The sequence below is a fragment of the Anastrepha ludens genome, chromosome 4, assembly GCF_028408465.1.
Source record: "Anastrepha ludens isolate Willacy chromosome 4, idAnaLude1.1, whole genome shotgun sequence".
Lineage (NCBI taxonomy): Eukaryota > Metazoa > Arthropoda > Insecta > Diptera > Tephritidae > Anastrepha > Anastrepha ludens.
The window spans coordinates 57,050,714-57,339,071 of record NC_071500.1 but is presented as its reverse complement, the minus strand read 5'-3'; the positions used below and the strand labels follow the sequence as shown (position 1 = coordinate 57,339,071).

Sequence of the window (288,358 nt, the reverse complement as noted above, 5' to 3'; positions counted from 1 at the left end):
AACTTTCAATAAAATAATATTTGATCTTTGTGAACTCTTAATAATGTTGACTTTTTTTTGTTGCAGTAAGTTGGATTTTTCCATGGATACACTACTTAAATAGAAGGTAAGTTATGGTATTTTATTGTATTCGATGTTTATCTTGTGAAGCTCATGATGTTCCATTTTTATTTGCTACTCTTGAAAAGATTTGATGACAATACTTTCTGATTTGGTTTCACAAGAAATTGTTTTTTGCAGTCTAAAGATTTATTTTTCTAACTGATTTTTTTTATTGTTTCAGATTATATTAACGCTCAATATTATGAAGAGTAGAGGGCACAAAAGATTCTAAGAGCAAAGCCGACAATGATGGGCATTATGTATATAATTTAAGCAAATGGATGTTTCTGTCTTATCAAGGTTTGTATTAATACATTTTTTATATAAATCCTTGTCTCGAATTTTTTCATGATGTAATCGAATTATTTGCTACTCTTGAAAATGGTTTTGATGTGAACTTTTATCTGATTAAATTTGCTAAATTGTATATGATTTAACTAAATGCTGAAATATAAATTTAGTATCTTTCTTTTTTGCAGAGAAAATTCTACCTGCTAAATACTTTGAAGTGGATAATGCCATTTGGTAAGTAAGAGTGACGAACTCCAAAAAATTCTTAAGATTAATTTGATGATAACTTTTATTGTAACTTGAATCTTGATGTAAGTTTTACAAAATAGATAGTAGAACTGATTTTTTTTTAATATATTATAGTTTTTTATATTTTTTGTTGTTTTTTTATCTTAATAAAATATTTTGTTTATTTTGTTGCAGTTCCTTAATATTGAATGGCGAAAGTGCGTTGTCTTTATGTTTCTATGCATTTATAAGGTAAGTTAAATTTTTTTTAGGAGAGACCCTTGTGACCTTGTTCACATTGCTTAACTCAAATGATGATAACTTACCCAGCTCGCTTTGAAAATACATTGAAGATAACTGTTCCTTAACCAACGCAAAATTAGATCACTGATTGGATTTTTGAATAAACTTGTTTATATTTTCTTAATATAATTAAACTTAATTTTTGATTTTTTACCTTTCAGTACCATATACCCGCTATTTCTTAAGACGGAGAACGTGAGAGAGGTGGACTCCCAAAATATAAATCAGGTATGTTAATATTTTTCATGTATTCTTGTGAATTCAACTTGGATGATGATATATTTTCGGATTCCCCATCATTTGACTGTTAAATGACACTAAATCCTATCTGATTACTTTTCCTTATTTTTTAATGCTGAATTTTTACCTAGCGAAGAAATTAAAATTATTATTTTTCTCTTACAGATAGAGAGATGCCAATTTGACCGAATGATGTGGTATAAATCAGGTAAATATATTTTTCGTAGAAAACCAATGTATAAATATACAAAATTATCTGATGAAACTTTGACCCAGCTCGCTTCGATTTACTATGAAGAGAACTGTCCCATTATCCAACGCAAAATAAAATTGCTGACGAACTAATTTGCATTATAATATCATAAATTGTAAATATGAATTTTCAAATATGTTTTTCTTTTGTTCTAGATGTGCACACCAATGATTTATGCCTGTTTTTAATGGGATCTTAAGGAAATTAAGGTAAATATAAATCGAGTTTATAAAAGCTTACGTTATGCTTTTGTTAATATACATAATTCAATGATGAAACTTTGACCCAGCTCGCTTCGATTTACCATGAAGAGAACTGTCCCATTATCCAACGCAAAATAAAATTGCTGATGAATTAACTAAATACTGCATTTATGCAAAATATATTTTAAAAATATTTTTTTTAATACAATACATCTCTTTTTTTTTCTAGATCGACACAAATTACTTCTGATGAATTTTCCTTGATGTAAGTAAAATTAATTTAAAAAATTTATATTGTAATTCTTAATGATGAGATATTTTCGGATTCCCCATCATTTGACTGTTAAATGACACTAAATCCAAACTGATGTTGAAAATAATAATTTGCAATTGCATTGTTTTCCTTAAATTAACCATGTATTTATGTTATCTTTTGCAGAGTGGTTTGCTAATTGTTAGCATCGATTAAACGACAGTTGGGTATGTCACCCTCACCCCTTGGATTATGGAAAAAGTTTTATGTTGTGACAGTAAAATTGAGGTAATATATAAATACTTGTATATATGTTATTAGCATAACATAAGTCACCATATACAGTAGGGAGCAAAAGTGTTTCCATAGTTGACATTCTCAACTTTGTGGGCCAATAAAATGCAAACGAATGAAGCAAATCAAAAAAACCTTTTGTTCTAATAATATGTCTTTAATTCTTAACAAATTGCCGTATATGATAAAAACAAAACAGAATTAGCAAAATATTCAAACAAAAAAAAACCAAAACAACTCGCATGTGTACAATTTTGCACCTTTAGTGAACAAAATGAAATATGATATGAAATTAATATTTTGTCCACAGACCCTTATTAGCTATTACACCTTTTATTCGGTTTGGCATACTCTCGGCCAACTTCTCTATGGTTTCTTTTGGAATTCGGTTCCGTTCCAGTTCTACACGCTTCCAAAGATCGTCTAGGTTGGATGGCGCTGATTGATATTGCCCGAGCCGTCGCTTCACGATTGACCACAGGTTCTCAATCGGATTGAGGTCGGGACTTTGAGCTGCCCACTCCATCAACTTAAAATTTTGGCTTTTTAACCATTCGCGGACAATTTTGGCAGTGTGCTTCGGGTCCCCATCTTGTTGAAAAGTAATTTCCTCTTCGGGATATGCACACTTGTCCAGAAAATTTGATAGTTGGGTTTGCAAAATATTGAGGTAGTCTTCTTTTAACATTATACCATCAATTTGCTGTAATGGTCCAATGTGCCACCAAGTGAAGCATCCCCAAACTTTGACATTGCCTCCTCCATGCTTGACGGTTTGCTTCTCATGGTGTTTTTGAAGCTTGTCGCCGGGCCTATGCCAATAGTATTGCTTGCCATCCGACTCAAAACGGTTGAACTTGGATTCATCTGACCAGATAACACGTTTCCAGTCATCTAGAGTCCAGTTTCTGTGTTCCCGGGCGAATTTCAATCGAGCCTTGACATTCTCGGATAGAGCTGGTTTATTTTTTTTCACACTTGCCACATATCCAATCTTAGCCAGTGCTCTTCTAGCTGTCCACCGACTCACGTCTTTTCCTATGTCCATAGATGCCTTCTTTGGTGTTAGGAACTTATCAGATCTCATTTTTGACATCATTAGTCTGGCGTCAGAGTCTTTTAAGAGGCGTTTACGGCCTTTAATAATGTTTTTGGGTTTTTGGACCTTGGACACCACTGAATGGGAAATCTTAAGCTGATCTGCAATAGCACGAGTCGAACAGCCACTTTCAGTTAGGCTAATAATACTATTTTCGACATCAGACGAAAGCTTCTTCATTTTTTCACGGTACTTTATAGACTAATTGCTAAAATCAACAAATATGCTTCGAATAATAAGAAACACGTGATTTTCTGGATCATATAAGTGAAGAATGAACAAACAAAACATATAACGGTAAAACTGCATGTCAATTTCTGAAAAGAGAATTAAGAAATCAAACAAAAGTAAGAATAACGGAAAGTGCAAAATTGTACACATGGGAGTTGTTTTGATTTTTTTTGTTTGAATATTTTACTGATTCTGTTTTGTTTTTATCATATACGGCAATTTGTTGAGGTTTAAAGACATATTCTTAGAACAAAAAGCTTTTTAGATTTGCTTCATTCGTTTGCATTTTATTGGCCCACAAAGTTGATAATGTTAACTATAGAAACACTTTTGTTCCCTACTGTATGTAACATGCAAAAATTTTAAGCGTGATGTTATTGGCTCGAATGGCTTGATTTTTCAAATTGTCTCAATTAGATGTTAAATTGAAATTTTAAAAAATTTGGAATCGGACTTCTTTGTTTTGAAACTAGAAAGTTAATTAAATTAAATGAAAATTAATCTACAAAATTACCAGAATGAAATGCTTAATATGTATTCATCGAGCAAAATCAAAGATGTACATACATATATATATCAGATTAATAACCGATATACCGCCTCGGATTTTTATATTGATTTCTTTTGGGATATGTATGTTACATTTTTTTCTCAACATTCTAAAAATATTTAATACAATAATGAGAGGCCCACAAACTGTTGCAAGTGAGAAAAAATAATGGTAATATAGTTTTGTGTTCTTTATTCTACTTTGATTATATTATGAACAATCCATTAATACTTGTTGAACAAACATGCTTTTTTCGCCTGTAAATGGCGAATTCAAAATAGTATAACTTTTTTTATATTAATCGCAAAAATATTTTTAAAAATGGATTTTAAAGCTGAAGAGTAGTACTTTGCGATGCCGTTGTGGAAAATTGAAAAAAAAACTTTACCTTGCTCAAAAAAAAAATGTAAAAAATGGCCAAAATCTGCATTTTTTGACTATTTAACCTCAAATTGCCAAAAATCCTGACGTGCTGGAGCATTTTCAAGGTCATATTCGTTTTCAGCATAAAAGAACCTTCAGGAAACACCCATAGCGGTTTTAGAAACTATAAAAAGCGAGATTTCGCAGGCCTGTGTAATTTATGTTTTTTCTTAAAATTTAATGGATTCAACATATGCATTTAAAACATAGACCTAATGTATTAATTCTATTTTCAGGTATGTAAATTTCGGGTCAAAGGTGGCCGCCTAACTCGCATCGGGATAATACTTTGGAGTTCCGTTAGATGAATACTTTTAATTATAACTACTAAATAAACCCACTTTATTGTAACATAAAACTTCAAATAAAATATAGGTATAAATAAAATAACTTCGATCAGTTTTAGTAGTGAAAATTAAGAGGGTAGGGCATTGTATGGCAAAAATACAAGATTGTGAAGAAGAAGAGTATGTTTGTTTTGAATTGCGAAGGAAGCTGACGCCAGACTTGTCAAAATCGTGAAAAATATGGTAACCGTTTTTTAATGGCGCCACCTTAGATACTCAATTCGTCTTGATTATATGGGTTTAACAAAGATATTTAAAGGAACGCATTTAAGTATCGCTCAATTTCTTCTTTATTAATTGCTTCCTTTTCGTGTTACATTGTTTGACAATGCACTGATTCTTTTTTGACGATTTGATTCCATCTGCTTAGCCCGCTCCCATGCATCTTTATCTAGCACGTTTTTGCCTTGCGCAACAGCCAGTAAGCGAGCTAATACTAGTAAATGATGCAGCTCTTCCGCATCACGAATACTTTTGTTTTTACGCATTTCTACAAAGTCGTTTTGAATCATTTCACTTTCAGCTTCTTTAACACTGAATTCGGCAAGTTTGGCTGTTGTTAAGAAACATCTAAATTGGTGTAGACGTGTTGGATTTAAATAATGCCGTGCAGCCTTTAACGATTCTTCTATAACATCAAGGGATTGCTCATCATACTCGATTGGGACATAAGCATCGAACTGTGAAATACATATTAAAAATAAATATAATAGTTTAACTGACATCGTTTCAACAACGTGTACTTACCGGGAGAATACTTTTCTTTTCACTGAAACACAATACCGGTATGTCCACTTCATATTCAATTTCATAGTACTGGAAATTGCATTTTAGCTGCTGATGCTTCATTACATGCCCAAGAATTTGCATAGACAATACACCATTGCTGTTTAAAGTATCTGATTTGGTAAACGTTTCGTCTATAATTAGGTGGGTTTGCGGCGCAAGCTGAAGCATGCCCGAGACTAATTTGTTGGTTTCATAATCTTTCCTACAATAGAAACGAAAATTATTACTGTTCACCGAAACGTCTTTCCTTTGTGTCTTACTTTGGCCCAAAAGTTGAATCGTTCAATGTATCCGCGGTCATTGCGATGTAATGACTGGCTGGTATTAACAATCCTAACAGTTTGTAAACTTGTTTTGTGTATTCTGGAATTCGACTCTGCGGTATATTGAAAATGTTTAGAAGAAATCTTCCAAGGCATCGACATTCGGCTCGACAATAACTATAAATATCAAAAACCAAAATTGTATATTTTGATTGATTTTAGCGACTAAAGGCCATATTTAATATGCAGTGCAAAAAATCGTGGCTACATTACTGAAATGATCCGGAATTACAACTATGCAGAGAAACCCCAAAGGGTTTCCAAATCTACTTACACTGACGATATAAGATGTGATAAAAAATAATCAGCTGCCAAATCATCATTGAATAAACATAGTTTTAAGAAAACTCGGAATTCATTAAGCACACATAACATATTGAAGGTATTAGTTAAATTTTGACTGCAGCCTTCTTGCGAAGGTGATAGAAGTCTTTCATCCAGCAATGGGTTGGGATGTGGCAAGCAGTGAACGGCTATTGCATGAAGGCGCGGTATAAGGGATGGCGGAGGATTTTGTGCTTGGATTTCATTAACGTTATCAAAGGCATCAACATCCATCGTTGATGCGTCTAATGCGGGATTTACCGATAGGAAACCGACCACATCAAGAATAGTATTCAATTTATATTTTTCAAAGTCGTAATAAATTTTAATCATACAAGCTTTGCTAGGACGATCAGGTATGGGCGAATTTAGATGGTACTCCATGCCAATGACTGAATTTGAAGTGCGACCTACTCCATTGTTTTCAGAAGCATCATTTGGATACACCTCTGCACGTTTGCGCTTATTGGCGACATAATGAGAATTATTTCCGGCTGCCGCTTCTATTTCAATATCCATGCTTTCATATCCGGTGGAAGCTCCACGTTTTTTACCTCCTTCTGATGCCATTTGCGTTATCATAGGTTTAGGCAAAGTGTTACGACTGCACTCAGATTCATAATCTTGGCACCAATCGTTTAGACCAGGGATAGATATTACGAAAAAAGTTCGGCGTTCGCCATGCACATTCGCCTTTGTTTCGTAGTTTACACGCTCACCATCATTTAACAATAGACAGTCACGATATTTCCCTTCTTGAATTCTAGAAGTGTTATCTTCTTTTGTTACTTCATAACGTTCCAAATACATTTCAGGATCATGCATGTCTTGAATCATGCCTCGAAACCTCACAATGCTCATATCCTTCAACTCATGCAGCGGAGTGTAGTTCAGAAGGGGAATTGCTTTCCATCGCTTCGGATCCTCCAGCGACGCAATAAAAGCAATACCATCCTCACTTGTTAGCTCCTCCGGCAATATATTTGCACTGAAATCAGGCATTTTCTATATTTTATTCTACAGAACAGTGTATTAACACAATGATATGTTTCGGTCTAATTCGCAAACAACTTATGTTACTTTTTTAACTTGCATGGAAATGGCGGGATGAAAACAATCTATAACATAGTTCGCAAATATCTTACTTGTGGTCATGGTGAATTCATTATTAATTCGCCTTGCTGTGGTGTAGTAAATTGGCGCCCACCATTGTTACCAAGGTACATTTATTAAATATCAAGGCGAGTTGAGTGTAATTCCTTGTGTCTGGTTGTTTCCATTACTTTCGCCTACTCTTCTTCTTCCCTTTGCTTGTTTATTCTTGGACTCTTACGACACGGCGAATAGGAAAGGTGCAATCTGTTACTCTATCATTCTTGTCCTTGGCTAGCACTTGAGTTATTGGCGTTGCGTCAAAGCGAAGCGAATGCCAACTCGACACGAAAGATACATGTGCCTTTATTTTAAGAAGGTGTAAATAAAAGAATTAACCCTTTGTGGTGATTGTACTATTTCTGTTACATATCAGTACTTAAGCATAAAATTATACAAAAATATCAAATGGCGAAAGAACTGAAAATATCTGACCATAGCAACTCAAAGTCCAGCCTTACAAGATTCAATAGATATAAGTTAGACTTGAGAGAGCGTAAAAGTTGCTTCGTTTGGCTGTGGTCAATTCCGGAATATTGTGTTTTCTGACGAGAAAATTTTTCAAATTGAACAATTCGTAAACTCCCACAACGATAGGGTTAATTTGACCAACCGTTCATACGAAAATTTGAGTCATCGATTCGCCACCAGGAGGCAGCACCCGCCACAGATAATTGTTTGTTTGTTTGTTGACAGTAATAGTAGCCCCGCCAGTGTCGGGCATATCACCGGTTGTCTTCATCTAGCTCATCTAGAGTTGTTGTTGTTGTTGTTGTAGTAGTATCTTCGCCCTGTCAGTGTAGTGTAATCACCGGTCGTCTTCATCTAGCTCATCTAGAGGTAGGCCCAGGAAACATGCTGTTTCGACGCGATGGGTCCAGAGGGAGAGGGGTGTTAGATGAGTCGGTTTTAGGGGGCATGTGAAAAGGTGGTTAGTCTCGTGCGGGGACTGTTTGGTATGTCGGGGTCGATTCTGGATAAGTAGGAGTTTAACCTGCTACAATATCCAGAACGTAACTTTGCCAGCGCCACAGGTAATGGCGTGGGCTGCTGTAAACGCAGATGGGCGCTCTCCAAGCGTTAACGTATTCTGGAGGTTGCTTTGAAGCTGTGGGCAGACAAACATTTCGGTGGTAAACCATGGCCGTTTCATTAGGACTCGACACCATCTCACAAAGCTCGAGTGAATGACTAAAAAACAATGTTCCGATTCATAAGTATACACAATGGCTCAAATTCACCAGATGCGAATCCGATGGATTATTCTCTTTGGGCCATTTGGAGAGCAAAGGCCGAACTTAAAGATTCACCAGTCTCCAGACGTTGAAAAAAGCCATTGTCCGCGTGTGCACCAAAACACATTCAAGTCACATTCGGTCAGCTTTCGATTCGTTTCTGGACCGTGCCAAAGGTGGTGATATCGAACAAAAGTAAATTGATTATTAATTTTGTATTATTTTCACATATTTTTCAGTTTGAATTGAATAAAAGTAATTTTCTAAACTAAAGTTGTGGCATTTTTAATTGGTTGCACTTCGAGTGCCGGATTCTATTTAATATATAAATGGCACCCAATTTATAAAAGTATTAAATAGTACCAAAGCCCCCACAAAATGATTCATTATATGTATATATATTTGATAAAAGCAAACAAATTGAAATTTCAAAACTAGCAATTTGCGTTGTCAAAGGCACTGTCACAGTTTAGCTGCAATTTTTCTAAATTGAAATTGCTGGAAATCTCCAGAGGTATATTAGTTAAGGTACTAAAATTTGGACAAACAGAACATAATATGTTTTATAACAGCATATTTTATCGGAGGCAGGATCCGTTTGAAAAATGGATGAATCGAAGGGAGAGGGACCATGTTCCTTTTTCTGGCGACTCGAGAACATCTCAGCAGTTATGCTATAGTTACGAAACCTTACATTAACCAGTTTCAGACTGCTTTAAAATTTTAGTATATTTTTAAGATACAGAGAAATGGCGAGTCGGTGCCATTTTATTTATACATACTGCCTAAGGCAATTTCTTTAAAGGCGGTGGCACTAGACCAACAACAACGTTTCGTACATTATAATGTCACAGCAAAAGAAAAATGAAAGAGTGAACTAAGTTAAATAGCCGACATGCAGTTGGAACCAGAAGGATACGACGATAGTGCGAACGGAACGACTTTTCGTCATTGTCTTGTCCTGACATCCTAATATGCTAATGTAATTCCGTTCGAGTTCGGAAATCCCAAATTCTAATGAAACACCGTATCTATTTGTCCAACGTTTTCTTTTGACTTGGGAGGCACTTGTAAATTGACGAATGTACCTTGGATAATTTTTTATAAATGAAAATTTCATGAGTGCTAAATGACTATATCTAAAATATATCGATAATCTCTAAAAACAATTCTCAAATATCGACGCGGAAGAAAGATTTCTGTAATGCCGGTTTATCGATATAATATCAACAATCCTAGAATCCAATTTGTGAATGCGTCCTACGAATACAGAAATATAGAAAATTTTGTTTTAAATTGTTATTTGATTTTGTACATTGTTATATCTTTAGCAATTATAGAATACTAAGTCGGTGCGAACTCACGCTGTGATGATGGCGAGGCGGGGTGGAAAGCGAATTCGGATGAATGACCCACCTCCGGAATATGAAGAACATGGGTAAGTAAATTTGCATTGCACAATTGTACATGTGTACAAACTAGAGCCCTGTATAATGGTGGAATCACAAAGGTGGAGTAATAAGAGTAGTGCAAGAGATTTGAAACTGCACGTTCGCCCGACAGCTCCACGCAATCGGGAACAACCCTGATTTGTAACCGGCCAAGTACAGCCACTCTTTACACTCTATGCTACTACAATAACAGCATTTGGCACTGCCTTATTGGAAGCTTGTGTTTCTTGGGTTATGTAAAAGTGGTAATGAGCAGGAATATACAAAGTTTTATCTACTCTAGGGACTGGTACTTGACTTTGTGGAAGAATAACAAGACGAACACCACAAATAGGAGGAGGAGCTCGGCCAAACACACCAAAAAAAAGGGTGCAATCGCCAATTATATATATATATCGTCCCCTTAGTATTAAAATAGCCTATACATTTTTTGATGTTTTGAGAAAATGAATTTCAAACTTTTTGTCGAAAGTAGCTCTCACTCAAATCTCGTCATGTCTGTAAGTATTTTTTATTTTTTGACTGACGTTTTGACCCACTTTGTGGAACTAGAATTTGACCAAATTTTGACCACATATAAAATCGACGATGGAGAATTCAAAAATTCAATAAAAAAATAATAGCCTATGAGCACATAGGCTATTGTTATACTAAGGGGACGATATATACTTGACTTTCTTTTTTTAATCCTTATACTCCTGTGCATAGTACACAAATGTTATAAAATATAATTTGTAGACATTGTAGAGTTGTACACTATTAAAAATAAATCCATGGAATAATTATGTCAACATGAAAAATTTAATTAACATAGATAAACAATTCCAATAAAGAATTGGAAGCGTCCTCCCTTGCCTTCTCTATAGTATATCCATATATACTTCGGGTATTGTGATATAGGTAATCCCTTTTCTGCTATTACTCCATAATTTCAAACTTTTATTAACTTATTATTGCTTAATATAGTGTATTGTGTGGCTAATTTTGAATTTGTAGTATTCTATTTGCAGCCAATCGGCAGATTTTTCACTGAAATCAAAAAAGTCGAAAAGGGAGGTTTGTAAAATTTGGCGGATAATGTGATATGTCTATTCGGGTAAAGTGATATATAGTCACTATAGTCAAATTAAATTTGTTTTTAAAAATTCCACTTCAGTTTTATTGAAAACTTACCTGATCTATAGCTAAATAGACTCGCGTTAATGGAAAAGTAAATATTCTTTTAAAAAAATTTGTGTTAAATTCTAAGCAATTGGTTTGCAAAGTATGCATTTAAGTTATTACGATCGCACCACTCAATGAAATTTTTCTCATTGGGAGCAAAAGAAACATTCGACAGCATGTATAATTTTGCTGCAGCGGCTTTTTCCCGCTATGCATATTTTCAACAAAAAGTTCTTGTTGAAACATGTATAGTTCAGAAAATAAGCGGGTATATCACATTACCCTCCCATATCACAATACCTGAAGTTACTCTATCCATAACATATTTCACCTTTAAACACTTAAAATATCCCTACCAATAAATACATGCTTGTGGGAACCTCATGGGAAGGCACATCAATCAAGTACCAGCAAGGGGGTGTAATTTTGATTTTTTCTATTTATTTGTTCTCCAAATTGTCAAGTTTTGTTTATTTATTTTATTTATTTATTATTTTATTTTTTATTAAAGTCAAAACATACAACCATAGGTTATTTTTACAATGATTCACCTTAAGGGGGGAAGCTGGTCTAGAATTTTGAAAAAATCGAAAATTTTTTTTTTTGTCTTACAAGGTGCTTTAGGGTCTTAGAAATAATATACCAAATGAGGGATGCCAGCAAAAATGTCTAGATGCCCAAATTTTTCATTCGACGGCAGTGCCTCGCAGGTATGCCCCGAACGCTACTTACAACTTTAAACGCGTTTTTCTCGAAATCACTTTTTTTAAACTGGCCGAAGACATAACTCGAACAAATCTTTACCGATTCTTACGAAATTTTGACAATACATTCGAAATACCTTTCTCCGGAGACGTACGTAGGATTTTTTATTTATATTACATAGTTTTTTTTTTAATCAACAATTTTATGTCGTTCTTTATAGTGAAAATTGTAACTTTTTGTTCAAACGTGCACCATTTCGCGAAAAAACAAAATATCGAAAAAATTCTACGTACGTCTCTTTCTGTTGTTATATAGAAACTAAAAAAATTTTATTTTTTGATCCAGGACAAAAATTAAGGAGTTTACGTCTTCGGCAATGGACCCACTAGCAAAAAAGGCGCCTTAGGAGAACTGCTGGACAGCGGCCATTTTGAAATTAATTCAGACGAAAAATTTTGTATTTGTACCATGAAAGCTATATTATTAAACCTATTTCACAGATTTTCGATTGATTCCTTTGTTGAGTCAAAATAAATTCATAAAATATGCCCATTTGTTGCGCTCTAGGCCAGCTTCCCCCCTTAAGAATAGTTTACATAAAAGGATTAACAGTAAAATCAAAATTAAAATTAAAATTACAGATAGTAGTAAAGAAGTATAAGTTGGAGAAAGTATTAAAAGGAAAGTAAGGTAAACAGGTAGTAGTAGTAGGAGTAGGGATTAATAAGAATAGATTTAAATAATGTGGATCCATTTGACTACATTCAGCAATTTTCGGCAAGATAGCGAAGCAATTTAGTTTTGAAACACGAGCTTTCTTTTATACGTTTAATTTTGTAAGGTAAGGTATTCCAAAGACGGACAGAGAACACAAAGTATTGACGTTCAGTCACCAAACAACTGTATTTCATCGGGACTAAGTTTAACGAACGGCAGGACTTTGAAGGCATAAGTCGATCTTTGAGGTATCTGGGTTTCTGAGTGTTTATGATCTTGTGGAGTAAAACTAAACATTTAAACCTAAGCAAGTCGTAAAAGGATACGGAAGCGATTTTTTTCGCAAACACAGAAATATGGTAATAACGTTTTTTAAAGTACACGTATCTTGCAATGTTGTTATACAAAACATTAAGCTTACTACGACACACACTATCACAAGGAGTATATAACTCACAACCATACAGTAACGTTGGTAACAAATACGTTTTAGCTAGTAGCAAAACTGTCAATATTTGTTTATATTGACATTGTAGGCACCAAAAGCAAAAACAAAATAATCTTGTTGCTGTCGTAGTTGGAGAAGCATAAATATCCTCCATACATATACGGGGAATGCTGCTGAAATGCCAGTCCTTCGCCGGATATAAATCCGGGTCGTTCCGGTTACGTAGAACCGACTGTCGTGGGAATGTGGTACAGGCAGCAGTTTAATGTGCCTTGGTTAGTAATCAAATGATGCCTGGATGCTACTTTGCATCGTGGTAATTATATATAAAAACAAAATAATTTGTCAGGTGTTTGGCCTAGCTCCTTTTCCTATTTGAGGCGTGCGTCTTGATGTTGTTCCACAAAATGGCGAGGTACCGCCGTATTTTTCTGAAGAGCTTTTTCATAGCAGAAATTCTTTCGGAGTCACGTGCACATACGTCTCTATACATATTTTATTTTACTCTACTTTGAATATCTTTGCGCTCTTGTGCAATTCACAGGGAAGCGTTAAATGAAAGTACATCGGATGGCGATAGCCCTATGAAACGAATGACCCGACTCCGTGCTCGGGGAGGAGTGCGTGACAAACCGCCAATTATCGATGACGATGAAGACGATTTTTTTGCACCTGTGGTGCGCAAACGAAAACAGCCAGGGCAGCGGAAACCGCAAGGGGAACGTCGTGAGCGCGTGGAAAGACCACGAAAGGAGCACATTGAAAAGGAACAGGAGAGGGTTGATATGGAGAGAGATGTAACTACGGATGAGAACAGTTTGTACTATATTGTACGGCATTCCAAGTCAGCAATAGCGGTAAGTAAACATTATAGGGAACAGGAAATTTTTATAACTTCTGGTATCACGCAAATTTTCTTACAGAGTATTGTTGATGATTGGATTGAAAAATACAAACAAAATCGTGATTCTGCCCTAATTGCCCTAATGCAATTTTTCATAAATGCAAGTGGTTGCAAGGGTAAAATATCTGAAGATATGCCACATCCAATGGAACACACCGCTGTTATTCGCAAAATGACTGAAGAATTTGATGAGGTCACTAACATATTAACCTGATTTAAATTGGATATATTTTTGATTTTCAATTTTTCTTTTTGTGTCACACAGGAGAGCGGTGAATATCCATTAATAATGCCTGGCCAACAATGGAAAAAATTCAAAATGAATTTTTGCGATTTTGTCCAAACTCTGGTGAAGCAGTGCCAATATTCTATCATATATGATCAGTTCCTTATGGACAATGTAATATCACTTTTAACGGGTCTTTCTGATTCACAAGTGCGTGCTTTCCGTCATACCGCAACTTTGGCAGCTATGAAATTGATGACAGCTTTGGTGGATGTAGCTTTGCTAGTCTCAAATAATTTTGAAAATGCTGCAAAACAATACGAAGCTGAACGAGTTAAGGTTTGTTCAACATCCTAAATTTAAACTTCAATACATTATTGACTTAATTGTACTTAGTCACGAGACCGCCGTGCATCGGACCGCCTCGAGTCTTTGATGACAAAGCGTGCTGAGCTTGAGGAGAACATGGACGAAATTAAGAATATGTTAACTTACATGTTTAAATCCGTTTTCGTACATCGATACAGGTTCTATAACAATTTTGAATTAGAGAGAAAAAATAGTATAATTTCTTTCTTTTAGGGATACATTGCCGGATATACGTGCAATTTGTATGGCTGAAATCGGTGTCTGGATGGAAAACTATCCTCAAAATTTCCTCGACGACTCATACCTAAAGTACATTGGCTGGACATTACATGACAAAGTCGGCGAGGTTCGGCTTCGTTGCCTACAGGCGCTTCTGCCATTGTACGATAAAGAAGAACTAAAAGGGAAATTGGAGCTTTTTACATCGAAATTCAAAGATCGTATTGTTGCTATGACTTTAGATAAAGAGTTTGAGGTTGCGGTACACGCTGTTAAATTGGTCATCAGTATCCTAAAGTAAATAACATTTAAATGATCTTAGAGTTCAAAAATTTAAACTTTATAAATTTTTTATGAATAAGGATACACCCTGACATATTGGCTGATAAAGATTGTGAAATAGTGTATGAGCTGGTATACTCATCGCATCGCGGCGTCGCGCAAGCTGCGGCTGAGTTTTTAAATGTACGGCTCTTTCATTTAACTGCGGATATGGAAGAGACTAAAACGAGACGCGGTAAAATACGCCTCCCAAATACACCTCTAATACGGGACTTAGTGCAGTTCTTTATTGAATCAGAACTGCATGAACATGGTGCCTACCTGGTAGACTCTTTCATTGACAATAATGCCATGGTCAAAGACTGGGAATGCATGACTGATCTACTTATCGAGGAGCCGGGCCTCAACGAAGAGGTTCTTGATAATAAACAGGAGTCAACTCTTATCGAAATAATGGTCAGCAGCGTAAAGCAGTCAGCGACAGGTGAGGCGCCCGTTGGGCGTGCGAGTAATCGTAAAATAACATTAAGTTCAAAAGAGCTGAAAGCAATACAGGATGAAAAAGTTAGATTGACCGAACATTTCATTATAACACTTCCTCCTTTACTGGAGAAATATCAAGCGGATAGTGAGAAGTTAGCTAACTTATTGGCGGTGCCGCAGTATTTTGAACTAGATATATATACTACAAATCGGCAGGAATCGAACTTGCAGGCTTTGTTAGATAAAATGAGTTACATAATGTCTGTACATACGGATCGAGAAGTACTTGAGACCTGCGCTAAAACACTTGAGTACTTATGCAGTGAAGGAAGCGCCACTTATACCCGCTGTGATGTAGCACGGTCGAATATTATCGACACTGCGGTTAATAAATATAAGGATGCCATTGATGACTGGCGGAACTTGATTGCCGGTAAGTTAATGAACAACATATTTAGAGAGAAAAAATAATAAAGTTGCATTAATTTCAGGTGAAGAACTGCCCAATGAAGATGAAATCTACAATGTAACAATATCGCTCAAAGTGATATCTATTCTCTACGCTTCTCATAATCTTAATCCGTGGAATTTATTCGAATCAGTCTTCCAAGATGTGGAAGAGTGTCAGTCAAGAGAGAACTCTGAACGTACTTTACCCAACGAAGCTTTGATCTATTGTATTGAAGCGTGCTACTTTTCGATAAGTTGGGGATTGTACTTTGTTGAAAATCAATGCGAAAGTAGTAACATTGCTATGGTATGCACAGAATTGCGTGATAACTTCATCAAATATATGTCTGCTTGCCTTGAACTAACACGTGACGGGCCAACGGAACAAATTCAAGAGTCGGTTAGTGGGTGACTTTCATGCTGCATATATTTTTTGAACATATTGTATTTGTTACTCTTTTACCAGGCTTATCAGTCGATATGTGATCTTCTGATTGTCTTTTCGGATAAACTTTCGAAAAGTGACAATGAATATATACGCGCTTTGGAGTATAAGTCAACGCTGGACGAACAATTGATTCTAAATAACTTCGTACAGCATTATGTTTTTACAATCAAACAAGAAGGTATCTAAAAACTTTTAATTATTTTAAAGTTAAAGTGCGTATATTTCATTGCAGTTGTTCAAGACGAGACACGAATTGAGGAATTGCACAAAAAACGTAACTTCTTGGCTTCATTTTGCAAACTTATCGTTTACAATATTATACCCACAAAAAGTGCAGCCGGCATGTTTAAACATTACGTTAAGGTGAATAAATATAGTGAGCTGAAATTGAAATGATTCGCATTAACATTAAAATCATTTATGCTTTTAGTGTTATAATGAGTATGGCGACATAATTAAAGCCACACTAGGAAAGGCGCGGGAAATAAATAAAATTAATTTCGCCTTGACCTTGCTCCTCAGTTTGATTGCAGTTTTCAAAGAATTACAGCAACAGTCTGAGAATGGCTTAATTTCCAAAAACTCCCATGATTTCTCTGATCTAAAGGAATTGGCTAAACGATTTGCGCTGACTTTTGGTTTTGATGCCATTAAAAATCGTGAACCGGTCATTGCCCTACATCGAGCTGGCATACTCTTTGCTGTCGGCGATATACCCGAAGACCCAGTAGCGGCACCAACACGTATTTTATTCCTTGAAGTTTTAAATGAATTCAACAACAAATTATTAAAGCAAGATAAAAAGGTGATATTGAGCTTCCTTGATCGACGGATATCGCCGGGTATGCCATCGAGCAGAGCAGAAGAGTGGCAACCCCTTGTTCTCTATCGAAATTCGCTACTACATGGCGAAACCGATCAAGCGCCATTAGCGAAGCGGGCTTACACGCGGAAACGAAGGGAACATGGTAAAAAAACCAATGTTTTTATATTAGACGTAATATATATAAGAATTATGTTTTTATTGCCTAGACAAAATACTAAATTTAACAAATACTAATTATATTTGCATTTGACCTTAACGTGAATTTAATGTGAGCCAATCATTGCCATAAACTTCAACACAATACAAAAACAAGTTTGGAATTTACTTTCACTTGGATGATTGGTTTGCTCACATAGAATTCATGATAAGGCCGATTATCTTCAATTTGACTAAAAATTAGTAAACTTTTAGATAAATATATTTTCATGACCCCCTTAAGGTTGTTTATTCGCTATGGACTTTTGACCCAGCAATAGAATTCGACTTGGCACTTTCTTGGACTTCGACTTGGAACCATAAAAATGTTGCATTTTAATAATATTTTAACTGCTATCATTCACCAATGAAGATCAGAATCAGTTTTATTGAAATATGAACGAAAACCGCTAAGGTCAAGGGTTCATATGTAGATATGTGTATATAGGTATATTTTATGCCAAGAACTACAACTTTCAAACATTTAAAATTTGTAAACAAATATTTATATATCGCTTTTCGACTCCGGTTGTTCTTTCAGATGACGAGGACGATGAAGATGAATATGAAGAAGACCACAATGATGCCTAAGCCTAAGTTGAAAGTACTAGTATAAAAAAAAAAAAATATCACATGCCTTGACGTCATTGAACATTTTAGGTTCAAGGCATAGAATTTGATTTATTCCCTTATTTTATTTATTCCCTTATCCCCTCATTTATTAGTTAGTAAACAATAAGCTTTAAGACTATTTGATAAAAATAAGATAACCAAATAACAAAGTGAACTAAATATACATTATAACAAGTGTCTAACAAGAAGATTCTTAAGAGCTGGCTTGGTAGAACAGAATCATAATTCATAGCGCCCGCTTTAAAGGGGTATTCATGCTATACATTTTTTTCGTAACTTCTAAGAAAAAATGTGGAACATTAAAACGAAGAAGGTTCGAAGAAGGTAAGGACTATTCGCCGTACCCGATATATAAAAGAGTTCACCTAGCGTTTAGGGGGAAAATATTCATTAATAAACAACGAGAATGGTGAGACGTGATGAGTCTGTTAATTTTACGAGATTTGTATTTTATAACGAAAATGGGTTCATTGTTTCTTAAAATATCCTTTTTGAAAGTCAACAGATTTCTTCATTTGCTTGAACTCACTTTTGTCACTCGGAAGGGGATACCTCCAAAACGAGCTGTTTAAAATCTTCAACAGCTTCTTCAGGCGTTGAAACACGTTGACCTCGCGTTTTATTTTTGATGTTCGTGAACAAAAGTAAATCGTTAGGTGACATTCCCTGATTTATGTAAGGCGGATGACCCATTAATTCGATGTTTTGAGTGGTCAAAAACTGCCTTGTGTGAGCCGTTATGTGAGAGCATTCTCATGGCGGGATACGGTACACTAGACGGGGCTAGTTTACTGGGGCGGCAGCCCTTGGTCGGAAAAAATCCGAGTCATTCCGGTAACGTAGAACCGGCCGCCATGGGAACGACATTCATCGAGAGACCCTTACCACCTTCTTAAGCTCCCGACCCCCGAATGCCGTTATCGAAGTCCAACCACCACCTATTGCAGACGAAGAGCTCCACCTTCCCCGAGAGTCCCGCGTAACCTTGGCACAATTACGTTTTGGATACAGGCCAACTAGCCTTGTCTAGTGTACCGTACCCCACCCCCAATCTATCGTCACAGGAGCAATCCAACGCATCATATTTTCTCCAAATACTTCTGTTGTTGTTGTTGTAACAGTAAGTTTGCCCTGTCAGTGAAGTGTAATCACCGGTCGTCTTCGTCTAGCTCATCTAACGGTAGGCCCAGGAAACTCGCTGTTTCGACAAGTTGGGCCCAGAGGGAGAGAGGTGTTAGATGAGTGGGTTTGACGGGGCATATGAAAAGGTGGTTAGTGTCGTGCGGGGTGCCTTCACATGCCGGACATATGTTTAGTTGGTCTGGGTCGATTCTGGATAGGTAGACCTTGCTACAGTATTCAGAACGTAATTATGCTAAGGTTACGCGGCACTCCCGGGGAAGTTTGAGCTCTTCGTCTGCAATAGGTGGTGGTTGGACTCCGATTACGGCATTGGTGGGTCGGGAGCTTAAGAAGGTGAATGTCGTTAATTGTCTGTCCGTACACTGTCCGATCCAGTAATTGTCGGTTTGTTTTGTCCTGGAGCTCGTCCGCGTACTTGAGGACGTGCCGCCTGACATGCTTGGGAGGCGGCTCAGGCTCAAGCCGGTGTATGCATGGGTGGGATCTGCGGTAACACCTTAACTAGGAACTAGTTGCTTAGCAGTATATTATGCTCTTTTACAGGGTGCATATGGGTCTCGTCATGTAGACGTTGATGTGGGGACATCAGAAAACATCCTGTCGCAGTCCTAATGGCAGTGTTTTGACAAGTCTATAGCTTCGCCCACTGCGAGTCACTGGTTCCAGGCGACCAGATAGGCGCAGCATAGTTTAAAACCGGGCGGCCTTAAATGTCGATAGCATCATTTCTTTGTCTTTGCTCCAAGTAAATGCTGCCGGCAAGTGATTTGAGGACCATGTTACGATTTTGGACTTAAGTGGCAATAACTCCCAAAATTTTAGGGTTGTTAACAGTCGGAATTGGTGTGCCATCGATTTATGCCTTAAGTTGCAGTTTCACCTCCTTTGTCCAGGTGGTGAAGAGGGTGACGTAGACTTTGTGGGGGAAAGTTGTAGGTTCTTGTAGTGAAGAAGTGAGAAAGGCAGGCGAGGTAGTCGTTTACCTTGGCGCACAGGACATCAATGTAATTGTCCGATACCATTATCGTGCGGTCGTCGGCGTAGGAGACCAGGGGGACTCCCTCTGGTGACTGAGGGGTTTAGTCGGCCGCGTATTGCAGTCTATCGGCTAATCCAACGATCAGATTTAAGTAGAGTGCAGTGTGCCAAACCATTTAATTTTGCGAACCGTGATACTTCGTTTTCATTAGTTAGTTTAGTTTAAATGCCACACATCAAAATGTTACGAAGTCATTCAGTGAATTTTTACAAACATGCAATTTCTCTTCCTTTTGTTTGTTTTGCACTATTATGGTCTCGTTAAGTCTTGGTATTCAGTTTGCGTTGCTAAAACGAAAACATCAACCAGCTTGGACGCCAAATGACAACACAGAATAAAGCGAGACAAAAGTTGCCAGAAGATACCAGTTGCCACATCTATAAATTACGATAGTTGATAAGCACATGTAAATAAGCAAAGGCGTATGCGCACAAAGTAATCAGACTTAAGCTAAGCGTGTGAACGTAAAGTTAAGTAATTTAATAAAGCAATGAAGATGTGGTGCCATTAGCTTGTGACTTTTATTTAGCAATCCAGTGATCAAACTCAGAGGAATTATTGTGAGAAATTTTATTTGGAGAAAACGTACTGTGTTCCTCACAAGTTAACATGTAATACATCGCTCCTGTGTATCAAAACAGCCCTTAACTAATTTTTGTTGATTGATTTGGGTTGCTTTTATTAGAAATTGGAATATAGCATGACCTTAACACCTCAAAAGTGGTTGGCATAACCGCTTTGTGCTTTCGTCGTCGGTTTCAGAAACTTTTTTTGTAAAAGTCGCTCATCCAGTCTAACTTGCTTCGGTGGTACATGAAACAAACCCACGTCTTCATCTGCCCACGTTTTTCTGTAAATTTCACAACTTGACTTAGGCACTTTAATTTTTTTATTCAAATGAAAATTTTATGAAAATAAATAATTGATAATAAATTGAAGAAAATAGCAAAAATTGCTCTGCCTCCATAGAAGCAACACATGAAACGTACAATGGATATGGGCAACATTGTAAAATATAATGCAGTTGAATGTCGTTATTCCGCCATGATTCAGTCTCTATTCGAAACATACCGACATTTTATTTGTATTTGTTCCACACCTTCCAATTATTCTTTTGCAAATGCATACACCTGGTATGTACATATATATGTATAATTACATATAATTGACGCGTGCATACTTACTGGGTGCTTGGCCGAGCTATGATGTGCGCCTTGATGTTATTCACACAAATACAGTGGCTCACAGCTTATTTCGTGTGGCTGTATGTTAAACTAAAGAATTGTAAAATTATTTTTATTTGATTTATTTTAAAAAAAATTTAAATGCACAATCAAAGATAAATTATTTCTAATTACAAACATGTATAAATGCATTCAAATTTTTTCTGCTATAGTAGAATATTTACAACAAAAACAGAATACTAGGTAAATTTACGTCACAGCTTATTTCGTGTGTTCACTTTTACCGTTATCGGCGCCTGTAAACCGGTTAGCAATTATAAGAAATTTGTTTTGCATAGTATATTAGATTATATCCTTATTTAGTTTACACATTGAAAGTAGTCGGTTGTCCAGCTTAATTTAAAAATACCCTTATGGGTCGTCGTACGTCGATTGAAAGGCCCGAAATAGTGATTACGCATTACAAAAATGGAAAGTCGAAGATAAAAATTGCTCAAATTGTAAATTTAAGTACTTCCACAGTACAGTACATTATTCAACGCTTTTCTCGTGAAAAAAGAGTGGTTGACAAAGGCCGCCAAGCTCCAAACTAAATTTTTACAGAAGCTGATGAAAGGTGGATATTAAGAAAAATTAAAAAAGACCCACGAATTAGTGCGCCAGCTTTGACAAAAGAGGTTGAAAAAGTACTTGGTAAGTCATGTAATCCTGAAACAATAAGAAGAATTCTGCGCAAAGCTGATTTCCATGGTCGTACAGCTCGAAACAAACCGTTTGTTAATGAGCGTGACAGAAGATTAAGGGTGGAGTTTGCCAAAAACCATGTTAATAAAGACCAAACATTTTGGAATAACGTTATTTTCGCCGACGAAAGCAAATTCAACCTCGTTGGTTCCGATGGAAAGGCTTTCGTTTGGCGTAAGCCCAACGCGGAGCTGGACCCGAAGAATCTGCGTGGTACAGTAAAACACGGTGGGGGCCATGTAATGGTTTGGGGCTGCATGTCAACAACTGGTGTCGGAAACTTGGTTTTTATCGACGAAATTATGGATGAAACAGTTTATTTGAATTTATTAAAAAATAATTTACTATGAAGTGCTGAAAAATTAGGCATTCGGGACAGGTTCAGGTTCTATCAGGGCAATGATCCGAAGCATAAGTCGGAATTAGTGCAACGGTGGCTTATATGGAATTACCCTCATGTGGTAAAAACGCCAACACAATCATCTGTTCTCATTGTAATTGAGAATTTATGGAATATTCTGGATCAAAAAATTAGAAAACATAACATAAGCAACAGACAAGATCTAAAAACAGCATTGCAAGTGGAGTGGGAGAAAATATCTCCTGAATACACTGGAAAACTTGTTAGCTCCATGCAATCCCGGTTAAAAGCTGTATTAAAACAAAAAGGCTACCTCTACAAAATATTAGATTAGTAAAAACTTAATAAATTTATGGATTTACTTATAATTTTGATTTTGCTGTAAATATATTACTTAAGAAGAAATAATTTAAATTTATTTATGTATGTTTGTAACAAGAAATAATTTATCTTTGAATGTACGTTTAAGTTTTTTTTCTAAATAAAGTTTATACAAAAATATTAAACTTTTTTATTTTGATAAACGGGCACACGAAATAAGCTGTGAGCCACTGTAGATCTACAGTATCAGCTGATAGCCTCTGATATTGGCGCTGCATGTTTATTACATTGTATAAGTTTATATAAATAAATAAAAAAAAAAAATCTACAGTTTAAGCTGCCTCTGAACGGAAGATGATTTTTTATGAGGACATTTTTTCATGGCAACTTGGAGGTTTGCCATTGCCTCCCTCCGGGCTGTCACTTTTGGAAATAAGAGTTTTTATCAATTGGAGTTTTATACCCGCAGTGAACTTCGAACCCGGGCCTTATCGAATGATAGTCACGCACAAACCATTAGCCTACGGTGGCCGAATGTGCCTACAAATTGTATATCACAACTCAAACATGTGTGGATATAATTTTTTAATAACCTTTTTTATTATTTCAAAACTCAAAACATCAATTTTATTAGCTTTGAGAAAAGTTCAAAAATCGGTCTTCTGTAAAAACTTAAGGTATGAATACACATATTGTGTGATAGTTTACAAATATTTGTTAATATGCTAGTTTTAAATTATTACATATATACTTCAATAGAAAATTCTACGCATTAAAACTAATTGTTGCCTACAATAATTAGCCCTATTAAAATCACAGTTGCAGAATAGGAATTGCTAAATCATGGCGCTGAACAGCAAATTCAAAGATTCAGCTAGGACCTAATACTATTAAAAATTACTATTCTTGCGTTCACTTATGTATGTATGTATGAATACTATTTATGCTATGTATGAGGAAGCATGTGCCACTATTTTCTCTGCACCAACTCATATTCGTACTACAAGAAATCTGACTGTCATACATTTCTATCATCGGTGACTGGCAGTGCTGATGCATTCATTTGTCTCTCGCTTCTTTTCTTCCATCAGCATTTTACGTTAATACACAAAATCTGATGTGCCCTGTTGTGTAAATATGGGATTGCATATTTTTCTAACATGCGAATCTTCTTTCTATACTAGTCTACTTAAGTCTGATCAATAAAATGGAATTTTTATAAATTTATTTTAATAATATGTATGTATGTATGCTGTTTTTTCAGTGAATGCTTTAGAGGTTCGGTCAGTCGAAGAAAGTATTTTTCTTGCAGGTTATGAAAATCTCATCACAGTAGTCCCATCTGCTTTATATTCTGATGTAGAATCATCTGGTGTACATCATTGAAGACCTTCCGCACACAGCTTGTATCAGTGGCAACGGTAAAATGATAGTAGCATTCTCGCCTCGAATAGTCAATATTATTTCGAGAATTGCGCTTAAATGTTTCGTGCGTGATATCGATGAGTTTCTGCTGAATGAAACGTTTCGTCCAATCAGATTCATCGAAATAATTACCCTCTTGCGGTGAATTGCAAAAATCCTCAAAATCAGGAAAATAATCAACAATATGCTTTCCAGCGCGTATCTTACGCTCCATCACATCTCGCTTATTCAAGAAGACAATGAAGCCGGCAGAGGCGAGAAAACGATTTTGCCAAACACTGCGGAACAAATTGAGCGCCTCTTGCAGCCGATTTTGTCGTGAATCTTCACGCAGACTCTGATCAAAATCACCGCAGGAGATGAGAAAGAGTACCGCTTGTATACCCTCGAAGACCTGTATCCATTTGTTACGCTGATCACGCTGGCCACCAACATCATACATTCGAAACTCTTGCACTCCACCACCCATAGCGCGAGGCACTTTCACCTTGAAAGTAATCTGGTGTATGCCAGTGGTGATCTTACGACTATGTAGTATGTCCTCGGTGGACGGAATGTAGTCGGGATCGGAGATGCGTTCGAAATTGTCGAGGAAACTAAAATAAAATGAAAGAGAAATTAAAAAACCATAATAAAAAATTGGTTATTTTGTGTTTTTTCGGCGAAGTTGAAATACTTACTATTTCGTACTGTCCAGTAATGGAAATTCGTTGGAACGTTCGAAACAGGAGCGAATGCCAACATCATTCCACAAAGTGAGGATGTGATCGCAATAATCCTGTAACGACGAGAGATAAAAGTAATATTTTTATAAAATATGTTTGTGCGTACATTTTTAGTGATGTTATAAGTATAAGTAAAGCGAGCGGCGTATCGTATATTTAAATACAAGTAACAAGTATTAGAATATAAACGTAAAATCAATGTTGCATGACATCGCCAAACGCAAAACACAAAAAAGGCAGTACCAAACAGATGGGAAGATACGTAAAGAAAATGTGCGCTTCTTATCTTTGCTTGCCTACTTATTCCCGTTGAACGTAACTCGGCACATTTGGCACATAGTTGTTGTTTAAAAAAAATTTGATTATAATAGAAAATAATTAACTAAACATCTCAATGTAACTAACAAAGAAGAAATATTTGAATCGATTGATTCGTTTTTTGGTGTAACAGTACAATTTATAATTTTTTACCACATTTTTTCATATAGCCACACCCCTCGGCAGGAAATGGCAAACCTCCGAGTGTATTTGTGCCATGAAAAAGCTCCTCATAAAAAACCTATTGCCATTCGCAGGCGACATAAAACTGTAGGTTCCTTCATTTGTGGAAAGGAATCAAAACGCACACCCCACAAATAGGTGGCGGAGATCGATCAGGCACACAGCAAAGGATGTAAGCTCCAATTTTTATTATTAAATTATTATTATTATTATTATTACAGGTAGATGAACAGAAAAAAGGCATTTAGAAATAGCGCCCGGTTAGTGTTTTACCAACCCTGTGCTTGGTTGAACAATGGATTAATTTGATTAAATAGTAAAAACAACTTCTTACCTCACCAACCCAGTCACTTGGAAAATCACATTACATGCGCATGGGCCATGATAAGCTTATCTATCAGCATGCCGATAAGTGTGGGTACTATGGAGACGGTGTGAGTCATTACTCTGTTTAGTTAGAGAGAACATTTGGAATTTGTTGGATAAATACCTGGAAATAATTGCTATTGTTTAACTTTTTAACGGTAAGGCGAACTTTTACTCAAAATGATCAATAATACTCCGTTACGCAGATGAGTTTAGCCTGGCTATCCTTGATTTAAAGTGCAAATAAAATTTTATATATTTCTAATTGAGCTGCTTTCTTGAAATTTCAAATGTATTTCTAAAATTTAATTAGCTGCACATTTGTGAGCGATGGAAAACAAAATATTACATTTAAATCTAAAAATATGCGAGTCTGGTAAGGTTCATTAGGTGTGAATATGACTATGGAGAAATCTTTCAAATGGAAGGTGCAAGCTATAAATGAATGAATTTCACTGCTGCATCAAAAGCTTGATTTTATAGGTTGTGTATTACAGAGTTCCAAAATTGAGGAAATTCTTTTTTCTCCGGGCAAGACGATGTGTCTGAGCAGGCGGCCAAGCAAATTTAAGTTTTTTGTAAGCCCAATACTGTTTTGAATGGAACCAGAAGGCTTTGCTGTTTGTTTCGTGTGATTGGAAGGCAGCATCCCCTATGAGCTATTTTTTCGGACAAAACTCTTAATTCAATCCTCTGCTGTTAGAAGATCGAAGTGGATGGATTTGGTGAATGGGAAGGGGTTTGGGTTCCATCAGGACAACGCCAGGCCTCACACTTATTTCACGACGGATCAGAAGCTTGGTGAGCTTGAGTGGGAGATTATTTTGCTTTCACCGTTTATTCAGACCTGGCACCAAGGGATTATCGCGTCGGCAAACATTTGCAAAATTTTCTTGATGTTTAAGAGAGGCATGTGAAAATGACTTGAACAAAATTTTTGCCTTTAGGGACGAGGACTTCTTTAATATTGGAATTATGAAAATATCTTAAAAATTAACAAAATCCATCGCAAAAAGCGACGCATAATTGATCTACATCATATAATCGTTACTGTGTTTTTGCCATTATCGGAATAAAGCGCATTAATGCTCCGAATTTTTACTTAACTTAATATACACATATTAACTACAACTAATCATACTAAATCGTGCTTCATTTCAAAAATGCCTAAAATATCAAAAGATGCAGCACAAATTTATTTCCCTTGGTGATAATGCACCATCCCACTGAGAAAAGTGTGTCAAGGAATTGGTAAAGGTGGCTAACTAGCAAGCGCTACATTGTCTGGCATATTAAGTAAACTTAGAGCAACTTTTCGTTTCATTGGAAATTAAAAAAAAACACTTTTTTGTTGGCAATGCGGAAGAATGACAAAATTATAGCAGAAGCCAGAGCCATTGCATTGAAGTAAATACATTCTCCTATTTTCGAACACATAGTAAAAGTATTTTTTATCTCCAAAATCGAAAATTTCACCACGCAAAAAACTAATTGTTTCATAATTAAATCATATTAATTTATGGAAATAAATTTCAATATTTTCATTTATAAGCAAAACATATATTGTTCTACTTTGAACATAATTTTGCTGGGTGGAAATTTATTTATGTGATATACTGTTTGCATTTGTGTACGACCATACGTTTTTCCAATAAGTTAATAGTTGCAAGCGCATCCCAAAAGGTGACAGATGGTTTTCCATTATAACGTCCAATTAATTTAATTCAATTTTCCAACTAACTAAAGAACCCATTATATTGCACTGTGTGTATATTTATACTAACATATGTATGTATGTGTATATGTGCTTGTCCATACTTCAAAATCAATGAAATGTAAAAGTCGAAGTATCCACTTACGATTACAGTTGACGTAAATATTAAATATTTGTATACTCGTATGCATACATACGTATACATAAATGATTTCTTTGGAAAAACACAATGCAAATATTAAGTACAGTGAACCAAAAAAAAAATCGGGACACTTGTTTGCTCTGACTTCAATCCTCTATAACGTGAGAACAGTTCAATCAATTTTCAAAAGGCAAAAGCCAATATAAAGTATTTAATTCAGTATTTTATTATAAAAAACGAAAATAAAAAAATTTTCTTACTATTACGACGTTTTCCAGTAAACAAAACAATATCGTAATTTTACAACTCAAACATAAAGTCGGACAGTAATGGAAATATGGAGAAAAAGGAAAATTGATGAACTAATATTTTGTGCAGTATTCCTTTCCATGGAGTCCACTAGGGTTCTCTTGGAACATTTTCCCATATCTCTTCATGGGTGATTTTAATTAATTTTTACTACTAATCTGCCACGGCTGTCGGTTCCGAACGAGTTGGTGCGTAATTAGAACGTACGTTCGAATCTCGGTGAAGTACCAAAATGAAGAAAAAAGGTTGTTTCTAATAGCGGTTCCCTCCTCGGCGGGCAATGACAAACCTCCGAGTGTATTTCTGCCATGAAAAAGCTTCTCATAAAAAACATCTGCTGTTCGGAGTCGGCTTGAAACTGTAGGTTCTTCCATTTGTGGAACAACATCAAGACACGCTCCACAAATAGGAGAACGAGCTCGGCCAAACACCCAAAAAGGGTGTACGCGATATTTAGATATAATCTGCCGCTTACGCAATTTTCTTTTAATGTGAGGCCACAAGTGCTCAATATGATAGATATCTGGGCTCTGAGAAGGAGGGGCAATACTTTTTTAACATTGTAAAGGAAACATTCCCTTACAATCAGCGCAGTATGCTTTTGGTCGTTGTCGTGCTTGAAGGAGAACGTTACTGGTAACTGTAATTTTTCGACAGTTTTGGGAATAGGCTCCTTCAATATTTCTAAATAATTTACTTTAGTCATAGTTTCTTCAATAAAACACAAGGAACCCACTCAATTTGCCGTCATTGCTCCCCAAATCATAACATGCCCGGCTCCATGCGTCACAGTACCAACCATATTAGACGGATTGAGCGCTGTGCCTTCCTTTCTCCACACAAAACGGCTGCCATTTAACCCAAATAAATGCATAATCCTTCTGTAGGTCACATTTGAGTTAATTGTGGATACTTTTCCAGTACCACTTTTTCTAAGAAAAGAATTATATTTTTTCAATATATTAAATGCTGTCGACTTGGCTTTTTCAAAATTCCCGCGATTTTACGCAACGCTTCCAAATTGTGGAAATTAACTTGGAAAAAAAAAAAATCTGTTCGGGATCAATTTTTCTTCCAAATACTAATCAGTTAAGCGTCAACGACTTTTGGTTCCAATAAGATGGCATAACTTGCTGTACAGAGCGCTTAGAAATCGATTTACTGCAATTTTCCATCCACCCTTGACGCCATACGCCCAATTTTATTAGAAAAATGTGTCAAAAAATATCCCACGGCGGATATATGGCGGGTATAAAAAAAAAAATACCATGAAATTATCTACAAGGTTATAAGAAAAAAAAAAATCATTCCAATAATATTTCTGTCTTGTATTATTGTATAATTTAAAGTATTTAAACTCTTAAGTAAAATAAAATGTAATATAAAAAATAAAATAAAATAATAAGTTAAGTTTAAAAGGGAGTGAAATTAGTTCGATGCAATCGATTGGTTTTCCTTTCCAGCCTTGCCGTAACTTTGGTACTAGCAAATTTATTTTTGTGAGGCAGTTCAGAAGAAATACCTAAAGCGCACTTTAGGGCTAGGAATAGTTTATCGGACCGGTTAGTAAAGTTTATTTCACTGGTTAGATGAGAAAACGACCCTAATTAGTATTAACTATTGTTCCCTTATACTTGAGTACCAAAACTAATTTATAGATTTGAAAACATAGGTACATACCTCATTTATATATTCCGGCGCCTGATCTCCCAATGAGAGTATATATTCCGCACACTTCCGACTTGCTATACTTTGATACTGTAGACCAAGAATAGCCATGTGTTGCACCAACTGATACATTGATTCGTGAATATTTTGATAGATTTCAGGGATTTTATCACAACGTTCTCTGCAAATAAAATAAAAAAATACATTAATATATACCAAGTATAAACACATGCATACATATATACATATATATATACATATATATATACATATATATATATATATGGATGTAGAAGCTTAAGTATAATTTTTTTTCAAATATAGGGAAGGCGTAGGAAAAAATATGGCTAAACATGCTTCATATTCACTCAATACCCCACGAAATCTGGATCTGTATCCACCGTGGGAAGCAATTCGTAACCTATAAATGTATGTACATATGTCTATTATAAATATTCTGTTTGGATAAGCCGTAAACTTCTTACTTCATATTTCCTGCTACTTAATTTATGCTCTCTGCTGTCTTTTATTCTCATTACAATTGTTTCTTAATTTGTGTCGTTTGCGTTTCTTTGTTTCATTCATCATCATTTACGTAAACTTAATTGTTTTAAATTAATATTGGGTCAAGTCTATCGGGGCAAAAGTTTTGAGTATTTGAGGGTCCCTTGCTCCAGACCGGGATTCATGTTTAGAAGCGTCTTTCTGAAATTTGTTATTTTTGGAGTGAGTGTACGCCATAACTCAAAAGCTACTGTACCAATCGTGAAATGTTGCACAGTACTGTATACCTAGAAGATTAGTTTTACAATAATAAATTTGCCAATTTTTTTAGCGAAAATCGGTTTCTTGGTTTTCAAGTACAACGAAAATCCAATCAAAATTGTCATCTCAGCTATCAGGCGTTAACTATAACCGGGTTAAGTACTACTTTATATTCGCGCAGGTTCTCTAATTCACTTCGATTGAATTTCATTGAAATTTCCTGGCATTTACATTGAAGTTAATTGGGAAATGAATTGTAGAACCTGCCCGATTAATCATAAAAGTATTGGGAAATAACTCTTGTTCTTCATTATAAATCCAACTTACTCATCTGTGTATCCATTTATATGCAATATACGCATTTGTTTGATAATAGTTGTCTTGCCAGATTCTGCTGTACCCAACAACAAAATTTTCACGGCTTCACGAAACGATTTACGTACTTCGGTAAATTGTTGCTCCACATCCTGTGGCGTTGTATGAAATTCGTCGGGACCTTGAGGCTTCGTGTGACGTAAACAACGTAAAAGTCTAAAAATAATAAGGAAAAATTAATATAGGAAGCAAAAAATAGGCGCATGCATGCATATGTACATATGTATGTATATCAATATATGCCAAAAAATTTAAATAAATATGTACACACAATTTTTTCTACTAATTTAGTAAAAAAACAAATAGTGGATCGCGTCACAGCTCTATTGGCAACGAAATCTCTAATTTCAAGCATAGATATATATGAAGGTGTATAATAATTCTTTGACAAAAGTAATTTTGTGTATTTTGCTCAGGTAGAAGTTCATATGTAGGAGTACATAGATGCATACATAGATATGGGATGAATGTGATTCTGCGTTGGTGTTAGAATTGTTTTATATCAATTTGCAGACGAAAGATTATATTACCAATATAGCTGGTACTAATGTGTGGTTCCCGAACGCTTGAACAAATCGGAATTTTTCCATTTCGGCAATTGAAATTGACTGCCAAAACATGATGAATGATACACCTAATGCTATGTTTCCACAGCATGTAATTGGCTCTCTAAGCAAATTGCGAGTTACTCTGTTTCCACAGCGCATCCGTAATTCACTTTGGTAGCTCTTTTAATTGTTCTTGATCTTTAAAAGAAAGCTTCCAGTGCGCTGGCAGTCCGTCTTGCAGAAGGATTGGGTTATAAAATAAAAATATTCACAAGTTCATATAAACTTTTCAAAGGACTTGCTTTCTTTCATGTTAAACTTTCAGAGGTTAATGATAACTTCAGAGTTCTTAGAAGATGCAGTTGCTGGACATCTCCACTCCTCCTCGATATAATTGTTATTTTTTTAACAAAGTCTGTTTTTGCTTACAGTGTTGTAAAATAACTTTTACTAGTTATTATTTAAGGTTGGTTCAAATAATTTCGATAAATTTGACAGTTAACTTTTCACAATTAATTTCAATAAATTTCCGATAAAAATTAGAAAAGACAATTTGTTCGTAATTCGAAAGGTAATTGGGATTGAATTACTTACAAATAAGGTAATTCGCTCTCAAAATTTTGTATAGCAAATTACGAGAGTGCGAATTACGAATCAGAAAGCGAAGTACGTGCCGTGGAAACAGTGCAATTATGCCGAAAAGTTGGAATTAAACGGAAAGATTTAACATTTTTTGATGGGTATGAAAATTTTGAAATTGATCGCAAAAAATTATTTATGCATTACATTTTTCTTGCGTGATATATTTTCTTTGCATATTGAGAGTTACATATTGAAAGCGTATAAGTTTACATTAACAGTAGGTCGCGAGCGTAATAGTTTCAAAAAAATTATATTGAGAATCTTGTGTAACAATCACATATGATTTCAATCTGTTATTCTTGCATTCGATTATGGTACTACCACATTTGGAGGAGACCATTGGCATCCCCCACATTCTCTAAAATTCTGTTATTTTCCCATTTATATTAATAATATCATTAAATCGATTTCGATATACGTTATTGAGTTCTTTGACAATTGAAATGATTTCCATTAGTACTCGTATAATCGAAAAGTGATATAATGCCCGATTGGGTGGATTCAAGTGAAAGAGATATACCTACATAACTTTGCCGTGACGTAAATGCAATAAGCGGCACGAGAGAATTTAGATGAGAGTGCCAAAATAGCCAGCGATAGCAAACAAACGGGAAAATTTAGGTTAGGTTAAAGTAAACAAGGTAGATAATAGAAATAAGAGGCGAAAGAAAAAAGTTGTTTGTAAATATAAATATGTAAACAAACATCAACAATTACGTAAGAAAGCGAGAAGCGGTGCCGCATCATGCACAACCTTCGGTATTACTATATTTCAACCGCGAATCCAACCCATTAAATTTAATCATATGTTATTTAGATAGTGAAAGCTCTTTTCCGCTGGAAATCTTGACAAAAAGTCAGGATCATATCCCCGTGTCGTTATATTTTAACGACTTTGGGAAATATTTCAAACTTAATTGAGTAGCCCAAACAGTGCGTTTATCGACAATAAGTCAAGTTAACGGACCCAATAACGATATAGATAAAAAATTAATTTTTGTTATTTTACTGAACTTTTTAAAAAAAAATCACTATTGCGATTCACTTTATCTTTTGCAAAAAGGCATGGCTGACGAAATGTCAAAGTAAGTAAATTAGATGGTAGACAATTCGAATGAATCAAAATTTAATTACTTTCAGTGTAGCGATAAGCAGTATTAGGCAACAGTTAGTACTCGTAGTAGGTAAGGTTTTAGAGCACTATTTTATGTAGGGGTGTGAAAATGCCTCTTTATCATAAAAATTTACTACCACCATTGCTGCAGAAATAAAAAAGTTGAATAGCTTTTCGAAAAAATTATCTAAGAGTTTTTATAGCACCTTATGATGTTTTTTTTCAAAACAACAAGCCTTCGTACATACATACATATGCCAAATGGTTGCAAGTAATAAAGTTCTTAAAGTTTACGTCTAAATCTTTTGAAGAGTGGCAAGGAGACGTTTCAAAGAATAAGCCTTAATTTTGTTATTGTTTCGTAAGGTGTGCTACTTCATCCTAAGAAAAGGTGAATTTTGACATATTCAGAAAAAATTAGGTGAAAACTTGAAAAACGTCTACAAGAACAGTAATAGTCATTTGACCGATCATATGATGGTCACTGTTGGTGGAAATATTTGGTAATGCTCAGAGTAAATTTTGAACACACACTTAATGTGAGAAAGTTGACAGATAAGTGAGAATAAGTGTGATTTGGCGAGTTTTTTTAACGTATGGTTTGCATTACTGCTCACTCAAATGCATTTTTGTAGTTAACGATGAGGTAAGTATTCATCAGATGTGTCAAATCACAATTGATATAATTTTTAGGTACAGTTGACTAATCAAACTTGAATATCCCACAAATAAATGAGAATCGAAAAGTTATATTTTTTCGCTTTAATTTCTTAAACTTCAAAAATAATTATCACATATTTTTACTTTTATTCGAACTCTTGCAGCGCGGCCTAGGACTGTTATCCGAGAAACCGAGTGCTCCACTTTTCGCAATCATGCATTATTTTGTTCTGGTTCGTTTTTTTCCGAATTATCAGTTATCTGGAAAATTTATTTTTCAATAGTTTGTCTGGAAAATTAAAAAAAAATACAGGGGTCTCAAATACTACACCAATTTTTAATGCGTGTGCTTTTACGCTGCACAAAACAATCACCTATTTAGAATTCTCACATTATTTGTTTCACTCACACTTGTATATGAAACATTTTTTGAACTAAAATCAAAGAGCCTTATGCTTTCTTTTATATTAGTGTATATTCAATGCAAAAATATTGAAAGTATTTGCTATAGTAAAAAAATTGTGCATACATCAGTTTCCATCCAGCTAGAACCTTGTTATTTTTTTGTGGTATCATAGAGTGTAATCAATCAATAAATATCTCTTTCCAACTAAAAGCCATTTACAAATATAGAAAACCTACTCATCAGACTGCTGTAATAAACATTGTGTAGGCGGCTGAGTCCTTATCTATATAAGCATGCATGCACACATTCATATATGTTCTATATATATATATATGTGTAGATATATGCCCTAAAAAGAATTTCATTTTGTCAAAAATAATAATAACAAACAAAATTTGACCAGTAGAATCTGCATTAAAAATCGCTTGCTTCAAATCTAAATGAGTTTGCCATAATTCTAATAACAAAAATTAAGCAGCACGTTTACATATATCATATCTTTACAGTTTAGCTGTAAATCAGTCATCCATTTGTATGGTCCACATATGTATGGGCCAGATATTTTCAGGTATTGACGCCCCCATATCCATGAACGAATGAACGAATAAACGAATGCACGAACTACCGTTACTGCGCAGCAATTTATGATACCTCAATTAGACAATTAGCACTAACGATTAGGTAGATATAAGTTATGTATGAACGTGTGGGAATACACCTAAAACAATTTAGCGATTTTCCTTTCGACTCCTACACGTTTTGATATATCGAACAAATGTGTAATTAAAATCATTTTGTTTGAAGCAAAATATTTATTTATGTAGATCGATTACATTTCACGACTTGTGCAGGTGATCCAATTGGGAAAATGCGTCGACAGCAATTTCACTTCAGTCTGTTAAAGTCGATTTTTATGTTTTCGAATAAAACAATAATCGTGCAGATAACAGTTTTAATCTGGTTTTAATCTTAAGTATTTGATTTTCTTAATACCTGGTGAATGAAAGTTGTAAATATAATATAACTAGCAACCCGCCCAGCTTCGCACGGGTATAAAATATATACCATATGTCACTCACTGAAAAAATGATTAAAATCGATCCAGTAGTTTTGGCTTATTCATTATTGCCCGTGGCCCGCACGCGTTAAATTTGGAGTAAAACAATTCCCCTTTCTTTATAGCATGAAGATTTCCTGCTATCTTTGGGATATCTAAATTCATACCCTACATTTTTGCATATTAACTTTTTGCATTTTTACATATGTATTTATTTTATTTTTACAACAATTACTATATTACAGAATGTCTTTATATACAACGTTCATAGCCTTCTTGTCATTAGACAATACAAACATGTTTTCTCTAGAGGTTACTCTTGAAAGAGCGACATACAGTTGGCCATGTGAAAAACAGTCAACACTCAAATCTAAGCCTGCAACGTTGAAGGTTTGACCCTGAGATTTATTAATGGTCATTGCAAAAGATGTCTTTACCGGAAATTGTAAGCGTTTAAATTGGAATGGTAGATCCGATGGTATCAGAGGGATTCGGGGAATTAATACATCTTCTCCGGTACCACATCCTGTGAGTAATGTGCACTCTATTATGAAAGTTTTCAGTGATTTTACCAGCAAACGCGTGCCATTGCAAAGTTTAGGTGGACTTAGGTTTCTTAATAAAATAACAGGACAACCTATTTTCAGCTCCATTTTGTGAGGAGGGAGTCCAGACGGTTTCAAAGAATTTAGAAATTCTGTAGGAAATTGAACAGCTTCTTCCAAATCGAGAACAGTATCGACCGAGTAGTATATTTTCGTCGGCGCATCAATCTTTGAAATAATCAAGTTATTTACTTTATCTACTTGTTCGTTAGTTGGTGACAGAATAGCTCTTTCTTTAAACCAAGATATTGTCTTATAACTTATGTTATCAATGTCTGGATAGACATTGTTGACTAACTCTTGGATGTTGTCTATCAAAACTCAAAGGTTTTCTAGGTTAATCCTTCCCTCACTTTGTGTTAATTCTCCATTGCCAACTTTTAGCAACATCTCTGGAAATAGCCTGTTCTCACGTGAAGATGACGAAATCCTCATATTAGTTTTAAGCTCTAATTTATTGACATACGACTAAAGGTGGGATCTTTTTAGCGAAGCATTTATTTCGTCAGCACGTGTTCCTCGAGTCACAACTGGTAGGATTTGACGGAAATCTCCTGAGAACAGAATTGTACATCCACCCATAGGTGCATTTTTGTTGCGCAAATCGCGCATTGTCCTATCCAGTGCTTCCACAGACGTCTTGTTTGACATGGTAGCTTCGTCCCAGACTATTAATGAGCAGTCACGCATCAATTTTCCTGTATTGCTCTGTCTAGAAACACTACAGACGCTGTTATCATCATCGGTGGCGATTTTCAGCGGGTGCTTCATTGTAGAATGTGTGGTTCGGCCTCTTTCCAAAAGAGTAGCGGCAATGCCGGATGACGCAACAGCTAACGCAATTTTTCCGGTAGATCTCAATTACTAATTACTGTTGTAATATCTTGAAAAATATTGTTTTTAATTATATGCTGTAAAGAGCCATATACATAGATCTATATGAAAACAACTATGTATTTAAGGTATTTAATTGGATAAGGATTAATGTTGTACCCATTTGTTGAAATCGCTTCGAAAATAAGCTATTAGTTGTCGTAAAAAGTAAATGACAAAAAATGTTATTGTATGGAATTGATAGCAAACTAAACGCGCTCCGAATCAATAAAAACTATTCAAAAACTGTATTTTAATTATGTGCGATTTACTAATATAGAACCTGAAAATAGCGTTTTATTTCGCTGTAAAATTGTATGTACATATAATTACATGGAATTCAGTACATACATAGATACATATGTACATATGTCCGAAATGAAATAATGCGAGCGATTCGTAAATACATACATACATACGTCACCATACGATGTAATTCAAAATTAATGAGGTGTGGTGAGATTATCGCTTAACGCCTATTGCTTCATTCGGTTGACAGCGAACACACACACAAACAGCTTTTTTTGGAAAAAGAGCTGCTTTTGTTTAAACAATTTTGGTTAAATAACAAATAAATCAATTTTTTTTTTGATGCAGAACGAAAGTAAATATTTCAAAGTTAAACTTCAAGAAAGTTTCATTTTAATTGGTTGATTCGTTTATGATTTATGGCCGTGAAAAGAAAAAAATTATGTTTTTTTGCCACATTTTGACCGATTGCCACGCCCCCTTTATATATTTCTTTACATTATATAGATATAAACCTTCCTCTTCAATCAATCTATCTTTAAAAAAAAACCGCATCAAAATCCGTTGCGTAGTTTTAAAGATTTAAGCGTATAAGGGGACATAGGGACAGAAAAAGCGACTTTGTTTTATAATATGTAGTGATACACACATATATCTACTTATATACCCCATATGCGGAACGCAGCTATTGTGTTGGAAGTTCGTTTTCCACATAGACAACAAACAATTACATTGAAAAACATGTTTTTAATAAAATCTCTAGCCTATTGAAAAACTTCTGAAATAGCATTAACAACTGACAGAATAGCCTACAATTACAGATAGGTAATTAAATGTACAAATGTAATACAGCAAAGCCATACAAACAAATGTAAATGTGTATCTTCGTAGTGGAGAGTAAATCATCTTGAAAGTTTTGCGAATTGTACCAATGCTTTTCAACTTATCACACAATTTAGCTTTTGTTTTTTATTAGCACATACTTAAAAAAATCAGAAATGATTGAGTGAAAGGAATATTTTTCGTGTTTGTTCTGCCATGACTGGCAGCTTCGTTGATAGTGTTAAAAAACGCGGGATTTTATCTTTGTGTGTATAGTGTCCCTAGATCACGGCTGTCATGCAGAAAGTCAAGGAGCATGGGGAAACAAATTGTTGGACTCTTTCACGTAAGTAGATAACTTATAATGGGTTTCATAAGAGCGCATGCTAATTTTTTATAGCACCTTTTGAAAAGGCAGCTAAGAGTGGTTCTCAAAATTTCTTGTCACTTTTAAGACCAAAAGATACACATAAAAAGTGTATTTCAAGTTAAAATCTCGTTTTAGCTGCTGCTATTGTATATATTTTTGTTTTGATAGCTGTTACAGTTCGATGTCATCTTTTTTGACAGTTGCAAAGTAAAGCATTTTCAATTTGCTAAAATATAGTTGATTTCGTTCAAGAACGGTTTAAAATTGAAAAAAATTTTGCCTTTTCACATTTTTCAACTTCTAAGATTATTCATTGCTAATTTTCTTTATAAGCAACTGTGAAGGAGGGGGTTTCTTGATTGAAACTCGAAGAAACCTAAAGGAAAACGTAGATATACCTATGTACACATTGGATTCGAAAGCTTGAACCTTCTTCTTTATTCGGTCGAAAGCAAGCGAAGTTTCTACTTTTTTAATGTAGCAAGTAACGGAAGACGGGGTTTTTAGCAATAAATAAAGAATCTATAGATATATACATACATGTAAATGATTCAAAAGCTTTAGACTTCCACTTCATAAAATCGTCTCAAATCGGAGCGAAATTATCAATCTTTCTACGCAGCAAGTAAGAAGCTTTAAAAATATATGTACATATGCATACACATTTCGGTGATATATGGAAAATTTGGAACTTGGTTTTGTATTGAACTCGACCAGATCTACAATGTCTACTATACCATCTTAAAAGTAATTACATAACCTCTTTTTTATATCAGAAGTTATGAGTTATTCAAAACTATCGGCATAAACCACGGTTCAATTTGTATCTTCCCTAAAACACAGTGGAAATAGCAGTCGGCCTTTAAATCATCTCACTTAGACCATTGCCGTTCCATTGTGATACCACAGTAGCAGTTTACCTGCTACTCCTTGTGAAACCATTTCTTTTAGGTACAAACCCATTGATCTGCCTGACACCTATACCTCTAAATTATCAGTTTCTTTGAAAAACGACGAGCCAAATTATGCAAAACCAATGGCATGCCATGCAGGACAGTGGCAGAGAAGATGTATGATAGACTCTTCTTTCTCTTCATTCCTGCAGCTTCTGCATTAGTCAAATTGAGATACGTTCAAATGAAATACGACAGTGACTTGTGATCAAAGCACCTAACATAGAGACGTTTTTCCTTGACCGACTAAGTAGCATCTTTGAGCGTCTGACGTCACCTTTTGGCCGAATACTTTTTGTAACGTTACATATCTACCCATCCTGTGTTGACTGAAGTGACAATGTTACTTGTAGGTTGAGAGAAGTTTTCTTACAATCTCTATACGAAGAGGGAGGCGGGAGGTAGTGCCATAGCTCGCTAATTTGTTTGCCGTACAATTTCCTGGTATGCCATTATACTCTGGTACCCATATCAAATGGATGCGGAAATATTCCGCCATATCGTTAAGAGATGCACGGTATTTGCGGGGAATGATGGAATTATAGTAGTGACAACCCCACCAGGAGATTTAATCGCCGCTTGGCTAAAGGTAGTCAAATTTTTGCCTAATCAGACAGCCACCTCGATAATGGCTAGAATTTCAGCCTGAAATACGCACAGCTATCACAATTTGCTTAAGTTTTTCGATGTTGCCAGGCACTTTTTGAACAGAAGATGCATATATGTATAGTAAGGGCGCCCACTAATATCTTTAGGACATCGTTAACAGTTTGTAAAGGCGCATCAACTCCTGGTTGCTCATGTATTTCCCGGCTTTCATACGTGGCTTTAAAGACTGCGTATACATACACATGTATGCACACATGTATGAGCATACGTAATCGTCTCGGATGACCGAGGCATACCCACAGGAGAATAGCAAATCATATTATAATAAGTTTTTCATCTTACTGTTTTGCACTAAACATACATATGTATGTGGATATTACAATTCAATGGTAGTAAAAATTATTGTTTCAGTATGTTGCCCTTCAGCGTTTACAAATAAGCTTGTGTAAAGTTCAGCAAATTTCAGCCTTCTAAATTTTAATTGCTGATAACATTTGTAATCCAAAACGTTAATTTCCTCTAATAAAATAAACGCAAAATATTCAAATAATCACAATGACCGCCCTCACACAATAATGAGCAATCCAATCCGATCACATGCCATGCCCATAAAATGAATCTTACTTTTTTAATTTAAAATTTGAGTAATTTATGACTTGGTATGTACGATTTTATATGCGTTAGTACGGTAAGAAATGTCCGATAAACGGTATACATTTTGTATTTGTTTTTGTACTTGTTTGTAAGCGCATGCATTTTGTACCCACCTTAATTTCATTTTAGCCAACGTTGTTGTACTTTAAAATTTTGTGGAATTCAAAAAGAAATACACAAACACGCGACACTTGCTCGTTTTTGATTTTTCTAAGCAGTCTTTTTTTTATTCTTTGCGCAACGCTTTGACTTGAGTTTTTCGCATTTGTTTTGAATCGTTCTTGCTTCACTTTATTTTTAATGAGTTATTGTCTCTGGTTTTGTGTTTGTTTTTATTTACTTTTTACTAAACGTTTGCTTATTCATAGACATAATATTGCATGTAACTAATATTATATTATGTTCACTTAAAAGTCTTTGTCTATGATTTACTAGCGAAACTCACTTCCGAAACCTTTAAGTGCTAACGTTATGAAATCACTCGCTCAACTGTTGGCAAATTTCCGCTGCAATAGTCTTTTAAGCGAACTCGAATATCAAAGCTCACCATCGCATTGTTATTGGTGGCAATATATTTGTACAAAATTGCTTTCGTCCTATCGATATCGCACAAATTGCTTGTACTCCCGTCTAATTTATGATACAAACAAGATAAGATTACCATTCGCGCCTGGTTGTTCGATCGTTTGTGAGGCTGAAGTGCGTTGAGTGTATTCAATGCACTCGGTCTTCATCGGTCGCCTGTCCTAAAGCCGTTAACTGTTGTGTTAATCAGTTAGTAACCGCCGCCCCAACAAGGTTCCAAACGACAGCAAGCCGTACACATTAATTGCTACCTATTCGTTAAGTGGTGGCACGATCATTTTCGCTTCGTGTTTTAGAGTTGCCACGATTATGTGTGTGTATGCGTGCATACGAGTTGTCTACCCGCAAATTGCTGCAATGCGATTGAATGGAATATTGCGCGCAGCCTTTAGGGAGAGTCTTGTTAGAATGCTTATCGCTGTGTTGCTTTGTACCTACCCCACTCAAATAGATACCCTTACTCAAGCGGTTAACTGACTTTGCATATTTTGCTGGGCACTTGAAGTGTTTTTCAATTGCTACTACAACCATAGTAGACTATCAACATTTTTCATATATTGTACGTTATAACAACAACTATTAGTAATAATAATTTGTAATCAGACACATTGTATGCAAACATTGGCATATACCCGGCAATTTCATCCACCTACCTAGGCAGATAAGCGCTCAAACTAAATTTAATAATTTTCGCAAAACAAAATTACAACATTTAACTATTCGTACAACAGGATCAACTGATTCAGTTATACCACGCGTTGCTAACACTTAACTTTCCTGCGATATACACAAATGTATGAAAAATCAGTTACAACGCAAATCTGTTTAATCATCGAACGGCCAATAGGAAAATTAAGTGAATGATTTAATGTGTTGCGGCAAAAGTTTATCCGCACTATCACTCGAGAAGCAACAGGGGGCGGAAATTATTCGGCCAGTTGTTGACACTTAGCTTTCCTCTGATATCACTCACAACCCCCAACGGCCAACAGTTTAAATATTGTATTTCGGAGCGTCGTAGTCGAGTGAATTTGTGGGCGGCTTCCATTCGATTTGACCACTGGCGCAATTAAGCATGGCATAAGCAGTTTTTTCCTTCTCTAATAGGGAAATACCAAATTCAATTATCGCTGCATGTGTTCACTTGCTTTTCGTGCTCTCGCAACCGGCTTTAAACTCGGCAAAGAATTGGTGTTTTTCTATTCTTCTTTCACGGATATTATCCAAAACTTGACGCATTATCCATATCTGGCGGCTGAAGATACACTGATAAGATCCAATCCGTAAATCGCACCATCTTGTTCATCTTTGAATGACATGAGTCACCTATTGGACTGAGGATAAAGAATGATAATAATTGCAGTTCACACCATCAAAGGAATTAATTGCTTTCCTTTAGTTGTCTAGTCTTACTATCACTTGCGGTCTTAGTCTGAGAGGAGTTTCTATATCCAACTTTTCATTAAGCACCACGGATTTTTAATAGCCTCTATTTATCCAACGAGACTTGTGTATTTTGTTCAAAAGATCTTTGATGCACTTGGTATACCATGCACGTGGGAACCGGTACATACTTTTTTCTTATGTTCGTAGGACTGTAAGACACACATCTTACACTTTTTAGCGCCATTAGATCGTTTGAGAGATGCTGTATGTCACAAACGGCCGGAAAAGTAGACAAACAATTCTTGGATTTTGCATGATGATAACGCGTCATCGCACCGAGCCCAAATTGTACTGGATTATTTGACCAAATACAAAACACCAAGTAAATACCATCGTGCAAGCACCGTATTCACCTGATATGACCCCGAGCGACTTCTTTTTGTTTCCCAAGTTGAAGTTACCACTTCGTGGAAGGAGATTTCAGTCGATAGAAGAGATCAAAGAGAATGCGACGAAGGAGCTAAAGGCCATCCCTTCGTCGGCCTACCAGGGGTCATGGAGGACTGGGTTAAACGTTGGCACATGTGTGTTGCTTCAGACGGATCATATTTTGAAGGAGATAAAATAAATTTGCCTGATATTTAACTCTGTTTTGTTTTATTCAAACATTCCCGGTAATTTCAGATCATAGGGTATTGTATATTCCTATGGCACCGTTAAAGAGTAAAGGGCCGTAACAAGATTTTCCAAGCTTTTCTATAGTTCACAAATGTTCTTTTTTTCCAAACATAGCTGGATAAACTCGAGCTCGTTTTTCAGCCGAATTCTCCAGCTATGTACTGGCTGCCCTCAACGTTTGCTGCCTTGTGGGTTCCATGTAATATCCCGTCTGGAAATTTCATTGGGTGGTTTGCGTGATGTGCGGCATGTTGTTCTGCTAAGCACCACAATTTATCGTTTATTATAACAGTGTTAGGGCAGCAGATTCTGAGGATTTGTTTAGGTTATGTAAGACGATTAGTGACATTTGCGGACGAGCCGCCACAATTTTCAATGATGCAGACTAGATAACTAGGGCATGCACCTGGAATGTCCGGGCCCTTAATGGGGAAGGTGCCTCTGCCCGGCTGGTTGATGCCCTCGTGAGAGTAAAGGCTGACATCAATGCCATCCAAGAGATGCGATGGACGGGGCAAGGCAAGAAAACCATAGGACCTTGTGACGTCTACTGCAGCTGTCATGTAAAGGAGCGCAAATTCGGTGACGGATTTGTTGTGGGAGAGAGACTTCGCCGCCAAGTACTGTCGTTCACTCCGTGGACGAGCGTCTCGCTACAATCCGCATCAAAGCCCGTTTTTTTAACATCTCGCTAATTTGCGTCCACGCCCCGACGGAAGAGAAGGACGATGCGACCAAAGGTCCTTTCTATGAATTGTGAATCTGTGAATTGTGAATTTTCCTAAATTAAATTCAAATTGTTAATATAGTAATACTATTAAGATAAACATCCATCACGTCATACTCCCGAAAACATTACAGTGGATATGTATTGTTTTTTGAACGGAGCAGGCAAGAAAGTACCATCAAAAAGTCATGAACGTGTCACCGATAGAAAAAATCTCTAATATTATTTTTATTCGTTTGCGATTTTGCTTCTCGAAAAAGTCAATTTGTAAAATAAATGTATATGATATATGTATGCACTTATATATAATATAACAAAACGCTGCTCTTGAACTATTTCGATTCGCGTATTTCATGGATTAAGGGAGACTAATGATTTGGGAGCCGCCGAATTGGTGCGTGACTACCATTCGGAATTCGGAGAGAACGCAGGTTCGAATCTTCGTGAAAATGAAGAAAAGATTTTCTCTAATAGCGGTCGCCCTCTCCGAGTGTATTTCTGCCATGAAAAAGCTACTCATAAAAAATCATTTTCCGTTCGCAGTCGGATTAAAACTGTGGAATTTAAATTTGTGAAACAACATCAAGACGCTCACTACAAATCGGAGGAGGAGCTCGGCCAAACACCCAAAAAGCGTGTGAGTGCCAATTATATACATATATATCGCTCATTTGCTGCAACGTCGTCATAACTCAAAAATTGTGATTTTACAGGAGACGCATTTTTCAGTTTTTAAATTGTTTTGTATATATTAAAATTGTATATGAAAAGAAGATTGTGGTCAAATTTGCTGAAATAGCATCTGGTTAAGACGTATATGTTAATTAAGGGTTGAAATGTATAATGGACTTTTTTCTGTAGCTTCAAAAGTACTCCGAGCTTTTCTTATGACGTTGTTGCTGCAAAAATAGGTTTTATGGTCTGACATAATTAAAATTGTGACGTTACTGCAAATAACAAAAAGTTTTAAAGCTGAAAACCTATTGCAAATTCTGACTTGTGCCTGTATTATATTTGCACCTTACTAAACATTATAGGAGAAAAAATATGGATATTAAATAAAATTTATTGCATTCATTGCATATTTTATTGTAACATAAAAATTAACATATTACTTCAGGTACAAAAATTAAGAAACATAAATTCACGTAAAAAATAATATTCATTTTAAATAAAAAAATGAATTGAATAAGGATTACAATTGCTCGTAAAAAGGTCTATAATACTTAGGAATGTGATTTTTCTGTATCAATTCTAGCAGATCTTTTTTTTGCGGTCCACTATCTGAGGTTTTGTATAAAATGCTCTTATGCCATTATTATTTTCCCTTTTCTTTCTCGTAGCACCTTCGCGCACATAACGATATTTAGACTGAATGAGCTCCATACTATTCTGAATAAATAGTCGCTGTTTTTCGAACATAGCCAAATCCCAGTATGATCTAAAAATTCCCATCCGTTCCTCTTCTGTAAATTTTTCAAAACATTTTCGCTTACACTTCTCTGTACATGGAGGTTCAATTTTTCTCTCTTTTCGAACTTTTTGACACGTAGACCTCATTTTGTATTCTTTTCTACTATTTCTCAACTTTTTGTTTTCATTTCTTACCCCTTTTCCTCTCATTTCGTTTACGCTTTACATTTTTTTTTAGTGGACTCGTTAAAATCATCGGATTTCGACACCGGTTGTGTTAGCCTCAGAACTGTCTGATGTTGAATTTAGTTCGCAGTGACTGTTACTCTTACTGACAATATAGGGTGGAATGTATGTGGTATCACGTACGGAATCGTCATCATCCTCAGAAAATGAGCTCAAGCTAAATGAGTCTCATTTCATTTCAACAAAATTCACTGTTGATGTACTTTTTATCTGGCATTTTTTACCCTTTCCATCTTGTTTTTTTAAAGCCATTCCCACCATTTTGGCGGATCGAGAATTAGTTTCCATTATTTTTTGACTGAAAATGACAACAATACTGACATAAATGGAAATGATTCATAGCAAATAATTTATACTTAAAAAATATTTAGTGCAAGAATGTCATAACAGTGAATAGTTCTTTAATACACTATTACTTCACTAATACGTCTTATTTGTAATAGTGTTTCAAGACAAAATAGTACTGAAATAAAAATTATTATTTTCTGCAAAAACGTCATAACACTCAAAATCACTACTGGAATTCACTCAAATTTTTACATGCACAACGTCATATCTTAAAATAATGCAATATACACGATAGAGAAAGAGATATAAAAGTCAACTTACCTTTTACTAATATTGTCGCAAAACGAAATATGACACTTTTCTAGAGAACTTCACGATGTTAACCACACAAAAGCCGACGCACAACTGAGATAATACGTTGTTGCAAATACGACGCAATAGGATATGTAATTAGAGCGAAAGGCATCTATCGCGATGCTGCGTGAAATGTTAAAACTTCGGATATAACACTTTGTCAGTTGATCAAACATATTATTGCCGATATATTAGTGATGTTAACTAAAATTTTGCGATTTTTGAGTTATGACGACGTTGCAGCAAATGAGCGATATATATATATAATATATAATGATTTAGTATGCCATCTGTCGTCAGATAACACCATATCTCAATTGCTAATGTTTACATTTTTTTGAAAAGTAAATTTGGGCAATTAATAAAATAATAATAAAGGCGAAAGACGATTTCTCATTTGACTATTATAAATAAGATTTATTTTTCTGTTCACAAAGTTGTTTAACATTTTTTAAACTACTCTCAGGCCCTTTGCTTTTAATTACAGACGTGCCTTTTCACTTCTATATCGAATCCGCTACTCGAATGTTTTCATTTATAAACCTGTACGCATACAATAAATACACGAAAACGGTACTACCCAATAGAACTAGAAATAATCGTTTAAATTATTCGGGGGTATTCCTTATGTACACATAAGCATGCTATTTTGCATACCGGCTTTTTAAATTGCTTATCCTAAGAGGACGAGTAATGGAGAACTCCCTTTCGCCTCCCAAACGAACAATTTAATGAGTTGTTATTAATTATTTCACATTTTTCCCAGCCGAGCTGTGGGCAAGTTTTGCAGAATTTTCCCTTAAATCCGAATTAGTTTTGATGTAGTTTTTGTTAAAAATTTTAACTTTCTTCCTAAGCAAGCAATGAGGGAGTTTTGGAGAATCATCCTCCAACACTCCAACAAGGAGTGGAAAAGTACTTCTTGAATTCATAAAAATATCATCAATAAGATTCTTCCTTACTCAGGGAAATGCTCAAAAATGTGTACATATTTACGTTTTTGTATGAATATTTTACATATGCCCGCTAGAGTAACCCTCTATTGAACATTATTTTTCCGCTGTGACGTTTATAATTTTTATTGATTTCACTTCCACTTTGATGATTACAGCCGTTGGAATTTCAATAATTTCAAACAAACACTTCAGACTCATTGGAACAAAAATTTCCCTAACTTGTTTATGTTTCCGACTACTCTAGGTTTCACATTGATATGTTGACCAATTCTTAGCGAGCGACTCGAAAAGTTTTCTCACCCTCAACCACCAAATAAATATTTAGTATCAAACTGTAAACAAAATAACAACCTGTTGCTCTCCGTGTTGTAAACACCACTTAGCTACTCCACATCTGACACTCGCCGCTCTACGCATTTCAAGGCGCACTTCACACCCTTCATGGCATACTTATACATATGTATGTACATATGTACATACAGTGGTCCCACAATTTGCTCGTACACTCACAATTTTCAAATAAATACAGCTGCAACTTAGCATGATTTACACCAAACAAAAAAAAGAATAAAAAAATGTTTATAAAGTTGTAAAAAGTAACAAATTTATTCAACATTTCAGAAACAAAATTTTTAAAGTAATTTTTTTAATTACAAAAACTAAGGAAAAAAATAGGGCACAATTTTAAACAACAATATTATTCGTACATAAGTAAATAAAGAAAATTTGAAAACAAATATCTAAAAAATACTTTACTTGTACCTTCTAAAGGTCGACGCATACTTTTTGCCAATACTTAGGGTTCATTAGCGGATATTTGTTACCACTCATCACTTAGAGCTGTGTTTAATGATGCCATTGATACTACTTTATGCTTTCTGATTCTCATTTCTAATAGCTACCAGATAACCCCAATCTGGTTCAGATCTGGAGACTGAGGTGGAATTTTAAGTCGCTTATAGTGGTAAATGGTAAGGCATCGTCAATGAAAACCATATTCCCAATTCCAGATGCACCCATACACCCATAAACCGTTCCTCACATTTCCTCTCCCATGTTTAACGGCAAAAGTAAGATTCCTTTCATCCAGCTCTTTATTAATTTTTTCCCAAACTTTTGAAAGGCTGCCTGAAACATTAAATTTCGACTCATCACTGTAGATGATATTTCCCAAAAATAATCTGACTCTCTAACATATACATATAAATAGTTTTTGCCGAATTTCGATATCTTTTTTTTTTGTTGGTATCACAAATGTGGGGTTTGCGATATGTCACTCTGCATTATGCGTACAGATAAGAACTGTTAGCTATTGATTTGATGCTACTATGTTGCGCTTCTCTCGCGGGTTAATAGTTTTGGGCTTTCGGCTTGATGGTGATTAATGTCAATTGACCAGTATTTGTATAGTTTGGCACTTTCCTATTGTTTTGATGATATGATGACTAGAAAATGTGCGAAGAGGCATGTTGAGGCATTTTGCTACACCTCTCTGTTTTCCTTCAGTGTGAAGCGAAATAACGGAGATTTTATTTTGTGTATTTTTGCAATATAACATTTTTACAATAAGCCAAAAGAACATTTTGCGTAAAGCTGCATTTTTATATGCTAGGCAAAGTGTACGAAGAAGTTGTGTGACCACTGTATGCGTGTATGTAAAACGCTCCCTTAGATTTTTAATTTTTCTGTCACTAAGGATCCGAGTGCACTGGGTCAGACAGCACATCTGTGTTAAGCACATGTAAATGCTCTAATTGGCAGGTGATAAATTATTATAAGGCACGATATATGAAAAAATTATATGATCACATCCATATGTACGCATAGGTAAATATAATTTAGTTTACATGTAAGCAGGTTGATATATTACTTAATAATAGTGGATAATTATTGTGATCTGTCTGTTAGTTGCTAACTATAAAAGTAAAGCAAGTAGATTGAGCTAAAAATAATAACAAACAGATAATATTATTAGATAATATTATATTTATGGAAAATTTACTCATATTATTTATGTATACGCTTTACATCGCTTTCATCCATATGGTTCTTAATGGGTTGGTGTCGAAATTCTGTATGTACAAAATTCTAAAAACAAAATTCTGCTTTTTAAAATTCTGCTTTTTTAAAATTCTGCTTTTTTAAAATTCTGCTTTCTAAAATTCTGCTTTCAAAATTCTGTATTACAAAATTCTGTATAAAAATATAATGTTAACAATGTTAAAGAGGTAATGTAATTATTTAATTTATTATTATTATTATTTTTTATTATTATTCGAGATATTAAATAAAAAATAATAATAATAATTATTCCTTCAGTTTCGATAGAATCCACAGTATTTTTGCGTAGAACTTCTTTTCGCGTGGGCAGCCTTCGGCCGCGCTTCAAAAAAATAACCCTCATCAGTCCGTCTCCGGCTACGCGATCCACCGTATTTTTGCGTAGAACTTTTTTTCGCGTGGGCGGCCTTCGGCCGCGCTTCAAAAAAATAACCCTCATCAGTCCAACTCCGGCTACGCAATCCACAGCATTTTTGCGTAGAACTCCTTTCCGTGTTAAAACCATTGAGACCTTCCAGCCTTATTTTTTATTCAATATCTCGAAAACTAAGTGAGATATCAAAAAATTCTACTCTTTCATTTCGTTTTCTTTTGTCGAGTTCTATAAGAATCCGCCATAAGATTGCGGCGCCACGGAAACAGCAGAATCCCCTCGTACATATGTACATACCTACATTAATTATAGTTGATAACAGTTATATATACATCGGTATGTACATATGTTTGCAATCAAATGTTACCTGGAGATGAGAACTTTGACTGTCTTCTTGTACGACGAAAATCACAAAACTTGAATAAAGCAGAATTTTTCGCATTAAACATGCAGAGTTTTGGAAAAGCAGAATTTTAGAAAGCAGAATTTTAAAAAGGAGAATTTTAAAAAAGCAGAATTTTAAAAAGCAGATTTTTTTTGCAATTTACAGAATTTTGTCACCCAGAATTTTGTAATACAGAATAATGACACGCTCCCGTTCTTAATATCTGGGGATTTTCACTGAATTGAATTGGCATGCAGTTTTAACACTTGCACCAGCTGATGTCTTCCATTAACCCTAGAATCATAACAATTTATGTAACATATGGGTTGAAAAGTCCCGGTCCTAACTCATAGCTGGCACTAGTTTTATTTCATTCACAAATGTTCCAGTTAGTATATATATATATATAATTGGCGCGCACAGCCTTTGCGTCTTGATGTTGTTTCACAATTGGAGGGATCTACAGTTTCAGGCCGACTCCGAACGGCAGATATTTTTTATGAGAAGCTTTTTCATGGCAGAAATATACTCGGAGGTTTGCCATTACTTGCCGAGGGGCGACCGCTATTAGAAAAAACTTTTTCTTCATTTTGGTGTTTCACAGAGATTCGAACCTACGTTCTCTCTGAACTCCGAATGGTAGTCACGCAACAACATATTCGGGTACGGCGGCCGCCATGTTCCATAATTCTACAAATTTATGATCAGATATTTGAAACGGTACTTTTATTTTATATCGCTTCCTATTGCTCTTCTGACCCTTTCCCTAGGAATAAAAGCACTGATGATTGAGTAAATGAAAATTGGGGTATGTAGGTACTTTTCGGTAGCGCTTAGGGTCGTCGCAAACGCTTCGTTGCTGATACTATAATAGGCAACAACGCAGAATCCGAAAGTTTTAGAGGATTGCTGTGATCTCTCAAACTTTAGGATAAAACGCAAGGGTGAAATAACAGAGCTACTCTTAATTTTTATTACTATTTTATCTAGAGAATGAAACAAAAATAAAGAAATGCACAAATTAAATGTATTCTTGACTATTCCAAATCCACAATTTATAAGGAAACAAGATCAGCTGACTCGAATATTGGTTTTGCTCAAGATAAAATCGAATTCCGATGGAATTTTGTGACAACAAGGAAAGAAAATTTGTGACATCATTCCGATATTCCGTGTCAGATTTTGCGACATTCCTCAATATTTCCGTTCCCTATTAAATTCGTCTGTTTTGCGTTCCTAGAGGCCATCCAAAAGGCTTGTATCTATATACATCCTGGAGGACATTGCGGTCAATGACCTGAAACACTCTTTCGAAAAGCTTTTAGATCGAAAGAAAAACAATATATCGAGGCCAGAGGGGACTATTTTGAATAAATAAAGATATCCGAACAAAGCTCCTGCCGTTTCTATTTTAGCTCAGTCTTGTTTTATTTTGGACTTCACCTTGTACAAGTACATATGCATTTGTGATACGTTTTTTAATATGAACATTTCCGCCGTATTAAAAGATTTTTTTCATGATTGCAAGTTATGAATAACTAACACATTAGCAACGCTTTGAATTTAACAACTTCAAAAACACGTAAAAGCTCGTATTTGTTTGTAGTTGTTTTGTAAACAGACATACATTAATTCATATTTACAACCAAATGTTGGTTGCTTATCACAATTTCATATTAATATTTGATTTACGTTTTTACCGATTGATCATTAACAACAACTAGTAGTACCAATTCACGCATGTAAACAATGCTTACACATGCCTATAGTAGGGAAAGAAGACAAATCAAAAGGCCAAAGGGGCTGTTGATAGCAATTAAACGAAGCATTATTGAAATATTTGTCTTATCTTTATAAGTATATTAAAAAGTTGACTTTACCTGAATGAATTCCTCATAGAAACATGATACTTCGCTTTGTTTTTGCTTAAGTATACTGGTAATGTTTTTTCGCTTTCATCAACGAGTGCATTAACTGCAATGTCAACACTCACTCTTTGCACAATTCCTATGGGGAAAAGGTAAACTAGTCGAACGATTCTAGCACGTAAGCTAAATTAAGCTTTTTTGATGAATGAATTATTGCCTGGTCTGTTGTATAATATGTGGTGTTGTCTAGTCGAGCACTAGCTAGTTCTGAACTAGTCGAAAAGACACCAAAGTAAGTTTTCCCTGAAATAATATGAAAAAACAATAATTTTTTCACAGTCACACATTTAATTGATGTGATTCAATATACACACACAGACATTTTCTATTTAGGTTACACGTACATATTATATGTACATTTCATCATGTGCTACCGACATGCAGAAAAACATTCGAAGTGTAGCGAATTATGCGGTAAGCAGCAACAAAAAATAAGCTAGTCGAATTGATATAAGTAGTTTGACTTAACGGGCTTGAGCGCTAACCGCATTGGTTAATAGTGTTGCAAACTAAAACAAGGAAGAAGGCTAAATCCGGGCCGAACTTGATACTCGTATATCTGCCCACATTTAAGTTAAATTTAAGTTGGGCTGGCTGTTAATTTTTCGATTCAAACAAACTCATAGACTTTGGGAAATATAGTTTGTAACCTCAGAGGGACGGATGTTAATTCATTCTTAACAGAAAAAAGGGGCGTGGTTTTTATACGATATCAACCTAAATGAGGTGGGGAGCAATATGTGTTTAGTTATCGCGATACAAGAAAAATGGACGTGGCACCGTCTATTTTCCAAACTTTTTCTTACATCATAATTTTTTTTGTGGTCTATCACTTTTACTTTTAATTTGAGTAGTTTGGCTTCATTGTTTCTTCGTTAAAAATTACCATTATATGGGAGGTGGAAGTAGTTGTCGGCTGATTTCGTCAAACTAACTTGGACAAAGAATATTTATGTGTACCAAGTTTAATTAAAATATATTAATTTCTGCTCGAGTTATCGCTCGCACGGAGGAACGGATAGGCATGGATAAAGCGACTCATTCCACCATTCTGAGCGTTTTGTATACATATATTAAAGTGGCGCAAAAGTAATCAACCAATATTGTTTTTGAATAACTTTTTTACTAAATACACATAAATGATTTCGAGTGATGGAAGTCTTTATTTTGACCTTTAGCTGTCTAGTTCACAAGTGTCAAATATGATTGACGTATGATTCAATTTACAAAAATTATAAGTTTTCCATAGGGTGATTAATTTTACGCCACTTATACCTATTCATATCTACCTCGATTCCTTTATGCTGCTGCGTATAATCGTTATGTGAATAAAAGTGCATACCACTCTGCATAAGTGCGCTCGGATACTCGTACACGAATAAAAACGGAAAAAAAAATTAAATTTCACAAGTTTGAATTTTGAAAAACGAAATTTGACAAGTAAAACTGAAATTGAAGGTTAAACTATAACCGTGAAGAAATAAGTAAATAATAGTCGAATTATGAAGGAACAAGGAATGTATTCTTCACCAAGAGAACGCTTCAGTTTATTGCGCCGGACTATTGGAATCGGTATTGAAAAGAACAAACACAAAAAAAAAAAACCAGTCAAGCACTGTGTCGCCAACATAATAATTCGAAGATGCTTCTATTGGAGTGGAGTAGACCTATTCACCTCATAACCTATAAAATTGACAAATATATTTGCAAGGACATATTTCAAGAAGTGATGCCATGATTTGCAGAGGAGAGTATGACACTTCGGTGGATTTTTATGCAAGACAAAAAAACGCTCCTAAATGTTAGTACGTGAATGGTTCTACAAAATAATGTGAAATTTATGGGATGGCCAAGCCAGTGACCCGACCTAAGCCTCATTGAAAACCTTTGGGGAGATTTAAAGAAGCGAATTGGTAAGACGACATTCAAAAATAAGAAGGATTTATGACAAACAATCAAAGAGCTGTGGTATTCTACTCCCACAGAAACCTGCGTAAGATTATACATTTTATGTAAAACCGAATGCAAAACGTCATTGATAATCATGGTGGACGCTGTGGTTATTGATTGAGTTTCGATAATTTAAACAGCATTTTTAATAAAATCATTAAGTACCTTCCTATTTCGTACCTATTGTAATGACCACATGTGTATGTATGTAAGTCTAGAATGTCACCAGTTCAAAAATCGTGGAGATTAAATAAAAGCAAGTAAAGTAAGATAGCGCAGTGACAGCACCTTCGAATGTCAAAGTATAGCTGTCCGGTCAGGAGATGACAAGCTTGAAATTTAACTTTGTTTCCGCGAATCACCGCTCATACATTAACTTCAATAAAGCTAATTGGGCCGTGGAATTCACTGAGGACGCCTTCGCCGCTCTTTCATCGCCAATAATGTGCGTATAGGCGAAGGCGTATTCCGCAAGGTGCACACAGCTGCTGCGGCTCGCTTCATTCCAGCTGGAAGTATCTGGGACTTACGTCCTAATTTCGCAGCCGAATATTTTAGCAAACGAGTGTGACCACCTACGCCAGGTAGATCGCGATGAACCTCGCATAAGGGATCTCAATTCGCAGATTCGGCAACTGGTCATCCAACAGAAGCGGAGCACCTGGGTTGAGCACCTGAAAACCTGCAACTTCACCAATGGTATGAGCAAGCTCTGGTCCACGATAACGTCCCTGTCAAACCCGACGAAGTATAACGATATCACCGGTGGTTATCACCTTCAACGGTTTCACTTTATCGGACCCGACTTTAGTACCACCACATCACTCACCGTCATAAACACTCAGATTAACCGCGGTCTCAAACAAAACCGCCCCTGCGAGAGAACAGTCCCAGTAGCATTGGACTTGAAGAAGGCTTTCGATATTGTCAGCCATTTGCGCTGTGCCTGTTTGGTCACCTGAAACTAGTGACACGCAGTGGATAAAGCTCCAGACTTGCCAAAACACTGCAATTTGGACTCCTGATGCCCCCTCTTCAACACCTTCACAACGAGACACAGATGCTACCTGTAATGGAGCAAAAAAAAAACTGCTCAGCAAACAGTTTCTGCTTGGATGCCACCGCAGGCTTGACCCATGTAGACATCTGTTTTAGCCAGAGGGACCTCTCAGGCACGTCAGGACAGAACGTACAGACAACTACTGGAGTAGGCAGTGTTTAGACACACAATAAACGAAATTTATCGGGGGACCATTACCATCTTCTTAAGCCCCTGACCACCGAATGTCGTAATCGTGAGACCCGCGTAACCTTGACACAATTACGTTCTGAATATTTTAGCTGGTTAAACTCCTACTTAAAGTTTTCATGAATAGTTTTTGAAATTTGTTAATTTTTTGTGAATTTCGAACAAAGTATGCAGTTTGATTTAGCAGGTTTTGATAATGAACTACAATACAATTATATGAAAATTGAAAAATATTATGAATATTTTTATAATGCAGTGTCTGAATTATGTAAGTACAAGTGTATATGTCAAACATATTTTTCTCATTCGAATTTCTAACATCATTGCCCAGATATCAAAAATCTCGTGACTTCGTTATCTTATTTGCTACACTTTGATATTTAACAATATTTAAAATAAATAAACACCAACACAAACATTTCTTAACAGCCCCCCCATCCAAGTCATTACCTTCAATTCAAGTGCACCTTTCCATTTTAGACATGATAAATTAGTAGTGTTTTTTTATAACAATTTACAAAAATTTGAAGCTTTTCTGAAAGTCCGATAAGATATTCTGTGCGACTAATTAAGAGAGAGAGAGAGAGAGAGAGAGAGAGTGAGAAGTAAACAAGACGAGTACTCTGAGTAGAATACATAGTTTCAGCCTAAACGACATTTTTTCTTTAAAGTTCATTTGAAAAAAAATTATTGTACCACGAAATAGTAGCAGATGATCTTTTTAAAACCAGTATTCACATACATCATCATCAGTTGCCAAAGCCGAATGGATGGTGCGTACTACCATTCGAATCTGCGTGCATGAAACACCAAAATGAAAAAGTTTTTGTAATAGCAATGGTAAGCCGAATGTATTTCTGCCATGAAAAAGTTTCTCATAAAAAATATCTGCCGCTCGGAGTCGGCTTAAAGCTGTAGGCCCCTCCATTTGTGGAGCAATATCAAGCCGCACGCCACAAAAACGATTTGATGCAGGAATATCTGAACATAGTTGTTGCTGAGTTGGTGAGTCTTCTTGAGACGGAGCTCGCTCTATTCACGAAGAAATATAAAATGCAGCATCTTCGTTCGCATTTCTTTCCTACGCCTGCTATATCAAAAATCTGATGATCTTCATTATCAGCATAAAACGGATAACACAACCGCAAATTAGTCACCGTTCGTAATCCACAAATACTCAAATCCTCCTCCTTCACCCCACCCTCCCCTCTCTCTCCTTTCGTCATATCGGTTTCCTTCAGGATAAACTAGAATTCTTCGCCGAAGTGGGCCCACTTTCTGGGCAACCATTATAACCTGGGCAACCATAGGACCTCAAAAGTAAAGTATATGAAACAAGCCCAGTGACCATCTCAGTATTAAAAAAAAGCACTGTTCGCGAGGTTTAATGGCATCCCGATATAAATTCTCTAGCGATACGGAGTCCAACGTAATGGCCAGAAAGAGAAAATAATTTAATATAGTATAAATAATAAAAATAAAATCCGCACTTGCCTTCTTTGTAATAGTTATTGAAATAAATTTTTATCATAGTAATTCTTCTTTTATTTATCTTTTAAATCATAATTCCATATATATATATATATATATATATAGATATATATGGTGCTTTATCATTATTATTATTTATAATTATTACCCTTTATTGGGTGTTTGGACGAGCTCCTCCTCCTATTATTGTTGTGTGTTGAGATGGTTTTCCACAAATGGAGAGCCCTACTGTTTTAGGACGTATCGTTTTTGATAAAGAGTTTTTTCATGTCAAAAATACACTCGGAGCTTCGGGATTGTCTGCCGAAATTTAAACTTTTACAGTTGGCTAACGAAGTTCTGTTACCCTCCAGGAGCTGAGTCGAAAGAGAAGTATTTTTAACCAGACTAATATCTTTTGCTCCTGCTGCAGGGACGATGAGGTAGTGGAGATTGTTTAGCGTTATATCTGCCGGTGCCACGGTTTTTTGAATACTTATATTAGTAGTGCAGAGTTTAACTTTACGCGAAGAAAATGTAAGATCGAGGTAAACCTCTTTGAAATGGTACCTCAATGGGATAATCGGCCAGAGTGTTTCTCTATGTATGCCGTGAGAGCTGCAGTTGCCACAACTTTATGCGTAAATAGATGGAAAAACCTGAAACCTTAACAGGCAAATCAGTGTTAACTCGAAAATATTCAGAATTAAGTGGTTTTTAACCGTTATACAGTAACTATAATTGTTTGTATGTGCATATGTCAATATTTTTTTGCTTGCGAAATTATTTGCTGTATACATTCCTAATCATTATCGTAATCATCGAGGAAACTTTGACGTAGTTCAGAATGTGCAGTGATCAATTACATTTGATATGAAGTACTACGACCATTTGTGATGAATTCAGTTAAATACCCGTACGTAAGTGATAGCTATCACTATTCATCAGCATGCGAAATTTTAACCAAAAATATAGGAAGTTATTCTTTGCTTGCAAAAACACAAATTTTTTATATTTTTTTTAATGCCTTAGGCAAGTGTTCAAGCCTTTTCAATTACGACGTGATTGCTTAAAGTGTTTCGTAATCTGACGCAAACACATTTTTTATGATTATTATTTTTGTTTTAATCGAAATTCCATAACAGTTAATTTTTCAATTACTAATAAATTTCATTTAACTCTCGCACTTTGAGTATTTCGTTACTAAACTGAATGAAAAATTTTCTTTCGTGACTCCATTCACTCACTTTAGGGCACTCACTCAGTTAAACTAAGTTGATCTGCTCCATTTTGCCGGCTTAATCTCAGTTTAAAAAATCTTCACGGCTAAACTAGCATTGAACTAGCGTTGCATATATCTTTGAATTGTTCAGTTAACCCGAACAGTGCGAGTACGCGCATGTTCATACTTATAAGCTTACACTGTAGAATCCGACCGATTAATCGGTATCGGTCAAAGCAAACGGCATCGACATGGGGCGTTTTTTGGATGTTTCTTTGTAATTTTTCGCTCAATTTTCTTAAAATATCTCACCTTTTTGGATACCTAAAAAGTCGTACTAGTCTTTAAAATAACACAGGCCAACAACCAAAAAACTTTTTCGATAATTTTAACTAAGGTTTTAAGGTTTTTTTATGCTGAAAACGAATATGACCTTGAAAATGCTCCAGCACGTCAGGATTTTTGGCAAAATAGTATAACTTTTTTTATACTAATCGTAAAAATATTTAAAAAAATGGATTTTAAAGCTGAAGTCTAGTACTTTGCGATGCCGTTGTGGAAAATTAAAAAAAAACTTTACCTTGCCCAAAAAAAAAAAATAAAAAATGGCCAAAATCTGCATTTTTTGACTTTTTAACCTAAAATTGCCAAAAATCCTGACGTGCTGGAGCATTTTCAAGGTCATATTCGTTCTCAGCATAAAAAAACTTTTAAGAAACACCCATAGCCATTTTAAAAGCTGTAAAAAAGCGAGATTTTGTTGGCCTGTGTAATTTGCAGAATAGTCTCCATAGAAAACTTGTTTAATGATGTGAAGTAGGAAAAAGCGCTTTGCCACTGCTGAAGTGATATGGTTATCGTGGAAATTATAATTCTTTTCTTGGTTTTTGCTTAATAATAGCAAAATATGTATGGTATGATATAACTTTATTATTATCAAAATGAGTGTAAAAAAAATTATTTTTAGCGAAGAGGCGCATTTTTGTATAAACAATGTATCTATAGCCGTAAATGGCGGACCTCATCTCATACTCTTTTCTTTTCTCGAAAAAATGTTCCTTCATTATATGCCCACATTACGAAAACATTGTCATACGCCCTGTGAAAATGTTGTGTATGTCACATGAAAATAAAACAAGAAAAATTCGTCACTGTATATTAATATAATAAAATATATAATTATTGTAATATATATGTTTTGTGTATTGAATATAACGAGTATAACGAAGTAAAACGATTTCCATTAAACTTTTTCTAACAATTTTTTGAGCTAACTCAAGCTAAATTTGTTAAACATATCCCAAGTGACGTGACAGTCAAAGTTCCCTTCAACATTTTGTTTTTCCTTATAGCTATCAAGCAAACCTTGAAATCTATCATCTTTGGAGTATCCGGTAACGTGCTAGCCAAAGTTCCTCGCTCAATTTCGTTTTTCACCATGGTTGAAGACGAAATCTGGTAATCTATCATCCTCTCTCTCAAAGCAGTCGACAACCTCTATGGTATATTCCAAATATAACAATGAGCACTGTGACATCGGGGCTTATTGTAAAGCTAATGCACTAGCGAGACTTGGCATCAAACTTGCAAACGCACCCATACAAAAATAATAATATATATCCTTACAGATATACAAACTACAATACATATTTTTGAGAAATTTGTGAGCCTACCTTCAAAATCGCCCGGTAATTGTGGTCGTTTTAAGTATAAGTTAACACCGGCTACGTGTTCATCCACGAAAGCTTGCAAATTCCAGAGGAAGCTAACACTTGTTTTTCCAACTAAATTTAAAGTGATAGAAACCGCACCTGTTTTTGTGTTGCATCAACAAAAAGCGCAGCCGTCCAAATATTCCTTTCTCATAGGAGATGCTGAACATAAGTCTGCTGCGCAATATTGAATTGCAACAAACACCTGCTGCAGAAGCGGAGGCGTTGGCTGCAGCAATGATAACAGCGTAGCGACGACGGAAGATAGGGTAGCAGTAAGCTAGAGCTAAAATTAAAAAGAATATTGTTTCGTTGATTTGGTTAGCTGATTTATTGAATTTGTTTTTAAGATCACTTCTCGGCAGACTGGCAACTTGTAACATCATAACTCGGCAACTCCTAGGAGGAATAAATTATGAAACTGTATAAAAAGTGTTTCATTTAAGTAACTTCGGTAAACTTATACCGAGTTAAGTAGACATCAAAAGCTGCTAAGGTTGTTACCTGAAATAAGTGAGCATTTGTTATCCAAAGGACATCTTATGAACTTTTTGCACTTGCGTAGATTAGGCGATTCTTTTCCACCAAACCGTGGCACAACCCCAATTTGGAACTCAGATTTCGAACGGGCAATATCTGCCAATGTCAAAATTGAAAAAAGCTTTTATTTAAATCACCTTGTATATATTTAAATATTTCAGGTGCATATTTTCAGACAGGTACACACCCACTAATGTCTCTATAAGTACGCTTTTATATTTAACGCAAACAAATACATTTTGAATTGAATCAGAAAAATTTGACGATTTCACTTGTTATGGATAATAAAAACTTTATGGTGGTAAGAAGTTGTTCATGGAGATATAACAACCCACTAACTCACACTTCCTTATCATAAGAGAATTCACATATTTGTACATGAATACGCGTAAATACTTATATACGAAGTGCACACCAATATACAAAGTATGATTTTCGAGTAATTAGTAAATGATAAAATCAAATTATTATTATAGGGCGTTAACCCAATTTCAACAAAAGGTAAATATTGATTTCAGTTGCTAGGTATAAAGCTAAGACGAAATATTCCTGAATATGGTACTTTAGCGAAAGGTTTGATTGCGGAGTAACAGGTTCGTAATAACTTTTCAGTTTTGGCCGAGTCCAAGAAAAGTTCCCATTTATTTTCTATAATTATGATAAGCTAATTATATTATATATTATTTTCAAAACTTCTAATCTTCCTATTTAGTCCAAGGGTACCATGTTGAAGATTATCTCCGCAGGAACATACATATGTATATTACATCCAACACTGAACCAGTTTGCGATGCTCTCGTAAGAAGTGAACGGCTTTTCAATAAGGGCTGACTGCATTGATAGAAACAGATGGTAATCCGAAGGTGCAATGTCTAGAGAATACGGCGGGTGGAGATTTCCCAATTCAGCCCCTCTAAACATTTCTGGACCGATTTAATAACGTGCGACCTGGCGTTGCCATGCAGCAAAATCAGTATGTCATGTCTACCGTCCCATTCCGGTCGTTTTTCTTTTAGAGCTCGATTCAAACGCATTAGCTGCAGTTGGTAACGATTGCCAGTGATGGTTTCAGATGGTTTAAGAAGTTCATAATAGATTACACCCTTCTGATCCCACCAGATGCACAACATAATCTTTGAAGCATGAATATTTTTTTTCGCTGTCGATGGACCTCGTTCACCTGGCAATAATTGTTGTCGAATTTTTTCGGTGCCTTTTCGCGATCTTTATCACTCACGTCGAAATTGCCACTTTGAAAGCGTCAAGGTAATAATGAAGCATGACTTTCCGCAAATGCTGTTTTCTCGGGACGAACGTAGACATTTTTGACGTCAGATAAAAAGATCTTTACGCTTGAAACGAATGTCAACTACTGCGATACCTCTGCGAGACCTCACATATACATCTTTAAATCACCAGTATATTACTAGAGCGAACACAAAAATAGTATCAGCAGCGAGCGCGGAAACTTATTCCCATACCCAATAGCTTTTTTCTTTCAAAAGTGTCGAAAACTCAAGAAAACCCGAATAGGTGGAACAAAATGTACTATGTGCTACAGTACAATGACAAAAATACGCAGCTCCTAGGTTGAAATGCATCAATGTAAAATGCAAACAGACTAATAGGTTTTGTTTATTTTGGCGAGGATAAAATCAATCTACTCGTAATAAGAACGAAAGCCTTCTACACAACAGAATGGGTCTAAGCGACTTAGTCTTACAAGCTCTACATTTACATACGACAACACACATTCGGAATTCAGACAGTTATAGAGGATATTGAGGTATCAAGTTGCAGACATCTTTGCCAGAAAATCGGTTTTCACATCTGCTTTTCTTCGAAAAGCCATACCATACACGCTAGATACACATGCTCTGTTATAAGTCTCTGTGGATTAATGGAGCACTTTTTCACTTATAAAGAATATGAGAAGAATAATAGAAAGTCACAAAATATTATAAATGATTGAGAGTTTATTACTGGTTCAAGACTTACCTATAATGTCTCGGAGAGTACCTGGATAAATGTGTCTTCTGAACATAATCCTTTATAACTAAAATATGAAATTTTACAATAAAATAAATTGGATGAGTCTTTATTTGGGACTCTTCGAATTTTAACAACCTCGCCACTATAGACTCTTTTAACCTCTAAAATTAAAGAGACCTTCGCCCTATATACCAAGAACAAACTGTCGTGGGTCTGACTCTTAAGTAAGGATAGATTTCTGGTCTGAATAGGCAATTTAACGTATGGCGCAGAAGGCTGGACGATGACAACATCCGATGAGGCGTCAGTTGGAGTTTTTGAGAGAAAGATTTTGCGGAAGATTTTTGGACCATTGCACGTTGGTCACGGCGAGTATTGTAGGCGATGGAACAATGAGCCGTATGAGCTTTATGACGACATAGACATAGCGCAACGAATAAAGTTCCAGCGGATATGTTGGCTTGATCATGTCATTCGAATGGAAACAAACGCTCCGTCTCTAAAAGTATTTTATGCGGTACCAGCTGATAGTAGCAGAGGAAGAGGTAATCATCCTATAGGTTGGAAAGATTAGATGGAGAAGGACTTGGCTTCACTTGGGGCTTCCAACTGGCGTCGGTTATCACGAGAAAGAAACGACTGGCGCTTTGTTAAACTCGGCCAAAATCGGGTAAGCGGTTATCGCACCAATCAAGAAGAAGAAAATCTCTTGAAAGTATTATTTATTTATGAGACCTCCCTCAGGTGTTGATGCTTATTTAAATCATTTATCGATCCATACGCGTTAGTGAAGTCAGATATCGCAGTAGTTAGATAGATAATCTGCTTAAGCTTAAATTGCTCCCGTCTTAAGAATACATAATCGATACGGTATGATATGCTCATGACAACAGAAATATGCGACGGATTTCTGCATTCGAAATACAGCGCTCAGGAGAAATAGATAAGGGATTGTCCTGTCATCGCTTGCCCACGGTTTGTTGAATTCCGCCAAAAGTGGCCATATTAAATATGCAATTTATTCTGCTTAAATTAAATGACGTTTTGATTAAAAAGGTTTTGATTCAAATTTGTTAATTTTTTATAAATTTTTGAAACTTTGAAGAAAATTTCGCTTATAGAGACCTCAGTGTCCATATTGACTAGAACGACCAAAATTAAAAATACCTGTAGTGCGATTCACTAACTCTTATCGATTCGACAATTGTTTGTTTTGTCGACAGTATATGTCGATTGCACCGTCGATTGTGCTATTCACCAACTTATGTTAACTAACACTGAACAGCTGTTTTCTTCTATTTATTCAAACTGATAGAGAGTGGCATCTTTGTCAAATTAAATGTCAAAATGAGCGACTAACACAAAGAAAAAGAACAAAGAAACATACTAGCCAAGCTGTTAGATTCAATTTTAAGTGTTTTTTACCAATTATATTTGCTTAAGTAAGTACAATAAAATAACTGTTTATTTGAAGTTATTGTTTTATTAATACTTTTTGTATATTGCTTTAGGATGACATCGACAACAGCTGAAAATATTCCACCAGAGGAGGTAAATTGCATAAAGTGTATGTTTTAAAGTGTAACTTACTGGTGTGTAAATTGTTAGGTGATCCAAATGGGTATCGAAGTGAAAGTTGAAAGCGAGATTTCGGAAGCCCCGTCGCCTATACGGACGCCACTTGCAGAAAAATTCACGCTGAGGTCAGGTAATTCGCACATCTCAGACAGGAGAACACCACGGGCGAGCTTGAAAAGAAAGCGCATGGAAGAAGACGGTGATGCTCGGAAGAAATTTTTGGAAATAGCAGAAAAACAGGCAGATGCACTAAAGGTAATTTCTTTTGAACTTTATGTAAAATAATTTTATTATATTTGTCCATTGGTGATTGTTTTTTAATAGATGCTAGCCCAATCGAGTGTAGAAACCGTAGAAGTCGCGAAACAACAAGCAGATGCTTTAAAGGTAATTTATTTTCAACACATAAAAGTGGCATTTTATTAACTGTTCTTGTTATTTTTTAATAGATCTTAGCCGAAAGCAGCTCTGCAAGTGCCCAGGCGAATAAAATGATGGCGGAGGCAATAGCCGTATTGGGGAATGGTTTAAGCGCTACCGCGGAAACATTCAACAATCTAACGCCAATCATAAGCCAAATAATCAAAGGACATACTCGCACTTTTTAAATAAGTTTTTGATCATAAAATTTCACAGTTCTGATTAAAATTACTAATTCTTCTTTATCGTTTGATTTAACAACACCAAAATTATTGTCGTTTAGATTGCTATAATCGACATCGTAACCAATCAGCTGATTTTGTCTTGTCGATTTTCGTAATCAAATGGGTTACTGAATAGCAAAATCGTAAAAATTGTGGTTAAGGAAAGATAACAAAGCGAATATCGATAAAATGTGTTAGTGAATCGCACCACTGATCAACGACTTTCTTCGCTCTTATCGTTAGTCTCTGTTCACAGCTCTGCTCCGACATACCACATGTACAAGACACACATTTACTGTTACCCAGATACTCTGCTATTATCGCTATTCCAACATAAACGCACCCTAAAGAAAGAGCAATTCGTCTTAAAACAACCATAAAATAGTTGAACTGCATCGCAATAAAGCAATTTAGAATATTTTTACAAATAACCAATTCTCTGAATTTGAGGGTTGTGCGTCTACTACAAAAAAAAACAAAAAAATGGAATGTGCAAATCGAAAAAGTATTGCATTTACCCTACAGAAAATCCAACTGGCTCAGAACTAGCGCAAAGATAGACCTTTTAACGATGGTACCAGCTGTTTTGGCTCAATAACCAAGCAATGCTTTCAACTACCCGTTTTTACAACGATGTTATTGACCGCGGCAATTGGCACTCAGTACATTAGTAGTTTTTAACAATTTTTTTCCTGCTGGTAATTGAAGACGTTCTTCACGCTTCTTTTGCTAATGAAAACCATCAAAGAGGTATTCGGTGCCAGATCAACAACAAACAATTAAATAAATAAATAAATAATTGGCGAGTACACTGGTGTTAGGTGTTTCGCTGAGCTCCTCTTCCAATTTGTGGCGTGCGTCTTGATGGTTTTCCACAAATGGAGGGACCTACAGTTTTAAACCGACTCCGAACGGCAAATGGTTTTTTATGAGAAGCTTTTCCATGGTAGAAACACTCTCGCAGATTTGCCATTGTCTTCCGAGGGGTGACTACTATTAGAAAAAACCTTTTATTATTATTTGATGTTCTTGCACGGAGATTCGATCCCACGCACTCCCGGTAGTCACACACCAATTCATTTGGCTACGGCGGCCGCTCAACAATATATTAAGTATTTAGCATACCGACGACATATATTGCTGTCGAATAGAATGTGCGATCTAAAGATGATGACTCAGTCAATGCCAACAATTGCAAACAATGAGAATTACAAAAGCTAAAGTGCCGTTCGACAATCTTGCATCGCTTTGGCAAAATAATAACATAACTACGAATACGAAACTGCGAATTTTCAAGACATGCGTCAAGTCCGTCCTGCTATACGGCCGTAGAACGTGGAAGGTCCCTGCAATGATCACAAGGCGTCTCCAAACGTTCATTAAACGCTGCTTGCGCCGCATAATGCGTTCTTTTTAGCCTCGAACTATATCTAACATCGAATTACCTTAGAAGGCTAATGAAGTTGATGTGGCGACTGAAATTCGCAGAAAGGAATGACAATGGATCGGCTACTACGCTGCGATGACGAACACGAAATATAGGTAGATCACGAACAACCTAGCGTGTTTGAACGGAGGCTGAAATGAGGTCCTTAATAAGGTTTGGAATCAGATTCCACAAGACCCTGTTCGATGGCGAAGAGGAGTTGCCGACTGCAAAAATTTTCTGTTTATGGGAGATGTCCGTTTAGAGAGAGAGAGTACACGGTATATATATTATTTTTCAACGGTTCGACCTTCGGTTGTGTTGAAATAGCTCTATCCCTTATATAGTCACTCACGCAGATACGATTTTTTTCTATTGAATTTTGTGCAATGAAATGAGTGGACACTTTTTTGTATTTTATGTTGAGAATGAAACAAAGCAAAATACAAAAGATGTCTGCATATATGAAATATAGAACACCTTACAAAGAAATCGTATCTATATCAAATAAGTGTGAGTGACCGTAGTTTTAAGATAGTTCGAAAATGAGTACTTTTAACCTAGTCGTAAAAAAAACAACAACAAAAAAATAAATAAATAAAAAAAAATAAAAATCTATTATATTTATAACGTCCATAGTTATAAAACTAGTACAAATGTCGGTTTTATTCAAAAGCACAATTTATCTTTTCAAAATATATTGTATTTTCTTAATATTTCTTTTTAAATTAAATAATTATGTATATATCGAGTGTTTTTAAGAGCTTAAATACTTTAAATGATAATACAAAGGGGAAATATTATTGAAATGATTTTTTTTTATTATAATCTGGTAGATAATTTCATGGTATTGATATCCGGAATATGTCCGCCGTGGCTCGAGTTACATGGTCCATTCGATCAGTATATTTTTGACTACTTTTTCCAATAAATTTGGGCGTATGGCGTCAAAGGTGCATAGAATATTGCAATGCATCGATTTTTAAGCGCGCTGTACAGCAAGTTGTGCCATCTTATTGGAACCAAAAGTCGTCGATGTTTAGCTGATTACTTTTTGCAAGCAAAAACTCAGTCAGAATGACTCAATAGCGCTCACCAATCACCATAACGGCAGTTGCTTCCTCATTTTGAAAGACGACGCCGCCAATGCTCTATACCCTTTTTTTTCAAAGTAAATTTCCACAATTTAGAAGCGTTGTTCTGGCGTTAAACGATTCTTGATGACTTGCCAAACCTCACTGAACAGGAATGCCTACGCAGTCCGTCATGCGCTACCCTACCCAAGCCGGTTCTGATTAAGGAGATTCGTTAATCGTTAATAATTCGTCGCTACAAGTTTGCATGATAGTAAATATACGAAAAATTGCTGTTATTAGTCACCTAAAGGCTACAACCCATTATTAGAACATCAAGAGCTACAGCCCCAAAGTGGTGGTATGGTGTGCATTGTCAAGCAGTGGAATAATTGGACCACATTGTTTTTGATTTCTGAAAGTCGTCGGGAGCAAGCAATTTCTGTGGACGGTGTCTCTTATCGGCGCATGCTGAACGATTATTTTCCGCTAATAATGAGAGAACATCCTTCCATCTGGACGCACTCATGGTTTTCGCAAGTTGGCGCCACGCCCCACACTATGGCGGTACGCCGTGATTTCTTTCCTGACAAACTGATAAGCCGTTTCGGAGGCATATCCTGGCCTCCCAGGTCGCCCGATCTTCCCTCTATGGACTTTTATTGTGAGGGTACCTCAAAAGTAAAGCGTATGAAACAAACCTAGCGGCCATCTCAGCACCAAAGGAAAATATGGTTCGCAAGGTTAATGGTGACACAACATCACTTCTCCAGCGAGTGGCAGGTACGGAGGCCAGCCATGAGTGTATCCAACGGCCAACATTTAGAGGCAATAATTTATTGATATAAATTTGTATCATCAGTAATGTTCATTTTTTGATTTAGCTGAGGAGGCCAGCCATGAGTATACTCTAATTCTGCCACCGAACACCCTATACTTTTGTAAATAGTTAATAGTATATTACATACGCATACACATACAATTGCTGATCTTAATTGGTAGCAGAAGAGGTTAGTTCCAAAATGGAAAAAAAATCTTATGGAAAACGGAGCATTCTGTGCTTGTGTTGGCATATGCCAACATATCACTGGACTCTACGTATATATAGTGCAGATGTATAAGTATATAGAGATGTACATACATGTACACATATCACATATCCATATGTAGTATATGAGCACTGAGTGCAGTTGCGAACGTGAGTTCATTTTGCCGAAACTGATAATGTGATTTTCGCAGCACTCGCAAATATTGATAACAACACTTAATAGCTCCTTTGATTGAAACAAGCCGACATAAATATAGTGCTTGTTAAGTTTTTGTCAAAAAACGAAACGCCAAAAAACACACACACATATATGTATATATGTATAAGTAATATTGCACGTTTTTTATCGAATGATAGAAAAATTAGTCGGAGTGTAATTGGCAAAATGTAATCAAAAATTGCTTCCCCCAAGTAATGGAAATCATCTTATGCCCTATTCATTTAGACTATTGCCATCAAAATATTGACTGAAATGTGCCAGGATTACACTCAGAAAATTTGAAATACATTTATTTTCCTCAAAAGTGATACTATCGCCTTCAAAGTGCCTTCATTATCCCAGCGTTAGATTCAGCTCTCGAAACATTTCTGGAACTTTATTTTCGGTATAGCCATCAGAGCCGTCTTTGATTTTTCCATTACTTCCTTTCGGACTTTAAAACGCGTTCCTTGTAGAGATTTTTCGACTCGAGAAAACAGAAAAAATCGCAGGGAACCTTATCAGGTGAATGCAATGGCTGTTGGACAGTATTCGCTTCGTTCTTGGTCAAAAATTCGGATAATGATGGCACTGTGCAATGGTGCGTTGCCATGGTGAAAAATCCACAAGTTATTTTCCTACAAATCTTTTTTGTTTTTGGCGAATTGCTTTACGTAAACGTTTCATAGTGTCTTATTAACTTTCTAGCCTCCTGGAAAAATTCGTGGTGCACAATCCTGTTCTAACCCATAAAAACTGTGAGCAACGCTTTCTGTTTTGACTGAAAACGACGTGGGTTTTTTGGTCTTGGTTCATTCGGAGCTCTCCACTCATTCGTCTGATGTCTGGATTGCGTGTCGTACTCATAAACCGTCGTGCCCACGTCTGGTCTCCAGTAATTATGCGTTTGATGAATGTTGGGTCGGATGGAACAGTGGAAATCATTTCATTGGCGAATTCAGACCCTTTGGCAGCAACCCAAATCATTTACTACAAAATCCAAAATCCTGAACGGATCCATAAACAATATTCAAGCCATCTGCCAACTCTTCGATGATTTATTTGTGGTTATTGATCAACTATCCTTTCATTTTATTGATGCTTTCATCAGTTTTCGATGTCGACGGCCTGCTACTACGTTCGTCATCCTCGATGGACTCACGATCCCTTTTGAAGCGTTCATGGTACTCGTAAACGGCTGTTTTCTTTAGAGTATAATTACCGAAACTGTTTATCAACATTTCTAATGTTTTCGCACCATTGAATTCATTTTTAACGCAAAATTTAATACAAACTCGAAGTTGCAAATTTAAATCCATTTCTGAAACTGTAAAAAATCAAAAGCACGTGCAGAGGTAGATTTACTCAAGATGGTGTAACTTTTACAAATGTCAAGTAATGGCAATTTTGGTAGGGATGTTAATCACAGATGTAGAACCTAATAAAAAAACTGGACTCAAATCAGTACACTTAGAGCGTCACTTGTTGTGCAAGGTGGTATGTGTAAGTACATTCCTATACAAAGCCACAACTATTACGGAACACTGTCAAAATCTTTGTAGTCCTTTCGTGAGCTACAGGTTATTTTCGCATACTACTTACTCGTACATACACTTGTACATATTTGAACAAACCCAAGAGGGATGGAATACATGCTATGTAGTTACGCAGATTGAAGTGGATTTTTGAGAGTTGTTTTGCCGTAGAGTAATTTTGGATGAGCTATGAGAAGGAACTGAGAAAAAATGATCAAAATAGCCAATTTTAGTGAACGAAAATTAAACTTAATTCACGTTAGGCAGAATGTGGAGAAAAGTGTTGTTTGTAAAAGAAAAATTTAATAAATCTCCGGAATAGCGTCATCCCAACAACTGATCATACCTATATGTACATATGTAAATTGTGCAAAGTTCCAAGAAGCGGTACCGCGATATACACGAATGCAATATTTACATTAAAGCAATTTACATTTAAGTGCAGATAGCCTGGCATGGTGGCATTGGTAAATAATGATGACAAATACACACAAACATACATATATACTATACGTTTCGTTGTTGTGTTACCATGGTAATTTGCGAATACCACTATGTTGGGCTATTTGCAGTTAATTGTGGACTTTTCTATTGTTGTTTGAAGATAAAACCGTAAAATCAACAAGTGAGGAATGCTAAATTCGGTTCGGACCGAACTTTAAATACTCGCCCACATTTTAGTAAAATTTCATTTGAGTTTGCTGTTAGTTTTTAGCGCCAAATTAACTCGTAGACAATTAGAGGTAACATCCGAGGTAAGGACGGAAATTCCATCTTAACAAATAAAAAGGTTTTTAGCCGAGGTTTTTATCCGATCTCAATAATAATTACATATGTTGGATCTAAATGAGGTGGGGTGCAATACGTGGGCGAAATTTCTTAAGCCAGTATCTGATACACACATTTAGCCAGAAATGTGTATAGTAAACTTTTACTTGCGGTATTTATTTTTACCAATTCAAACGCCCCATTTTGAGCCTTTTCGTACATGTTTAGCCAGGTTTAGATCAGGTTACGCACAAAAATGCTTCAAGCTTCGAATTAAAAAAAAAATAATACATGCACCTCCAACAATTTTTAGATATCCTCGAGAGTGTTTTTTTGCGGTTTTCCAATTTTTTTCGAACCCCAATTCGGCCTATTATATACGTTATTTCTTATTTGCCCATAGAATTCGGTCAGAGGCTTTAGTGACTTTCGTTTTTTATGGATATCTTGAGGTAACTCTTACAAATTAGAATAAGAATCATTCACCCTTTAGGCTTCAAGCAACGGCGCCAATCCAATTTTCACTACATTTTCGTAAGTTTCGGCTCTTATATCATCAACCATAATCCTAATTTCACAAAAATAGTGCAATATAGACAAATCGCAACTTATAAGAAACCAATTTAACATTTTCAAATTTTGTTAAAAAGTAAATTCCTATTATAAACTAAATTTCCGATAAACCACGGATGTTATTTTAACTTTTAAAGTCATTAAAATTATTAGTTCAAACTACTCTATATATCCGGAACTGCGTAGGTTCGAATCTCCGTGCAGGAAACACTAAAATGATAGAAAAAGTTTCTTCTAATAGCGGTCGCCCCTCGGCAGGTAATGGCAAACCTCCAAGTGTATTTCTGCCATGAAAAAGCTCCTCATAAAAATATCTCACGTTAGGAGTCCGCTTAAAACTGTAGGTTCTTCCATTTGTGGAACAACATCGCAAATAGGAGGAGGAGCTCGGCCAAACACCCAAAACGGGTATAAGCGCCAATTATATATATGAATATATACTTATATATGTGGGCAATGTACTTAAACCTTGTAAAGAATGTTGATAAAACTGTTTGCGTATATAATACAGGGTACGGTAATCGAAGTGCAACCAAATAAAAAGGCCATAAATTTAGTTTAGAAAAATGTTTTTATTCAATTCAAAATAAAAAATGTGTGAAAATAATACAAAATTAAGAATCAATTTGCTTTTGTTCGATATGACCACCTTTTGCCTTGAATATGGCCTTGAGACGGTCCAGAAGCGAATTGCAAGCTGCTCGAATATGGCTTGCAAGTGTTTTGGCCCACTCGCGGACAATGGCTTTTTTCAGTGTCTGAATCTTTTAGTTCGGACCTTGCTCTCCAAAATGGCCCAAAGAGAATAAACCATTGCAAATCCTTCGCTCTCTCTCTCTTTCAAGTCTGACTTCTTGCTGCTTTGGTTTGAGAGTATACGCCTGTTGGATCTTGCAAGGGGATTTCACTCAAGTCGCTTCTTCACTTTTTGAACCATTTCACGTGACGTTGCAGTCCTTTGATGACCATCTCCATGACGTTTCGCGATGGTACCAGTATAATTGTAACAAGTAATGGTGCGATAAACAAAAACTTTATTTACTTTAAGGTGCTCGAGCTCACGAACAATCGTTGGTTGTGATTTTGAAACCCATTACTGATTTTCTTTTTTCGCATTTACTCTCGGCAAAATGCTTCTTCGCGTTTGTAAACAATGCTCTGGACTTTCATTTAGCCAACTAACGGTCTAACTAATAGATGCATGGGCATCAGTTGCGTGAGCGGTCTGAAATTGGTTACACTTCGAGTGCCGGCCCTTGTACATACTCGTACATGCAATTTTAACTCTTCCTGCTCAATTATTATATATTTATCGATGCTTGCGATTAGAATAATCTCTACGTGCCAGAAAGCGCCACTTGCGACTTGTATACCTACCTAGGCATCAGTTCAAAGACTGTGGAGGGATAAGCATGAGAGGGAGGCAATGATGGATGGCGAAGATTTTTGTTCGGAATTTGTTATCACTATAAAATTACAATTCTTAATATACCTTTTTTTAACTTTTTTATATATAAATTTATATTTTTGTGATATTTAAACTCTGTGAAAACTTCAAACGAATTATCCAATGTGAAAGATATGAATTATTATCGATTGTTGAAAAATAAATTCTCACCCCATAAGAATACATTTTTAGGAACTGAAACTAGACAAAATTTTAATGTTGTATTGATAGCTATTATATATATATAAATAAATGTAAAGTAGTGGATCTCCTCTACTTTTCTTATATATAATAATAATAATAATAATATATATATATATATATATATTTATAAAGACCGTGTACATCAAAACACTCTGCGTTTAATCCCAAAACTTTATATATTCAACAATATTATACTGAACAGTGACATAAAAAAGGCGATCAAAAGGAACACAGAACTAAGGCGACCTTCCACTATATGCAAAGTCATAAAATACGCTGGAAAAATTGATCCTTTTCTTAAGCCAACGTTATGTGTTGCTCCACAATTTCCACCCTGGAAGCTTCCAGAAAACACCTTTATCGCAAACCTTCTTGATCATGCCAAATGCAATACCTCTTCCCTGATATACAGAAAGCTTTTTTACGAAATACATAGTGAGTGGAGCACTAATGGCTGGAGCTTTGTATTCACAGACGGATCCAAAGACAACCTGAACACCTCTTTTGCGGTGGTAAATGAACAAGGAGTACTCATTAAAAAAGGTCTACTTTTCCCGCATTGCTCCATCTTTACCGCAGAAGCTCTGGCGATTACCTTTGCAGTCGACTACGTTTCCAAAGCTAAAGGCAAATACATAATCTGTTCGGACAGTAAGTCTTCCTTTCTTGCTCTTAACAACACTGCATACAATGAACCCTGGTGGAATTGGTGGTAACACCTTCGCTGACAAAACAGCCAAGGAAGCTAGCACCTCACCAAGTATTTTTCACAACACTTACTTTAAAGCGGATATTAAACACAGAATCAATGCATTTATTAAAGAATTCACACACAACGATTGGTGCAAATATCAGCACGCCTACAAGCGCATAAATCCCGAACGAAATAGGCCAGATATCCCATCGAATTGCTCCTCTCAGCAGCTAAAAATTTTCACAAGATGCCGTCTAAGTCATACTAAAATTAGCCACGAACACCTCCTAACTGGTAAAGCAGCCCCCGGGTGTAGTATATGCAACTGCCCACTGTCTATAAATCACATTTTAGATCATTGCCCTAAGTTTTCCAATAGTAGGAAAAACATATTTAAAAACCAATCCCCTTCCGTCGCATTAAGAAAATACTCACCCGATAATGTTAAAGATATTTGTATAATACAATTAATGTTCCCTAATCTAAAGTTGTTATACTCAGTAATGTTAAGATATATTAGATAAACATCAGGCCGATAGTCTTAGTAGTTAGTGCCTCTTTTTGTAATATAGTTATTTATAATTATATTTCATTATTAATAAATAAATAAATAAATAAAGGCCAAGCTCCGCCACCTATTTATGGCGTGCATTTTGATGGTGTCTTACAAATGGAAGGACCGACCTACAGCCGACTCCGACCGGCAGATATTTTTTATGAAGAGCTTTTTCGAGGCATAAATACACATACAAACCTCCGACCATTGCCTGCCGAGGGGCGACCGCTATTAGAAAACACTTTTTCTTCATTTTGGTGTTTCACCGAGAAACGAACGAACTTACTCCGTACCATACCCGCGATAGCAACTTACATATGTAGTTGTTGTTGTTGTTGGCAATCTAATCACAAAATTACCTTATCAGTTGTACATTTGGCTACTGCTTTAAATCAAAAAAAATTTTTTTGAATACTATTGGATTTAATTTATAACAGTAATCCGTCTCAAAAATGCTTCAGTTTAATTACAACAATTAAGTGCTAAATTCCGGTCCGGGCCGAACTTTTTATACCCGCGCACATTATAATATAGTAAAATTTTATTTGGGCGCGGGTATAGTAAATATAGGGAAAATGCTTTAATTTCTTGTTGTCTATGAGTTTATTTGATTTCAATAATTAATAGCCAGTTCACACGCTTTGCCAAAATTTTCGGCAATTAAATAAAATTTGGTGCCGTTTGAACCTAGTCATGTGAGAATTCTGCGTAATTATTGACCGACCTTGTAAATTTTCAATAGAAACTTACCTTTAAACTCCTACCTAATCAGACTCGATCTCAACATATTCAACACATGTCCGGCATGTTAAGGTACCACGCATTACACTATCCATTCATTCTCATGCTCTTGAAGCCCACTTATTCAACAACCCTCTCCCTTTGGACCCCACGTTGAAACAGCATTTTTCCTGGACCTACCGTTAGATGAGATTGACGATGACGACCGATAACTACACCGTACCGGTAGTAATTGATAAACTACTACTACAACAACAAGAACAACGAAAATTATATCTTAAGTTATAAAAAGTGGGCGGGGATTTTATCAGACCTCAATAATAATTATGTAAGATCTAAATTATATTAGTTGGGGAGCAACACTTGTACCAAGATTGGTCAAGTTTTTTACGCAATTACCCAATGAAGTGCGCCCGTAGTTGTGTCATAAATTGTTGCAGCTCTACACCGTGAGCCGTGCAATGCATGGTAATTAAGAACTGCTCATTTATAACAAAGGCTAAACTAAACTCGTAAAAATGTTTCATAAAAGTTGTTAATTTTTTTATTGTTTTATTATTGTTTAGGGTGATTTAGAGATTTTTATTCCTGGTCTCTGCGGCGTAATAATTTGTATTGCCAATAAATTATGGTTTGCAAAATCCGTTCCATGTGACCAGCTTTGCTGGTAGTGGGACGTTGTTGGTTAAAATTTGACTGTATACTTCCCAGTCTTGCTAACTACAACTACTTTACTCTAACAACAGTGAAAATTGTAATGGTTTCATAAAACGTCTAGTGTTAAAACATAAAAGTCAATTATTAAGTAATATCTATAACTTGAAAGCCACTATTTATACACTAGATATAAAGTAGTCCATTTCGGCCGCCGTAGCCGAATGGGTTGGTGCGTGACTACCCTTCGAGAATGCGTAGGTTCGGATCTCCGGGTATGAAACACTAAAATGAAAAAGTGGTTTCTAATAAGGCAGTGGCAAACCTCCGAGTGTATTTCTGCTCTGAAAAAGCTCCTCATAAAAAACCATTGCCGTTCGGAGTCGGCTTAAAACTGTAAGTCTCTCTATTTATGGAACAACGTCAAGATGAACACCACAAATAGGAGGAGGAGTGTGAAGTGTATGCGCCAATTATAAGCTTCAAGCTTCAGGATGGTTGCCTTGGAAATACCTAATTTGACAAGAATCGTAAAGAGGAACGAATGGGAAGATGTCGCGGTTCTTAATTCAAGAGTCTCTTTTACCAATGACTACTCTAAACAACAAAGTAGGTAATGGCATTCACTTAATTGATCTCACACTAAGTCCAAACAGATGTTTCAAACCGAATTGGCAGCAATAACAGAAAAAACTTTTTGGCTCATATTGACTATCGCTACTACGTAATCTATAACCAACTTCTTTTGGTCCAATTAAATTAAATATAAATTGAGCGAGTAAATATAATTTGTTTTAAAAAAATTTAGTTAATTCTTCGCCTTGGAATTCCAGCTTGGACTTAAAGTTAAAAGCAAATGGGGAGAAAGTACTACTTGTATAGCCGGCAAACTTTTACGATAATAACTACTACCCAACGACAATGGGGTAATATGCTACCACAACGATCAGGTTTTATTTCAGGCTGAGGACTGTTACTCTAGTAGCAACTGCTAAAAGTTTATACCGAGTGACTTATGAATTCTATTACCTTTGCTCTGCCGGATAATAAGCTGATCTTGCAATATATGTACAGCAAAACAAAATATTTAGCAGAATTTTTCCATTGAGGGATTTTGTTTTGGAGAGTTTTGCATATACGATGATATTCAGATGATTGTCATGAGTAGTTAGACATCTTCGTAACTCTAATGAATTGCATGCGAGGAAAGTGCTTCCACAATTTGTACAGTATTTATATGTTGGCATATTTTGCTATATATTATTTGTATATGGTAGTAAATTATATTATAATAACAATAAAAATCGAATGTATTCCGCTTTTAGAAAAGTTGTGTATAGTTTAAAAAACTTGTTTTTTCTTTGTGTCTCCTCTGCGCATTCAGATTTATCTACATATTGTTCACTTAAGTATGGACCACTTGAACTGTTCGCGCGCAGACTGTAGCACCTGCAAATGTAAGAGATTCTTGTAGATAATAATTAAAAAAGGGTTACAAATGACTTATCAAACTTATGGAAAAACTTAGTTGTGTACTTGTGTGTTACATAAATAAAATATAAATTTTTTCGACTTTTTCGTATTTATTTTATATTGGTATAATATAACAATATTAAGAAGGATATAAAAACACTTCTAAATTGCAATAAAATGTTTCCGCTTTAGCAGCTTTTTTGTGTAGATTTTGTAAAGAAAAATGGTAAAAATAGTAAATAAATTAATTTTAAAATACAGTAATACATATATGTATTATTGGAAAGTAATCTTCAAGCGACGTTATGAATAAAATTCCATTTATGCGTAAAAAATTATTTTGTACAAAAATAAATAAATCAAGTAGGTATGTATATACGACCAAGCATTATTCGAAGAAAATATAAACGAGTTTGTCACGTTCTGCGTTCTGCAATTTTTTATTCTCAAACTTTATCTTAGCTATCTAATGGGTTACACAATTGAAGTACATGCGTAACATGCTTTTATACGTTATATAAACTTTACAACTTTATGCAAATAGCTATGTTTTATCACTTTGAACCTTTTTTTACTTTACTAAGGCTTTTTCTACTTGGGCGCTTGGCATTCTTACACAGGCACTTCTTACGTCTGCAAGCAATTACTGTATTGTATTCATAATTTTTATTGCTATAAATAATTTCGCAAATCAAAAAAAGTATAAACGAATTTATGAGATTATTTTTAAACTAAATTTACCAAAAATAATCAAATGTGTAGGAAGTTAAAATAAGTATATGTAAAAGATAATCGAGCGTATTGTTTAATAACAACGATGCACCAATACGATAATTGCGACGGACTACCAAAATAGTCCATTGATTTTATTAGTTACCTGCGCGACGGTCTGCTCGGCAATGGGAATGTCTTCGTTGCGCAAATCAACACGTTTTACCACTGAGGCTGGATCGGCATCTAGTATAACTCTGCGAGCATAAAAAACATATTTATAATAACAACAAATTGCTATAACTTAATTAATTAACTATTAGAAAGGGTTTCGCACTTCTGCCACATACCCGCCATCACAGATCTCATCGAAAGCCAGCATAATAATTTCCAAATTATCCAAAACTAAACGCTTTTCTACATTCTTCTTCAATATCAAACTTATCGTGTCATACAGGCAGTTCAACACCGACAACAGTATCAATTCATTCTCGTAGGCGCTGCCCATCACATAGAAAAACAGATCGACATTACTCTTGTAGACGCAAGTAAGGCCATCCAACATAATAATCTCTGTATTGGAGCGATGTGTTTTACTGAATAAATTCTTTTCAAAAGCCTTTTGCTCCTTCACTGTGGGCAACACATTCTTGTCATAGTACTTAGCCAATATACGGTTGCCATCATTGTCCATGATGCACATGCCTTTGATGATGTTCAATGTGGGCTCCTAGCAATGGAGTAGGTTTATTAAACATTTTCACATATAATTTATTTATTTTTTATAGTAATTTACCATCATAAATCCATCCATTTTCGGTTGATTATTTTCTGTTGACCGTCTGATATTTGACAGTTTATATTACACGTCAACCGCTTATAGGGTTGCAAGGTAATGAAAAGGAGAGGAAAATGTATTACATGCATTAGACCAAATTTTATTAATTGTGCATCATTGTATAGATACTGTATATTTACTAAAAGTAATAAATAAAAAACTTCCGAAAGAAAGGTAAACTTGCCTGCAAAAGGATGAAATTATTTGGTTATAGTATTACCTGGTAATACAGGAATTTAGTGTGTACGAAAAAGTCTCCAAAGACATTATTCACAGCGCCATCTATTGCTAATATATTAGAGCAGAGCTTAATTTAAAATTACCATCATTCACAATTGACTCACAACTCATAACTGAGGAAACTACATCCATTTTAAATTACAGGGAAGTTAATTGTGAATTAACGAGAACGTTTGAGTTTAATAATTTCCGGCTTTCGTTGCTGTTGTATGCACATAACTACTATATATACGAATACAACTCTTAGCAGAGAACGTTCATTAATACATTGAATTAACGGTCTCTTCGTTGCGTTTAGATATTTATTGACAGTACGTTTGTCTATCCGTAATTAGGGGTTCTCTTTCTTAAAAGTTATCTGATAATGATTTTATTTCCATTTCCAGGACTAAGGCTTTATCGAAATCGTGGTTTTATATCCAATTGCAAAGTGGAAGAAAACTATTAGGCTTTCTTGTACATGGCGTTATTGCACATCACCGATTTAGACGTTCTGTTGTAAAGTCATTAGAGCATTAAATCTATTTAAGTTGTTTGAAGCAATCTGAAGCCGATGTAGAAAAATTATTTACATATGAAATTGCAAAACTGAGGGAAATGATTCTGATGTGAAAGTCCTGGGACGGATATAAATTCGGATAATTCAAAAATGTAGACCAGACTCTCTTGGGAAAGTAAATACGTTGATTATACAAGGTTTGCTAAATACTTACCGCCAACGCTGACATTCCAGCTTATCTAACAGTGAATAAAGCATTCACAATATAGCCTGACAGACATTTGGAATTTTTGATTAAGACAATTTTTTTTTCCTCGCAGCCACTTATGTATGCGTCTATATTTCATAATAAAATAACATAATATATTTGCATAAATAGTTATATAATTTTATACTAAATGGATATTATACAGAAGGTGGATCAGGCTACAGTCACTGAGACACCAAAGGCTAAGCGCCGCAGCAAAGAAAAATTGGCGAAAATCATTGAAGATATTGGCACAAGTAAGGATGATCTAGCTAGGGATGGGAGAGCTAAAAAAGCCCCTAAAGTTCCGCTGAAACAAAAATTGATTGAGGTTTCCGAAGAGAACCAAAATTTGAGCAATTCCATTACTGCGAAAAATGCAGAAATCTCCGATTTAAAACGTTCAATACAGTGTCTAAATGAAGTGCTAAACTCAGTGCCCATTGACGAGTTGCGTTGCAATTCGTCTATAGCAAGCTCCAAGTTATTGGAGTTAAGTAAAAAGAATCGCGTACTTCGTGCTGAGCTGGAAACTACTAAAAATCAAGTTAGCAAAAAAGATGTGCAAATTAAAAAATTGGAACGCGAACTAAAGCATGCTGAAGATAGGCTGCACAATGGAGTTGCCGAAACTCACAAGGTTTGACGTTTTCGAAATTTCCAGAGGTATGTAGTGATAAGTTCCTTTTGTTGTTTTTTTCATTCCCCAGGACCCATCAGATGAGCTGCGCGCCAAATTAAGTACTGTACAGCAGAAATTATTTGAAACGCGAAATAAAAATACCGAATTACAAAATCAGCTCAAGCTTGCACAAAAATGTCTGCAACAGGAAATCGGTGAGCATTTTAATTTGACTACACTGAACTCACAGGCACAGAACTTCAACTGGCGTGGCCGCGCACAACAAATCTTGCATCTACAGCAGAAAGTTCATGAATTAAAAGAGCGCCTGGACATGGTAGATAGGCATACCATTGATGGTCGACCCATTGCCTTTGGCAATGATGGCACAATCACAAAGAGTTCTGGTGATCGTTCGCTAAGCCATGAGGAAGCCAGGGAGACACTGAATGCGAGTACCACCTCTTTTGATCGCTACAACACAGTCGTACGAAAAACTGAAATATTGCATCGAGCTAAAGTTGAAGGTCTCGAAAAAGAAATTGCCACACTCAAAGCACAACTGGAAGAGCAACGTGGTAAAGTCTTGGCGCTGAAGGTGCGTAACAAAACACTCAACGAAGATGTGCTGAGGTTTAAGATCAAGGCGAATACGCTGGAGGTACAAACAGATTACAATGGCTTGAATTTAACGAATATGAATGAAAAGATGAATGTGCAACGTTACCAGTACGAAAATCGTTTGGAAGAGATGACACGGCAATTAAACGATTTGAAGCGAATACATAAGGAGGGAGAGTTTCGAGAGGAGGAAATTCGCTTGAAGCTGGAAAATATGGAAAACTTAATACAAAACAAAGATACACATATTGATGAGTTGAATCAGAACATAGCGCATTTGGAAACTGATCTGAAAGCTTTAGCAGGCGATTTTCTTTTTTCATGTCGTGAGCTGCGCAAGGTGGGATAGCGAAAAAAAAACTCATTATGTAGATTCATTTATAGAATTAAAGTTGTTATAATCTGCTTAATATTTCAGGAAGAATTCATCACTATACTCGATTCATTGGAAGCTGAAAAAAATGAACTACTGAAACATAATAAAATACTAGTTATGCGTAGTGAACAGGATCGTGTCAAGAACGAAGCGCTTCATGATCAGGTGGCCAAACAGAAAGTGCGAATTTCACGTTTGGAATCGCGTATCCGGGAGCTTGAGAAGGAAACCGAAATACATTCAGAGCGCAAGAAACGCACGCAACGCATTGCCGACTATGTGAACAGTATGAGCTCAGTATCGTCGATAGGCACCTTCGTTTTTGAGAATACTTCGCTGAGTAACTTATCGAATACGGAGGGCGACGATATGACACCAGCACAAATTTACCAAATGAGACATGAGTAAGAAATCAAACGACAAAATAATAGAGCTTTAAATAAACATAGCTGTTTCTCAACCATTAGACTCGAATATGCCAAGGAGAAGCTAACATACTTAACTGAGAAAGTGATGCATTTGCAGGAAGAAAAAGAAAATGATGCACGCGCTTTTGCGGATATAATAAGCAGTTCCAAAAGTGTTGTGTTGGAGACAATATTGGGCAATCGGAGTAATGCTACGTTGTCAGTGCAGATCAATACTGAGGGATCGGGACGGGCTTAGCGAGCATTCATAAACTTGAAATATGAAATTTTTGTTTGGTGTTAGCATTCAAAAATATTCGGAATTGATGATATATGGGCGTGAATATATGTATGAGAGTCTTAAGATGAATAGCTTTTCTTAAATATGTAGTGCCGATATTGTCGTTTAAAATTTTGATTACAAGCATACAAAATTTATGTTGAATTGAAATCAGTTTCCTAACTAATATAAACAGTTTACCAGGTAAATTTCTTTGTTATAATGCGAGAGAAAATCTGTTTTATTTTGTCAGAAAAAAATAATGTTTTGGAATGCGTTAAAATAACCACTTACTGAGTCGTACATTCAGCAACCGCAAGGTAACAACATTTCTGTACTAAATATGAGGGTAGTTGGAGATGACACTACTGGCGCATCGAGGTTAGCTACTAGTATCTCTTGAAAGAACATATAACAAGTTTCAGCCAGATCGGTCTGTTTCTTTGTGTTGGACATTCGTTTGAATCGAGAAAGTCGAGGGATTTTTCTTTTTCATCAATACAACCTGTTCACACCTCAACAGTTGTGGTTGCAATATTAATGGGGAATAGGGTTCCAACTCGTTTCACATCGCTTCCATTCCCAAGAATTAGTTCTGTTGGATTCCTCTTCCCGTCAAATGGCTGGCGGGAAAAGATTTTATTCAAACAAGGAGGTGATTGCAGAAACGAATGGCTATTTTTGAGATTTGGACAAATATTATTATTCGGAAGGCTTCAACAAACTAGAACAGCGTTGGAGGAAGTGTATAAGCCAAATAGGAAACTATGTCAGAAAATAAAAAAAGGTTCTCCCCGAAACAAATTAAGATTCATTATTTTTCGCACGGCCTTTGCAAACGACCCTCGTACATATAAAGGGTTTCCAATAACAGGTGTTATCTATCGCTATCGAGAGATGATTAACGCCGGATTTATGGCCGGAATTGGATGTTATTGATCTGGACAACGTTTATTTTCAACAAGGCGGCGCTACGTACGACACAAGAAACGAAACCACTGATCTTTTACGGGAAAAGTTTCCGGACCGTGTTATCTCTCGAAGAGGTGATCACAATTGGCTACCGAGATCTTGTGATTTAACACCTTGTGACTTTTTTCATTGGGGCCACGTGAAAGAGAAGGTCTACGCCAACAGCCCAGGGTTGATTCAAGATCTCAAAGATGGAACTCGTGAGGCTATCGAGGACATAGGGCAGCCACTTTGCAATTCGGTTTTGGAAAATTTCATCCTGTAAGCGTGGTCGTGGAGGTCATTTGCCTGATGTTATTTTCCACTATTAACGGCACACCTTCCTCTTTATAATGAAATAAATATCCGATCATTTATATTAAAAAATAGCATTTTTCTTTGAATATCAAAATAACACCTTTTTTTGGAAAACCCTTCACAGTGATATTCATGGAAACAAATATGCTGTACATCATTTTCGGGGATATATGTATGTACTTAGCCATGCCATACGTTCTGTTAGAAGTTAAGTTCTTTATACGTAGACACAAAAGTCAAAAGACACTAAAAGTTCGTCCCAAATTGGGGGACACCAGAATTCGTTTTAGAGGTATGGTTCCTTCGGCAAAGTTTCTTATTTTGATCCCTAGAATACGATTTTCACAGAGCAATGAGCGATTTTTAAATCGACCCGTCCTAATGTGTATTGTATTTTTTTAATTTGTTTGTTTATAATTTTTTGTTTTATGAAAAGTTTTCTTGTGTTAAATAAAGCCTTAGTTTTTATAACATTCAACGTACATATTTATTTTCTTTACTGCGCACTCCAATACCTCTTGTCCTCAGCGACGCTCGCTAGTCGAGCGGCTCCGTCCCCAAAGGGTTAAACCTCCTTCTAAGCTTTCATGTAAGTCGTTTATGTAAAGAGCAAATAGTATGGCGACAATAAGCATCCTTGTTTGACGCTTGAGTTTGTTTTGAATGTAACTGAAATCTCTTGAGCCATTCCATGCAACTGCCTTTGTATCGCTGTATATATTCTCTATGAACTTCTTTAGTTTCGTTGCAAGACCAATATGGTGCAGTTTATATATCAAGGCGTTTCTTGATACTCTATCAAACGCCGCTTTAAAGTTGACAAAATGCGCGTAAACTTTCTTCTTTTCCTTGAATTTTAAATGGACAATAGCAGCTAAATTGAATATATTGTCGACTGTGGACTTATTCTGTCTGAAGCCTGCTTGATACACCATTAAAATACTGTTCCTTTCAGTTCAAGAGGTTATTCTTTCGTTAATTATGCGCATCATAACTTTAGCAATGCAGTTCATAAATGAAATTCCTCTGTAGTTTCCTACTAGGGCAGGATCCTTTTTTTTGAATATGGGAAAAACTACGCTGGTTTTAAAAGCCTCGTCTACTTTACATTTTTCGTAAAGATTTGTGTAAGCACTTGTTATAGCCATAATGAAGGTATCGGGGGCATTTTTTAAGGAATTTTACCTCTTAAGGAATTCTGTCAGTCCCTGGAGCTTTGTTTAATTTAACTTTGTTTAGCACAGATCTTACTTCGTCTGGTGGAAAAACTGCCGCAAGCAGATCATCAGCGTGGAAGTTGTGTGCATAAAAATTTCCTTGCCATTAGCAGTGGGACTCAGATTTTCAATATAAGCGTTAAATTCATGCGTTGATATGGTGGGACTTATTTCCAAAGCTTCACCCTTTATCTTCTTAAGGGGGGAAGCTGGTCTAGAATTTTGAAAAAATCGAAAAAATTTTTTTTGTCTTAAAAGGTGCTTTAGGGTCTTAGAAATAATATACCAAATGAGGGATGCCAGCAAAAATGTCTAAATGCCCAAATTTTTCATTCGACGGCAGTGCCTCGCAGGTATGCCCCGAACGCTACTTACAACTTTAAACGCGTTTTTCTCGAAATCACTTTTTTTAAACTGGCCGAAGACATAACTCGAACAAATCTTTACCGATTCTTACGAAATTTTGACAATACATTCGAAATACCTTTCTCCGGAGACGTACGTAGGATTTTTTATTTATATTACATAGTTTTTTTTTTAATCAACAATTTTATGTCGTTCTTTATAGTGAAAATTGTAACTTTTTGTTCAAACGTGCACCATTTCGCGAAAAAACAAAATATCGAAAAAATTCTACGTACGTCTCTTTCTGTTGTTATATAGAAACTAAAAAAATTTTATTTTTTGATCCAGGACAAAAATTAAGGAGTTTACGTCTTCGGCAATGGACCCACTAGCAAAATAGGCGCCTTAGGAGAACTGCTGGACAGCGGCCATTTTGAAATTAATTCAGACGAAAAATTTTGTATTTGTACCATGAAAGCTATATTATTAAACCTATTTCACAGATTTTCGATTGATTCCTTTGTTGAGTCAAAATAAATTCATAAAATATGCCCATTTTTTGCGCTCTAGACCAGCTTCCCCCCTTAACGAATTTCTACCAGCTAGCGCTATCTTTAATGTTGTTGATATTTTCTATAAGCCTGTCATACCATTCTTCTCTATTCCTTTTACATACTTCTTTAAAATATTTATTTGCTTTTAAGTGCAACAATTTATTTGTTTCATTATATCTTTCTCGAATGACACTTAAGCTTTGAAATGACGAGATTCTTGCTTCTTCACATTCTTTGTTAAACCACTCATTCTTGGCTAACCTTTTTGATTTCTTTTGGCTCCTTATCTACGACGGTTCTATTGCTTCTTGAAGATCTTGAATATTAACTTCTTTTACTCTACTTATAATTCCTAATTCATATTTAAGTTTCTTTGATACTACTCCTTTTTTTGGATATTCCAATTCAACTTATGGCCAAAGTTACATTTAGACATTTTGCTGGCTCTTCCACCCAACTTCAATTCAATTGGAAAATGGTCCGATCAACTTCTAAAGTTGATTTTAAAGTTCAAAATTAAGCGTTGTAACACATCTTTGTTGACTATGCAGCAATCTATCTATTGTCGATTCTCCCACTCGACAGAAGGAAAGTGAAGTTTTCTTCGAGATCCCCTTTTGTTCTACCATTTAAAACAATTAATCCGAAATCATTACAAAAATCAAGCAAAATCTTACCTCTACCATTCTCTACCATTCTCTATCTTATCCTTTGAATTTCTTATTTCGAACCACTATCGCTATCTGATAATAGTTTGCACCGTTTGCGGAGTGGTTCCAAATCACTTTCATCATCAGAGAAGACTGTCTCTGCAATAGATATTTGCAGTAAATGTCTTATTAATGCCCCCCAATTCTGAACCAGCCTTTGAGTTTCCTTTGAGCCACAGATGAGTTTCTAATTTACTGTAAAGTTGAAGACCTTCTCGAATTAATTTTGCAGTGAGGAGGATTTGTTTTTCTTCCTCATCATTATCACCCTCTAGATCTACGATGACATCTAAAGTTAGATTAATAATATCATTGTGACTGAAGACATCATCCACAAGCAATTCATCTATATCATCATCTATACCATCTCCACCAATTTCATGTGTCGATGTTTGATTTGTTTTATTACTTATATTCAATGGATCAAATGGTGTGAGCTTTGAGCGTTTCACTGCCTATACGCGGGCTTACTAAACAAGCCTATATGTATGTGTGTCCAAGAAATTTTTGGATGAAATACAAATCGCACAACTACAAAATCCCATTAAAATAATCCGCATAAAAAGAGACCTTACCGGATATTGATTCCGAATGTGAGGAAACAAATAAAAGATCCACTGCAAGTTTTATTGAACTTTGTTGTATTTATAAAATGATTTACTGAATAACATATATTATTTATTTTTTAATTGTTTTACATTTATTTAATGTAATTTGCTCATTCATTACACTCAATATTTCCTATATCAAGCACATGCTTTAAAATATTTTATGTAGATGCCTCCAATTGCACTCTAATATCTAATTTTCTGCGATTTTATATGTTGTCAGAGATTATACATATATATTGTTGAACGATTTTTTTTTACGTGAACTTATATGCCATTCATGGTATCGTTTCAAAAAGCGTTAAGTTTCAAGATTGTATTGCTGTAATATTATATATGGATATAGTTGACCTTTCATGATATTACTTAGTAAAGTATATTTTTTCTAGTACATACCCATGCATGTGTGACTTGTAGTGGAGTGCGAATAGAATGATTTTCAGTGTGATTTGTTTTACTTCTGAGAGAAATAAGAAAATGTATCTAGAATCTAGTATCTATTAATTGAAAAAATACTGCTTAGGATTCTACAAGGCGCGTTCCCAAGCGAACGGGACGATTTAAAAATAAGTATTTCTAGTGGGACTTTCAATTATGTTGCAATACATTTTTTCATTTGTACGAATAGTAGCGAATTTTCAGCGGCCGAAGTCGCAGTATGTTTGTGTATCGAACAAGCAGTTAATATTAATTTGTTGATATGAGCATCTAAAAAAAAGGGGGAAAGGAAAAAAGTATCAGAGCAAGAGATAGGAAAGAATAGAGACAGAGACAGAGATAGAGGTAGTTAGTCTTGTTAGAATTCTCAAGATTCTTTGGTAAATCTGTAAATATCCTCCAGTTTTAGAGAACGAATATTACTCATTCTTAGGCAGGACACTCATGGAGAAAGTGCTCAGTACTCTCCGCCTCCTCCAAGCAAGACAGGCACACTGGGTCCTCAATGATTCCAATGGTGGTCATATGCTGACCCCACGGGTTGTGTCCTGTAATAATACCGACCATCAACCGAACATCTTTCCTTCCAAGTTTTAGTAGAAAGTTTGACAGTTTTTTGTTCGGACTTGTCACAAAACACTTTGCAGTTCTGCAGCGTTCTAGACCGAACCATCGCTCTTTATGTAAATTACATACATAATCGCTGAACCAATTCATGATTCTTGCGGAACTGATTCCGATTATTGGCTCTGGCCCTTGTGGGACTATCGATTAGTGTGGGCCTTGTTTTGCCACACGAAATCACAAAAATTGACTGCTTTAACTGTCATCGGCCTCAATTGTGACGATTTTTTTAATAGCATTTTAATTGCCAACTTTTTCGTCACAATTTAGATTTCCAAATAAAACGAAAGCATTTTAGTTGACTGTTGTATACGAATATAGACGTCCTTAAAAACCGACTTATGCTATTCAAAACACTTCTGATCAGATATTCTTCAAGACACGTACTATATATTTCATAATTTTTGGCGTCAAGGAATCCTCCAACTTTGATCCTGAAGGTTATCGGAAGGGGACTATTTTAATGAGCTTTTTGTTGTCCCTCTCTCCCTTTAGAAAGTTTTGTTAATTGTAGAACACACCTTGAAATCGGGGTAGCAACTAAAAAGCGTAAATTACTCAAAAAAGTATAAATAATTATAAAGTTATAGTGAAATAAATATATATATCAAATTTAAAAGATAATAAATGATAACATAAAATAAAAATAAATGAAGTTAGAAATGTATAAACATAACTTCTACTTTAGATAATTTTATTATGGAATGGAAGTTTCAGAATATGCCATACTTTTCCTTATTTAATTTATTTTCAGTATATGAGCGGTTTAGTTTTGCTTTATTTCTGGTTGAGGCTATATATAGGGCCCGCCATCTAACGTTACGGATTTGAACTAGGTATTATTTGAAGAATGGTAACACTTAGCTGTCATCTGATTTGACAGAAAATTAGTTTTATTCTTCCGCTGAACGAAAATGGTTGTGTATACGCTCAAAGAACGCTGGGAAATATTGCGACATTACTTCGAAAATCATGGTAATGTTGCAGAATGTGTACGAAAATTACGTACGGCAATGGGAAGAAGAAAAGCACCGAATGAAGCGTATGTGCGTTACTTTGCGAAAAAAGTAAGAGAAACTGGGTTACTTATTGACAAACCAACGCGTGACCGACCAAAAACCGTGCGTACACCCGAAAATATTGCTGTTGTGGCCGAGAGTGTTCGTGAATCACCAGGAACATCAGATCACCGTCGTTCTCAACAATACAATCAAAAATGTGTTGAAAAATTGGGCCGATCGTATGGGATGGTGCATGGCTAGCCGAGGCAGCCATATTAATGAAGTTGTGTTCCATAATTAACCGGAAGGATTGTACTTCAAAATAAAAAAAACAGTTTGGAAAAATATTCAGTAGTTTCTTTTTTACAGCATTTTTAATTCCGTAAAGTTATATGGCGGACCCTGTACTATACAAGACCGTTCGTTTCATGCGCATACTGTTCTCAATAATTTAAAATTCTAAACAATATAAAAATAGGTGGCGAACTTATTCAAAAATAGTTTAGGATTAAAATTTTCTTAAAATCCCATAGTTTGTTGATACCATTATTGCGATATTTACGCATTAATCCTTACAATGTAATAATAATCTCTGTGATACCTCCATATCAGTTGAAATTTTTTCTTGCATGACCGACATAAGTCAACAAAAATTAAAAATATTACTGACTTGAATTTAATCAAAAAGGGCTTCAAAGTTCTCAATTTACTATGCCTCCATAGTAAGAGTAAATACACATTTTCACCTAATGTGATACTGAATTTTGAACGCATCATATTTTCAAATAACAAAGCTCGTGACCATTTCTGAATACTTATGCAGAGTTTTTGGTGACGTTTCGGCAAATGAGCGTTATGAACATCGTTATATTGTATTTTGACTTTTTAAATAATTAACTACATAAAAATTGTACATTATGTCAAAAAAGTACCGGGAATTGTTCAATAACACGCAAAATAATTGCTTAATTCGATGAATACGGAGATTGTTCGATGATATTTGTCGAATTTTTGGTAAAAAACTCTTCACAATATGAGCCTTGTGAGACGGTGCGTTATAATGGTGCAAGATCTATGAGTTTTCTTTCCACAAATTGAGCCGTCCCCTACGCACATTCCCTCTCAAACGTCGCATAACTTCAAATAATGTAAAAGAAAGGACCATTTTCGATGTGATTAATGGTATCATCGATCACCCGGATATGTTGTAATGTTTCGCAAAGAAGTCTTTCCAATTTTTATCCTTTCTAAATTTCATTTCTATTACAAAAATAAAGTAAAAAAAAAAAAAAACAACAAAATTCAAATACATACATAAATTAATGGAATAATCGGAAAATCATTTCAAATTATAAAAAAATTTAATTATATTATATAATATAATATAATATACTAAAGCACACAATTTGAAAAATGACAAATTCACACAAATGAGCCTCTGAGGCTCATATATAAGAAAAAGTAAATATATTGATGAAATGGTATTTTTATAACTCAAATCTTTATTTCATGAAAAAAAAAACATAAATTGAAAAATTTGTATTCATTACATATTTAATTCATTTATTGTGTTCGCAATTTTGGCAAATTTTGGTTGTTTGAGAATGCTCATTACAGACGTTTTTGTTACAAATTTTACAACATTGCTTTTGCATTCTTGCTTTTTTTGAAGGGCAAATATAGCAACGTTTTCTTTTATTATTGTTGTCATTGCTACTTACAGGCAATACATCGTTGCGAATTTGCAAAATATCTGAAATTGCGCTTTGTGTCTCCATTCTCATGTGTGGTTTTTTCTGCCTTTTCAATATCATAGGTTCCACTAACTGCTCACAAAGTTCTCTGAGAAAAAGGTGTCGACGGTTAGACTTTCCGCTGTTCCATAAAGAATTTTGTTTTGTCCATATAATGTATGCTGCAATTCCTGCTGCATCCAACATATTCATAAAAAATGCAAGAGGCCAACGGTTCGTTTTGCGTTTTGTCATGTATTCATGTACAAGTTGGTCGAATGTATCAACACCACCCTTGGATTCATTATAAAACATATTTATTTCTGAAATATTTTTTTCACTGTTTTTCAAAATATTGCATGTGTGATGCATTGTTGACAAAAAAATAACTGCCTTGCCGACTTTTGGAACATGTGAAGCAATAGTTATATTTTTCTGAAAGCCAAATATTGTAGATGAAACTGCTCTTTTTCTGTTGGGCAAAAATTCAGGCGGGATGCAAGCCTTATTTTTTTCAAAGTTCCAACGATAGTGAGTCCTTTACCAAGAAGGTTTTCTGCTAATTCTTTACTTGTGAAATAGTTATCCATTGTTATATTTCGGTTTGTCCCGTAATAGGGTTCACAAAGTCGTTCAACGACATTTTTAGCAAGGCCAACACTTCTCGTATTTCCTTCTTTTCCTGTATAAGGAATTCCTCGAAGAGGATATGCGTTTTTGCTGTCACACAGCCACCAAATTTTTATGCCGTATTTGTCAGGCTTAGAAGGAAGATACTGAATAAAGCAACAGCGGCTTCGACATGGCATGAGTTGTTCATCGACAACTAAATATTCACTTGGCATATAATATTTACCTAAATTGTGATTAATCATATCCCAAATATTTCGAATAGGGGCCAACTTATCCCCTAGTCGTCGTGAGGATCTGGTCAATTTGTCATCGAAACGTATAAAACGCAATAATTCCTCAAATCTGCGACTTGACATACTTGCTTTGAAAATTGTTATTCCATAAAGCCGATCCCAAAATAAACGGTAATTTTGATTGTTTGATTTCATATGTCCTGCTGTCATAAGAAGTCCGAAGAAAGATAATAACTCATCATTGTCTAGTGCTTTCCATTTTATCGACTGATTAGCATATACCCTTTCCGCTTCTTGATTAGTGTATTGGATTATTTGTGCACAAACTTCATTGGAAATGAACAGTCTGAAGCAATCAAGTATATTTTCCAAAGTTTTCCCTGGAGGCAATAAAACCTTATCAACTTTGCCTTTTATTTTGTTGGAAGATCGAATTTTCGAGGTTGGTGGGGGACTTTTCGACCATATAGTTCCATCTTTTCCTTTGTAAATTGCCATATTTTCTGTTGCGTCCTCAATATTTTCAGCGCCATCGTCTGAAAACTCATCTTCAATTTCCGAAGCAGAAAAAACATATTCTGATTCCGAATCAGAAGAAAAATCAGGAAGAACGAACTCTTCTTCTTCTTCAACAGAGTTTTCTAAAGCCTGTGCAATTTGTGTATCACTAAGTTTAGTTTTCGCCATTTTCTATAAAAAAATATGTTTTTTTGAATTATTTTCGATATGAGAATCTCGGAATTATGAATTTTGTACTTACCAAGATAATCCAAACGAAATGACGAACGTTGTACCACTCAGCAATTATTGAAAATAAATACAAAAATTTTCGAACGTACATAAACAATGTCTATACAATGATCAATATTCCGTTAGAGATTATCAAAACAGACGGTAGTTATATCAACCGTTATGAATTTTTTTTTTATATTATTACACAAGTTACTGACACAATCAACGTATTCTTTTTTATTCGAACCAAATTTGCATTGACATACATTTTTGCAATTGAAATAGCATAACAATAACCCAAAAATATGAAGGAGCTCATTAGGCACATATGTGTAAATGTGTAACATTTATATTAAAAATTTTTTTTGAGATTAAATATATTTATATTTTGAAAACTAATAACACTAAATTAATTAAGGAACTTATATTGAAGAATACCAAAAAGATGAAAGACTTTTTTTTTAAAGCCATGAAGAAACTGCAGTCATGATATAGATTTGAGCCTCAGAGGCTCACTTGTGTGCTTTAGGGTTAAGCAACCACTTTCCATTTCATTTTTTTTCCTTGTTCAAGCCTCTAGGGAGCATAGGGCCTCGACAAGACTCAGTCTTGCGTTGGTTTCGTTAATCTGTTCTGATTAGCCTGCCGCTACCAGTCCTAAGTAGTGGGAATGCCCGCCTGTCGTTGCTTAGGAACAACTCCTTCTTACTGCTTGGAGCGCCATCTGTGTCTCATATTTTTCAGGCAGAAGGATCGCACAGATGGTTGAGGACTCCGCTAAATGCTTGTTTAGCAGCCACTACACAACACAAATAACGCGTAGACTATTGAGCGGGAGTAAAGATGGGAAGGATAAGTTTTTGGGATTGAGGAATGGAATTGGAGGAATGTGTTTTTTTAGTAAGTAGGTAAATTTGGAATAGTGCGAGGACCGTGCCTTACGTGGAATTCGAACCCACAACCTCTGGGATGGCAGGCTAGTGCACTTACGCTGGACTACCGCGACCGACTTTTCATTTCATAGCCATATATAAAATTCGTATAATTTTTATTGCAGGGTCCTAACTGAAACTTTGAGGCCTATGACTTTGATTTAAATACCATTGAGTAATAGTATCGTACACATATCGAACTACCGTTGAACGGAGTTACATAAAAAATAAATAAAACATTTTATTATTCATTACACTGATTTTGGCAACATTTTAGTACTCATTTCGTTTTAAATCTTAATATCTATTGCGTTTTTACTAAAAAAGAAGACATTTTTACTATCTAGTTTCTCAAAAGCTTGCGATTTGCTCACTAAATTTGTATTTTTCGCATAGTTTAATATACATGTGTATGTATGTAGTTAAGCATATTAGGTTGATGCAAATAAGAGGCACTTTAGGGCATACAATTTATAATATTTAATAATATTTTTTCCAACTACAATCTTTATAAGAATTAGTCCTAACTAGAGCAAGAAAAATTGGATCAAAATTAATAAATGCTTCTTAAGCTATCAAAAATTTTCCGTGCAAGCGGGATCTATTAGTTTTCCTAAACATTAACTATTTTTATTTATCACAAAAAAAAAATTCAAATACTCAGTCCAATATGATTCACTTTAGAGGCTTCACTTGATAATTGGATATTTTAATTCGATAAACGTTATTGTTGATAAAAAACCCTTCAGTTGTAATTCATTTAAGATTACGTGTCATACATTTTGATACATATTGAATTTCCGTTGACTTATAAAATACATTTATTTATTATTATTTAGGTGTAGATATAGTCTATACTAAGTATTTGAGTATCAAGTCAATATTGCAAATTGCTAAAAAATCGATCGAATCTCTTTAATCTAAATGCTTTTACCTGTTTATTAGATAAATTCTTATATGTTTTAACAATATGTATGTAGTTTATAACAAAACACAATTACTTACATATACATATATCAATGTTTTATGATTTTTTGTTTTTTTTTGTAAATTATATTACCGAACTCCATATTATAATAATAATACCTCAGTTATTACTAATGTATTACGACAATTTGTCTTTGCATTATTGTAGTTACATTAGTTATAAGACAATTAATAAGCCATATTCAGGTAACCTGAAACGTCGAATCTAATTTTTCAAGTCCGAAATTATAATAAATTAAAGAAACAAAATATCGATGTAGGCCAAATTTGGTTCCGACAAGATATATTGCGTGATTCTGTTATTTCCTAAAGCATTGCAAGCTAAATATTTATTTCCGCCTAAAAGAGTTCCTCGTCAGTCCGCAATGATGTCGGGTGTGCTCGAACGTCAATGCTTGCGGCAGTGATACTTTCTGAGTTAACTTTACGCTCGAGGCATTGCACATTACTAGCAGAACAAATGCAATAAAAAAAAAGAGGTTGTCTGTAAAGTCGGTTTACTGACGATAGTTTAACGTGACAACGTCATAAGAAAATACTGATGCAATGGTTGCAATTTTCAAAACAAAATTTTAATTTTATTTGTTTAAAAAATTACGAAACATTTATCAAATTCATGAAAGATATGTTCAATTTCGATTGTGCATCAGACGTCAACAACACTAAGAGGAAACATCATCGATTTGCCTTTTTCAAGACACATTACACTCGAAACACCCTCTTTCATTTCCTACTTTTGCTATCATCGTCCTATTCTCAACAGAGAAATGGTTCATTACCATGCACACAGGAAGAAGGCAAATGCAAATACAAATATGTGAATTTATATACATATGCGTATATACATACATATATATGGTCACTCAAGTAGGAGAGAGCCAGATATCGAACGTTGCCGAAAGCGGGGCTAAATCGAATTATAAGACGTTATCACATCAAAAAATTCATTGCGCAATGAATGAGATAGGAGGCCAACAGGAGACAAAGTTTATGATTAATGCTATTTTAATCTTCAATATTGATTTACTGTTGTTGGTCAGTTTCCGATTGGACTTTAAAAATTAGTTTGATTCGAAAAAAAGTATTGAACAAAATAAAAATTGATGCATCAGATCTGACAACCGAAGACAATTCTTAAACATGGTCCCAGCTTATTTCTCATCAGTTATTAAAAAACCCTACAAAGGAAAAGGAAGAGGCATTCGACCTTACACTCAAGAATCGATACACAATTTCTGTACTACTTTCTAACTAAATATTTCAAATGCATTTATATTTCTACAACATTACAGCAGCTAGTTGAGTCGGCAAGAGAGTATTAATCAAGTAGCAAGGTTGCAATATTTATTGCGGTAATTATTGAGTGACCAAACTGCGGAAGATTTCAATCCTTGAAGAGATCATCTTGAAACGAAACTCTAATAAAATTGAATAAAATGCTGAAATAAGAAAATGTTGACGTTTTCATTCGAATGCAACATGAATGCATATATTACTATTTCTTTACATCCCTAATTTTCCGTTAATTGTTGAACGAACCACACGAATTCGATAGTAGCGGCAATTGATACAAGAAAATTTCATTGCAATGGAATTTCTTTTTTTTGAATTTCATCCCTTAGGATCATTTTTAGAAATAGAGGGAAGTTAAGGAAAATATTACCCAATCTAAATCATTCGATAATCAATTCCCTATATATACGACTTTAAACTCGAATACGTTTGAAAAATGGTAGTAATATAATATTATTGAAAAATTAAGTTGACAAAATTTTTAGTGTGGGTTGATAAAAAACGTGATATTGAATGCTGTGATCGAAAGGGAATTGTGTATTTATAGAGCTATTATCACCTGGCCAAGGGATAAATTCTCATGTTTACTGCCAACAACTGATTACATTGAAGCGTGTAAAATTTATTCAAGGGCGGTAGAAAAAATAAGAATATATTGATAACTATTAAAGCGAGAAAAAAATCATAGTCCTAAAAATGTTTTCCTTTTAATCATGACGACGAAAGAAAGTAGTATTCTTTATATACAAGTTGGCGCAAAATTAATTTAATTTTTTTTTAAAGAAATAAACTTTTTTACTAAATAAAAAAATGATTTTGAGTGATTGAAATCTTTATTTTGACCTTTACGTGCTCCATTGTTTGCCTGTTTGAATACTGCAGCTGTCTAGTTCGCAAGTGTCAAATATGATTGACGTATGACCCCATTTACAAAAGTTATGAATCTTGCGGTAGGGTGACTAATTTTGCGCCGCCTTGTTTATGTGATCTGCATAGGAACGCAGAACTTTTTTTGATTTATCGATTCTTGCAAAAATGTTCAAATCGTCTCGTAATTGTTTATAAAAAAAAATTATGTAAAATATCGAACAAATTCGAAGTATTTTTACCTAGAATATAACTGTGAGTACACAACCTATTATGGTTCTGAATCATGAACCATGCATAGCTCAAATAAGCTGTAAGTTATCGTTATTTATTTTCACAATTTCCCGGATGTAGGAGTTTTTTATATTGATGGCGCATGTCAATTATCCTATTGTGAAACCGAGAGCATTCTTGCCATATAATGAATCGTAAATGTATGTAATGAATTTAAATCCCAGAATTGATATTCAAAATAATTTACGCAAAATAGGCGGGTGGTGGAAATACTATCCACACTTTTCTGGGAATCTGTTTAGTTCTATGACAAACTCAAATCTGAGACGGTATGGTAACTGACATTGGCCCAACGAACTAAGAACTAAAATATCTGATTTTTAAGATGTTAACATATGTACGTATATAAATAGTACTTTCAATGTAAATTAAGAGTTCCTCCTAACAGTTGTTTGCTTGCAGAGCAGAGCTGGTGGTGCTGGTGTGGAGATATTAAAAAAGTATATATAAAAAAGATTCAGAATATGTATAAAATATTATTCATAAAAGTATTATATATTAGTTATGTGAAAATAAATCATTTTACGAAAAATTTGTACACTAAATGAGGTCGAGATATTAAGAAATATTTCGTCGAAACAAACTCAACACAAGAGTTTTATATATTTTTTAACATAAGGGTTGTACTTAACAGCATAAAGGGATCGAGATAGATATAGATACCCATATATGTACATATGTATACATACATATTTCAAATGTTCAGAATGATAGGAGTTGATTTAGTCACGTCTGTCCGTGTGTACGATAACTCAAGCAAAAATGTATATGTTCAATGAAACCCGGTACACATAGTGCTCCTTGTCCAAGTTAAGCTGGTATTGAAAATGTGTGAACTGAGTCAATAACCACGACCACCTCTCATATAACGTTAATTTCCAAACAAGGAAACATCGTGAAAAAAATTAGACGCAAGTAAGATTTTGAAAAAACGGGGGATTCCATACCCCTATTTGGATAAACCCATAACGAATTAATAAAACTCGCCAGAAATTCATACATCTCATTAGCTCTATTGAAAATTTACAAATTCGGTCAAAAATCACGTCCAGCTCCCGCATAATAGTAATTTTTAAACAAGTAAAAATTTGAAATTTAAATGTAATTTGGATTGGCTTATAATTTTCGGAATCAAACAAACTCATAGACAACGATATGTGAAAACATTTTTCCTAATATTTACCCGAGTCTAATAATGTTTTACTAAAACACGAACCGCATCTGACACTTCTTGCTACTTGCCAAATTTCATGTTCCTTCGGCATTTACAGCAATTTCATTCTCAAAAAGTGACAGAACCTTAGTATCCGTCGAAGTGCGAACCTCCAATAAATCTGAATCTAGTACCATAAAGCCAAGGTCCGAAAACGATCGCGAAGAAACACCATAAACTGTCACAGTCTCACTAGTCTCGCAAAATTAGATTTATTGGATGGAGTACTACACCGCCAGCCGATACAGGTTTTTTAATTAAGTCATTTGTTATTAATCGGAATGTTGACTCTTTCTAAATATTAAAACAAAAATAATAATAATAATTGAAATATAAAATATTACTGCATTTTTAAATAGGAACTAGTTGGTGGCCCGTAGCCGAATGGGTTGGTGCATGACTACCATTCGGAATTCAGAGGGCACGTAGGTTCGAATCTCGACGAAAGATCAAAGAAGAAATTGTTTTTTCTAATAGTGGTCGCTCCTCGGCAGGCAATGGTAAAAAGCTCCGCATAAAAATTATTTTGCCGTTCGGAGTCGGCTTGAAACTGTAGGTCCCTCCACTTTGTGGAACAACCCAAGACGAACGCCACAAATAGGAAGAGGAGCTCGGCCAAACACCCAAATAGGGTGTACGCGCCATATATATAGTTGGTGGCCCTCCATTTAATAAAGGGTGGTCAGATTGGAGGTACTTTTTCCAATAGGTACATTTTCCAGCGGCTCATATTTCTTTAAAGTCGAGGCTGGTGCCAATGTAACAGTGAATGGCGAATGCTCTCCGCCATGATAAAAGAATTTCTGATGCCGGAAATGGAAGCCCGTGATCTCCACATGGTGTGTCCAAGTGACGCCGGTTAGTACGAGGAAGAAACGACTTGCGCGCTTTGTTAAACTCGGGCAAAATCGCGTAAACGGTTATCGCGCCAATTAAGAAGGAGAAGATCATCAAAATATTATATTTGGTTCCAACGAGACGGCGCTGTATGGCAAAGGTCGTGCAACAATGGATTTACCGTGTCGTCGTTTCGGTGAGCAATTTATCTCTCGTCTCGGACCTGTGGACTGGCCACCAAGATCGTGCGATATCAGACCTTTGGACTTTGCTTTGTGGATAGCCAATATTACTAAAGTTATTGACGAGATACCGGCCGAAGTCCTCCAGCGAGTCATTCAAAATTGATGTTTACGTATGGCCGAATTACGGCGGCTAACATTTGAAAGGGATTTTCTTTAAAAAATAAATGCCATGAAGGGTTTGGATGTGTTCGTAAATGCAACATGACGCGCAAACTACAATTGCATAACAAACAGAACGTTCAGAAATGCCAATATGGCAGCACTGCAATAATCAAGCGTTCAAAAAGACAACAACTCTATCAGTTGTCACTCATAATTTCTATCAAAAAATTGTTTACTGCATTTAACTACGATGTCTGATGAAAAGTAAGTGCAAAACTGTTTTATTTTAATTTGTGTATTGAAATTTAATTAAATTATGTTAATAATAATTGTATAAATTATTATTTTTAAATTTGTAGTGAAAATCTCAGTAATGCGGAGACACAGTTTGCGATCATAATAACTAATCGCATCTACACTTGGGGTAGGTATGTTAAAATGCGTTCCATCTAAACATCCTATAACAAAAGGAAAGGGACTTTCTCTGCTATTTTCAAAATTTGTCATGACCTCTTGCTGACGGTCAACAGACGGCCATTCTATTTCGCTTTTAAGATTACAAATGGCTTGGATTGTTTTGTTAAATACACGGTGTGATGTTCCTTTTGCAATGTTGAAGCGATTCGAAAGCTGTCGGAACGTCACCCTGCATAGCTATTGCATAGCTTCCATAATGTCATGTACAGCCAGTTCTCTAACGAATGACCATCACGGCCAAGCCTTGCAGTTACCCAGTGTGGAGTCAAAGCCTTTTCCAAAGCCTAATTAAAGTGAAACTATAAATTATTAATTTTCATAAAACTTATAAAACCTTACTTTAAAAGTGGGCCAATTCATTCGGAAATGGGAATAGAAAATGTCCTCGGGAAACGACTTTATTGTTTTAATAAACGATTTGTTTTTAGGTATTTTTCTTTTTAAAGACAAACATTTGTACCTAAACATTTTTCTCTTTGACTTCAATAGCCTTCTTTTTCTTAAATTTAAAGAAAATTTATCTTTTCTTTGCTCACAAATTTCGTCTAGTGTTAGATTCAGTACAATTTCCATTTTAGTATTATACGCGTTCAAAAATGCAAACAAACGTATTTGCAAATTGTCAAAAATTGTATAAGAAGTATCAAATGTCTAACTTGCAGTGTTGCCACTGATGCTTATGCTGCAAGTCATGTCACATTTACGAACACAGCCTTTTACACCAAAATAATAAAGATTGCTCCATCAATCTGAATTTTCGTCGTTTTAATTCAATTTAAAATCCGCTGCCCCAAAATTGATCACCCTTTACAAACACATTCTGCTTAAAGAGTGGAAATAACAAAAAATAATTTTTTGCGAATGAACGCAATAATGTAAGTTCTTGAAAAATAAAGTGGAAAAGCTAACTGATCTTTTTTTATTTGCTGTGATTTTTATTCCCATCCTTTCAAATTCTACAATCAATGCATCGAGTGCGAGTGATGATTTAAGTATTCGGTTTTATGGTTTTTTTATTGAAAGATCTTTTTTTTGAATTTCTTTACTAGTTAATTTGAATTACATTGTATGCCAGTATTTATTGTATTTCGTTTGTATACGTACTATATACATTTTTTATAATGTATTGTATATTTATAATATATGTAAACGTATATATCTAAGTTGTGATATAACCAACATTATCATTTGCAAATTCTATTCAATTCAAATTAGTTGTATTCATAATTGTTTGTTTAATATAAATGTTTGGGTTTAGTTTTTGCTTCAACAACAACAATAATTGCATGTTGACTCTTTATTATTTACGCTACTTTCTTTTTATTTTATTCGTCTGCTTTAACTCCCTTTTTGGGAGCATTTATTTATTGCCGAATGCATCCTAGGGATAATCACACCACACCTTCACTATTAGAAAGGGGGACAATCCAACCCTATTGCAATAAGTGAAATTCGCTTAGCACAGATATAAGCAAAAAATAATCAAAAGACATGATTAAAATAATAATAAAAATCAGTTTCGACTTGTGGCTGTTTGCTCGGCTTTTGGTTAGTGGATTTTGTGTCCCTAGTGGCGTGTGGTTCATGGTAATGATTATGATGATGATTATGGTGGTGAGGATTGTGGCTGTGATAGCTATCCTCAGCGAAATTCGTCGCGTGATCATTCTCATAATCATTATTGATATCAGCTATAAATATGTTAATGAAGAATATTAATACGACTATCAAATAAAGGATACAAATTAGTATTACAACAAATTGGTGATGACAACAACAATAATATAACATTCCCTATTATATAACAGCTTGCTCCACATAGTTGGCAGGCAGCATACCGGTCTTGCCGGTGCGTTCGACGCGCCCGGTCATCCAGCCGGAATCGGCAGATTCTACTTCAAAGATAACATCACCTTCCCGGAAGCTTACTTCATCGGTATCTTGGGCTTCATAATCATACAAAGCCCGATAGACACGCTGTGAAAGAGGGTTAAAGAGAGAAAAAATATTAATTTATTATTAACATAATTATGTAATTTATAATTATTTGTATGTAATTGAACTCAAAACGAATATTAAATTCGTGGTTAAGGTGAGGAAAAGGTGAGCAGTCTCTATACTCGTATATGTACATACGGTATGTGTGTACATAACCAGTGGTTATAAAAACTCGAAGATTTAAAAAATTGGTACTTTACTGCTAAAATTAGACTTTCACATTTTCTAACTAAAACTTAATATAAGTACTAATGGGAATATTTAGAAAGAAATATAAAATTGTTTTCTATTTGTGGACGTAACGAATAGTTTCTCACAACTACGTGGGCAAATTCTATCAGCATATTTCCTCACCTAGAAACGGGAGTAAGGCGTTTAATAAGAATTAAGAAAAGTATTTCGTTCCGCATTCCACATTTAAATCAACGTCTCCTTCGCAAGCATTTTAGGATAAAAAATTGAGATGCATTTTATTCCCAATTATTTTGACGATTTTTTATTTACAATGTAAATTGCCCTTAAATAGCTAGACTGCTTGTGTAAAAAAAATTGGGTGTAACAGGAAATAAAATGGCTCAACTATCCAAAATGTAATTTGTATCTTTCTAATATACCGCTAACACTAGCTACTAAGATACCTCCCCGTCTGCCCAAAGAGATACTAAAGGGTTTTCCAATAAGAGGTGTTATTTTGATATTCAAAGAATGGTTTCGTTGCTTGTGTGGCACTTAGCGCCGTCTTGTTGAAAATAAACGTTGTTCAGATCAATACCATACAATTCCGGCCATAAAAAATCGTTAATTATCTCTCGATAGCTCAATCCATGCACCGTAACTGTTGCTTCAGCTTCATTTTCGAAAAAGTAAGGTCCAATGACTCCGCCGGACCATAAACCGCACCAAACAGTCACACGTTGAGGATAGAGAGGCTTTCAACAATATGTAACTCTTGGATTTTCTGAGCTTCAGATCCGACAATTTTGCTTGTTGACGAAGTCACCGAGGTGGAAATGTGCCTCATCACTCAAGATGATTTTTCGATGGAATTCCGGATCATTTTCATGCATTTCAACGACCCAATCAGCAAAGACACGACGTTGTTGATGATCGGCCGGCTTGAGTTCTTGTGTTAGCTGGACTTTATAAGCCTTCCGGCCCAAATCTTTATACAAAATACGGTGTAATGACGTTTGGGGAATGCCTAATTTCAAAGAACGACGAGGAATGGACAAACCTGGGTTTTCTTCAACACTTTCGGCTACAACAGCAATATTTTCGGCTGTTGTTGAGCGACGTGCACAGGTTTTATTCTTCACATTACTAAGTTTCAAAATTTCTGTATTGCGGTAGGAGCTTCACGATGACCCAAAAATGTTCGAGTTTTACGAACCGTCTCTGCCAAATTATCACCATATATCAAAAAATGACAGCTTCAAAAGTGACATCTACCGAAATAGCGGGCTATTCAAAATAACATCTGTTATTAGAAAACTCTTTAAAATGCACTGTTAGACAATACGAGAGTTGCCTTTATATTTTACGCCTTTGCAACTCTGCATGTAATGAGCTGTAATTAGACATTTTTATCGAAAAATTGGTATTTTTCAGCAAAAACTCATCTCGCCCAAAAGACGAAATTAACTTGTGAAAATTTTCGTGCGAATATTTATTACGATTTTCGACGTGAAGACTATCAAGACAGGAGTACTTTGGCCAACTTATTTGGACTTTTGACCTTGAAGCAACACTCTTAGCTACTGTGAAACCTTTGTACAATGAGTTTCAACGTGGGCGTCCATTCCTACATGAATTTCGTGAACGTCGTCCAAAAACGGTAATGTTCGTCACTTGATAACGCAAGATCAGCATGTGACATATCGCGAGATAAAATCATCCTTAGTCATTCGTGAAACCATTCAATATTGCATGAACATTTGGACGCCAAGAAGATTTGTTCTCGTTGGATACAGTACATTTTGCCAATTGCCTAAAAAAGGAATCATGTCGATTGGTCTAAACAAATTTTGAAGAAATTCAACCACGGTGGTTCAAAGAACGTCTATGACATCGCAGCAGCAGGTGATGAATTTTGGATCTATGCATACGCGCTGGAAGCAAAACAGCAATCAAAGAGTGTTCCAAAAAGAGCTAAATCCAAAAAAAAGTGTTTTTGCTGAAGAATCACTTCCTTAGCAAAAAGTCGCCTGTATTTCGAAAAATTTGGTTATATCGCAACTATACGACTAGAAATCTTAAACCAGTCAATTCTGAGTGGTGCACAACTATTTGTTTGCCAGGAATTTTCGGATAATTAAGGAAAACCAACCGCTGAAGAAGAACCATCCTTCATCCAGACAATGCGAGCTTTCATGTATCGGTTCACACAAGAAAGTTTTTGAGCGCTCAAAGGATCGAATTAATGGGTCGGTCATCCGGCTTACAGCCTCGTTTGGGACCTAATGATTTATTTTTGTTCCCAAATATCAACAATTAAATGCAAGTTCAACACCTGAAGGACCTTTTGAAGCCTTTAAACAGCTTGTTTCGGAAGTATCCACTAAAGAGTGGCAAAATTGGTTCTAGCGGATACAGAGGTGTATTGACTTACAAAGAGAATACTTTGAAAAATAATAAAGCCATTTACATTATTATTTGACTATGTTTTTATTAACATAATAACAATAATAACGTTAACGTGCGTGACTACCATTCGGAGTTCAGAGAGAACGTTGGTTCGAATCTCGGGGAAACACCAAAATGAAGAAAAAGTTTTTTTTCGAGTGTATTTCGGCCGACTTAGAGCTGTAGGTCTCTCCATTTGTGGAACAACATCAAGACGCACGCCACAAATAGGAGGAGGAGCTCGGCCAAATACCTAGAAAGGGTGTACTCGCCAATTATATATGTACATATATATTTAAATAAATTGTTATTATCACGACGCCGTAGCCAAATGGATTGGTGCGTGACTGCCATTCGGAAGTGCATGGGATCGAAACCCCGGACATGAAACATTAAATGATAGGAAATGTCGTTTGTAATAGCGGTCACCCCTCGGCAGGTAGTGGCAAACCACCGAGTGTATTTCTGCCATGAAAAAGCTCCTCAAAGAAAACCATCTCCTGTTCGAAGGCTGTGATTAATTGAATATTGCTAAATTAACTCTGGTTGGTAAGGGGGCGTCCATAAATTACGTGAGATGTTTAAGGGGGGGAGGGGGTCGAGTCAAATCTCATTTAATCTTACGTTGGAGAGAGGGGGGGTCTCGGCAAATATCACGCAATTTTTTTTCTGATTGAAACAAAAAAATTGTACATGCTTAAGATTTAATCTCAAGCGTAATCGTAGTATGGTTAAGATCATTCACTAATTCGTTCGAAAGAAAATAATTTCATTCATACTTCGACGTTATACATTACTACTGTCAAACCACCATATTTGTTATATACCAAATAGCTCAATTTAATCTGAATTTGCGGTACAGTGTAGCCCGTCGGTTGTTTTCGCGCAACTATGAGCCGAACGCCCTATCACTCAGGTTGACGTTTGACAATTCCGGACTTTAAAGAACATGACGGAAAATCATTTGCTCCATTTCTAATACGCGTACCGATTCAACCGCTGAATGCCTTCATCAGCACGCCTATTGATCTCTATTGCCCAAGTATACGTGATGATTTAGAGAAAATATGCTACAGTACATGCGGTATTTACTTCGCATCTATCACAAGAGCTGCAGAGCACAGGCGAGCAGCTCACATTGCACCAGCTAAGCAATGTTCCGCAAAGTACGACCCTCACGGATTGTCATAAGACGAGCTAATGAGTTATCGTGCGCAAGCGTCAACGGCTTAGAGTGGCTAGATTAGAACGAAGTTGAAGGAGCACATGTTTTTACTGAAAATCATATGGACATGTTGGTCCCAATAGTCTCTCTTTAAACCGCGCATGATTCTCCATGGACTGAATTAGAGTAGATATTCTTTTTTTAATCGCAGTAGTTACGATTTAAGTCTTCTATTGTTAAATTTTTATTACACTTATAACTCTCAGCAATATTGATTACTAGTCTTAACTAGTCGTAAATAAAAGCACGAAGCAAATTTTTTTTCTTTTTACAATAACAATCCAACGCGTTTACATAAGAAACCCACATTTTGAAAAATCTCACGTGAGATTGGGAGATGGGGAGGGGGTTGAATAAAATCTCACGACATCTCACCAGGGGGGGAGGGAGGGTCAGAAAATTGAAAAAAACACCTCACGTAATTTATGGACGCCCCCTAACTTATGTATTTTTAAAGCATCCTAGTAAATACTTCCGCAACCTATATTTGAAAGGCATCGATTAGTCAATATTCAAGCTTCTCACTGAGGTTTTCCGTTCGTTTACTATTTCGAATATTTTTCTCTTTGAGCGAGATCAGATGGCAATTCGCCAGAGTTTCGGCGTTGGATAATATTTTCTGGAAAACTAGCCTCATATGTCTATTAACTTACCAGACTTGGTTTCGATTGTTGTTGCATTATTTGCTGATAATACTGCTGCTGCTGCTGTTGTTGTTGTTGTTGATGCTGATGCTGTTGCTGCTGTTGCTGCTGATGAAGCGCATGCTGTTGTTGCTGCTGATGCAATAGCTGTTGTTGCTGCTGGTGTTGTGATTGTTGTTGTTGCAATTGGTGATGCGATGCTGATTCGCCAGCCAAGGAGCTATAAATGCCATTAGCAGGATCGATATCGGCTATCGAACCGATACGCTTAGGATATGCGTTGCTCACTGAATGGTGAATAGAGCGAGAGAGAGAGAGAGCGAGAGAGAGAGATTTAATGAAATATTATACACAATAAAATGGAATGTATGCGTTTTGGAAGCGGCATCGTAAAAAACATACAAGATACGAAGCTTGGCAACATACGGGACGCATCTTTTATGAAACGATGTGCATAAGGTGGACAAATACACAAAATGTTGTTTGAGACTCAATATACAATTACAATATACAATAACCGTTATTATTTACAATTAATTAAAGAGACTTCATATCCTCATTTTTACAAGCACTTCACTGGCTTATAGCTAACGCTAGCACTACACTCACCCGAGCCGCGACTGTCAGAGCTATAAATGAGCGTTGTACTGGGCCGACCGGTGTTGGGCATGGGACGTGGTCCATCGGTTAACGGATCATAGTCGGCGATCTTGCCAATGCTGTTCATCGCCCCAGCTGTCGAGCTGCCATTATTTACTAGGCCACCACTGCCGCCACCGACGCCCGTGTGACTGTGACTGTGATTGCTGCCAACGGCAGTGCCGGTACTAATAGCACCGTTGCTATTGGGATGCGGCAGATTGTTTGTTGCACCGCCCAGCGATGTGTTCGACGAAAAGTGACTGTTATAGTTGTTGCTGGCGTAGAGTTGTTGTGTAGTTTGTGGCACGACACTAGTAAGACCAGTCACACTACCTCCTCCATTGTTGGCATTAGCAGCACTCACAGTGTTGCTGTTGCTGTGATATGAGGCGGTCTTTTGCGGCTGCTGTTGGTAAGTCAAGTTGTTATTGTTGCTGTTGTTGACGGCAGCGGCAGCGGCGCGTGTATAATTGTCGTATTGATCATAGGTGACAGCATTCGTGATCGTCCCGCTACCATAACCGCCACCACCGCCGCTGCCGCCGGAGCTGGTTACATTCTCATTAAGGTGAGTTGTTTGCGCGCCGCCACCGGTTGAATGCTGAGAATTTTGCAAAATTGCCGAACGCAACTGATTGTAGGTGTTTGACGGCGGCTGATGTTGCGGGGATGGATGGTTTGTGGCCGCTGTTGGATACAAATGTGATGTTTGTTTAATTGGTTGTTGCTGTTGTAGCATTTGTTGTTGTTGTTGGTGGTGTTGGTGATGGTGTTGATGTTGCTGTTGCAACAATTGCTGCTGTTGCTGGTGATATTGTTGGCGCAATGCCTGTGGCTGCTGATAATGTTGATATTGTTCATGTTGTTGGTGTTGTAATTGTTGTTGTTGTTGTGGATGGTGTTGATAGTGTTGTTGTGCTGATTGCTGTTGTGCTTGATAATGCTGGTGATGTGCGTGTTGTTGTTGTTGTTGTTGCGGTGGTGGCTGAAATTGTGGCTGGTGTGTCTGCTGCCTGTGATTGTGACTTTGTTGTGTGTGTTGTTGTGGCATCTGTTGGCTATTGTAAATGTGTGTATTGCTGGCGTTAGCTGCCTGATTGCTGGATATTATTGCCGCTGTATTGTGTTGCTGGTGCTGTATTGGTGGCGGCGGTAGTGTTGCGGCGGCTGCTACAGCTGTGGCTGTTGGTGGTGTGGGAGCATATTGTGAGAACTGTTCGGCAGCCAATGTCTCAGAGAAATACTCCGTTTCCTCTGAATTTTATTTAAGCGAATTTTCATGCATTTTTTCATGAATTTTCAAATTGTTTTTTATTCGATTTTTTTTTTTATTTAATTTAATTTAATTTCCGATTTTGTATTTTGCAATTAGTATGATGAAGGTGCACGTGTGTGAGTGGTTGGTGTGTGTATATGTGCCAACAATAAAAGGTTAACAATTGTAGCGAGCAGTGATGATTATACATATATTGTGTGTGTTCCCAATGGTCATTTGTCATATGTCAGTTGACATATTGAGTTTTTTGTATTTTTGTTTTGTTTTTCGTTTTAGCGTTGATATGTTGTGTTTTGTTGTTGGTTGAAATCGAGAATGAAAACGTAAACGGACAACACATGCACGATGTCACGGAAAATAAAATGAAATAAAAAATGCAAACAATAGTAAACAAGTGCTATATAATTGTACCAATCGTTCTAGATATATATATACATTATGTACATATGTGAGCAAACTGAGATATTTTGAATAGTATAATAGTTATGATACGTTTTTACATATAGTAAAATAAGGATGTACATACATTCGGAGACATTTATTACATCCCACCCCGATTTTTCCAATGCATCTTAAATTTTCCAGACATTAGATTACAAATGGTGGTTATTGGTTTTCTATAACTATTTGAAAGCTGCTTTGCATATTTCTACTATCAAATTTAAGCTGCAAGTACATGAAATAAAGTCATCTCTCACAATATACAACAATATGTATGTGTGTATTTCCAGAGGCCAAAACCAACGGAAAGGAGAGAATGGAACTATCAACGATCTAGTGGAGTTTTTCAGTCTGCTAACAAATGTAGTATAGTGAAGGCACACATACATATGCATTAATGGGCACAACCCAAGAGGTAGGTTTTCCTTCACTTTCACGGAATTAATTAATTCTGCGAGAAATGGCATACGGATGGTAAAGTTTTTTGTACATATATAGAGGTAAACTTCAGCACTCTATGGTCTGTTTTCTATTTCGCTTCGAGATATGTTTAGTTGGTACACTTATCTCAGCTTAAGCGCCAACTTGAGTAAAGTGGAACATAAATATAGTATGCTCTTTTCGAGAACATATACCACCTTGATCTAAAAGTTCCCGGAACAATCGCCAGGTGACACTCTAAGTAAACTGATTTAAGTTCTGTTTTTTTGTTAGGTTGCCACATCTGTGATTAACACTCCTAGCCCTACCATTCCAAAATTTTATCACCATTGCTTGACATTTACGCCGTCTTGAGTAAATCTACATCTGCAAGTGTTTTCGTTTTTTTTAGTTTTAAAAATTGCTTTGAATTTGCTACGATTATTAAATTTTGCGTTAAAAAGGGATTCAAAATTGCGAAATAGTTATAAATGTTGGGAAGCTGTTTCTGTAATGATATTCTAAAGAAAACAACCGTTTACGAGTGACATGAGTGCTCCAGAAGAGATCAAGAGTCCATCGAGGATGAAGATCATCAACCACGACAGCCGGTTCCACGTTACCGAAACGAACCAGATTTATATCCGGCCAAGGACTATCACTCCAGCAGCATTCACCGTATGTAAGTATGGGAAATGATTATGCTGCTACAACAACAACAACATCCTCAACCTGCGTAGTGGCAGGTCGTCGATATTGAAAACTGTTGAACACATCAATAAAATGAACGAAAAGTTGATCAATGAACGCAGATTAGACATTGGAAAGCTGGTAGAGGACTTGAACATTTCTTATTTCTTATTCTATGTTGCTCCAAAGTTGGTTCGAAAGGACTTGAATTTTATGCGAAAAAGGGACTGCTCCGATCGCGCCAAAGACATGACACGCACTCGAGACATCAGGCGAAAGAGTGGAGAGTTCCGAATTCCATCTTTGAGATCCCTGGGTCTGGGCTATTAGCGTAGACCTTTTCTTTCACGTGGCCCCAAAAAAAAAAGTCACAAGGTGTTAAATCGTGAGACCTCGGTGGCCAATTGTGATCACCTCTTCGAGAGATAACACGATCCGGAAACTTTTCCCGTGAAAAATCAATGGTTTCGTTGTTTGTGTGGCATGTAGCGCCGTCTTGTTTAAAATAAACGTTGTCTAGATCAATACCATCCAATTCAAGCCATAAAAAATTGTTAATCATCTCTCGATAGCGCAATCCATTTACGTGTAACACCTGTTATTGGAAAACCCTTTATAACGTTTTCACTTACGAGCCATATTTGTTTTTTATTCAATGAGTTGAAAAAATCATCGAATTAACTCGTAAACATTTTCATGCGATAATTTATTCCGATTACACTTAGCTACTGTGAAACGCTGGTACAACGAGCTCCAACGTGGCCGTCGACCCTTGCAGGATGAATTTCGGAAGGCCGTCCAAAAACGGCTGCTGTGCCAGAAACAATCGATGTCAATTGATAACGACACAATCATCAAGTGACATATCGCGAGATAGAGACATTATTGTTATTAATGGAACCATACATTCAATATTGTATGCACATTTGGTCGTCAAGAAGATTTATTCTCTTTGGATACAATTGTCTAAAAACAGAATCGTGTCGATTGGAGAAAAGAAATGTTGAAAAAGTGTAGCCGCAATGGTTCAAAGCACGTCTATGACATCGCAACAGGTGCCGAATTTTTGATCTATGCATATGCGCTGGAAACAAAACAGCAATCAAGAGTAGGTATGAGTGTTCCAAAACGAGCTAAATCCAAAAAAAAGTTTTTTTGCTAAAGAATCACTTCCTTAGCATATACTATACGACTAGAGGAACTTAAAACAGTCAATTCTAAGTGGTACACAACTTTTTGCTTGCCAGGAATTTTTGGAGAATTAAGGAAAATCAACCGCTAAAGCCGAACCATCCTTGATCAAGACAATGCGAGCTTTCATAAAACGGTTCGCACAAGAAAGTTTTTGAGCGCTCAAAAGATCAATTTAATGGGTCGGTCATCCGGCTTACAGCCTCGTTTGGGAACTAATGATTTATTTTTGTTACCAAACATCAAAAATTAGTGGTTTGGAAGTATCCACGAATCTTGGATCTATGCATATGAGCTGGAAACAAAATTGCTTGCTTCAAAGACTATGGCTTCAAGAGTCGCATGTTTTTTCGGAAAATCTGGTCATGTCGCACCTATACCACTAGAGGAACTTAAAGCAGTCAATTCTGAGTGATACTCAACCATTTTTTGCCAGATGTTTTCGGAGAAATAAGGAAAACTCATTAACCAACCGCCTTCACTAGGGCCATGCGAACTCTCACCTATCGTCTCGCACAAGAGAGTTTTCGAGCGCTCAAAAAATCGAATTAATGAGTCATCCGCCTTACAGCCCTAATTGGGCATCTAATGATTTCTTTTTGTTCCCGGACATCAAAAATGAAATGCCTGGTGAATTTTTCTTAACGTGGGAAGAGTGCTTCAAAATTGGGTCAAGAGAATGCAGAAGTGTATTGACTTCCATTTTCATTATTATTTTACTGTGTTTTCATTATTAAGGCCAAAATATAAAAGGCAACTCTCGTATAGGATATATATTTAATTCGTCCGCATGCATTGAAATTGAAAAATAGTTAAATTTTAAAATAACAAAAAACAATAATTAGAAAAAAAAAATTAAAATATCTCTTGTTTGCAGTTAATCTCTATTTTTCAGTACTAATTTATATTTCTATGTAAAGCAGGGAGCTTTTGGTACCGCAGGTACAAAAGAAACACAAATAAGCAAAGTGTTTGATTTTATTTTGACAAATAAGAGTACGTTAAATACTTATTCGACTTTGGTATAATAGGGTATTTAGCAACTCACAAGATTACTGAACAACCAGAAAATATATTAAGCTATTGTTCCAAAAAGGTGAAAGAGTAAATGTGTATTAATTTCACTTGTAAATATCCAAATTCTATGTCAAAATAAAGCTAGAGCTAGCTCATAAGAAAATTCCATTAACCGAAAAAAAAAATTAAATACTACCATTAAAAAAACAACGTATCAATTATAGAATAATAATTAATTGGTAGTGATTTTATATACCTAGCCTGCTACTTTAGGTAATTTAGCCCAACATCTTTAAGCGCTCTTGCGTTTGAAACATTCATAAATACATTCTGTCAAAAAAATATTGGGAATCGTTCATTTCAAAAGCGCGCTTTACACATATGCCTATCTTTTTTTTTTTTTTGGAATATTGGTACCACTGCCCTCTATAGTGTCGCAGAGTTTGATGGTGATCTGTCAATTAGCTTGTTTTTGGCATTTAATTATATCAGTCAACCGCAGGTGTACTCTTCGATTTTCACTATGGATAAAAATATCGAATAAAGAATTTGTCTTTAATTTTCTGTTTTGGGATTTCGTGTGCCGAATCGTTGAAAATGTTGCAGAAAGTCTATAGCAATAAATAATACTACAGGTCTAAGAATGGTGTAAGGCTTTTGCAGAGGACCGAGAAATCGTGGAAGGTTTACCCCGATCTGGTCGCCCATCAACATCTTCAACGGACGAAAACGTCGACAAAGTCAAGGAAATGGTGCTGGAAAACTATCATTTAAGTTTGGGGGAGGTAGCTCGTGGCCTTAGCGTGGAAGAAGTAGACTGAAAACATGCTTGAGCAAGTGAATTCGGACCAAACGTTTATCTTGCGCATCACAGCAGGTGATGAGACGTGGGTATATAATATGAGTTTAACATGCAAACCAAACTAGTCAACAGCCGACTGAATGGTGCTATCCACATGAGCCGAAACCCAGAAAACCACGTCAAAGTCGGTCAAAAGTGAAAGTTATGCTACTCGTTATCTTTGATTATCATGGTGTTGTGCACTCGAAATTCATTCCAAATGGTTCTACGGTAAATAAAGAATATTATTTGGAAGTTATGCGACATTTGAGAGAGAATGTGAGTAGGAAAACGGCTCAATTTGTGGAAAGAAAACTCATGGGTCTTGCACCATGATAACGCACCCTCTCACAAGACTCATATTGTGAAAACTTGTTTGACCAAAAACTCGACAAATATCATCGAACTATCACCGTATTCACCGGATTTAGCCCTCTGTGACATTTTCCTTTTCCCATAACTTGCCACTCCGCGGACGCCGCTTTAAGTCGATGAGGCAATTACGGAAAATTCGCTAAAGGATCTGAAGAAGATCTCTTCAAACGCCTTTAAAAGCTACTTTGATGACTGGACTAATCGTTGGCATATGCGAATTGTTTCAAGTTGAGCTTATTTTGAAAGCGAAGAAATAAATGTTGATGATTAAACAATTATTTTGCGTTTTATTTAACAATTACCGGTACTTTTTTGACAGAATGTATATGCATTAAGTTGCTTCACTCTCTACAAAAAAAAATCTGCCCTGCCATCGGAATTATAAAAGGTCAAATGCAACAAATAAATATATTAAAATATTAAATTTTGCGTGAGCTGGATCGATTTGAAAGTATTCCGAAAAGTCGAGCTTTTTATGACTAAAATTAGTTTTTAAAAATATTTGTTTTCCAAAAATTCACTTTAGTTTATAGAAGAGTTTAGGATTGAAAGGTGTGCATAAAAACACTTAAAAATTATATCAATAGAATAATAAGATTTTTCGTGCTATTTGGAGGATTATTTCCATAAAAAAATTATGAATTTTGCGATATGTTGTTTTTAAAGATCCACCATTTTTATAATAAGTTTCAATAATTGTAATACGTTGTTGTTCCATCATGTAAAATTGTACATCTGTCTACTTCACAAATGTCAAAGATGACATAAAAAATATACTGTCCATGAATTATTCACTATCGACATCTAGGCTTCACTTCTGAAAGACCCTTTATTTTGCAATCTCTTGCCAAATTAACCCATCAATGCCCATATGATTTTCGTAAATATCAGTACATCTCCGTTCCGTTCATTCTGTTAATAATTTTTTGTTTTACATTTTCATGCAGACTTACCAAACTTAAACACTTCTATTCTCTGAGGTGATTTTTTGAACAACATAATTATTTTTAAAAACTTTTTTATAAGAAACTCGATTCTTGGAGGTACAGTTGAATCTCTCAAAACGCAACTAATAAAACTCGGCTTGTTAGAGATAATGCATTAATACTCTAAGGAAGCAATTTTTGGTTGTGCTTTCCGAGCGGTAAATATGTATGTAGCAAAGCATTTGAACGAACTTCTTTGTCACTAACTGCCCTAGCAGCCTCACTAGCTACTTCAAATAAATGAATATGTAATTTGTATAAATTTTATTATAAACGAACAATAAACTAACTTTTTCATCCAGGAAAAATTTCATACACACATATATAAAGGGTTTCCCAATAAAGTGCTTCACGATGACCCAAAAAATTTTCGAGTTTTACGAACCGTCTCTGCCAAATTTTCACCATTTTTATACAGGTGGTGAATTTTAATAATTTCAATGAGTTGTTTAAGGGCGCATGGTTCCATTTTTATTAATGGCGTAGTTTCTACTTTTCAAATATCAAAAAAATTACAGCTTCAAAAGTGAAATCTGCCGAAATAGCGGGATATTCAAAATAACATCTGTTATTGAAAAGCCCTTTATTTTCTATATCATGTTTTCATTTTCTTATAAATCACTTTTTTTTACAGTTTTATAGATCATTAACTTTTGGTATAATAGCGTCCAGGTTTAAATTGGTTAAAAAAGCACGTTGATTTTTCGCAATTCTTTATACTGACGGTATTGGGTATTGGAGTAGGCGTTAAGGAGAAAATGCACAAAACCGCGGCAAAAAAATCTCAAAAACCAGTGCGATTTTTGATCATTTTGAAACTTGCACTTTATTATCTCAAAATTTAATTCTGAGTAAAAAGTTTGAAATGTTGATGAGATTTGCCGAATTCTTAAAAATTTTCTACAAAGTTCGACACTTTACTTTATGTGGTTTTTATTGTAGTATGAACTATGGTTTTGTAAAAAATAATTTTAAATATAAAATAAATTAATTAATAATGAAAACACTCAATATGTGGTATACACTTTCGTTTGATGTTCACTGTTCATACCTTTAACGTATATTTTTTTTAAATAATTTATTTCAGGGATATTTAAGGAAACAATTTTTAAATGACATTATTGTATGTATTATATTTGTCCTGACGAAAAGTAAATACATTTTTTGAACAACTGTAAATATTCTCTTTCCTTTGATATCCATATTATTATCCCTTTGCACTCGAGGTGGTTTTCGTGCGTACTAACCAGTAACTCGAAGCGTTTCATAGCGCTTTTGGGGAATCTCTTACCTCTAACTTAAAATGCGTACAAACATAAACATAACACATAAAACTGTTATATTTTAATATTTAACATCTGCACGAACATTAGTCTGATATTTGATGTAAAAACTGCCGAGATGCATGCCCATCGAATTTCCGCACCAAACAAAATGGTAAACGAGAGTCACCTCTCGCGTTGCGGCATTAAATCATGTGGTGAGCGAGACTTACCTCTCGAGTACAAAGGGTTAATAGCATGAAGTGAATATAAGAATTTCAAACCATTTTTTAAAATTTAGCCCTTTGAAATTATAAAGTTCTCTAAAGCATTAAACTGAAGAGAAAATAAAATTCTGAGTATGCAGCATTACTACATAAAATCTATTGTTTCACGTAAATATGAAATTTTTCTTGGGTAACTTTTATTGTCGTACGGTGTTGTCAATAAAATCTGAGTAAATAATTGACTTTTTTAATCTGTCCAATAAATGGAACTTTTCGCTATTTGGGAGACTCTAGCTCAGGTAAATCTTAATATTATTCCAAAATATTTTAAAGGAAATTTTAAAATATAATACAATAAATTTTATAATTCCCATGGAAAACAGCAATTTTTTTTTGCGAGTATTCGTAATTTATATATGAATGCATGGATGAAATGCATGAAAGCAACTAGGAAGTGGATTTCAGTAGTTTTTTTATGTAACTTTTCAGGAATAATTTAGTAAATGAATGCAAGTAGCACAAATGATAAAAAACGAGCCGAAAGCCGGGAACAGACTATTCTTAGTTCTAAATAAATATGAAATGTATTTACATACATATGTGTGCATGAATGTATACATAATTAATACACACCTCGCACATCGGCAATTTCGGCAGCTTCACGTTGCTTTTCCATAGCTGCCTTTTTCTCCAAATCACCATGATAAGCAATATTCGAAATGATTTTTGTATTCTGCTTGATTCGCAATGTTTCGGGATCGTCGGCGACCTGTTATTAAAAATATATATTTAGCTATATGTATGTACGCACATATCGCTCATTTGCTGCAAGCGTCATAATAAAAAAAAAATGTTTAAATAAGTATGCAGAAATTACCATAAGCTCATTATCATAGATTAACAGCATCTCATTAGATGAAAATGTGTTTTTCCTTTTACTTAAGTGGGCATAGTAAATTGAAATTTTGAGTTATGACGTTCTTCTAGCAAACGAGCGATGATATTTATAAGTAACAAGCAAGAAATTGTACACAAGTATTAATAAAATAGGCGAAATTATATTTCTGATGAAATTAAGTATTTATAAATAAATATATTTAAGTTAAAAAAATTGCAATTTTAAGTTTAAAAATAATTTATGTTAAAGAATGGATTTGTCAGGTAGCCTAATGAAATTTCAGACCAGGCCGTTTTAATGATTCGAATTAAAGTACGACCATCTTCTCTCATAAAAATTATTGTCTCTAATCAAGTGAACTGGACTGTTTGTAGTAGAGGTAAACACTATCAATTGTTTACCCGATCAAGCAATCACCTAGCCATTATTAGCTAATATTCTACTAACCTGTGTAAATTTGCCCTTAGATTTCTCGAAGTCTTCGTGATATTTCACATTCGATTGAATTTTTGTATTCTCAGCTATTCGCTTCAGTTCGGGTGTGTCCGCTATGACTGTGGCTTTGGCCTTTGGAATGTGTCTGCAATGAATAAAATTGCAAAATTAAATGCTGCAATTATGCGAGTATCTTACAGAATATACATGTAAATAATTTTATAAATATATGTACATATGATGAGTTTGACCAAAGCGATGTAAATATTTCAACAATTCTGCGCATAATGCTGATATCAGCTTTGGAAACAGGAAGAGCTGCAATGCAAACTTTAATAAAAATAGGACAGTCCGAAATTCTTGAACTACTCTTCCACAAAACCAGCAATGATTAACGGAATCTATTTCCTCATAGTCATCATATCAAACTTTGTTTAGATTAGAAATGTAATTTGATGATTTTGCTCCAACAACCATTTCCAGAAACTTGAGAGTACCAGAATTTTATTCTCCAAGAAAATCAGTTTCTCCATGTACAATAAAACCCACCACAGCCTATAGACATTGATGCAAGGATGATAGATTATCCGCTATGGTGAAAAATAAAATTGTGAAAGTAATTCCGACTGCCATCCCGTTCAATCAGTCGTTCAATGAGGCAACAGGCATGATTGTTAAGAGAATGATAGAAACGAGATTGCGCCCATCAGAGAGTGTATGATGTCTCATTGGTGTAGTTGCATGAGAGAGATTTGAAAATACGAAGAAGAGTGCAAGAAGAAGAAATTACACAAATAACACCCGAATAAATTGCACCCAATGACTCTATCAAATTCGTTGAGAGCAAAGTACCGGTACCACGATCGGTTTATTTTTGGGATTTTTTTTTGTGCTGACAATATTGGTTGTTTTTTCCATATAAAAAATGTCGATCATGCGTTAAATGAAGAAAATGCACAAAACCCTTGAAAAGTGTAAAAATGCAAGACTATTGCTCATCACTGTATATATTGATTTTGTTTTCCTGTACTCGTATACATACGAGTAAATGCATACATACTTATAAATGTGTGCATAAGCAATTGAGCCGAACAATTAAAATTTAGTGATTATCTTATCTGGCGATAGTGGCGAAAAAAAACAACAATTTAATTAATAAAATTTATAAATAAATACATACACACACGTCATCATAAGCCAACATAACATAGCTATAAACTAACCAGTAATCACCAGAGCAACTGCATTCACACATTAACTCACCTCAATCAATACAACTTACTCGTATTTCATAGTCAATTGAAAAATGTAAAAAGCGCAAACGCATATAAAGCGATCATTTTACGATAAACGCGAAATGAGCGTCATATGAAGTGTTACAAAATTCCCAACTGCATAATCGTATGGGCGAGCCAGCCATCATTGCATGTGGTGTCAGTGATGTCGTCGTTGCCTCCAGTTGCAACAAGCTGCCGCCAATTATTACTAATATTTAATTGCTCACATGTTGGAAAATATTTTTATTGTTTTCGTTTTTTTTCCCTTGTTTCACTCATAAACCAATAGATAAGACCACACATTGGCAGCAGTTGTGTAACGCCATTGGATTGCAATTGCTATCGCGAGGCAAAAAAAAAAATCGTGTTATTGAAAGAAGTTGATTTACGATCGATAAGCAGAATTTTTTCCAATTACTTCGTACTTTTAGGTGTTTTAGGAAATACCCACCGTTTAAAGTTGTCCACCCAATTTGTTAGCCCTTTTCGGAGTGTTTGATTTTTATTTACTTATAGGTAGTTGACACTAGCTAGAAAAAGTATTCGTTCAATTTTTCTTCTACACATTCACAATGTTTACAATCCGATTATTTTTTATAAAACATGATCTTGCTATAAAAACTAACTGTTAAACATTGTTCAAAATTCACAAAAATTCAACGAATTCCAAAAAATTGTCATCAGCACTTCCATCTTTTTTAATAGGGACTAATAAAATGCAAGCTTTGCAGTCGCTCAAAAATCGCATTCATTTTTGACAAATTTTCTTTACATACGAAGTTGAGAGTTTTCTTCCATATGAAGCATATATTCGGAAGTCTTTTATTACATATGCATATGAGTCTATGTATTACATAGGCATAGGTACAAGATTTCCGTTTTGAGCTCAAGAGAAAGTGTAATAAATTTCTTATAGGGGCGTTTAAAATCAGGATTACTAGGGGTATTGCTAAAAAACCAAATTCCAATTTGAGCTCACAATATATGGAATCCAGTCTATGTGAGTGTAGCAGCACATATCATACAATATATCGGACTTGGGGTGCGACCTACTGAACTGCGCGAAATCTTATAACCTATAAAAAATCTTATTATATACTAAAAATTAAATGTATTATCCATTGGAGCTCTCGATTTTGTTCGCACATTTTCGGAACAATCAGTGTGTGTTCGAATATATAAAATAAATGTTTAGTAGAGTTACTCGCACTGCTCGGTACCGGCTATTTATAAAGAACCTATGAAATTTACGTATGATTGATGGAATTTTGTATTTTTTCCCCTTAAATTTGTGGTGCGTGCCTTGCGAAGAGACCTTCAAATATTGCCATTGGCCATTTGGCAAAAACTGGGGACTAAGCCATAAGTCGTGCTGGGGATGTATAACGTATTGATGCCTGGTTTGGTGGGAAGCTCTTCGGAAGGGCTTTAATAACACTAGACTGGGGAGGGTGCAAAGGACTGCATACATTGGCATTACCGGAGCATGTAAAACTTGCCCCAGTGCTGCCCTGTATGTCCTTTTGCACTTTCTTCCCATCGACTTTTTCGTCATTTCCATCGCAGCTCAAAGTGCAATCTGGTTAAAGGAGATTGGCATGTGTAGGCAACCCCTCAAGGGACATGGTAGCATTTTCAGGCAGTTAACACCGTATTTCTCCGAACTTCGAACAGGTCTCTATCGGCAAACTAGAGTAAACTAGACCCTCAAGTGCTACGGCAATCTTTCCAAACAGGCAAGATTGGATAGAGTGGGAAATCTGCGCCGAAGCTTACACCTTTGCCTTCACTGACGGCTTCAAGATGAAATCGGGAGTCGGAGCGGGGGTTTTCTCTAAATCAGCCAATTTATCTATCTCCTTTAAACTGCCGAATACTGCTAGTGTTTTTCAAACACAAATCTTTGCGATCCTGCAGATCATAGAGGGAAATTAAACTGCTGATGAGCTTGCCAGGAAGGGGGCTGAATTGGCTCAGGGCCCTCGTACCCGGTCATCGGCATCCCCCTGACAGTTGTTAAAGGGGAACTGCACAAATTATTTTTCAGGAAAGCGCAGAAAAGATGGAGCTCCATTTCTTCATGTGCTATTTCGAAAACCCTTTGACCCCAGTACAATATACGGAGGACTCAGAAAGTTTTGCCGAATACACGCCATTCAATTTCCAAACTCATAGCTGTGTTTACCGGTCACTGGACGATCGGCACACACGCGGAAAAGCTGGATTTACCATTTAACCCCCATTGCAGAAGCTGTGGGGTCCTTTCAGAGAATAAGACTGTTGAGCAGTTTCTTTGTAAATGTTTGGGGTTGGCAGCTAGACGATTAAAGTCACTAGGTGATTCTTTCTTCGACAACCTGGGGCAGTGCGCCAACCTAAATCCCATCAATCTTCTCCATTACATCAACAGCTCTGGTTGGCTGTACATATATTCCTGTTGGAGGTCTCATAATGGTATCAAAACGGCGCTTTAGTGCTGCTTGGGAAGTGCCAGTGTGGTACTTCAGCCATTTCATCTACCTACCTACTTAATTTTCATGCCACCAGGGTGGTCTTACGTCTCAAACAACAGTACATACTGTCTTATTACTAGAAATGGAAAGAAGAATGAAGAAGGCACTGGCAAACGGCAGCTCATGCTGAAATGACACTGTCATTTGTTTTGAAAACAAATTATAGTTTTATTGAGAAATCGTTTAATTGTGCTTTTGGATAACCACACTCAAGAAATTTGTGTCGCCATAACATTGCCACATCACATATGTATGTATCTTTTATGCTCATTGCACTTGCGGCTTGCCTTCTTCAAAAGCAATTAAAGGAAAATCGATATGTTGTCTAGTAGAGCGCTTATAAATGTGAATAATATGTTTATGTGCGTGTATGTTTGCAGAGTCGCAAAGTGCATTGTTCGCGGCTTTTGTCTGTGGCGCTGCGTATTATCCTTTGGTCCTTCTTCTTCTGCCGTGACCAGCAAAACACTTCAAAATGCTCCGAACGGCAAGTTCAATGAACCATATAAAGCAAAAGCACAGATAATAAGAGAGAAAAAAGTCGAAACACATTATTGCAAGAAATGTCAGCGTTTCATTTTAAAATGAGGTGAGGATACTTCAAAAGGGGGTTAAATTAGTAATAGAAAGCACATAATTTTTTAAATAAAAACGATTAAAGTATATCTATGGGCTGCCTTCAACAAGTAAATGTGGAAAATATGAGTACTTTAGACGTGACTTGGTCATACTCGTATGCGCCTAACACCCAGCACAACACAGTGGAGCCAACCAACGGCCATACACTTATAATGATGCCTGAACGTATGTAGTAATATGTACGCTGGTTGGTGAGTAGCAAATCGGTGACAACAAAAGCCAAAACATGCCAACATATGTATGTGTGAAGTAAGCAAAATACAGACCACATGCTACATACTCGTACATACCTCGCGGTACTCAACACAATCGTGCATAATAGATACCAACAACAAGCAAGTAAAATCTGGTGCTTTGGCGCAGTGGTACAAGGCCGTTTGATGACCAAAAGCTAAAGCTACACACACACACATACACACATTTATATACGTATGTGAACAACGCTGATTATATAAACAAAAATCAACAATAACAAGCACCATCGTTGCTGGTAACTTTTGAACTCGAGCTGGGTGGCAAGCATATGAAAGCCGTTAAACACAACAATGGTGACAGCAGCGAAGCAATGTGAGAACCAGTTGATGCAAAAACATAAAAGCAAAAAGCAAAGCAGTGATCTAATGTGCCAATGTGTCAACAATTTACCATGCGCCAGTTTTTACCCACAAATTACATACGCTGCTACTTAGCCCCTACTTCCCTCAGATCCCTGCCCGCCCTAAGCGGCTTGACCCGCCTCCTAATGAATACTTTTTTTATGAGGCGTTGTCGTTCGCCATAAATACGCGCAGCTGTTGCCACAGGTCAATGTATTGTTGATATTTTTAGTGGCAGCAATAACGCAATAACAACAATGTATACCAATGGACACCAATACATGCCGATGCAATAGCGAGCGTAATGAGAACAGTAGTAACGCAAGCTTTTTTATTCCTTTTGTTGCTAATGCTCCTGTTTCCCGCCCATTCGCTTCTACTCAACGCTATTCCCGTAGATATGATATTGTGATAATAAGTAGATTAAAAAATGGCAGGCAAACAGCGCCAAATAGAAGAAAAAACCCCTTCGTTACATGAGTTTTAAAGCGGATTTCTGAAATTACCAATTGCCATAAAATTCAATAATTCGAAATATTCGTTATTAATTAAATGGATATGCTAGGCTTTGAATTGCCTAATTGGCCTTTTTTCAGCGCCTCAAGACTAGTGTATCTTACTCTCCAAAATAGCCTAAAGAGAATAATGCATCGGATGATGAATTTGAGAGCCATTAACGGCTCCACAAACTTACAAAAAACCAAACCATTCTCAAATATTTATTATATCAGCCATTTTGGGTTTATTAATTTTCATATAGGATCCGTCACATTGAGTTTTTTAATTTTGAGCACATATTCGCACAAAAGTTTCAAAAAGAATATCTGCCGTTCGGAGTCGGCTTAAAACTGCAAGTCCCCCCATTTGGGGAACAGCATCAAGAGAAAGGGGACGCATATATATGTAATTAATATAATAGAGTATGTGTGGGAAAAATTCTGCCGCCGGTAAACCCAAATTTTAAAATGACTCACTAGAGGAGGACTTCGGTCGGTATCTCGTGAATAACTTTAGTAATGTTGGCTTTCAATGCCTCTACCGCAGTTGGTTTTTCCACAAAGACTTTACATACCCCCAAATAAAAGTCCAAAGGTGAGATATCACACGATCTTTGTGGCCAATCTACTGGTCCGAGACGAGAGAAAAATTGCTCACCGAAACGACGACGCACTAAATCTATTGTTTCACGACCTGTATGACAAGTAGCGCCGCCCAGTTGGAATCAAATGTTGTGGAGGTCACGAGCTTTAAGTTTCGGCATCAAAAAGTCTTTTATGCACTGTTACATTGGCGCCAGCCTCGTCTTTGAAGAAACATGGACCGATTTCTCCAGTTTCCAGCCCATAGACCGCACCAAACGGTTGTTTTCAATGGATATAATGGCTTCGGGTTGCTTTTCAACACAAATACGACAATTTGGTTATTGACGTATCCATCGATCGTAGCGTCGATTTTCGTACGATTTGTGAACGTTGTGGAGGCGTAAGTCTTTCCAACATAACATGTCAATGAATACTCAAAAAAGTAGGTATTTAGTTTGACAGTAGTCACACGTGATCTGTAAAAAACCCCTATTGGAAAAAGTACCTCAAATCTGATCACCCTTTATTTAAGAGATCCAATGCCTTTTTCACCAGGATACACAGGACAGGACTTTTTTAAAAGGCCCAGTATTTGTACATATTTTTTGCTGAGTATAAAAATTCTTTCACATTTAGGTTTTCTATATGTATTTTGCAGTAGGCGCCTTCCTCGACATTGAGGGGGCTTTTAACAACGTCCTTCCGGAGGCAATTACCAGGTCTCTAGGTAAACTAGGGGTCGAAACCGACCTTATAAGACTTAACCACAAAATGCTTAGCGACAGAACTGTCACGGCAGAGTGGGGCGGTATCTCCATCCACCGGCAGGTGAGTAGAGGCACTCCGCAAGGTGGGGTTCTCTCACCATTCCTCTGGGTTGTTGTTCTAAATGATCTGTTGGAGGAGCTGGTGAAGGGAGGCTGCAGCCTATCTTGTTATATGGAGTCATAGTCTGGTGGAACTCACTAGAGAAGACGACATTGGTGAAGAAGCTGGAAAGAGTTCAGAGGTCGGCACTCATTGGAATCAGTGGGGCGCTTCGAACGACTCCTACTCTGGCGCTCAACGCAATGTTAAATGTGGTACCCGTAGATATCGCAGGCAGAACTGCCGCTACACGTACCGCAATCGGACTGAGGGGCTGGAGCTATAAGCTCAATCTCCCTTATGGGCACTCAAGCATCCTTAGAAACTTTGAGTTCATCCCTCTGTCAACAGACCAGTGTATACCCTCATTTAGTCCAACCGGAACATTCACCACTCACATCCCGTCAAGGGAAGAGTGGACGGGGGGCTACACTTGGGGGCAGGGCCTGGTGAACTTGTTCACGGATGGATCGAAGTTGGAAGGAAAGGTTGGCGGAGGAGTCTTTTGCGAAGGGCTCCCCGTCAGACTAAAATTCAGGTTACCGGACCACTGCAGTGTGTTCCAGGCAGAGGTAGCCGCAATCAAGGAGGCAGCTGATTGGCTGCTCAAATGTGTACTAACAGTCAAGAAGGTAAATATTTACTCCGATAGCCAAGCGGCAATAAGGGCCCTCGGGTCTATGACGGTGCATTCGGAATTGGTCAAGGAATGCTTGACCTCACTTTCGACTGCGTCCGAATTCTTTGACATCAGCCTCATCTGGGTTCCCGGTCACAGCGACATTGCGGGAAACTGTGAGGCGGGTGAGCTGGCTAGACAAGGGACATGTGAGGTGATTTCCCCGCGGAGGGAGAAAATTGGAATCCCCCTGACTACCTGCGGTCTGCTCCTGGAAAGATGGGCATCGCGCAAACTCAGCGAGCGCTGGGAAAATGCACAAACGTGCAAAGTCGCGAAATCCTTCTGGCCACGTGTGGACCGAAGGCGCTCGGGTGAGCTTCTGAGGCTGACAAAATATCAGCTCTCCAATCTAGTGGGTTCTCTCACAGGACACAATGCGCGAGGAATGCATGCTGTGAGAATTGGAATCATCTCGAGTCCTTTCTGTGCTGGATGTATGGAGGATGAGGTGGAATCATCTCAGCACCTTCTCCTTAGCTGCCCTGCCCTGGCGGGGCTAAGATTCAGGCATCTTGGCTCTTACTTCTTTGCCACGCCTGCTGAGATAGCTGGCGCTGACATTAAAAATCTGATGAGTTTCATCAGCAGCATTAAGCGGTTGACGCAAACATAGTCATCGTTCATAATCCGCACGCTCCTAACCTTCCTATCACCACCTCTCCCCGCCCTCTCCCTGCACCTCATCGGTCCTTCCCCTCTCCTCACTTCCTTGACAATGGTATCACAAAGGACGAATCTCTCTTCGTCCAAGTGTGCCCACTCCCTGGGCAACCATACTAACCTAACCTAGGTTTTCTATAAACTGCGGAATATATGCCCTCAAGGAAACAGAGGAAAAAACATTTAGAGGCTCCATATTCAAGGTTTGCGATGAAGAGAGAGTCACTGTATACTGTAATCATATTGATAAAAATATGAGTACAATAAGAGGAAAATTTAGAAAACTATGGTTAACTTATCTTTTTTAAAAAATCTTAGTTAGTTATTTTTTAGCATGAAAATTACATTTTTAATTAATCAATATGCACTTCAAACCACTTCGCTACATACGTGCAACCTTTCTAACCGTTACTGTGAAATATTTTTGAAGTAAATATTTTTATTGCCATTTACTCGTATAAATGCTTGCAAGTGGTATGATGGTCGTTAAACTGACCACCAGTATGATTGGACCGCCAGAATGAGCACGCTATAGCAGTTTATAATCAATTGGCACTGCTACTACTCTCCATTTTCTTGGGCATGATACAAGCAGACTGACTAAACGGAAATCAGCGTCACAAAGTGCACTCAGCGCAAAAGTTTTCCACATTTGCTAGTTTTATGTATTTACATCCATGATCGCATGTATGTGTGTATGTGAGGGTACTTATTTTCGGTGTAATTGGCGGTTTATTTTTCAATGCGCATTTCATCTACAATATCTGATAGCACAATATATTTATTCTTGTGCACTCTAAATATGGCAGTGATGAATGACAGACACTCCTTATACATATGCACAAATGTAGGTAGCGCTGTAAAATTTGAACTCGATGCCGGGTTTGGCGTCATAAGTCGGGCCACAAGCAAAGTCGGCCGCTCACAAGGTGAGCCATAATATTATATTTGTAGGTATGTACCAGTACTATGTGTTCACATATATTATGTTGTGTGCTACAACAAAGTAGGCTGAGCAATTTTTTATGTTTGGCGCAGTCAATACGAATTTGTTGCACAAATAAATGCCAACATAAAAAAGTAGAACAATTTAGGTAATTGAAAATTCTTCTTTTTTCTATTTTTGTTTACTCAACTGAACCATTTAAGTTTTTTTTTTCAAACGGTAGCTCATGTGTGTCATTGAGAGATGAGATCACTTCCAATGTGGGGAAAAAATCTGACAAAAAGCAATGAAAGTAAAAGCGTTACCGATACCAATAGGTATGAGCTAAGTTAATGCATTCGTGAATACAGGCGTGTGAAAAAGTTTAAGATCACCTCGTGGAGAATTTTTTATGTTGCTACAACCATCACTAGAGTTGAGGTGGAACATCTTAATTTTAATAAATAAAAACTTGCACTTTATTATATTTCAGTTTCTTTTTAATTAATGTATTTAGTTACATTGGCTTACAAAATGTGATTTTTTTTTGTGGACTGATTCCGACAATCAGATTAATGGTTTTCTTCTTTTATATTTCGAGATATTTGCATTTTACGCATCACGCCCGTTATGCCTCAACAATAGATAGACGTTTTTTATAAAATATAGTTCATTTGAGAATCACTTGAGAATTAGTCCATAAAAAATTCGAATTTCGGAATCAGCGTGCAGTTCTACATCATATCCGGTGCGCGCGGTGCGCATTCTTGGTACAATCCTGTTATTGGCAATACAGCTCTACGATAACAGAATTAGTAATATATTTTTCCATTTGTAGTGCGTGAAACTTTAAGCATTAGTAACTTGACAAATGTCAAATTCCCGTAGGGCAAATTAGCGTTGGTCTATGCCACAATTCAAATTATTTTTTAAAAAAGCCAAATAGGAGGAAAATTAACAGAAATGGGCAAGTTCTATTGTTGTAGTAGTGCTAACTGTTTCATTTCTAACATGATACTGCATAAACAACATATTGCAGAAGGAAATATCGCGAAAAGGCTGTGGATAACTAAGACTTGTGTATAACGGGCCATAAGAAAGTACGACAAAACGGGATCCGTACGAGTACATCAAAAAGGCCTATCACCAAAAAGTACAGAACAGGATAAGCACCTGAATTTTCGTAATATGAAAGTTCTAATTGATGAATAAAAAAGAAGGACCCAATGGACCCCAACCTCAATGGCGAGAAATTTATTTAATTATTATTATTCAGCAAAAGGGATGCATTAAAAAAAAATTAATCAATACATGGTCTTAAATAAATACTGAAGTTTTTAAGTATACATCTTTTCCTAAATTCAATCAACTATGAATAAATAATACTTTCGTGACTTAGAAATGGCAAAAATCGCCAATTCATTGAGGTTTAAACTTTACGAAGGTTATATGAACCACCGAGGACTTACACTTTTTTGCAATACTGTACAGACAATTTTTACATTTTTGGGATGCTGATATCATAATATGTGTATTTGGATACATTTCAAATTTTTTAGTTGGTTGCATTTGCAACCTAGCTGGCTGCATATTTGGTTGCATTGTCGTTTTTGTTGTCAGTTACTTTCAATTTTTTTTTACTACCCAAGAGTAAACATATGACAAGCATTTCGTCTTTTTTCTAATCCACATTTGGGTTAATGTTCATGTTATTTGTTATAAAAGTGAGGTGAAAATAAATATTTATGTAGGTGACTGAGTTTCTCGAATAGTTGTGCATTAACGATATTCGCATTGCTATTTTTCCTTAACCACAATTTTGACGATTCGGTAACCCATTTCATAACGAAAATCGATAAGACAAAATCAGCTGATTGGTTGACATGTCGGTTATCGCAAAGTAAACGACAACAATTTTGTTGTGAATAAATTAAACGAGAAAAGAAGTATTAGTAGTTCAAATTAAAATTTTGAAATTACATTAATAAAAACATTAAAAAAACGCCAAAATGCCCTTTGAGTATTTGGCTTATAACTTATCGCATGGAGAGGAGGTAGTGAACCCTCAAACGGTGGATCAATGTTTGCTCCGGGATGTGAGTAACATTTGCATTAGCCTGCAGGGAAGCTCCGAAAACTACTCCGGTTAACTTAGGACCTAATTTCTTCCGACTTAACTGAGGACCTAATTTCTCAGCTTGACAGTCAACTTAGAGGTTCCAGAATAACAGCGATTTCGACTGAAAAACAGGTAAATCTTATACCTTCTAGTTTATTCAATTCTAAATACTGCTTTTATGTTACTAGATTCTAGCTGCCTAGCCATTTTGTTATCAATGACCCATGAGCAATGGGAAATATCGTACAGTCGTCCATTAACCGTAGTGGAGCGGCAAGCTGCAAACAAAATTTTAAATGAGTTGCTCGACTGTGGCGCGGCTTCTTTGAGGAGCTGTCAATGTCGTCCTAAAGCAACATTCAAAAAGTATTAACAAGTAGATTACAATGATATAGATTTTTTTGAGGCGTTTGATAAGTTAACACTCACGAAATTTTGCTTTAAAAATTAAAAAAACATTGGTTTTCATTCGGTTTTCCTAAATTTATTTAAATTATAGCATATCTTTTATGTAAAGCCTTCTTCGTCGAAATTGAAAATTTCAGTTGTACTACTTTCGTTGCTAGATGCATTTTTCAGCAGATTTGCACTCAGAGGTTTATCAAAAACGTGTTTTCTAAGAGGTGAGCTTTGACCTCAACCCACAGAATGGTAGTCAAGCACGCAAACTCACTCGATGCTTGCTTCGGTAAAAAATTAATTACATTTCTAATCGAATGAAATCAGAGCGAAAATAATAAAAAATAATAATTTCGAGAAAAGCGTACGACGGGTGCCTTTTATATTACGGGATTTGGCAACCCTGGTGTTGCAATCTGGCAACTGACAGCTGTATCGAAAAGTTTGACATTTTTTGGCTTTTACGTACTCAGAACGTTTTGAAATACCAGCGCTATTTGTGTTGTTTATAGTAACTTAAAAGATTCATCTCGGTCCAAAAATGGAACTAAATCGTGAACATTTTCGTGCGATTATTTTTTACAACTTTCGACGTGGATTAACTCAGCAACATTGCATGGATGAACTTAATTCATTTTTTGGCGATGAAGCTCCATCAAGGACCAGTGTTTATCGATGGTATGGTGAATTCAATCGTGGTCGTAGTTCACTCCATGACGAATTTCGTGAAGGTCGTCCAAAATCAGTTGTTGTTCCGAAAACCAATGATGATGTGCGCGAACTGATATTGCAAGATCGTCATGTGACCTATCGTGAGATTGAGACAATCTTAGGCATTAGTGGGACCAGCATACATTCAATATTGCATAAACATTTCACTGTCAAAAAAATTTGTTCGCGTTCGATCCCACACAATTTGTCAATCTCTTTTCGCGTTTGAAGGCAACTAAGGCGTCAACTTAAAACACTTTAAATTTTGAAAAAATAAAAATTGTTTTGCGTGATTTTGCAATCCGTATATACTGCACATCATATATACATATTTTGTTGCAATTATGCTGATTGCATTTCGAATCTTAGCATTCACATTTTTAATTTGAACAAACTTTCTCTGAAATTCCTAAAGTTGTCCCGCGATTACAACCGGTTAAAAAATTTAACGACCTTTATAGTTCATTGCACCAGTTAAGAGTTTAAATGCTTTTAATTTGTTGCAGTTACCAACAATTAAAATATCACCGACAGGCATATTGGGTCAACATAGAGTATAGAGGGGAGAACACATAGAATAGCATTGAATAGGACAACAACGAGCTGGATGAATACATCTATCCCACAATTGGAAAGGAAACATACTTCAATAAAAATAAAAGCGAGCAAAAAAAGAAAAATACTTTCAACTCGAAATCATTGAGACCAACGATATGGCCGTAGTTACAGATAGAAACGAATATATTGCAAGCCAATATAATAAAGAAAAGCCAGTAACAATTGCTTAGTTTAGTCTTCCTTTGCAAAAGCGACCATTGTTGTAGTTGCTCTCGATATTATAAAGTATGAATCGCAGAAAGGAAAAGTGGGCTGCTTGAAAAAAGGAGTAAAAGTATACGGAAGAAAATAGCAATAAAATATCACAAAACCACCAACAAACAGAACAACACAACTAACATAACATAAAATACTCTAAAATTAAAAGATGCAATGAATGCTCGAAAAGAGGGACATTTCTAAATTATTTTCCTCAACGTTTTTATTTGTATCTAATAGTAGTGAACAGACTATACAAACTTAGTATGTGAGCGAATGTGCAAATATATGATGTATCGCTTCAAAATCTCTATTTAGAGTATCGGTATTGTAATCGCAAGGAGGCAAGTTGCCAAATAACAAATGAATGACAGTAGTTTCTTGTTGTCCGACTGCCGGAAGCGACTCTCACAGTTTAAAAAAAAACCTATCATCTTCCATCCGAAGCATTTGATTACATTTGACTTGTATAAGAAGCCTCTAGAAAGCCATTTGACGTTGTTGTATGTTGTAGTTGAAAGGAGCAACATTCGGGTTTAGCATACGAAAATTGTGAATATTGAAAAAATCAAATGCTGTCGTACCATTTCGTAAAAAAAAAGACAGATAAAAAGTGCAAAAATCAAATTCGAATGAATATGGTTGAAGGAGTTGAAGCAAAAAAAAGCAAAGATAACTATATAACTGCAGCGTTGAAGTGACAGCACTTGGTGCGCTGACAGTCATGCGAAAATCGTTAAGAACGAATAGAATGTTGATGATCATTTGATGATGATGTGGATGTGGATGTTGATGATGATGTGGATGTGGATGTTGATGATGACGCATTGATTGAATTGCAAGCTAACGAAGGAGGGACTCTATTTTGAAGTAGCTCCAACTGATAAGGATTATCCATTTACTCAAACAAATGATGCATGACAACTGAGCGCCAGAAAATAAAAAGCATATGAATATTTGTGTGCTTTTGAGTCGCATATAAAAAAAATATTAATGCCACGAGGCATACGAGCATCGCAAAGTGAGATGAAAAGGATTATAACTAGCTGCAAGCAAAGTAAGCAAGGCAGTATGTGCGCTTATAAGCAGGCAATTAAAGAAGTTAGTTGGTTGAAAATAACTTGGGTAATAATACGAATAAGAATTGCGTAACTTTGGTGGAATTATTCCGGTGTGAAGCTCTCGCTTGAAAAATTAGCATATCTTTACAAATGCAGAAAACGCAACAACGTCAAACATCTCTAACACCAAATCTTCGACATCACAATCAAGTTACGGCACAAATGGGATACCTCAATAATTTATTTGTAGTTTCATACCGCAACCGAATGAGCTCCGATCGGGTTTGATCGCAAATACCATCCCGTAGATCCGGAATCGAAACCCACTGCGTCAGAAAGCTTGTCATAAAAAGCATTCTGCCATTCGGAAGCAGCATAAGTTGTAGGTCCCACAATTGGGCAGGAAAATCAAGACCCACACAACAAATTATGGGAAGGATACCTAACAGAAGATGTCGCGTATGTTTAAATCCTTTGTTATGTCGAAACAAATACGAGAACAGCGCGTTATCCGATCAAAACGCCTTCTAAACTCAATTAAATACCCTGAAGCGCCTGATATGTTATGGTTGTTTTCTGACGTTGACCAATACCTAAAGACCACCCACATATTTTACAATCCTGCAGAGTTTCCTGTTGTCATGCACACGAAATGTCCATCCACTGTTATGGTTTTAGGTGTTGTGAGCAACAGAAGACATGTCATGACACCACACTTCTTTAATCCATTATTTTTGTGTAAAATGTTTGTGCAAATTGTTTAAAACTGTTTTATGCTCGGTCTTTAGCTTCTGGGGATGCTACGACTACTAACATGCCGGTCAACTTCGATTATTTCTGTGATTTTATCGGCATTATCGACATTTTCTTCAACATCAAAAATGCCTGAACAGAATCGACGAAACCAAAATTGCACGTAATTAGCTGTTAGAGTATCGGCATTGGTAAGCTAAAGCCGCCTTTGGTATTTTGTTTTCTGTGTGGTGCAATAACATCAGCGTTCACACAAAAATGAAAATTTTTGAAATCCAACGCAGTATCGGTTCTTCTTTACAGTGGTTATACATTTTATTCGTACACCCTGCGTAGTGCGTAAAAAATTTTACCTTTGCGCAAAATATTTGCTGTGACAATATATGGTACATATTTCTTTTGGGCCACTGTAAGGATGTTACATTCTTAATGAATTGCCGCAAAAAAACTCCCGTTATTTCGACTCACACTGAAGGGTTCCAAGGAAAGCAGGCAGACTTAGCAAAATTAATTGTTAATATCATCACTACGAATCTTCAGGTTTTTACAAATTGATGCTTGAGGAACATCTTCAGCATTTTTTCGCCCAATACAATTTCGGACTCAGCTCTACTCGAGAAGGCGCAAATGGAGCCAGTCGAAATGATTATAAAACGACAAAAATAGAGATAGATTGGGCACACTCTACGCAAAAACGATGCATGCTCGAAAGGCATTGGAGTGGCAGCCTCTCACGAATGTTGGTCACAAGCCTGTTGGGCCAAGGGAAACTGGGAGGCGAACATTTGAAAGCGAAGCTAGAGCATCGGAAACGGGAACCAATTGAAGTACATTGCCAAAAATCGCACAATATTGCACGCAGGCGTGGTTGACGCGCTATGGTCTACGAGGGATTAAGAACCTGAATAAGACGAAGAATACAATATTGGCACCATAATCACCATCCACAATTTCAGCGGCCTGGCTTGCATTTTTGCAAAAGAATTTTGATCAATACTTTACGAGATATCGATTACTACAGCCATTTACCACTTTTTTGTTCTGCTTTTTGCTGCATAATAGTCCCACTCAAGGGCTACGACGCCAGTGCTATCTTACGCCGCGGCTGTAAAAGTAATTAAAAATTAAAAAAAACGTTGTTGTGATGTGGAGTCAGCGGTATAAGGTGTACAAAAATGTTGATGACTTTTCCGAGCGATGAACCGAGTCTCGACGGAAAAGCAGGATAAAGTGATCGTTCAACTTTTTAAGCGGGAATCTTCTTCGTGACTACGCCAAGCATGATCAGTTCTTGCTAAAAAGGGAATAGATGTGAGTATTAACACTATCGAACGTCGGTTGAAGGAGGCGAACATATCCTACCGTCCCACATCATCAAAACCACTGCTCTCAGAAAAATACATTAAGAAACAACAAAACAAGAAAATGGCGTCACAGTATTGGACTGGCCTTCCCAGTCTCCAGACGACAACCCCATTGAAAATGTGTGAGGAATTAATAAAACACATCTTGCTAGAAGGCCAGTCCATGATTTGAAGCAACTTGTGCGTCAAGTTCGCAAAATCTAGTCCTGTTTGTCAACGAGCTACGCAGAAAAGCTGGTTCAAAGCATGAAGAAGATGCCAGGCTATACTCGACAACGATGAAGACTACACGGCTTATTGAGTAATTGCGATTCGTAGTTGTGTACATACTCTAATGTAAAAAAAATTAAATATATATCTTTTATACTGCATGAACAATCGCGGTTCCTTTTTTTCTGATACAGACTGTACGCATATCTGGAAGTTCACGGATACAAATACAAACTCAGGATTAAAAAGCTTTTCAAAATGGTCAAAAGTGGAAGAAGATGGAGTGCTGAAAAAACTATTGTGTGCTATATAGTATATGTAAGTACAAGTATATACATATTTGTATGTATTAAAGCAAAGAAAACCACCGTTCCAAAAGGAAATAAAGCGACAAAATAACAATGAAAGCTTTGACAAATCATATCCGCACGCACAATCGCCTTAAAATAAAGTTTGACAGAGCATTTACCATGTGCCAGAAGAAAGATGGGTATGTACATTACTGTGCAAAATATGGGCGCAATTTTCTGTGGCTTTCATAAAAATAAGTTGACCTATATCAGAGTTTACATATATCAGAGACGTTTGATTTATTTATAAATTATCAATAAGAATTTATATATTATTATTTTAAAAAACGTTATAACGCTTATTTTTTGCATCACGTTCAATCAGTTACTTATTACAAATGCCTATTTTATTTTCATCAAACATCGAAAAAATAGTATTTACGTATGAATATTCTTACTCATTGAGAATATCTTCTACAATAACTGAGTACAATAAGCAAATGCGGTCGAGAAATACGTAATTTTGTACGGGGTTCCCTAGAGTTTCATAGGGAGTGTAGAACTTTCACTATTAGAAAGGTAAGTTTATTCTCTTTTCGGTGGGGGTGGTAGGCGGGGGCACGTTCCCATACCCTCCACCGAAAAACCAATTATTTGCAAGGTCAAAAACTAACGAATAATCTGTATCTATAATTTCTCATTTGTCTTTATTTTTCAGTTTTTATATGAATTGGAGATTCAGACAATAATGTCTTTATTTCATCTGGAAGAATGTTCCAAGCTATACGCACCAAATGCCTCGACGCATTATTTTTTAATATTTTTGATATTCGCCTGATTTATTTTCATAAGATTTTTAGCTTTTCAATAAACGTAAAAAGTTCACTCCGGGGGAACCGTTTGATGATATAATGATGTTCGAACAAACTTAAAATAAAAAACTAGTTAAAAATCTAGAATTGACTATTTCTTTTTTTGGTTAGTTTAAGATTGAACTTTATCTCCCTATCAAAAGCTGTTATTCAACTCATTCCACTAAAAAATTATTTATACATAGGAATAATTACTTAGAATTTACACAAGACTGTGCATAAATACATATACAAGAACGACAAAAACCCCTGTAGAGAAAACTTTTACTGCTGAAAACCATTTTTGGTTTTGAATTTGAATTTTTAGCCAAAAAGCAAACGCAAACCATTAGAATTCTTGAAAGTACGATAAAGCCGTGGTTCCAGTCTACCACGATTTACGGTTTGGTATGCCACAAAACTTTAAAAATTGATTTTGTTTTTTAATAACTCAAGATTTCGACACATATCGCTAAGCTTAAAATATAAAATAAAAAAAAAATTCTTTATGACAAGCTACTTTAAAAACTCTCATTTAAGAAACAATTGTGTACACGCTTTCATATCTAGTAGAGGTATAATTAAGCAAATATGAATCAATTTCAAATAATAGCTTGTTTTCCCAGAAATACTTATATTGTGTATAATACTTCTATTGCTTATAAGTTTTAAAATCCCTAGAAACGCAATCAGTTTGGTGTTATAGGAATTCCTTGCAGGGATGATACAAAAATATGTATGGGATACACACATCCACATAGAAAATTAACATTTTGTTTTCGTTCATTTAAATCTCATCATTTTACCCATTGACTTTGTTTTCTCGCTGTCATTTAGTTGTAGCAAGTCGTGGCACTACTGCATTTCCTCCTACAAAATGACAGAAGAACTTTCCAAGCACATAACAATAAATATTTCAACGATTCCGGTAAAGTAAAACAACAAGAACAATATCAGGTACGAAAACAATCGCAAGTAAGTTGGAGTAACGTTGAGAGTATTGTTGTCAGAGCAACGCTATTTAATCGCAGAAGAGAGAGTGGAGCGACAACATGAATAGTACCAACAATAATTATAGTAGCAGCAACACCGCGGTGAGGTGTGACATTGTCAACAAAATGCCATTCACGCACACACAAAACAAACAAACAAACAAGAATAACATCTAAATGTAACAAAGAACATTGTAAAGATGTCACATCTACTTTCAGAATACCCCTGCAGTTAAACCCACTAGTTCTGAATTACCTTACGTGTACTATCAGTACGCTTAGCAGCTTTCTTTACTACTAGCAAGGAATTGGTAATTTTATTTATTTATTAACATAAAATATAATTATAAATGATTATAAAGGGTGGTTAAGTTTCAAGGGGCGGTGTTGATTTTGAATACAATACATTTTTTTTAGGAAATTATTGTAATTTCTCTTTATTATGATAATATTGGTATGGCTCAATTACGTATGGAACAAAATATTGGCCAAATGGCCACCGCGGCCTTGGCGGCACAACTCCATCCGATGGTCCAAATTTTCGATGACGCTAAGGCATAATTGAGGTTCTATGCCGTTAATGTGCCGAATTATCTCATCTTTTAGCTTTTGAATTGTTGTTGGCTTATCGACGTACACCTTTTCTTTCAAATAACCCCAAAGAAAGAAGTCCAACGGTGTCGTTGACGTTTAAGTGTGGTTCACATTCAACATCGGCCCTTGAAATTTAACCACCCTTTATTACACAATTCATGCAACTAGCAACAGAAGTTATCGGCCTCATCGTCCTACAAAATGTCAATTTCCAGTCAATTCCTCATCATTATAACACTTAATCAACCACCTCTTCTTAGACAGAAAAAGTTCTACTACACTTTGTGGGAAAAACACCACTTTTAGACCAGTTGGGAAAGTACATAAATAAATATTGTAAATGAACGTTTCAAAAATATTTTATTATGAATTAAAATAATACACAAAATGTTTTCCCATACTTAGATTAGCTTTTCGACTTGATAGGACAGTCACCATAGTCGAACGGTATTGTGAGCGACTAGAGCTCGCGAAATACTGTGAAAAAAAAGGCTCCACAGGTTTCAAAAGTGAACACTTATTTTCATCTAATGAGATACTGTAAATAAATATTTTTAATAGAAAAAATATCATTATTTTTTTTTGTTTTCATTATGATACTATCTATTAAACGATAAATAATTTATTTTTGAAAAATTAAATTTTTCAGATTTTTAATTGTTTTCAAACTAACTAAAAGGAATTTCATGTCACAATTATTAAGTTTTACTATTCAAAAACAATACCACCATAAAAACAACAAACATGGTAGAAGAAAATTTGTATTTTACATTTAAATACATTTATTGTAACTGATACAATTTTAATCACACTCCAACTAATACGACTTCTTTCAGCAACAAATATGGGGTAGAATGTTCGCTGAGTAGTTCAACTTTTCACTACAGGGACTCAACGCACAGCTGAATGCATGTATGTACATATGTGTGAAAATTGAATTTGTTGTTGACATACATATAGATTTTCACCTCATTATTAACGAAGACTGCAATAATGCCCCCAACTATATTCAAAACTAACTCCGCTCTATATATTTATAGTATATTTGAATATTTTAAAACCTGAAAAATAATTTTCCTACTGGCAGAACAATGCGTTTTGGTGCAGCATAATTGTCGTGTGAGGAGAATGTTCGAACAGAAGGGGCGGCTAAATAATAGGGGACTTCTCTATGGTATGCTTAATTGCAGAATAGCAAGAAAAACTAAAATCCTCTATTAAAATATCCAAGAATACGAGAGGGCACCCCTGTCGCAGAAGTGTAGCAACCTTAAGATCATTTTGTTTTGTTAAAAAAATTTATTTAGAATTTAAATAATCTTTTTTCAATGTTTTAAAATGCCTTATAAAGTCAGTGAAGTGATGAGCGTCAAACGAAAGATAAATAAGAACTCAAAAAGTAATCAAGATATCAACTTAAAATTTTACAATAAATAAAAAATTTGAGGTACTACATGCAAAGGCCAATATGCTACAGAATTTCATTGTAAACTTTTAAGTTTGGTATGCAACGCAGCCCCGAGAGACTCATGTGGGTTATTCTCACTCAAAATTATGCAATTTTTCGTTCACATGCCCATTAAGCCAGAGATGGTCCGCGTGAGATGATTTTATGGCAAGCATCCAGTTTTAACTTCTCCTTCCGTTGATGACTTCAAGGCAAGCACCAGTTAGATATTTCACAGGATATTCAAGAATAATAGCATGAGAAATTACACAGGTGTAGGCCAAGATATTCAATAATGATAGCATGAGAAATTACACAGTGATGCGGTAAAATTAGCGTCAATTTGATGTGACGAGGTATATGAGAGATCCAAGAAGAAATTATTTATTATTATTATTATTATTATTATTAAATTTGTATAATAACAATTTGTATGATAACAAAAAATGTAAATGTAATATACTTTAAATAAGGTCTAACGTTAAGTAATTATCATATTTAAATGCTTATAACTAAATAATATAAATAAAGGTAAATGTTAGATCCGTCTTAACAAGTCGTTGGCTTTTAGAAATTTGTAGACAGTCAGTATATTTAATTTATTAATTAAAATAATTAAATAATTATTTAAATGCTAACGGATATGAAGAGCCAAGGATGATAGATTATAAGGTCTGGCCATCTGGAGAAAAATTGGGAGAGTAACTTCGGCTGTTACGCCATAAGGGAATTTAACAGAGAGAGGGCGAACGAATTGAAAACAAAATGTGTAAAGTGAGATTAGTTGAATACAATCAGTCTTCGAATCAGTCGTTGTTCAAGCTTCAAAGAAGTTGATTTTTCGTCTATCTCCAACACTGTTGGTCATATATCGTCGACCTCTGTTGTTACATCAGCAAATCAGCTGATTTCTTCAAAGTCAGTGCGAACTGGCTAGCGGTCTGAACTTGGCCACATCTTCTGTATTTTCTTCACCGTGATGAAGAGGTAGGTGAGGTTAATGTAAACAAAGAAGATTGTAGAAAGAAAAAGTTGTTTGCAAACAAAATGCTAGAATTATGTGAGTTGATCAGCGGATTCTGACAAATTCACTGAGAGCCGAGTAGTTGAGTCACCATATGTGCAATATTTCTCATTCTCACAACCTTGAAAGATATTTCATCTAAAACTACCTTTGGGTAGTAGAACGGAATGAAAACGGAAGCTGTTCAGATGAACGTTCATGCACATGGTATAAAGGTGCTCACACTCACCGACGTAAATGTATGTGTGTTACGTGTCAGCTGACACGATCAAACTTATGAGAGCGCCTCGACGGTATCTTGTATCGTGTACTTGTGTAAAATGAACATTTTGTATCTCTCAGTACACATTAACAATATAAACTTATAAGAGATGAAATGTTTATAAAAATAATTTAAAAACGATGTTTAATGATATTAAGGGGGTCCTCTAGTTTCTTGGGTCGAAAATATCGATTTTTTTTTTTTTTTTTTTCATAAATCACATTTACAACATGTGTATGTGCTGAAGGATTTTTCGATATTCGAAGTGGCTCACAAGTTACGGCCTTGAACGGAGCAGGTATACTTAGCGCGCTCAACGCTGCTCCGCACATGCGCGAACTTTGAAACGCGTTTTTCTCGAAACACTATTTTTCAAAATAGTGACCACGATATTTCAAAAACTACTGAACCGATCTTGTTCAAATATATACCTCATCTTTAATATATTATAAGCCAGCGATTGAACTAGGATTATCATGATTGCTTCGATAGTTTTTTTCCTATGAGCGAAAAAATTAAGAAAAAATAAGTAAAAAAAAGAATTTAATTTTCAAAAGTGTATACAAAAATTAATTTTTGTAATTAAGAATTCATTCTAGTTCAATCGCTAGTCTTAAATATGAAGATTAAAATGTCGTTTGGTTTTTCGATTTCAGATAAGCCAAACAGCCGCAATCTTGGTCACCGTCAAGCACCTCTTTTACTTTATGTCTTCTTGTCGGCCACTATAACTTTTATTCTATTATATATTTTGTCTTCAAAAAATTTGTAAAGCTCATTTAAATGTTACTAAAGATTATGTGAACACAATGAGATTTATTATTTTGATCGTTTGCCCGTTAAAAATTATTGAAAAACCCGAAAAAAAACAGACGAGAAACTAGAGGACCCCCTTAATTATAGATAAATGAACTGCTATATTTGCCTTTGTTGGTTTTTGGCTTTGGTTTATTATACAATGAAAAATTGTAACTGATAACGGGGAGGTGTGTAAAAGTATGTATGCAAAAATAAGAATGGCAACATTGTGTCGATATAAGCAAACACAAACCGATGTATGGTGTAAATATTATTATAAAACATTATACGTATATACTTAGTTCTGCCATAAATTCTGTGACAAATTTTACAATGCATACGGCGGAACAAATTCGCAGAAAAAAGTTTTTTATTTTCGCTTTTGTTCATACGCATTGTCTACTCATAAATTATACTCAGTTTCGTGGCAAACTCGCTTGTTAACAATGGGATAGGGAGCTAAGGGAAATCGCATTGCAGTGTGGTGAAAGTGCAAGTGAGATTTACGAATTGCTGAAAGCCCTTAATATTCATAATAATCAATCATTTTTTCCAAATGTCTGAAGTGACAGACAGAATAAGAAGAGGCCGTTCGAGAAAGAGTTCGCAGAAATTCCCAAGGGTTCAGCGCGGCCACCGTCCAGCCTCTGTAATAGTTTAGTGGGGAGCGTCTTGTAAAAGCGTTACATCTCTTTATTTTTGCAAAAACAGTTTTGCAGAATGTCTTAGAAGTCGTGGTTAACCAGTTGAGCAATACTTCAATGGATATTCCAGCAGAATTCCGCTCCAGCCCATAAGACAAAAACCATCCACCAGTAGCTAATAAACAATATTTCCGTCTGGAAGCCTAGATTTGAACCCATTGGATTACAGTTTGTGGTCAGAACTGGAGAACATGGGCTGTTGAAGACCTCACAGAAATTTGGAGAGTCTCAAACAATCTTTGGTTCAACGCGTGTGTTGCAATAGCTGAATGGTCTAATCGTTTGAGGGCTGGAAATTGAATTTAGTTTTTAACATTTATATAATATATATAAAAAGAAGTATCATATTTTTATATTTATAACGGACTTAACTTGTAACAGAAGTTATGGCAGAACTAAATATAATATGTACCCTAATAAAAGCAGCTGTTTTCTACGGACACAAGCTTTACTCAATTTTGTGCATCTCACCGGAAACATATACGAAATACGGTAATGTCGGTGAGTATGGGCACCATAAGTAATGTGGGGAAATCGCTTTGGGAGTTATATACGCACAGAACATGCAGTTTGAGAATACAATTTCACGATTTCTTATAAAATACCACTTATTTTCATAAACATTCCGCCATAATATAACGAAAAAGCTTTTATCTCGGTGGAAAATCGTTTATCACTAGCACGTTCGCTTTAGATAAGATTGAAGGTAATAAACACGTGCTGATAAAGTAATTTGTACGTAAAGGAGTAGTGAGAGACATCATAAGAGAATGTGCACGTACTATTCCGACGGCATTATCTTTTGGTACTGTGTCAATGGCAAATATCGCTACACATACATTTGCAGGTATAAATGGATTTCAAGTTTATGATTACACAATTTTTATTATACATTGTAATGCATAGTTTACCGAAGGCCTAATCGGAATAGCATTATATCAGACATTTTCTTTGAAAAGGTTGTAATTCCATTTTCACAAAAAATTTGTTAATGATAAAAATGAATATAATTCGCTATGTTTTTATTTATAACCTTTTTCCACAAAAAAATCTGTTAAACTTTTCAATGTTTTTATCATTACAAATTTTCATATTTAATGGAGTTACTTTAAAAATGGTGTAAGTCACTCTTATCTACAAAATGATATCGATTTTGGAAGTATCGAGAGTACTATCGAAAAAAAGATTTACTGTATGTCCTTAAAAACTCTTATAATATCATAAGAAAATGGCGAACATATAAAAAGTTTATTTTGCATGAAATGAAGCGAGCTGATTTTGCTTCTACAAAACACTTCTTCTAAGATGCGAAAAAATATCACAGGCGAAGAAGTAAATTGGTCGAAGATATGTTGGATAAGGGTATAATGTTCTATGGGTCGTCATTTAGTGAGAATGAGGATTTTAAATCATTAAATTTATTGCTCTTACGGAGATGACCACAGAGCTTTGGAAAGACAGTACAATTCATTAAATCATCATTCCAGACCCATTGCATTCGATAAAATCACAGATACGATTGATTTGTTACCATATAACCCTCCAAAATATCATGACGATTTTCGGGAACTTGATCATAAATATTAAAATATATTAAGGCTTCGGTTAGGTATATCTGGCTGATCTGAATAGATCTCCAATAGACTACAAGTGTAGTTGGAGTCGTGTGAAACATAGTTCGTGATACATCTCTTGGTGAGTTTTAATAAACAGTTTCAACTTTTGTCAGCAATATCCTTCAGAAATGAAAAGCATACCGATGGCATGCAGTTGTAATGAATTCTGTTTAGAGCAGGACTGTGGCTTTTCCATCGTACCCTTTTCTTCTTCGCAAACGTTAGATGTACCAATCCCTTTTTAGCTGCGTGATATGGAGTGAGACAATGTCCCCTTAGTACTCCAACCAATATTTTACATTCCTTCCTTGGAAATGGTAAAATAAAGTTGCTTGTTTTCGTGTTGCAAGTTCGTTACATTATTTCGGCAATCCTGGCGAAGGTCGAGGCTTCCCACATAGACGGGGCTTCCAGAGTGAGTTCCTCGTCTAGTTCCGTCTTCAAAACTGAGAGTGAGGGATATATGTTCGACATACCCATCCAGCCTTAGCAAGCTCATTAACTCTCTCATTTCTCTCTTTACCCTTGTGCGCTGGCACCCAGTACATTGTGACCTGTCTATACACTACCTTTAAAGAAAACGGCTCATATAGCGGATAGTTATGAGCAAATTCAGTTTTGCCATAAAAGTAAACTTTGAATTTTTAATAATATTTGGGTTGGCAACTAAGTAATTGCGGACTTTTTTTAGAAAATCAAAGACAATTTTTTCATAAAACTAAATAACTTCATTCTATAATGTATTGCCCATTTTAATCAATAACCTTTTGCTATCTTTCAGGCAGTATCATAATCCCACGATCATAAAACTTCATGTTTTTATTAGCGAAAAACTGAATTAGGTACGATTTGACATCATCATCATTATTGAAATGTTTACCATTCAAGGAGTTTTGTAAAGATCGAAACAAAAAGTAATCAGATGGTGCAAGGTCAAAACCCTATGGTGGGTGTGGCAAAACACCAAGCTCCAATAATTTTTGCCGAGTGACCCAAGATGTGTGTTGTCTTGCATTGTCATTATGGAATACAATACTTTTTCGATATGTCAATTTGGGCCGCTTTTCTTCAACTGCATTGTTTAATTTCATTAGTTGTTCAATGTAGACATCAGAATTGATCGATCGGTTGGGTGGTAAGAGTTCAAAGTAGACAATTCCTTTGTAATCTCACCAAGTTGTTTTATGTGATTTTCAATGCGTGTATGTGATACATGAAGCTTCTCTGCAATCTCACGTGTTGTACTGTGACAATCCGAAACGATTATTGGTTTGATTAGGGCGTCACCAGCTGGACAACCAAAGCGTTTTTCATCTTAGAGTGAAAAGCCGCCTGAACGAAATTTGGCAAACCAATTTTGACACTGCCGTTCTTTTAAGGCTTCGTCACCATTAACAGCACATAACTTTTTATGAGCTTGCGATGCGGTTTTCCTTTTACGGAAATAAAAAAGCAAAGTAGGACGAAAATGTTCCTTTTGATTTTCCATTTTCCAACGAACGCCAAACGAAAACTACGCAACCGATCAAACAAGTTTTTTACTGATTGATAGCTGAATTGTTAACTATCAAATAACAAAATGTGTTTTACATTTGTAATAAGTCTGTAAGCCTAAAAATTCAACTGAATCCATCTATGAGTGAAATCCGCAATTACTTAGTTGCCAACCCAATAATTGATTTTGTTAAATTAGTCAGAACCAAAAAGTATAATCGCAATCCTCTGGACCTAGAAAATACGTACTCTATATATATATACAATATATGTATGTATGTATGTCTGCATGTAGTTAGTTGAAGGTACTTACGCTTCGCAATATGGCAGTTTGTTGTAGCCTTTGTATGTTTTCATATTCAATGTCATGCCACATTCTGTGCACTTGAAGCATGTTTTGTGCCATGTCTGAAAGTAAAGAGGATTTCCAAGTAAAATTATTACAGATTTTAAGAACAAAATTTTTAATAGTATGGAGCAGACGTAGTTTGACTAAAGCCATAGAATAAGTTTTTCGTCTTAATAATAAACTATTTATGTATGAACAGTGATATATTATATAGTGATTTTTTTTAAGACAAACAAATGTGTGTGTATGTACCATAATTATACAGTTATGTAAGGTTATATAAAACAAAGAAGAAAAAAAAACACTGTTAATGACTCTCAGCTGTTCGAATTTGTGATAGAGCCAAAAATGAATTGGTTATGCTCTTAGCGCTTGCAAAGCCCTGTTAAAGTGAGTTTATCATGGAATAATTAACTAACAAACAAATGGGGCAACGTTGAAGAGCCATGGAGGCAGGGACTATTAAAAAAAAAGCTTATGATAAATAACTTCATTAAGTAATTACAGTTGCATCTGATTGCTGTACATCTACCCAAACACAGCAGCTAATGCGTCCGGACGGGTATACAGCCGCGCGGAAATGCAATGCATTCAAATTAATATGACAATGGATGGACACTGACGAGCTGCGAATAACAGAGAAAAGCAGAAGAACTGCATACGTATACCGAATTTACGTTTATGTGTACAGGTAAGAGTGTTCATACAGACATACGTATGCATATTCATGCACTTGCGAAAAATGTCGCCTACTGAAGCTAGCTGAGGCTGACCAGTGCATTATGGAATGCAAATTGGACACATGTGACAAGCAACTGCCGAGTACCCACCCATATACACACTTACATACGTGCACATGGCCTGTGTGGCGCACGCAAATGTATAGAAACATCTCGAATTACGGCATGGCAGCAACTTTGACAGATGAACTGCATACGTATGCCTGTCAATCACGTGTTTTAAGCGCTTACGAGTATCAACAATAATACCCAAAAATATGTGAAAATATCAAAAGGAAAAAAAATTATTGGATAATCTAACACGCTGCGTGCAATGCAAGCGGGAAAGCCGCTAAGGATAAACTAAACACTACATAAATACATTTATATACGGCAGGTATGTATATACACACATACATACATGAAATAAAGCTTAAAGCAAACCAATACACACTCACAATTTGGTGGCGCGTGCATACAAACAGCCGGGTGTTGAGGTTCAACTTTACGCGCCTTCCCGGTTGACCGCTCATCAAAGTCTGACCGGCACGCATACCACCACATTTATACATTTACGAACTGTGCCATTACGTTTTTGCCAAACATTACTTCAATTCGAACCACCAAGCAGAGTTTTGTTTATTCGCACGTCCGGCAGTTTAATGCGAAGGTGACTGAGGGGGGAACAGCAGTAAAATTGCGGCTGCGAGAGGAAATGCAAACCCGCGAAATTTACGTGCGTCAGTTCATTTTGCTTCGTAACACATACGTATGTAAGCATATGTATGTCCATACAGACATATTTACTTATATACATACATACATACATATATATGTACATGGTTCATGTAAATTCACATGCATCTCTATATACACATACATACATACATTCATCACAATAAGCGTCAATAACCCAGCGAAAGTTGCAGCCGCATTATGCCATCATTTTTGAGCCGGATATTCAAAATACATCTTCGTATCGAACCTGCAAGCTTTACAATCTAACGTAGAATCAACAATAATTTTTAAATGATTCAGTCTTTTAGGAAATCTCAAAACAATAACACATTTAGGCTAAGCTGGACAAAATATACCTCTCCATACGGAGGTGGTCTCAATAATATCACAGCGAAAGTTTTGACTAACTGTTTATAACTAAAAATCTGCACTAATTGAAACTTTCTATAAATATTATATTACATTTACTGTTAACATTTATTAACCCTTTGCCGATCGTCAAATTTGTCTGATAAGAGTACCAGCTAGTCGAAGGAGCAAATTTAGCTTTTCGAAGTTATTTCTCCCTTAGTGATTTAAAGCAAATATATATGATATTTTAGAAAATGCAGAATGCAAAATTACTAATCCGAACTCTACTGATCCTAGAAATCTTTCCTTTCCTCTTAATGACGTCTTGCTGCCAGACTAGAGGCACCCACTTTTATGACGACTTGCTAATGCCGCCACTCACTCCAATTTTGTTTTGAACAACTTTTTATTAAAAAAGTATGTACATTTATATATTTTGAGTGATCGAAATATTTATTTGGATCTTTACGCGCTTGTCTGTTTGTACACTGCACCTGCCTATCTAGTTCTTATGTGTCTAAATTAGAAATCTTCCGATGAAGTGACTGATTTTTAGCCATCTCGTACACCTATAGCAATGATTTGGGGTCAATGAATTTCAAAAAACAAAGGTTCTTTGTTAGCATCTCGTTGTAGATTTGTATGAAGTTGGAAGCAAACACATCATTTATGCCAACTTCTTTAAGGTGTTTTCGAATACGACGTGCCAGCCAACCGCTTCATATTTTGAACCTTTCCGTCAATCTTGTAAACATGGCTTTTAAGTTCACCGAATCTTGGTCGGCATTATGGTAGGTTAGTGGGTTTTCTGTGTTTAGACACAACATCGATAGATGGAGCGCGTAAGATCAAAATAAATGAGTTTTTGTGGATTACGAACGATGATTAATTTCCGGTGTATTAACCGCTTTATGCTGCTGATGAAGTTCATCATATTTCTGAGATCGACGACTGCTATATCAGCAAGTGCAGGAAAGAAGTGAGAACCAAGATGCCTAAAGCGGGTTAACTTAAGAGAAGGTGCTGGGAATATTCCACCTCATCCTCCATACTGCTGACGCAAAAAGGACGCGATGTAGTTTCAAGTCTCACGTCAAGCATATCTCGCGGATAGTGAGCTGTGAGGACACCCACGAAATATGAGAGCTGAGATTTTGTCATCCTCAAAAGATCCCTTGAATGCCTCCGATCCACAGAAGGATTTCGCGGACTTACAAGTTTTTGGACTTGTCCAGTGCTCGCTGATTTGACGCCAAGCCCATCATTCCAAGGGCTCCCAATCCTCTCCTTTCGTGGGAAACTACCTCACAGGTCCCTTGTCTGGCCAGCTCATCCACCTCGTAGTTTCCCGCAATGCCGCCAGATGATCTAATTGTCATTACGCTATCGGAGTAAATATTTACTTCCCTGACAGTTATTCGTAAGTGAGTAGCCAATTAGCTGCTTCTTTGATTGCGGCTACCTCTTCTTGGAATTCAGTGATCCGCTGTTTTAGTTATAATTAGTTTTTTGTAAATGGGGAATTTGTTTTAAAATAGTACTAATAACAAATATCATTACACAATTAGTTCTAATATTGAATTTTCCGTTAAACAAAATTTGTGAAAGAAGCTATCAAACACTTGGGTTTGCTTTCGCCTGTACAAATGTACACCTGTGTTCATGATAATAGGAACCCGACGAATTACCAAGTTTAACAATTTTGTTAGTGTATTTAACTTTGGTATTTTTTTTCTTTGTTTTGAGGTTAAAGTGCATTCTACATCCATATAACTCAAAGCTTCAAACTTTGTAAAAAATTCACAAACATTTAGTAAATCGGTCGGTTGATCTCCAAAAAACGAGTTTTTTTATAAATAAAATTAGTTTTTATAAAAAATTCACCTCAGATAATAAAAGAGCTTAATCGTAAAAGCTGCATAAAAAATACTTAATAATTTTATCAAAGGAATCAAAATTATATTTCTGATCCCGCTTTGACTTTTTTGGAAGATATGTTTAAAGAAAGCTTGAAGAACTCAGCCAAATTTTTACCGGTTTAAACATAGCTGGAAAGGTATTTTCTCACCATTTAAAGCCATTGACGTCCCACATTTTTTTTTACAAATATCGACACACCTCCGTTCAGTGTTGATATTTTAAGTAAAATTGTACTTTATTCAGGGCAATTAATTTTAAGAAATACAAAAATACCATACACCAAGTTGTCGATTTTTAGTACGATTTAAGCCTAAAAGGAATTTTTTCAGAAGACTGGGTTTAAATTGTATGACGAATATGCCAAAAAATAAAACATAGTTTCGGAAAAAATAAAACACAATTTTGCTTTGGATGGCTAAACCTTGTAATCTATCATGAGAGGATTATCTTGTGAAAAGAAGAATCAGCCTAGGTCCTTAGCAAGGCTGATAGATTACCGGGTTTGGTCCTCCGAAACAAAACACTGCGAGTAACTTCGATTGCCACGTCACTGGAGTCTCGGCAGCAGAATTCTACCCGCTCATGTTACACGTATCCACCCACTCGTCCAATCAGTCATTGTTCAGATGGCAATGAAGTAATATGACAGGAGACGTATATCTCCAACACAATCTCAGTTTTTTCGTAAGCAAAGCGCTGCCATGACCTCGGTTACGTCAGCCAATCAGCTGCTTTCTTCAAAATCGCTGAGAGCCGGTTAACGGCTGATGTTGGCTACACCTCTGCATTCTGTACATCAGCATTACCGGTTTGCATCAGTAAGATTAACTACAGGGAGGATTGTCGTCCGATGCTATGAGTTTGCAAAACAGTTTCAAAATTATTGAAGACATTAGGAGAGTTCATAGAAAATGGCGAACCGAACCTTGAACGGAAATAGCTCAAATCCGTTTGAATTGCTTGGTGTACTACTAAAAAGTCACTTTTGGGAATGAGAATGTTTCTAAAACTTATTCGTGGAGCCAAACAACACTAAAATAGCATACGAGTCCAATATAACTTTGTTTAGAGCGTAACGTTAACCAAGGCTATCGCCGGATGGATTGAAGGAGATGTTATTGCTTACATATGCACATATTATGGTGTTGTAATATAGATGTTGGAGTAACTAAAATGCTCGCTGGGTATTTCTGTCACGTTGCATGTTGAAAGGAAGATGACTACATATTTTGCGGCTAGCTGGCTGTTGGTGCTGTTGTATTTTTTCATTTTGGTGACTTTTGGCTGCAATTTATGGGATTTACACAAGCTAGCTGACTAGGCTAGGCAGCGCGTATGCGATAGTTTGACACTGTTGCAAATGTACCAGCGTAACAAAAACACCACATACCGGACGTACCAAAAAGTACGGGCGCCTCACATGTCAAAATACGTGAATAAATTGTTATGGTGCAATGCGCAAGCGCGCGCTTATGCTTTTCTGCAAAATGATCACTTCAGCTAAAACGCAACGAGGCAAAAACAAAAAAAAGAAAAACGTTGGTGCTGATGAAGATGGGCACCATGCCGTTGGTGGCAACAAAACTGAAACCATCTACATATATGTATATACACATGTCAGTGAGTATGTGGGCAAACAGAATCACTGAATCACTGAATTGTACTAACACTAAGAAAGATGTAAAAAAGATGTGTTCTACAAAGTGAATAAGACAACAAATAAAAAATTCACACATCATTACAATAGGAGTAGCATGCAACAACAGCAGCCGTAGCAACAGCATCAACATCGCACATATAACTTATTTGGCGCAACTGGTTGGGCAACTTCATACCCATTTTCTAAGCGCGCAACACTTTATTGCTCTATTAGGGTATTCACATAATGTGAGGTGAACTGTTCATATACATTGCTCGTGCACGTAGTAGAGGCTTTTGTAGCGTGTTTAAGATTTTTATGAGCGTATGAAGTTGTTTCTCATGCGTATCTATCATGTTAAGAATACAAAGGTGAGCGCCATCAAGTACTGATATTTTGTTCTCGGTGAATTTGGCAGAATTTGCGCCCAGAAATTAAAAAAACAATCTTTGTGTGCGAAGTACTTGGTTGTGAATAAATCAGTGAATATTTTGATTTAAAATTCTGGGCTTAACGAAAAATTCGCATGTGAAAGCAAGAACAAAGTTAAACAAGATGCATCACTAGCGAGTATGGTTATACGTCATTAAACTGGTATAACTCACTATTTTCAATGCTGTCAACTCTCTTTCAAGAAAGCTTCTTTAGACCGCGTTCACACAACGAGACTTTTGTTGGTTCGACATTGCGGATTTTTATTGTTGCATGTCGTGTTCACACTCCTTGCAATTGTTAGTTTTTAGTCTGCAGTCAACAACATTGAGAAGAATGAGACCACAAAGGGTCTTTACAGAGTATGAGCATCAGAAGTAACGAGTTGTAGCAACAAATGTTTCTCTGTATGAAGTCGGTCTTACTAATACTCATTAAGTACCTCCAGACAAATGTAATTTTTGACGCTATCAATATATGTTTATTTACACCACTTGCTTCTTATAGTTCTTATATGTGCATTACTTTTCAAACGGTGACAATTATGCGCTTAGCCTGGCTTAGCGAACCTATGGTCATTGGAGATTTTCTTGCCTCGACAGAGCAAAAAATACCTATAGCTTTCAACGGTGTTGTCAATGTTTGACGATTATGGTGCCATAACCGACTGCAGTCAAAATAAAGCCAGGCCAACTGGTCCGTGGTGTCATTCCTCAGCAAAAGCGTGGAGTCCAGCAAAGGTCAAAACATTTACGTCCTTCGACACATATAAGTTGTGATTTGTTTAAGTTCTCACTTGTGAATTTCCGAAAGAAGTGAATCTTTAACCTACTACCTTCTGCATACAAAACATCAGATGTTGAAACCGTGACAGTTTTAGTGACGATGGTAAAATTCAACAATGTGTAAGCCCATAATCGGGATCGGATTTAAGTAACTTTCGCATGGGCTCGGCGTTATCTTAAATCATCATTGTACTGTTCTTCTATCGAGAGGTTTCTTAGAAATGATCGAGGGAGGTTCTTAAGTCATGCGTTAAGATTCAATATTATTTTAAGAGCTTTGGTTATCAGCATTTCTTTCCAGCTACCCAGGTTTTGTGAGGCTATGGTCTAAAAGAATTAGTTCTCCCTCTAGTGGTACTCACTGCCATCTATCAGGTGTAGACACTAGTCACTAGCGGAATTACTCCACTTATTCCATTAGTTTTATAGAATCAACTCTCATTCAATAAGCTTTGTCCAAACAACGAATATGAGGTACTCGAATAACTCTATTCCTCAGTTGTAACTAACTAAATACCCCATACCCCTTCTTTTAATTCAATATTTAAAAATTTCTGCGAGTATTTAATTATAATGAATAACCCTATTGCAATCATACGAAAAGTCTGAACCAGACAGACTGGAGTTTAAGGTTTAATCGAAGGTTAATATATGTACGATTAACCTGCCACATTTTGGCATGTATTGCAGCAGCGGCCGGAGCATAGAGAATTTACTTAGCCTTGGGGGAAAAACTGCAATGGGTGTGTTGTGTTGCAGCAAGAGCCTAACAAACAGCTGGTTACTTTTGCGTGCCATTCAGCAATTCCGTTTGGGGCGTTGTGGTTGCATAGCTAAACGTGTATAACATTCATATGCATGTAGGGATGTGTTTGACAGTGGTGATTAGATTTGGTAAAAATGTAAAATAGCCTAAAGAGTTATGTGCAGAAATATACAGGAAGCGAAAATTCATTTTTATTCATAATCTTGATGGTATGAGGCCAGTGGTTTAAGGTTAAACTTCCTGAATTTGGAAGTGCAAAAATATTTTTTAATTTTTCTATCAATAGGTGATGGACATTGGTACATACATATAAGCAGATGTCAAGTGCGCTGGGCTCTTTCATTTAGAGATTGTTTGTTCTCTCTTCTCTTTTGGTGATAGCGAATGTACGAGTATGTACTCGCAGCTTGGACTTCGGCAACATAGTGAACATTCTTTTAAGGTAATATTTAGGACATATATAGGATATGCTGTAACCCGACGTCGTACGGCAAGCTGTTAATGAAGGTGGAGGTAAATATTACAAACCTATTGGGACGCTCTCTGGCTAACTCATCGGCAATCTCGTTTCTGCGCAGCAGTACCAATTACATATATCTAATGAAGGAATGCAATCACTTTAGAATTCTGCATTGCTTAACTTGTCTCGATATGTTCACAGATAAATCTTCGACCGGTATTCATTTGTGAAGGATTTGAGATAAATAGGGAGAATGATGTTTGATGGAAAAAGAAGTTCATTATTTTCTCGGTAGATGATTGTAGTGATCGATATCTCGTAAATTAAAGTTTATGTTTGTTGTCAAGGTGACATTTCACGCTAAAAAATTCTTTTGCTGTTTTTTGTTTGTTTCATTCAGCTTTGAGCTGTGAGTTACAGGGTGTTAACAATAGAAGTCAACAAAGACAAAATTCGTTACATTTATTATAACAGTTTTCCTTTGATGAAGATGACAACGCAAGCCAGGCCGCTGAAATCGTTAATGGTGTTTATGTTGGCGATACTGTACGTGCAATGTTGGTTTCGTCGATCCTTTTTAGGCATTCTTTATGTTAAAGATGCACCTCACATAGGCAGGCCCCTAGTTAAAAATGTCGACAAAATCACAGAAATAATCGAAGATGCCGGTTAGTAGTTGTAGCATCGTCCAGATCGGCCATAAAACAGTTTTTAATTATTTGCACAACATTTTTACGTAAAAATATTGGTTTTCGTTTGTCGCCAAACTAATATGTACATATGTATGTATGCACAAATGCGCATCTCAAACGTTGGAGCTATTTTTTCCTGGCCATTGTTGGAATTTCTCACACTGCCATCAATGGGTGTTTAATACTAAGCTACACAAAATATTTCATTGGCTAATCGCACTCGCCTTTCTTAAGCGAATTCAGTGTGCGCCGCAGTTCGTTACGCAGTTGCAAATATATTTGATGATGAAACAAATTTCCGTTATAAAAGTTATCGTAAATTGACTGACACATTAACTTCTGTTTGTTTAACTTTTGTGATAATTTTGTTTTCTCTATCAACTATGGCTAGCCTTCTTCGGAGACATCTTACTCATTACCTTTCCGTTATTATTACCTAAATACCAGCATAAATAAATGTGTATCTATGTTTCTATGCATTATGTAAATATGTGTGGACAAAAAGTTATGCCTCAACTAAAATGAAAGTCTCAATCATATTTCATTTAATTTTGTTCCGCCTTGTCATATTCTCTATATTTTCCACTCGAAATTTATTGCCCTTCCTCTTTTGTCTTGAGTGCGAGTACGTATGTAGGTATATACTCATTCAGTTGCTTTACGCTATGGTACGCATTTGATGATTACTTTTGCTTTCAGAAAACTCGTCATCAACCAATATATAAGCAATAATGCATACGCATACCTACATATGCAGTTATACGCCGCCACTTGTCGCAGCGCACACCTCACTCTAGCACTGGCACGCAAGCACTTGAATGACACCTTTCGTTTCGTTTGACTACAACGAGCCGGTTTGGCATAAAAATGTCTTTGAAAATGACTGCAACTGGAATGCAGCCATTTAAGTATTCAATGCAGCAACAATTAAGTTTGGTATTTTGTTTGAATGACATTTGTAATTGTCATTCTCTTCTCTCTACATTTGTTGCTGTAATATAGTAAGCGCATAGACTTCAATCAATTTCGCATTTGGTATTTTTATTGCATTACCGGTTGTGAGTGGAATATGGAATACAGTTACTGATACTAGTAGCTGGCGTGGTAAGTGCAAGCAATTTTATTGAAAATTAATAGCTTAAAAAAAATTAAAAAATTGGTTTGTTTCGAAACTTTTACTCGTACAACTAAAAACGTAAAAAAATACAGCTTCTTTATTTAAAACTAGAAGTGAATATGTTAGGTTGAGCTCGACTTAAATTTTACCAATACTCATATAAGATATTCATCAATCAATCAGACATCTGGCTATCCGATAGAGTTTTATATATGTATATGTACCTAAAATATAAAAGGGTTTCCAATAAGAGGTGTTATTTTGATCGGATGTATATTTCATTATAAAGAGGAAGGTATGCCGTTAATAGTGGAAAATAACGTCAGGCAAATGACCACCGCGACCCCGCTTACAGGGCGGGGTCCTTTCATGAAATTTTCCATAACCGAATTGCAAAGTAGCTGCCCTATGTCTTCGATAGCATCACGAATTCCATCTTTTAAGTCTTGAATCAACCCTGGGCTCTTGGCGTAGACCTTCTCTTTCACGTGGCCCCAAAGAAAAAAGTCGCAAGGTGTTAAATCATAACATTTCGGTGGCCAATTGTGATCACCTCTTCGAGAGATAACACGGTCCGGAAACTTTTCCCGTAAAAGATCAGTGGTTTCGTTTCTTGTGTCGCACGTAGCGCCGCCTTGTTGAAAATAAACGTTGTCCAGATCAATACCATCCAATTCCGGCCATAAAAAATTGTTAATCATCTCTCGATAGCGCAATCCATTCACTCATAACACCTGTTATTGGACAACCCTTTATATGTTCTGCCTCACAGAGGGAGAGTGCTCGAGTACTTTTTTGGTCTAGGGTTTCCAACAACAGCTCAAATATCACTCATCTCGCATAAAATAATATTCGAACGGGTCATAAATACTACAGAGCCATAAATGTAACCAAATTTACTTGACTCAAGCATGGTCTTATGAGAACAAAATACCCGTTAATGAAGCTCAGAATGTGTTTCCCGAACACATAATAACAGCAAGTATATTATCGATAACTGCCAGCCATTAATATTAAAGAAGCTTCATGAATGAAAATTACATACTTTGCAGTTGCCCAGTTTTATTGCGGTAGGTAAGGGCCCTGGAAGAACAAGCCCCTCGAAATACTAACATTTATGGTTTTTGTCAGATTCTTAGCTTTTTTATCAGAATTTTAGCTTAGTTGGCTGCACATGCGTACAAGATAGGGATTGCTAACACGGACAAATGCAGAAAATGCAGAGAGGATGTTGAGGAAACTTTAGAACACCTTCTATGCGTTTGTCCGGCATTATCAAAAACGCGACTAAGATGCCTGGGAGCCGAACTGTTTGAGGGTCTGGAAGACGTCTCAAAAGCGGAGCTCCCAGCCCTACTTAGATTCGCCAAAAGCGCTGACATCCTACATGATGTCTACTTTAGGTATTCTTAGAGGTCGGTCTCCATCTGGTATAGCTAGGGACCAAAAGGTCTATGCGTGGCTTATTGCCAACCAGGCTAACCACCCCTAACCTTAGCTTAGTTGTCGACATTCCACACGACTGGCAGTTATTTGGTTAGGAAAAAGCTAAAAACAATATCGGGGATAATATTTACACCCGCGTTCAAAATAATAGCAGCGCGATATATGGCAAAGTTTTGACTATTTGTTTTCTTATTATTTAATTAGTTTTTTGTTTCGTTTTATAAAAGTAAGGATATACTTCCAAAAACCCAAATAATTTCATATTACAAACTCGGTAAAAATTTGCGTCCAAATTTCAAACTAATTAGTATCATAAAAAAAATATTGGCTATGCAGTTTAAAGTGGTTCAAAATTCGCGTTTATTTAATAATTTTAATAAATAAAAAATTAAAATAAATTAAAAAAAATTATAAAAAATAAATAATTACACAGGCCTGCGAAATTTAACTTTTTTCAGTTTCTAGAATGGCTGTACTTGTTTCTAGTAGTTTTTTATGCGCTGAAAACGAATCTGACCTTCAAAATGCTCCATCACGTCAGGATTTTTGGTAAATGAAGCCTAAAAGGTCAAAAAATGGCCATTTTAGCCATTTTTGATAATTTTTTTTGGGATAGAAAATTTTTTTTTTAAATTATCGTCGAAAAGGTTGCATAGTACAACTCTTTAGCTTTAAAACCCATTTTTTAAAATTATTGTACGATTTTTTAAAAAAAAGTTATGACATTTTGAAATTAACAGTTTCAGTTACGTATACGTTGGGTATAACGTCTATTGGCGTAAATTTTGATTGCACAACTACCATATTGGATTCGCAATTTTTAATTTTGGAAAACTGACAAAGCATTTGTATTCTTTTTATGGGTTTTTAGAAAAGTAAAAAAAAAGCAAAAAAACAATGTGGTATGGGTTTTATCTCTGTTTTCCCAAAACCCTAATGTGATAGGCTTTTTGGACCCCACAATTCTGGGGCACGAAAATACATAGCAAACTAGTCCCATATAAAAAATTAAAATATGTACTTATGATCTTTTTATCCTCTTACAAATAGTTTCAAACAGCTTTCTGACTAACCTTCGATTCCTAGGAAGTGGAATAAGTGATTACATATTGCTGCGACTCGATGATTTCCCATGACTTTATCCAGTGTTTACCTTACCAAAGTGTTCTTCATCTTCGACATCCATTTTGGAACGGTGTAACACAGAACTGACTTCACCAAGCACATAACTGCCGAACAATTTTAATTTTTCTTTTGAAGCCCAATCTTACTTTGAAACCGCCGTATAATATGTATGTATTAATGTATGTATACATCGCGAGGCAAGGCTCACTAAAGACATAATATACCCTATATTCGTATATTCGGAACTTTTAATTCACCTCATATTATTGAATACATTCCATCCCAGAGAAATTAAATATCCACGCTTCATTCATTCTGGCCCGTTGTTCAAAAGTGTTAAACAACTTACTATATTACAAAATGTTTAAACAGAAGGAGAATTTCCACACATTACAGGTAATTTAAGTATTTACGACTTTTGAACAAAACACCGATTGGCGATTTCTCTTTTTTACGAGACTTTTACGCCAAAAGTGGGTTGGCAGCTCAGAGTGCCGTCACAACTGAGATTTGCGCTTGTGGAAATTTCGCTGTCATCGACACTGAATACGACAAAATTACCATTTTGATCAGCAACCATTTGAGCCATTATTGCTACAGTGAATGGAGTCGCCACTGCCACTCACTTACAAACTTGTTGACTGATGATAATCATTGTGCGCCATGGGGAGGAGGTGTCGAGTGTCAAAGCAGCAAAAAATATCTTAATTTGTTGGCAATATACGATACGAGTACATGGCATGCATTTGAATTTGTACTGTGTTAAAGAGTACTACTGATTGTAGTGTAGTACTTGCAATACCTACTCGTTCCGATTGTCACGAGAATGGTGCCCGGGGTGGGTTCATAATCGCAATTAAACTAAGCGCATGCAGTTTAGCGCAAAACTACAACTCACTCACAAACTGAAAGTCTGAAGACAGATTGACTCCACAAGAGTGGGTCCCTTCACTCACTCACTCGCCATTAACCGAAGATACTGGACTGTCTATTGGCCTCTGGTGACGATCCAGCATGCTGTCCAGCAGGTTTATATGTGTGCGTGTCGGGTGCTTGACGCTAATATCTAAAATTTTTGATTTTCATCAAGCAAAAGCCGACAACAAGTATGTGTGACACGAAGCAAGTACGAGTGTCACCCGACACGCACACATATAAGCCTGGTGGACAAGCATGCTGGATCGTCACCAGAGGCCATATGACTATAAAATGCTTTCACAGCATAAGCAAGCCAACACAGTGAGCCATAATTGTAGAAAGATATAAAAATGGGTATTCGGCTGAGTGATATGTAAGTCTCTTTGTCTTTCGGTTACCTAATCAGCTGCTCGCTTGTAAACAGAGAAGGTATAATTTATAGCAGATATAGATATGCATGTTTGTATTACATTTGTATGTATATAACATAGTACGTTTGGACATGTGTTGGCACGTTTGCAATTACGGAAGTTTGCTGCTTAAGCAATCAACAATAGTGAACGAATTGTAGGGCAGGCACCAAGCCAACAACAGCTAAAAAGAAGAAGATACTTTGCAAATAAAAAGAGGAAACTGCACTGCAGTGCACATTTTGTCAGTTTTATTTCTCTTTTAGGTGTAATTTACAATGCAACTAACTGTCAGTTTTCATTGGTGCTACTTGTGTGAAAAGTGGCATGCCTGATAACAAATCAGTGGGTGTTGCAGCCCACAACTTTGCGCACCGCGGCAATTGAAATATTTATTATCGAGATTCAACTGAAATGGCGCCTAATTTTTATCAATTACTTTTATATTGAGACCGAGTAAGATGAAATATTAGAAGCTTGAAATGATTTATCCGTAAGAATGCTTTATTCCATGTTGGCTTATAAAAAAGTAATAACCTCCGGCAAAAAAAAATTTACGCAAAAATAATATTAGATGAAGTAACAAAGTTCTCAAACGTTTGGTTGCTTTATTTGGACGATGAAATTAACATAGTTATAATAATTATTTTTTTTTTCCTTCTTTACGCCTCGGGAGCATATGTAGGTCCTCGACAACCTCGACAAGACTCTTCCATCGTACACAGTTTTTTGTTTTTGCGCCGTCCCTTGTAATATCGGCACCTGATAGCTCGTGCAACATCGTCCTTCCCCAAGTATTTTTTGGCTCACCGCGAGTTCCATTCCCTTGCGTGTTCCAGTTCAGTGCCATTATGTTTTGGGAGTTGTGCTAAATTTTACTCTCACCAAGTTCTGTTTTTTTATCATTTCATTTGCTCAGCAAATCGTTGCATATCTCAAATGACTAATAACATAACGTACACGCATCAAGCTGTTCTTGACCACTTGACGCTCTGTTTTTTTTTTTTCACAACAAACATCAGGTTTTTTAATTTTGTATTTAAAAAGTTTATATTGTTTAAAAATAAAAATAACAAAGGACAATTAGCGATTGGTAAGTACTGCAAGCAGCATTGAGGTTGGTGCGTTAGAGTATGTCAACGGCACGTGAGTGCTGTTCATTCAAAGTCATAAAGCGGTCAAAAGAGCAAAACTCATTATAAGAATCACTCGAGCCACTAGGCACGCCCTTGTGCTCCATAAACGGGCGCTTGATCGTAGTGATACTGAAGAAGAACGTATCCGATTTTGTATTTTTTATCTTATTATTGATACACACTACTCAGTTTTATATAAATGTTTGTTGCCAACAGTTGTGTTCCAAAGACTAATGATCGGTATGCGGACAAAAACGTCATTTAAATTTTAAAGGAGTTGACAACGTTGGGTGGCCGTCGTAGCCGAATGGGTTGGTGCGTGACTACAATTCGGAGTTCAGAGAGAACGTAGGTTCGAATCTCGATGAAATACCAAAATGACGAAAAAATTGTTTTCTAATAGCGGTCGCCCCTCGCCAGCCAAAGGCAAATCTCCGAGAATATTTCTGCCATGAAAAAGCTCCTCATAAAAAATATCTGCCGCTCGGAATCGGCTTAAAACTGTAGGTCCCTCTATTTGTGGAACAACATTAAGACGCACGCCACAAATAGGAGGAGGAGCCCGGCTAAACACCCATAAAGGGCGTAAGCACCAATTATATATGTATATATATAACAACAAGGCCGCGGGAGACGACAAAGTCTACTCTTAACCAAAATATGGTCTAATGAATTTAGGTGTACTCTACCCAATCCGTAGGAAGGATGACCCTGCAATCTGCGCCAACTAGTCTTTTGAACATCGCACACGAGAGTTGCCTTTTATATTTTGCGCCTAATAATGAAAACACAGTAGGATAATAATGAAAATGGATTTATTGATTTTAAAGTGTTCTGCTTGGAAATCACACTTCTGCATTCGCTTGAACCGCTCAAAAGTGGATACCTCCAAAATTAGCTGTTTAAAAGCTTCAGGTGAAGTGGGCAGCTAATGCAAAGCACTGCTTATTCAAAATAGTAGTAATTATGAGATGGTGATTATGCAGTCGAAAGGTTAAGGTAATCCCTAGAAAATTTAGCACAAATTAGGAATAAGTTCAAGAATTATTTTTTTTATTAAATTTTTTGAATTTAACCAACGACTATGCCTTGTTTATAAAATGACGCGGTTAATATTAGCTTATCAGCTTAGAATTAATATTAAAGCAGTTCTTACTATGTGTATGTATGTAGAAACATAAAATTCCGATTACTCTCTCACATTCAAATCCCTTGTTAATTTTTTAAAGCTATAAAAGAAGAAATGCAGACATTTAAAAATTTGCCAACGTATGAGTAGGGTAAATACAACCATAAATCTGTCGAACAAGTCTCGTCTGCCAGTTAAGCAATGACTCATTTTATGCAATAATTTTTAATAACACACCAATAAAACACCAAAAAATAACACAATAATGATACCCTGCAAATAAGCAAATAACAAATAAAGTCAATAACAATTACAGTTTATAATAAAATATCACGACAAAAAAAACACATACGATTAATATAAGACGATGTAAAACGAACCAGTTTACGACAGACATTTAAACAAGCCGAGCTTAAAAAATAGCTGAATTGAGCCGAAGTATCATAGAAGCAAAGAAAAAAGGAAAAGGTGATCAAACTTGCCGAGCCACTCGTCATCAACTCCAACAAAGCAACACAAAACAAGAAAGGCTGTTAAGAAGAAAAAGTGTTGAGCTTGAAAAAATAAATTTTACGAACGTATATTTATAAGTATGCATGTGCGCATATTCGCTTGGAATGAGCGGTAGTGAGTGCTTACAAATACTGTGGGGCTGCCTTTATAAACATATGTGATCGGTGGTGGAGGGGAAAATTCATTTCAAGAATATTCACAAAAACGTTTATTTTGCGCACTTGCAACACTCACGCTTATTGAGCATATTCTGAGCAGCTGTTGAAATATCTAATTTCATGGTAAAGTAAACAACACACTAATGCGGCCATCGTAGGTGAGTGAATATTTGTGCGTGAGTACCATGCGGTGAACCAAGGTTCGAAGCCCATGTATAGAAACAGTTTGTGCCAAATAATGTTAATTGTTGGCCTCTCGACAAACAATGGCATGAAACAGCTTTTCAAAAAAATAATGGTTCGGCCGTTCGGAATACGAGACAATACGAAGATGCACACTTCAATTTGGGGCAGTAGCTCGGCCAAACAGCGAATAAAGAACTTTTTTAACCGTTTACAAACGCTAAGTCATATATGTATGTGTGTGCACGTATATAGCATCAGTTGAAGGCCAGGGTTTTGACGAGAAGCCGACGATAGTCAGTAATCTTGCCATATGTGCGCCATTAGCACATTCTATTGCGCGTACAATAAATACCGTCTAGCAAGTGTTTACGTTGTAAAGTATGTAAATAGAAGAGCGAAAAATAATAAGCAAGCTTTCAGTTTTTATATTTTTTATATATTTTAATTAGGGCGATCATAGCTTCAGCTGCTATGACGACAACTGTTGCCACCCATGCTGCCACACAGCGTGTTTCAAATTACATAAACGAGAAGCAACAGATGGTGCGACCGCATTCCGACGCAAACTATAATATAAGACAAACGCTCATAATAAACTAACAAACTAAAAGTTTAGTCAGCGAGAAACCAAAAGCATTCATCACAGACGAGTTTAACTGACAAACTATAAGTAGAAAATACTCGAATGTATGTATAAACCAGTAATGGAATATTATCTGTATTGGGCTGACTAAAAAGTTCTGTAGCTAATTTTATTGAATAAACCATTTTCTATTTTTTATGAATTTTATTATTATGATGAACTTCTGCCATTTTTCTTCGGCAAATTGCCACTACAAATCTTAGTCTGAAGATGAAAAGGCAGGTTTATATAGGGTTCTTCAAGTACGAGTTTCCTTTAGTTTTTTTTTGTTTTGATTTGCCAGCTGTCATTGTTCGATGCCATTTGTTTGTACAAAAGCGGTTGTTAAGTAGAAAAGCCACAGTTTCCTAAAGTTAGTTCAATATCGCTCTAGTACTGTAAAACAAAAACCAATTCCATTACTGAATTCATCGTAGAAAAACTCTAAGTATACGAATGCTCGCAATGGATGCAAAAAAAAAAAGGGTAACTGAATACATGTGAAATCAAAAAAATTGTCGCCAGACACAAATGCCTCATTTTGATGTTTCAAAAGTAGTTATTACTCTGTGCCAAACAAATTTGAGTAGTTTCGTGTTGTGGTTTCATATAATTGATAATTTTAAACAAATAATAGAGTTGTTGTTGTTAGAACAGCCTACAACTTTGTCTATACATTTTTTGTAAATGCCGTTGGTCCAGTCCTTGTGGTTCAGTCCTTGTTTGAAAATAAATCCGAATCATTGTTGGAATTTGTTGCTGTAGTTCGAGGGTTGCCTGTAATTAGATAATTTTATCGAAAAGTTTTGTATTTTTAGCATAAATTTACATATACCGTTTTCACATACGAGTTTGGTTGGCTATTTTTTCAGTGAGTTAAAATCGCATTTCGCCCAAAGAAATGGAATTAACTCGTCGTAATTTTCGTGCGATAATTCATTACGATTTTCGCCATGGATTAATTAACTTACATCGACTGTTAGCGTTGAAGCACCACTTTTAGCTACTGTGAAACGCTGGTACAACGAGTTCCAATATGTCGACGTCCATCTTTGCAGGATGAATTTCGTTAGGCCGTCCAAAAAGGGGTGTTGTGCCAGGAATAATCGATGCTGTGTTTCAATTAGTCACTCATGATCGACATCCATGACATGTCGCGAGATAGAAACATTCTTGGATATTAGTGGGTGGTTCAAAATAGCTTATGACATCGTAACCGGTGACGAATCTGGATCTATACATGTGAGCCGGAAACAATATAGCAATCGGCAGAAATGTTCTAAGACGAACTTAATCCAACAAAAGTTGTTCGCGGAAGAAACACCTCAAAGCATGGTCGCATGTTTTTTTGGGAAATTTGGTCATGCCCCAACTGTACCACCAGAGAAACTTAAAAGTCGTTAATTAACGTTAACGCGCCATTCGCTCTTATAACCACAAAACAAACCGCAATTTTTTTTTCATTTTTTTAAATTGAGTTTTAGGGCCCGTTGCCACTTGTCAAAGTCACTTGAATTAGTTGTAGAAACGTGATAAATAATGTCATTGAACATCTTCTGACGTAACGGTAAGTTCTTTTCAGTTCGCAGCGCAAACATTGGCAAGCCTTTGTCGCCTCTGTTTTGTTGCATAATAACAAAGTATTGTATCATATTAACCTATCCGCTGTGATAAACAAGTAAAAGTGCACAGGTAAAAGTACTCTAATACCAAAAAATGTGCATTATTTGCATAAAGCACTTGGAAGAAGCTCGACCAAACAACCCAATAAAGGATGTAAGTGTAAATTATTTATATACAAGATAACGATCCAGAAATAGCTAAGCTTTACTTGCTGTAAAATGTATAATGTACCAGAACAATTATTGGAGTATGAAATTTGGCAACATAGCACAACTTTAAAAATGCGTAGCAGAGTTTATCAAGTGAAAGGAATACTCTACAAAACTATTAAAAAAGTTTTATTGCCGTTAAATGAGTTTATATGTAGAGTATACTCTTTGTGAGATATTTTGTTTTTGTTACTGTTGTGATACTGAACTAAAGTTTATAGTTTTTAAATCCTCTTGCACAAAATAACTGAAATCATACCTGTAAATGAAGTTCAGTATAATGTATGAGTGTAAGTTTACACATATTCTTCCATTAATTCCATAAAGGAATTCAGCGAACGTTAACTTTTTCTTACCACTGTATGTGAATGCAAAATGTAATACTTTAGCCGACAGGCAATAAAAAACGTAAATCGAATTGACTGTCACAAAGCAACTAACATAAGCTGTTTGATGTTTTGAACACCGTGCCGATTATTATTTGTTCACCACCTTTTTTGGTGCTATTGGCGATTACACCAAAAAGGCAATCTACGTATTCATGCAAGCGACGTTGCCATTCAACACTCTCAGAAATTACTATTGAACGATTAATACATTTGCAATTGTATATTTTATTAATCAATTAAAAAAAAATAAATAATTGGCGCGTACACTTCTGTTAGGTGTTTGGCCGAGCTCCTCCTCCTATTTGTGGTGTGCGTCTTGATGTTGTTCCACAAATGGAGGGACCTACAGTTTCAAGCCGACTCCGAACGGCAGATATTTTTATGAGGAGCTTTTTCATGGCAGAAATACACTCGGAGGTTTGCCATTGCCTGCCGAGGGGCGACCGCTATTAGAAAAATGTTTTTATTAATTTTGCCTTCACCGAGATTCGAACTAACGACCTCTCGGTGAATTCCGAATGGTAATCACGCACCAACCCATTCGGCTACGGCGGCCGCCGTATTATTAATCAATTATAATTTGGAATAAAAGCAGAAAAGTAAGTTAGCTGGCTTTGATGCTGATTTTTTGTTGCCATTCTGTTTTCAAAGAAAATTGGATCAGAATTTTTTCTAATATATTTCTTATTGTGTGCATACACATTTTCATTTGCAAATACTGTATAAATTCACTAACGTTTGTAATCGCACTTTACAAAATTTTGCCTACACAAATAAAGGGTTTCTAAATAGAGACGTAACAATTTTGTATCCAGCTCTATCCCTGAAACCATCTTAATTAGCTACGTCGTCAGTTCGTCAATTTAATACAAATATTTTTGATTTTATTTTAAAGAGTATACAAAAAAAAAATTATTTTAAAAACTATATTTATAAAAATGCCGCTGAAAATGACCCTCTCGAAAAATCGGACCAGGACGGCGTAGGTGATTTCGAGATTCCTACTCATCTGAAACACAAAATTCAAGAAGATTCGTAGTCAGAAAGAATGCAGTTATGGTTGGAACTAGAACAAACAACAAACAAAAACTAATCGGTTATTTTTTCACTACATAGTTTTTTAGTATAAAAAATAAGAAATTATTATATTTAAATAAAATTATGATTCTAGTTCCGACGATAGCCAAACATATTCAAATTTGAAGTGATTCGGTTGAATTTTTTTTCATCCCGCCGTGCGAAAAAATGTCGTTTCGAGATAAATGAGTGTAAAGTTTGACGTACAAAGGCTCGCGTACTACATAGTTAATGGGCTGGGGAAGCTGTAATATTGGGAATTTTTCGCATGAAAATTTCACAGTATATTCTTAAGATACTATACACACTTTCGAAATATCGAAAAAAAAGATAAATCGATTTTTTGAAATTTCTTCACAGGGTCCCTTTAAAGAGTGCTCCCCTGAAGGTATGTTTTGCATGCCCAACATAATGGATATTGAATGTTCTAGTGCCCGAAAGACAATGCAGCGATCCGAGTATCAAAAACTGGCGCAGTTTCAGCTCAAAGTAATTTCATGCCGTTCACAGGATTTAAGCATCTTTCGGCAGACACTGTGGCGAATTTTGTCTAATTATCTTACACTACACACATTCAGGTTGGGCGATGAAAATGTTACACAATATCCCTATTGAAAACCCCTGTATTCTTACATATGAGTCATATAATGTTTAACTAAATTTACTCAACTCCACATTTGTCTACTTATTATTTATACTTACGCGTTTAGCATGCGTGCAACGCAATAAACGAGCACTATTTCGCGTTGTAAGCCGCCACCTTGACCTTGTCCCAACGATCGCCATATTTATGCGCTATACAAGCGCTACGTGTATTGTAATGTACTCGTATGTACAAGTGTTGGCCATTGTTGTTAACTCAACAGTAAACTCATGCACCTATTTATTGGAGCGAAACGTTTTTTCAACTGGAAAATCCAATGTTAAATTAACCAAAACATGTTCGGCAATAAATCGTTTACCAAAGTTACAATATTGCACTTAACCTTATATGGTAAGCAATTATGCTGCAACTTTGTTTTGATTAGCTTTTCTATGTAGACATTTAACTTCGATAAACCAAAAACAATCAAAAATGCATTACGGTGGGTTTTTCTTTCTCGGCGGTCTTTCGCCTTGTAATAAATATGTGTCCCACGGAAAGAAAAATATACTGACGGGAAAATAAGTTCAAAATTAGAATTTGGTAAATACATTTTCGGAAACTTCTTGAAAATTTCTCGCTGATCAATTTGTAATATAAATCACTAATTTTCAAGACACCATTAAAAAGTTAACATATGAGTCAGAAATAAAACAGCGATCATCACCCAATAAAATATGTTCGTGGAATAAGAACTTGAAAGCAAATGTTCGCCTGTTTTTTCGGTAAATTTGGTCAAGTCGCAACTGTACCACTAGAGAAACTTAAAACAGTCAATTCAATGCACAACCATTTGTTTGATAGAAGTTTTCGGAGAATTAAAGAAAACCAAGCAATCAACCGGTTGCGTGACAAAACAATGCGAGCTCTCACAAGGGAGTTTTCGAGCACATAAAAAGATCGAATCAAAGAGTCATCCGTCTTACAGCCTTGATTTGACACCTAATGATTTAGCATTGTTGTCGAACACCAAAAGTAAAATGCGGGGTCAACATTTTTCTACGGCTAGAGAAGCTGTTGAAGCCTTTAAACAGCCCGTTTTGGTTAAATCCATAGAGCGGCAAAAGAGCTCTGAAAATTGGTTCAAGCGTATGCAGAAGTGTGACTTCCAAGGAGAATACTATGAAAAACTGTAGACATTTTCATTATTATGTTTTTGTGTTTTCATTATTGGACGGAAAATACAGAAGGCAACGCTGGTAACGGTCGCTCTGCGGCAGGCAATGACAACCCTCCGAGTGTATTTCTAAGAACTCTTCATAAAGAATCTATCTGCCGTTCGGAGGCGGTATAAAACTGTAGGTTCTTCCATTTGTTGAAATACATCAAGACTCACAGCACAAATAGGAGGAGGAGCTCGGCCAAAGACCCAATAAGGGGTGTAAAGTGTTTCGAAATTCAATTAATAAGTATTCAGGAGAATCAGCATATGGTATTTAGCCAGCTGGTTTTCAGGGTAAGCCCAACAATTTTCAATGATATATCAATCTAGCCCTTGTGCTGGCCACTTGATGGACTACAATTTTTTGTTACTGATATAATTTATAATTTATATATTTTTATAATTTTTGACTAACTGAGAATGGCTAGATATGGTACCATGACAACGCGTTCATAGTACAAGATTTTTTGCCAAAAAAATCATTTCATCGTTGCCTCATCCATCCTATAGCGCCAAAAATTCCTCCTGTGAATTTCCCTTATTGCACCAAGATGTTATATAAGTATATATATATAAGTTATGTGATATTTCCCAATTTGAAGTTTTTTTGTCAAATTTTAAACTATGTTTAAATTGCTAATGCTGCTTTTTATATTCGTCTTTTTCTCATATTTTCTAAGCTAATCAAACGATTGAGTGCTTAGCATAAGATAGTTGAGACGAATAGAATACCTATTGCATTTTCCGCTGAATACATTTATCGATTGCACATAATTTTCGTTTAGGATAATCTCAAAGGATTTAATTTGCAAAGGGCCAGTATCGACAACCTGCTGTGCATACTGAATAATGTCTATGAATCTCAGGCCAGGATGTATGTAAGCATGTATGCAAGTATACCCTCATACACGTACATATGGTATGTATTGCTGCTCTGAAGGTAAAGTGAAAAGTTGTGGAACATATTACTTTTTTACGCAAAGTAGAAAATAAAATGTTTACTACCACTAACCAAGTAAAGCTTCCGTTTCCTTTCATTGCCAGCAACTGGTTGTACAACTAACTATGTGTAAGTCCCCAACATTAGCATTTCCAAATCAACTGGTATGAATTGCCAGCTAAATTCACACATACATGCATACATTCATACCACCACATCTCTTCGCGTACACATGAGCATACATATATATAAAGTTCGTATGCTATTTTCAGTTTCCTTCATTCAAATGATTTGTTTAAATGGCATTTATTGACACAAGCAGGTCGCCTGCCGCCCAAGGAACAGAAGAAGGACTCGCTTACTGTTCACTGTTCAAAAGCATGAGTATGTGTGTGTAAATATATTATATATGTATATGTGTTTGTGTTTGTGGTACAACATTCTATGTACTTATCAACACAGAAAATGGTACGCGCTTTCCTCTTTTTACTAAGCACTTTGGAGCTAACAGCATTCAGGCAGCAAAGTCGTCCTATGTCGACTTGGCACTGACAGTGACATTTAAGTGAATAAGTACATATCGATAGTCCTCTGCAATAACGACACAACTCAAATTATAACAATTTTTAGTAGAGTCAATAGATTATAGTTAGATGGCTTACAAGTAACTAAAAGTCGATGTTCCATGGAAAAATATGTGGTTGTTTAACAACCTGATCCGCTATACATGTAATTTAAATATATGAAATTTTAAGTTTACAGGGGACCATCGAACGATCCTCCCCCGAGGAGCCGTTGGACTATATACACATATATACAGTGGCTCACAGAAGTATTTTGCATAATAGCGCGTATGTACAAATTTAAGATTTTGTATGTACTAAGTATCCGAAAATAACAATGTTAATCCTTACACGCATTATTGAGCACTGTCTTGGCAATTGGGCTACACATCATGCACAAAAATTGTACCGTTAGGTGCATATAACAAAAAACGTGCGTAGCAATGAAAATGTGTGCTCACAAAAGTATTTTGCTTATTGTTTATAGATACCGTTACTGGACGCAGTTCAGTTACTTTTTCTGTTTTCGCTGAAGTTGTGGCTACAAGTGCGTATTATAATCAATTTTATTTGTAATTGAGTTCATTTCGTTTGTAATTGTGGTACTGTGCATATCGGAAATGCCAAAGGGTAAAGAACTAACTACAGCTGAAAAAAAAATTATTTTACATCTCCATAATGAAGGAAAATCTACGAAATATATTTGCAATATGTTTAGTCGATGCCGCCAAACGATAGAAAATGTAATAAAACGGTGTAAAGAACGCGGTAATTTAGAAAATTTAACCCGTTTTGGTCGACCAAAGTTGCTAACTGAGAGAGAAGAACGCCAAATATTGAAAGAAAATCGCAAAAACCCACATTTATCAGCCCCAAAAATCAATGACAAAATAAAAGCAACCTTTCAGATTGAAGTATCCGATGAGACAGTGCGCAGAGCCCTCAGAAGCAACAATATTCACGGTCGTGCAGCAAGGAAAAAACCACTGATTTCATAAGTCAGTAAAGCAAAGCAGCTTTTATTCGCCAACACCTATAAAACCAAAAGTTTTGAGTTTTGGAAAACCGTCATAATTAGTGATGAAAGCAAATACAACATTTTTGGTCCGGACGGACGTCGTATGGTATGGCGGAAGCCAAATGAAGAGCTGCGATTAAAAAATGTTAAATCCACTGTTATGCACGGTGGAAGTTCCGTCATGGTGTGGGGTTGTATGTCGGCCCAAGGAGTCGGAAAGCTGGTGTTTATAGATGGAACGATGGATAAACATCTTTATTTGTCTATTCTCAAAGACAACTTACATTCCAGTGCAGAAAAAATGGGAATGTCGTCTAACCACTTTTTGTTTCAACACGACAACGACCCCAAGCATACAGCTCATGATGTCAAAATGTGGATACTTTTTAATACAAAACATTTGCCAACACCTCCCCAAAGTCCCGATATCAACCCCATAGAAAATCGGTGGGCCTATCTCGAAGAAAGAGTGCGAGAACACAAAATTTCGTCAAAAAGTGACCTTAAAGATGTTTTACTCCAAGAATGGGGAAAAATACCTCTTGACTTTTGTCGCAAGTTAATAGAATCTATGCCAAGGCGCTTGGAAGCAGTTTCCAAAAATAATGGTTATCATACGAAATATTGAATTAATAGAAATTAGTATATTTGTACACCACCTAGTCAAAAGCAAAATACTTTTGTGAGCAATGAATTCTATTTTATTTTACTTTTTTTACGTTTACATTGGAACATATTTTTCTTTTAAAGTTTTAATACATTGTTTATGTAGATATAAGGTTTATGTTTAAGAATTTATGAAATAATTAACAAATGAATTTAAAAAATATACAGGAATTGAAGCGTGAACTTATTTGTCTTCTCATGCAAAATACTTTTGTGAGTCACTGTATATATATATGAAATCTTCTTCGATCTTTAAGAACAACATAACACAAATTCGTGATTTTTTTGTGGAAATAATCGTCCGAATGAGTCGACAATCAGGATAGAAAAAGCACTGACACACCAAAAGCTAGACGTTCTGTTGAAAATATTGCTGCTGTAGCACAAAGTATTGCTGAACAACCTTCAACACCGATATCCCAACGTTCAGATCAATTGGGCATTCATGAATCGATTGTTTGGCGGATTTTACCTGTAGACGTGCTCATGTTGGACCTTCAAATGATGTAAATTTCCACACTTAATTATTAAGAGGCCTATTTTGCACCCGAAAGAATCTAAATTTGTACACGTTTTATTTTAAAACAACAGCTCGGTGCGTCTTTTGAATGAACCTTTACTTGTAAATAGAGTATCCAGATACGAAAAGATAGGAAAATAAATCTGAACAATACTGCCAGATATTAAATTGATTCTGGTTATATTATATCAGCGCACTTGTGGCCAAGGGTATTCTAATTTGTTCACATAACAGTTATATAATATGTACATATGTAACATCATAAAGAAATCAAAATAGATATAGACATATGTAAATATATAAATATGTATACTAAAATTCTCAGAATGATGACAGGAGTCGATTTAGCTATGTCTGTATGTCCGTTCATCTACCCGTGCGCACGATCACTATAACAAAAAATAATATATTTTAATGAAACTTGATTCACATATGTATTCCTCGTCCAAGGTGTGTAGCATGGTATTGAAAATGGGCGAAATCCTTCAATAACCACGACCACCGTTCATATAACTTAAAAAAAACGTTATACCTTAGTTATAAAAGAAGCGAAACGAAATCCGACCTTGGTAAAATTTTGAAAAATGGCTGGTGCCAGGCCCATTTTTGAGTAGATACGTTTATCTCGATAACGACTTAATAAAACTTTTACAAACTTAGTGCACGTATTACTTTCCAGCTCAGTTAGATCCAAAAAATAAAATTATTGAGATCGGACCACGCCCACTTTTTTAGGTTGAATTACGGCCGGTCTCTTTGGTGTTACAAGCTATAACTCTCCGTGTCAATGAATTTGTTTGATTCCAAAAATTAAGAGCCAACCCAAATTAAATTTTACTTAAATGAACGCGGGTACCGGCCCGATTTTAGCCTTCCTCCCTTGATTTGAAGCTACATTCATCCTTCAGCACCAGAAAGCAGACCTACGAGGTTAGCGTGCGAGAAGACTCCTCATTGTGTATCCTTCTACATCCCTTTTGTACTAGTTTTAAAATAGGCACGAAATGGCTAGCACAAAATTAGTCTTTTTAAGCGACTGATCCAATTTTTACTGCAAGGACATAGCGCAACCGAGATTGTACATACATAGGTACAACATTATTGTATTCCAGCGCATAGCTGCTTCATCCATTCCATTGGAAGCGAGTGCTGTGCTACTGCAATGCGTACAATGAATTTTAAATGAAATTATTAATGTGACATTTTCACTTCGCCTGTAAACAAATACACACGAACACACATATACAGCTGTGATCAAAATAATAGGAGTGTACATGCGAACTATATTCTATTATAAATTATTAGCGTAAAGGGACATGTAAATTATGCAATCTCTAGCGATACATCTAAAATAAGAAAAGATTCACTTCAGCTAGCTGCAGGTAAACGCCTCATAATGCCAAAATAATAGTCCTTACTAACTGTCAGACCTTCTACCAAAATTTTTTTTTGGTGTACTATACCGTTGTAATCCATACAAACCGAGAGCATCGATTTCTTTTTTAATTGAAAACGACGTGGCTTTTTTGGTATTGGTTCATTCGGAGCTCTCCATTCACTCGTCTGATGTCTGGATTGCGTGCCGTACTCAATAATTCCAGTAATGGTACGTTTGGTGCTGTTGGGTCAGATGCGGCCCATGCGAAATCATGCCTTTGGTCTCTGATATCGTTTTTTTTTTTTTTGCCATGAAAAAATCATTAACCACAATATCCTGAACGAATCCGTAAACAATGTTTAAGCCTTCTTCCAGCTATCTGATGGTTAATTTGCGGTTATTGGTCAACTTTTCTTTCACTTAAAACCTAAATGGTTTCACGATCTCTTCTGGAGCATCCATGCCACTTGTTATAGGCTGTTTTTTTAGAGTATCATCACCGACAGTTTCCCAACATTTCTAATGTTTTCGCCCCGAATCCATTTTAATGCAAATTTAATACAAACTTGTTGTAGCTAATTCAAATCCATTTTTAAAACTTTAGAACATCGAAAGCAAGTGTAGAGGTAGATTTACTCAAAACGGTGGTGATACAATTCTGGTAGGAATGTTAATCACAGATGTGGCAAATCAGTTCGCTTAGAGCGTTACTTGGCGCTTGTTGCGGGAACTTTTTGTTCAAGGTGGTATACATATATAATTGGATAAAATTCAAATTATTGTTGATGAATACAACTTATATTCATCTGTTGCGGTCACCATCAATTATTTTGACCACAACTGTATGCGCAAATACATATTTAGATACGATGCCTTACAAGAAGAGCAACAAAATAGATTTCACACTGTTCTGTTTCTTTGGGTTTTGCTATCTTTCTTTGCAACACACTTAGTTCAATGTTATTTCAACCTATATATATTATCTATGAAATCGTGTTTGTATGCGTACTTTTATCCGACACTATAAGTATACCTCGACAGTTGCCCCACTGCATATTTCACACATTCCATAGAATTAGTTGACGTTTATAGCTTTTTCATGTTTCTTTTTAACCCGCATCCACAGCCGTCTGTCGCACGTTATGGAAAATCCGCCAATACTTGAGCAGAAGTCACTATTGACATGCCATCTTGCATACATACAAAAGAAATGTTCCATGAGCACATCAATATATTCCATGAATTTGGAGCATGAAAGGTATTTTGAATTTCGCAATGGCTGATTTCCACATAGTGGCGATTTCCTTTCAGTATACATTTAGTATGTACCATGATGCTTCAGTGTGTAACTACCAAATGCACAATTAACGTCCCCGAAAAAAAGTATCAAGCGCAACAGCATCTGCTTCAACTTGAGTTAAATGCTATTTTGTATTTATTAGTCCCTCATTGCAGTGCTTCAAAAGAGGATAGTCGAGTCTAATCAACATAGAACGCTGTCGAACACGGTTGAGTTGTAAGCTGGAAACGAGATGTCAATGTCATCCATCAACATTTATTTTCCGTGCAAACTTCAGTCAAACATATCCACATTTAGGCAAAAACAAAGGATAAAATAACAAGTAATTTTCACTGGCGAGCATAACTGGATAAATGGAGATTTTTTTGTAACATTTACAATGGTTTTCGAGTTAAAATGAATTTTTAATTTTCTTGTTTTTTAACATTGTTCATGCCATGGGCCAAACGGTATAAATCACACTTTCAAGCTTTCTACAAATTTAATGAAACATTTAACAGATTTTATCCAAATTTAAAATTTTTTAATCAGAATTAAAATAGCGATAATTTTTAATAACATGTTGAAGAATTATGGCTAAAAAAAATTTCGTGCGCAAAATTAACGAATTTTGGCCGCAGTTGTATTATATTATTTATTTAAGGGGTCCCGGTGGTCTAGAATTTTCAAAAAATCGATTTTTGTTTATTTTATTTATTTATTTAAGGGGTCCCCCGGTGGTCTTGAATTTTCAAAAAATCGATTTTTTTTTTTTTTTTTTGATGTTTCGAAAGTATAGGCCAAGGCGCATTCATTAAAGGTGGTGGCACTAGACCAAAAACACTGTTCTGTACGTTTGGTTGTCAAAGCAAAGTATTGAGAAACTAGAAAGCAAATAATGAAATCGCCTTGTTTCATTCTGAGCTGACAGCCACATGGACACGGCGAAAGATAAACAACAACTCAGCTGATTTGCCAACACCATCTTTAAGAGTTTCGCTTTGGTATAGGCTTTTAAGAATACACTGTACAATTTTTGGAAGGATATTTCCAGTATTTTTGAATTCACAGCCGTTTTAGCAGGTAGAGTCAGATTCGTCACGCGGAAAATATCAATGGGAAATATGCACTCTCAAAACTTTAAACTCAATTATCTCAAAACTACTTTTTCGTCCTGGTGTTGTTAAAAAAAAAAAAACACAAAAAAAAATTATTCAACCGAATTGTCTGAAATTTCGATACGTTGTACACAACATCAATGGCTATCGCCCGTACTAGAATCATATTATTATTTAATTTATTTCGTATTTTTTGATTAAAAATTGAAAAAACCTCTTTCTAGAGTGTCAAGTTTTTTATTCTAGTACGGGGCATAGCTAGAGTCATACTGATTAATATTTTTTTTGGTTTTTGTGTTCAGATAAAAAGAAGAGCCAAAATAGACACCACCCTCAAGGTCCAATTTTTCGGGAGGGTCAACTTCAGCGCCATTTTTAAATGATTAAAATTAACATTTTTTTCATTTTTGTATGTAAATAAAAAGCCTAAAAAATTTAAATATCGTTTTTAATTTTTTTATTGTAAAAAAAAATTCTGAAAGTACCCTAAATTTTCGAACTCTAGACCACCGGGACCCCTTAATAAATGTATAACAAGGTGGCACAAAATTAATCATTCAATTTTGTTTTTCTACAACTTTATTACTAAATTAAAAAAATGTGTTCGAGTGATGGAAATTTTTATTTTGTCCTTGTAGTTTGCTCACTTCAGCTGTTTAGTTCACGAGTGTGAAATATGATTGACGTAGATCGCCATTTGCAAAAATTATAAATCTTCCGATGACTGAATAAAAATGAGGTTTGCACTTCGACCTCGTGGTGTTTTGTGCCCTTCCGATAGGGTGACTAAATTTGCACAGTAGGTGCGCAGGTTCGAAACCCCGGCATTAAAATCACCAAATGATAGAAAAAGTTGTTTCTACAGCGGTTGCCACTCGGTGGGCTATAGCGCCTAGTTGAGCGCATTTTGGTCAGGGTGTAAGCGCACATTATATACTTCTATATATGTTCGATATTTTTTTCACATATGAACGGACCTACGACTTTATAGCGGTCCACTCGGAGGTTTGCTATAGTCTAGCCTATATTTATAGTTCACATAATTATTTGTGGTTAATATGGTAGTGCTTAAAATATTTTAATTTTACGTCTAATTTATTGGACGATGTTGCTAATCATTAATATTAGAGCTGTCACATTAATTTGCATCATTTTTTAAACGTTTTTTATTTTTTTTTTATGTAAAATTCTCTATATTTACATATCTGAAACGTAATTGATTTCAAAAAAATTTCGGTCGTTTAAGAAATAATCCAAATTACCGTAAGCACGTAGCAGTGGACAGCAAAACGCTTAAATTGAAAAAGTTCCAAAAATCGGCAGATGAATGACAGATAAGTGAGATACCAAAATTTAAGTGAATAATATTGTATAACAAACTCCCTAACCAAACTCACACACATACATACAAGCAAGTACCTTATGGTCCTTATTAACATGTGAACTATAAAAAGTGTTAAACGCATAATAATGTTATTATAATTTTAAGGAACAAAAAAATAAAAATAAAACAAAATAAATATTACCGTTGCAAGCTTTAAAGTGGAAGACGTAAGAGCAAAGTAGGCGAAATGCATGACAAACAAATGTGACATAAACTTTACTAAATATATGGTAAGTATGCATATTAATCCCGGAATTCCGGGACTAGCTTAATTACTCCCGGGATCACGAAAAACTTTAAATATCAAATTGAAATAAGTAAAAGTTTGTTTATTGTGAAATTTCGTTATATTTAAAGGTTTTAAATTTCCAAGTAACTTGTTTTAAATACTTATGTAATGTGGTGTACATCAATTTGACTTAAAAACTGCTTCAATAAATGATAAATCAACTCATACAGGGTTTATTATTTTAAAATGGCTTATGACTACCTTTTGACAATTCAGCCCTCAAGCGCTGAGGCCAAAAGAAGTCGTCAGCAGGTTTTGTACGTAACAGATTCAGGTAAAAATTAAAAGACTCCACATTAAATACTTTGCTGTTCCATCTTTCAAATGCAATAAAAAGATGAATTCTGTATTGAATGTATCACTTTAGATACTTATATATGAAGGTTGTCTCTTATAAAGGGGTTTTCAATTGGGGCGGGTCGATTTTGGCGCCCTGTGGCAGCCATTTTGGTTTGGTGACATCTGTCAAATGTTTTTTTTATTATTCAGTTGTTTATGCCAAATCATCATGGCAAGTTACACGATTGAACAGCACGTTCAAATGATAAAACTTTATTATCAAAATGAGTGTTCATTAACACAAGCGTTGCGCGCATTGCACCCATTTTTTGGTAGACGTGGTGGCCCTTCCAATTTCTTAGACGACATGTGGTTCCAGTTCCAGCAGGACGGCGATACGTGCCACACAGCAAACGTCATTTTATTCCATTTCAACATCTACCCGCCCTTATTGAAAAACCCTATATTTTGCTCCTTTGCAACACTACGTGTGATGAGCTGTAACTATATATTTAAAAACAGTTTAGCATTTTTTTGCATAAACTTGCATATAACGTTTTCCCTTGCGAGTTTTATTAATTAATGTTTCAGTGAGTTAAAAAATTCATATCGCCCATCAACGTGCGATGATTTATTACGGTTTTCGACGCGGATTATTGGCACAAGAGTGCATTGACCAACTTACTTTGACTTTGACTAGGCCACTCTGAAAGGCTGTTTCAACGCGTTCCAACGTTGCTGTCGATCTTTGCAGGATGAATTTTGTGAAAGTCGTCGAAACCCGGTTATTGTGCCAGGAACAATAAATGCTGTGGGTCAGCTGGTAACACACGATCGGCATGTGATATATCGTGATATAGAGGCATAATTGGACATTAGTGGAACCAGCATACATTCAATATTGCATGAGCATTTGAACGTCAGAGGAGATTTGTTCTCTGTCTGTACTCAACAATTTGTTTGACAGAAGTTTTCGAAGAATTAAGGAAGTATAACTAACCAACTACCGAAGACGAACCATTTCTCAGCAATACAATGCGAGGTCCCACGTATTGGCTCACACAAGGGAGCTTCTGCGCACTAAAAAGATCGAGTTTAAGGATCAACCGCCTTACGGCTCAGATTCAGCACCTGACGATTTCTTTTTGTTTCCGAATATAAAAAATAAAATGCGAAGTCAACGGTTTTCAACGCCTGAAGAAGCTGTTGGCGTCTTTAAACAGTTCATTTTGGAATTATCCACTTCTGAGTGGAAAAAGTGCTTTAAAAATTGGTTCAAGCGAAAGTAGAAGTGTATTGACTTGCAAGGAGAATATTTTGAAAAAACAATATATCCATTTTCACTATTATTTTACTGTGTTGACATTATAAAGTCAACCCTCGGATATGATTTGTTACGTTTTTTTAATGAAGAAGAATACTTATGCTTAGAGATTATGTTTTTGTATATTTTTGTATATTTTTGTTTAATGACTTTTTTTCATATTAATCATTACTTTCAAAAGTGCCTTCTACTTGTATCGTGTTTGTTATTTCGTTTTTGTTTAAGTTTACATTGCGACTAGTCACAAAGACAAATATGGTTAACTAACGCGCAATTTGTTTTGAATTTAAAATATGGTTTTTTAAGTATATATGTATATATATAAATAACTGGCGCGTACACCCTTTTTGGGTGTTTGGCCGAGCTCCTCCTCCTATTTGTGGTGTGCGTCTTGATGTTGTTCCACAAATGGAGGGACCTACAGTTTCAAGCCGACTCCGAACGGCAGATATTTTTTATGAGGAGTTTTTCATGGCAGAAATATACTCGGAAATATGCCATTGGCTGCCGAGGGCCGACCGCTATTAGAAAAATGTTTTTCTTAATTTCGGTGTTTCTCTGAGATTCGATTCCACGTTCTCTCTGTGAATTCCGAATGGTAGTCACACACCAACCCATTCGGCTACGGAGAGTACAATTTAGAAAATGTATTACTTTCAGATTTGTTTTATTAATAAACATGTCATTTTTAAAATATTCACGGTGTGTTTAAATAATTTAAACTATGGAATTTTATTTTATTATGTTATTTTTACTTTTCGTTATATTTTGTTATTTTTTAATTTTCCTTTTATTTTATTATTTTTTAATTTTTTGTGATATTTTATTTTATTTTTACTTTTCTTTAATTATTTTTTTAACTTTTGTGATATTTTATTTTATTTTTACTTTTCTTTAATTATTTTTTAATTTTTGTGATACTTTATTTTGTTTTAATATTTTTATTTTATTATTTATTTTATTCTTTCTGAAAAAAGTTAATATATGTCCCTCGGTGAATCCCGGTACGAGTCCCGGAATCTCGGCACTGCTTTAAAAATGTCCCGAAATTTCGGAATAAAAATTTTCCGCATGCTTAACGCATATTTTGTACAGGGTCTAGTAAGCACGAATTTATTTTCTAGAATTACCTTATTGAGACAGCTGTCACAGTTCGACGCTATCCGTCTTTTGACAGATGTTAATAGAAAATCTAAAATAGATTAAAATGAACTTGATTTCATTTGAAAAGCGTATAAAATAATTAAAGATCACTACGAAAATACTGGAACTGTGAAAATTGTAGGTATTTTGCAAAACTTCATTTTCGCAGTTGAACAGACGTATTTAAGCACCGGAAAATCCATGGCAATTCGTTGATAAGCCTTTTCCGCACATGTACTTCTATTAAACGTGTCTTATTAGCATTTGTCAAAGTTCTGCCTCAACATTTCATTTTCAAAACGGCATCAAGTATCGCGTCGCTATATTTGCGCCTGCAAATGGCGGCAAAACGAAAATTTAATTGTCCAACTACGAATCGACGACAGGTGTTGTGAAAACAGTGAAGGCAAGAAATTTGGTAAGACATATGTTTTAACAGTGATCTCCATTTGACATTTTTGTTTTTAACTGAGCTTTTTTAACATAATCTATAGAAGGTGTAGATGTAGGTTAGATTCTTTGCAAATGTATCAGGAAATCCGTTTACCATCAAGGCATTGCACTACCGAGATATGTTATTATAACAATGTTTTTTTTGCGTATTGGTAATGGTTTAGATAGTGACCAAATACATATGTTTGCAAAACAAGACTGGGTCTTGATACACAACCAACGAAGCAATTACATAATTTATTGCAAACGAAGTTCCAGGAAAGATTAATTTCATGATAATCTTGAAGAATTTGGCTGCGAATATCGACCAATTTAACGCTTTTGGAAAAGATAACGTACGGCTCGAAGTTATCGAGATAGAGTCCCATTTTCAGCAAAAGTCATCAAAAATTACACTAAAAGGATTGGCATCCGTAAGCAAGCACGCAGGGAAGATTTGAAAATATAAAGGTAGACTCTCTACTATAAAAAACAATGAATTCGCAATCAAAATATGTGCACATATTAAACACATGTTGAATTTAAAAAGAAACTCGAACTTGAAAGATGCTGTATTATGCAGTCTTGATACCAAAATGGATTGGCACTGACTGCCGATACGATATGCCTCTGATGCAGAGCACTTGCTCGCTCATTATATCAACACGATTACATATACCATACATATATACATGTAGCAGTATTGTATACCTTGAGCATACAACGAGGCATAATTGCGGCTGTATAATCGTTGCGAGTGTATGCTTGAGTTAATGAATAGCATGAAGTTGAAAATCTCAATTAAAATTTCATAATAAGAAACTTGCACAATAAAGAAAAGGAAAGCAGCGACAGCAGCATCGAGAGTAAGACCAAAACCGTTTGTCGTCTCTTTTGAAAACTTTGTGGCAGTCTACGTAACAACCAGCTACTGTTACAAGCAGCAGTGGCTAAAAAGGTGGCCAAAAATAGTAAAAACTTCGAAAACAGGAACAACAATAGTGAGCCAACAATATAATGCAATTGTAAGAGAGTTGATGCCGTTATGTTACTTTCAAGTCAAGTGTTTGGCTGCTGCCATGTTTACACGCATACATACCTAGCTACTCGTACTGTGACTGTCTATAGCCACGCGTCAAGTGACATCAAAAATGCAAAGCATTTACAATGACTACAACTAAAAAGTTATTCCGTGCACACAGGCACACATACGCACATATATGTATATATATATATATATGTGTAGTAAATATAGTATAACATAAGACAAGAGGAAATCGTATTGTAATAGTTTTGAATGCATATTAGTAATAATGCTACTGCAAAGCAGGAAGTTGCCACAGCTGCCCCAGCTGCTGAGTCTGCATTCTCTGCGGTTGCACACAGCCCCAATTCCAATTCCAGTTCCAGTTGCAATTGTTGCTGTAGTTGCAGCTAAACCAACTCATAAATATACCCATCTATGGTTGCATACTGATTCACCACTAACATTGCGGTTTTTGGTCCGATTTTCATATTCAACAATTCACAGCTAAGCAAATCCAGTTACTGCCGTCAATTGTTGGTGGAGAAAATCAGCGCTCATTCGCCATTGTATTGCATATTGCAAGAGTTGGCTCAAATATTGAAAGTTTGACATCATTTCTAAATTTCTATACGTAGTAAGTGCATATGTATGCACGACCAGCTAATAGGAATACATTCTTACATATGTAACTATACAGGGTGGATCAAAAGTTTCCGCAGATATCATAGTAGACGAAAAATCTAATTATTTGTTTTATTTTAAAAATCAATGGAATTGTACGATTTCAAATGTTTTAAATATTGAAAAATCCTAAAATGTGGCGCAAAATTAATCACCCTATCGAAAGATTCATCATTTTTGTAAATGCCGTCGTACGTCAATAATTTTTGACACTTTTGAACTAAATACCAGCAGCATACAAACAGGCAGGCAATGGAGCGCGTAAAGGTTAGAATAAAGATTTGCATCATTCAAAGTAGTAAAAAAGTTATTCGAAAACGGTATTAGAGGATTAATTTTGCGCCACTTTGTATAAAATATTTTTGTTCTTTCTGACTTCTCAGATGAATAAATTCTTAAGGTTCCGCATTGGTTCAGATGAATAAATTTTTAAGGTTCTGCTTCTAATTCAAATAAATTTATAAAAATTGTTTTCCAACGCCATTTGGTATTCCATTTTTTAGAAATAAAGCCCACTGAGTTCACACAGGTGCTTTGACAAAAATCCACTGAATTGTGTTTACGCAAGAGTTGTGATATTTGACGTTTTTTTTTATTTTTCTTAATTAGTTTTTGGTAGTTTTTTGACCGTTGTGACTAAATTTAAATCTGAGATCTTGATTTTGTGTTATTTCGTTTGTAAAAACAAAAAAAAAACTTATTTCTCAAACGTACTTTGTGCTTAACTTTTGCTGCGGAAATTGCAAATCCACTGCAATTTTTTGCAAGTCAACATCGCTTGGAGGATGGGCACACTGCTAAGAAGTGGTCGTCCAATAAAATGAACATCAATATCGACATCATCGTAAACCCTGTGGAATATCTTCAAACCGAACAAATATAAGAAACTGTTTACTGTTTTGTTATTTTTAGGGAACGATAAAAGAAAAACTTACTGAAGATGAAACGAGCAGAAACCAGACTTTAATTCTTGCATATATCGATCAAAACCTTAAGGGGTTATACGCAGTTATGACTTTCAAAAAAATCGATTTTTTTTTATTGCATTTTTGTAATGTACATATATTCAAAAGTATACGCACGAAATTTGAAGTAGATCTAAGCAATACTTTCGGAGTTATACCTAAATATGTAGAGATGCCTCGGCACGTTTTAAGGTAGGTATTGAAACTTTAAACGTGTTTTTTTTCAAAACGGCATTTTTCAAGTCGGTGTACACGATATCTCGAAAACGGCTTGTTTGATCGGTCAACCGTTTTAACTCAATCTTTAAAGATACATTTTCTAGTAATTAATCGTTCCTTTTGTAAATCTGATACTTATTTTCCATTTTATAATCAATGTACGGCCAAATTTTAACGTAAAAATCGAAATCATTTCTTTTAAAAGCTGCCATTTTGTGAAAATTCACTATTTTGATTAGCCGAACGATTAATTACTAGACAATCTAATATATTAACAAAATTTGTTTGGTTTTTTGATTTCAGATAATCCAATTATGAGTTACGATGTACACCGTAAATCGTCTTTTTTTAAAGGAGGTTCCAGAAATCGCCTGCAGCGCGCTCTATAATCAACATTTTCATAAATAACCGCCAAAAATTTTCAAATTAAAATATTCTGAAGTTTCTTCAGGATAAATCCTTGACAACCCGTCTTTTATTTGCTTCATGACTGCGTATAACCCCTTAAAGGTAATGCTTCCTAAGCCTAATCGCCAAAAAATTAGGAGGGCCCAGTAGAATTTACATTTAACAAAAAAAAAATTGTACTTTGTTATAATAATTCTGTATTTGAAATGATTAAAAATTATAGCATAACGCTTAGAAATGTCAAATCTGAAATAATTGTTCCACAAATGAAGGCATCTGCCATTGCCTGCGAAATGGTGAACACTATTAGACGAAATCTTTGCTATAATTTGATATTTCTTGTTCACAGTGGGCTCCGAAACCGGATCCTATCGAATGGTGGTCACGTACAAGTCATCTAAGCTATCATCTTTGTAGATCTATCACCGTCAATTTCAAATCAGACGGTGAATAGCTGGTAAGTGTTGCTAAGAAACTTTTTAAACAAGTATGGGAAGTCTGACTAAGCAGGAAGCTCATCAGATCTTAGTACCGAATTGGGTTCAGGATAAAAAACGACTAATTAATTTCTCTGCCTTGCCTTTATTGTTTTGACAATACTTTAATCTATACATTCACTAGTTAACGCCTATTATAACCTTATATGTAATGCAAATTGTAGTTTAGCACACACCTCAATTGCTACTTTGACCTATAATTATCGCATACTTACACTTTAACAAATACTTTAATCTATAAATTAGCGTTTACTTTAGTCTATTATTTTACACACACCTCAACGCGTACTTTCATATATATTGTCCCTTAAAGTACACTTCAATATATACTAAAACTTCCTACCACATTTGTGGTTCTAGTTTATCCAATCGAATTGAAGTGATTGATTGGTATTTGATTCTAAATTCTCTTTTCAAAGACATTTAAATTACACCATCTCAAAGTCTTATTCCGTACTTGCGTTTATTCGAAGTTTTAGTTCGGACTTTGTTGATCCATATACTCTAAAGTAGTTATATATGTATGTCTTTCGTGCGTTCGATGTTGGAATACCCCGTCTTTATTTGGAGACCATATTATGCTTGTCATAGTAGTAGGCTTGAACGTGTCCAGAAAACTTTTGTGCTTAATTTCGCCTATTATATTTTTCAACGTACCGGTATTATTTAACCCATTATTTAATCTATCCTTCAACTTGTTCAACTATTTAACGAATACTTCGACTCATACTTTAAGGAACACAAAAACTTATACCGCATATATACCTCAAGATATATTCTAACATGTACTTTAACTTGTAGCTTGAGTTATAATTTAAGTGACATTAAAAAATCAAATGCCAATTAAAGAAAACATTGCAGCGTTTTTCGATACGCAGAAAACTTTCGTCCACCCTGTATGTGTAATATTCGTATGCATGTCAGTATGAAAGTTTCGAGTAAAGTGGGGTGGCCCAATTTGTAAGCTATTCTTTTGATACAGAAAAGATAAAAATTGATATGCCTAAACTAGTATGCAGCGATCGAGATAAAATCTAATTATTATCAGTATTATAACTTTCATTATCGAGTTACACAACATAGTATTTTTTCAGCAAGTTAAAGGAAACAAAATTAAGAACAAATACTAATGATTATATAGTATGGTATGTTTTGGCCGGCGCAAGTATGTATATCAGTGCCATCTCTTGAATGCAGGGTTGCAGGCTCAAAAAACTCTTTTAGCTACTTATTTACAGCATGTCAACAATTATCTTCACTTCACTTCAGTTCCGCTTGCACATCTGAAGGCAAAAATATTAACGAGACAACTGAAAATCTTGTTATAATGCAAACCGGGCAAAAAGCCCAAATTAGAAGTGCAAAGTTCGCTCTGAACGTAAAATACGGGCTCTTTCTAGTTGAAAGTTGCAATTGAGGCTGGAATCTACTTAGAGCACTCGAAAAATAGTTATAGATAGGCCACAAAATTTAGCTGCGAATAATACTATTAAGCTCTTCTGAAGCTTATTAAGGTAAATGAAGAAGCATATAGTTTGACGGTAGGAACTGCAGCTGCAAGACCAATAGGAAGTGAACCCTTCTCAGCAGGGGAACCAAACACCAACAAATAAGAGCTCCCAAAAAAGAAGGACCAGTGAGAGAACTGCAACTGAACTGAAACCAAACTAAGGGACAACGCAAGAGTGATAGACTGCGCCCATCAGAGAAAGTATGACGCCACATCGATGCAGTAGCATACGTGGCAAATGGTTGCTTTTGCGACAGCCAGGTGATTTTAAGCATATAGTTCTAGAAACGCGATACTATATCAAGGAGGTGGAAAAGGTTTTTAGAGTTTCTAAGGGAAGGTAGGGGACACAATAGATCTCAAGGATGCGGTGCAGTATATGTACATACGTATAAATATACTTATCAAATGAATTCAGTACTCATGTACTGAGCGGGTACCGTATATTTCAAGGCGAAGGTAATAATAAATTAATAACTGAATAAATTAATTTACGATTTCTTCTATTTTCAGCTGCATATATATGTATGCACATATAATGTGTATTACATATGTAAAATAAATATTACTCACAAACTAATTACAAACAACTTTGCCCTTTGCCTTGCACCTCGTGCGGCTGTTTGAGCCCTACAGCGCGTGGTGAGCAACAAGTTCAATTGCAATAAATGAACTCGACATCAAGAATTAAAAGGAATGGTTGTTGCTGCTACTGAGCAGCTGCTTCAGTAACAGTGAACATACATGTATATTTATACCAACACATATACTTATACACACATATACATACTTATATACGTATATTACTATTGATGCAGCGAAAGTTTATGGAATGATTGTCTTGCAAGCTCCTCACCCAACAAATACATATACAACCCAGCTATTTTAGCACCGAATTAAAGTCGCACCATAAAAAGGGGCTATTGTTGTTGTTGTACGCGGACAAAAATCAAGTGGCAACGTGCGTTAAATGACGCATGAACAAACCAAATGCAATAATACTTGATGGGTTTCAACAACATTAACAGCAGTAACAGGGGAAACAATAAGAGTGGGAAGAGTTAAGAAAATATTGCAGCAGCGAGAGAATATAAAACAGACCAACAGCGGAAATATCGAGTGTAACAATAAAAACTTAACAAGGAAAGCCGATGCTTTTGAAAAGGAAAATAAATAATGAAAGCGTGTAGCCACAGTGCAGATAAGCATAAACGAAACGAGATCAGATAAAAATGCATAATACTTTAACAAATACATCTAAGTATATTTATAAATGCTTCAATGGTGAAGTACCCAGTTTTCAAGTACCGACAACGGGACGGGTGCCACTGCTAATGGGTAGTAAACAAAAAGCAAAAAAGAACAGCACCAGCAGCCACCATCACCACCAAGCAAAGTAGACAGATTGACTGCAAGCTGAGAGCGTGCTACTTGCATGTTGCATGCAACAGTCACAAATTGACGCTATGACATGACTGACAGTCTATGTAAGTATGTGCTCTAAAGCTGAATACAGACGGAAAACAAATCCAAACAATCGGTTGAAATTTCAACAGATTGATGCGTGTGTGACGTAGTTGGCAAACCGATCGAAAATTGACAAACTTGAATCAACTTGCAATCGGTTGCTTGTATGTGGCGAAGTTGACTATTTTCCCTTCGGGTTTTGCAATCGGTTGCGTATGTTTGAGCCGAAATTCACGATTTTTCTCATTTCTCTTGAAATATTAAAGTGTGAGCATGAGCGAACAACATCAAGCAAAACATTTATTGAGGAGGACCCATAGTATTATCTACAGTGCCATTCGCAATGTTAAACAGGGTAGGCCATATAGCGTTTGCTTTTTGAACCACCTATTTTTTTGAGAATGGTAACACAAATGACATGTCAAATGTGTTCATAATTTACTTAAAGGTTTGACATTTACGAAATGGGACGCTATACGCTTGAACAAAATTGGGAAATATTGAAAACCTATTTCCAAAGTGGTGAGTCTTCTTCTTCTTTTCTGATTTTCACATCGGTGTCTACGTCAATAAGCAAAATTATCGGATTTGGGGCTCAGAAAATCCACACGTTACTGTAGAGAAGCAAATGCATCCACAACGAGTTACTGTTTGGTGCGGTTTTTGGTCTGGCGGCATGATCGGGTCATTTGTTTTCGAAAATGAGCGAGGAGCCGCGGTTACCATAAATGGCAAGCGTTACCGTGACCCGCTCAACGAGTTGTTTCCAAAACTTGAAGAGGATGACGGTGCGACTTGTCACACTGATAAAGTTACACTCGAACTTTTGGCTACCGTTTTTGAAAACCGAATAATCAGCCGAAATTTAGATATCAATTGGCCGTCTCGGAGCTGTGATTTAAGCCCATTGCACTATTTTTTGTGGGGAGCCGTTAAGGACAAATGTTATGCGAACCATTCAGAGACGATTGATGCTTTAAAACACGAAATCGAAGTTGCCATTCATGAAATTGGAACCCAAACAATCGAAAATGTGCTTAAAAATTGGGTTGATCGATTGGCCTACTGTAAAGCCAGTCGTGGCAGTCATTTGAACGATATTATTTTTCATTCATAAATGACAATGTTCACTCTTCAAAATAAAAATAAAAAGTTTGAAAAAATATTTATTAGTTTTTTTTATAGCCGATCCAAAAAGCAAATTTTACATGGCCCACCCTGTATAAATATAATAATAATGTAAATGTAATTATGAATAATTAATAATAATAATTATGAATAATTATATTTGTAATAATAATAAATATTTATTGAGGAACTCAAAGATTTGTTCTAAAACCAGCCATCATTGTGGATTATAAAGACAGAAATATAAAATTAAAATCGTGGCAAATTTTATTAGAAAAGTATGGTATAAAGAAGTAGACAAAAGCGCTGATATAGAAAGTGTGAAAAAAATCTTCCTCTCTCTCTGAACGAACAGCTTGAAACTAAAATCGTCAAGAAATCCACACGTGTGTGGCTAAATGAGTTTCAACCGATTGTTTGGATTTGTGTCCGGCTTAATGCAGAGAAGGCATATTTATTTTGAAAGATAATAAAATTCAATTGAATTCAAACCAGGCAAAAAGTAGATAAAAGAAGGTAGAGATCGCAGAAATGCTACAGCTAATAATTTTTCATTCTATTCTGAAACTAGGAATGACCTGAAAAATGCAAATGAGTCAAAAGGTCAAGTAACTGTTGAATTGAAAAAAAAATAAAAATTAAGTAAAACCAAAAAATACAAAACGCAAAACAAACATGGGAATAAATAAGAACAATGCATTCCAACCAAATGTTTCGTGTGGGGAAAAATAAATAACTTGCAATAAGAAATTACTAATTATAAAACAAACATAAATTTACAAGAGAATACAACCGCGAACCACTGCACAACACAGACAGACACTTAAGAAACGACAATCAAATTGACAACCGACGGACGGAAAATGTCCAAATGAGAGGAAAGCAAGTAAGTGACAAAGATAGAAGTGAAGAAATATATGTACAAGTATCGGGTATATTTTCAAGAGCTAGAGAACTTAAAATGATGATATAAAACAGAAATATTGTTGGGAAGCTTTTTTTATTATACTCAATGCATCTATTTTTTTATTTTAATATACGGCATATGTCCACCGCGGCTGCAAGTTACATGGTCCATTCGATCAGTCCAATAAATCTGGCAGTATGGCGTCAACGGTTACTTGAATATTACAATAAATCGATTGTTCAGCGTTATGTGTGGCAAGTTGCGTCGTCTTATTGTTGTCGATGTTTAGCTCCTGCTTTTTGGAAACAAAAAATCAGTCAGCGTTGTTTTGGCGTTAAACGATTAATGATGACTTGGCAAAACCCACATAACAGAAATGTCAAGACAGTTTGCCATTCTCAGCTGCCCAACTATAGTTATCGATAGTTCTCATGCAACTAAGAAGCACCCGATAGAAGCAAAATACAATAAGTACAGGGAAGAGCCTTCAACCATCGGCAACACCATCGCCATCAGCGGAATAAAAGTCGCGAACAAATGGAAATGACGGGAAACACTCTGTGGCACAAACACTATGGAAGTCGCATACAATTGAAAAACTAGAAATAGAAAGAAAAAAGAGAATCACTGGGAGTCAAGTTGTTAAACAGCACCAGAACAAATGGGGGAAGGCGGTTCTCCGATAACAGATGTTAGCGGGACTAATAACAAGCAAAGGCCAACAGCTCTTAGCGCTGTTTGAAGACGAAGTAAAGGTGAAAAATAAGAGATAAAAAAACGAAGTAAAGGTAAAAAATGAAAGGTGCATAAAATCTCGCAATAACCGAAATCGGCGCAAAGAAAGTAAATATTCCCTACAATGTCTGCATACGTATGTATATACATACATAGAAATAATCAACTCAACTAGCAAAGGCTAGTGAAAACAGCAACTAATTGTAGGAGAAAAACTTGTAAGTGATCGCATAAGTACCCGGATGACCCAAATTGTATGCAACAGGAAATTAATATTGACTTCAAGGTAAGAAAACTTTTAAGACTTTGACAGCGTTACAAAAGCAAGCAAGTAAAAGAGAAAATGGTCATTTAGAAAAACATAAAACAGATTAAAAATGAGCGACAGACTACGAATAGAGTTCATTAACGAGTTAGTGTGAGATAAAGGAAATGACGATTTCTTGATGATGTAGTAGTGATGATATGGTGGTGGAGAAGTGTTTAAAAGATAGTTACCAACTCAGAAAAGTATATGCAAAATTCAAAAGTAACATAAAAATAAGTTACGTTGGAATAGATGTACACAATAGTGGTTTAATAAAGTGGGTGAACTGCATCGTTGGAGGATGGTTCCATGTGTAGAAGTCCACGCAAGTGGGGAAAGTTACTGATCGCCATTCACTTGGGAGTGGCCAGGACGATTCTTCTACATATGGTTCAAGCAGCTCACAACGTCCGGGATTAGCCCACGTATCCTCTGGGTAGCTTCCGAACACCCGTTCGGGAGTGAGCTAAAGTGAGAAGGCGAAACATTCCAGGATAGCTGGTTGTGCGTTGGGTTTGGGACCCGCCACTTAAAAATCGCCCCCAATGAAAACTTTAAAAAAGCCTCGGATGAGACCTCCCTATACTGATGACGACCCCTGCAAACGAACTAAGGACTATGATTTGAGGGCATGCACCTGGAATGTCCGGTCCCTTAATGGGGAGGGTGCCTCTGCCCGGCTGGTTGATGTCCTCGTGAGAGTAAAGGCTGACATCACTGCTATCCAAGAGATGCGATGGACGGGGCAAGGAAAGAAAACCATAGGACCTTGCGACGTCTACTACAGCTGCCATGTAAAGGAGCGCAAATTCGGTGTCGGATTTGTTGTGGGAGAGAGACTTCGTCGCCAAGTACTGTCGTTCACTCCGGTGGACGAGCGTCTCGCAACAATCCGCATCAAAGCCCGTTTTTTTAACATATCGCTAATTTGCGCCCACGCCCCGACGGAAGAGAAGGACGATGCGACCAAAGATTCTTTCTATGAGCGCCTGGAACGTTCCTATGAGCGCTGCCCCCGCCACGACATAAAAATCGTGCTTGGCGACTTCAACGCCAGGGTGGGCAAGGAGGGAATTTTTGGTCCCACAGTCGGAAAATTCAGCCTACACAACGAAACATCCGGTAACGGACAGAGGCTGATCGACTTCGCCGGGGCCCGAAACATGGTAGTCTGCAGCACCAGATTCCAGCATAAAAAGATACACCAAGCTACCTGGCTGTCCCCTGATCGAAAAACGCGAAACCAGATCGGTCATGTTGTGATAGATGGAAGACACGCTTCTAGTGTATTAGATGTACGTACGATCCGAGGACCCAACATTGACTCGGATCACTACCTTGTTGCAGCCAAACTGCGCACGCGCCTCTGTGCAGCAAAAAACGTGCATCTACCTACGCAAAGAATGTTCGACCTCGAAAAGCTGCAATCACAACAGACAGCCAGAAGATTCGCCACTCGACTCTCACTCCTGCTCTCAGAGAGTACTGCCCAACAAACCGGCATCCACGAACAATGGAGCAACATTTCTCGTTCTCTACGTACCGCCGCCGAAGAAGAAATCGGATTCCGGCGAGCCCGAAAAAACAATTGGTACGACGAGGAATGTCATGCTGCCGCAGAAAGAAAGGATGCCGCCTATAGAGCCACGCTGCGATCGGGCGCAACGCGAGCCATGTGGGATCGCTACAGAGAGCTGAAAAAGGAAGAGAGACGTATTATCCGACAGAAGAAACGAGAGGCCGAAATACGTGAGTGCGAAGAGCTTGAGATGCTGGCCAACAGGAACAACGCCCGAAAATTCTACCAGAAAGTTCGGGGGCTTACAGAAGGTTTTAAGACCGGGGCGTTTTCCTGTAAGAACAAAGACGGCGAACTGGTCACCGACGTACAGAGCAATCTTAAATTATGGAGGGAACACTTCTCGAACCTATTAAACAGTGACAGCTGCGCATGTCACCGAGAAAGTGAAGATCCCGATACCCCAATCGTTGACGACGGAATTGTCGTTCCGCTACCCGATCATGACGAGGTGAGAATAGCGATAACGCGGCTAAAGAACAACAAAGCCGCGGGCGCCGACGGACTGCCGGCTGAGCTATTCAAACATGGCGGCGAGGAGCTGGTAAGGTGCATGCATCAGCTCCTATGCAAAATATGGTCGGATGAAAGCATGCCTGCCGATTGGAATTTAAGTGTGCTCTGCCCAATCCATAAGAAGGGCGATCCTGCAATTTGTGCCAATTACCGCGGGATTAGTCTTCTAAATATCGCCTATAAGGTTCTAGCGAGCGTATTGTGTGAAAGGCTGAAGCCCACCGTCAACCAACTGATTGGACCTTATCAGTGTGGCTTCAGACCTGGAAAGTCTACCATCGACCAAATATTCTCAATACGCCAAATCTTGGAAAATACCCATGAAAGGAGAATCGACACACACCATCTTTTCGTCGACTTCAAAGCTGCATTCGACAGTACGGAAAGGAGTTACCTGTATGCCGCGATGTCTGAATTTGGTATCCCCGCAAAACTAATACGGCTATGTAAGATGACGTTGCTCAACACCAACAGCGCCGTCAGAATTGGAAAGGACCTCTCCGAGCCGTTTGATACCAAACGAGGTTTCAGACAGGGTGACTCCCTGTCGTGTGACTTCTTTAACCTGATGTTGGAGAGCATCGTGTGAGCCGCAGAACTTAATCGCTCAGGCACAATTTTTTATAAGAGCGTACAATTGCTGGCGTATGCCGATGATATTGACATCATCGGCCTTAACAACCGCGCTGTTAGTTCTGCCTTCTCCAAACTGGATAAAGAGGCAAAGCGAATGGGTCTGGTGGTGAACGAGGACAAAACGAAGTACCTCCTGTCTTCAAACAAACAGTCGGCGCACTCGCGTATCGGCACCCACGTCACTGTTGACAGTTATAATTTTGAGGTTGTAAAAGACTTCGTCTATTTAGGAACCAGCATTAACACCGATAACAATGTCAGCCTTGAAATCCAACGTAGAATCTCTCTTGCCAACAAGTGCTACTTTGGACTAAGTAGGCAATTGAGTAGTAAAGTCCTCTCTCGACGAACAAAACTAACACTCTACAAGACTCTCATCATGCCCGTCCTAACGTATGGCGCAGAAGCTTGGACGATGACAACATCCGATGAAGCGACGCTTGGAGTGTTCGAGAGAAAGATTCTGCGTAAGATTTTTGGACCTTTGCACGTTGGCAACAGCGAATATCGCAGACGATGGAACGATGAGCTGTATGAGCTTTACGACGACATAGACATAGCGCAGCGAATAAAGATCCAGCGGCTACGTTGGCTGGGTCATGTCGTCCGAATGGATACAAACGCTCCGGCTTTGAAAGTATTCGATGCGGTACCAGCTGGTGGTAGCAGAGGAAGAGGGCGGCCTCCTCTGCGTTGGAAAGATCAGGTGGAGAAGGACTTGGCTTCACTTGGTGTGTCCAACTGGCGCCGGTTAGCACGAGAAAGAAACGACTGGCGCGCTTTGTTAAACTCGGCCAAAATCGCGTAAGCGGTTATAGCGCCAATTAAGAAGAAGAAGAAGAAGAACTGCATCGTTCCCTTTACTGCTCCATGCACCTATTAATACTAATGTGTATAATATGTTTCTTCGGACATTATATAATAAACTAAAGAGCTAAGTAAAAAAGAAATTTTACAAAAATACCAAATTTTATGTAATGAAACTATTCATATATCGTCTAAAGCTGTGAAAAGTTAAAGGTGAACTTGTCCTCACATTTTTGAATATTCGCATTTACAAGGTGATTCGAAACGTGCGACGCTCTTTGCAGCAATAAATTATAAGTTTAAGTAGTGGTGCTGTCAAGCTGCATGGAAAGTGTGTATGGTAGATGGAGGTTAGTACTTTAACCTTAAGATCTGTAGTTGGATTTAACTCAACCAAACTATAGCTACACTGATTTGCTTAAAGAACAGCTTTTAAACAGCTTCTTCTAAACAATACTTCTTCTATAGCACTTTAAATATTGTTATTTCACAGCTAAACCTACAATATACTCGGCAGTTTGCCATTGCTTGACGACTGCGGATTGCTGTTAAGGGGTTCCGGTGATTTAGAATTTTCAAAAAAAATCGATTTTTTTGATATTTTGAAAATATAGGCTTTTAAGAATATAGGTACTGTGAAATTTTTTGAAGGATATTCCTAGTATTTTCGATTCTACAGCCGTTTCAGCAGGTATAGTCAGATTCGTCACGCGGCGGCATCCATGTGAAATATCCACTCTCAAAACTTGAAACTCAATTATCTCAAAACTACTTTTTTTGGACTGGTGTTGACAACAAAACAACTATTCAACCGAATCGTCTGAAGTTTTAGTATGTTGTTCACAACATCAATGGTTATCGGCCATAATAGAATTATATTATTATTTAAATTATTTTTTTGATTAAAAAACTGAAAAATAAAACGACTTTTAGAGTGTCTAAAGCCGCTCCATTTTGTTATTTTTTTTTATTCTAGTACGGGACATAGCTAGAGTCATACTGATTAATAATTTTTTAGGTTTTTGTATTACAGATAAATAGAAGAGCCAAAATGGACAACACCGTCAAGGCGCAATTTATCGGGAGGGTCAAGATCACCGTCAATTACTGCCTACACAGTTTTCTTCTTTAGCAGATCTCCCCCAAGTTAGCCCCGCTCTAAATGAAACATGAAACCGTTGATGCATATGGAGAGTACTAAAATACACTTCAGAGGCTCAACTCGCTTCCTTACTTAGTGGTCTACAAGCGCAGATGGAATTAAAAGGGACTATCAACGGCTTTGCTAGATTTCCAGGCAGTAGAAACGGTTTTTATAACAGTTGTACATAATTGTAGATGAAAGATGAAGCTGTTATAGGAATCTAACACTTGGCAGACTATCAACAAAATTATAATTATTTCCCAGTAGCTGCTCCTATAATGAATTCATCATACAGCTGTATATTTACTGATCCTGCTGTTCGACAGCATCGTACTTAAGCTGCAATGAAAGGCCGACAATTTATTCTTTACTGCTTACACATCCGCTTGGCTATCTTGATGTCAAGCTTGATGCAGCTTGGCTATCTTGATGTCAAGCTCTTAACACTTCCCATGAATTATTAATTGCTTTCATGTTTCGATCTCTAAACTATGGAATCAGAAACAAACGTCTCTAATATTGTTGGTCTTCAATCCGTTGACGAGAGAAAATACTTATATGTATTTCTGCCATGAAAAAGATCCTCATACAAAATATCAGCCGTTCGGAGTCCGCTTAAAACTGTAGATACCTCCATTTGTGAAACAACATCGAGACGCACACCACAAATAGAAGGAGGAGTTCGGCCAAATACCAAAAGTAAGCGGTTTGGCATTGTCTGCCGAGGGGTGCCACTATTAGAAAAAGCTTTCTATAATTTTGGTGTTTCATGCACGGAGATTCGAACCTACGCTCTTCCAAATGGTAGTCACGCACCAAGCCTTTCGGATACGCGACCGCCACTTAAGCAACTTAGATGTAATAATATTTCGATGCCATGTAATAGCCACTTCAACTTCATTATTTTTAAATTATGTGCTAATTTAGGCTTTGTTAGACGAAATAGCTCAAAATTTGCAGATCCTAATAATTTCAAGTTGCTACTCAAGTTCTCTGTCCGTTCCATGCTAGAATGTAGAGCATTTATCTGGAGAGGCCATAAATTTACTACAAGCAGAATTAAACGATTATGAATGACCTTTCTCAACTTTGCAAAATTCCTTAAAATTTACTGACCACTATTTCTCTTGCCACCATTCTGCCCGCTTCTGAAGGTCCTTGTAAATATAAGGTCTTTTCTATTGAGCTTGATTATGGGTCAAACTGATTGTGCTTCTTTAATGCTTGGGATTAACTTTTAATCTCATCTATAAGGTTTTTCAATTGGCGCGGGTCGATTTTGGCGCCCTGTGGCAGCCATTTTGTTTTGGTGGCATCTGTCAAATCTTTTGTTTATTATTTAGTTGTTTATGCCAAATCATCATGGTAAGTTACACGATTGAACAGCACGTTCAAATGATAAAACTTTATTATCAAAATGAGTGTTCATTAACGCAAACGGTTTTCAATTGGCGCGGGTCGATTTTGGCGCCCTGTGGCAGCCATTTTGTTTTGATGACATCTGTCAAATCTTTTGTTTATTATTCAGTTGTTTATGCCAAATCATCATGGCAAGTTACACGATTGAACAGCACGTTCAAATGATAAAACTCTATTATCAAAATGAGTGTTCATTAACGCAAACGTTGCGCGCATTGCGCCCATTTTTCGGTAGACGTGGTGGCCCTTCCAATTTCTTATGGCCCATATTGAACCATATGGACCTAGACGACATGTGGTTCCAGCAGGACGGCGCTACGTGCCACACAGCAAACGCCATTTTATTCCATTTCAACATCTACCGCCCTTATTGAGAAACCCTTTATAACACTTCATTCTAATTATCCCTTTTAGCTAAGAGCTAAGAGCTTCAACATGAATTACGGTCATTTAAGACTGAATTCGATATATTCACCATTTGTAGGAACTGTTTTGTGTTGACTTTTGAAGGTCTAAAGGGTTGACTAAAGGGTCTTTCCAAAAGTGACGCCTAGATTTCAGTAGTGAAATATTTTTATTTGTTGGAGTTTTGGTGTAAATAATCGTCCGAATTAAAAAAAGACGAAAACTGGACGTTCTGTTGAGAATATTGCTGCTGTAACGCCAAACTCGACTTCCTATTTGTGATGCATGCCTTGAAATTTTCCAACAAACGGTGGGATTTACAGTTTCATGCCGCCTCCGAACACCAGATGGTTTTTTATACCATTGCCTGATGAAGAGCGACTGCTATTAGAAAAATCCTCTTTCTATAATTTGGTGTTTCATGCCCGGGGTTTCGAACGCATGTTAGTTACGCACCAAGCCCATCGGTTATGGCTACACTGCCAGCTATGTGTTTTGCTGAGAAACATTATGAGTGGCGACTAAAGTGAATGTACTCGTACTTGTAAATTACAAGGTGTCACATTTTTTAGCCAAAAGAAATATTATAAATAATACAATAAAAAATTTAAAGATCATTAAGGCCAAAGTACTACACATGTACATTCATCTTTTGTTGCACAATCAATGGAAAATAACTTTATACGTGTAAAAAAACCTAAATGATAACCCCATTGTTGAGCCAAACATTGTGCAGTTGAAAATATGAATACAATATAGGTTGCCAAAAATTAAAAAAATGTATGAGAAATTTGAGACCCCATGGCGAACATAAGCATACAAATAAATGTCTTTTCAAGCCAGCAAAATTATAAACAATAAAACAAAACGTCGAAAAAGAGAATCAATAGTTAATAAAAAACGAAAAATATTATAAGAATGAAATGAAAGTTACATATGTGTGTGTAAACGCGCAGCTAACAATAGAAATAAAATCATGCCAAATTCTAATAAATTGGCCTCAGCAAATTTAAACTTTTGTAAATAATAAAAGAGGAGAAAATGAAAATCCTAAGCGCTACCACTGAACTCATCATTCCGTTTTCATAAGATCTAAAAAAGTACCCAAATTGTTACAAACGTACAAGAATTTGGAATTCGTAGGCTCGCATGACCGAATCCACTGCTATTGGTATGCAATTTGCGACGGAAATACGAATACCTACTAATGTCATCTCTCAAATGCAAAAGCTTATTATGAGCAAATAAGGAATACAAATTTAAATTAACATAAAACATAATTCCGTATTTTCTTTATTTCTCTTGCGCATATTTTCCTTCGTCATTATTTTGTCCCACTCTATTTGGTGACTATAGCGACTAGTTCAGGGTCTTTCAAGTTCGAGTTTGTTGCTTTAATTCAAGTCGGACACATACTATAATGGAAATTTATTATTTGTTTATTGGCATACGAATGTGATTAGTTGGACGGTCCACAATTTATGGATGATAAATTAAGTTTTCCAAATGTCCACCACAAACACGCTTACAGATCAAAACAAATAAAAAATTCGAACTTGAAGGACCCTGTATAAAGTATACATCTCTTTTTCTAAAGGCGGCATAACCACTTTTATTTTCAAGCTTGACTTGTTTCGAAAATTATCTAGTGGATATTTTTTCTTGTACATTTTAAACGAATAACAAAAACGAAACAAAAGTGTCTCTCACGAGAGCATACGATATCTTTTTTTTTTGTGTTTTTTTTTTTATTTATGTATGTAATTTGTGGTAATTTTTCGGTTAAGGAACATTCCAATTTTTTTAAATCTAGTTACTATTTTTATTTTCATAAGGGTGAGCTCATGAATCATTTAAATACTCTGAATAGAGAATATAAAAGCAAAGATTGGTGAAGAAACTGAGTTATGATACATCAAAGCGTTTACGTTGGATGTAGGTAATACTGGTATAGATTCTGGAAATCTGCCAATACACATAAAAATATGCCAAATTAGTCGTCCTTTTCAATATTTTAAATTTTATCAAATGGCGTCCTACTTCAATCAGCAGCAAACTTGTGAATAAGTCAGTTGCAATATTCAAACAGGCAGGCAATTGAGCGCATAAAGGTCATTATAAAAAAAATTCCTCATCACTAGAAATAATTTTTTTTATTTAGTAAAAAAGTTATTCAAAAACAAAATTGGACGATTAATTTTGCGCCACCTGTTATAAGCGTATTCATTGCTGCAATTTTTACAATGTATTAGGCCTTAGACTTTTACATAACTACCTAGACATCAAAGGGTGCGTAAAGCAGCTTTCTTTAATGGGGAAATAAGAATAATATAGCCAATTAAAGGCCCATTTATAAAACACACAGGCCGACACAAATTTTGAACCGAGGACCAAACTTCACTTTTCCGAAGTATGTACATATTTAAACGTCAGCATGTCCCAGCAGGTAATTTTTAGCAGATATCTCAACTTTTTGGCTATATTTGAGATACTTTCTTGTCGTATCTTAATGTACAACTCTCCCCCTTTTAAATCAATTTTCATATGTAGCAAAAAAATTATATTTCTTTGAGATATCGTCTGTTGAAAGTAATAAGTGGCGCGGCATTCTTACTCGAGGGGGTTTTAAGTTTTTTAAGATTTAAAAAAATTTGTCTGCATTTTTTCATCGGTTTCGATTTTGATTTATTCAACGTGAAATAATCAAATATTATAAGGGGTACTCACACCAATTACGTTACTTTGGTGGTTTGTTAGTTGGCAGTTCGCAAATGTGTTTTGCTGTGAATGACCTTTTTGATTCATTTCTGTTAGTTTGGTACTAAAAATGCCGAAATACAGCGAGAAAGCAAAAATTATTAGTCATTTAATAAAAAGAGAAGTGGAGAAAGTTACTTTTATTGAAGGTAAATATATTGTAGTAGATTTGTATTTCTTCATTAAATGCTCTCATCCGTCCCCTTTTTAGGGTTTCTGGCTCTTACAAATTAGCTTCGTTTCATCCACCGCATAAAAATATGCCTAAAATATAAAATTTTTAACCATAACTTACCTACTTTTCTTTCTCTCATTTTTTGATATTTTAAGCGAAATTTCGGGTCGGCCCATCAAATGCACCAAGCAACTGATTATCAACCATTCAAGCCTGTCACTAATTATACGTAAAACTGCCGTGTAACGAATCAACGAATTCGAAACTAATTCAGAATATTACTGACGCTCTTCCCCTGCTTTAAAGACCCGGTTACTTTATGCAGAAAGCCAGGTGTCTCAAGTGAAGACAGCTAAAGTAGGAAGAGCAATTTTTGCAGTTTGACAGCTATTTTGTCATTTATGATAGCAACATCGTGTGTTGTAGTGTCACCTCGCACTACAATAGTGCACAGGCGACAAACCTACTTACTAAAGAAAAAGTATACTCTGCCTGTGCAGCCAACAAAAATCTATCCGGCTTCTAAGATATAAGTTGCACTTTTTCGGTAGCTGCGGAATTTCTAGTACTCAAAACTTTATAGCGTTTTTTCAGCCCTCATAATTTCTAAACATAATTTATATTAAATTAATTTAAAACTTAGGACCGGTGTACCTTTTGAAAGCTTATACACTTTTTATATACCTGAATTTTTTATAACTATTACTTATTTTACAATGAATGCGGGTATTCTAAGATCATAAATGAACCCAGTCTTATTTGGGTTCCGGAGTACGGGGATATTGAGGGAAACTGTAAAGCCGATGAGCTAGCTAGGACGAAAGTATCATTGGGACAGTATCATTAGGGTACCTATGGCTACGAGTAAATTAATAATGAAAAACAAAATTATCCAAGAGGCCAAGAGGCCATGGAAAGATGAAGATACATGCGTAACAGCTAGGCTACTATGGCAGCAAATAAACAAGAAAAGAACAAAGGAATTGCTTAGCCTCTCAAGAGATGATATTTCGAAGGTCGTGGCTTGTGTCACCGGTGATTGGCTATTTGGCAGGCATTTCTTGAGACTAGGAGTATTCTCCAATGAATATTGCAGAAGTTGTAGAGATGACGAAGAGGAAGAAACAGTTGAGCACTCGCACCTTTCCAATTGTCCAACCTTAGCTAAAATCAGAGCAGGTTGTCTAGGTAAACACTTTTTCAACTCTCTTACAGAACTGTCTGGCGTGCGGATTATCCTGCGCTTCATAAGAGCCTCAAAATGGTTTCATGAAGATAAATAAACAAGGTTTCCGTGTCGCACAGTGGTATCACAACGGACCTGTAAGGTCTAAGTGAGTTGGTCATACGGACCGAATAGCACCATAACCTAACTTATTTTACAGTAACAAATTAAGCAATTTTTTTATCAAAAATATACTTTTCGACTTCCACATATTAGGAAAGCCCAGAGTCTTTTTAGAGGCTCGCAGGACCATGTTAAGTGTTAGCGGACACTGGAGTGAACCGAGTATTACTGTAGTTGTTGGGAGAAGTTTTTACGGATTTATTCATTGAGAGTGTTAACGCATAAGGTTTGTTAGCGTACATCTGTGTGGTACGACTAAACTCCTTTCGATTAAATTTTTTAGCTTTGAGAAAAGCTCGCTGATGCGATGTGGCCGAGCAGTCGGCATGCTTGTATATTAGTATGCAAGCAGTGTACACTTAAGTTTATCATTTTATAAGCAAAGAAGGCCCCTGTATCTTTCGGACGAAATCACCGAACGTTGACCTGTGGTAATCGGTAAGTGCTGATGATAATACTCAGCAATCGGCTTATATTTAGATCTGTTATATTCGCCGATTCCATCTAATCTGATGATCGGTGATGTCAAGTCTCACTGCATGGACGCTTAATGGCCGCACAATGCCCGGTAAAGACACTCACCGCAATCGAGTGTTGAGTCTTTGTTAGCCTTGAGAATACTGAGTACCCTCAGGCGCCAGCGCACCACTACGGGCCACAAATACCTCGCAAATTACACAATTACTACAAACTACTGTACTTCTCTCCCAAATTTAGTGATGTCTAGATTACTAATTAAAAGGTGCGCAGATGCGCTTTCCAGAGGAACTACTAAAAATACTAAGAAAATTAAAAAGGGAATTAAACTCATTTATATTTAGCTTTTCATCAACGAATTTTTAAACGAATTTAAAGAATCTTAAACCAATAGAAAGTTTCATCTGACTACATGACACTGCAACTAAATTATAATTTTAGTAAAATGGCCTTTCGGAAAAAAAGAACTGCAGATTTTGTGGTATAGCAGCAGTCCTGGGTGGATGCTCAAGATTATCGAATTAAAAAAAAAAAAAATCGTCTCCAAACTTGTGTAGGAGTACTCCAATTGTATCATAGTGAGACCCGAATACATTAGTTTTGTATCAGTTTGAGGACCCTCAGTAATAGCTTACCAAAAAACTACTCTTTTCATTGGGCCACCTGTTTTTTACTGTAGGGTTTACTGTATATCAACACAACAGTCAGCGAGTTTTTGAAGTGTTTACCTTTCATTCTGTCTTTCTGTTTTCAGTGTGAGCGCGAATTTGTGTGTTGCACAAATACATATACTCGTATGGATATGTATTGTTGATTTGAATTTTATTAATTTTTTCATATCTCTTAGTTCTCTTCACCACGGTCCGATGAATCATTTTGATAAAGATAAAAAAAATGAGCCTCACTCCCTCACACACTAACACGTATAAAGTATTTTAATGATAGCTTTTAAAGTGGCTGAGGGGTAAGACTTCAGGGTAGCGTTAAACTGCTGCGTCCGCACAAAATTTGTGAAGACACCAGTGCAAATGAGCACTACGCCGCACGGTGGTGCTTGGTGGCAAAAAGTCATTTTCTATACCATTCAATTTCAAAAATCGAATGATGCAGTTTCGAATATAATTGCCTGCCTAAGTAAAATCCACAAATACCTCTCTCCAAAAGTGTTGCTTAGTATTGTTTTGAAAAAAAAAAAAAAAAACACCAAGAGACCTGGAAATAGTCAAAAATATAAGTAGTTTAAACTTTAGTTGAAAATTTGTAGCATTTTTCTAGATTTTGCATTAAGTTTGAAAGTTTTGCTTAAAGGGACCTCAGAAGTAACTCCAGATATGTCATAAGTTAATCCAATTATCCAAATATTTGGGTAAATTCACTTTTCTACTTTTTGAAATATCTCATTTATTGTGTTTTTGAAAAATACCGTTATATGAAAAGTAGGGTGGTTGTTGCCTGATTTCGCCCATTTTTAATGCAATCTGTACCTTTCATGCACCGAGTTTCCTTAAGGGGTTAGGGGTAGTCAGAATTTTCAAAAAATCGATTTTTTTTTTTTGCATTTTCTTAAAGTATAATGTTTTAAAAATATTGTGTAGAAATTTGAAGTGAATCCGACAAATACTTTTCAAGTTATTCAACAATTAACAAAGGGCGCTCGGCCGCTCCGGAGCCGATAGCAAAACTTTAAATGCGTTTTTCTCAAAACTATGTTTTTCAAACTGGTGAACACTGTAACTTAAAAACCGCTACGTAGATTTCAATAAAATTTATACAGCTTTTGAAAAACATAAAAAAATTGTGCCTGATCGAAGGATTTTTTTTTTTTTCAAAAATTTCGATTTTTTTTTAACAATTAACTGTTCGTTTTTTTTCCTAAAATCTGGAAAAAATTTTCTGAGGCCGCCATTTTGTTCATTTTGAAAAAAAAAAAAAAAGCTTCGATCAGGCACAAGATTATCTATTAATAAAACTAATTTTTCTTGTCCGATTGGTTTTAGATGAATCTGCAAGGACTTGTGATGTTCACCGCAAGGGACTTCTGGAGAAACGGGCTTCACACAAACAGCAATAACTTTTGCAATTATTAATTTTTTTTTTTTTAAATTTTGGTGAAGTCAAGTTAAAACATGATGTTTTTATGCTATGTTTTTATTTTTGTTAAATAAATTAATTAAGTAGCAAAAAAAAATTCGTGAAAATCATCATTTTTTCGGGCCTCTGACTACCCCTAACCCCTTAAGATATCTTCTTTTTTATGCTAAAATTAAAGTACGTCTTTAGAAATTTTTACTATACATAGGCCCAAGGCATTTCGGAGATTCCCAGACTGGTGGACTATGCACTCCCGCTTACAATTGCCATTACAACGTTTACGACTCTCTTACCCTCAAGGGAAGAGTGGAAACGGGACGATGTAATGCAGGGCGAGACCATCCATGTTCCCATATATATATATATGATTGGCGCGTAAACCTTTTCTTGGGCGTTTAGCCGAGCTCCCCCTCCTATTTGTGGCGTGCATTTTTCCGAATGGCACATATTTTTTATGAGGAGCTTTTTTATGGCAGAAATTTACTCGAAGAGTATAGAGCCTGCCGAAGGGCGACCGCTATTAAAAATAACTTTTTCTTCATTTTTGTGTTTCACAGAGATTCGAACCTACGTTCTCTCTAAACTCCGAATGGTAATCGCGCACCAATCCATTCGGCTACGACGGCCGCCGTGTATGTATATACAGAGGCTTAAAGCTCGAGGGCAGGATGGGCGGAGATTTATATTCCAAACATCTTGGAATCTTCTACAGTTTTCGGCTTCCCGACTATTGTAGTATCTTTCGGGGTGAACTGTAGGCAATAATAAAAATTGCGACACTGGCACACTGTGATTCGATATCCGAAAATGATATCTACATTTTCACTGATAGTCAGGCAGCGATAAAATCTCTTACAACGCAGTCGACAAGCTTCAAGGTAGCCATGAAATGCCGCGAGTCTCTCAATGAGGTGGCTGAGTCATTTGACCCAAAATAAACATGGGCTTCTGACCATTGCAACATTGAGGGTAACTGCAGGTCCGATAAACTAAAGGGAATTGACACCAAGTTGACTGATGAGTACATAGACAATGACAAAAGCATACTCTTACAGACGATATGTAAGCTACTTATCTTTGAGGATATTTTACGAGCAGCGAATAAAAGATTGCGTAATGAAACCACCTGCAGAATCTCCCGAAACTTGTGACCGGCTCTGGCACTGATTTCAGTTATAACGAGCAAACACGTCCAGAGGCCGGGCGTATAACCACGTGACTTCTGCAGAAAAAATGTCTAGATGAGGAAGAGACGATCTAGTACCTCCTGTGCCACTGTCCTGCTCTATCCAGAGGTAGATAGACATTTTTTTTTAATGAATTGGAAGATCTGAATACCGTGGAAATCAGGGATATTCTAAAAATTCAGAAAAGTACACACTGGTACAAAACGGCGCTTTAGTGCTACTTGGGTAGTGCCAGTGTGGCACTTCGGCCATTTCACCTAAATACTGGTTTTAGGAGAGTTCCGTACGCGATATCACAATGAGCTATGAACCTGAGTGTGTCCTACGGTGGAAAACCGCTTCAACCTAACTTTTCCCCACCAAGGTGCCTAGGAAGTACGCCTACGCAGTGACCGATTACCACCAATTTCGGATATTTCTTAACTAGCTCAAATTAGGTATGCATACAAAATTTCATTGTCCCAGAAGCATTCCTTTTAAATATATTTTGCCAAAGAATGTATGAAGCAATACCACTGTGCGCCTCGCCGACAGAATGCGCAAATTGGGCAAAAGTAAAAACGCAAAAACCAAGCCAATTGTAGCAAAAAGACACTCACCCGCGCTTTGACGGCAGACAATAAACATTTTTTCTTTACTTTCCAGCGGTTGTTGCTATTTTTTTTGTTTTTTATTTTTATTTTCACACTTTTCAAGCAATTGCGAATCATATTCACCATTTCTGCTTTGTGCATTTTTGACTTAGTACTTTTCTTAAAAGTCTGTCTTGCATTATGTATGAGTGTGTATGTGTATATGCATGTGTGCATTTGGTTCTGGTTCCTTGACTAAGCACATTGTAAAAAAAATAAAAACACCACAATAGAGCAACACAACTTAGCTGAAAATATGAAAATTCGCCAGTTTAAACGCTTGTCACAGAGTGTGGTCACTCACTGGTTGTCTGACAGCAATAATGACCCGCCAACCGACCCACCGTCGGAGTGGCACACAGCTGCGCGTGGATTTGCTGCATGAATGCATATTGTTGCTGCTTTTTTTATTTATTATTGCCATTGTTGACTTGTTTTTGACATTTGTTAGCTGTTTATTTGTAATCTTTGTGGTTGTTGTGTTTGTTACTCTGGCTATTGCCACTTTGGTTGCCTCGGTTGCTCGTGTACACACATATAATTGTTTGTTTGTTTGAGTTTGTAGATACAGTAGTTTGTAGACCAGGCCAAAAGAGGTCATTTACTCGTACTTTCTCTCACTTACGTACACATTTAAATATTTATGTACATATGTATTGTATGCACGTGATGCATGCACAAACACATGCATAACTTGAACACCAAGAAGATAGCAAAGAAACGAACAGAAGCTGTGGCTATGACTTGGAAGTTTTCGATTGCTCACCGCTTGGCACAGCAACAGCATTGCCCCATTAAAAGTTTTAAACGAACCACAGTCTAATGGGAATAATTTCAAATAATTGCCGAATAAGGTTAACAGAATTCGCAAACGAATCGGAAATGTGCGAATCAGAACAAAAAGAAATAATTTAGTGACGAAAAAAAGTATGTACAGAGTAAAAATTAAGTCATGTAAATGTAAGTAAATGACATAGTCTTTTTCTTACCCTCTTTTTCCTCTCTTCTCGTCTTTAACAAACAGCGCCAATCGTTCTGGCTTATCGGGAAACAGAAGATAATTATGAAATGGAGTCAAAACTTGAACCTTTTTGCCTTGCAACGAATCGCTAGGGTTATATCGAATACTTTCTGGGCTAAAGCATTGTAATCATTCAAAAAGGTGTAACGTAACAGTGAATGCATTAAATTATTTATTCACTGTCATACGTGGTGGCGCTATTAAATAAATAGACTGACGCTGCTTCAGAAGAAGGCAAACGACAATGACCGCCTGTTACGTTCCCACGACAGTTCGCTCTACGCTATTGGAACGACTCGGATTTGCATTCGGCAAGGACTATCACTGCTGCAGCATTCCCCGTACATACTTCTTTTTGAAATAAACTCCTGTAAGCAATCAGACATATTCTGCGTTCGCACTAGAAGACAACGCACCGTGTCCTACGCATTGTTTGTCGAGAGGTTTCTTGCCAAGTAAAGCATCACAATGTTAGACTATCCGCTTATTCACTAGATTTTGCATCATTCTACATCTGTCTGTTCCCTAAGGTGAAATGAGCAGTTTGAGTCCGTTGCAGCTCTGAAAGCGAAAGCGGCGCGGCCGAATACGACAGTAGGGGCACCTGAAGACTTTAAAAAGGTAAGTGCGAATTTGAGAAACATTTTCGGAGCACTTTCTAATCTATTTATGACATAACCCAAATGCGACGGAATCACTGAGGTAAATGAAATTCTAGATACCCGGGTATCGAGTATTGCAAGTAACTCGACACATGTTCACTGTTTAAAAGCTCAAATATTTGATCGAAATTTTCGAGCTTTTGAACAAACTTAAATATTTTCAACAAACTTTAAACTATCTTTATAGGAATTAGTGAAAAACGTATAAAAGTGCATTAATTGAATCTCTAGCTTTCCAACGATGTTATCACTTTGTATGATGATTTGTAAAGCCTAAAAATTTTCTGATAAATAAGTGTAAATAATCAAAACAGGCATCATTAAAATTACTATAAAAAGCTCGGTATGCCCAAGCTCACGCCCGAAATTATCGACTTAAGTGCATCGATCAAAATCGAAAAATCTATTACATATGTAGATATGTAAGATTCCAACAGCTCATTATGATATGCCTCGTCAATAACAATCGTCGTCTAACCATAATAGGACTAACAAGGGGAGGGGCTTTGATTGTGTTTCTTGTTCCACTCCAAAGGCTTTTATCCTTCAATTGTCTACCAAATGTGATTGTGCGAAGCCCTCTACCGATGTATCACAATTTTCAGCAGTGCTGCAAAAAGTTCTAAACACGCTCTTATATGGAAATAGTTCATTTTAAAAAGAAGCCCCTCCCATCCGGATTCATAAACACGCTCTTATATGGAAATAGTTCATTTTAAAAAGAAGCCCCTCCCATCCGGATTTCATAATTCATATCGAAATTGTAGAACGGAGGAAGTAGGTATCTAGTGGCCTTTATCGGTATCAATAACAATTATCATATAAAAAAATGTAATATAACTCCAATAAGAGTCCACGGTGTTTACTGTTCAGCTCTACGGTCTGGATTGTTGTCACCAGAATTTGACTCTAGAAATCAAATGACAGTCATCATATAGGAAATTTTAATAGCAGTCATATGAGCCATAACCTTATAAGAAAATTTGAAGATCCTTTTACCAGACAGAGGCTGGCCTTGTCAAATATTTCTTCTGCCTTGCAACGGCAGCCGGTTCAACGATACTAGGACGATCCGCATTTATATCTGCGGGAGTGTTTATGCTGTTACAGCAACAACTATACAAATAAGACTCAATCAATTTTCTCAATTTCTCTACCTGAAGATTGGTCAGGCACGCTTAGGTTTAAATCAAAGGACACATTTTGCACAACCGAACGGGTTTATGCGTAAGCACGAGTCCGTAGATTCGGGGCTCGATATCCACTGACGACATAATGGAAACATTTGTTCTTATAGCGGGCGCCAAGCGGTGGGCAACGCCAATCCTTTCGAGGCCATATTGACATGAAAAAATTTCTTATAAAAACCATCTTAATTTTTTTTTTGCAGGGTGACTTCCATAGTAGAGGTAGATTTAAAGATTCTCCTACGACTACTGGGTCAAACCCTGAAATCTCAAAACTATTGTACTTAAACATCAAATTAAAAATTTATCAGTAGAATGTCAGATGCATTATTCTAACTATTTCACACCAGGTATAGATTTGAAAACATATAGGATTTTTGCACGCACCGACACATAAACTGACAAATTAATGCAGGCAGAAGATGGGACAACTTTTTGAGAAAAAAAACCTTTTCCTTTGTGCCGTTCAAGAAGCATTTCACACATCACCAAACGTCTCTCGATATCCCTCATCTTCAATTGACGTGGCACCCAGTTACCTGCCAGTATACCGTCTGGACCATCCCCATCGCGCGCAAACGTTTACTGACGGTTGATATGTCACATCCAACTCTTTAGACATATCATCAAGAGTTCGACATGCGTCTTCATCCAATAATTGTTGTCGAATTTTTTCGGTGCCCCTTTGCGATCTTTATCACTCATGTGGAAATTGCCACTTTGGAAGCGTCGAAACCACTCCTTACAAGTTGTATTTATATTTTCTTTAAAAGGTAATAATGAAGCATGACTTCCCGCAATACTATTTTTCGGGACGAACGTCGACATTTCGGACGTGAGATAAAAAAGGATTCTTACGCTTCAAACGAATGACAACTACTGCGATCGAGACCTCACATATAGACATTCAAATCTCCAGTATGTTACTAAACACTTATTCACATACCAAGTAATTCAAAGGTAAAGAATGCAGCTGTCTACAGAAAGCAGGTTGAGTCATTAATTTTAAGCTATATATATGTATGTAGGTGTGTAGTTTTTTCTACAGAGTAAGTATGTATGGCACGTACATAATAAATGTAATACCCGTTTACATAAGCATGTGGATGGGCTCATGTCCATTGGGTGTCGCTTTTAATGATGGCATATTTACCATATTCCATTGAAGTTGTATTTACATTCGTAAATTTGTGTATACATACATACATACACACATAAATACATATGTACATAGATTACTGTAATTGTCTTCATACTTAAATGCACATAATTTGTTATACCCGTAATTTTATGTCATTGGTATTGGCCTTGTTGTGCATGATGTCAGCTTTAATTAAAATAAGACAATCGGTCAAGTACCCACAGACAAGTAAAAAACACATCAGACAGCAAGCGCTTATGCATGTATGTATGTACAGTTAGTACCATAAATATTCGGAAATAATTTTCTCTATAATATAAATGAAACCATTGAACGTCAGGTACGTAAATTTATGTGAATGAAGAAGAAACAGAATATCGTTTGGATATGAATTTAGTAGATTTAAAGTAAATATGGTATAATAAATTAGCGGCCGGCGCCGAGTCTATTAATCGATAGTGCCCGCGTTCAAAACTCACTGTGGCTATGAAGCACCAATATGAAGCTACTAATTTTTTCTCAAACCAACTTACTTCGCAATGGGCCAGCAAGCCTAAGTGTGCCCATCTACATTCTCATGGAGAATGGCAGCCACCGCAATCTAATCTGACCTAATATACTAATAAAAACTGCAAAGGTGAATTTTTTTCCAGAACTAATTTACTGCGACGGTCGGTGTAGCCTGGGCCGGAGTAACTTGGGCTGCCACGTCATCGGTGTCTCGGCAGTAGAATTCTGCCCGCGCATTTCCCACAATCGTTCAATCATTCGTAGTTCAGACGGCGAATACTGTGTTGATTTTTTTTTTCGTATATCACCAACACAATTTCACTTTTTTCGTAAACCAAACACTGTTTGATTCTCAAAGTTTCCGAAAATCCTTAACAGGAATGAAAGAACGCTAATGGTTGTGGCAACGTAATGGCTTGGAGAGTCGTTACGATACACACCACCGCAATGCCCAGATTTATTGGAAATTTCGGAGTACACAGGTTTTTAGAGCTGTTATAGTCAAAGAGTGCTCCCACGATAGTCGGTTCTACGTTACCCGAGCGACACGGATTTATATGCGGCCCAGAACTGCCACTTCAGAGCATAATAGAAGCTTGAAACAGTATAAAGTCTGCAGAGCTGATAAATTTAGTTATCTCGATGCGATGTCGGCTTGTCAACCAACTACTAAAAAGTAACAATATCCAGGATTAAGTAAAGTACTCACACTAAATTAAGCTTTTTTGTACTGTATGTAGACTTTTGGGCACGCACTTTTAGCGTTTTTCTTCCATAACTTTGTTATGTTATTTTATGTTAAGGAATGAATTTTTTATTGCGATTAAAAAAGGCCTCAAGAAGAAACACGTCATCACTAGCTTCCCAGAACGGAGGTGCCAAGCCATGCTGCGGTGGCAAAGCCAATAGGACACTGAACCGAGTGGCAGATGGACTGCGAAACTTATTCCATCAATTGACAAATGGGTCCAAAGGAACTTCGGAGAAGTGAACTACTTCTTAATTCAGTTCCTCTCGGGTCACGGATACTTCCGGAGTTACCTATACCGTGACAGATGGCTCGCGGAAAGAAATGCTCTGAGGGAGCAGATTGGCGACAGCTGAAATGCAAAAAAAGGTTGACCTCGACACAGTGCAACAAAGTGAAGCCGCACAGATAGAGACACAATAAGACGAGCCTATATCATGAAAGTTGGCTACAAATATGGTGAACCCAGCCGTGGGTGAATAGAATTGGTTCTTTATGGATGCCGTTCTGGGCCCTCCCGAAGTAATATAGAAAGCAGTTCCGGGAAGGGTGTCTCCCCAGAAGGAAAGGAGGGATCGTTTTAGTGGCCACACCAAACGACGCAGTAGACGACGGTCGCTGTAAGTGCGAAGGCATTTTGAACCCTACCTCACCCACCAAAAAAAATGTTCCTCCCTGGAACCATATAAAATAATAATAATAATCTACTGCTAATCTACTTTTTACGTTTTAACCCGTTTTCAAAATATGATCGCTACAATTTTTTTCAAAATATAAAAACTTTTTCCTTTTTATATATGAAAATAAAATGTTTTTGTTGTTGTTTTTTTTTTTCTTTCAATACAAAAATTGGAGTTTCACTTTCTTTTCACAACTTTTTTAGCAACAATTTCAAATTATGCCGCATTAACCTTTTGGATTTGGATTCTATTTGTATTCAAAACATTTCCTAGTAATCTTAGCTCAGGTGAGCCATTTGTATATGACCCACATGAATATTCAATTTTCCTCAAATTGTACATCGAATCTAAATGTTTGTTGGGTCGGTTCAAAAACTTATTATGTGTATGTGTGAATGCGTTTGTATCGTTGTCTGCTAATTGCATTGATGAGTTGAAGATGCCTGACAAGCTGCTGGAGCCGGGCACAAAACTATTTCAGGAAATTTGCTTGACAATCTTGTAACAACAAAAAACAACACATAAATGTTTCCTGCATTATTATCGATGGAGGTGGAATGAAAAAAAAAATTTGATGAACACAAGGGTTATGCCATTTAAAATATTTTAACGCTTAATTAAAAATGATTAAGCAGTCCAGTTGTAGACAAATACAAGTTGTACACACGGCATAGCTATACACTTATTTTCAATGAAGTCCCATTTTTGGTTATGTACTTAGTAACACTTTTATCGTTACGTTTATAAGTTTATTTTGGTGGGATAAACTTAAATTTTAAAGCTCTAATTAATTTAAATTTTTAAATTGGACTTTAAGCGATCAGTTATCTGTATTTTTCTGTTATTGACATCTGCAATGATACTACGCCTTATTAACGTGAGAAGATATACACGCAGGTATATTTATTTATCCTATAGTTCGGAGCATTCTCTAGATTTCAAAGTAGCGAACTCAATTTTCCGTACCTCCGCATGGAAGGGTGTGGGAGGGAAAAGTGGCGAAAGTACCCAATCTTAGTTGTTTGACCTGTAGCCAGATTTCAGAAGTCGCTGCCGCTAAAACTTTAAAAATCTCCAAAATTCCAAGCACTGAAAATTATCCAAACGCTAATCGAATTTTCGTAAATGCGATTAGAAGCTTTTATTGCGCCGAAAATCTCCATGCAAAATTCGAATGTTTTATTCGTCGCAGGCGTCACTTGTGTGCATAGTTGAAAATAAATTAGATTATTTTAACGTTTATGACATACGGGAATTTAGGCGAAATTTCTTCTAACTGAAAAATTTTAAATTTTGAAGTAATCTCAATCCATTTTGAGGAAAAAGCATTATAAAAATGAGTGCGTATCGTGTTTGCATCGCATCAAAATTTTCTTTTAATAAAATAATTAAATTTCATAGCGTGCATTATTTAGAATTACACAAAATGTTGTGAAATTTTTTTTTAATTTTCCAACAAAATTTGTGTGTTTCATACCAAAAACAAAAAAACTAAAAATAAAAAAATAATAATTAAAAATTACAAAAAAAACTTTAATATTGTAAAAAAATATATAAAAATTTTTTTCAAAAAAATAAAAAATTGTTAAATAAAAAAAAAATTGTATCTAAAAAAAATTTAACTAAAAAAAAAATTATTTAAAAAAATAAAAAAATTAAACCAAATTAAATAAAAATAAAATTTTTTTTAGTAAAATAAAACAAACATGTAAGGAAGTCCAAAATTCGGTCCAAACCGAACTTTTTATAACCACATACTTAAATGTGCACGCGTATATGCAAGGCGGCGCAAAATTAATCATCCAATTTTGTTTTTGAATACTTTTTCTACCAAATACAATAAAAAAAAAACTTTTTTTGATTGATCGAAATCTTTATTTAAGCCTTACGCGCTCTGTATGTATACTGAAGCTGTCTAATTTACAACTGTCAAATATGATTCCCGTACCATTTGCAAAAATTTTAAATTTTTCGATAGAGTGATTAATGCCATCTTGTAGTTTCGTTTTGTCCGAACCTAAGCAATTTTCACTTGCTTAAAAAATACTGTTATATGGGAGGTTGCTGACCGAGTTAGGGATAGCCATTTTCAAATTATATTGGACAATGAGCAATTTATACAAAAAAGGTTGCACAGAAGAAATAGGAAAATTTCCAAAAAAAAAAAAAAAAATTATTATGTAGAGAAACATTAGAATATAAAATGCTGACAATTTAAAATTCATTTAATGGCGTGGTAATTGCGATAGAAATTTTCCTTCGGAAGTTATACAAAATAGAACAATTTTTAGGTGATCATCGAACTCAACTTATTGCTGCAAATTTTTCAATCATGAAAGAAGCAAATCATTAAGAGTAATTTGAAATGAAAGAAAGAGGATTAAAGAAAACTAAAGGCTGAATTGGCTTTGAAAATATTGAAAATATTTATTCGGACGTTACGTTGAGGACGTTATCCACTTTCGCCATTAATTGAAGCGGTATTTCATTGTGGATTAATTAATAAATAAAATTTTTTTAGTGTGAAATGTCACCTTGTTTGTTTGCTCAATAAATAAATAAATAAATAATTGGCGCGTACACTTCTGTGAGGTGTTTGGCCGAGCTCCTCCTCCTATTTGTGGTGTGCGTCTTGATGTTGTTCCACAAATGGAGGGACCTACAGTTTCAAGCCGACTCCGAACGGCAGATTTTTTTATGAGGAGCTTTTTTTTTTTTTTTTGTTTCCTCAATACTTCTCGAAATATCGATCACTACAGCCATCTACCGAGCGAAGAATGGAGTTATTTTTTTCTCGAACTTATATTTTAATTAAAAATAAATAATACTGTTTAATTTTTTTGTTTGTTTTACAACAAGGAATAATTCACAATTTAAGTAAAAAGTGTAATACATACGTGCATATGTCAGTAAAAGTATTTTTTTAAGCAACAGTGTGCAGTTTATTCGCACATTTCAAAAATTCACCTTAGAAAATAATTAGGCAGAGAAACCACCAAGGCACTGGCGTTGAAAAATTCCGCGAATGCCAGAAAACGCGTTTGGTAACATTTGTGTTACACACCCTTCGCCATTTTTATTTTATAACTACCCAACATTGCATATGTTACGAGTGAAAAGCTAACGAGCAACACAAAATTAACTTGTAGAAAAAGCACATAATATAATAATAATAATAAATAAAATGCCAACACCATAAAACTGTGCATGACGAAACAGAAAACTGGATTTTTAGAAAACTAAAACAATACAGCTACAAGAGAATGTAAAGAAACCATAATAAAGCCATAAGCATACTCAAGGTCGGTTTGTGGCAAATTCCGAAAAAGTATACGTAACTCTTATAAGAGTAAAAGTACAAACAAGCAACAACATTTCTCAATTTATTCGAAAAGTAAAAACAACAATCCGGCCAGACCGGAAGAGGCCATAGACCAAATGCAATTCACAAGCCGCACGAGACACAAGTAGCCCACATCAACAGGACAACGAGATGATAGGCTTTTTGAAAACGGCCCAGAGCCAATTTCATGCCAATTGCAACAGAGTACAAATGTGAAAAGAAAAAAAATGCACATAAGTTTACCTCTTCACTGTCACTACTGTATAGGCAATCATTAGCAAATTGCTGAAAGTATGGTTTTGGCTATTTATTTATTTCGGCAATGTTCAAGCAAAGGCTGAAATTGCTGTAAGTGCCTAGTTTTCAATAACAACCAACGCTACCGATGGCGCGGTATGCGTGGAAACAACAGAAGCAGATGAAGTGGTAAAGCAGCTTTTAAACTTGAATTGAGTGTAGCGTTGCATCCACGCATAAAATGTGCCACACATAGAAATATTTCACGCAATGCAGCTAGCGCAAACTTTTGCGTTGAACATTTTAATAGGCACATTTTGTACTGGCGGCTGCCTATACAAATATGTATATATGGAGGCATTAATTTGCATTGGCGACCTGCAACATTAGTGGGTTTTTCTTTTTCTTTAGATGCTGATGTAGATAATTTGGTGACACATTTTCGCCTTGAGCGTAATATAATATTTACCAACGCTTCTGTTTATTGCATGGTTTGCGCCTAGAATTTACTTTGCAATACATTTGCACTCAGTTCGACCAATCACATAATATACATGCACATATACATACATAAAACCTATAATTATCCCAACTTCTTAGCTCGTTCTTCCAGCTCTATTTTTATATTGTGCTTTGCACGTTGCAAGTTGCCCGAAAAGCAACAGCCTATTTGCGGTATCACCAACAAGTGAGTAGTATGTAAGACTACAACCAGTTGAGCAGCAAAACCGCATTTTCTCACGTCACCTCCGACGCAGGAGTTGCTTGGAGGGCAGCAGCAGGAATCACAACACACAAATAATTTAATTAAAATAAAGAAATTAAATGCACATATTACGTTAGTTTTTGTAGTCTACTATGGTACATATTTCGTATTACAGATGATGTCTGCTGCATATTTCCCAGACCTCAATCCGACGAGTGAGCATACAAACCGGCTTCACGATCAGTTGACTCGTTGGCTTACAGAATGACTTCACTAGCGCTTACATTGTATCTATGTATGTGAAATGTACCTATATAGTTACTTAATACATAAGTACATCTACAGTGTTGGGCAAAACATATTTCACATTTACATATTTCGTTAATTATTTAAAACCTTACAATGAATGCTTAAACTTCGTATTACACGTAGAACCGTGTACAAATAACGATATTTTCGTCATCTACTACGATAAACTGCAAAGTGCCCATTACATTTTGTTGCGCAATTTTTGATAATTCTGCTTGTTTAAAATTTGTAAAAAAAAAAATGGATTATAAAAAATAGTTTTTAAATTTTTTATTTGCTAATTTTTTATTTAATTGTATATGCTAATTTTTTAAGTTATATAGTAGGTAATGGGTAATCAGTTTATATTATTACTTAGTACAATATGTTTTGCCCAACACTGTATGCGCGTGTCCGTGATTGTAATACTTGTGTGAGATCAGCAACCCAGCCAGCGAGTCAGACTCATCAACTCCGGCCTAAGCAGCTGCGTCATCACGCCAATACACGCTTTTCTCCACTAGACTACTGTTTTGCCCTCACAAAATGTGAATTTGCTTGTCTTCCATTTAACAAATTGCATGCATAAAAAGTGATTTAATAATTTCACGAAATTCTCCATTTAAGCGGCTGCCCGCTCTTTTATTGTTTGCTATGGTTTTGTTGTACTCAAGTAATAACGAACAATGAATGGAGAATTGCAACTATAAAATATGTTAAAATGACAGCACAGATCATAGGAACAAAAATAGCTTCCACAATGAGTTGAGCAATAACAATAAGCTTCCAGCACAAGGACTTTATTTACAATTGCCTCTTTCACTCGCCATAACAATTTTCAGCTTCCGCTGCGCTGTTGTGTGAATTATTACTTTTTCTTGTATTTTTTTTTTTTTTTTGTTATCGCGCCGGTTTTCTTTTCTGAATATTCTAATATCATTCAGCAATAATCCCATATACATATATCCACGGCGATGGAGCCATCAGTACAAAGAGCAAAGATCGTGACAGTATTGACATGCCAAGATTGACGTGGTAAGGTAGGATGTGATTCTCAGTGAAAGAAGGTGTGTGAGTGTAGCAAAACGTAAGCTTTTCAATAAAAGCAAATAATACTTCGCAAGCTGAATATGTAAATTTCGATAACTAATAGGTTAGTTCTAGCCTCTAAAAATTGAATGTTACAATTCATGAGGAACATTATTATACTTATATGTATCTTCTCGTTCAATTTGTGATATGTGTTTTGATGTTGTTCAACAAAAGGGGGCATCTGTAGTTTTATGAAGAGCTTTTTCATGGCAAAAACACACCCGGAGGTTTGACAATGCCTGTCGAGAGCGACCGGTATTAGCAAAAACTTTTATATTATTTAGTGTTTCATGCCCACAGTGGGCTTCGAGCCTGGTGCCGGATGAATTACCCAATTATTTAGGGCTATTGTACCCAAATGTGGGACCCGATCCAAAAAAAATTGTAACAACTATTTGTAGTTAAGAGTCCAAACTTTAATTTAAAACCAATTTTAAAATTTCTGTACACTTCCTTATTAAAAAACTCGGCTTGAAAAATATATATTTTCGAAAATTTCGGAAATGAGCATACATGAATTAATCTTATTTTGCTTTAAAGAAGTCAGTTAATCAATCAAGATGCCATGCTCTCATTCTGCCCATTAACCAAAAGTCAGTGTGTAAAATACTAAACATGCCCCACCCATTTCGCTGCGGAGTCCAGATACATTAATATATGTATTTTATTTCCATTCCTTGATAATTTGTTACAACTAATCAGTTCATTCTTCACAGTTTTGACTTTTCATAAAAAACCTACAACTAATGCTAAATAAAAATCTTTGAATTTTTATTTTAGACTGGCATACATTCCTGAAAGCTGTTAAGTCAAGCTTGTCCTCCAATTTGTCGCGGTCGCCTCAATACTAGAAAAAACGATTTCCTATTCAGCGGCTGTATGCCACCTCGGAATGGTAAATATGTAAGTTTTTACCGTTCGAGACGATGTCGGTAAGAATGCTTGTGTATGTTAATGTACGCTGAACGTATCGAATTCAGGTCCTACAATCTGCAAGTTCGGCACATGTATCTCAATGCATGGCCAACACGATCACGAAATAAAATGTACTCATCTAACAACCATTCCTTGATGTTGTTGTAACATGATAAACATTCCCTAGACATGCCCGGAAATACTAGTGGAGATCCACCCTATACTTCTTGGGCATACCGTGATGAAATTAACGATGACCACCGGTGACTTCCCCGTGTTTAGCAGAGCTTGGTAAGATGTCACAACAACAGCAAAAAATCAAATTTGATAGATATAATATTTATATCATAATGATAAAAAAACGGCTGATGCAAATTGTGCTTGGCTAATTTCGCACAAACTCCAAATGAATTTTTTAAGTTCCAACAGAAAAACGTACGTCTTAAACACGGCGAAACTATCCCAGGCGGTGGCACTACAGAAACCACATTTGCATGTATTTTGGTTTTGCAATATGGCCGCCGTAGCCAAATAGGTTGGTGCATGACCACCATTCGTAATTCAGAGAATCTCGGGGCTGGAGTTTAGAACAGTGCCGATCTTGGAATTTCTGGCAAACTATAATGTTTTTTTTAATGAAACTTGGTGGAGATGTTAGTGAGGTGTTAAGGAACACTCTTTATAACTTTAAATTAATCGGGAAATAATAATTTTTTAATTATTTACATTCAAAATGCCCTTGGGAACATCAGTATAATTTGCCACATTACACTCTATATTTTTTAACATTTCACTATAAATCACCAAATATACACTCACACGCGTGTTTTTACCGATTTTTATGCTAATATTTTAATTATATCTATTAAAATTAAATGCAAATACATTTGCCTATGCAATCACATTCCAATTTTAAGCGCGAATAAGAAGAAGATTGGAATGCCAACAGTATGGTGTTGCCGGATGCCTGCAAATGAAAACAAAAAATAAGTTCTTAAGTTTAGTCTTAATCATGGGGGTCGGGGTTATTGTGCCTCCTTATTACATACACGCATATGACGTTTTAATTTTGGGTTCAATGGTTTTAACACAGAAAGGAGTTTTACGCAAAAATACTGTGGATTGCGTAGCCGGAGTTGGACTGATGAGGGTTATTTTTTTGAAGCGCGGCCGAAGGCCGCCCACGTAAAAAGGAGTTCTACGCAAAAATACTGTGGATTGCGTAGCCGGAGTTGGACTGATGAGGGTTATTTTTTTGAAGCGCGGCCGAAGGCCGCCCACGCGAAAGGGAGTTCTACGCAAAAATACTGTGGATTGCGTAGCCGGAGTTGGACTGATGAGGGTTATTTTTTTGAAGCGCGGCCGAAGGCCGCCCACGCGAAAAGGAGTTCTACGCAAAAATACTGTGGATTGCGTAGCCGGAGTTGGACTGATGAGGGTTATTTTTTTGAAGCGCGGCCGAAGGCCGCCCACGCGAAAAGGAGTTCTACGCAAAAATACTGTGGATTGCGTAGCCGGAGTTGGACTGATGAGGGTTATTTTTTTGAAGTGCGGCCGAAGGCCGCCCACGCGAAAGGGAGTTCTACGCAAAAATACTGTGGATTGCGTAGCCGGAGTTGGACTGATGAGGGTTATTTTTTTGAAGCGCGGCCGAAGGCCGCCCACGCGAAAAGGAGTTCTACGCAAAAATACTGTGGATTGCGTAGCCGGAGTTGGACTGATGAGGGTTATTTTTTTGAAGCGCGGCCGAAGGCCGCCCACGCGAAAAGGAGTTCTACGCAAAAATACTGTGGATTGCGTAGCCGGAGTTGGACTGATGAGGGTTATTTTTTTGAAGTGCGGCCGAAGGCCGCCCACGCGAAAAGGAGTTCTACGCAAAAATACTGTGGATTGCGTAGCCGGAGTTGGACTGATGAAGGTTATTTTTTTGAAGCGCGGCCGAAGGCCGCCTACGCGATAAAGAGTTCCACGCAAAAATACTGTGTTAATCAATTTAATTACTTTATTATTTTTTGTGATACGCTTAATATCATTGTTTTTAAGTTTAAATGAGTTGTATGTTTTTATTTTCAAATTCATTTCTCAACTTTAAATTACAGCAAAAAATACTGCAGTTTTACAATGAACCTTCCACTGAACATCCCTGCGTGCGAACTTCGTTTTCATTTCAGGTGTATGGCAACACCAACTTTTCGCTAAATTATAGAACTTTAACATTAAATTACTTAAAAACTATAAGCCTCCGGCAGGTTCTGTTTTCAGTTTTAAGATGAGGATACACCCCTCTATCACCCCCTTTTTACCGTTTTTTCCAAAGCGATCGGCACTATACTAAATTCTAGCCAATCTCGGTGAAAGACCAAAAAGAAAAAGTTGTTTCTAATAGCGGTCACCTCAAAAACATCCTCATAAAAAATATCTGCCGCTTGGAGTTTTAAAACTGTAGGCCCCTACATTTGTGGAACAATGTCAAGACACACGCAACAAATAGGAGGAGGAGCTCAAAATACCAAATCGCATAAAAAAAAAAAAAAATTAGCTGCTCTAGTAATAACACCTTATCTTAGTTTGCTTTCGTTTTTAGCATTCTCTGGTTACAATAAAAAGACAATCTGACGAATGCTATTATACCTATTACATCCCTCGTGCATTCGTTTGATTTGCATGATAAATTTCACTCATCAACTAACTCAGTATGCGCGAATTTCAGTTGCCTAATAATAACCAAATGTCCTTTCTCATTTTAATTTTTGCATTATCAATATTTGCTCACAATTGTAAATCCTTTGTAGACTTTTCTAATCCCAAGGAAACCAGCACTGTAGCACAGCTAGAAATCTTCCATTTAGCACACCTGTTGTCCCTTTCGTACACTCGTAAACTAGTAACCTACACAACCAGTTTACAGCTGCTGATACACAGCCTACCAAAACTTTATAAGGTTACTGTTTTATACATTCCCACATACATTTAATTGTATATTTTTTTAAGATTATTAGATAACTTAAATTTGCACTCACTTTGTCCAGACACTTGAGTTCCTCGATGGGATACACCACTTTCTGACAACGAGCGCAAGTTTTATTCATTTTGCGGTTTTGCTGCTCGTATTTGGTAGCTGCTACTTGTATTCACTAACTCGGCTGTTTAATTCCCTGTTGATGGAGAAGATCACGCGTGCGCACGCCTATGTGTCACCTAGACTCTCTGTTGTTGCAGTAATTAACGTTTTAACCGCGATGTGCCCAATTATGCTCAAAAAATTTTGTCACAGGAAAGCGTACACATATATTTCGTATGTTTTATTATAACCCGCACTTTCTTTCTTTTAAGTTTACAAGGGCTTTGATTGGTTCGCCAATGATTTAATTATTGTCCAGAAAATGTAACTCCAAATTTTTTAAATTTATGTTTTAATAGGATTTCGAAAGACTATTGTCGGTTTTCAACAAACTATTGATCAGAAATGTGACTGAAAACTCGCAACAAATAACACAAAGAAATTCAATTTGAAAATTCCAGTTGGTGTTGGTCGTTGTTGTTTTTGCACTAGCTGTGTTGTTGGGGTGAACCTTTTACAAGAATTCGCCTTTTCAGATCTGCTCTTTTCGTTTTATACACTATTTTTGCTTTACCAATTCTTTTCTGCTATTTGCACTTCTCAATTATTGGAACGCGAACACGACACGATCAGCGGCAAATGGCTGGATCTCAAGTACCAACTGTTCAACTAAGAAAATCGAACTAGAAAATTTTTAAGTTAGCAAATATTCAGTTGTTGCCGTGTAGGTTTGACTTTTTTACACTTCGATATATTTTTTAGTATAATTTCACAATTTAATCGATTTGAATATATTATTTTTAAATTCAATATACGTTGCTTACTGCCACGCGATAAATATTAAATAACAAATTCACATCAGCGCAAAGGAAAGACTGAATAAAAGCAACATTTAAACACGAACCAACTGGAGTAGCTCCAATTGCCCTCGCTGGAGCCAGAAGAGGGTTGCTGTTTGCTCACTGTAATACCATACTATTGAATAAATATTGAACATGTAAAATAATATTGCACAATAAAAATGAACATAGTAGCAATCAAGGCGTATTCATTAAAGGTGGTGGCACTAGACCAACTACACCCTTTCTGTTGGAATATCACCACAAAAGTATAGAAGGAAAAGAAGAGGTCGAACTATAAATTAAATTAAAAAAGTATGTTAAAAGAGCTCTGTCAGGAGAAGACCGCAAAGTGTTTTTGTATTTTAAAAGCAGCAACGGCATAGCAAATAATTTGTTCAGAGAGATGTTTTTTGTTAAAAAAAATTTTGAATAATTTTTTTTTAAATCATCGATTGTTATTACGCTTAAAGATCATAATTATGTAATGCTTTTTCTGATTCAAAAACGTTTCATTTTTTAGTGGCAGCACTACAAATCAAGCAAACCAACCAAGCAACGTCAACAAAGGCAGTCAAACCAGAAATTATCAAACACAAGATTGCGCCTTCCCAAGTGCCGCAAAGTCAGTACAAAGAATAAACCAACAAAAATTAGAGGAATTTCTTCCACTGACAACAATCAACAATTGTCGTCGCCGTTGACAAGGTGTTTGCACTATTACAGCTATTTTTAATATAACTCGTTCACAATAGAGTTGCGATTTATCAATGATTGTATTTTTTTAGGAATTCTTAGCATTATTGTTGCATTGTGTGGTATTAAAATCAGTTGCAATCAAGAGTGGCACTATGAAAACAACTTTATTATATTTAAACAACATTAATTCTAAATAACTTGTCCGTTGTGCTGTGACCTAAACACCATAGCGAACACCATTTCAACCATTCACAATATCACAATGTCAATCCCTCATTATCCTTCGTATATCCTTTTCCGTCATCGAATTTCGAGTGAAGCTGCTACTTCGGTCATCAATTTCGTGATAATGAAAGGCGTTGGGCCTTAAAAAATGCTCGTATAAATTCAACAATCAATAAGAAAAGAAAATAAGTGTAAGAAATTACAGTGCAATTATTAAAGTTTAAGCGGAAGTCTGTCGGCTTTGAAAATGTTCCTCACAACTTGTGTATGTGTGTGCGTCATAGGGAATTCTGTGTCCTGTGGATTTTCGGATGGATTTATTTGCCACAGAAACGTCAAAAATCAATTCTTAAGCCTCAAGTATTTTCTATAAATGATTTAAAAAAAATTTACTTATTGAAAAAATGGCTTCAGCCCTCCCCTAGCACCCCGCTTATGGTGCATCTTATTTACTGGATTGCCTCATCACTACCATTGCGGCATTGGTGTAGTGAAAAATCGATAAAAGTTGCTGTATTCGAAATGCCGGTGATGCGGGCATACGGTCAGCCAACAATAATATCACATTCTTCGTCATAGTATCGACCGAGAATACGACGGAACAACAACAACAAAAAAGCAAGAATTCCGACAAAGAATCATTCATTAACAAAAACAAAATAAACAAGACGAAACACATCTGGAAATGTAAACAAACGAATGAAAATGACGGAATAAATTGTGAATTATAAAGTGGGTGGTGAGGTGTTTCCATAACATTTGGCTGCATTGCGTCGTCTATAATAATTTGCATGTTTGCATTGTATTTATAACTTGTAAAGTGTATGAATCGTCTGTGACCAATGTAATATACCGAAATTGCTTGGGAAAGTAATGCTCTGCTGTAACGTAAATTACCGGTACGCAACTATCTCGTAATATGTAATTGGTTTTTGATATTACGCTCGTATAAACATACTTTTGTATTTCACTGTGATAATATAATTTAAAGAATTTCCTTCCAAGCACCAAAGAAAAATGTTTTATTTTACATAAATAGTATCTACATGAATACTATAAAGAGTATCGGAAACAAAAAAATACAAACCTAATTCAAAAATAGCAACTAATTATAAAAAACTTCGCAAATTGGCGAAGAGAAATTGGAAAGAGTCCAACATGCAAACGCTCCGTAAAAAAACCAGTCCCTGTAAATGTAAGTATTTGTACACATAATTTTTTAAATATAATTATAATAAACCATTCTTTTAACAGTTTTTGATTTCATAGTTTGTCTATTCCCATCAAGAGCTTAATTGCAGTTAAATTTCAGTAATGTGAAGCGTTCCCACTGGGGATACATATCCCATTCGGGATACTTAAAACAAGGTTTAGGTGATTACCTAATTTCAAGGAAATTACAAGGACACAATCGTTAAAATATTTGTATTCGGATGTATTCTATACAGGATTTGTGGTTTTAAATATAACGGCATTGAAAATGAAACATTAAAAGAGGTGAAGGGCCTGTAAAAACACACACATTTTTTGAGAAAACGGTATTTACACCGAAAATCGGTAATTTTCAAGAGCTAATCAATTTGCTGCGCTGCTGTAGCCGAATGGGTTGGTGCGTGACTACCATTCGGAATTCGGACAGAACGTAGGTTCGAAACTCGGTGAAAAACTAAAATTAAGAGAAAGACGCACGCCACAAATAGGAGGAGGGAGCTCGGCCAAAAGAATGTACGCCCCAAAAAGGGTGTATGCGTCAATTATATATGTACATATAATCAATTTTCTGCATTCGCCGCAGCATTATGATTTGGTGCGTGACTACCATTTGGGAGTGTGTAAGTTCGAATCTCCGTGCATGAAACCGCAAAATTGTAGGGGTTCTTTCTAATAACGGTGGCCTCTCGGCAGGCAATGGCAAACCTCCGAGTGTATTCCTCCCATGAAAAATCCCCTCATAAAAAATGTCTGCCCTTCGGAGTCGACTTGAAACTATAGGTCCCTCCATTTGTGGAACAACGTCAAGGTGCACGCGACAAATAGGAGGAGATCGGCCAAAAACCTAACAGAAATGTTCGTGTCAATTATTAATTTATTTTTCATTTAATTTATTTATTGATTGAGTAAATTGGAACTGAGAAACAGTTTTTATTAACTACATCAAATTTTAAGAACGTGCGCTTCAATGTTGTTATTTTATGAACTATGCTCATAGAACTATGTTCTATAAACTATGGACGAGACGTCACTATCTCGATATTTCTCTTTTGTGTGCACTTCTCCAATTGTTTACATTTTGGTATTGGCTTGTTTGCTATTTATCTCAGCAGTTTTCGCCATTTTCGACTAGTAGGTCTCTTGACAACAACAAAACCATGGTGTAGAGACGGTGACATCACTGCCAAAAAATAATTTTTTGTATTTACAAAATTCTTGGAAAGCAACAACACAGATTTGCTAATCGAGTTGAGTTGAATGCGCTTAAATGATTCGCGGCCTGATTAAAAGTGTTGCGAAGTACAAAAGCAAACCAACATGGCCCATTCACGGCTGTGCGTGAATGACTTAAAAATTTCAGCAAACGTCAAACTGCTGTTAACACTAATAAAACGAAACAAAATGGAACAACTAAGTAAAGTCGCGTTATTTTCTCTTTCCTTAAACCTCGAAATATATTTACCAAAGATTTTATTTCTATTAAATAAAAGCGAAAAATCAACAACAATTCAGCGATGTTCAAGCTATTTTGGCTTTTGGCTGTTAAAGTACGTTCACATATGCAGTAATTAGCAATAAATCCACGAAATTAATCTACCCGCTCACATATGACAAATTACCAGCAAAATTGACAATCAGCTGCCAATACTGTTTTGAAAGAAAAGAGGTTTCAAAAAACTATGGAATTACATTTTACAATAAGTAATAAAAGGACAAAGCGTTTATGGGCAAAACACTGCAGTTCGGACTGCGACGGGTTGTCTCCTGATGTCCCCTCTTCAACACCTTCAAAACGAGGCACAGATGCTCCCGGTAAAGGAGCACAACACACTACTCAACAAGCAGTTTCTGTTAGGGTGCTACCGCAGATCCCACCCCTGTAAACACCTGCTTGAGCTCGAGCCGCTTCCTAGGCACGTCAGGACGTACCTCCTCATTTACGACGAGATCCAGGACAAAACGGATCGAAAATTACTAGACTAGACAGTGTACCGACGGACAATAAATGACATTCATCGGGAGACACTTACCATTCTTAAGCTCACAACCACCGAATTCCGTTATCGGAGTTCAACCACCACCCATTATAGACGCAGAGTTTCAGCTTCCCGACGGCCCCGCGTAACCTTGGATCAATTACATTCGACATACTAAACATATGTTCAGCATGTTAAGGCATCCCGCACGACACTAACCACCTTTTCACATGCTCCACCAAACCCACTCATCTAACATCCCTTTCCCTTTGGACCCAACAGCAAGTTTCCTGGGCCTACCGTTAGATGAGCTGGACGAAGACGACCGGTGATTTACACTACACTGACAGGGTTAAGTATACTGCTACTTGCAATTCAAGAAGCGATGAACTTTGGTGTGGAAAACCGATGGAGAGGCAGATCTATATGTGTCTGCAGCGACAGCCAAGCTGCGCTTATGGTCTTAGATAGCCCCCCAACCATGTCAGGAGTAGTCGAGTCCTGTAAATCCAGGCTGAACTATGTCGGTAGACATAATAGCCTGATGCTAACATGGGTCCCGGGACACGTAGGTATCGCGGGGAACGAGACCTCTGACTCCTTAGCTAAGATGGACTCTGAGGATAACTTCTTTGGTCCAGAGCCCGTTTTGCCACTCCCTTCTGCGGCCATCAAAGCTACGGTTAGCAAATGGGAACTACCACCCACAAGCGAGTGTGTGTACACAGTGTACTCTGCCCAGCTTGTGAAGAGGAGGATGAGACGGTGGACACCTTCCTGTGCGTCTGCCCCGCCTTGGCTCGAATCAGGTTTGAGGTCCTTGGCACTGATGTGTTAACAAGCGACCATCTTGGCTCCTTGGCACCACAAGATCTACTCAGGTTTCTTCGGAGATCGGGTAGATTTAAAGAAAATTAAAAGAGAATTCAAGTGTAGTACAATGGACTTAATTAATGTCTGAGTGCTGCACTTGCGAGTTGTCCCGACAAAAAAAAAAAAAAAAAAATACTGCTACAACAACAACAACGCGTATTTTCTGTAATACATATGAATGCATAGTTAATATTATCTTCTTCTTTATATATAAAAATGAATGCTTGTCTGTATGTCCTCGATGAACTCAAAAACTACTGGACCGATTATTATAAAAATTGGTATATATACCATATGTATGAGAAGGTTTGTAGAATATGCTCATTGATGCCACTCGCCACCAGGTGGCGCTGCAGAGTAGCAACTTCTGCCCCGTTCAACCGAATTGAAAATTTGTGTACCGATTTTTCTTTAAAGTTATTTTTCTTAAATTTATTTTAGTTGTTGGCATAGCAACGCGCGTTGGGTACAGCTAGTGTAATTAGCGATAACACAGGGTTGTATGTGAAAAAGTATGGTAATAATCCAAGAATGATAGAGAAACAGAGTACGCCTTCTGAATTCGCCGTGTCGTAATAGCGTATGAATAAACAAACAAAAGATATGGGAATTATTTGTTTGTGGAGAAGAAGAGTAGACGAAAGAATGGAAACAACCAAACACAAAAAATTATATACCCACACACAATTTTCTTGTCACGGCGTCTTCCGCATAACCTGCATTTGTAGGTTATATTTATATTAATTTGTGCTTTCACAATTTAACACGTGGCACTTCGTTTGCATTAGTTTGATTAGTTTAAATCTCACAAATCACAATACCACCAAGCCATTCACTGAATTTTCACAAACATGTACCTAATTTCTCCTACCTTTGTTTGTTTTGTTCGATTATTCTGTATTGCGAACTGAGCTGACGTCCGACTTGTCAAAATCGCGAAAAATAAAGAAACTGTTATTTAATGGCGCCAGTGAGATACTATATTCGCCTTGGTAATAATATAGGATTATTTTATAATCTCAGATTTCGGCAGAGCAATTTTGAATGGGTAAGCACGCTTTTTAACTACGAATTTGGGAGTTAAGCACGAAATGGATAGGGATTCATACCGAATTGTTCATTCGTACATTTTTAAAAGTATTTTGTCTCGTTTGTCTTCTTTGATCATAAACAATTTCTCTACATTTATTTGCTATTCGCCATTTCTCTTCTGGCTATCTCTATGCTTGATTCACTTGACGAAATTGGTGCTTTCACAATTTAACGCGCGGTACTTTGTTTTCAATAGTTTGTTATTGTCACAAATCACAATAATACCAAGTCATTCACTGAACTTTCACAAACAGGTAACACTTGTTTGTTTCGTATTTGTTAATTCCTATCGTGGAAAATAAAGAAACTGTTTTGGGACTGCGGCACCTATAGTACTCAATTCGCCTTGATATGCCAAGGCCTTGATAGGCCACGGCGAATTTAGTACTGAAGGCGGCAACATTAAACCACATTTCCTTCAATCTGACGTCAGCTTCCTTCGCAATACAAAACAAACAAAAGTAGAAAGGAGAAATTGCATGCTTGTGAAAATTCAATGAATGGCTTGGTAATATTGAGATTTGTGAGATTAAAGCTAAACAAACTAATGCAAACGAAGAGCCGCGTGTTAAAGCACAAATTAATATAAAGCCTCCGAATGCAGTTTTATGCGTTTTTATGAGGAAGACGTCATGGCTAGAAAGTATGTGTGCGTGCGTATAATTTTTGTGTTTCGATGTTTTCATAGCTCTCCTCAACTTTTCTTCTTCAAAAACAAGTAATTCCCCTTCCCCTTTTTTTGTTAATGGACTCTTATGATATGGCGAATTATTTTCTATCATTCTTGTTTAAAAAATATGTCATTCTCAATTGTAAAACAAAGTAACAACAAAGAACATATAAAAAAAGATGGTTCATTTCCCGTTCCGTTCCGCTACCTGAACTGTCATACTAAGATTTTTCACTAAATAAAATCAGATATATATATATATATATAATTGTCGTGTACACCCTTCTTGGGTGTTTTGCCGAGCACATCCTCCTTTTTGTGCGTGCGACTTGATGTTGTTCCTTAAATTGAGGGGCATAGAGTTTCAAGGCGACTCCGAACGGCAGACATTTTTCATGAGGAGCTTTTTCATGGTAGAAATACACGGCGCCCGAATTGGTATTAAATTAATTTTAATTAGTTTCAATGCGAACATTTGATAGTGTACTTTCCTAGCCGAGTTTTGTTTAAGATGCTGGCCGGGCTTGACGCTTCTTGCTTTTCCAACTGGTTTATCTGTGAAATGTAGTGAATACCGCTTTCCATTTGTCATTTATTTAAGCAACCCAAATATAACACTGCGTCAAGTATCTGCACATGCAGCACACACACATTCATACGCGCGATTGTATCTGACATTTGCACGCACAAAACAGTATCCAATAGAACATTTTCCTCTCAGATACATTTGTGCAGTGTATTTGTTAGATGCAATTTTCGTATGACAGCCAAGTGCAAAGTGAATTTATTTACATTTAACTGAAGCCGCGATAGTGCAAGTTGTAAAGGAAAACAAGTGAAAATTTAAAAGAAATATTGATATCGCAAAAGTGAAAATAATTTAGTTAATAATAATATATATATCCACATAATGTGTGAAGGAAAAATGTAAATATTGGTCTCGTTGCATTTGCAGTGGATTTCTTGAAGATTGGAAAGTAAAGTTGTGCTGAAAATGCGTGATCCATGCCATGTTGGATGAAATCCGTACAGTGAGACATCCCTATCACAATGCATTGCTTTTAATATAATTATTTTTATTTGATTGCTGATGGAAAAAATACTGCGCATGAAAAATCAATAAACGCAAAGGAGACAATACCGACAGTCACGAAAGGAAATTCAGTGTGCTTCCCTCCTGACGAAAGGAGGGCGACGAAGCTGTGTTGTCGGTACGAGTTAAATTCGTAGAAATCGGTGTCCAAAAGCAGACGTAGTCACTGACGGTCGCAAAAAGAAAACATTAACAGCAACTATCTATGTGTGGGGAACAAACAACAATAGATACATCGTACTATATCAACATAGCCGTTGGCTAGATACTTCTGAGACGTGGGTTTTTGTTTGAATACCTTTTTGTTTATATTTGCGCAAAGTATCAGCGCCTCCACTGCGGTTGTCTGTCGGTTCAAGACATTATACGCTATTGCCTATGAATAAATGTTTCTGCGCCCTACCTACATATAATCCAGCGGAAGAAGGTGCGGTGTACGGGACATGCGGTGCACAAGCGATCTACATATTAGTCAGAAACCGTAGAGGCTGAGTTGTGACAGCCGAGCAATTTCGCGCTATTGACCGTATGCAACATCATTAGCTCAAAACAAAAAACAGCAGAGGAAGCATCCAGTTCGCCATCACCACCCGTATTGCAAATAATTGTATCTCCCTTTGTTATGTGTTTAAATAAATGAATAGATTATAAAATGAGGTGAAAACTGGTGAGAAGCGCAGCTTTAGTGAACAAGTTAGCCGGTAGTTTGGCGCTACTTCAAGCCAGTGGGGACGGTGCGGAGGCGGATGGTGTGAATACTGTTGTTTGTACGCCCGAATTGGCCCCTTCGCCATTACGCATTAACACATATGAATTTAATTAAGCACCAATATATAGACAAATTAAATTAGAGTTCTTTATATTTGGTGAGCATCGGCATTACCGCTGAACAATGGCCGCAAAATATAACAATAAAGCATTAGCAATCAAAGAAAAATGCGCAACGTACAATAAATGCTAATTTAAAGCTCATGTATGTATGTAGCTAGTCAGGAGCGGCTCACAACAGAACAAATAAAAAACAAATAAAACGAAAACATTCCAAATAAAAGCAGCATTTGAGTGAGAATCAGTAGTCAGAAAAAAGTATAGACGCGCCTGTCGCAAAGGCTGCAAAGGCCTCTTTTTCCCAGATTAAGCTGTAGTTGATGCACACGACGCCAACTGCGACGCCACTAATACCACATTGAATTTCCATCGAGTAAGCAGATTGCACGCGCGGCATTAGGCAATCACAGCAATCGCATAGCAGAACAAAAAACAAACAAAAAAATTAATTGAATACCTAGCAGTTAGGACAGTGCGCAGGGGTGAGTGCTACGCGGTGTGATCAGCGACTATGGTTAAATCGTTGGTTTCGAAACTATCGGCGGCATCATCAAATTTATCACTCGCTTCAACGCTCTCCTCGGTCGGTGTTGGTGGTGGCAGCGGGAGCAGTGGTGCGCAGGAGACCAATTACGCAAAACGTTAGCACCTGGTTTCGTAGATAATTTATTTTGTATATATTATTTTATTATTACAGTTGGCTACGATTAAAGATGGAATTATCAAGCACAGTATAGACAGACTTCCTTATTAAATACCAATTATATTGACGAATTGTATTACAAAATAATCCAGGACATAAAATAAGAGGCTTAAAATTAAGTAATTCATTCATTGGCCAAAATATACAGTTGTTACCGTTGTAATAACATAAAGTCTTAGTAAGAAATTTTGGTGGAATGTAGTTTTAGTTATGGAATAGTGGAAAACAGTTTAGTCCTTTGCCGAATACGACTATTGTGGGGAGGCTCGACTGTTGTGGGAATGGCCCGACTGTTGTGTGGAGGCTCACAATGGACCATACCAGGACATAAAAAAATCGATATTTTTATACATTTTTGGAAAATGTATTTACGAAATTTCGTTTTTGAAGTGACAAAAAAGTATTCAGTATTAGTGTAGATTGGCACCAGGACTCTTCAAAAATCTTGACCAGCCTCAGCCGGTGTACATAAAAAGTCTGAATTCAAAGGCCTTTACCATGCAGAAAAAGTGATCTGATAATATCGATAATAGTCATTTTTCAAGCACAGCAGCAATTGAGAAAACCTGCCAAAGTAAAAAAAATTAACTTTCTAAGCTGACATCCAAAAAATTATTTAGTCCAAAATATGCGTAAATATCGGGTGTTTTTTTAACTGCGTCATTTGATATGCTATGATTTGATAGCTGAGAAAGCCAAACAGTGTTGACATTTCTGTTCAGTAAGGTTTGTCACGTCGTTATGAATCGTCTGACGCCTGGCCAACGCTTCGAAATTGTGGAAATTTGCTTAAAAAAAGATCTGTTTGTAAAGTTTATAGACCACTGGGGGCATTACCGGCCGTATTTCTTTCGAAATGAGGAAGGCGCTGCCATTACGGTGAATAGCGAGCGCTATCGCGCCATGCTGACTGCATTTTTGTTTCCAAAAACTAATCAGCTAGACATTGAGGCCGTTTGGGTCCAAGATGACGGTAAAAACTGCCATACACCGCGCTTAACATTCGATTCATTGCAGTATTCAAGTAACCTTTGATGCCCTACAGCCGTATTTATTGGAAAAAGTGGTGAAATATAGGACTGATCGATGTAACTCGTAGTCGTAACAGACATATTCGAGATATCAAAAAATTAATGCCATAAAATTATCTAACAGATTATAATAAAACATACATTTCAACAATATTTCTGTTTTGAACTACACTACTACTAAAATGAAGTCAAACTCTTAAAAAACACCCATCATACGAGTATCTACTTAGTTTAGTATTTCTACAACGACAGGAATTTAAATACATTTTTCTTTGATCTCACAGATCGCAACGATCCAGGTCGCTTCTTCGGCGATGGCGTACAATTTAAGGCGAAACTTATTGGTATACTCGAAGTGGGCGAGGCACGTGGCGATCGCATGTGTCAGGAGGCACTGCAGGATCTCAAGATGGCCATACGGGCTGCCGGTGAACATAAGCAACGCATAACCATACATGTGACTATCGATGGGCTGCGATTACGCGATGAGAAAACCGGAGATTCGCTATACCACCATCCTGTGCACAAAATTTCCTTCATTGCGCAGGATATGACCGATTCGCGTGCATTTGGCTACATATTTGGTTCACCCGATAGCGGACATCGCTTCTTTGGCATAAAGACTGACAAAGCGGCTAGTCAGGTAACTAATAAGCGAATAAGAGCAAACGTGTTTTCTAATTTATTTTTGATAATTTTCGTATTTGTAGGTTGTGCTGGCAATGCGCGATCTCTTCCAAGTCGTTTTCGAGCTAAAAAAGAAAGAAATCGAATTGGCACGCCAGCAGATACAGTCAAAATCTATACACGAACATCAACTTGCCTCATTATCATCACTAAAATCCTCCGCTGGCGGGGTTGTAACAGGATTGAGCGCCCACAACGATCTCAGTTGCAGCGGTGGAGGCGGTGGTGGCAGCACGCTGTCGGTGTTAAGTGGGCTTAGTGGACAAAATCGTGCGTCAGCTTCGAATCGGTTGGGTGTTAATTTAGACAACAAAGGAGCATGCAAAGAGGTTTGGATTGTTTTATTTCACAATTTAGTGCAAATAATAATAGCAATTTTTTTCACTCTAGATGTCCCCTGAATCAGTAGCAGACCTAGTGGATTTGGAACAAGAGCTGAGCTCTATACAACGAGGCATCACACAAATGGAACGCATCACACCCAATGAGCCGGTGCAACCGCCACTCGGTGGGGTCGCTGGCAAGGCAGCTAACGATGATGATCCATTTGGCGACTCATTTACTAATTTTCCTGTAAGTTGTTTATTAATTTCATAGTTGCCTGCGCAATTAACGGCGTTACTCTTATTTACAGACTTACAATCTTTTGCCTCCGCCCGAATCTGGTCGCTCACGCCATAAACCAATAAATAAAGTAATAGACCCAACAGTAAATCAAACAACAATAGCAACGAGCGTGCCACAAAATGCTACACTTTCTTCGTTACTTTCACCTACACCGGTATTAAGCAGTTCACCGGGCACTTTGCAGCAAGACGACGACGACAGTTGGCTACATGAACTTGACCAGCAAAACGATGTATTTGATACTTCCAAAGCTGGCACCATGGGCATGGGTGTTAACTTACCGATGGCACCGCTAGCGCCCAGTGAATCCACTTCGACACCAACGCAACAGTTGAGTGAAAATTCAACGCTAGTCGATGTTGACGTAGGTGCGGCTGCTTCGAGCAATACACACACTCAAGCTAGTGGAACTGTGGCGGTGGCATCAACAGCACCGACTACTGCGGGCATGACGTCGACTTCACCGATACCAATATTGAGTGATGGACCGCCACAGGCGACAGCAGGCAGTGCAGTGAAGTCAGGTAGATTGGAAAATAATGCATTTGAAAACATAATTTCAATGAAGCAACTGGTTTATTTGGTAGCTCCTGTACATTTTTACTACTGTTTTTGTTTTTTGGAGCAAAGATATTGTGTTGTGTTTTGCATTGTGTTTTTTGCTAACAAGGAAGTGGATTTTTGGCAAGGTTGTTAGAAAATCTGGTTGTCAAATCGAATATGAAATAAGTTTAAAAAATTAAATATACATAGTCCGCTTTATAAAAGGTTATACAAAACATTCTCACACTTAGTTTAAAGGCAAGTCTACGTTAATGGGATAGTCCGGATTTATATCCAGGCAAGGACTACCACTTAAGCAGCATTTGCAGCAGCATATATGCTTTTACAACAACTATTCCTCACACATTTTTGGGTTGATGCTCGAGTGATAATTTTTGACCAAATATAATTTAGGGTTGTTCTGGTAGCGCAGACCCATCTGTCATGGAAAATAAAAGGGAATGAAAGTAATTAATGTACCAGCTATTTTTGCATGATCACCAGCTGATAAAATTTGTTTCCAAAGATTTTCTAGTTTTGTCAAAGATCCATGCTCACCATGCCACCAAATCTATTTAAGTTACGTTTTGTGTATGCACGCTAATTTATTAATACCCACTTCATAATGCCAATTTGTTTTTTAATTCCGTTTGTTCTTCAATTAAATATGTTTCACCTTTCATTTTCTCTATCCCAAACACATCTTCATATCCTTTCGCACTTGGCTATGGGACAATTTCACTGATTCATAACTTTTTCCCATGTGTTAGATGCTTTTACAGATTTGGATCCATTAGGTACGGGTCGTACACGTCCCTACGTCGATAAGAAATACTTTTTCCAGGAGCTTAAGAATCCACCCAAGAAAGTGCTAAACGACTTGTCTTCAGGTGGTAATGGCACCGTAGATATAACCGCTACAGGTGTTCACTATACAGCCGCCTCGGCAGTGGTCGATGAGTTTCTCAGCAAAGAGGGTCTCTTCGAGGACACGCTAAGCCACATGGATGGCAATAGCGAGGGCTCTCAGCAGTTGCAACAGGCGCAGTCGCATCAGCCACATCCACAGCCACAACCACCACCACTTAACATTACTAACACTACTCGTACATCAGGTATAGCCGGCTTGAAATCAGCCATAAACACTTCTAAAACAGTCTCAATTTCCACGATGTCTGCAACAACAGCAGCAACGACAACAACAACAACTTTACTAATCGGTGTGCTCGCACCATCATGCACGGCTAATATTTGCACCTGCACCATTAGCAGTACCAAATATACGAGTACCGCTTCTAACGTTGTTGTTTCTAGATTAATAAGTACTAACCACCAAGTAGCGTCTAGCAACAATTTACTAACAACCTCCACCTACTCTACTAATTCCACAACAGCTTCTACTTTAAGAATGCATCATTACCAGCCGACTTTATCGTCGGCAACATCTTCGTGCCATTCAACAGCTATACCTACTAATCTACATTTAAATCATTATACTTTAGACTCTACGGCGACAACTGCTGGTTCCGCTGGTGATGTTGTGATGATGCCACGTGACACTGACCCTTTTTCGCCGACGCGAAAGAAGAGCGACCCATTCCAAGAGGGTGGTGACGTTTTTGCTAAATTGGATCCATTCGAGTTTGAATTCAATAGTGGCGAGATGAATCAACGAAGCTCACCATCCACTAGTACCGAAGCGCGTCGTTCAGAGGATGTTTTCAATGGGCCTTTACAAGTCAATTTACCGCCGGAAAGTAATCTTTCTCCAACCTCAGCGCAACCGCTGAACACTGCGGCACAGTGGCGCGCAGACGTTGCGCGCTTGGAGCGACAAATGGGTGAGCCCGTCGCGGCGATGGGCAATGGAACCGTTGGCAGCACAGTGCGTTCACGACCAACACCATCCGGGCAATTGTCATCCCTGCCACAACCATCTTCGGTTTTTAAACAACAAACAGCAGATGTGATTTCGAGCATTAGCAATAAGAAAATGCCACATTTGTTTGGACAGGCGCGTTTCTCCAAACGCGACTCCAATAGCATTAACATGTGTCGCCTTCAGGAGAGCGACTCATTGAGTGAGAATGAAGCCGCGCCAGAGCCACCACCGCGGCCAGACTTGGCGTTATACGCAGAACCACCACCATTACCGCCTAAAAAGCAGTTCAACGATATTATCATACGTCCGCGTGTGACCTCGGGTAATGCAGTGCCACCCAGCGCGTCTGCGTCGGCTAGCCGTTATGAATTTGTCAACACTACCACAAAGACTTTGCGCATCTCCAACGCTGAAGTACCACCGATACCGTTACCCTCACGCCGCGTTAGTCATTCGGATGGCACATATCCTGGACCAGGACGACCACGTAAACCTGGACACACAGATGATGACTACTTGGTGCCCATAAGCGGTGTTGGCAGCATTGGTAGCGCAGCGGCCAGTGATGTGCCACCGCTCTTGCCACCACCAACACAGATTTCAACGCGCAATCGAGCACAACGACAGCAATCCCTAACGAAGTCACAGGATATCTATGAAAATAAAATGGAGATTCTGCAACAACAACAGCAGAAACAACAGCAAGTTCTCACCGATAGCGGCGGCGGCGCACCAACTGCAGTGGTAACGTCGCTGATACCCGACATTACATTGAGTCAGCTCATGACGTTGAGTCTGGACGAGTTGGCTGCTAAGTTGAGTGTGCCCGTTAGCAAACTGAGCACTATGACCCTGGTAGAGCTTACATCTTATCTCTCGGAATTCATAGAGAAATCAAAACCACAACGTGCTGTTGCTGCCGCGGCTAGTGGCGCAATTGGCCCCGAGCATACGCTGGCAAGCCACATGAGTCCTAGACGAATGCGTCGCATTGAAATGCAATCTGTTCGGTGTGAGCCATCGCCTACGTTGGCGCAACCATCGGTGTTTAAAGTAAATTTCGACCAGCAGGCAACTTTTGTCGCGAAATTCGACGACACATTCGGTGAAGACCTGCCCACTCGTATGGCTGAGGGCCAAAGCCAAGACACGTTCGCTAACTTCGAGCAGTTCAACGAACCGCCAGTCGCGCCACCACCAATACCAAGCGACGCCAGTCACAGCACCCCGCTTGTGCCATCCGCCGATCGCTATGCCGTTTTCCGCGAGATAATCGATAAGGAGTTGCAAGAGCAGCAAGAGAATGCAGATCTTATTGGCGAAGTGATCACAGAGATTGAAGATGGCAGCGGCGCTAATTCTCTCACAGCATGCACTGCGGATGCTGATGGCGCGGCAACTGTAGCAAACGATCTTGGCGTGCACTTTGAAGCAAATTTTGATGATGATGATTTCCTTACGGGGCCTACAACGACCATTACAGCGAGTGCAAAAGTGCAGCCACCAAAAATTGATACGAAAATAACAGAAGTAGTGGCGCAAGCAAAGGATCGTTACGCCGCTTTACGCGACATAATTCTAGTAGAAAACCTCTTCGACAATAAGCCGCCATCAACTTTGCGAGCTTCACAGGAGTTCCCCGAGTTTAGCGATGAATTCAATGAAGATCAAGATCAAGATCTTAAGCATATAATGGATGGACGTGTCAGTAGTAGTGGCCCTGATCGTTTAGGTTTGGTAGACAGTCGTGGCTTACCTGCGGAGCCTTCTTCTTCCGCATTGACTGTCGAAGACGACGACGAAGAAGATGACGGCGGCGGTGAAAGCAGTTTGGACAGCAATGACAAAGACGCCGATGTTCCTGGTAACGGACAAGACAAATATGAAAAACTGTCCACATCCACACAACAACTGGATGGCGAAAAGTCTGATAAGCCCGATATGAATGGCAGCATTCCCGAACGCTCCGCTTCCCAACCTTCGCCGAATTTATTAAATGCTAAGCAAGATAGTAAATTCCTCACTGTGACAGGCAGCAGTGGACTTTCGTCTTCCAAGGATGACTTGGAAATAGACGAGCTAATGCAACGTGCCATATCTAATTTGTCGCTAGACTCCCGGGAGCGCATTTCACCCGCGAATTCAGCGACCAATATACCCACAGTTATCGTAACTTCAGGTAACTCCATAGCTTTGCCACGTCCAAATGCCACACTTTCGACGCAAGCACAGTTCAACGACGTAAGCACCTCTCCTATTCCGCTACAGAAGTCGCCAACACCAGGCACTGCTCAGCAACAACAGAAATCACCACTTAGCAAATCGCCACAAGCTTCGCCACTTTTATCACAACTCTCCGCTGTGTCGAACCTAATCGACACCGCTACAAAACAAATTGGCGCCAGTAACGATTCGCAACAGGAAACGGAGGTGAAACATTCGAAAGAGTTTTGGGCGACCTTTGACTCACCTAAGCCAAGCATCGAGAAGGTGGATAAACGTGGCAGAACAGCAGCCAAGCTCACGATAAAAACTTCATCACTGCATTTACCACCGCCGCCACCATCGAATACATCACAAAATGATACAGCGGAGTCGCCATGCTCGTCAGATCCACGTGATGACGGTTGGAGTAAAAGCGGTAATATCGGTCGTCGCTGGACGAAGAAAGAACGACATCAGACATCATCCTCGTCACGTGATCTCAGCCCATGGGATGATGAGCTGTCTGACTTTCAAAAGCAAAAACGCGTACCAGGTGTGGGCCCCGCAGCACCAACGCCAGGTGCCGTACATGCTTCGGATCGACATGGCTACTATATGCGACATACGCGGCGCCTGAACTCTTGCGATGAAGATTATGAGTGAGTAACAAAGTTATTCTGCAACCGAAATTTACTAATCTAAGTTTGTTTCACGCTTATTTGACAGCTATGAAGACGATTTCAGTGCACGACGTGATCATCGAAAACTAAAGCCAGGACTCTCACGCAGCCGAGATAACTTCGATTTAGGTAATCAAATAGCCGTATTGGTTGGTCGAATACTTCATATCCACCATTTTAACAACTCTTTACTTCTTTCAGAATCTCCTAGTTGGTATCACCACGCACCTCATCATACCTGGTCGCCACAGGAAATCGAACAAGTAGCTGGTATGCGTGCACGCGCCTTTGAACGTAGCGCTTATGAGCGCACAACTTACGGACCTCCGGTCTACGATAAACGTGGCGTTGCACTGCCGCCCAATGCCTCATCGAGCTACGACCGTCGTAGTGGTTACGATAAACGCAGCAAATATTATCGCGACTATGCGCGCCCAAATTACGATTTCGACGAATATGGCGACTCGCCTCACGATCGCTATCGTGATACTGGATGCTTTGAAAAGCCGAAAGTTGGTCGACGAGCCGATTACGAAAATATATACGATGAAGGCCGTTCCCCAATGGGTGGGCTGATCAGCGGCAGTAGTGGTTATAAGTCACGCGGTGGAGATTATTTATATGAACGCGACCGCAAATCTTTCGATCGGGAAAGCGTGGAGTCTTTTGAGAGCGCCACGCGGCGTCGGCGTAGTTTCGGAAGCGGGGATGTGTACGGTAGTATTGAGAGTCACGAAGAGTTCCGCGAACGCTATGGGCCGGAAAAAACGCGCTCGTTGCGGAAAGGCATGAAGCTGCGAACTACTGGCGACATTGAATACGAACAAGATTCTGAAAATGATTTTCATCAGCGCGCGCGCCTCAGTAGCGGTGCAAATGTTGTTGGTATGACAGATACACGTAGTCTGCAGCGTCCAAGTCAACTGACGTCAGGTGGATCAGTTAACGCTATGAGCATGGGAGCTGGGCAGACGCGTGCACGCAAGAGTAGCGGTTCAAGTCCCTGGGATGGCGAAGGTAAGAATGAGAAGTATGTTTCGCATACGTTATTGGTATTTATTAAAACTTTTTTGTTTAATAAATTCTCGGCAGAACCGTCATTAGCAGGTCAGAAATCTTGGAAGCGCCCATCAAGTGCCGCCGACTCCGAACGACGACTCGCCGAAAGTAGACGGGCTGCGACACTTGGACAGACTCTATCTGGCTCAGATGGTGAAAAGGATCGCAGGTAAGTTTTGTCGCATGCATTTATCTAAATTTTCATATTATCCGTGCGACTAATTTAAATTTAATTTTCTACCTATGCCTGCTTTTCAGGTTCCGCAAAAAACAACGTTCGCGTGGCAAAGAAATTCCATACAGTAGCACTGGCACTGCACCTGGTAGTAGCAGTCGTTACAGTAGCGGCGTTGTCTCGGCAGCACCACCTCATCCACGTGATAATTACGATTATATCACATATGACGATGATGATGTGGACGACGAGGAAGACTACGTGGATGAAGAGTATGATGAACCGCCTACGGATGAGGACAAGTTTGAACGCTTAAATAGGCGCCGCCATGAGATGCATCAACGCATGATGGAGAGTGATCGTAGACAACATTCCATGGGCAAAGTGCCAATCAGTTCACTCAAATGCAGTGCCCCTACGACTGCTGCCAAGAAATATCCAACGCGAAGTGGCGATTATGATTTCGATGATTACGAGCAGACGCCTACACCGCGCTCGAATGCCAGCGCTAGCTTAGCAAGCGCAGGCAGCTCCTATCTGGCAACAACCAGTGTTGGTGGTGGCGGTTGTGCTACGAAGTTTAGTTTCGATGGCGGTTTTGAATCGGACTTTAATCAGAGCTCGCCGCCACCGGCTCCTGCGGGTACAGCATCCAGTTGCAACTCTACCCCAGCCGCCAACACAGCAAGTGCGTGTGCCACATCAGCTACTAAATCGTCTTTCCGCTTCTCAAATGACTTTTCGGAACGAGAAAAACTGCACAGCTTCGCACAAAATTCCACGAGCGTTAGCAGCTCGCAACAGTTTGATTTGGATGGTACGCAATCGCCAGCTTCGCACACAATGCCGCCAATTATTACACAAAAGTTGCGTTTCGATGATAATGTCAAGGTTTCGCAATTTGACGATGCTGCCTTTGAAGATGATTTCTCAAATGCACAATTCGATTTCGAAAAGGAAGACCAGTGGCATGCTGACTCACTACAAAGCGCTAGCAATGCAGCGCTTATGACGTCTGCTGCAAAAAAACAGAATCTGCGCAATAGTAAACTGCAACAGAGGCAGGAACTTATTAAGAAATCCGAATCGATTAATATATTTGCCAAGAAATCAGAGGATCCATTCGAAGATGATGAGTTTTTTAAAGCACCGAACGAAACGAAATTAGCTAATAACAGTAACAATAATAATAATGGACAACAATCAGCGAAATCGAGTGCAGGGAATGGGAGCGGATTTCAATGCGAGGATGATTTTAATTTCGCCAAATTCGATGAAAACATGTGATTTGATAAATTATTTGCACGAAACGCAAAAACTGAGCATATAATAAAACAACAACAACAAAGTAATAGCAATTTGAAAAGTATTGAAGTTCCAAGTGAATGCAAGGAGGCTATGAAACGAAGTCGTGCTAAAGAACAAAGTGATGAGGATGATGAAGAAAATAATTATGCCGAGATTAATGTGCTCGCCGATCATGATTACTATTATATAACAAATCTAAATGAATACTACTATCAGCATCAACAAGAACAGCAAAAACAGCAATACACACAAACACAATTGCAACATTCTTACAGTTCGGCACCACTTTGCGCAGCGACAGATATCGTAGGTGAGTGTGGTAGAGGAGTTGTGCCCAAAGGAAACGACTGTCTCACTCAAATTCAACGACATCAACAGCAAGAACAACAACAACAATATGAAAGTATTAAGGGGACTTTGTTGAGGAATACGAAAAAATGTCGACGTAAAATCGTATCATTGAATTTTCTAATGAAAAATTTGATTATGTATCGCTTTAAATATGATATTCTATAGGAAGTATGGAGAGAGGCTAAAGAATATAGCATTGACAGTTGTTTAGACCGAGTTGCGACTCCAATTTAAAGTATGCGTTTTGTTGTTTTCCGTACAATTAAAGACTTCCACAGTTATGAGTAGATGCCGAAGGGCTGATGGCTTTTACGGGAAGCTTAGAAATGTGCTATAAGAAATGTGCCATTTCCCTGCCGATTATTTTAACATTGAGTAGGCTACACTGCGACCTCTAACGTTGTTGCTTTATAGCATAAAAATTCATCGTCTGACGCTGTTGAAATGACAGCAATTGGCTGGACGAGTGGCTAATGGCAGCCGGTTCTACGTTACCGGAATAACTCGGATTTTTCCCGACCAAGGGCTGCCGCCTCCGTAAACTAGCCCTCTCTAGTGTACTGTACCCCCACCACGAGTGGCTAATGTACAGCCGACAGGCGTGGGAACGAGATCTCTTTGCTCTGTGGTTCTCTGTTTGTGAGCTTTTTGATAAATTTTACAAGTCTTCAGGTTTTTGTTCCATAGCATCAGCGAATCAAAACCACAGCTACTTTTATCTGAACAACGCGATTTACTGAAATGAGGGCAGATACAATTCGTAGATTCCTTTTGCTCTGGTTGACAGTAATTTTAAAATTAATCCAAAGGTGGTTGATTTATGGCTTTCCTCTTGCGCGAAGCTCTGATGTGGGGTCATATTTCACCAAGCATTCTGCATACCCGCTTCAGACGTTGTAATAGCATAAAACATTTCTTATCAACCTTTGGGGAAGGGAGCCGGTCATAAATCCGTGTGTTGTTACTACCGCAGTCCATTCTATCGTAGCCCTAGTATGACCGAATTTTGGCTCAGAAGCCGTTAAGAACAGTGAGGCACTTATAACTCAATTTCGATGTCGTTATGTGTGAGTTGATATGGCTTTTTGATGTTATTCTTTAGCACAAATTTCGATTACACAAGATTTCGCTTTAAAGAAGTTTTCATAGTTTCCCAGTAACATCGAATTTTGCAACTGTGAATTTCCACAATAGAAGTCGGTAACTACTTCGCATTATACAGTTGTAATATTGGTAATTTTTGTTCAGATCTGTGTGAAAATCTATCTAATGCAGGGTGTCCAATCTAGCGGAATTTAATCTTAATCACATTTTTATAATCATTCGCTCACAACTACACCATATCCAAACTATAATGGAAACTGGCTAATTCAAAAAGTATAAAATAATTTAGTACAGTTAATCGGTACAATTAATTGACATCGCAGAGAAAACAGGCGCCGCACGCGCCGCAATTCGACTGAGCTGTTCTGGCCACAATCTAGACTTAACCTACAGACACTTTAGAATTCATCACCATGTGCCTGACACATGTGCACCCTTGCTGGGCTCGAGTGGTACTTTTTTTCAATCATATTCCCCCAAGTGAGGATTGGGCGATGTGCAACATTTGGAGGCAAGACATGGTTTAACATGTTTATGATGGATGTCTCGAAATTAGACGAAAGGGTTGGTGGGAGGAGTATTCTGTGAGGAGCTCCCATTAAGCTCAAATGTATGCTACCGAACCTCTGTAGTTTTTTCCAAGCGGAGATAGCCGCAGTTAAAGAACTAGTGGAGTGGTAGCTAACTTCTGCAATTATCGTCAGGAGGGTAAATATCTACTCGGACAGCCCTTGGTTCGTTGTTTGTGTGTTCGAAATTAGTCGGTGAAATGCCTGATTTCTGCCTCCACTGCATCCGAAAACTTTGACATAGGGCTCGTATGGGCTACCGGTCACAGTGGCATAGTGGGAAACTGCTGTGTTGATGTGCTGGCTAGATAGGGACCCTTGAGACGGTTTCATCGCGAAATTAGATGATTAGTGAACCTTTAAGAATGTGTGGTCGAAAAATGGGCCTCGTGTCAACTCAGCAAGCGTTGGGTTAATGCGCAAACGTGCAAAGTCGTAAGGTTCCTTTGGCCACGGGTAGATCGGGGACGTTCAAGGGAACTTCTGAGGCTAACAAAGCCGCAACTCTCGAATTTGGTGGGCGGTCTTATCCAACATTGTCCGTTAGGTATACATGCAGTGAGACTTGGGATTGTTTCAAGTCATTTCTGCAGAAGCTGTATGGAGGATGAGGTGGAATCAACTCAGCACCTTCTTCTCCTGTTTGTGGGGTACGTCTTGATGTTGTAGATATTTTTTATGAGGAGCTTTTTCACGGCAGAAATACATTCGGAGGTTTGCCATTACCTCGACCGCTAAAAAAATTGTTTTCTTCATTTTGGTGTTTCACGGAATCAACGTACTCCGAATTTCTCTGGGTAGTCACGCACCAACGCTATGGTTGGACTATGGTGTATTGTATTTCAACAAATTTTGCCCTGATGCACCTTAATGTTGTCCTGTAAATGAAGGAGCCTACAGTTATATGTCAATTCCGAATGTATGTAGGTGTTTCTCATGAGAAACTTTTTCATACTGTGATCGTCTGCTGATGGGCGACCGTTAATAGAAAAAAATGTTTTCAATCATTTTATGTTTCATGTCCATAGCGGGTTTCGAACACGGGCCAGGGAATTGGTGGGCACGCTCAAGCTCACTCAACTCAGAGTGGTCAGTAGTATTTTGCAACCCCTTAAATATACTTTTATAGGTGGAAGTGTCAAATATATGTATGCAAGTACTATATTTAAAAATATTCTTGAGTATATTTGGCTCTCCTTCAGTATATCCAACTTCTTTGAAATATATGAAATTCTGAAGTACATTTGACTCTTGCGAAATATTATTCACTGTTATGAACTTCCCGGAGTAGAATTGATTATTTTGATTTACAATTCACTATTGTGAAATACTATTGGAAAAGGTGTAGAGAGAAGATATCTTCCTCTACACATATGTGTGGAGGCCAGTGATAGGCCCTTTGCGTTGATATGCGACGAATTGCAATTAGGGTGCTAGTTTTTCGGATGATTGTTTAAAAATAATGATTTTACAAATTAACTACAACTTGTCCCAAATGTCTCCAGACAATATGGAAAAAAACTGTAACTAAGAGGTATTCATCTTGAAGTACTTAATACGGCTATATGGCGCATACACACGGGTTTGTTCGAGACGCGTAGTAAACGCGGCAGTACTGTAGTACTTACAGGGTCTGGCACTCGAAGCGTAACCAATTATAAAGGCCAAAAATTTAGTTTGCAAAATTACTTTTATCCAATTGAAAGTAAAAAATGTGTGAAAACAATACAAAATTAAGAATCAATGTACTTTTGCTCGATATGACCACCTTTTGCCTTGACTATGGCCTTGAAGCGGTCCAGAAACGAATCGCAAGCTTCCCGAATGTGACTTGCAGGTATTTGTGCCCACTCGCGGACAATGGCTTTTTTAGCTCCTCGAGACTGGTGAATCTTTTAGTTCGGACCTTGCTCTCCAAAATGGCCCAAAAAGAAAATACCTTATCACATTCGCGTGTGGTGAATTTGAGAGCCATTCTGTGGACGTTATGAAGTTCGGAACGTTGTTTTTAAGTCATCCTTGGTTCGTCCGAGCTTTCTGAGACGGTGCCGAGTCATGTTGAAACGTCCATGGTCTGTCACTGAAATGTTTGTCTGCCCACGGCTGCAAAGCAACCTCCAGAATACTTTCCCGATAATATTTCGCAATTAACTTGACGCCAGAAAGATTAAAGCGATTGGAGAGCGCCCATCTGTGGTTACAGCGGACCAATCCATTGCCTGTGGCGGGTGCTGCCTCCTGGTGGACAATCCATGACTCAGATTCTCGTATGAACGGTCGATCAAATAAACCCTATAGTTTTGGGAGTTTACGAATTGCTTAATTTGAAAAATTGTCTCGTCAAAAAGCACAATGTTCGGAAATCGACCACTTTCGGCCAAGCGAAGCAACTCCTTCGCTCTCTCAAGTCTGTCTTGTTGCTGCTTTGGTGTGAGATCATGCGCTGTTTGGATCTTGTAAGGCTTGACTTTGAGATCATTTTTCAGTATGCGGCGGATGCTACGGTCAGATATTTTCAGTTCTTTCGCCATTTGATTGGCACTTCGTTGGAGATTTCGCTCAAGTCGCTTCTTCACTTTTTGACCCATTTCACGTGACGTTGCAATCTTTTGATGAACACCTCCATGACGTTTCGTGATGTTACCAGTATCTTTGTAACGAGTAATGGTGCGATAAACAAAAACTTTCTTTACTTTTAGGTGCTCGAGCTCACGAACAATCACTGGTTGCGATTTTCCAGCCAAAATATAATGGTGTGAGATCATGCGCTTTTTGGATCTTGTAAGGCTTGACTTTGAGATCATTTTTCAGTATGCGGCGGAGGCTACGGTCAGATATTTTCAGTTCTTTCGCCATTTGATTGGCACTTCGTTGGGGATTTCGCTCAAGTCGCTTCTTCACTTTTTGACCCATTTCACGTGACGTTGCAATCTTTTGATGAACACCTCCATGACGTTTCGTGATGTTACCAGTATCTTTGTAACGAGTAATGGTGCGATAAACAAAAACTTTTTTTACTTTTAGGTGCTCGAGCTCACGAACAATCACTGGTTGTGATTTTCCAGCCAAATATAATGGAATCACACTATTACGCTTGGAATGCACTACTGATTTTCTTTTTTCGCGTTCACTTTCAGCAGAATGCTTCTGCGTGCCCGTGCATCAGCTGCGCGAGCGGTCTGAAGTTGGTTATACTTCGAGTGCCGGACCCTGTTTTGACATTTGCAACCTGAAAATGCTAGGCTAATACTTTTCTGATGTTTGGCCCTTAATTTGCATAGGTAAATGAAGGGGAAAATGAAAAAAAATGGGTATCTATATAGACGATAATTCCTATTGGTGACAAATAGAAAATAGACAAATTTCTAAATATGTCAAAGAAAATAATCATAAATTTGTATGATGCCAATATGAAAGACTTTCACGCAACAATGACCAAGCTTTTGATAGTTCGAACGCTCTACTTTTGCTAAAGTTCCCACAATTTTATATAGAATGTGATGCTTTAAAAAATCGTGAAACAACAGTTGCGATTGCAACTCGAACAAGCCCCACTTCCTTGAGCATTTTTAAGTTTAACGCTGCTTTCTATACAGATATGATTCGTTATTAAACTGTGTTATATTTTTATTATAAATATTTATTATTTTATTACCTCTGGCTAATAGCAATAAGTAGTCTGGACCTATGGAAAAAAATTTACTCGTGTATATAATGAAGCAAATTAAAAATAAAAACAAACTAAGCAATGTTTATGTATCTTTATAATATCTATGTGTATATATAGGTAATATTTGTTAGAGAAAAAAAAAGAAAGTGAAGAGGAAAAGTTCTAAAGCGAAGCGTTTATTGTATGTATATCTTGGTGTTGATCAAACAGCATTATTTAATATGTAAAAACAATATGTTATCTCAAAAAATAAGTGAAGGTAAATTAAACAAAAATCAAAAATGCAATTATGTATTAATACAAATACCAAGAATTCAAAAATAAACATAATAAAAATATGAAAAGGCCATAGTTCCAAAATGTATCCAAAAATCACTCAGTTATAAAAACTACATAAATTTGTAACTAAAATCATTAACAAAGAAAAAAAAAACAAATAAGTGTAATTATATTTCTCAAACGAAAGTAATAATAAAAGTAAAAAATAGAAAAGAGCAAACTGGCACACTGTTAAACTAACACAGCAGCAGCTAGAAAAACAAGTACACACAAACTAAAAATTTCTAATTTGGATTCCTAATAGAGTCTTCTTTTCTCGTAATTATGTCGCATTTATTTATTCTGCATTGCGCCAGAGCTGCAAAATTTTCGTTTTCTTTGCTCATCATATTTTTTTGTTTTTCCTTTCTCAAATTGTTTTACTCGCACCAGACAAACGTGTGGCTTTTTCTGCAATCCGCAAAAAGTGAGTGCAAACGCTGCTCAGTTGAACTTTATCTATATACACAAGTTCGCTAAAATAGTTCTGCGAAAACTTTAATTGTTATAAAAAAATGCAAGTAAATCCTTCAGTTTTACTAAAATGTTGCGCAATATTAATCATCCAATTTTGTTTTTAAATACATTTTTTATTTCGTAAAAAATTAAAAAAAAAAAATACTTAGTCCTGCCCTAAGTTCTGTAACAAATTAAGTCTTTTATAGATATGAAATTATAACACTTTTTTAATGAAGTTAGTTTTATTCAATCATGTAAATATTAAAGAAAAAGTTAAACGTTTCATTCGAAATACTCACCATTTGCTTTTCAGAGACCTGCATATTGTAAATGCACATGTTCGAGCAAACGAGCGTTGGCGTACAATGTACGCTGTAAATTGCGTTTTGTATTTGAAAGGATTAGTTGGTTTCAGCAATGTTTCCTTATTTACATTATTTTCTTTCGTGTTTTATTATAAGTTTTAAGAAAAAAAACAAATATGAAAATATAGTGTTTTTGCTTTAAAATTTTGCTTTTACTTTGCTATCGTTAGTTACAAGCAAAAACTCATGCGGGATCATACGTGTTCAAACCGGCTCATTTGGCTCTATAGCCCTTTTATTCCTGCCTAAAAAAATGAATGTATAGCCGAACGAGCAAATACCCGAAACGGCTGCTATGAAGACGATTGGTGATAACATTGGAGAGCTAAAACGCAGCACATGATTTGATTGAGCTGAAATAAACAATGGCAATAACTTATTTGAACAAGTTCGATCGTTTGAACGCAAAGGCCTGTTTTTTTGTTCAAGCGAAGCGTACGAATGTTTTACACTCTGTTGCTCTTACATAAGCCTTCAATCGATTAGGCCATTCAGCTCTTGCAGCACGCACGGTTTCCATGGATATTGTCGTCACTGCTCGCACCAAAGTTTGTTTGAGACTCACCAAATTTCTGTGAGGTCTTCGACAGGCCATGTTCTTCAATTCTGACCACAAAACAGTAGTCCAATGGATACAGATCTGGACTCCCAGGCGACCAATCTTCTGCGGCTGTGAACCCAGGAATATTTTGTTTTAGCCACTGCTGGGTGGTTTTTGCCTTATGGGCTGTAGCGGAATCTTGCTGGAAGATCCAACGCTCTCCATTGAAGAGAGCATTGCTCAACTACTTCACGATGCCTTCTAAGACATCCTCCTGGTACACTTTTGCCCCGGTCTTAACCCCTTTTTTGCAGAAATTAAGAGATGTAACGCCTTTACAAGACACTTCCCACCAAACCATTATGGAGGCTGGAGGGTGGTCACGCTGAACCCTTGGGGATTTCTGCGAATTCCTTCTCGAACGGCCACTTCTTATTCTGTCTATCACTTCAGATATTTGGACCTGATTGATCGTGTGGTTAACAAACATTATCGAAATATTAGGTTTTTTTTACTTTTTCGGAAATCTCACTTGCATTTTTACCACACTGTAATGCGTTTTCCCTTAGCTCCCCACTCCATTGTTAACAAGCGAAATTTGCCACGAAACTGAGTAGAATTTAATTTTGCATACGAACAAAAGCGAAAATAACGGAACTTTTTTCCTTACAACCTTACTCCATCTTTCAGGCAGCATACGGATTCCATTAACAAAAGATTCGAGTTCCTTTGACTTGATCCATTCATTGAGCCAGTTTGAAGTGAACCGCTTTCCAATAAGGGCTGACTGCATCGATCGGAACAGATGGTAATCCGAAGATGCAATGTCTGGGGAATACGGGCCAAGATTTCCTAATTCAGTACCTCTGAATGTTTCTGGATCGATTTAGCCACGTGTGGTCTGGCGTTGTCATGCAGCAAAATCAGTTTGTCCTGTCTACCGTCCGATTGCGGTCGTTTTTCTTTGAGAGCTCGATTAAAACGCCTTAGCTGCAGTCGGAAACGATCGCCGGTGATGGTTTCAGATGGTTTAAGGAGTTCATAATAGATGACACCCTTCTGATCCCACCAGATGCACAACATATCCTTTGAAGCAAGAAGAATTTATTTCGCTGTCGATGGATCTGGTTCACCTGGCAGGTGCCAACTCCTTCTGCCGTTCAGGAAGCATCTCTCACGTCAGCAATCATCTCTCGATATACCTCAATTGATGTGGCACTCAGTTACCTGCTTTCTGGATCATTCCCATAGCTTGCAAACTTTTACCGACGGTTGATCTGTCAATATCCAACTCTATAGACATATCATCAAGGGTTCGACATGCGCCTTCATCCAATACTTGTTATAGTTGAGTATCTTCGAATTTTTTCGGTGCCCCTTCGCGATCTTTATCAGTCACGTGGAAATTGCCATTTTGGAAGTGTCGAAACCACTCCTCACAAGTTGTATTGGATGAAGCGTAATTACCGTAAATATTGATCAATATACGACGCGTTTCAGCTGCACTTTTCTTTAAAAGATAATGATGAAGCATGACTTCTCGCAAATGCTGTTTTTTCGGGACGAACGTAGACATTTTTGACGTCAGATAAAAATGATCTTTACGCTTCAAACGAAAGTTAACTACTGCGATCGAGACCTCACATATATTAAGATCTTCCGATAGATTGATTATTTTGCGCCACCTTGTGCATCGTCGCCTCCACTTAGTGCGTAGTTAATTTATTATTTTTCTAAAAGGAGCAGCTTTTGGCGCAGCGGCGATTATATTCAATAAATAGATAAACATACAAATGCATAATTTATAATATTTACCTATATTGAATTTTTCTTGTTTTTCCCATCTGAAATATACAACATTTTCGCGTGGCGTATGGCAACATTTTCTTAATAAGGTGACTTTTTTCGAGAAAAGAGCGCACTATAAGATATTTTACCACAATATTTGTTTATTTATTATGTTACTACTTCAGTACACAAATAAATAGAGACCATTCAATGAATCTTATGAGTAATAATCGCATATATATGTATACATACATACCAAAACTCTCGTACACTCTTAAATTAAGTATATTTAGTTAAATAATATTTACTGTAATGAACTTAAAGAAATTCGAACAAAATAATAACTGTAATACATACATATGCTTATGTATGTGTGTATGCTCACAAAAATGTCTGCAAATAGTTCGTCTCCAATTGTACTTGTATAACAACTATTTACGAAATTGCATACTCGTATGTAAGACAATATAAAAAATACATAAATACCGCATACATACTTACTCACGCATACATGTGTAATAAGACGTATATGCAAAGAAAGGTAGCATCTCTTTTGTTTGTTTCAAAAGGGGAAAACAGTTAATATGAAATGAGGAATATACCGTAGTTATTAAGAACAAATATACAATATCTAAATTAAAATTCAATTATCTAAAATGAAATTATTTCTTTTGGGGGGTAGCGTTTGGAGTTCGAACTAGCTTTGTTTTTTTACTTTAACAGCTAAAATAGCGTCCGTGATGTGTCGCAAATTTAGTTTATGGTTACTGATTTACAAAATGATTCGCTTTTTGTTTGAACAAAGTACGGAAATATTAAAATGGGAATAATCAGCCGAGTGGTGTTGCCCATTGGCCGCCTGGATCGCGCGATTCGCCTCCATTAGACCCCGTTAAAGATAAATATTATAGCTCCGGCGCACGCTCGTGCATGCTGTCCAGCAGCTTATATGTGTGCGTGCCATTCAGAGCCAATTGAAGAATAGTTGTAACATGAAATTGAAGTTTCTATTGCTGATATATGATATAAGTCTCGAAACTACCGAAATGGTATGGAATAATTGTGTTGACAGCCGTTATGGTTCTAAGGCTGCAAAGTCCGCCGTAGAAGTCATTTGAATGAAATTGTGTTCCATAATTAACGTCAAGTTGGCGATTAAAAAATTGTCGACCCGATGGGTGGCGCGATTGCTCACGTTGGACAACAAGCGGTTGAGGCAGTGTTTAGATAAATTTATGCGAGATCCGTTGATGAAACCGGGATTCGTCATTACACCCCAGAAACTAAGCAACAATCAAAACAATGCATTTCTCACGGTGAATCTGCTCCAAAGAAGGCGAATATAGTTCTATCGGCCGGAAAGGTCATGGCGACGATTTTTTAGGATGCGAATGGCGTCATCCTCATGAATTTTTTAGAAAAAGGAAAAACGAACATTGGATAAGAAAGAACGATAATTGAGTTATAAAAATTTGATGGAGATCCGGCAGCATTTGACAAAAAAGAAGGTGCTGTTTCACCACGATAACGCACCAGCACAGTCATTTGGAGATGTTGCCGCCAAACGACATGAATTGCGTTATGAATTGTTGCCGTACCTCCAGTATTCACCCGAGCTGGCTCTCTGCGACCTTTTCTTGTCCTCTAACATGAATAAAGTCATAGCCGAGACAGGGGCGTATTTTGGACAAATTCGACAAATCCTATTTATTGGAGGAGTTACAAAAATGTATGTTTGTGTATCTTTTTAAAAGAGAACTATGTTGAAAAAAAAAAAAATTGGAAAAATGGTGCCTTCATTTATAACACAGGTACTTATTGCACCCCCCTCGAATATAGTACATAGTTTGGGGCAAGGCATTAAAACTGGAGTGCTAATATGAAGTAATTAGAAATATCTACAATGGTAGCCACAGTTGGTTTTTTTACCATATAGTTCACGCAGACAATATTTTTTGTTTACTTTTTGTTTTTAAATGCCCAAAATTTACACATTCACACATACGTATATACAATGTGTGTGCTATATTGTTCGCTTGGTGTTTACATCGCCCACTACCGGCGGTGCATACTAAAGAGGCACATAGGGGCCCCAAAAATGTACAGGGAAAACACAAATACCTCGCAAAATGGCACCAACTTCTTGTTGGTCTGACTTTATGTGCGTGGTAATTAAAATTTTGTCATGGCCAAAAGCCTTCTTCATTGGAGGTCATGGGCTTGGAAGAAGACATAGAATAATGCAATTTTGGGGCAAATGAAATTTTTTACTATAAAGCTCTTAAGCTTAACGATGACAGACATCAAACATATTCGAACATTCAACGTAGACACAAGCTCGAGCAGCCAACAAAAAAACCAAACAACCATTAAAAATGTTCAAATACGTAAGTGCTCCTTTTTAACTTTTACCTCCTTTATTTAGTTATTTAATCCAAGAAATAGTAATAATAATCTACATACTGTGTAAACATCTTTCTAATAGGTAATTGTCATCTTTGCCACCATCGCCTGTGCTGCTGCCAAACCTCACATATTAGCTGCCGGACCTTTGGCTGCTGCTCCGTTGGCAGTTTCCGCTCCAGTACCTTTCATCACCGCAGCCAGTAGCCAAATTGTGGCGCGCAATCATAATGGCATCGCATTTGCTCCAGTTGTCGCACCAGCACCCATTGCACCGGTGGCGCCACTCGCCAAGGTTGTGGCTCCAGTCGCTGCTGCGCCAATCGTTGCTGCTCCAGCACCCTTGTTTCCCCGTTATGCTGCCGCTCCTGCACCACTTGTGACCCGTTACGCAGCTGCCCAATTCGCCTATTCAGCTCCTTTGGCTGCCCCAGCTCCTCTCTCATTTGCGCCCGCATATGCCCCAACTCTGCGTTATGCTGCCGCCCCTGCCCCAGTAGTGTGGTAAATAAATAAACCTCGAAATCCTGTGGACTGTGATAGTATTTAAGAAATAAAAAAAAAAGAAAATTATAAAATTATTATGAAATTCAAATAAAAATCAACCAAGAATTGCTCAAAATGTTTGTGTGTACGAAAGCCTTAGAGTGTTAGGAAACTGTTTCGATAATGATGCTCCAAAGAAAACAGCCATTAAATAATGGCCTGAACGCTTAGGAAGATATCGAGGATGATGAAAGTAGTGAAATACCGTCGACATCGAAAACTAAAGAAAAGTGGATCAATAACCGCAGAGGACTTGAACATTGCTTATGTATTTGTTCAGGCCATTATAGTTAATGATTTAGGTTTTAGCCGTGTTGCTGCAAAGTTAATCTCAAAGGACTTGAATTCCAAGCAAACAAGGGACCACCAAAGACATGATTTCCAAGGCTGAATCCGACCCAATATTCATCAAACGCATCATTACTGAAGACGAGACGTGGTTTGCGACGCGCAGTCCAGATATCAGGTGAGTGAGTGGAGAGCTCCAATTGAACCAATACCGAAAAAACACGTCGTTTTCAATCAAAAAAGAAAGCGATGCTCAAGCTTTTTATGGACTAGAACGGTATTGTACATACATCAGGAGTTTTCGCCAGAAGGTCAGACAAAAATTCGTTATCGTGAAGTTTTGACCAAGAATGAAACAAATACCATCCAACAACGAATTCATCTGATATGACTCCCTGTGATTTTTTCCTGGTTGATCGGGTCTAAAAACCAGAACACTACTACGGCAAATGCATTTTAACAACACAAAGAAAGTGATGGAACACGCGAAGACCATACCGAAAGTAAAGTTCCAGAAATGATTCGAAAGCTGAATTAAACGCTGGCATAAGTGCGTTGGAGTTGAAGGCCATAATATCACTTTTGAAGAATAAATATGTAACATATTTTCATTTTTTTTAATATATTCCGGAAACTTTTTGATCAAGGTGATAATAAAAAAATATCCCAACCTAAGTATATCGCTTGTGAGCAAGTGGATATATACCTACATATAAAGTCGCTTAATTCTTCCTGCTTTCATTTAAAATTAAATATTGGGTTGTGGAATAAGTTCGTATCGCTTTTACCGCAGACTTTTATTTAAACAAAAAACAATAATTATATCAATAAGTTAATCAAATATATATTCGTCGTTGCTGTTTACAACCTCTTCCCACCTTTCGACCAATTTTTTGATATCGTTCCGCCAAAAATCGCCTAGTCTGGTGTCAAAGAAGTTGTTGAGCTAGTTTCTAAGGATCACTGTGTATTCGAAGGTAACGCCCATCATATGGTTTTACAGGGCGCGGTTTGAAAGCGAGCGGAAAAGATGGTACTCGGTCGGTGCAAAATCCGGAGAATGCGTTAGATGCTGAAGGACCTCCCATTTGAGCTCTTAGAGTGAGGCTTTGACGACTTGTGCAACATGGAGCTTGGCGTTGTCGTGAAGGAGTATGGTTTCACCATGTCGATCAGTCGAATTACCACATTCACGCAGTCGAACTGGGCAATGTACAGCTCTTTGTTGACATTCTTTTCGAGCATTTCCCAGTGCCAATGTCATCCCAGTCCTACCAAACACATATCATGATCTTCTTTGGATGAAGATCCGGCTTGACGTTCGGCTTTGGCGTATCTCCTGGAGCCACCCACTCATTTCTTTGCTTCATATTGATGTATCGGCACCGTTTCTCATCTCCTGTGATGATTCGGTACAAAGCGCGCCGTTTATGACCGAATGTTGCTTGATGGTGGGCGAGATGCTGAGAAGCAATTTGAAGGCGACTTTCTTCAGGGTTCAAACCCCCCACGTACCTGAATTAACCTATGACTCAGGCGCTATAGACGACGACATGATTTGTGTGGCACATATTTAATCCAAGTTCAAGTCCTGTTGAACCATATTGCACAATTTCTTATTTACTCGTAAACTACCATTCAAAAGCAGAAAAGTTTGGTACAATTTTTAAGTTTACTTTATTTATAATTGATTTAAAAGAGTGCGTTTCGGTTGTTTTTATATTTGATATTTAGAAATTTCTGCCGAATTGCCGAACATCAAATAATTCATACAAAAAGTAATACATATAAACATTCATATATTAATTTCATCTCTTTAGTTAAAGCTAAGCTATATTGATTAATGAATGTAATTTTCATATCCGTCCAGAAAATAAACTAAAAATATGTAACAGTAATATTTCCGCCCTCTCATTTCATTAACATTCTCTGATTTAAGCCGTCTCCTTTCATTTTTCAGACTTCAGGGTTTACATACAGTTAGAATTAAAAAAAATCGATTTTTAATTAATGTACATACACATGTATATGTATAAGTCCGGTGAACATTTTCGAAGTTAGACGTAAATTTGAAAAAGCGTTTTTATCCTATGTGAAGTGTTTTTCAAACTTTAAACACGTTTTTCTCAAAATGGTGTTTTCAAAGTCGGTGACCAACATTACTCCAAAACGGCTAAACCGATTAGTCTCAAATTTTAACACGAGCTCGTTAAATATATTTCTTAATTTAATAAGATACTAACGCAAAAATGGGAAAAAGTTGAAAAAAAAATGTTTTTTCAATTCCATGTAATACGAGTAATGTTTAGCCAATGTTTGAAAACAATGCACTTGTTCCTATACATAATTCTTTTGTAAAATTTTGATTAATCGGTCCGGAAAAACGGCTCGATGGATCGATTTAAAAAGTTAGCGATAGATTTTCTGAAAAACCGTAAAAAGGCGTTTTATGGTGTTCACTTCAAACCAACGTTCAGGGTAAAAAAAATTTTTTCTCAAAAAATTATAAAGGGATCTTATAGGAAATTTATTCCACTTTCTAAAACATTGCCCGGTTTATTGTGGGGTTATTACTTGCTAAGATATCAATGATCAAAGATAAAATTATCTTTTTTGTAAAATGCGGATATCTCAGAGAGAAATGATCGTAGCGAGAACTCTAAAAAAGCAAATTGAAGCTAAATAATCAAGCTAGTTGACTGTATGGCTAATTTTAGTAGAAAAAATTTTTCCAAGCCCGTGCAATCAAAACAAAAAAGGAAAAAATTTCGAAAATTTTTGTGCCGCTTTTTAACTGACGATTACAAAATAACCGTTAAATAAACAAATTTTTTGCTCAAAAATTTTAAAACTAGAAGTTAAAGCTTCAAATTGCTTTTTGACGGAACTCCGAGCGACCATTTTGCACCGAGATACAACTTTTCAAAAATCACTAAGAAATTTAGGAAATTTGACTGTTCCCTTAATTTTTGTGAAAAGTGTATATAATTGGCGCATACACCCTTTTTGGGTGTTTGGCCGAACTCCTCCTCCTAATGTGTGGTGTGCGTCTTGATGTTTTTCCACAAATGGAGGGACCTACAGTTTCAAGCCGAAACCGAACGGCAGATATTTTTTATGAGGACTTTTTTCATGGCAGGGGCGACCGCTATTAGAAAAAACTTTTTCTTAATTTTGATCTTTCACCGTCTTAGTCTTAAAATACAGTTAAAAAATAACATAATATGTGTACAAATTTTTTGATCAATATATTTAAGAGTTCTCAGAAAAAATTCTGGAAAATTCGCTTTTTTTCTACCTTTTAACTGTATATAACCCCTTCATTAAGATGCTCTGCTAGCGGACCTTCAATTTAACATTCTCATTAAAATTCCCTGGCGGAACGGCCCAGATTTATATCTGGCTAAGCACCGCCACTTCAGCAGCATTTCCCAAAATTCTACGGAGAATTTTCTATGCTTTTACAACAACAACCGTCGCAATTTATAAGTACGCGTTTTTTTTCCTGATGCAGCGCCCACAATTTGTTCTATAGACAAAAAATGTTTCACTCGTTTTTTTATATTAGGACTAAGAAATTTTTAATAACAAAATAATGTATTATTATTAAATTAATTAAATTAATTTTAAATGTTTTTTTTGTAATTGTTTAACTAATTTATTTATTATTAATATTTAATAACTTTTTTATCTTACCTAGAGATTTATATGTTTTTAGCGCCCCTATAAAAAATAGTTTAAATTATTTTTTTTCTCAGCAGTGTATAATTTTGTGGACATCTGTAAAGGGAAATTAAAAGAGCAGACACAATTTAGGGAGAAGTGCATTTTCCCCATGAGAATTCAATGGTAATTTTAAAAGCGGTGGCGGCCACAGATAAATATTGCAAAAAATAAAAATATGGTACACATTTTTCAGCAAGCAATGACAAACATTCGCGAGAATTTTAGTCATGAAAATGATACCATTTACCAATAGAAGGCAGAAATCCTAACTAAGAAGCATTCCAAAAATTTATTCGAAGCACATTATCCCGGAGTTTGTACCGCTCCGCTATAAATAGGAGTATTATTTATAATAAAACACCTACTGGTTTATTACAGTAGTCTTATAGTACTGACTTTGAAGGTAGTTTGCGCACACGCATACTTTTTATCCTTATAGGAATGGAAAGTCCGAAACTGCATCTACTGTTCATGTCCTGGCTAAATCCGCTGCTTATTCGACATTTGTATCCTGTCGTGTTCGAGATGTTTATCCTGTTGCACGAAAATTGGGTATGCGAAAAAATTATAGTTCGATATTCGAAACACACATACACATACTAATTGTCATATACTATAATATATCAATGTCGAATCGTGAATACTTTATAGCTGTATTCATCCACTGAGTGTGCCTACTGCTAGAAAGTTCATTCCAATGAATGAATTTTGGAAGCCACTCAATTTAGACCAAAATGGGTGAATATTGGATGGCAATGCACACTGTTGTTGTTCACACTTGATGCTAAGAATAATTATGCGTTTGTGTTTGTGTGGGTGAGAGGGTGTATTCAACCACTACTACTTTAGAAGCTTCTGCGCTCTACACAGCTTAGTCAACACGTTTTAATTGCTTTCACAAGCCACCCCTTTTTAAAATAAATATATGTATTTTTTATTCTTGCAATATTAATATGTACATACTGGCACATAGAATTGTAAAAAAATTATAAATACATACAATAAAGTATAATAACGATTTTTGGTATATCGCTTGGATGCTTCTAGCCTTTCTACAAAATTCTGAGATGCAACAAACCTTTATAATGGAGTTTTGTTTCGTTAGCCGGCATATAAAAAATTCGCTCACTCCCTTTTATGCAAGTACATTCACATATTCACACATTTACATGTGTATATACAATATGTATTTATGTATATTTGTATTTCCGGTGAAATTCCTTCAAACAAAATTTAATTTGGAAAATAAAATGGAAAAAATAATTGGCAAAAGTTAAATGAAAAAAAAGAAAAAAAACAAAAAAATGCTATGAAACTTTTAAATAAGCAGGAAACTTTAATATTTGTATAATTAAAATTTTATTAAAATGCAAAGAATTTTGAAACCAAGTCTCCGAAGTATTGCGCAGGTCAGGAAAAATTGTATTTTATTTACATTGTTTTAAGCTACTTCTTTAAGTTGGTGTAAATCATAGTTGTTGTTTTTAAACACTCCTATTTCAGATTTACGTTGTTTGTTTTTTGTTTTACAGTACTAACTGGCTTTTCAGTAGGTGCGCTAGAACCTTAGTCGTGTATAGCGGCTACAGCTTTTAGATTGGGCAGGAATATATTCCTCAATCTTGACATTTAATTATCGATAGGAGCTACACAATTCAACAATGCGTTGAAATTGTTAAAATATGCAATTAGAATCGATGCTTTGTTCTTGTCTTGACTTCGCAAAAAAATCCTCTTCACTGATGAAGCTCATTTCTGGTTGAACGACGAAAAAGAAAATAAACGAAAGGATTTGGAGTGATGAAAATCCAAGGCAGATTCATCCGGTGACTCTACACTCTGAAAAGTTACTGTTTGGTGTTGTACTGTGCCCGTCTGCTTGGTGTCGACTCTTATACATATACATATACAATTGGCGCGTACATTCTTTTTGGGTATTTGGCCGAGCTCCTCCTTCTATTTGTGGCGTGCGTCTTGATGTTGTTCCACATATGGAGGGACCTACAGTTTCAAGCCGACTCCGACTGGCAGAAATTTTTATGAGAAGCTTTTTCATGGCAGAAATACACTCGGAGGTTTACCATTGTCTGCCGAGCGGCGACCGCTTTAGAAAAATGTTTTTTTTTCTTTACTTTGGTGTTTCACCGAGATTCGAATCTATGTTTTCTCTGTGAATTCCGAATGGTAGTCACGCACCAACCCATTCGGTTACGGCGGCCGGCGACACTTTCTTCTTCGAAAATGCGCAATCTGCTGCGCTCACTCTCATTCGCGTTTCATATTATCCGATTATAACAAACTGTTTGTAGCCTAGAATCTCATCAACAACAAAACAAAAAAACCAACACGAGTCAAATATTTTTGTGATTTAATTTTTAGTTTTTTTGTAAATTTTAGAAGGTTTTCGAGGTGCCTCCTATAAAAAATATTTAAATTTTTTTTTGAATAAAGCATCCTACCCAAGGCGCATTCATTAAAAGTGGTGGCATTAGACTAACAACAATGCCCTGTACGTTTGATTGTCAAAGCAAAGTATTGGGAAACATGAAAACAAATCATTCATTCTGAGCTGACAGCCACATGGACACGGCGAAGGGGAAAAAACAATTCAGAACTTTAAATACAATTATATTATAAAATTGCCATATAAAGTTGAGTTATATGTATGTACACGCAGAAATTTCCAAAAAAAAAACTCTTTTTGGAGTGAAACACTATATACAAGGTGAAGTCCAAAATAAACCAGACTGGCGCCGTAAAAATGTTTTTGACGGAGCCAACTTCCTAATGAGGTAGTGCGTTGAAAGTTACCCTTGCTGACTAGCTTTTTTTTTTTTTTTTTTTTTTTTTGTCGTTTATTTGCAATCTATTTTTAAAATAATAAGCAAATTATCTAACTATTAACAATTTGACTTATATTATTGAGCTCCATTGAGGTCAATAATGATATATATGTATACTACGATTAATGTACACTTATATTCAGACTTATGTGTTAGATTTTAATACATTTTAATATTAGATTTATCTATTAGGTTCTGAATGGAATGTCTAATACATGATGTCTTTTAAGTCTATTAATTTCATTAGTTTCATCAAGTAATGCAATTGCTAGCGGGTTATCGTGATAACTTAATCTCTGTAAATATTTTGTGGTAATTTTTTTAATTTCATCTTTTATAAAGGGAATTTTTAGATCAGTATGTATGGCTTTATTTGTGACGAACCAGGGTGCACTTGTGATAAGCCTTAAAGTTTTTGACTGATATCTTTGCAGAATTTCTATATTAGAATTGCAAGCAGTTCCCCACAGTTGTACTGCGTAGGTCCATACTGGCTTTAGTATAGCCTTAAATATTAATATTTTGTTATTTAGATTAAGTGTTGATTTTGGTCCTAGTAGCCAGTAAAGTTTGTTTGTTTTTATCTTTAACTGGGTTTTTTTTGCTTGAATATGGCATTTCCAGGTTAGCCGTTTGTCCAAATGTATGCCAAGGTATTTGACCGTATCATGTTTGGGAATTATATTACCATTTAGATAGAGTGAAGGGCATTCTTTCCGTCTCAATGAAAACAAAACATGCACAGATTTGTTTGTGTTAACTTTTAATTTCCATCGGTCCAGCCACGTCTGTATCTCGTTTAGTTCTATCTGAACTAGATTGGTTGCATCAATTGGGGACGGACTTGAAGCTAGTATAGCGGTGTCATCAGCGTATGTAGCCATTAGGACATTTTCGGTCTCGGGTATGTCAGATGTAAAAATCGTATAAAGTATAGGACCGAGTACGCTACCCTGTGGTACTCCAGCTTTTATGTATCTAATATCAGTTATTTCTTCATTTACCTTAACGTAAAATGATCTTTCGGTGAGGTAAGACTTTAGTGTTAGATAAAATGGTGCAGGAAGTATTTTTTTTAATTTATATAACAGGCCTTGATGCCATACTTTGTCGAATGCCTTTTGTACATCCAAAAATACGGCTGAACAATATTCCCTTCGTTCAAAGGAGTCGGTTATGAAATTAACAACACGGTGACATTGTTCAGGTGTACCATGGTATCGGCGAAAACCAAATTGATGTTCGGGTATGACCTTATTTTCTTTCAGTATTGGGAATACTCTGCGCAAAAATAGTCTTTCGAATATTTTGGAGAATATTGTCAATAAGCTGATTGGTCTGTAAGAGGATATTTGATTTTCAGGTTTTGCCGGTTTAAGGACCATAACTATTTCGGCGCACTTCCACTGTGTAGGAAAATAGTTTAATCTTAATATTGAGTTATATAACAGAGTTAAGAACATAACTCCTTTTTTCGGTGGAAGCGAAGTTATTGCGTCTAAAGTGTCAGTAAGTTTGTGTCACCGGTACAAAAATGAGCTTCGAAAAAAGAGCTAATACCAAATTTTGTTTTAAAATCGGTGAAACGTTTACCGAAAAATTTGAATTGACGAAAAAAGTTGATGGCGATGATTGTCTATCTCGTGCCAGAGTTCAGAGTGGTTTACATGTTTCAGACATCGTTGTGAGGACATAAATGACAATGAACATACGGTCACCCAAAATAAACCAAAACTCCATCGAAATTGTTCTTAAATTTTTCAAAAAATGACCGAAATCATCGTTGAAATTCATGGAATCGGAGTCGAATATCTCCAAGCTATCGATTTATTGCATTTTAACTAATCATTTGGGCTTACAAAAGGGCTGTGCACGTTTTATTCCGCACAAGTTAACTGAGGACCAAAAATTGATCAGAGTCCAACATTCTAAAGACGAGAAAAGACGAGAACTTCCTTTACAACATTGTACCTGGTGATGAAACGTGGTGTTTCCAACATGGTCCCGAAACTAAGTGTCAAACTGCCGAATGGAAGGCCCCAGACCCAAAAAAATCGCGTTTGTAGAAGTCAAAAATCAAGTCCATGCTCATTTATTTTTACCAAGGGAATTGTCCACAAGGAGTTCGTGCCAACGGGCCACACCGTCAATACAATTTTCTATCTTGGCGTTTTAAAGCGTTTGAGTACCGCTAAGGAGGAAGCTGGCGCTTATTGCATGATAATGCACCATTTCATCGATCCACTCTTATAACTGATTTTTTGATTAGAAATCGCTTTTGTAACCATCACCTTGTTAGACCGACACCCTGAAGAACAGTCCGGTCAATGACCCGAAAAATTCTTTCGAAAAGCTTTTAGATCGCGCAAAACAGTGTATCGAGGCCAGACAGGACTATTTTGAATAAATAAACTCGAATTTATCAGAACAAATCTCTTGTCGTTTCTATTTTAGCTTAGTCTTTTTTATTTTGGACTTCACCCGTATGCTTATATATGTAGGTACTTACATAACTTTATAAATGTATTTTTATTTAACTATATTAATTAATATTGTAATAATTTCATATTTTGGATATTTAATTCCTAGCTCCAATCTAATCAAGTTTTGGGCTCTGAGATATGATTAATTTGTGTGCTATTACATATTATATATTAAAAACATAGATGGCATGCAATTATCTACCAGATTACGATGGAAAAAAAAAATTTTTTCCAACAATGTTTTTCTTTGGTATTATCATTTTAAGTTTTCAAGCTCTTAAAATGTCTTGATTTTACCCGATCTTTGGTTGTTTCCTTCTAGTTGTTCACTTTGATTTTCCTCATGTCAACCTCCATTTCGTCAATCCATATTGATAATGGTTTATCTTTTGTTTCTGTCGTATATGTTTAGTTGGTGCAGTTCATGGTTCCATCTTATGCGCCATTCATTGTTGCTGCCCTTGACTGCTCCAAAATTTTTCTTTCAAATAATTGGAATTTGTTTTTTTTCTTTAACACTTATTGTTCACGAAAAACAGTAATACATATTATATTATATAATATTATAAAATATTATTTACATATATGGACTCTTTGGTTGTGCTTTTAAATGCGTTTCACCAATACGATAGTAAAAAATTTACGGATCATCTGTGATTTCTCACCAGAACTTACGAACAAAACTTATCTGATATTAAACCAATGACCCTTTTCATCTTCCTATCTATCTCTTTATTTAATTTTTTGTGATCATAATGATCGTGTCGGTGTTGACTTATTGGGCTCTCAGAGTTCTGCTGGTGTGAAATATGTGCCAATAAGACATGTATGTGCACACAATTTTATATCAAACTCTTAAAACAATCACGAGGACAAGGAATAGCCAACTTCATCGATTCAATTTACTTTCGTATCGTTATATACACCTTTAATATACTGGACTGCTGGGATACCGGCGTAGCGATATTGCTGATGGCCGAATAAAGTTCAATCGCGCGCGTAGCCGTCTAGAAAATAGTGGGGCGACAGCAAATCGAGTGGGAGTAATTATGCGGGCAGCTGGGGTGAATACACGAGTTGGAGTTGAGACTAAAGGTGCAGGAATAATTCGTGGTGAAACCAAAATCTGTGGGAATACGTTAAATGATGATACCAAAGGCGCCACTTGTCGGGTCACTGGCACTAAGGATGCTGGCGGTCTCGGCACTGAGGTTAATGGTGATGAAATGGCGTAATTTGCATGCAGTGCTGGTGTGACCGGCACAGGAAAAGTCCTTAGAGGCGCCGGCATGAATGCTGAATTGCCAACAATAATGGGGGCCACGACAGGTGCACTTATCAGCTTGTTATGTATCCTGTGTATGAATTGACTGCTTACAGCACTAACTGTTGTTGGCAGGAGCTCTACATCGGGGTCCAGAGGTGCGTTAAAAAGTGGTGTGGCGGTGAGCGCTGTTGCGACCAAATTGCAGCAGCATATACACAGCGTCAGAAGCTACAAAGCAAATATAAAAAAAAAATTAATTTTCTAAAACTTCAATACGAATATAATCACTTTTGGGCACATTTTCCAACTATGAGCGGTCCTTGACTATCGCACGACGTTGTGTAGATATTCGATTAGAGTGTTTATCTTTTATTGATAAACATTTGCTTTTATAGCGAAACGGTTTTTCTATTTTACTCAAGTGGGAAATTGAAAGAAAGCGAGAGTGTTGATAAAATTTTACTCAAACGTAAAATGGAAATGTTTTTGAGTACATTTTTCTTAGCTCACACCTAACTTTTTTTTGCTTGAATTTATTTACATATTTGCTTTTGTATTTAGTATTATTTAATATTGTAAATAAATTTGTCATTTTAATTTTCGATCGTTCCAACTGGCGTTGATTTGATTGCGACAAATAGACGCAATGCAGTGACAGGCGAGTGTCAATTAATGTTCCACAACACCACTAACCTACAAAGAATAATTGCCAATTTTGGCCAGCAGACAGCAGCAGTGTTTTGCGCATGCGCAACATCTCGACTAACTAGCGCGTGGGCAATGCCAACTGCACACAATGCGTTTTTAGTGCTTATTTACAAAAATTTATTTTTAAAACTACCTACCTGCCATATAAATAGATACGCACATATGTATGTGCGTCTGTATATTTTATATTTGACATAAGTTGAAAAAGAAATGTTCATATTCTAGTCACATTCGCACGTGTCTCCGTCTGTGAGCCAATCAATCAAACGGCCAAACTATCGCTACGACGACCGCCACACGTCGCATATGGAATTCCCATTAAATCAAAATATTCATACGCCTCGAATGTTTACCTCTTCAGTACAATAATACTCAAACAGTTATAAATGCATACATACCTACTTAAAACAGAATTTAAATGTAGTCGTAAAGTATTTGTGTATATTTACTATAAATTCAGCAACTGCAACATACCTATAATAGATATACGACTATGTATGTACAAGTATAACTAAACCGAATATTGTTCCAATAGAAAAACAAAATAATAAAAAAAAAATAAATATATAATACAAAAAATGAGCAGAAGGTTTCAACTATACAGCCTTCGATGAAGATTGCTTAACACTAATATTAACCTCGACCGCTTATCTCGAATATAATATATTTTTTGGAAGAGCGCAAGTTATTTGAATGTTGTCCTTGAAATATTTTGGTTTATGGAAAATTATATTCAGGTATTGAAATGAAAAATTGTATGCTCCTTACAGTTGGTAGTCACAAACGAATGTGTTTGGGTACTCAGCAATTGACGGAGTCTCCCAAACGGTGGTGCGAGTAGACAGTTCTTTCTCTACCTTAAAACAAGCTAGAAAGTGCTAAATTCAGTCGCAATAAAATTTTATATCGGGTGGCGCTAAAGTAATCCTCCTATCAGAAAATGCTATAAATTTTGCGATTGGCCCCTAATGTCAGTTCTGCGAAATACACGTTAATAAAAAATTTTACGCTACACTGCTCCAGAACGCGGAATATTGCTGACTATTTATTTGACCAATAATCGGTCGGTGACTTTGGCACTACGTGAATTTCGTCGCAGATTTCCTCGCCGTCCAACGCCTACTGGTGAAACACTGCGACGTTTAGCCGCTCGCCTCGAAGAGACTGGCACAACACGAGATGCTGCCAGGCGTGGCAGACCCCGGAGTAGCCGTTCTGCAGAGAATATTGCTGCTGTAGCCGAGGATGTCATGGAAGCGCCGTCGACATCGACCAGACGACGTGCCACGCAAATGGGTATCAGTCAGCTGTTAGCTGCTGACCGCCAATCGCGTCTAACATACGCTCAAGCCATCCTTAATCACCACCAAGAGGAAGATGAAATTTCATCAAAAATAATAATGAGTGATGAGGCCCATTTCCATCTTAGCGGGTACGTAAATAAGTAAAATTTACGCTTCTGGGTCACTGAAAATCCGCGTGCAACCCACGAAGAGCCATTACACCCGCTCAAAGTCACTGTATGGTGTGCTGTTTTCGCTGGAGGAGTCATCGGACTTTTTTTCTTCGAAGACGTCGCGGGCCAAACGGTTACTGTGAATGATGAGCGCTACAGAGCAATGATCAACGAGTTCTTTTTGCCGCAACTTGATGAATTGGGATTGGAAAACATGTGGTTCCAACAGGACGGTGCAATGGCACACACTGCATGTGCCACAACCGATATGCTGATGGATGCATTTCCCGGGCGCCTAATCTCCCGTTTTGGCGATTTGCACTGGCCAGCAAGATCGCCTGATTTGACCGCTCCATACTTTTTTTTGTGGGGCTTTTTGTAGTTGCGGGTTTATGTCAACAAGCTTCAGACTTTTGCAGCTCTTAAAGACAATATCCGTCAGGAATGTGAGAACCTATCGCCGGAAATTTTGGCCAAAATGATAGAAAATGCCATAAAAAGGACTCAAATGGCAATCAACTGTGGCGGCAGCCATTTACATGACATCATATTCTCGACGTGATGTAAAAAAAATTAAAAGACCAAATAAAAATAATCCACCCGAAGAATCAAAGTTTTTCTTTTTTTTTTTTAAATTACAGCCAAAAAACATCGCAAGGTTACTTTTGCGCCACCTATTACTTATTCGGCCACAATTAAACTAAATTTAATTTAGGCTTGCGCTTAATTTTTGAAATCAAACAAATTCATAGGTAAAGCGAGGTACAAAAAGGTTGCCTTTTAACAGGTCGCCCTTGCAACAATACATGTGATGAGCTGTAATTCGATATTTTCATCGAAAAGCTATTCTTTAGCATACAATATTTTCACTTATAAACTTTATTTCGTCTTTTCCAGTGATTTAAAAAATTCATCTCGCCCAAAAGGTGGAATTAACTCGTGAGCATTTTCGACGTAAATTATTGCAACTGAGCGCATTGATCTACTTACTTTGACTTTTGGGTTTGAAGTACCATACTTAGCCACTGTGGAGTTCGCCGAGTTCCAACGTGGCCGGCGATCTTTGCAGGATGAGCTGCCTGAAGGCCGCCCAAATCAGGTGTTGTGCCAGAAACAATCGACGCTTAATCAATGTGTCAATTGATAAAGCAAGATCGTCATGGCATACTTGGGCGTTAGTGGGACCAGCATACATTCAATGACGTATGAACATTTGATCGCCACATAATTTAACGGTTGTCCAAAAAAAAAAGACTTGTGTCGATTTGTAAAAGGAAAAAATGAAATCGAGGTGTTGTAAATCGCGTATATGACGTCATAACTAGTAAACAGAGAAATTTAAATCAGCCAATTCTGAGTGGTATACAAACATTTGTTGCTGGCAATTTTTGGAGAAATAAGGAAAACCAAGCAATCAGGTAATTTTGCAATAATTTTTCTGCAAGATCATTCTCGTCTGCAAGTTAGCACGATTTTAGATAAAAGCGCTATAGATTTATGTTACAGTCAGAATGATCTGCAGGAAATCGGATACAAAAAGCAAAATCAATAAATACCATGTGTCGCTGATGTTACTAGGTCTGCTTAATGTCATTCTCCTCTGGGTTTCCGGGCAAAGCAAGGAAGTCTGAAATTTCTTTTATATATTTTTATCGAAAATAGTCGGCTCTTAGAATAACCAAAATCGAATATATCAGATCCGTAAAAAAAGAATGACATAACAAAAACAGGATGTCTATGATGAGAAATATACACTTAGATCTGTATAAAGGCAGAATTCTTACACAAGTCTTATCACTGCTTTTAGTAAATGTATACACCAACTTGATATCTCTAAGGAATCTTTCAAAATGAAGAAGTTGTACAATCACACGAAAGTAAGTTGTTTATAATAAGGAGATATAATATATACAATTGGCGTTGAAACCCTATTTGGGTGTTTGGTTGAGCATCTCCTCTTATTTGTGGCTTGCGTTTTACTCACAGTTTCAAGCCGACTTCGATTGGCAGACATTTTTTATGAGAAGCTTTTTCATCGCAGAGATACGCTCGGAGGTTTGCCATTGCCTGCCGAGTAGTGAGCGCTATTAGAAAACATTTTTTCTTCATTTTAGTGTTTCACCGAGATTCGAACCTGTGTTCTCTCTAAATTCCGAATGTTGGTCACGCACCAATCCATTCGGTTGCGGCGGCCGATTGACTTGATTAACTACATGAACCAGGGTTGGAGTGATGTGCTTATTTTGGCACTCATATATGGTTGACTTTGTAATTTAAGTTTTATGAGGCATTATGTTTTATATTCTATTCATTGCCATTCCTCCATTATTCTATTTTTATTTCACGAAAAGTTAGAACCTTGACATTCTGAAGGAAACTTACACAAATTCTGAGAGCTTTTGATAGCTACTTACATATCTGTGGGCTATTCATATAAACGAGATATTCACTTAGTTTACTTGACAAGATACGTAGAGTTCCTTTGCATAAGGATATATTAAACTAGCTTAGAGATTTCACGCCCGCTTTTGTTTTAGTGTGAAATGTCACCTTGACAACGAGTATAAACTTTAAATCGTTTGATCCAAAATTTAACGAGATATCGATCACTACAACCAACTACAGAGAAAATAAGTGATTTATGTTTCCTATGTATTAGTATAGATTAACATCGCGTAGTAGAGGCTCAGTCAATTTGCAGTTAATCATAAGTCATTCCAGAAATAAATTTAGTATGAAGGCATTACTAAGATAAGGCTTATGGTAAGACAAATGCGAATGAGTTTATACAAAGGGGCGTAACATCTTCAATATTAACTATAATTTCAGTGATTTGGTGCGTGACTATTATTCGGAAGTGGACATGTGAACATAAAAAAGCTTCTCCAATGGCGGTCGCTCCTCGCCAGGCAATGGCAAACATTATATTTCTGCCATGGAAAAGCTCCTCATCATCCATTCGGAGGCGGCATAAAATATAAAGTTGGAGAAGGAGCTCGACCAAACACCCAAATTGTCTGTCAGTGTTAATGATAATTCAAAACTCAGGTATTGTTGAATGAGTGGTTTTTTTTATAACAACCTGGTAGCTAATTTCGTTAAACAAATGTTTTGAATTGTGATATCCGGCATATGTCCGCCGCGGCTACGAGCTACATAGTCCATTCCATCAGTTCAATTTATGATTAATTTTTCTAATAAATCTGAATAATAAATCTAAATGAGCCCAACCAGCAAAAACGCGACACAAACGGCAGCTATTTGGCTTGAATTCTTGCACGAGCTGCATTTTAAACGCCCGAAAGTCAAGATCCTTACGTAAAATTTTCTACATAGTTGAAGGACAAAGGCCAAGAAGTTAAGAACGACGACGAATCGAGATTTCAGCGTTCTTCAACACTGTACTCTATGTGCTTCGCGAACAGATTTACTTGTTTCAAAATAGATTTGTATTATTTGGTAGCGTTGTATAGTACTTTCGTTACACGCTTCATGAAGACTTGCCAAACCTTACTGAGCAGAAATGTCAACACAGTTTGCCATGCTCAGCTATCAAACCGTAGTTATCGGCATCGATAGTTTTCATGCAGCTAAAAAAACACCCTATATATATACCTTCTTACCATTCAGTCATACAAAATTCAAGCACCTAAGGAGTCTCTTTAACCCTGCATGGATGACCTTCGAACACAACTGCTTTTTTCCATTTTTGGGACACTCAGTTTCGGAAAAAGACTGAAGAGCAACATTGATATAAAATATATAAAAAAAGGTTCAAAAGTAACTGGCCTCAGTGTTTTTTCTCCAGTTAAAGCTTATTTGATTCATCTAGAATCCAATTAGCTCTTCCATCCAATTTTGTTGCCATATCCTCGCTACCAACTTTTTTAAAGGTTATTTTACATCATGACTATATCCAGTCTGTGCGGTTTAAGAACCGTTGTAGGTTCTTGACGTCTAAGCCTCTTAGTTGTTCTAGACTCTCGAACAGTGGTTTGTCAAGGTTTGACATTCTCTTCTTCCATAAAAAATATTTTCTCTGGCTGTTCACAATTGGGACAGTGTGAGTTGTGAGGGATGCTCATTTTGGCTGTTGGCAGTTACCACTGCCGTGAGTCTGCCGGCATTCCTTCGTTTCGTATATGTCAGTATTGACTGTATTGTTTGTGGCTATAGGTGGGCCATAACATTCTGCTAACTTTTCACATTGTTTGGTAACTCCATCTGCATTCCGCGATCTGTAGATATTTTAAGAAAATTGCACTCTTGATTGTCCCCTGAGGTGTAAATACCGATTCTGCAAGAATGTTATTCATGGCAGATCCCCCTCTTGTTCACTTCGTCCGCTTTTTCGTTTCTCTCAATGTTTCAATGTCCCGGGACCCAGTTTAAGGCAGCTTTATGGTTTACACTCAAGGTGGTAAGTCTATTTCTGCTTTGCTCCACCAGTTTAAAGGTTGTTGCAACTGAATCCAGTGCTTAGATTGCAGCTTGTCTGTTTGAAAGAATAACAGGATTGTATTTAAATGAGAAGCTGTTAAGCTGTTATTATTAAAAATAGTGTACCAGATTGTCACATTTTTAATACAAAAAACCGAAAGCAAAAATCAGTTTCCCGATACGGAATATAACCTTTAAAGTGTATAAAACAACGTTTCCCTCTAATCATTAATCAAATTCATTACAAATTGTTATATCACGGCTGATTTTATTCCTATAAATGTATGATACATAAGCTGTCGGAAAAAAACTATAGGAGATGGTAATGGGTGAATGAATTCGAGCAGTTAATGATGGGTGATTTAAATCAAGCACCAGTTTCACAATGTTCAAGAACCCACACTTTTTCTGTTTAGAAATGCTTCCAATTATTATGAAGATGCGTATATATTTTTTAAGAATTGTATTTTTATTAAATTTCATTTTGAAAGCTATAAAACGTTTGGTTTAATAAAGTTTTCGCAGAAGAAGTTTTCGGTGAGATTAAAGTACATCTCTTTGGTTGAAATTACTTAAGTATTTTACATTTAATTGGAGTGGAAACGAAAATGACGCTCCAACCTTTATTTCATCTATTCTACGAACTCTTCATTTTCCAAAGATTTTGCTTCTGTTTTTATTGAGTACGTTTAGCAACAATCCCATATATTTCCATACCTAAGTACGAGTAACTACCAAGCACATCCATTTGCATATCTTCGTATGTATGGTTGCGGGTAAGTACATACAGAAACAGATATACATATACACATATATATGCAGCACTAACATAAAACTAACTTCTTGCTATAACATTCCTTGATAATTTGCCAACGGCGTATAACGACGGCAAGTCCTTGAATGACAGCAAACTGAGCACTTTTGTATTGTTTTGCAATAGAACGCAATTTGTAACTCTACATATTAATATACATTTACAAATACATATACAAATATATATGTATGTGTATATAACCACACAAAAGCCATACAACCGACTGTACCGTCTCTCAAAGTGCTACGGTTTTGACAAATTGATGTCGCAGACGACGAACATTTGCATTAAGAAGTTAACAAAAGTTGGCAAAGCGTGCAACCAGCCCAAGGAACATGAACGAGGTAAAAAGCAGAAGCAGAAGCAAAAGCAGAGGCTGAAGAAGAAGATGAATAAGTGGAATACTCACTAAGTAATACAGCATAAAATGCAATGAGTACCACCACCCTATAAAATGCGAACGATCTACTGTACTGGAATGCATTCTATGCACGACTCAGCGCACCATCGTTGATTAAAAGCGGCAAACTCAAGAATTCGTCTCGAATAGGAAGTGAAGCACAAAAAAAGGAAGAAAAAAATTACAAAAAAATAGAAAATAAAAAACAAATAAATCACCCATCAAATATTACTCAGGATGTCGAAACTCGTAAGTGGTTGATTGAATTGGGGAAAGGACTTTTTATGCGCACATACACAAATTTACCAGTTATGTATTGAATTCTAAATATTCTTACAGTTGTTGGTGTTACTGATTGCTGTGAACGCTGCTTGCGCAATTGCTAAGCCTGATCAAGTAGCTGTGGCTGCGCCTCTTCCTGCTACTCCTGCTGTCGTTGCCAACCCGTACGTTTCCGCTGCGTACATCGCTTCTCCATATGCTGCTCCCGCCGCTTATAGTTCTCCTTACGACACATACTCTACTCCCTACGCTGCGTATACGTCAACTTATAGCGCACCCTATGTCGCACCATATTCCGCCTCATATGCACCTGCCGCCTACACGAATGCTCCATTGAACTCCGCGGTCTCAAGTCAACGTGTGGATATACAGAGCAATTACTATGCAACACCAGTGATAGCTGCGGCGCCGGCACCTGCCAAGTTGGTCGCACCCTCAGCTGTTGTTGTAGCCAATCCTGCTCGCTTTGTTGCACCTGCTGCATACCCTGCACCTGTAGCTGCGGCTTACTCTTCACCTCTAGCTGCAGCGTATACTGCACCAGCTGCCCCCATTCCTGCTGCTGCAGCAGCTCCTTCCATCGCATCCGTAGCTCCTGCGCGCTATGTTGCCCCTGCGGCAGTTGCTCCAGCGCGTTATGTGGCCCCCGCCGCACCAGTAATAGCTGCGCCACCAGCTAAGCTGGTGCTTGCCTAAGCTGTGCTCATAGATGCATTGCCACTAAACCGATAAATACATATTTGACAAATACGTGAATTCTTTTCTTTAGCTTTAAGTTGACACCTGTTAACCTCACCAACCATTTTTGTTTGTGTTCTAAACTTATACGTATGTCTATTCATTATTAATTTTGCAAGTACCTGAATAAAAGGAAGAAATATGCTCATAAAAGCGCCAGCAAATTGTTTAAGGCACTTCTCGCACTTCAGTTGAATGAACAGGAAAACATTACCCGGCAGTTGGGAATCTAGTAAAAAGACTAGTTTCGTACTAATCATTATGTAACTAACTTCTCACTGGTGAAAAATGGATGCTAAACCGAACAGTTGGTGCTTCCCCAAATGTTGCAAAAGGTATTTTCTAATAGCGGTCGCCCTTTGGCAGGCAACAGCGAACCTCCGAGTGTATAATTGCTATGAAAAAGTTTCTTATAAAATACCATCTATCTGAGGTATATCAAGACGCACAACATGAACTGTAGGAGGAGCTAGCATCAATTACATACATATATATGAGTATATAAGGTAAGGTGCTTTGAGATTATCTCGCTGGCCCTAATTGAATACGACGATGAACCGATCTGTCTATAGAATCACGATACCGACAATGTCTGGCTAGCAATGGGATGAATCATCTGTTTTAGGTTCGTCCGGCCTGGAATGTGGCTACCAATCAATCTTCTGCCTTTATTGGGGAGCTCGACGATGTATTGGGTAGAAAATACTTGAAATCTTCCTGGTTGACTTCAACTAATGCAGAAAAAAGTTAAAAATGGGGATTACAACTTCTATATCCTTTTCTTCTTCTTGATTGGCGCGGCAACCGCTTAAAGGATTATGCCCGAATTTAACAAAGCGCGTCGTTTCTTGCTTGTGCTAACCGGCGCCAATTGGACATAACAAGTGAAGCCAAGTCCTTCTCCACCTGATCTTTCCCACGCAGAGGAGGCCTTCCTCTTCCTCTACTACCACCAGCTGGTACCGCATCGAATACTTTCAGACTCGGAGCGTTTGTATCCATTCGGATGGCATGAGCAAACCAACGAAGCCGCTGGATCTTTATGCACTGCACTAAATATGTCTATGTCGTCGTAAGGTTCATACAGCTCATTTTTCCATCGCCTACCACCCTCTCCGTCGCCAATGTGCAAAGATCTAAAAATCGTCTGCAGGATCTCTCTCTCAAACACTCCAAGCGACGTCTCATCGGATATTGTCATCACCCAAGCTTTTGCGCCATACGTTAGGACGGGAGAACCTCGTTGAGTGTTAGTTTTGTTGGTCAGTCCAAAGTAGTACTTGTTGGCAAGAGAGATTCTCCGTTGGACTTTAAAGCTCGTCAATGATGTCTTTGTGTAAATGTTTACGAATTAAGTTACGTTCCCTATCACAAGCAGTCAAAACAAATACAATAATTTGCTGGATATTTGGGCTGGTACTGCTCCAAATTAAGCTAGTTCTGTACTAGTTTGCAGGTGGGTAGACCACCTTACATTCCCGTCAAGTCGGGGAGCTAGTGCATGATTGGTACTCAGTTAGTCCCAGGTTCAAAGCCCTTGTAGGCATAAAACATCAAGTGATACAACATTTTTCAACTAATAACGGCCGCCTTTTGGCAGGTAATTATAAACCACCAAGTGCACTTCTGCCATGATGAAGTTTATCATAAAAGCCATCTGTGGCTTGTAGATGGCATACAACTGTACCAGCCTCTATTTGTCTATTCTAGGACAGCAGTAAGGCAAATTAGTGAAGAAGTTCGCTCCTTCACTTGAGCAAGCATCTGTACACCAATTACATATATACGTGTATGCGTATCTACCTACATTCCTGCAAAAGAATGTGACTGTGCCGTTAGGAATTAAATGAAATTCTTAGTTGGCGTTTTTGTTGTAAAGGTATTGGTGCGAGCGTGAAGTTATGGCCACTACTCTTAACAATACTTCATAATACGTACATATATATGTATGGATACTTATATATGTATACGCATATGTACATAGACATACAAAAATATTCGGATCTACAGAGCGAAGACTGACATTTTTCCTTCGCCTAGCGGCAGGACTTCTTATCAATTTCTGTTAGAAATAGGAATACTGGACTATGGTTTCCTCCTTCACCGCTCGTCTGCGCATCATGTTTTAGCACTTTGGTTATAAATATTTATGAAGCGTTTAGCTGCGTCAATGCTGGGGCTAAGCGAAATAGCCGCACGTCACGACGACCTAACGCATGAGAAAAAGAAAACATCAAAAATATTATACGGCTGGCTGAATGTAATAATAAGAGGTCACCTCAGAACAGAGTTGTTGCCTTATTCACTGTTTTGCGTTTTGCATAGTTATAAAAACATTTGATAGTTCAGTTTTCCTCGTTTCAGTACGTAAAAATATTTACAAAGTTTTTAAAAAAATTCTCCTCCACTTGGAGATTTAAAAGCTCAAGTATTTCTATCAATTTCGATAATTTGTACCAAGAGAGTTAATACATCTTAATTTATTTATCAAATACATCTCTAAAGTTCGAATAGGTACTACCAATTCGGTGGCCGGAGAGATTCTAATTAGTAAACGAACGAGTATACAATGGGCAAACTGAATGTTTACGGTTATGCTCTGTATTCAGGGGCGGGTATCAAATGTAATTAATGTTTTTGAGTCGAACACTGAAAGAAAAACGACCCCAGTATTGAGAGATAATATCATCTTCTGGTATGATGACATTTGGCACACGTCGAAAAAGAGGTCAATAAATACTAATGAACAGAAATACTGAAATACAGACGTTGCTTTTTTCGACTATCATTTTTTTCGATCGTTTGCTGATCCTGCTGATCGGCGCGTTCTTTCTTACGAAGAAGTCAAAGAACAGATCGATTCATGGATTGCCTCAAACGACAAGCAATTTTCCAACGATTTCAATGATGGTTAATCCGTTCGATTATTATTTCTAAGGAGGCATTAAATATGACTATCACCGAATCATCCAGCAATAATTGGCGTTCTCAAGAATGCAGTTTATGGAGCCACTGACATACAGTTACATAAAATTGCTATATTTTTTATCCTATATATTTTTAATCGTATAATTTTTAACACAAAAATAGTTAACGAAAGTATATGTGCTTGTTAAATATTACCCACTAAGGAGGCCCTAACATATGGCGAAGAAGCGTGGACTGACAATATCCGATGCGGCGTCACTTCGAATGATTGAGAGAAAGATTCTGCGCAAAATTTTTGGACCTTTTCACGTTGGCGACGGTGAATATCGCAGGCGATGGAACGACGAGTTGTGTGAGCTTTGTGACGGCATGGACATAGTACAGCGAATAAAGATCCAGCGGCAACGTTGGCTTGGTCATGTCGTCCGAATGGATACAAACGCTCCGGTTCTGAAAGTATTTCTCTGCCTTAGGAAGATCAGGTGGAGAAGGACTTGGCTTCACTTGGCGTGCCCAACGGATGCTGGTTAGCACAAGAAAAAAACGACTGGCGCACTTTGTTAAACTGGGTCAAAATCACGTAAGCAGTTATCGTGCCAATTAACAAGATGAAGAAGGAGATCACAAATCAAACGCAATTCAATTAACTGCGCTTTTAAAGCAAAGTGTACAATAATTACATATTTGCACAAGCCAACACCCAGTTTTCAATAGATTTACATATATGGAAAATGTATTTAGCAAAAAGTGATTGAATTTGACTGTGCTCTCATACTACATATGTATACATACATATATGCATATATGCATACATGCAAACATATGCCATCGAAATGTTTGTTTATGCATGTATGCATATGTATGTACACAAGATGTATTAAAAGTACAATCCGAAAAAGAAAGAAGAGACTTTGTGAAAATTCTAAAAACAAACTTTAATTGAAGTTATTTCTTTTCAATTAAATTTATTTTAAAACAAATAATTATAGGTATGTAAATCGCGATACTTTTCCATTAACGTGAGAACGAACTTTTTTCGTTGGTTATTTTTGGTTCCTTATTTCTGCACCCCGCCATATCGTCTATCTGCTGTTCAACAGCCCAGGAATTGGCAGTGCTATCAAGTACATAAACGAGTTACTTTGCGCGGCCTCACATAAAATTGCCGACTACCCGGTGACGTGGCCGCTCAAGTTAATCTGGCGCTTGGGGGTTCCAGACCAGCGCTTGTCTGCTGATTCAGTGCCACTATCTCCATTTACGTTCTCTTACTTCAGTTGCTATTGGTTTTTGATGGCATCGTCGATGCAATTGGGTGTTAGATGTCCAGTTGTCTGGCCACCAGATACGTAGAATGCGTCTCAAGCAACTCATAGGCGTAGAGTAGAACTGATTTAACATTGGAGTTGAAATTCCGAATTTTTGTTGTAAGGTGCATTTGCTTGGACTGCCACACCGGAAGTCAGGAAGTCCATTTCGTTGTAAGGCACACCATATGTATTCATATTTTAGTCGATCAAAAGCCTTTTTATAATCAACGAAGACTAGGTATAACGATTCGGGCAGCTCGTTTATTTACTCAATGATGATGCGCAGATTAGCTATTTGATCGATGCGCTGCTGAAAGTTCCGGGTTTGCTTTAAGCATTTCTGATGTTATCTGGTCTATCTCAGGAGCCTTGTTAGATTTCATTGTTACGATTGCTGCTTGGATTTACCGATGGGTTGGTGTTTCTGGGTTAACGCGTGATATACGTTTTTGATCGGTTGCAGGGCTTAGGTTGGGAGAAGGAGAAGGTTTTAGGAGTTGTTCATAGTGTTCAACCCATGGCGTAAGTTGGTCTTGTCTGTCTGTTAGGATCTGCCTAGTTTTCGTTTTAACAGGCAGCTTTGGCTGCGGGCCTTTGCCGCATAGCCGACGCGAAATGTTCGCATGTCCTCGGATGCAGCAGCTCTCTCTCGTTCACTGGCAAACTCATCTATCCAAACTCCCTTGTCACGTCTGCATGCTTTCTTTACCTCTTTTATCAAGTTGGAGTATTCCAGGTGGGCTTGGTATTTCGCACCCCTCGTCTTCGCTTTTTCTATCGTATCTTTATCATATCTAATATATATATATCTGTTTTAACATTTGGGTATTCTACTCGCTGGCATAGGTATTCTACTCGCGACTCGATGGCGGCCGCCGTAGCCGAATGGGTTAGTGCGTGACTACCATTCGGAATTCACAGAGAGAACGTTGGTTCGAATCTCGGTGGAACGCCAAAATTAAGAAAAACATTTTTCTAATAGCGGTCGCCCCTCGGCAGGCAATGGCAAACCTCCGAGTGTATTTCTGCCATGAAAAGGCTTCTCATAAAAATATCTGCCGTTCGGAGTTGGCTTGAAATGTAGGTCCCTCCATTTGTGGAACAACACCGAGACGCACACCACAAATACGAGGAGGAGCTCGGCCAAACACCCAAAAAGGGTGTACGCGCCAATTATATATATAAATGATAATGTATTTAATAAAAGGCCAACTCCACGTTCTTGCCATGTCATTGGTTGTTGTATACCGGAATACAGTAGAACTTGTCCATTTTGCCAACGAACCTCACTCAGATCCATAATTTGTACGTTAAGTCGCCTTGCTTCTTTCGCCAGTTGTCCCAACTTTCCAGTTTGTGTAAGTGTCGAAACATTCCAGGCTCCTATTCGTGCCCGTTTTTTATGATAATGTCGTTACCAGTTGTTTTTCGTTCTTTCTTATTATTTTACATTTGGTTTCGGAGACAGTAGGTTGTTAGCCTAAGGTTCCTATTATCACGATGGGATTGCCACCAGGAATTCAGCTTCCGGGATCTGCTATTTATTGACAGCCGCTCGTTACGAGGCAGACGCTAGTTTCGGCTGTATAATGTAATGCAAACGTTGCTTTGTTTCTAGTTTTGGCCCACGAGTGGTATTTTATTTCCCACCTGCCCTGCATATCTGCCGAGCTGTCCCCTATCCACCACCCGGGAACGCGTCCGATGGGAGACTCGAAACTCCACACGGAACTGTTTCTATGCTCTGGATATATTCCCCTTCACAGAGCACATCTTGATTTTTTAATGGCCTGAGTATCTGAGAATAATTGTAAATCTGATGGTAATTTTTGTGTTCTGGGTTATTTTAACCGGACTTATATTACTGAAATATTGATAATAAATTCTTCTTAGTCTTAGTCAAGTCCAGTTAGGAAGTTGAATGTAACGCTTCCAAGCCTGCTTCACAGTTTGTGCGTATTGTAGTTATTTTCTAATACAGCTGGATGTTCGTATGGTTATACCGCTATGTAATCGGTTGACATTGCTTTCTAAGTATAAACTGGGTGCGCCACTGGAAGATGAAGGTTGTTGGTTAAGCAATAGAGGCTGTATATGATGAATTAATGCTTCTTATGCCCCTTATATTACATGATCAATTGGGCCTTGGAGGAACGTTTATCTTCCAGCAGAATAATGACCCCAAGCACACATCCAACATTGTACGAGAGTGGCTGTTATACAATGTGCGAAAACAGCTGAAAACACCGCCACAGTCCCCGGATACCAACCCAATCGAACATTTATAGGAACATTTAAAGCGGAAATATGTAAACATGCGATTAGAAATAAGGAACAACTGAAAAACGTCCTTCAAAAGGAATGGACCACCAGCTGTAACTGAAAACTTTGGGAAATCAGCTAAGACTTAAAGCGATTGTAAAGTCTAATAGGATAACCAAATACTAGAATTTGATTTTAATTATGTTTTTGATTTCACAAATTAATAATATGATGAACTATATAATATACTTACTTTTGAGACATGAATTTTTATAAAGTTTAATATAAAAAGCTATAATTATATATAATCTTGTTCCTTTTTAAAATTTTGTAATTATTTGGATTAAATATGATTTTTGTATTTCATTCATGTACACAAAACACAATTTTGTTAAAACTAAGGTTGTTTGAAGGAATCGATTGGGGTAAAATTGAAAACGTATCCGGTGTATACTTACTTCTGTTACTAACTGTACATAAAATATATTGTGAATTAACGAACCGCACAGCAGCTGAGTTAAACAATACAGTTATTGCATGTTTTAATTTATTCTTCCATTTTGCGTGTTCATCTGTGTTTTCTGCGCTATTCGTAATTTTTGTTTGTTTTTCTTAATAACTCAATTGAGTAATACAATATTAGAAGACATAACAAGAAATCGGGCAACAAATTATAATTTATTGATAGGATTCTCTGAGCAATACGCTAATGTTATAGAAAATAAGAGGAAGTAGAAGCCAGGCCAGAAGGCATTTGAAATTAATGACTTTTATCCTTATTGTTCGCCTTTCGATTCTACAACGCTCTCTACTTTGAATATACCACAGAAATAATATTTTTCAACTCTGAATCGGCACATATTTAATACTACCATTATCCCTAAATATCACATTGATCAAAAAGTTCCCGGTACGTACTAAAAAAGTTTGAAATACAAGTTTATTCCTCAAAAGTGGTATTATCGAATTCAAAGTAGTCCCATCAACTGCAACGCACTTAAGCCATCCAGCTCACGAAACATTCCTGAAACTCTATTTCTGGTGTACCCATCAGAGCCGTCTTTGAATTTCACATTACTTCCTTTCGGCTTTAGAACGCGTTTCCCGTAGTGATTTTTTGACTCGATCAAATAGAAAAAATCGCAGGGAGCCTTATCAGGGGAATTCAATGGCTTTTTTTTCTGGGATGCGACCGCGGGGATGAAACTCTCAATAGTACTGCTAAACCGGCATAGCAATATGCATGACTCCGAGCCTCACAGCTACTACTACGTGCAGATTGGGCAAATTGGTGAGTGATCAAATCTGTGGGTTATTTTATAAATACCGCATACCCTGAAAGGAATTGGGTTATGTCGTAGTATGTTTATATTCAATGCATCAGCCCAGATCGGTGCCGCGTACAAAAGGACCGATCTGACAACCCTACTATATAATATTCCTTTGCTATGGTTAGTGCCTCCATTGTTTGCTATTATGACGATCCTCTCAATATCTTGGATGTGTTTTGCCACTATAACCATCGCGATGTCATCCGCTAATAAATTACTTTGTTTCTAGGAGGCATATTCAGTCTAGGAGTACCGTCATAAATAAAGTTTCAACAGCTGTTGGACGGTATTCGTTTTGTTTTTGGTCAAAAATTCACCGATATTGATAACACAGTGCGACGGTGCGTTATCGTGGTGCAACATCCACGAGTTGTTTTCCCAAAAATCCTCTTTGTTTTGGTGAATTGCTTCACATAAACGTCTCATAACGCGCAAATAATAGTTATTTTTCACTATCTGACCTTCGGCCAAAAATTTGTGGTGTAAAAAATGATGTCTGGATTGCATGTCGCACTCATAAACAGACGTCTCGTCTCCAGCAATGTTGATGCGTGATGAATGTTGGGGCGGATTCAGACTTGGAAATCATGTGTTTGGCGATATCAACGCAGTCCAGTTTTTGAAAGAAACTCAGCTCCTTCGGGACTAACTTTGCAATAAAATGGCGTAAGCCTAATCAATAAATGCCATGTCCTGAATGGACCTATAAGCCCATATGTGAGCGAGATAAGTTTTTCAACTCCTAAAAAACGAGCAAATAAAGCTCGTAAGTGATAACATTGTGTGCTAAAGAACACCACAATTTAGATGGAAATATCAAATTACAGCTCATCACATATAGTTTTGCAAGGGCGACCCTGGTAAAAGGCAAGCTGTTAAAAACCTCTGACACCAATGGAAAGTTAATTCGCGCCTAATACTTCACTATTCAAACATATATAATATTTTTAAAGTTACAAAATGATAGCAAAACAAAATTTTATTTTTTATTTTCACTTCCATCAGCTGCCAGCTAAACGGCACGTATTATTATTAGTAGTTAACTGACAGAAGGTCGTTAGCCCGACATTAAGATGTCTAATTTTTAGCTATCTACCGATTATGTTCTTATTAGTACTGAATCAGGCACTGAGAAAATGACCCATACTCGTATTGTTGTTGCTACCTGACCAATGTCAACAAACTATATTAATTCACTATAAGTTGGTTTATTGTTGGTTTTTACATATTATTTTTCAAATGTGTTTTTTGTTTCTGTTTTTTTTTCAAATACCAACTTAGTCGGTAACATTGTTTGCATACGAAATGAGGAATGAAGTGCAAGTTACTCGCTTTTACATCACAAAACCTGACAGAAATTTTTCGCGACCATGTGCTTTGAATTTTAATTAGTTTTAAAAGTTTGTACAAACATTCAGAATGTACATTAATCGCAGACTTTCTGCTGCAGCTGCAACTTCAAAAATTTCTCTCTCTTGCACATGAAAAAGACCAATTACAAATTAATGTCATGAAAAGTATGTACATACGAGTATAATAACCAAAAGCAGAGCTGAAAATGCAAGCCAAAAATATTTTAGTTCTGGTTTGGGCTCCAAAACTTTTGAGTTAATTTGGAAGTTAGTTCATTTTTTCAAACAAAAATCGTTACTAGGATGAACATTGCATTATATGATACACCCACTTCCGAGCTGAACAAGCCTTTATTTTTTCTGATAGTTGTGCGGTCGTATGACGTTAGTCCGGTTAAAACCGTTTCATATTGTTAGTACAAGTACAGGGTGGCTGATGAATTTTGCTACATTAAGAAACTCAAATAACTTTTTTTTTAGTGTATGGAATTCATTTATTTTGAAGGTCATTAAATTTTATCAAATGTAGCTTAACTAGTTTTAAAAATAATTGAATTTAAATGCCCCCCATGCTCGTTGACACAAGTGCGGCATCTTAGTAAAAAGTTGTTCATTGCTGCTTTGAGAGTTGCGACAGGAATAGCCGCAATTGTTGCCCGAATGGATTGTTTTAGTTCATCCGAATTTGTTGGCTTTGTTTTATAAACTTCTTGTTTACATAAACCCCACAAGAAAAAGTCAGGTGCAGTAAGGTCAGGCGACCTGGGGAGCCAACGAAATTCCGAGTTTCTTGAAATCAGTTTATTGGGAAATTTTCGTCGCAACTCTGTCATAACAGTCTGGGCTATGTGAGACGTTGCCCCATCTTGTTGAAACCACACAGAGTTGGAAAGGAATTCTCTTTCGGCGTAGTTCTGGATAGAAAAATTCTTTCAGCATTTTCAAATAACGGTCTCCAGTAACCGTAACGGTGTGACCATTTTCTTCAAAAAAATAAGGCCCGACAATACAGCGTGAAGAAACCGCACACCACACTGTCACGCGAAGAGGATGCAATTCCGTCTCGTGGAGTATCTGTGGGTTAGAAGTACTCCATATTCGACAATTTTGTTTGTTCACATTGCCGTTTAAATCGAAATGGGCCTCATCAGACATGAAAAGGCAGTTTAACATGTTTTGGTCTTCTTCCACCATTTGCAGGATCTTCTGGCAAAATTCCAAGCGAATCGGCAAGTCTGCTGCATTCAGTTTGTTAACCATTTGAATTTTGTAGGGAAATAAGTCTAAATCTTTGTGCATTATTGTTTGCAAAGACTGTCGGCTGACACCAAGTTGAGCAGATAAGCTTCTTGTTGAAACCCTTGGATTGCTTTGTATAGCTGCAGCTACAGCAGCGATCGTTTCCTCCGTCCGAACTGGTGGGTTTCGATGATAAGGCCTTCTTGCGACTGTTCCTTGCTCAGCAAAATTATTCACCAGTCTCATTATGGTCCATCTGCTCGGGGGATCGCCGCCAAACATCCGCCTGTACTCTCTCTGTACCAAAACTACGGACTCCAGTGCGTGATAGCGGACTATCCAAATTCTTGTTTGCGAGTCCCAGTTATCCATTTTAATACATTTTAAGGAAATGTTATGTACCGTACCTACATAAGTTGGTTCGGAATGGTTCAAAGTCAGTTTTTGTGCTTCTGAGATTGCGATCAGATGTCTCGGCTAATTGCGAAAGATCTTATAATCCGTGCGTAGTTTTCAGCCATCTTTAAATTAAGGGTATACCGCGAACTATTGTTTTCGACGAGCACTGAGCGCTAGGGCTCACATAGACAGATTGAAACTGGAGCGTAAAATCTTCTAATGTAGCTGTAATTCGACAGGGATGGAAAGAACGCTGTAGTACTATCTTTGTAGGTCAATAGATAGGTGAAATGGTATTTCTCAAGTAGAACTAAAGCACCGTTTTGAAAAACCGTTTTCTGCAAAAAAACCTAGCTTTTCCGCGTATGTGCAGATCGTAAAATGACCGGTAAACACAGCTACGAGTTTGGAAATTGAATGGCGTTTAGTCCTCAGGACTTTCCGCGTTCTCCGTCTATTGTACTGGGGCCATCTTTGTAGCCGAAAATTTTTTATGTACAAGGTGAAGTCCAGAATAAACAATACTGAGCTAAGATAGAAACGGCAGGAGCTTTGTTCTGATAACTTCTAGTATATTTATTTAAAATTGTCCCCTTTGGCCTCGATACACTATTTTACGCGATCTAAAGCTTTTTGAAAGAGTGCCATTGGCCGGAATGTCCTTCAGGATGTAGATACAAGCCTTTTGGATGGTCTCTATGGACAAAAAATGTTTTCCTTTCATGGCCAAATGCAAATTTCCGAGTAGATAGAACTCGCAGGGAGCCATATCAGGCGAATATGGTGAGTAATTGATGGTTAAAATGCGATTTCTAGTCAAAAAATCAGTTACAAGAGTAGATCGATGAGATGGTGCGATAGGTGCCAGCTTATTCGCGGAATTCCGGACGAATTTGACTGCTGTAAAGGAAGTTCTAGTTTTTTCTCGTCTCTTTAATGAGGTCTTTTGAATGTTGAATTCTGAGCAATTTTTGGTTCTCAGTTAACTTGTGTGGAATGAAACGTGCACAGACTTTTCGTAAGTCCAAATGATTAGTTAAAATGCGATAAATCGATATTTTGGAGATATTCAACTCCGATTCCATGAATTTCAACGGTGGTTTGAGTTAATTGGTAGTATAATAACAATTTTTTAATTGATATATTTACGAACAATTTCGATGGAGTTTTCGGTGATTACTGATTTTGGGCGGCCCGTATGTTCATTGTCATTTTTGTCCACACAACCGTCTCTGAAACGTGTAAACCACTCATGAACTCTGGCATGAGATAGACAATCATCGCCATAAACTTTTTTCATCAATTTAAATGTTTCGGTAAACGTTTCACCGATTTTAAAACAAAATTTGATATTTGCTCTTTTTTCGAAGCTCATTTTTGTACCGGTGACACAAACTTACTGACACTTTAGACGCAATAACTTCGCTTCCACTGAACCGAATGTTACCAAGCTTTCACTGAAAGTCAGCTAGGTTAACTTCCAACGCACTACCTCATTAAGAAGTTGGCGCCGTCGAAAACATTTTTATGGCGCCAGTCTGGTTTATTTTAGACTTAACCTTGTATAACTAGATTGGGGTGATGGGTAAACCTTATTTTGGTACCTTGACAGATCTGGCCAATGCAAATTCATTGATTTTTTTACGGCGTAGATTTAACGAAAATAGGAGGTCTTACACACTTTTTTATAGATGTTTTGTTGCAGTGATTCTCTTTAGGTTATATTTCGCGTATTTAGCGTTAGATTGTAATATACCTCCATATCAAACAACCAATCTGTAGGTTAGTAAATTTGTTTAGGATATGTGGATTAAATTTGGATGTGTTATTTCAACACATCTCTATAATTCAGCCTACTAAAAATCATATTATAGGTTTTGATCATTAGAATGTAAAAAAATTAAAACTGCCAGCTCATTAGCCATTTTATTACCACGATGAATGCTACAGAGCAACGACACTGAAAAAAGACGAAGTTCACCATGCACTTCTTTCCAATTCTGAATGTCACTAATACTCAGTTCTGAGCATTTATCGCTGTTTGACTGTCCAACAACAGAAGAACTAGAACTAGTTTATAATAAAATCTTTTCAGATGGCAAACAACTTCGACGGAAAAACGAACTTTGGATTAGAGTTGGTTTTGGAACGGTACGGGAAGATAGTATAGTATGTGGTTGCATGGAAGTGTTCCAGAAATAATAACAGAACGAAATTAATGGTAGGAAATAAGGCCAAACTTTAAAATTCTTGCCGAAAAGATAGGCGGGCAGATGTCTGAATCTGATTTATACAACTTTCTGGCTAACTTCGTCTTGTTTATATTACCGCCACTAATATTACTTAGCGGCAGAAGAACAAAACTTCATTTATTAGTTATCTAACAAGTATCCTCGTATCGCCATACATATTTGTTTAATTTGGTTCTAAAATACTTAGTTGAGCTATCTTTTCAGACAGTCAAGCAGCTATCAAGACCTTAGATTCCAGCTCCATTTCATCCAAACTAGTCATACGGTGTAGAGAGGTACTAGAGTTGCTTGGTCATTGGCTTCAAATTACTTTGAAATGGGTTCCCGGTCATAGGGATATAGAGTGTAATGATTAAGCAGATGAGCTAGCAAGACGAGTTTCAGCACTAGACATAAGACAGGCGGCGTTAGTTGCGACCCCATTTTATACAATAAAAACATCAATTGCTTCACACTACTACGCTTTAGCCTACTATGTGTAACAAAAGACTTAATCTTCCTTTCAATCTCATCTGCAGAAGATGTCAGGCCGAGGGGGTGAAAGAAAGTCTTTTCCACTATTTATGCGATTGTCCAGGTCTAGCTAGAGCCAGACTTCGTTATTTCTTATTTCGGTAAGCCTTTCTTACAGCTAATTAATGGAATGTCAAATATGGAGATACAAAATTTGGTACTGACTAAAACAAAACCAAGAAGAAAAACACACACACAGTTATATTAAAACGGCGCTGGTCGCTAATTAGAATTATTTCAATAGAAATACTTAACCACTTCAACAACACAGTTGAACGCACCTATTTTTTGAAGGCAGTCGAAAAGAGTTAGCAATCAACTCGCGTGAAACTAAGAAGCCAATCGGGAAGCTAGACAAGCTTGGATCTTCGACAGGCATTCGTGGGTCGGATTTTCGGACGCAGCAGATACGGATATCTGGAATATGTATTCAGACTATGAAAATTTTAAAGTTGCAGACGATCACTCAAAGAGTGCAGACGATATTCATTCTGAACAGTGAAACTCGATGATTGGATTTAGTTTGAAGTTTTATTACAAAACTATGAGAATGAGAATGTAATGGAAATATAGTTACAACCAATAAATAAGTATCCAAGGAATTAGTAAGGCTAACTTCAAGCTACCGAAGGCATGAGGGCCTCGAATTCGATGCCATCTGTGATTACGAGACATTAAGTGGTGGAATAAATTATTTTCTATCAAAAAGTGTAGCCACCTCCATTCGCAGGATATGATCGCAAACGTAAAAGTTGTGGCAGAAGTTTGGCAAAACACCGCCAAGTATATATCTATATATAAGTATGTATGTACTTGGCGGCATAATATATGTATAATTATGTATAGGTGTGGTCGTGGTCGCGCAATTGAAGACAAAAACAAAAGGCGTGATGATATATGAATGAATGGAAAGCCATATTCAAACTTCTTGAAGAAATGTAAAGCGCCTGAGGCCTGGTTTCTGCGTTAGACACGAGCTATCCGTTCGAGAAAGTACCCAAGGCTTACATATTTAAAAATGTAATATACTACTATTCCTAAAAATTTTCTAGGTTGGGAAAATTAAAAATCCAGCTTCAACAAATTCACTAATCTAACATAGTTTTCATTTTCAACCCACGGATAATAAAATTCAAAATATTTACTAAGGGAGTTTGGTACATTTCTTCTATTTTTAGCGCAATGAAAATGATGGGAAATTCCAAATGCAAGTAGGTCTTGAGACAACTGATATATTTAGTACAAACTGAATTTGCATCTGCTTTGCTTCCTTTCATTAATATGTACATATTTGTTCGTGCTTATGTATGAATTTTCAGTTGTGGTCTATCCTCTTTCTGGTTTTATGAAAATTCTCTTATTCTGCCAATAAATATTTCAGAAGGTACGAAGAGGGACGCCTACATCTACATTCACAAAGAGATTCACATCCACATCCTCTACCATTTCCGCTAATGTACTTATGTACTGGCGCACAATTTATGCGCATATTTACGCGTAAACACATACATAAATGCATTAGGGTCTCCCTTACGCATATAAAGTAAACTTGAATTTTATTAAATCTCTCCTCCTGCTGCTTTATTATTTTTAGTCGGGTAATTGGATTTTGACTTATGTTCTCTTTACTTGTTTCTGCCATCAGCATTCCTTTAATTGCTCCTAAAGGAATTCAGACTGACCTTCAAACCTTTTGTAAGCTACCAAATTTTTCTGACTTCGGGTATCCCACTTTCTTACTACTCTCGTCCCTCTTACTTCTTTAAATAACAATAAAGTTCCCAAGCAGTTCACGTTGTTCCCAGCATACGTTGATATAGCAAACTTAGTACAGTATACAACAATTGTAGCAAAATGCCGCATACTCTATTTCATCAATCAATAAACTTGTTTTAAGAAGAACTTTTTTAACTCGGGGCCTCTATTGATGTCGGATGTATTTGCAGGTTCCGGTGTGTAAAAAATCGTGCAGAGATTACCAAAAATCCATCAAACTACAGTAATTCAAATGTTAAATGGTCAAAATTATAGCTCAATAAACTCTGCGAGGTTCCTATTCCTGATTGATACTATCTATCAGCGAAAGCTAGATGATGCAAATAATGATGCGTTTGTAACGCAGTATCTGCGATTGGCTTCGTGAGTGGAGAAAAAGGTCCAAAAGGTCAGATAAGTTTAATGCCAACAAACAAGGTTATGACAATAGTTTCTTGGGATGCGCATAGTGTCATTCACATCGATCATCTTGAAAAGATAAAACAGTGAGTGACTTCTTTTATAACCTAAAATTTAATTATATTTATGTCGAAAACAACTTCCTTAATATTTGACTTCATGTTCGGACTCAGAGTTCGTTTTTTAAGCAAGAAATTACAGTCAATTACCACATGAGAAAATCAGTGTAAACTAGTGTAATAGAAAAGAAAATAATAGTAATTACACTGTCCAACAACAGGTATTTCGCATTTTCGATTCGCCACTTCTCTGTTCGATAGAGAGTTCCACTGCTCGCCTGAAAAGTTTGTATGTGGAAAAAAAGAACTTAGCGATGATCAAGCTTCTTAAACCATCTCCGATTCGCTATCTCCCTACTTGTTTGTCGTAAAATTTCCATGTGGAAGCCACAACAAAGCTATCGAGCAATTTTCGGCTAGCGAACTGATACATATAACTCACTATATTCAATGCTCTCAGCTCCTTTTCTAATATAGGCAAGATTTATTAGTAAATACCTATTAAGTGCTTCCAAATATAGCCACTTTTTCAAATGATTTTCTATAGTGCTGCCAACGAATGCCTATTTATCGCCAGTCGCTAGGCATATCGAATCGAAAACGGCAATTGTTTAACTACATAGCAGCTTAACTCGCAAGCGACAAGTATTAGTAGGAATATTCTTTTATTATATTTTGCAAACTTGAATATCAGTGGTATTGCTGAACAGTTTGCATACCTCCAGGCGGGATGCTTTGAAAAGCAAAGATATTAGATAACAATTTGTCGAAAGGAAAATAATGCAGTAGTGCTGGTGAATCAAATGAATATAGAAATAAACATACACATAATTCTTACCGGAAATGCTCCGGTAATTTTATTTCGCTATAGCCATTCGTACGTTCATAAGGTTTGCCGTACATTGGAAGCATCAGGCGGCAAGGCTGACTGCTGTTGCAATATGCAAAAAAAAAAAAAAAGAGTTTAGTCAACAAGTGCAACTGATCACTGACGATGACTTTTAAAAATCTATGAGGGCCCTGGCGAGGAAACTTTATGTATCTAAGGGATTTATCTGTTGAGTTGGCCATGAAGATCTTCGGTATAAATCCTTCGTTATGTGCAGAAGACAGTCTATGTCGGAGTAAACACGAGAACAGCGAATTATCCCATTAAAACGATTTCTAAACAAAATTAAGCACACCAAAGCGCCTGAGATGTTATGGTTTTGTTCTGACGAATGACATATGGCTATGTTTAAGTCCTACAAAGGTTCCTGTAGTCATGCATAAGAAGCCTCGAGCCACTGTTATGGTTGCAGGTGGTTATGCCATGCCACTACACTTCTCTACCCAAGGACTTCGAAAGACAGTTGTGAAACCCTGGATTGATAGTGTATTGTCATCCCATACATCTTTCAGCAAGACTCTGCTCCTTTACACAAGATTGGATAGGCGAAGCATTTGACTGGGGCATGTACTGGGACCGAGTAGGTTCTTGCAGCTAGTGGAAACTTTATTAAATGATTTTATGGATACGTAATAAGTTTATGTTATGTAAAAATTCGGAAATTTCATTAAATTAGTTTTACTCTCAAGCTCAAATACTACTCAAGTCCTCAAATACCGTTCGCTCCTTTTACATGTGTATCCACACCATTAAAATAAGTTTAATCAGTATAGATGCATGTAATGCATTATACAAATTCGAGAGTTCTCAGTTCAATTGTCTACTTCTTCCGACGTGAAAAGTTGAAAATTGTTTGGCCGGCCCAAAATTTTTAGAAGGAACATTAAACTGTATTCTGCAGTGCCGGGCAGTCAATGTCGTCATTAATGAAATCAAAGATAATTGATACTGCCTGAAGAGCACCTCTGTCTTTCAATGGGGAAGACTAATCAATTGACAGCGAGATTCGTATGATGGCTTCGGGTGTGAGAAATTGAGTGAAGGCAGTGCGAAACACAGATTTTTTAACCCCCTCCACTCGATTTATATGGACTACGTAATCTAATTTGACTGAACGAATGCAGAGTATGATATCTTAAGAGTATATGGATCAGTGATAAAATTGAGCCTTGAGGCAAAGAAAACCCTTAAGGGGTATATACCTTGTGTTGGACTAAAGAACATTTTTTTATGGCATATTCTAAAAGTACATCATCGTAAAAATATAA

At 36.7% G+C, this 288,358-nt stretch overlaps 9 protein-coding genes and 1 long non-coding RNA gene across 14 annotated transcripts; 6 read left to right on the top strand and 4 right to left on the bottom strand.

Moving 5' to 3' along the window:
* Positions 1-5,083: 5,083 nt before the first annotated feature.
* On the bottom strand, positions 5,084-7,404 carry LOC128862466 (mini-chromosome maintenance complex-binding protein). The gene is made up of 4 exons (XM_054101111.1): positions 6,204-7,404; positions 5,867-6,046; positions 5,565-5,808; positions 5,084-5,497 (listed from the first exon to the last, which is right to left on the bottom strand). The coding sequence occupies exons 1-4, from the start codon at positions 7,253-7,255 to the stop codon at positions 5,111-5,113; spliced, it is 1,863 nt and encodes a 620-aa protein (XP_053957086.1). The 5' UTR covers positions 7,256-7,404; the 3' UTR covers positions 5,084-5,110.
* Positions 7,405-9,863: 2,459 nt separating this feature from the next.
* LOC128862465 (cohesin subunit SA-1) lies at positions 9,864-18,592 on the top strand. The gene is made up of 12 exons (XM_054101110.1): positions 9,864-10,078; positions 13,670-13,982; positions 14,049-14,222; positions 14,295-14,594; positions 14,652-14,782; positions 14,838-15,140; positions 15,206-16,041; positions 16,100-16,458; positions 16,525-16,684; positions 16,739-16,869; positions 16,937-17,474; positions 18,069-18,592. Exons 1-12 carry the CDS (start codon positions 10,011-10,013, stop codon positions 18,116-18,118), a joined length of 3,363 nt encoding a protein of 1,120 aa, XP_053957085.1. The 5' UTR covers positions 9,864-10,010; the 3' UTR covers positions 18,119-18,592.
* A 4,641-nt stretch (positions 18,593-23,233) lies between these two features.
* On the bottom strand, positions 23,234-41,418 carry LOC128862463 (guanine nucleotide-binding protein G(f) subunit alpha). 2 transcript variants are annotated; one of them, XM_054101106.1, is made up of 5 exons: positions 40,618-41,418; positions 30,895-31,098; positions 29,815-29,983; positions 25,058-25,155; positions 23,234-24,973 (listed from the first exon to the last, which is right to left on the bottom strand). In XM_054101106.1, the coding sequence occupies exons 1-5, from the start codon at positions 40,626-40,628 to the stop codon at positions 24,280-24,282; spliced, it is 1,176 nt and encodes a 391-aa protein (XP_053957081.1). In that variant the 5' UTR covers positions 40,629-41,418; the 3' UTR covers positions 23,234-24,279. The 2 variants fall into 2 exon arrangements, with proteins under 2 accessions (XP_053957081.1, XP_053957082.1); XM_054101107.1 differs by lacking the exon at positions 40,618-41,418 and adding an exon at positions 31,473-31,906.
* Positions 41,419-63,404: 21,986 nt separating this feature from the next.
* Positions 63,405-64,415, top strand: LOC128862464 (uncharacterized). The gene is made up of 5 exons (XM_054101109.1): positions 63,405-63,461; positions 63,531-63,570; positions 63,628-63,852; positions 63,922-63,984; positions 64,047-64,415. Exons 2-5 carry the CDS (start codon positions 63,532-63,534, stop codon positions 64,203-64,205), a joined length of 486 nt encoding a protein of 161 aa, XP_053957084.1. The 5' UTR covers positions 63,405-63,461; position 63,531; the 3' UTR covers positions 64,206-64,415.
* Positions 64,416-76,376: 11,961 nt separating this feature from the next.
* Positions 76,377-78,248, bottom strand: LOC128861503 (coatomer subunit zeta-1). Its single transcript, XM_054099674.1, has 4 exons — positions 78,140-78,248; positions 77,694-78,073; positions 77,510-77,600; positions 76,377-76,608 (listed from the first exon to the last, which is right to left on the bottom strand). The coding sequence occupies exons 1-4, from the start codon at positions 78,155-78,157 to the stop codon at positions 76,561-76,563; spliced, it is 537 nt and encodes a 178-aa protein (XP_053955649.1). The 5' UTR covers positions 78,158-78,248; the 3' UTR covers positions 76,377-76,560.
* A 586-nt stretch (positions 78,249-78,834) lies between these two features.
* On the top strand, positions 78,835-81,692 carry LOC128861502 (coiled-coil domain-containing protein 13). Its single transcript, XM_054099673.1, has 4 exons — positions 78,835-79,807; positions 79,878-80,750; positions 80,829-81,190; positions 81,254-81,692. Exons 1-4 carry the CDS (start codon positions 79,319-79,321, stop codon positions 81,450-81,452), a joined length of 1,923 nt encoding a protein of 640 aa, XP_053955648.1. The 5' UTR covers positions 78,835-79,318; the 3' UTR covers positions 81,453-81,692.
* An 18,725-nt stretch (positions 81,693-100,417) lies between these two features.
* On the bottom strand, positions 100,418-219,320 carry LOC128862461 (LIM and SH3 domain protein Lasp). 4 transcript variants are annotated; one of them, XM_054101100.1, is made up of 8 exons: positions 218,375-219,319; positions 143,067-143,161; positions 116,020-116,152; positions 115,308-115,443; positions 105,916-107,202; positions 105,316-105,593; positions 100,573-100,794; positions 100,418-100,508 (listed from the first exon to the last, which is right to left on the bottom strand). In XM_054101100.1, the coding sequence occupies exons 1-7, from the start codon at positions 218,441-218,443 to the stop codon at positions 100,615-100,617; spliced, it is 2,178 nt and encodes a 725-aa protein (XP_053957075.1). In that variant the 5' UTR covers positions 218,444-219,319; the 3' UTR covers positions 100,418-100,508; positions 100,573-100,614. The 4 variants fall into 4 exon arrangements, with proteins under 4 accessions (XP_053957075.1, XP_053957076.1, XP_053957073.1 ...); XM_054101101.1 differs by lacking the exon at positions 100,418-100,508 and having other exon boundaries at positions 100,525-100,794; positions 105,916-106,635; positions 218,375-219,320; XM_054101098.1 differs by lacking the exon at positions 100,418-100,508 and having other exon boundaries at positions 100,525-100,794.
* Positions 219,321-219,487: 167 nt separating this feature from the next.
* LOC128862460 (uncharacterized) lies at positions 219,488-222,057 on the top strand. Its single transcript, XR_008454483.1, has 4 exons — positions 219,488-219,569; positions 219,778-219,962; positions 220,043-221,373; positions 221,433-222,057. It is a non-coding gene; the product is annotated as an uncharacterized LOC128862460 (long non-coding RNA).
* Positions 222,058-226,596: 4,539 nt separating this feature from the next.
* On the top strand, positions 226,597-239,408 carry LOC128862459 (protein disabled). Its single transcript, XM_054101097.1, has 11 exons — positions 226,597-228,563; positions 229,941-230,299; positions 230,367-230,672; positions 230,734-230,916; positions 230,978-231,494; positions 232,284-232,628; positions 233,016-236,259; positions 236,327-236,409; positions 236,482-237,297; positions 237,373-237,508; positions 237,598-239,408. The coding sequence occupies exons 1-11, from the start codon at positions 228,434-228,436 to the stop codon at positions 238,799-238,801; spliced, it is 7,323 nt and encodes a 2,440-aa protein (XP_053957072.1). The 5' UTR covers positions 226,597-228,433; the 3' UTR covers positions 238,802-239,408.
* Positions 239,409-250,309: 10,901 nt separating this feature from the next.
* Positions 250,310-270,525, top strand: LOC128861842 (calphotin-like). The gene is made up of 4 exons (XM_054100218.1): positions 250,310-250,374; positions 250,473-250,894; positions 261,280-261,487; positions 269,701-270,525. The coding sequence occupies exons 1-4, from the start codon at positions 250,363-250,365 to the stop codon at positions 270,337-270,339; spliced, it is 1,281 nt and encodes a 426-aa protein (XP_053956193.1). The 5' UTR covers positions 250,310-250,362; the 3' UTR covers positions 270,340-270,525.
* Positions 270,526-288,358: the final 17,833 nt, after the last annotated feature.

Bases quoted from the DNA above. Each gene is read 5' to 3' on its own strand.
- LOC128861842 (XM_054100218.1), top strand. The intron at 250,895-261,279 runs GTAAATAAATAA...TCGCGCGCGTAG, and splicing joins GCCCCTGCCCCAGTAGTGTG to CCGTCTAGAAAATAGTGGGG. The intron at 261,488-269,700 runs GTTAATGGTGAT...ATATTCTTACAG, and splicing joins CTGGCGGTCTCGGCACTGAG to TTGTTGGTGTTACTGATTGC.
- LOC128862459 (XM_054101097.1), top strand. From the start codon at position 228,434: ATGGTTAAATCGTTGGTTTCGAAACTATCGGCGGCATCATCAAATTTA. The intron at 230,300-230,366 runs GTAACTAATAAG...TCGTATTTGTAG, and splicing joins CTGACAAAGCGGCTAGTCAG to GTTGTGCTGGCAATGCGCGA. The intron at 231,495-232,283 runs GTAGATTGGAAA...CCCATGTGTTAG, and splicing joins AGGCAGTGCAGTGAAGTCAG to ATGCTTTTACAGATTTGGAT.
- LOC128861502 (XM_054099673.1), top strand. From the start codon at position 79,319: ATGGATATTATACAGAAGGTGGATCAGGCTACAGTCACTGAGACACCA. The intron at 79,808-79,877 runs GTTTGACGTTTT...TTCATTCCCCAG, and splicing joins GAGTTGCCGAAACTCACAAG to GACCCATCAGATGAGCTGCG. The intron at 81,191-81,253 runs GTAAGAAATCAA...CTCAACCATTAG, and splicing joins ATTTACCAAATGAGACATGA to ACTCGAATATGCCAAGGAGA.
- LOC128862465 (XM_054101110.1), top strand. From the start codon at position 10,011: ATGATGGCGAGGCGGGGTGGAAAGCGAATTCGGATGAATGACCCACCT. The intron at 13,983-14,048 runs GTAAGTAAACAT...ATTTTCTTACAG, and splicing joins ATTCCAAGTCAGCAATAGCG to AGTATTGTTGATGATTGGAT. The intron at 14,595-14,651 runs GTTTGTTCAACA...AATTGTACTTAG, and splicing joins ACGAAGCTGAACGAGTTAAG to TCACGAGACCGCCGTGCATC.
- LOC128862466 (XM_054101111.1), bottom strand. From the start codon at position 7,255: ATGCCTGATTTCAGTGCAAATATATTGCCGGAGGAGCTAACAAGTGAG. The intron at 6,047-6,203 runs GTAAGTAGATTT...TGATATTTATAG, and splicing joins TCACATCTTATATCGTCAGT to TTATTGTCGAGCCGAATGTC. The intron at 5,498-5,564 runs GTAAGTACACGT...TGTATTTCACAG, and splicing joins AAAAGAAAAGTATTCTCCCG to TTCGATGCTTATGTCCCAAT.
- LOC128862461 (XM_054101100.1), bottom strand. From the start codon at position 218,443: ATGAATAAAACTTGCGCTCGTTGTCAGAAAGTGGTGTATCCCATCGAG. The intron at 115,444-116,019 runs GTTAGTAGAATA...TTTTAATAACAG, and splicing joins CTAAGGGCAAATTTACACAG to GTCGCCGACGATCCCGAAAC. The intron at 105,594-105,915 runs GTGAGTGTAGTG...TTCACCATTCAG, and splicing joins CTCTGACAGTCGCGGCTCGG to TGAGCAACGCATATCCTAAG.
- LOC128862464 (XM_054101109.1), top strand. From the start codon at position 63,532: ATGACATCGACAACAGCTGAAAATATTCCACCAGAGGAG. The intron at 63,853-63,921 runs GTAATTTCTTTT...GTTTTTTAATAG, and splicing joins AACAGGCAGATGCACTAAAG to ATGCTAGCCCAATCGAGTGT. The intron at 63,985-64,046 runs GTAATTTATTTT...ATTTTTTAATAG, and splicing joins AACAAGCAGATGCTTTAAAG to ATCTTAGCCGAAAGCAGCTC.
- LOC128862463 (XM_054101106.1), bottom strand. The intron at 25,156-29,814 runs GTATGTACCTAT...TCGTCGTTACAG, and splicing joins CGCCGGAATATATAAATGAG to GATTATTGCGATCACATCCT. The intron at 24,974-25,057 runs GTAAGTATTTCA...ATTTTATTTTAG, and splicing joins TTACTGGACAGTACGAAATA to TTTCCTCGACAATTTCGAAC.
- LOC128861503 (XM_054099674.1), bottom strand. The intron at 77,601-77,693 runs GTATGTGGCAGA...TTATGCTCGCAG, and splicing joins GATGAGATCTGTGATGGCGG to AGTTATACTAGATGCCGATC. The intron at 76,609-77,509 runs GTAACTAATAAA...TTACATTTGCAG, and splicing joins CCGAGCAGACCGTCGCGCAG to GTGCTACAGTCTGCGCGCGA.